Source organism: Anastrepha obliqua, chromosome 1 (genome assembly GCF_027943255.1).
Source record: "Anastrepha obliqua isolate idAnaObli1 chromosome 1, idAnaObli1_1.0, whole genome shotgun sequence".
NCBI classification, from domain to species: domain Eukaryota; kingdom Metazoa; phylum Arthropoda; class Insecta; order Diptera; family Tephritidae; genus Anastrepha; species Anastrepha obliqua.
This window is the reverse complement of record NC_072892.1, coordinates 41,444,095-41,680,067: the sequence shown is the minus strand read 5'-3', so window position 1 is coordinate 41,680,067 and position 235,973 is coordinate 41,444,095. Positions and strand designations below refer to the sequence as shown.

The window sequence follows — 235,973 nt, the reverse complement described above, 5'->3', positions numbered from 1 at the left end:
TAATCAGACAGAAAAAACGAGAGGCCGAAATACGTGAGTGCGAGGAACAACGCCCGATAATTCTATCAGAAAGTTCCGCGACTTACAGAAGGTTTTAAGACTGGGGCGTTTTCCTGTAAGACAAAGACGGCGATCTAGTGACTGACATCCAGAGCATACTTAAATTATGGAGGGAACATTTCTCGAACCTGTTATATAGTGACAGCTGCGCATATCACAGAGAGTGTGAATATCCCGATACCCCAATCGTTGACGGAACTGTCGTTCCGCTACCCGACCATGACGAGGTGAGAATAGCAATAGTGCGACTAAAGAACAACAAAGCTGCGGGCACCGACGGACTGCCGGCTGAGCTTTCAAACATGGCGGCGAGGAGCTGGTAAGGTGCATGCATCAGCTTCTATGCAAAATATGATCGGACCTGCCGATTGTAATTTAAGTGTGTCCTGCCCAACCAATAAGAAGGGTGATTCTGCAATCTGTGGCAATTATCGCGGGATTAGTCTTCTAAATATCGCCTATAAGGTTTTAGCGAGCGTATTGTGCGAAAGTCTGAAGCCCACCATCAACCAACTGATTGGACCTTATCAGTGTGGTTTTAGACCTGGAAAGTCCGCAAATATTCACAATACGCCAAATCTTGGAAAAAAATCATGTAAGGAGAATCGACACACACCATCTTTTCGTCGACTTCAAAGCTGCATTCGACAGTACGAAAAGGAGTTGCCTATATGCCGCGATATCTGAGTTTATCCCCGCAAAACTAATACGGCTATACAAGACTACGTTGGTCAATACCAGCAATCGCGCTGTTAGTTCTTCCTTCTCCAAACTGGATAAAGGTGCGAAGCGAATGGGTCTGGTGGTGAACGCGGGCAACACGAAGTACCTCCTGTCATCAAACAAACAGTCGGCGCACTCGCGTATCGGGAGCCACGTCACTGTTGACAGTTATGATTTCGAGGTTGTGAAATACTTCGTTTATTTAGGAACCAGCATTAACATCGATAATAATGTCAACCTGGAAATCCAACGTAGAATCTCATCATGCTTGTACTAACGTATGGCGCAGAAGCGTAGACGATGACAACGTCCGATGAAGCGACGCTTGGAGTGTTTGAGAGAAAGATTCTGCGCAAGATTTTTGTACCTTTGCACGTTGGCAACGGCGAATGATGAGCTATATGAGCTTTACGGCGACATAGACATAGCGTAGTGAATAAAGATCCAGCGGCTACGCTGGCTGGGTCATGTCGGTCGAATGGATACAAAAACCCGGCTCTGGAAGTATCCAATGCGGTACCAGCTGGTGGTAGCAGAAAAAGAGAAAGGCCTCCTCTGCGTTCGAAAGATCAGGTGGGGAAGGACTTGACTTCACTTGGTGTGTCCAATTGGCGCCGGTTAGCACGAGAAAGAAACAACTGGCGCGCTTTGTTAAACTCGCCCAAAATCGCGTAAGCGGTTATCGCGCCAATTAAGATTTCCTAAAATTTTACGGCATGTGAAGGCAGCCCACACGACACTAACCACCTTTCCACATCCCCCAGCAAACCCACTCATCTAAAACCCCTCTCCCTTTGGATCCAACCTGTCGAAACAGTAAGGCGCCTGGGCCTACCGTTAGATGAGCTAGATTAGATTTACACTACACTGACAGGGCAAAGTTAACTGCTACAACAACAAAAACCTACAATTTTAAATGTCTTAGAGATTCTGTATTTTTTCTTATTGAAATGCGTAACATACTTAAATACAAATTTCAATTAAAAATTTTACAATTTAAAAAATCTCACATTTTTACCTGAACCTATTTTATTTCTTTATTTGCTTATTAGAACGCTTCTTAATGTAATAATCGGTAGTTTAGTGCATGAATTGCGCTCAATCGCATCTCTATTTTTCGTCCTACAACATTTGTGTCCATTGTGCTTGTTATGGTTGCCTTGCGCTATTTTTTGAATTAGAAATTCCAGGGACTTAACGTCCTTCCCGACATCTACCGTCTTTTGAAATGCATGTCTATTGTGAATGGGCGAATGGAAAGAAGCAAAGTTGCGCGACTCAGCTGTTCTCAAAAGTAAACAACCTCTGGACAAAACTTTCTTTAAAGTAACTAAATAATACAAACTGAAAGTAGTTAAAAATTGCGACTTGAAACTAGAATTTCCATTCTTAATCTATTACCAATGTGAACAAAGTATTTTTACCAGCGATAGCCATATTATCCCAAATTATGGATCGTTGTCCTGGCCAATATTGCGGTCGCACTTTGTATAACAATGGTAGCTGGTCTGATTGCGGCGCCTGTGAGCGAGGCTACCGTGTAAATGAGTCCTTCATATGTGCGCTCTGTCGCGATGAATTAAACACCTATTCTTGGCTGTATTTAGGATTTATGGCTATGCTGCCGCTAATGCTGCACTGCTTCTTTATCGATCTACATGCGAAAGATCGCAAGTAAGTATTATTCTGAAATAACTATTTCATTAGTTCTTACGAATATGTACCCCTAACAGATTCTCACGCAAGCAATTGATACTCACCGCCTGCGCTTTTATCGAGGTAGCAGTTTCGGCAATGCTTGCCATCTTACTCATGGAACCGATGTGGGAATTTCGTTTGCATTCTTGTGGCGTGCGCAAATTTAATGATTGGTATACTTTATTTTACAATCCAAGTCCAAACTACGAGACTCGTTTACATTGTACACAGGAAGCAGTGTATCCACTGTAAGAGTAAATGCATAATAATATTTAAAAAAACATACACGTTTTTAAATTTCTCCAACAGTCAGACGATTGTACTCGTATTCTATTTCCTATGCTTAGCAATTATGTTTCTTATCCGCCCAATTGTGAGCGCCATTACTGATGTTCGTGGAAAAGCACCAATTTACGCTGCGCTTTACTTTCTGCCGCTATTGACCTCTATTCATGCTCTAGCTTGCGGTCTCATATGTAAGTCTAATTATTTTTATACTAATACTCTCCTTGCTAACATTTTCATTGCAGACTGGTTTTTCCCGTATTTGAGCATTGGAATTTCTATGATAACAAATGCAATACATTACTCAGTAAAATTGGACCAATCCTTTAAGGCGTTGATACGCTCGTCATTATTGGAAGTTAAAAATTTCGTGATAATTTGTAAGAATACTAATGCTATGTATGTACTTAGATGAAAATTATTACATTAATCGTTGCCAATTTCAGCTGTACATTGGCTTTTGCTGGCCTATGGAATCATCGCGCTAGGACACCATTATGCGTTCTTATGCGTTATACCATTCCCTTCAATTTTTTATATTCTCACAGTACGGTTCACGGACCCAGCCGAGTTTCGTGAGGTTGAAGTACGGCAAAACTAGTATTAGAAAAGTTCGTTTAGTAATTGTAAACATTTGTGTTAACTCGTACTCATGTTTTTCTTCGAAAATGTAAATGTCAAATATATCGCATAAAAATACCATAAACTATTGGAAAACCTCAATAAATAAATACCAATATAATATTTAAAAAACATTGTAAAATGTTATCAATATAACATTTAACCATAAGAGATTTTTCAATTTCCTTATTTGAATTACCACTAATCCACCCTTTTTCTCAACAAATAAATCATGCCTTGAAACTTTTGACCAGTTGAGTTTGTGCAACAGCCCTGAACTACAAATCCTAATAACAGGGTTTCTTAATATTTGGATACCAACTTTCGTATGCTTATCATTTATTAATTTGAAACATAATTTTCGTCACACTGTAACATTACGCTAAAACATAATTGAAACACATGGCAACGCTGCCACAGTCAGACGATTATTTTCTGTAGTTTCTCTTGCTCGCAACCGTGATTTAGTGTGGTGGACGTATAGAACATTGCGATTTTACGGTCATTTTTGACCAAGATATTCCGAAGGGATATCATTTTCGGTAATTCGTTTTGAAAATATGTTGGAAAAAGTGGAAGATCATTGTATTCGATAATATAAGTGCCTTTTAATAGCTGAAAACTTATATCTTATCGGCTCAATGAATGGAAAAAATCACTCAGATTTGGTTGAATGTGTGTGTAGGGTGTGCTCCTTCTGGTGTTAATGGAAAAAATGTCAAACATGTTTCCATTTTTCGTATTAAAATGAGACAAGCAGTGTGTGCAAACGAATTATGGAATATGCGAAGGAAGTGCAAAATCGTGTACACACAAAACTTGTGACAGCAAAGTAGAACTGAAATAACTAAAGGAAATAGCAGAAGTAAAACTAATTTGGTGGCCAATTGGAATATTGCGCTACGCTGGTTATAGCTTTATTTTGCTTTAATGTTACCTTACACAGAATTAGCATAATCTTGCAGCTTGGAAAATGAAGTTTTAAATACAATACACTTCAAAATTGGATTGTGCATAAGCTGCATTAATAAGCATTAACATTATTTAATAGCTTAATTAAAAAAAATTTTAAATTTAAATATTCAGCTAATTTTTCTTTGGGAAGCCGGTCACTTCGCGTACATATAGTCGGATTTCTCCATATGACTGTCAATTCGCTCTCTTTTTTTACTTTCCGCTGTTTGTATTTTGTATTGCACACTTGTCCCATTCTTATTAAGGCGGTAAGCTGTAAGAAATGATTGGGCTGAAAAGTTCCACTATCGGTTGGTTTGCTTTTGCCATAATCATTGTGTTTTCTTTTGTTGTTGCCCACAGGGTGACAAGTTTTCCATATAGACGATAAACGAGTAAAATAGGCTGTTTCTATCTCGTCTCCTCGTTGTATAGCTGCACTGTGGCTGATAGACGAGACGGTTTTCTTTGGTGTTTTGTGGTGTGAAAATCATAGAATATGCTCAAAAATAAGTAAAGTTTAAATACAAATGGTTTTATTCGTGTAAATGGGAAAATAAGATTGCCCAGGAAGTATTTGAATGACTTTATTACTAACTGGGCTGTTTGGGACCATTGCATACTGGGTTCAAAGTGTTGACGATATGTGAGTTTTTCTATAACCAAAATTCCTTGTGAACAACCTTGCGTGCATTTATTAATGAAAAAAATCAAGTGAAATACAACCTGTACGTTCCATTGAACCATAAAATGAAATCGAAATTTTGCATTTTTTGTAGAAATAACTATTGCGCTTGTGATGCAATGAACCACGAAAGGATTGTATATAGATATGTATAAAAGTGCAAAAGTTACGAGACAAAAAGCTTGTCTCTGAGTGATTTGGAAGCAGAAAAGAAAGTGCAGCAAACAACACCCTGTCGTTTACGTCGTGGAAATCACCGTTTGATTATTATCTCTTCGATTGCATATTCAGTGTGTGCATATTTAGCAATTGGAAAATTATGTTTACCGATTTGTTAAAGTTTTGCTACATTTTAGTAAACCGTTGTGCAAAAGTAACAAAATGTATGTTCCGGTTTCCAAATTCATTGGCCTAATTTTGATGCATTTGTTTTTATATGTATGTGTGTTTTACCTTTTGCTTTTGCAAGGACCTGTGCTAACTACAGCATTTTGTTGATATACCTATATTTTAGGAAGCTTTGTAAAGATTCATAATTTGTTAAGATTATGCTTGTTAATGCAAATGCAATATATGAACCTTTTTACATTGTGCATAATATTTTATAATTATGTTTAGAGCCGTGCTTTGCTCTCGCGTATTGGGTAGTGGCTGCAACAATTTGCCACTGCAGCAGAGGTGTGAAAATCAATGAGAAATGAAATGCAATGCAAACCCTACTCTCTGTCTCGTTCAGTTTGCATGTAGCGAATATATTTATTTGCAAAAAAACATTGTATTCGCTCTTTTTCGCACGATGCATTGGCTGTCAAAAGAGGAGCTTGGTTGTGCTCTCTTTTATTGCATGATTCAAGATTTTGGTAGTGTTTGACCAAAAAATTTAATAGAACTTGTAAGATTTGAAAAATACATTTATGTATATATCTCCTACTTTGAGTTAAATTGGTCTAAAATACATTAAATCCGCAATGTAATTAAACGACGTAAAAAATGAATGAGAATTGTCAAATTGTTATAATAAATAACAACAACATGCAGGTTCTGGCAACTTTTTACAAATTCGTATTAACTTATTGGCGGCCCCTTCCTTCAAATTAACTGATAATTCGTTGCTAAGCAAAAAGGCAGTAAATAATATGTTGAAAATGGATAATGAATATAATTGGCATACCGATAGTTCCACTATTAAAACATTTTCATCATTTATATTAATGAAATTATAAGTAGAGAATAAAAAATGGGTTAAAGTAGCAATTTTTCCCAAGTTTTTAATTTTTTTTGTACCAGATTTTTATCCCGATTGGTAAAGGTTTCCACGAAAATCGTTTAATATTGGATTTTTATTTGACAGTTCCGGTAGAAGTATATTTCTATTTAATTAATATAATAATCTTTATTGTATGAATTCTGTATTAATTATTTATGTTATTTATTTTTACAGATTAAAACTAATATATACGGCAAATATACCTACACCAAATCCTTGATGCAATATACAGCGTATTTTTTCGCATAAATTGCAAAAATAAATGGAATAAACCTACATTTATAAAAGAGCAAAAATAAATTCTGTAATAAAAAATCCAAAAAATAAAAAAATATAGTGCTTAGAAGCTACTTGACGTCCCGAAATTAAATACCATTGAGCGAAATCAATAAACCGACACAAGTGTGAAAAATGCTAAACAACAATTGCTAATCAATGCTTGCGACTGTAGGGGTCGTTTATACGTCTGTGCGTATGAAACGTTGTTAAAAGGATAAACTAAAAATCTTATAAAAACAAATTGTTCGACTGGGTTAAATCACAACTTAACCAACATCATATACATAACTTGAACGTAAGAATTGCGATAACAACAATCACAACAAAGAGGTGGGTGTTTGCGCTGGTACGCGGCCGGTTTCAGTTTTTTCGTGCTTCACAAAATATTTATGCATAAACAACTCCAGCTGTTTGACATAGTACACACGTGATTGTTTACTGCTTTTTCAACAAAATTTTTTCTTTAGTTAAATTTTGTTACCCCTTTTCATTTGACGAATGCAAAGATTTTTTTGAAACCGTGAAAAAGAACAAAATTTGATGAACGTGTTTTGTGAGAGTGTAAATTACACATTCTAGTTTCGTTGCAGAAAACTAAAATATCTGAAATTTACCATATTTTCTAGTAATTGTGATTAAATTTCGGTATTTTCTGCCAATTTAAAAATCTTGCTAAATCATTCAATATTAATATTGTGTGTTCCTTAAATAAATGGAAGTTGTAAATTCTGCTTGTTGAAAATAAATGCATGCGATTCACGGGAGTACAGGGTCACAAATCTGTCAAACTACAGATTGCTCAATAGTATTTTTTGTTATCAACAAATTATTTTCTTTCAATAATAATACATGTGTGGAGCTTGTATTTCGTTATAATGAAAAAATATGAAGTAAGATTAATTGAATTTTGATAGAAATAGCAATACCAATAACAACGGAAGCAGTCTGCAGAAAAAGCAAACATTTTTGAATACAAACGCAGCGGATAAACGCTTTAATATTTTGCCACAAACGCACAGCAGCAACGCAATTTGGTGTAACACAGCCCAGTAATAAAAACAATAGAGAGCGTAACGGACCTTACGCAGTTCGTTGTAGCGGGAATATCAGGAGATACGCCAGGTAGTGACAGACGTGATGCAATTGAAAAATTTATATAAGTGCTTATATATATGAAAGCTTAAACGGAGACGGCACCGTTGTCTTCAAACTTGGCTAAAATCAGAGTTTGCGTTCTATATACATATAAAATCCAACTCATCGCACGCCACAAACAACACACTCTAAGCAATTGACTTCATTGAAACTTGAATGTAATCGACAGCCGTTAAACGAAAATAGCGCATAAAAAACAAATAAAAATAACAAAAGAACAGTGGGTGTACGATATTGCGAAAGGATTCGTGTGCCCTGGAATGGGAATAAGTGCGTGCGCGTGCGTGGGACCCGCAAACAAAACGGACAAACGTTATAATTCATAGTTGTTATTCGCCTTCGATATCATCCCCAACGTTTTAGTCATTGTAATTGAATTCTTTATACATTTCACGTGTTTTCGTTAAAGCAAAATATAATTTTTTCTGTGAATCTTAACACGCATCTCCCACTAACGAATTTCTTGGTATTGTGGCTCTTTTGCAAACTTGCAAAACCATTCGTTTCTCCTGCCTCAACTCAACTTCTTTTTTGCTGGCAGCTAAGGCGAGAAGAAACACACAATTGCGACCACCGCAATAGAAATGCAACGACGAGAAGCTCGTGAGAGGCAGAGCTCGTAAGTACACAATTTTATATTAATTCATACAAAGATATTCATATAGCTTTGATTTAAGATTTGAAAAAAAAATATTTTAATTATGGTACTTAATTTTAATCTCGGACTCAAGTATATGTAGGTATGTAGTAACTGTGCCTAAATAATTGTCGGTGCCCTGCAATATGAACGAATTTGATAATTTTATAAAAATATATGTCGGAATGGAGGATTAACGAACCGAACGAACGAATCTACTACAGGATAAAATGCCAAATTGAATTCCCGTGTGTTAATTTTTTGAATTTTGTTAAATATTATTTATGGAAAAAGGACACAGGAATGTGTTCATTCATTTACAGAACGATTCGTCAACTCTCTTAATCAGTTTTTCTTTTTCAAGTTTATGCAATTAGCAAAAAGAAAAATGTAGTCATTCATTAACTCTATACATACTTGACTTACTACAGTAAGTCGTTGCTAGAAATCGGAAAAAGGCTTTTATTCTAGGGTTATAATAAATGCAATGTGCTGCCATACTAAATAAAATAAAATTTTAAAAGAAAATAATGAAATCATTTTTTAGAGGTATTAACTGAGCATATATATTTTTGTGCACCCTGCCGCTGCAAAAATTTTAACGAGTTGTCAAACGAATTCTCCAAACACTTTTTCTCAAAGAAAATTCAAACCAATTTTAAGACTAAATGCTTTCTTCGTTGTTCTGGGAGCCTTAACGTTTTGCTTTACACAGTTTTTAATGAAGCCTTATTCAAACAGCACATGTGGAAGATTGCGAGGACACATGTGAAAGTCATTTCAGTTGAGAATGGCAAACTGTGTTGACGCATTTTTGCATTTTGCTGATATTAAATGTATTATTCAGATTAATTGGAAAATATAGTATTCTATTTCGTATTCTTTTCTGAGCATATTCATTGAATTTTTCTTGCTCTTTTCTCACACATATATAGTACAACGTTTTCGTAGGGCGTATGACACTTTCGTAATGATGTAAAATGAGAAAAAAATGTTGAAAGAACAAAATATTGCAATTGTTTCTGCTTGATTTACATCAAATCGATCATTTTTTCCTAAACGATAAATCAAACTCTCTACCTTCATTCTCTTAATATAATATACTTCTCATTTTGAATTCGCCACAACAAACTGTCTTTGTGAAAACGTTATTTATTTTTGACAATCTATTACATATTATCGAATATCAATTTTAAAACACTGCCTTTGGAGATAATTGTATTTGAATTTATCTTATTCCTGTTCCGGCATATTACTTCAACTCCATCTGTATTCAACTACGTACAATCTGTTTTAAAGATATGTATTTAATTATCATTTGAGTGTTTATCTGTTTTGCATACATACATATGTGTTAAAAAATAATCACAATAACGTGAAATTAGTGTTTTTGCAAGATCAATTTTTTATTGGATTTCTCAATTCCTATTTGGGTAAGATATGTATGTTACTGTGATATGAAAATATCAAAATCGTGAAATCGCATTATTATTATTATTAGAATGCCATTGCGCACTGCGACCAGAGCTGATCTATTGTGAAAGGCCTATTTTTGTAACCCTAGAGTTTTAGGCTTTTTAAAAATTTTAGGACTATTTTGGGCTTGTTGTTCCAAAGATTGCATGGAGATACTACGATACCACCAAGGTGATGAAGTCTCTGTCTGCCCAACGCAGGACATTCACAAAGCACATGTTCTGAGCTTTCTATGTCCATTTCGCAAAATCGGCAGACATTGGTTTCAGATAGACCAATATTATTTAGATGATACCTCAGGCTGCAGTGACCTGTAAGGTATCCTGTTAAAAGACGCAGATCTACTTTGCTTAGTGAGAGAAGCTTGTCAGATATTCCTTTGTTGTAATCGCATTAATGTCTGTAACTAGAAGTTTTTGGTAGAAGTTAAATTAACTTAAACCTAAATTCTCGGTTTCTCGGCGCAAATATCTTCAATAAACTTGCTCTAGTTAGTAATTTATAAACTATATTTTCGTGACACAATCACAATTATAAAAAAACAGATAAAAAATCGTTAATATTACTTGATTTTACGTTAATCTTCTTGATCCATAAACAGGAGATGTGCTTAGATCTATTATATATCCGCTCTAAATCGGCTTGCTCGACTGCCTTGGTGTTGTTTTCCACATTGCTTTGTCTCCATCATCCTTTATGGCGCATTCCGTTTGATTACTGCTTAATACGAGTAGTGCGTTTCTATGCGCCTTCGAACAGCAGAAGGTTTTTGTAAAGAAGATTTTTCATGGTAGAAATGAGCTCAGAGGTTTGCTAATCGCTATACTTGTATGCTTGCTCGCAGTAATAGTCATGCGCAAACCGCTTCGTTCTTCTAACAAATATCTGAGTGTAATAGGTACATTGCGATTATTACTCAGTCTTTTAAGGTGAAGTATAGTATAACGCAATCATTGGCCATGTTGCGGATAATAAGTGGAAAGCGCTGGAGTTTACATTCTTGTAGTGTGCCCTAGATTTTTTGTCGAACCCTCTGACCACCTCTTAACTACATCGTCAAAGCAATTTGCGATTTAACTACTGTTGGTTAACATAGTCGGTTGGTGGCTCTTTGCGCCAGCATATGTATATCGCTAACTGTACTTAACTATGCAATACTACTAAAAATTTGGCACTCTGTGTGCATAAAATACCTAATCCATTGTAGATGTTAATGTTTGCAAATACTCGTGTGCACAGTACATGTGTGTGCATGTATGTATGTATGTGTGGTATTCTTTGTAGGTGCAAACTGCCTAGCTATGCTAAAATTTTTCCCATGTCACGAGCTATCAGAGGAATTTACGTGCAAATCTTGTAAAATGCTTTGATAAGTTGGGAGTGAGTATTTTGTATGACTTCTTGTGAAAGGTCACTGCTCGAGACGCAATCAATAGCGAAACAAAAACAAATACATAGGGGTTGCTGCACATGCCACCATATGTGAGAGCGTATTTTGGGGGCAAAGCCTAAATTTTTTAAGGTACAAGTGCACTGGCACAAAAGTAATTTGTACCTACACACATACGCATTTATTGTATGCGTTAGTTGTGCGCTAATTCCGAGCAATATGTGCTTTTTATATACCTTCTATTCACACATATATATACATACATACATATATTCCTTCTTGTGTAATCCGTTTGCTGCTGCCTTTTTCAACTTATTCTGTTTGTCTGCGCTCAATGCAGTATTTCACGTGTTGCGTCTTTATTTACGCGAATCGAATTGTTGAAAAAAAAAATTAAAAACAAGAGCTATGTGGCCACCACCTGATGGAGCAACTGTATAAAGTACATATGCATGTATATACATATGTATTCACACTTGCATGTTTATGGGAGGTCAGTTGTTCGACGGTCACACATTAAATTAACTCACCACTAAGGCTTATATAAAATTTCGAATTTCGGGATACCGAAATTTTTAGTCTTCTTCGTTTAATTTGTGAAGAGTAACAAAAACAAAAAAAAAACAAATAAGCAAGTGCTTTTTGGTGTTACAAAAACTACAACAACCATTTATACTTCATTGATAGTGGGCATAAAAAAGGATTCAGAAGAATTAATAGGGATTGTTTCCTGTTAGCAGTCAATGACACGGCGTATTTCGAAACACAGATGATTTGTTATTTGTTTTTGATAATATTCATGTATATTTTAATTCATATACACTTACGGGCAAAATAATAGAACCGCGGTATTTTAACCAGTTTTGACTGTTTTTTTTTAATTTAATTATTTTTTTTATAAAAAATAGCTGATTCTGCAACAAATATAATATAGAACGAAATTTAAAACTTTGTGCAAAATTTATAAAAATTCGTCAACTCATCAACAAAATTTCAACAATTTTAATCAAAACTAAAAAAAATATTAGGTGTGCAGTTTTGCGATTTACGTTTTAGTGTATTATAGGGCAAGTTTGAAGTGATTAAAAATTCTCCTTGCTGTTTGATTATTTGTTTTTTAGACGGTATTGCGCTTTTTTTCCATATAAAAAAGTCCCTACCATTCGTTCGCGGTTCTGTTATTTTGTAAATAAAAGTATGCGTTGTTGTCTATATTGAATAATTTATTTTTTATTTAGAGATAAACTTCATATAAATTTCGAAATATCGAAACCCCAGGTTCGGGATTTGCATCGGTATCGCATCGAACATCTTGGTTAATTTTATATTTTATTTTATATCAAATACAGGGTGACCGATGAGAATCTGACGTTTTTGAAATGAACAGTACACAGTTATTTTAGATGAAATATTTTATTTTAATACACAAAATTCTTTGTCATGACATGCCATTTGAAGATGAATATTATTTGTGAAAAATTACGTCGGGTAAGTGGTGCCCATCCTCCTGAATGCAGTTTTTCAGCCTTCTCCAAAAATTGGCCATCACACGAGTCATCAGTTCAACATGAATTGTAGCCACTTCTTTCCTGATTGCCTCTTTCAGTTCTGCATCTTGTAAGGGTGAAATTTTAAGTCTTTCTGTAAAATTGTTCGCAGAGATTCACGGCTCATTCTTATTTCGCGCGCGTGTTTACGTGCAGAGCGCCCAGGGCTACGAGTCAGCGCGGCTCTCACACGCTCGATGTTGTCTGGTGTTCTTGCTGTCTTAGTCGGACCTGGTGGCTTCTTTTTCACAATAGATCCTGTTGTTCGTAGATTATGAACCCAACTGAGAATCGTGTTGCGGCTTGGAACGGTTCCACGACGCCCACGATTGAAACGCACACGAAAAAGTCGCTGCACGGCAATAACAGACCCGCCATTCTGCACAAATGCGTCATACGCAAACATGCGATGTTTAACCGTCCACCGCTCCATAGCTACTGAAACCCTACTCCTCTCACCGGCAGAGTACTAGCCATCCCAAAAACGTCAGATTCCCGTCGGTCACCCTGTATATAAGTACAGTTTTATTATTTTATTTTATATATTTTTGTATTGTTTTTCCAAAATTATTTGAAATTAAGTTTTTTTTTTTGCATTTGATTACATGTTATTTGCTTTTTTTTATATCCCACAGCACAAGTGCAAAATAGTATTATAATTTTGTACTTTGTCATAGCCCAACGGAATCGAGATAAATACAATATTGCCAATTTTTTGTAGTTTTATTGAAGAGTTTTGGAGTTTTGATTTACCTATAGTGTTTTTTTAGACTAAATTATACTTTTAAAACATTTTAAACATAATAAATAAATATCTAACTTTTCAATTTTCAGTGCCGATATTAAACTGCAACGATTTTTTTTCATTGTATTTTGTTTTATGTGATGCTTTTGAACTACATACATTCATACATATTAGGGTGTCCATCAGAAAAAAGCAATGCATTTTCAAATCATACCCCTTTAGTTTTTCTCCCTTTTTATGAGAAATAATGCTTCCTACTTTAAAATATATTTAAAAATTGTTTAGAGGCCGCAATGTGTATTTTTCAGTTAGAAAACACGTTTTGTAAAATATAAAATAAAAGTTTAACAAAAAAAAAAAAATTGTTTTTGTACCTACTATATCAATTAAAAATCATATATTGCTAAAATACCCTAAAACTATTTTTTATGAAATATAAATATTTTAGAGCAATACACTACCTGGTTTACGTGATCATAAATGGTCCCACCTAAAATGGCTCATCTCAACCGCTAAATTATTTTGCGAAAAAAATCCGCAAAAATAGGAAACATTCTTCTTCTTCTTGATTGACGCGATAACCGCTTACGTGATTTTGGCCGAGTTTAACAAAGCGCACCAGTCGTTTCTTTCTGGTGCTAACCGGCACCAGTTGGATGCAAAGAGCGAAGCTTAGTCCTCCACCTGATCTTTCCAACGCAGAGGAGGCTTTCCTCTTAGTCGTCCACCACCAGCTGGTACCGCATCGAAACTTTCAGAGCCGGAGCGTTTGTATCCATTTGGACGGCATGACCCAGCCAACGAAGTCGCCGTATCTTTATTCGTTGCGCTATGTCTATGTCGTCGTAAGGCTCATACATCTTATTGGTCCATCGCCTACGATACTCGCCGTCGCCACCGTGCAAAGGTCCAACAAATTTCCATAAAATAGGAAACATTACTTCTCATAAAAATGAGAAAAGTAGGGAGTAATCTTTAGAAATTTCATTATCAGTTTTTTCTGTTGGACACCCTAATACATACATAAGTATCTAGTTTTTTATATTTTTTCCCTGTCCATCAAAGTCAATATATTTAACCGTGCTCAAATAGACAAACATGTTAAAAAGCAAGATAAAAAAGAAAAACTTAAATACGAAAGGAAAACGTGCGAAACGAGGCCGCACCAAAAAGTTTTCTCATCACTTTTTTACTTTTATTTTTAGGAAATCACCAAAACGATCTATTTTAGTACGATTAACTCAATTCAAAGTTGCACCCACTTTTAAAAATGAAACAAATGACTTTTGCTATTTTTATGCTCTGAGTTGCGCGTCGATTTGGCAACATTTTTATTTCTTTATTTAAACCCAAAGTGTAGTGGCTATATTTTTTTTATTTTTGGCATTTGTTAAGGAAGCAAATAGTGTAATGCCAAACTTAAAGTTTGTTTTTCGTGTCATTAAGCATTGCTCTTTTTCCTTGCGTTCTCGATTTTTATTTTTGAACATGTGTGCACCTTGAGGTTTAATGATTTTGTCGTTGTTGTTATTTTATAAATTCCATGGTAACAGTGTTTCGGATGGACATTTTTTTTTTGTTTTGCCAGTGAAAGGAAGGCGGCAATGTCGCATCGGTTAGTCACATCACTCATTCACTGCCATAAGGTTTGGAATGATATGAGCTATGAAATAGGTGGAGTAACTTGAACGGGTTTCCTAATATTGCGCATATTTTCTGATGACATACTCTGTTGCTCCTATCAACAGTTTTGATTTAGAGTGTACACAAAAATTATGATTTTTGAGGTTAGTCCGAATTTTGTAGTTTCTTTCGTAAATTTCACAGGAAACTTTGTGGAGATTCAAAACCACGATATACAGAATGCAGAGGTGTGGCCAACATCAGACCGTTAACCGACTCTCAGCGACTTTGAAGGAATCAGCTGATTGGCTAGCGTAACCGGGGTCGTGACAGCTGTGTGTTAACGAAAGAACTGGGATTGTGTTTGTGATATACGAAAAAAGTCAACGAAGACAGTGTTCATTTTACTTTGTTGTCTGAATACATGTGAATATTTTTATAAAAAAGTAAATACAAAAACAAAAAAAAGAAAAGTTAAAATTTGGTTATTCTTCGCGCTCCTATTATTCTGAATACAGTTGTGAATCCCGAATCTATTGCTAGTCTGCGACGTACAGGGTTGCCCATATTCGATGGATCTTCAGCCATTTCGATGACTCTTTGGGCCCATTCCAATCGACGAGGCTTGTCCGCAGGCAACAATCTTTGCGTCAATTGAATCTTATACGGGAATAAATGCAAATCAATGCGGATAATTCATTGTAAAGTGGTCCGAGCAATGCCCAACTGCTGAGAACGGCGATTTTGGGATGTCCTTGGCGACGTCTTAACACTGGCCCGTACAAGAGCAATATTCTCAACCGATCGCCTTGGTCGGTTTTAATTTGGCCTCTTTGGATTAGAAAGAGCATCACCAGTCGAAAACCTTTCGTACAGACGTTTAATGGTGTTCTTAGAAGGTGCACTTTTCACATTATTTAATTTTTTATACCCACGTTGAGTTTTCACAATTGACTTCTTTTGTTGAATGTAAATTTCAACAATTTGGGCGCTCGCGTGGCGTGTACTGTTCCATGGTAAAAATCTGCTTGGACTGACGCTTCCAACGCGGTATATCATTAAGTGATCTGACGTCTCTGTCAAAAGATATAGGGTTACCAGATGGGTCCGTGGAATATGGGCAACCCTGTATATGTTTACTCAGTTAGTTACGATAAATGTTGTAATTAAAAAAAATGATGATGGGATCGCCTTCGAATTTGTGTTTTATACACTCACTGTTTTTTCCTACAAAAATCAGTGCCTTTTTATTTTATACACCTACATACATTAGGGTACATGACTCTTCATGAAAAATTAAAATCGATACTAGATACTAATAAGAATTATAAAATTTATTATATTTAACGCTTTCGCCAAAGTATTTCCGAAAAATATTAAGATTTATGTTAGTTGGACCGATTTGAAATATTTCAGTTCCTTTCAGAAATAGTTTTTCGTTTTTAAAAATATAATTATTTTGTTTATAAAGATTACATAATTATTTTTTTTTTACTTTTTCCATTTTTTTTTAATTCAGTTAACAGAATCAAATAATTATATTTAACAAAAAAAGTTAATGACGCGAATGGGTTTATTTCCCCAGAAATAAAAATGATGAAAAAATACATCATACCTGATACCGTAGAAGTTTAAATCGGTCAAGATTTGGCTGAGTTATTTAGGTTTTCCTTAAAACTGTAGTCAAAAAAAAAAAAATGATGATAGTATAAAAAATTGCAGTGTTTCGATTCCGTTTTGCAATTTTTAAACATTTTTATACAGGCACTAACATTTCCCAGTGGGCTTCGCACCACTATACATAAAATGTTTTTTTATATCGCAAGAAATTTTTCATATTAAGTTTTCTTTATAGAACTCGCAAAATGTTTAAACAGTTGTATTAGTTGATTTTTTTCATTCAACATACTTTCTAAAGATGTCACAATAGCCTTTTCTGTACTTTTTTAAAACTTGATTGTGGTGGTCACCTATATACAGGTAAGGTGAAAGAGCCGATAAAAACTTGTAATTAAACTTTGACTCTTTAATTTCCATTTCAATTTTTTACGCTAAATAAATAATGCTAAAATAAATAAAGTTAGAAATGTTTTTCCAGTTCCTTGAATGCTCCAGTTTTTATTATATTTTCGTACAAAATTAATATTAACATAATACACTTACAACCACAACAGTACAACAGAAACGCTCATAAGCGGCTGTGTATTTGTTATTGTTTTTCCCATACAGGCATTTCGTATGAGAGGAAACCATTACTCACATAAAATGTCATAACTCAGGAACGGCTGCACCGATTTCAATCAAACTTCACACAAACCACCTCCTCAAAGATAGAAAAGAAATCTAAAATTTTTGTGTCAATCGGTTTGGCGGTTCTTGAGTTATAAGATTACCAAGGAAATGTAACTTCTTTTTATGTATATAGAATGTTTGCTCGTCTTGCACGTGGTATTCTTTCAGTACAATATATTAGTATTTGAATGTAACAGCAAAACATTCAAAATTATTTCAAGAAACAGTATATTACTAATTGAATGTAAAAGCAAAATATTGAAAATTATTTCAAGAAACAGTATATTACAGGCATTTCGTATGAGAGGAAACCATTACTCACATAAAATGTCATAACTCAGGAACGGCTGCACCGATATCAATCAAGCTTCACACAAACCACCTCCTCAAAGATAGAAAAGAACTGCTCTTGAGTTATAATATTACCAAGGAAATGTAACTTATTTTTATGTATATAGAATGTTTGCTCGTCTTGCACGTGGTATACTTTCAGTACAATATATTAGTATTTGAATGTAACAGCAAAACATTCAAAATTACTTCAAGAAACAGTATATTACTAATTGAATGTAAAAGCAAAATATTGAAAATTATTTCAAGAAACATTTCGTATGAGAGGAAACCATTACTCACATAAAATGTCATAACTCAGGAACGGCTGCACCGATATCAATCAAACTTCACACAAACCACCTCCTCAAAGATAGAAAAGAACTCTGAAATTTTTGTGTTAATCGGTTCGGCGCTTCTTGAGTTATAAGATTACCAAGGAAATGTAACTTCTTTTTATATATATAGATTTCAAGCTTAATATTTATTAAAAATTTTTTTATTTTATTAAAAAAAGCGATTTTTTAAAGGTATTTTCAAATCAGTCCAGCTTACGTAAATCTTAATATTTTTCGAAATTTTTTTTTCATAATTCTTGTAACAGTAAATTTTATAATTCCAGTGGAAAAATGGCAGGTTAAATATTTTAAAGAGTCGTATTCAGTTTCTTTTAAACATTCTTGCAATTTTTAAATCGCGCAAAAGGCCATAAAACCCTGTGTAAGAGTAATTTTATGGTATTCTTACATTCCTACATTACTATTTTATTCAATGGCATTACTTATGTATGTATGTATTGTTCTTGTTAACTTTGTTGTAATAAGATAAAAGGAAAAGCTGCCCAACTAGGCGCTTTTGAAAAGGCATTAAATTTGAAAAGCAAAACCAAAAAGAACAAATCGCTGCAAATCCTATGATTTTTGCATTTTTCACTGCTGTCGCGATATTCGCTGTGCCATCAAATTCCACGATGGACGGCCACCGAAACCCGATTGAATGAATGGCTGTTGTATGTTTTTAAATTTACTACCTTTAAAATTTTTTTTGCAATTTATTTTATTTTATTTTTATGCTTTATTTGCATTCTATGTATTTATTTTCACGTTTCCATTTATTTATTTTGTTGTTTCAATTTCTTTATGTAGTTTTTACGTTCTTGCACAAATCTCATTAAAGTGAAATGGACACATAGTTCATACATAGTATGTATGTATGTATGCATGTACACTACCTATGGCCAACAAGAATTCCAACAGCGGCAGCAATAAAAACGTTTGGTACACATTTGCAACGAGCACAAAAAAACAAGTAGGATAGTAACAAACTTTATATTTTGCGGATATATACAATATATTGTATAGTTTGCTAAAGTTTTACTTTGCACTGTTGCGAAGCGCCATTGCTGCAATGTCTCCTCATACTCCTAACGTTGCTAGCCCCTAGCCAACATCGTCCATACTTCGACCAGTCGCCATCACAGCCGTTTCGCCTTCATTATTTGCACTTTACTGGTGGCAGCACTAATACCACACCATCACCACCACCCGCCGCAGTGTTGCTGGCCGGTCAGTATTGTTTTAAATTTTTAATGAAATGTTAACCAAAAAGGTCATTGCCATTCTCATTCGCCTATGTAGCTCTCATTCGGCTCACAGTCACATTAACACTCACACATACACATAACCATCTCGCTACAGTTGCTTTGGCTCGTTGCGATTGGGTCGGCGGACGGACGATTGGCTTGCGCTGGTCTGTTTTGTTGGTTAGTGTTGACTTGACGTGTCTGGGTGCGCTGCTCAACAACTGATGTTGCCTCTGCTGCTGTTGCCGCTATGCAATTGTAGTTGCTGCTGTTATTGCCTTTGCCCGCATTGGCCTGCAAAACTTTCGTCAGCGGCAACAACAACTATGACGACGCTTCACTGTTGTTGGCACTTAGCAATGCTCCAACGAAATACTGACCGAAGTTGTAGTAGCTATTGTAGCTGCACAATTTCATCTATTCATATGCATATATATATGTACATACGTATGTATTCATTTTTCATTTCTATATTCGACTTTTAAATATTTGAGGGTCTCGTATTTTATTTTATTGGCGACAACAGAACACACAGACATGTTTAATGGTATTATGCACAAAATTGATTCCGGTATCAAAAATAGTTTTCAGTTACGTTGGCAATTGTTGTTGCATTTAAATTTTAAATTCTTACGGTTTTCTATTGACGTTTAATGTTTGATATTGGCGAATATGCGAGAGCGCGTGAGTTCGACAACTTATGTATGTAATATAATGCCATGTTTACACTGGGACATGTTTATTGCATTGCATTCATTGAAAATCTATTCCGAAATTTGAAAATATGTTAAAAAAAAGATTTTCCATTGCGATTTTTAAAAACTTGTTTATATATTAACACTATTAAGGGATTCAAAAGAGTTTTTAACATTATTTTATATACTATATTAGTTTCAAACTTCTGTTGTTGGCTTGCACAGCAAAACGAATTTAAAAAAATGCTGTGAGTGTCGTGTGTACAAGGTGTTATAACTGCCCCGCTGATTTCCGTTCTCTTCAATAGGGCTTCTGTGCGGTGTAATGCAGCAATTTGTTATGCGGGTATAGTTTTAGTAGCTGATTTATCACAACAAATTTAACGGTTCCTGATTTTAATTTTTTGATACACATTCTTCATTTCTTTGCCTCTCAAATAGAGAAGTTTTAAAGTGTTCACGTATGAGAGAGTACTGGGTTGTTCAATATGTTTTTCGGTTCGATAAGAAAAATACAATTTTATTGTTTAAAATACACCTTATTCATCAGTAAAGTCTCCCTGAACACCAGCACACTTGTTCGAACGTGATGGAAATAGATGGAACTCGCCATGGTCCAAATCTGGTGAATACACTCTAACAATTCGAACTTTAACCATTGTCAAAATGTTCTTGCGACACAGTGCATTGTCCTGATGAAAAATAATTTTTTTCTTATCTTTTCTAACACCGCCGATTTTTGGAAACGAACTCGTTTGGGAGCCAAAGAACCAGGTTCACACCACTCTTAAGCCTTTTGTTTTAATTTAGGATCATGGTGATAGACCCAACTCTCATTCATAGTGATGAATCGACGCAAAAAATCCACTTTGTTCTTCCGAAAACGCTCTAAATGTTGCTGAGAAAGTCGCATACCATTGTTAGCGAATGCGGCAACCATTGTGGCCCATTGAAACCCTACAGTCAAAATATTTCTTACACTGCCTAATGAGGTGCTTAGGGCTTCTACTAAATCTTTTTCAGTCGCTCGACGATTTTCCAATGCGCTATCCTGTATTTCCTATTGTGTACGATTTCTGGTGTTGTTGCTGTTTTTGAACGCTCTTGACGTGGGTCTCGTCTTCAAAGCTTGTACGAGCACGTTTAAATTCAGCAACGCATCTTTCTACAGTACTAATTGATACACTTTCAACATTCGTTCATACATTTCCTTTGCTCTTAAACTAAATGGCTTGTAAATAAAGAATGGATTCACGACAGATTGAAATGAAACTTCACATACATTCATATGATGAGTGTACCAACATATAAAAAAAATGTAGGCTAGTAGCAACGCCCTCTCTTATCGAACCGCAAAACTTTTTGAACAATTTAGTATTTGAATTAAATAGTTTTGTGACTCTACAACTCTACAATGAAAAAGTCACTCATATCGCGCGGTCAATTGAGCTCGCTGCCTTCTTGACCGCAGCGTACAATATCTAGGTGAACGCTCACCTATACTGAAATGGTTTGTATTTATTGACCGCATATCGGAAATTTTTCCACCGCATCGGTAGTACCTCGTCACCACCTTATTTGTCCCGCATTTTGATATGCTTTTCATTCGTTTAATTTCATTAAACTATGTTATAGAGTATATAAGTATAAGTGCTAGAAAACTAAAAAAAAAGAGATTTCCTTTCTATTAGCCTATTCCGCATACATCGTCTTTCTGACCATTTCCAATACTTGTTTTCCTCTTCCACATCTCTTTTCTCATTTTCAAGTTCAAATGTTCATAAAGAGTTGAGCAAATAAATCGCTCACATAGCGTTTTTAGTCAGCAAGTATTCATATGGTTATATACAATACATACAAACATATACAGTATGAGAATGTATATGTGCACATACGCGCATCTGTGTTAATCAGTTAACAATCATTCGAAGTCACTTAATTGAAGTACCATACGCAAAGCCATTCATTCAATACGTTCAATACATTTCACATATTTCATGTATTCCACTTAAAGCGGCTGTTCACTTTGCCGCCTTTGACGTTCAATGATCGCTTTGTGTCGCTGTAAAGGCCTCCCAAATGTCTTGCGCTTGCTGCCGACTCCACTGTGCTTTCCAGTAGTGTAGTCCTCGCACCGCAGGTGTATGTGCGCGCGTGTGTTTGTGTTCTTAAACGCTTTGCTTCAACAAAAATGTTAACGATTTTTTTTCTTTTGTTATATCGACTGTTGCCGGCTGCTGATTACTAGGTACAGGGTCTTTCAGGCTCCAGTTTATTTTTTAAATTCTAATGAAAGGCATTTAATATGTATATGTATGTAGTCGAGGATCTACAATGTTTAAATGATAAATGATATTTTTCAGATGTACCCTGCATTATTGTAAATTCTGTTGGTAAAATTTTCGATGACATGATTTGCGCTCGATCTCGACAATTTTTCACCGATTCCTGTCTTTCGAAACTTGAATTAATGCTGGTTTATTCATATTCTTTTTGTGAGATGACCCTACAGAAAATAGTCCAAAGGCTTTAAGTGGAGTGATTTTGGCGGCCAAATTGCTGTAGAATGTTGTTGAGTTTTTCTGGGCAGTTTTTTAGTTTTTTTTTTGTTGGCTGCATGGCATGTCGCACCGTCTGAGTGAAACAAAAATTTCTCATTTACTGCAATCGTGTCATAGATCAAAAAAAAAAAATATTGAAAAAAAACCGCTACGTGGCCGCCGTAGCCGATTGGGTTGGGGCGTAACTACCATTTGTTTTTTTAATAGCGGCTCCCCTCGACAAGCAATGGCAAACCCCCGAGTGTATTTCTGCCATGAAAAAGCTCCCCATTAAAAAACATTTGCCATTCGGAGACCGCTTAAAACTCCCTTCATTTGTTGAACAACATCAAGACGTACGCCACAAAGAGGAGGAGGAGCTCGGCCACACACCTAATATAAGTGAACGCGTCAATAACACTATAAATGCGCTTGTTGACTAAAATTTTTCAGCATATCAAGATATGTAGCACCACCACCAAAACCGATTCTACTCGTATTAATTTTTTTATGTTTTATGCGGTTGCAAGAACAACAACTATACGTTTTCAATTAATATTTTTATTTCGATTTTTTATGTCCACTGTCAAGTCCGAAAATATCCACAAGTTTTGAAGTGAGAAGTCTCGATATGCGGAAATTAAGTAGCATCAGTTAAAGAAAGGAATATAAAAAACACTTTAAATTCAACTCATTATAGATTAAAATAAAAATTTAGGCCTTCCCCATTGAAGTAACTCTAAAAAAATGTCATTAACCTCAATATACCCATGAGTCACATAACCTCAAATATACCCATGAGTCGTGTTCTTCGCACTTTAAAGCCGGCATAACAAAAAAACCTGTATTCTAAGATCAAATTCGGATTCAGCGCAGCAAAAACCGTCGGAAAAGTGTTATCAGGTTCTTGGTTCTGATGGTACAATTTTTGGAGCTTATTTTATTTGTATACAATGAAATTATCTACTTAATTTTAGTAAAATGTAGATTTTCTATTTAACATCTGTTAAAGCAAACGCCAATTATTGTGACCGACAGCCGCCAAATAAAGCACTGCGGAAAGAAACTCGAACTGGATATACCCTGTACTCGGTGTAATATACTGAAGTGTATCAGTGCGAACTGGTTTTTAATGCTTTGTATCGATTGCAACATTGTTTCTCGTAAAACTTTTTCGCTAATTTACTTCCCGGTTTTGAATTAATTTTTTTTTTGTTTCTTCTCTTATGTCCGTAGAATGTAGTTTTGCGTGACTTTTTTTTGTAAAAGTACACATTTTATAAAAACAAGTTGTTTTTATGTTGATTTTCTAAAAAAAAAAAAACTGTAAACAAGTATACTACCCGCTTTATTTATTTTGCTTAAAAAAATTTTCCTTGATATTTTAATTGCAATTTTTTTGCGATTTCTTGTGAATTATGAAAGCTGAAATGTATTAAAATACGTTGTTGTAGTGAATCGGGTTTTTATGGTTGATTTGCCGCATAGTATTATCATGAACTTGGCATTCAGCTTGAAAGTGCAATGCCCCGGTTTATTATTATTATTATTTTTGTATTTTTTTCAGTCACTAGCTGTGCGATTTTTTATTGCTTCTGATAATTTCGAAAATATTGATATTTTTTTAAATACATTTTTATGCAAAAGAACACTTGTTGAAGTTAAGTTACACATTTCTGTTGAGAATTTTTAATAATATATACAGCCATAGGTAGAGAAATAGCGCACTTGCCCATAATAACATATCATGACGATTATGTTTCTGCATAAAACAGTTATTTTTGCACAAATAGTACCTATTCTTTAATTTCAGTATTATCAAAAAAAAAAAATCAAAATGCAGCATAAGGAGCTTGAAAATTTTAAAATTATCAAGTTTTGAACTGGACACTGAAATAGTGCACTTTTACCGATCTACCAGAAAAAGATAAATCAGATTGGTGTCGTTTGTTTCGGTGTAATAGATATAAGAAGATTCAAGAGTCATTTCCACACATGACCGCCTCTTCATATCAATCATAAATCATCCGCCTATGTCCGCGTTGTTAAAAAAATTGAATGTTTTCGGGACCAAACCAGATTAGACTCACCTCATGTTCAATCGTCGATTGTTGACCCCACATTTTTAGTTTTCTTGACGTGCTGTTTATCAGTTAATGTTTTTTGCTGATTTTGATGATCACATATTGTAAAAACTTTCTTTGCTTTTTTGGACTTGTTTGTACCGCTTTTAAAGATATGTTCTTTTTTACGGAGTCTGACCACCATAGGCCATTTGCAGCTTCCTTAATAAATTCCAATTCGCATACAAGATTTAATCCAACTTCTTTGCCCAATATGTAGAAAAAAATTTTGGGGAATTCGGCAAGAAATATTATACAACATATGCCAATGAGAGTCCACCGAACTTAATAAATAATATTTTCAGCGATAGTCGACATTATAAAGAGGAAGGTATGCCGTTAATAGTGGAAAATAATATCAGGCAAATGACCATCACGACCACGCTTACCGGACAATATCCTATTCATGAAATTTTCCATAACCGAATTGCAAAGTGGCTGCCCTATGTCCTCGATAGCCTCTCGTAATCCATCTTTGAGATATTTAATCGACCCTGGGCTGTTGGCGTAGACCTTCTCTTTCACGTGACCCCAAAGAAAACAGTCACAAGGTGTTAAATCACAAGATCTCGGTGGCCAATTGTCATCACCTCTTCGAGAGATAACACAGTCCGTAAACTTTTCCCGTAAAAGATCAATGGTTTCGTTGCTTGTGTGGCACGTAGCGCCGTCCTGTTAAAAATAAACGTTGTCCAGATCAATACCATCTAATTCCCGCCATAAAAAAATCGTTAATCATCTCTCGATAGCGCAATCCATTCATTCATACCACCTGTTATTGGAAAACCCTTTATATATCCGAACCGCACAGAGAAATTTCCTCCGAGTGCTTGAGGTTGAGGATGTTGAAAAGTACGTTGCTCTCTTTATTTTATGCGGCTGAATTAATAATCTTGTACCTGGGCTGTAGAAGTACTAATCAATAAGTTGTTCTCCTTCCCTCTTATTTGGCTTAAGTTGAGCTGTTCTGCAAACAGTTCAATGGCTCAAGGTGATGAATCCGCGACGACAGTCACAAATTGTGAAATGGCTACTAATTTGTTCATTTGTGTATTCAGTTAGTACCAGACCGTTAGACTTATAAATCACTTAACGTACTTTGCATGTCCTTGCTTGTTTCATAAGGATAATACTGCAAGAGATTGTACGCAACGTCCTTGCGTGTGCACTATGTGTCTATTCACTCATACATGTTACATACATGCCGTATTATATAGTTCATTGCTTTCGTAATTTTATAGGGCTTATGCATATTATGCCGCTCAATCCCGAAATATTTCGTTAAAATGTCGGGATCCCGAACTTTGTATTGAAATTATTTTCAAGCAGATTAATAAATTTACTAAGTGTCTTTAATCTAGTGGCCAATGAATTTTTGAATTCATAGTTTTATAAATATTTAAAAACCTAAAAGCCAAAATTTAGCTAGAGCCTGGGTTTTAAAAATAGATTATCTTGTATAGATAAAATGTTGGCACAAAAATTGTGATTTGCGTATCAAATGCAAGACTACATTACTCTATGTACATTTCTTCGCTCTAAAACTTCATAGCTTTGGATGTATCAGAAGGTTTTAGTTGCAACAGCTTTGTATAAACTCTTGTCGGAATGACAGAAATCATCTAGCGCGATTTGTGGAACTTCTAGTAGTTCTATAAGTGAATATACAGTGAGTCAAAAAAGTATTGGGGCACTCGAAAAATCAAAATTCTCAGTGCTATAACTTTTCTTCTAATGAAAGAAATAAAAAAGAGGCAATAATTGCTGAATGGAATAAAATAACACCTTGCGAAACTTCAAATCTGGTAAATAGTATGAAGAGACGTTTGCAGGCAGTTATTCAGTCTAAAGGAGGACCCATAAAGACTTGGCGCGTTACAGCTGCAATGGAGCAAGCTGATTACGCTACCTGTGCCAATACTCGTTTGATGTGAATTTGCGCCTTATTTTACCTTCCAAGGTTGAGTTTATAAACCTATGTCGATATTAATTTTTTTTTTGTTCAGATACGTAGTAAATAAATACCTTTAGAAAATACCGTTTTCTATTTTTTTTCTACTTTTTTGATTCACTGTATTCTATACTCGTATATTCGTATTTTATCTAAAAATAAATACTCCAATAGTTTGAATTTTTAATCTTCAAGCGTTGTTTATATTAATTTGACACAATTTTCAAATGGAAGTGCATATTGCGGTGTACTCTCTTTTAAGTGGACAACTAAGGCAATGAAAAATTTGTTTGCTTATCAGAAAAGTATAAAAGATTTATATTAATTTTTAATCAGTTTTACTTCCAAAACCAAAACATATTTATACATAAATATTTGGCAAAATAAACACTACTTTCATTAATACACATGTGCAGAGAGTTAGGAGGAATGTGAAAAACAAATTCTTTTATGCAATAATAATAATTTAGTATCTCTAGTGTGCCAATGGGTTACACTTCGACCTAAAAGATCTGTTGTGTCCTGCTGCATGTATTAGAAGTAGTTACGGGCTGGCTTTCTTTACTACCACGAAAGATTTGCTTATAATGGCTGAGTGCGTGGATCTAATTCAAAAATTATTGCACACAAATGTAGTCAATGTACCTTTTATAAGTTACCATTAAGAATTAATAGAAATATTTAACGTTAAAAATGCTAATTTTTGCATAAAGTGCTCACACAATTTATTCGTACACTCACAGTTTATAAACAGATACACCTGTTACTTAACACGATTTATACCAAGGAGCAAAATATTTAATACAATATATTCGTAAAATTAACATTTTTTTGAATATTTAAGGAATAAAATCTTCGAAATTAATTTCTGGAATTAGAGAACTTAAGGTAATAACGAAATAAGGCACAATTTTAGGTAAAAATATTATTCGTACATATCCATATAAAGAATTTTTTATTAAAAACATAATAGAAAAAACGAGTATTCAGTACTTTGTTGGGCCGCCTTTAGCTTAAATAACTGCTTCCTAATGTCGATGCATCCTTTTTACCAATACCTTGGTACCATTAGGTGCAATTTTCTCCCACTCAGCACTTAAAGCTGTCTTTAATGACGCCTTTGAGGTTATTTTGTGCTTTCTGATTCTACTTTCTAAGAGCTACCAGACATGCGCAATTAGATTCAGATCCGGTGATTGAGGAGGACTGTTAAGCTGCTTACAGTGGTAAATAAGCCATTCGTGCACGAGATAATATGAAACAAGAACCCTTTAGCATTCAGTCCAAGTTTAAGGGAGCTATCATGCGAATTATTCTTTGAAATGTTTAAGTACAGATGTTTGTCCATTTTATCATCATTAAAAACCATTTGTCCTACTCTAGATGCAACTGTGCACCCCCAAACCACTGCATTTCCTATTCGCCGTTAACGGTAGGAATACGATTTTTTTCATTCAGTTGTGTATTTTCTTTCCACCAAGCTTTTGGAGGGCCATCTGATCCGAAAATTTCGACTTATCACTAAATATAACGTTTTCCCAAAAAGAATCTGGCTCATTTATATATGCAGTATTTGGCAAATTCCAATCTTTTCTTTCTATTAATATCTTGAAATGCTAGCGGCGTGCCATTGCTATAACCCGCATTATGCGGACAGTTACGGACTGTTTGTGGGCTTACTTTTTTATGCAAAGACTCTAGAATATTTCGGCATAGTATTGTGGAGGTTATTTTGGGATTTTGCGCGACTGATGCTACTATGTTGCTTTCCGCACGTGAAGTTAATATTTTTCTCTCTCACCGCAGAGTGCGATTTGCCAATTGTTTTGCCGATTTCGCGCAGAGACGTGTTTTCCAAGTACAATTTAATAACAATTTTACGCATTTCTAATGGTAAACCCGCCTTCGTCCCATTTTGTCACCTTCAACCGACTTATTACGCGCGACTGAAACTGAATCGGCGATAAAAGCTAAGAAAAACCAATCTTATTTCAAAATATCTAACTCCTATGCTCCCTGATTTCATTCGGATCGCTTTCATCTCGATGAAGATCGGTAAGCAATTCAACGCTAAATATGCATTTATAGGTATACGAGTATACATATGTATGTTATATAAAAAGTTAACTTGTTGTCAATCTCATTTGCTAGTCCATCTCCAGACAGAAGAGTTGGCCAGCGATGCTTGAGAAACAATTTCGGTTTTGATATTTTTAGCTTGGATTTGGCTCTGAACCAGATTAATAACGTTGGAGAACTCATCCCCTCGCGGTTCAACTGCTATCGGCATTGAGATGTCCGTTTTCCTAAAATCAGCTTTACTTTTTCACTGCATATAGACTCATGTGCTCCCACGCCTTGTGTATGAAATGAACAACATTTAACGAGTCATTTACATAGTTCATGAAATGATGCCGAATTCGTAGGCGGCTTTCATACATAATTAACGTGATATAGCTAATTATATTAAAATGATTCTGTGAATGAAACGAAGTAAGAGTGTTGGAAGCTGCCCGCTTATGAGTGAACTAAAATACCTTTGGATTTGGAGGCGGGAAAAAGTGTACGCGTCGTATAGTGAGAGCATTGTCCGCTCAAGAGAAAAAATTAAATCTCTAATTTTTGTGGTACTGAAAAAAGTGTGTGCTTATGGGAGGTGTCCGCTTAAGAAAGTTGTTCGTCTGGAGAGAGGTGACTATTCTATTTGATCTAACTTGGCATTTTGGTTCAACAGCGACAAAAAAATAAATAAATATATAAATATACAACAACAGCTAATTCGTGACAAAAAATTAATACCGCTGGAGAGTTAAATCTGTAATACTGAAATTTCAGGACTTTGGTTCGGGATCCCGCATACATATTGAACACTTCAATAAACATAACTGCAAATTCCATGCGTGTTTTGACGGTTTTAGGAGCACAAATTTTGTTTCTTACTAAATAAAACACACTGGATTACAAGCAGCAATAATATTCGCTATCGTTTTCATTTTGTATTGAGAAATTAGTTGGCATATTACGCACGCGACTACAAAATGCCAAACAATATTTTATTTGAGAATATAAAAATCCCATTGTGTGAAAGTATGAAATGGAGACAAAAGAAAATGAACTCAATAAACTCTGCCACCCAATCAATCACACCGTCCCTAGTACCAACCCCCCACTATGATTTTTTCTCTAACTTTGCTTGGCGTCTCTGACTGACTGACTGATTGCCAAGTATTACTACTTGACATGGTAGCACTACATACTTACATACGTGCGTATTTGTTTCGGAATTCGAACTAACACAACAACTAAATTACCGAAACATACCGAAATTACAACAAAACCAACAAGAGACTAAAGCGAAGTCCGCGAACACTCGAAAATGGCAGCAGGCAGCAAAATAAAATATTGATCCATCTAATAGGCTGAACAAAAACTAACATACAGCGTTCAGTATTTTTTTGCTTTTGGTGGCTGCATGGAAGTGGGTCGAAGGAGGCCAGTGTTAAAAATCCAACAACATTTGCTATTATCGGCTTTGGGTTGTCGCCTAATTAAATTAGTCTGTCATCAGAGGTACCAAGCAGCGCGTACACGGTGCCCTGCTGCCGCCTCGACTAACTGCCATGTGCGTTTAACCGCGCACGTCATAGCGACGTCAACGAAGCGCTGCGGCGCCCTCTTAGCAACACAACCTCAATTCCACATGCTCCAATTTCCTTACTATTTCCTTCCAGCCAAACCTGCCGAACTCCCCTGCCATTGAATGTGTGCCATTCCTTTGGTGCGTCGCTTACGCATACTTCACCTAAAGTCCGTTCACTTATTTATTTTCGAGGCACTATTCACATCGGCGCTTACTTTCCGCTTAGGCTTTGTGTTGCTGGCGGAAAGCTAGAAAATTTTCGTGATGTTTCAACGTTAGGAATTCTTGACGAAATCACTTGTATTTAGTAAATGCATACGCGTGTATGTATAAATCTTTGCGGGGGAAAACACGAGCACAAAGTGAACCAATTTAATGGTATTTTCCTAGCAATCCTGTGATTTGTCAGTCAACTTGCCATAATCAAGTAATTTCCTATTTCTATTAGGTTTTTATTATTTCTTATAATTATGGGTTAGCAACACTCAGCAAATCTGAGACTACTGACCAAATGTTAATTTTTTTATTTAAAGCAATCATTCCGTCACTCAATTCGCTGCGCTGCGTGAAGTGAAGCTCCATTGTGATGTGAGTGCCGTAATGTGAAAACGCCCACTAATCTCTCTTCTTATACATAGATGTTGGTGTTCGCTGTTCGGTTGAGATTCGCGCTCTACTCATGCAAATGAATGAATGTATCGTACAATAAATTGTGTATTTGTCACATGCGCCAAGTGTCACGTTGGCTGGCGTTGGCGGCATTGACATTGCTGCTGCCGATGCCCGCTGAAAAAGTGTGCGTTCGCGGACTCTTATGCCGTCATCACCGTTACTTGTATCATAATCTTCTCTAATACTAACGGAACTCTCAAGTATTTGCTTACATGTCCTTATTTTTTTATTGCTTCTTCTTTCTCATCTTTTAATTTTGCACTGGCTTCGGAAACTTTTAAAAGGCAACTATCACGCAACAAATTAGGTTTTATGTTGTTGCTGGGTGATGAATTTTCCTATGCAGCCACACTTATATAGAGATGTAGATACCCAGTAAACATTTGCTCTTGAGGTTAAGTTGAGAAGTGGCGTAAATAACAAATTTCCAATCTTGCTGCACAAATTGAGAATCCCAATAGTACCTTAATTGGTACGACAATAATTATATTTCTCCAGTTGAGAAAAAGCTAGCTGTTGTAAAACTGTAAGCTCAAAAGGGAATTTCCAATTGTTATCAAACATATCGCCTTAATACTGAAGTAAAAATTGGAAATATTAATGTCTTCATAATTTTTTATTTTGACACGCCATAAATAAATTCAGGGGTCACGCCGTTAAAAAGTTTTCATTCTTCCGAAAGCTGTTTGAATCCTTGAGCCGAAAGATTAGCTGATGCACGCACTAAGATTTGTAGTTAAGTTTAAATGAAGTAAAATTTACTAATAAAGGGTTTTTCAATAAGGGCGGGTAGATGTTGAAATGGAATAAAACAAGCTAGAAAATTTTCGTGATGTTTCAACGTTAGGAATTCTTGACGAAATCACTTGTATTTAGTAAATGCATACACGTGTATGTATAAATCTTTGCGGGAACAAGTGAACGAGCATAAGTGAAAAGTGAAGTGTGTGAGTTATTGACAAAATTATTTTTTTTATTTGAAAGGCGCATATATGCCATTAAGTGTGGAATATGACATCATTCAAATGCCCGCCTCGGCTTCTTACGGTGGAACGGATCCGAGTGGTCCAATTTTCAATGACTCTTCCGCATAGATCCGGCTGAATTTGAGCGATGGCCTGTGTTATGTTCACCTTTAGAGCATCGGTCGATTGTGGTTTATTTGCATAGACCTGAGACTTCAGGAAACCCCACAGGAAAAAGTCTAGCGGGGTCAAATCGCATGACCTTGGTGGCCAATTCACATCACCCCTGCGAGAGATAACTTTACCCTCAAATCGTTCATGCAGAATGTCAATCGTGGCGTTTGCTGTGTGGAACCACATGTCGTCTAGGTGCACATTGTTCAATATGGGCCATAAGAAATTGGTTATCATCGTTGTGTAGCGCTCGTTGTTGACGGTGACCGCCTCACCAACGTCGTTTTCAAAAAAGTACGGACCAATGACACCGCCGGCCCAAAATCCACACCAAACGGTAACTTTTTGAGGATGCATTATCACCTGGTGAACCTCGTGTGGATTGGTGTCGTCCCATACACGGCAATTTTGTTTGTTAACACAGCCATTCATCCAAAAATGCGCCTCGTCACTAAAGATGATTTTTCGCCCAAAACTGGGGTTCTCTTCCAAACGATTCGAAGCCCAGTCAGCGAACAAACGGCGTTGTCTATGGTCATCAACTTTGAGCTCCTGGGTCAGTTGGATCTTGTACGGGTGTAGGCCCAAGTCCCGACGCAAAATTCGCCAAGTTGAAGTCTGCGAAAGGCCAAGTTCTTGTGCACGGCGAGGAATAGACTGCCTCGGGTTCTGCTGTACACTTTCACGGACCGCGGCAATGTTCTCGGCTGATCTTGCGTTCCTTGAACGTACGAGTGTTGGCTGATTGTTTACTGACCCGGTCGTCTCAAATTTGGCCACCAAACGTTGAAAAGTCGACTTTGAAGGGCCACCACGTCTACCGAAAAATGGGCGCAATGCGCGCAACGTTTGCGTTAATGAACACTCAGTTTGATAATAAAGTTTTATCATTTGAACGTGCTGTTCAATCGTGTAACTTGCTATGATGATTTGTCATAAACAACTGAATAATAAACAAAAGATTTGATAGATGCCACCAAAACAAAATGGCTGCCACAGGGCGCCAAAATCGACCCGCGCCAATTGAAAAACCCTTTACCATGTTAATAAAGACCTGGCTGGTAAAGAGCTGTTTTGCTCACTGGTATTAACAGTATTAACATGAGAGGACTAACAACAGCTTGGTCTAACAGCGATAATGAGAAACTTACGAGTGTATCTCAGAAAGAGCTCTTCATAAAAATAACCATCTTCCCTTCGGAGTTGGCATAAAATTGTAGTTCCCTCCATTTTGTGGAGCAAGATCAAGACGCACACCACAAATAGAGGGGGCAGCTCGTCCAAACTCCAAATAAGGGCTGTCATCGTGAATTATACATATATATAGTACACCTATATATAACAGCAGTTCGGGCAATTAATGATATTTTATACGTTTTCGAAAAATCTAAAAATGGTATTCATTTAATCATAGTCTTGTGATATTTCATACTGAATCTGAGAAAAATATATAAGAATGAAGATAAGAAAACGTTAAATTACTGATGAAAGTGCGGTAAAACTTTCGCTATCAATGAATCAAAAAATTTCCCTTGCGATCTTTTACGACTGTGGAAATTTTCCATGAATTCCCAACTGCATATCAAATAAATATAGGATCTCTTAAGATCGTTTGTAGATGGTATCTGGGTTTCCGAACTGAGCATTTTTCCGTAGAGCACGAGACGTGTAAATCTTCAACCGATGAAATAAATGTGTCTCTGCTGAAGATAAAACTAGGTGACGGTTTATGAATAAAATGAAAAATTGATGTATTATATTTATATTACTGCATATTAAAAACAGTGCTACCAAGGTGGAGACAATTCTTACTCTCATCTTCAGCTGAACTAATACAACTTGAATATCTATCATACTTGAGTATAATACGTAGTAGGTGTGTAGTTGAGCTCTCTAATGTTTGAGAATAGGTTGAATAACTATTTGCATTGTGCTTGTTGGGTATTACTCTTATAGGTAGTTTGCTTTTTTTATTGGCATTGCAGCTAGAAATACGTACGAATTCCGGTTGTAAAAAAAGTATTAAAAAGTTGCGGGGCAGAAGACCCATCTACCAATAATTCAACGCATTGTTCGCTGACAAAATTGTTAAGAAAAGCAGGAGTATCAATGGTTAGTTATTAAACGTAGCTGCCGCCTACATTTTCTATATCCTTTTTGTTGCTTGTTATTTACTAGTAACTTTTAAAAGTAGAAGAAAAAATTGCTGTTTCATACAAATTCGCATAATTTTCGATTCTCTTGACTTTGCTATAACTCAGTAACTCAGTTTTATTTATTTTGTTTATTTTTTACTACTAAAGGGAAAAGTTTGTCCTGGCAAGGATTGTTTTTAGTTTCTCTGCACCCATTACGTGCATATTTACATACGTTTTTGTGTGCGCAACTGTGTATACAGTTATGTGTAAGTTAACGGTTACTGTGAAATTCAGTGCTAAAATTGGATGGACGAGATTGGATGAAGTGAAATTGGCTTGAGGAATATTGGAAAACAGGATTCCTTCTAAAAATTTTATAAAAAATGCTATTTAATAGTTTTTAGTTTATTACATACAGAAAGTTTTTCAATTAATTCTGGAATACAACATGATTCTAGTTTCTGCATAGGCTGGTCCTGGCGCAGTCCATCCTGTTAAGCCATGTTGACGGCTTCTGGCTGCATGTATAAATTCATCCTAACAGTCTGAATCGTTTCATATAACAACGATTTTTAACGATGATGCGCTAAGAAGCCCCAAAGGAACTAATATCAGTGGAGCAATTAACATTAGAAACTTTATTGATAAATATATTTTCAAAAAATAGATCAGTTTTGAAATTTATGTCTTCAATTTCAGCTCTCAGTAATACGGTAATTACACAGGTCTACAAAATTTACTTTTTTTTATAAAGGACTGGTTTCCGATGTATTTTTGTTCGAGAACACAATTCTTGTGTCCAAAAGTGACCTGTGGGAATGAAAACCTCTAAAGCGTGTTTTAGCCCTCAATTTGAAGCCTGCATATGACACTATATATACATATATGAAAATTCAAAAAAAAAACAGCAAAAAAAAAATCAAAATCTTTGAATAAAATAGGGTTAACTCTGCAAGACCCAACGTTTACGATTGAATTGCAAATTATTATGAGCTAAGTTCATAAAAATTACTCCCGGAGGTTTTTGGGGTCGCTGATTACATAATCGGATATGTATTTTTTTTAAACTCGACAAGAACGGCAAGCTTTACTCAGCTAATAATATTACCCAGACGAATATTTTCCGCCCTTGAGCAATCATTAGGTGAACTGAGCAGTTTATTTTGAAATTTGCATTGACCCATCAATCTATTCTAACCTATGATATCCTACTCTAACCGAGGGACTCTTAATAATAACTTAATTATTGAATAAGATCCTTAAAACATATCTTGCGCACCTATAAATAAAGTGTATCCTCGTATCGTATAACCTAAACTAGTGTTCTACAAGTATACAATAAAATAAAAATGTTAATCTATTTAAATTTCAAAATATTTTGATTCATTTAAAAAATTTCGTTTTTATAAATTTCATTTCACATACTTTGAATGCATAAAATATTGCATAAAATAACATGTAACATTTTCACATTGCCGTAATTCCTGGATTTTTTGTTTTGCATTTTCATATTTCTCGCACTCCAACTCATAAATTCCTTCTTGTTCTAAGGCAAAAATTTCCCAATCGGCGTGTTTCAGCTTTCATATTTTCTTGTTTTTTACTTGTTTGGGTTTTTATCTTCCATCTTCTTCTTTAGGCACTTCCATTTTTTATGTTCATATACTAATTATGAAATGCCATAAATATGCATTATATGCGTACAGTGGTCTCAAAAAGTATTTGTCCCTGTAATATGAATGCTTTTGCTTAAAAGTAAATTATGTAAGAAATTTAAGTTTTTTAGCGCCAAATGCAGTTTCAGAAATAATGACAGGGTGCCAAATTAGGTAAATACGGTCAAAGGTGCAAGGAAATAATTTGCCGTTTGGTCAGAAATTTACTCGCATCTCTTGAAAGATGATATGTCAACTTGTGTCACACAACTCTTGGATTGGGCTCGGGGAATCCTAAAGATTATATTCGGTCAAAATGCGATACACATTTGTCTGGGGAGTTCTTAAATCCATTTCAAACACCTCACAGACGATTTCTTATTCTGAATAAAATGGCACGCGGAGTATTTTTGTACTGATTCATTGTTCAGTAATGAACTTATTTGTAGTATTTCAAAGTTCCTATAAATTTTTACCAACTTTTATTATTTTGCTACAAAATATCCCATGTATGATGTTTGAGCGGTAGGCTTCGGGTGCTAATTTTATTCGATGAGCTACACAGCTTTACATCACTAAGATGATTGTAATATGTCGGGAAAACTCGAGTGCCGCTTGCTATGTATGTATGTAGGCTTCACGTCTGCACCTCGAGTAAATACTACTCATCGTCCATAAAGCCCCTGATGGTAAAGAAATTACATCCCCCTCATTATCGCTCATATACCTTCATCCTAAATTTTCAAATGTAATAAATAACATTTTAATTATAAATTGATTAAAATGTGACAAAGATTACATTTATGGAATATATTAAATAACTTAGCATCTTTCAGCTTGACTTGTCAGGCAGCTTAAGTTCTTCATGTGATGTGAGAGGAGCGCGATTATTTGTGTGCCTTTACCACCTTTTGTGTTTCTATTTAATACATCTGTTTGTATGTTTGTCACTCACAACATTAATAGTAGCTCTGAATTAGAAACTCGTTTGACTTCTCCATGATGTGTTCCCTGCTCTCTTTTTAGTGTGTCAATATTTACTAGAGTGTAATTATTTACTGTACGTGATACGTAGGGGTATACTTATACAAGTGTAAATACATATCTACTATATATCTATATGTATGTACTAAAATTTCGGTACATGGATATCTCTTTGCGATGCCATATCTGGACAATCGCTCACAAATTACTCATCACCCTGACTTACTTTGTTATTACATGCATTGGCTTATTAACTATTGTGTTGTTGATTATCATCAACAAGAGTGACAATAACATCAAACGCGAGTACAAGAATAATACGAAAAAAGAGCAACAAAACAACAAGGAATGGAAAAGTAACGACTACAAAAATACTAGCAATTTTAGAAATGTTTGTTTGTCATTGCTTTAGACATTCTTTTGAGATAGTAACATGAACTCTGTTGTTGACAGCGTGGGTTTTATGATTGGTAGATTTGACAAGTAGAGGTTAAATGTTGGATTTGTGCTTAAGTGAGAAGGCTGACTGGTTGTTTTGGGGTTCTTGCTTGTTTTGATCTATTTTTGTTGTTCCATTGAACTGGTTGGTCCTTAATCTCTTTTTTTTTAATTTTGGCCTTTCAGGTGCATTTGGAATATATTTTTTTAATTATGCTGTGTGTGTGTATGTGTTTAGCACTGTATATAATACTATACAACTATTCCCTTTTTTGTTGTTAGTGTTAATTGGTACACTCTTCTTCATTTACTCACCGTATATGATATGAAATAACCATTTCATTTCAGTTTTTACTATTTTTGTACCCTTTTGATTATTTTAGACGTTATTCGTACAACGTTGTCAATCACAAATGCGCATATTTTTCTAAATGTGGTCTTTTTAGGCTTCAATATATTTCCTCTGTTCACTTGCATTAAAATCCGGATATTTGGTTTTTTCATTTGATGTGTCTGTAACGAAATTTTGTGCTGTACTAAAAAAAGCCATATTTTAATGAGGAAAATGAGGAGTCGAGAACGATTAGGATTTGTTGAAATATTTTGAAAATCGCATTTTGCTTGATATCTTCTTCAATATTTTTGAAAGTTATTTTTGGTAGAATTTAGTACTAACTAAAGGCAATCGTACAATTGCAATTTAACTTGGAGTCATTAAAACAATTGTTTTGTAATGCCCTCAATTATTTTCCCTAGTATCAAACTGCAGAAATGGTTCTTAGAAAAAACATAAAAAACCAGCAATTATGTATATTGAGAGGATTACTATTCGTGGATCTATACCAGACCTGGATTTATATACGGCCTTATACAGTCTTTGATTTCAGCATCGTTCCCCGACATTTGTGAGGAATTTTTATGCTGTTGCAACAACAACAATCGTATGCATGTGTGCTTGCCACAACAGGGTGCTAGAAGAGTTCTGCTAACATCCATTGCGAAAATTCTTTTCATTTCGATTGGCAAGAGCTGGACTTAACGGTTGATTAGTTCACAAGAAAGCATAGTCATCCTCGCTATGGTATTGCCGAAAAAAATTAAAATGCTTTGGAAGAAATTCGAGCGAGGAATATATTGTACTATTCCGCATTTTGCTTTTTTTTATTTTGTTTATCTCACCAGTTTTCAATGATCCTATCACAATCATTATGTATTATTATGTAGGTATTTTTTCCGCCCTATGCTCCGATTAGGAGCGATAATATGTGCAGAGAGATGTTTTTTATGGTAATCCTTTATTATAATTCTTCTTTCATTAGCTTTTCTTAAAAATTACATCTAAATAAATTATATATTATATACTATAATATCAAGGATTAAAGTATAGAAAATACGGCGAATTTGCAAAATACCAGTAAATACTGTCCAAAAAAAATTATACTCCAATATGTTCCTAAAATAACCAGTTTTAGATCATTTTAAATATTGTATAAAAACAACATCTTTTCCATTCCGTTCCAAAGTTTCAAAGTATTCTATTTTATATTAAAAGTATGACAAGAATTTGCGTTTTTTTATAAAATTGAATTAAACTTCTTTCCCGTACAGTCATGGTTAAAAAGTTCATTACGTAAAAAATCGCATAGAAATTGTTATGTTCCTGGGTCCCGTCTATGTTGTACTCCATTATTATATGGGCGCTAAACACGTTTTTAAGAATTTTGCTGATGGAATGTTGAAGCAGACTCCTTCTTTAAAACAGAAATCTGGCGAAGAGATATTTAATACTTTACCATCTGCATTTTTTCGTAGCCGAATATAATACGCACCATCATAATACGGGCTTCCAGCACCATGTTTCCAATTATCTTAATTAAACGTCTGTAGAACGAGGAAAACAAGATTTAATCGACTCTTGCGTAGAATCTCACCGAACTATTTTTCTGTAATTATTTCATAGTCTTTCATATAGAAACTTTCATATACATAGATAAGTCCATAGACGAGTCTTAAACTTTATTTTCTAAAAAACAAAATAAACTATTTTGCAGACAAATTGATCATTTTACAAGTGGTACTAATCTAGTTAATGATGAACTAGACTTATTTCTTCCATTAAATAACAGATGCTTTCCATTTCAATTCAACCGGGCTATTCGGGTCATGTTCTTCGATTTCGATGTAACTCAAATATGTTGCTCTCTGGTCAAAATAATGAGACACGTATTTTTTTGTTCGCCCGAAAAAAATTTTTTTCAAGAGTTATCGGCAATTTTGTTTTTCGGCTAAAAATCGATTTTTTTTAATTATATAAGAAACATTTTTTTTTAAATGCCCATAACTTAGTCAAAAATAACCGATTTTAATAAATAAGCCGATTTGAATGATTCTGGGTTCAAAATGATCGTCATTACTTACCCGAGCGATTTCATGTAGAAACAGTTGGAAAAAAGTAGTTAAAAATTTTTTATTTTGCAAAAAACAAAAAGTGCGAAACAGGTTTTTTACTCAAAAACTACTCATTTTAGCTACTGGGCATTCAGCTTAATTGAAGTTTGAGGTGTCCTTTTGATTTGGAAAAAGTTATAAAAAAAAAAAATACACTTTTTGAAATATTGAATTTCGAAAAAATTTCAATTTTTTTTCTTTTTTGCTAAATAAAAATTTTCAACTACTTTTTTGCAATTGTTTCTACATGAAGGCGCTCGTGTAAGTAATTACGATCATTTTGAACCCAGAATTATTAAAATCGGTTCATTTTTGACTAAGTTATGGGCATTTAAAAAAAAAATTTTTCTTATATAATTATAAAAAATCGATTTTTAGCCGAAAAACAAAATTGCCGATAACTCTTGAAAAAAAATTTTTTCGGGCGAACAAAAAAATACGTGTCTCATTATTTTGACCAGAGAGCAACATATTTGAGTTACATCGAAATCGAAAAACATGACCCGAATAGCTCGGTTGAATTGAAATGGAAAGCATCAACAGTATCTAAACTAGAATGTTTCCATATTAGTTTGGATTTTTCCTGCAGGGTATTTAAAATATTAACATACACACATACACCCATTCACGCTTTTATGTCTTCAAACATGTGCGCTTGCATTGCTGCATATTCCCATTTTCCATAATTTATTCCAATTTGTTTACAACAAAAGTAGCACATATAACATAACAGATAGTAGGTAATATGACAAAACAACACCACAGATATTTGCAGATCCTAAATCTACAATGATTTTTCAAAATCAGGAGAAATGTAAATATGCTGATACGAGTATGTGTGTAAGCTACTGTAATACAGTATACTTACATAGGTTTCACGAATCTAATGTGCGGATTCATAGTAATATATTTTTTCTTATGTTTGCCTATCCTCTGTGGATTTTTCTCCGCACATAGTTGTTGTTATGTATGGACGACATTTATCTTTCCATTCCGTCTCCTTCGTGTTTTTCAATACCCAGTCTCAGTCTCTTTGTCTTGTATCTGACTTTGACACGTTTTGTCTGCCCATTTTGGTGTCTCGGTGTGGCTTCACTCTTCATATCTTGACATTGTCACATGAAATTTACAGGATTTTCCTCGTCCTAACGTCAGCTTTTCTATGTTTATATTTAGGGTAGATTGAATTTTTCTTATTGGTAATTCATAGTATTTTTTTCATACTAATGAACAAACTGTGTGAACAGTTTTGGTTAAGAGTTTAGGTGTACCCTTAACGAAGTTGGGCTTTTCATCTCCTCTCTCTTTTTTCATTTGGTCCTTTTACTGGCTCTATTTGGCACCCTCGAACCTTTTGACTGACAGCCCATCGTTGCGGAATCGCAATATTTCTTGAAGGCAGCTTGCTTCCATATTCTAACGTGTTCTATAGTGTTACTGTCACCTACTGAATATACGGAGTACTCGTGCCGTTATATATATGTTTTTTTTTTCGTACAAATATGAGAATAGGTCCTTTCAGTGTTATAGAAGAATTACGCAGTGCCAAAAACTATATAATTGCAGAGGCGCTCGCCCACGAAGAACCAGCCAAAAGACTGACACCTTAATAATACAACAGGCTAAAAAATCTATTGAAATTTCATCGTCGCAAATGATTAAAGATACAAATTGGCAAATATCAACGAGAAGTGTCTCTAGGGGCCTGTTAAAAGCTTCATTACTTGGTTCCTGTTCAGCACAAACACCTATAATGTTTGTAAAAAAGAAATTAAAGAGTATAAAATTTGCTTCATCGCATCTGGATTGATCAATTAATAAATGGGAAAGAGCTCTCTTCAATGATGTGCAGAAATTTAATTATAAATTGTAAGAAAACAGCTGCAGCTACTCAGCAAGCGGTGTTGGGCCATTATATAAAATTAATGGAATTATGAGCCAATATCAGTAAATAAATATCTTACGGAGTGGGAAATGTCGTTGCATTTGGGTACAATGAAGTACAATGACCCAAAGCACACGTATAAATCTGCTAACTCTTGTTTTAGCACACAAAATCTAATGGAATGGCCACCGCAGTCCTCGTATCTCAACCCGGTTGAGAGCTTTTGCGAGCTGGTTAGTGGTGGATAGATAGAAGTAGCGTAAGAAATGACGATGATCTCTTCAATAGGCTTCAAAAGGCTTGAAAATCAATTTCCATGAAAACCATCGATAACGCAGTGATAAAAAATAATGGATTTGCCACAGAGTATTAGAATTTTCAGTTTGTTTGCGAACAGTTACATTTGTTTTGTCTACGCATTTTTCGAGTTATAAAAAATTAAATTATTTGATTTTATAAAGCCGTTCGGAGTCGACTTGAAACTGTAGGTCCCTCCATTTGTGGAACAACATCAAGACGCACACCACAAATAGAAGGAGGAGTTCGGGTAAACACCCAAAAAGGGTGTACGCGCCAATTATAAAAAAAAATGTTAACAAATATGAGTTTAAAAACGAATAGTAAGAGTCAAAATGTAAATTGTTGTTGTTGTTATGTAACAAAGAGAAATAGCTTGGTTTAGATACTGTCGTTAAAGAGAAGATCAGTTGGTATGGTAGCAAAATAAGAAACGTGAAGAAGAGATGTGAGAATATAAATAGGAGAAGTAAGGAGAGAATGAGTAAGGAAATGTGTGTTGTTGGTAGTGGGAGCATGGGTATGTGACTATATGGTTTCTCTTCCTATATTTTATAAAGCTTAATCAATTTTTTGTGTTTTTTTTTAAACGTATGAAGAATTCAACTTACTAATTTTTATCAGTTATTTTATTCCAATTTTATATATGTATGTAACATTGAAATAATAAAGCTATTTTTTGTTCTATTTTTAATTATTTTTATTTTTAAATAATATAAACTTTTTAAATACAAAAGAAAAAAATCTGATGCTTTGGTTACAATTTATGATAAAACCCGAGTGTCCAGTGTTTGTTATGGAAGTCTCGTTGATCATAGCGTTTATTACGAGTATATGTAAGAGGACGTCGTCTGCAAAATAAAGAGAAATTCATTCGGTTTATTGTAATATAACTAAGCAAAGCACTCGTTTTGGTTCTATTTTAGTTTTAAGGGGGGACCCTCATTTAGACGGTCGAAAAATGCATCATTTTTGGGAATTTTTTTCTCAGGTAAAATAACTTCAAACGTTTTGTAATTCATAAAGTACTTTAATAAATGTCTTGACTGTCTACAAAAATTTTCGGAGAAGAAAAAAAACATTTTAAGTATGGAAATATACACCTCGTCCATGGCACCTCATTCTATCTGTGTACATTCTAGCGCTCTGAATTTTTTTCTGAAATAAAAAAACCAAATTTTTTTTAAAACTTTAGGATAATACCTTCGATGTGACATTTTGATTTAAAAAAAAAATGTCGAAATTGATATTTTTTACCCAGTTTTATGTTAAAAGTGATTTTTCATGCATAAAAATTGACTTTAAAATTACAAAAAAATATGAAAATCTTTTTTTTTAAAAAAACACTTAATGTCACATTGAAAACAATTTAATTATCTTTAAAATGAGCTATTGTAAAGCCTGATTGGTTCAATACAGCGTTCTCAATTGTGTACACAAAATCGAAAAATGATGTTTCGAGAAAAACGCGTTTAAAGTTTTGGATACAGGCGATCAGGCCACCCGTCGCGTCCTGTTAAAAATTTTGTCACTCCTTCAAAAATACAGATATCGACTTGAAATTTTGAAAGTATATTCTTAAATAGTTGTAGAATAGATTAAAATTATTTCCAAAAAATCGATTTTTTTGACCCGATAAATGAGGGTCCCCCCTTAAGTCGACTCGGAACGTCAGATATTTTTATGAGGAGCTTTTTCATGGTTAGGTTTGTAAGCCTCTATCTTGATTTTCACCTAATATTTGTTTCAGTCGAAATAAGTAATATTTTTTAATACGAAATATCAAAGATGAGTCTTCTCATTAAAGCATTTTAAGCGCCACACAATCAAACGCAATGCTTCACTATTCATAAATATGTTAATTTAATAGAAATGGAAGCAACAAAATTCATGAGCACATCTATGCCACGCAACTGGACAACAATATGTAAAAATTCACAAAATTATTTTTTGTTAAGAAACAAAAAAAAAATCTCAATTACTACGTACAAAAATAGACAGCCAAAAATTACAAATTTCTGCTGGCGTACATACATGTTTATGTATATATAGTTATAACTGGCGCTTACGCTTTTTTGGGTGTTTGGCCGAGTTCCTCCTCCAATTTGTGGCGTGAGTCTTGTTATTGTTATTGTTCCACAATTAGAGGGACCTACAGTTCTAAGCCGACTCTGAACGGAGGAGGAGCTTTTTATGGCAGAAATACGCTTTGCCATTGCCTGCCAAGGGGCAACCGCTATTAGAAAAAACTTTCTAATAAAATAATTTGTTATGCTCTGCTTTCGTGTCGTCAGAATATAAATATACATGAATAGATGAAAGTGGTATTAAACCCCTATCGGCCCGCACTCACTCATTTGGTGCACGTCTTAGATGCATTGATGGCAATGACATTTTTTTTATCTGTAAAATTTTCTGTCGCACCCCATCGACAATTCTGTTGGTTTCTTATCATAACCGTCGAGATGACAATGAGCTTCATCTTCCACCAAACGTGGTTTTCATTGAAAATTCATCATTTTTGAAATATCTTTTTTATTTTTAACAACTCCCCACACTGTTCAAATGTAGACCCATTTTAAAAATGTCTAACTGTACAATAAATTTATATTACATTCGAATGTTAATTATTTAAGCACTAACCTAAAAAATCGATACTTCAAAATCCATTTTCACATGATAACAGATCGCTGACTCGTCCTGCTAAAAGTGCTTTTTGAGTGAAAGTATTAAGTTTCTCTGAAGTATCAGCTGGCATTCACACGCAATTACTCATTCAGTTATTAAAGTAAGCTTCCTCTGCTTAATCGTTCTTATACCGTTGCTTTCCCCTGCTTTTGCTCTTGCGAGACCGTCTATCTCAGTGTTCTTCAAAAAGTCTTTAACAAATAAACTTTTGCGTTATACAATACAACTCCGCCTACCTAACTATATACCTATTCAGATATCAATCTTCACTAAGTGCTTGGTAATTTCAAAATGAGATCAAAGCAAAACAGTTGAAGCGTGTAAATTAAAAGTATGAAAATTACTACAAGCTAATCTTAGAATTTGAGAGTAAATCACTTTAGTTGCTGCTTGCTGTTGATTGATTGGCTTTGTGTAGAGTGACAGTCAACAAACATCTTTCATTGTGTAAATATAATTTCGCTGTTTGAGAATTTGCGACACAGTTGACCCGAAAGTACGTCAGTCTTGCCAGTTTTGTTTATTTCTTTTAAATTCAAGCAATTTGATATTTATTCACGTAGTATTTCATTCTCCTTTTGAATTACTGTAATTTCAATTATTTCTATTTCGCTTATCAATACATTAATTCTTATCTGTACTTCATTCAGAATTTTGTCAAGTTTTTTTCGCTATTATCATTTATATTCAATTGCTTTACCCACTAATTTTAAGATTAAAATGAAAAATTAATAAATGGTCTTCATTGCTCGGTGGACAATCATTGAAAGTTTGAAACTTAATCGCAGGGGGAAAAATTAGGCACTAAAAAAAAAGTTGAAAAAATGTAAATGGCCTCACTGTAAAGTTGGAGTGACAAGTTTGTGGAGTTACGCAGCTCCTCCTAATGCATGGAAGTGATTTCAAGTTTAAAATTTACTATTTTTAAAGAGTACGTACACGCATCTTTATTTACTATTTTATAACAGAATATATGGCTGCTGACAGAATGGACGAATGTTTACTACATACCATATCATTATATTCTTCCCTGAAGGAAGAACAGGGAAAGAACACACAAATACTCGCACTTTTACAATCAGACAGCAAACAGCCCATGAAGCAATACCACCTTGTATACATACATGAATCTATACCTTGTAGTTAATAATATTCTCCGCATATACTCGTACTGGGAGAGGCAACAGCTAATTCGGCACTACAATACATTTTTTTGTTGGGATAACATTTATTTTCGTGCTCTTATTGTCTTATTAATTGATATTATTATTGAGTTACATCGATAGGGAAGCTGTGGCGGCAGTGAGAGCGTATGAAATAACAGCCTCTTTTGTTTGTTTCACAGCATTATTACTGGCGGTTGTAGTGTCCTCTGTTACTTGATTAAAAGCATTGTTTTTAAAGGAGGGTGTTAGCATTGCAATCCAATCATTAAGAGCATCAGCATAGGCAGAGATAACATTGTAAGAAGCTGAAGGAGATAACACGCTGATTTGTGCGTTACAACAGCCGGACAAGATACTGACTTTCTATCAGTAACATAAGTTCATATCAGAAAGGCCGTATAGATTCAGCAAAGGTAATGGGAGAGACACTACTATTCTCAGATCAGCAGAGCATACAGCAGACACGCACTGAGCCCATAGTATATTCAACGAGGGCTATACAGAAACAACAAGAGTTGCAGCAGCGCACGACTTTTATTAATGCCATTAGTCGTAACATTGCAACAACTAGCTTCACTTTGATAGGATTAACACTAGCAGTAATTGGTTCAACACAATTGGCATTTTTATTTTCCACTATCTTAATAGACGATATGAGTTAATTTTTTATTTCAGCAATTTTCATGGCTAAATATTTAAAATTTAAATCGGAAACACACAGAATGGATTCCATTCAAAATTTTTACGTGATAAACCTATCCCTGTCCAGGTACCCACAGGACCTTAATTTCAAAGTATGTATAAGGATCCGGTCGAAAGGGAAGCAAAATATTTCTCGGCTAGTTTCGAGCGCACCATCGATAAGCTTAAAGCCCTTACTGGCATTTGACTGTGCAACGAACAGGCAGACCGCCCAAGCGAAATTTGCTTCTAAATGTAGGCTTAGGTACTTAATGGATACCTCTGGTATTGGACAAAGTAAAGGTTTGAGCATTGGATAGAATTATCGTGTTCAAGGCAAACTAAATGGAAAAAAGGAAGAATTTGCAAAAAGAGTTTTCAATTTAGATATAGAGCATCGGTGCCTTTTGCATTACGTAAAGACATTACTGTTGCTTTCCTATACCAATACTCATTTGCGCAGTTGGTGTGACCTTTCCTATATGCCAAAAAACTGGGGAAATTTACTATTATTTGAATAGTCTCCAACCGTAGGGTTATGGGCAAGCATAATAAGCAACATCAGAGTTCTAGACGTAATACAACCGTACTTGTTGACTTAACTGAACTTTTGTTTTTACTTTCGCATTTGAAAACCCATACTTTTATGGTGGCATCAATTATTTAAATCTTTTATTTTTTTTGTTGTCTTGTATGAGCAATTCATGCATACATACATATTTATATAGCATTTGCATTACGTGTTTATATGCATGTATTCAAACGTTTCCAGTCCAGCGTTAATTCACATGTTGCAAGCCAAGCATAAAAATTCAGATCGCTTGGTAAAGTGTGAATTTTCGTTGGTTCATTCTAATTTGGTCTATGGAATTTGAACATTTTTTGCTTACTTTGAATTTACATAGTTTAAGTATCTACGTACATTAAGGTACATCAGTCTTCGTATAAAATTTTTAAACATTTGAAGCAGACTTTTTCAGCTTCAACTTTATTATTAAATTTTTGAAGAAAATATTTTCAAAAAATGGTTTTATTCACAAAAAATCGATTTTTTGAGGTATCATATTTTCAAATCGTTGCAGATTACATACATTTTAAAAATTTTCCGAAACCTTTTGACGGATGTAATTAAAATATAATGAGTTTTCTAACTCCGAAAAAATTTTATCGATTTGTTTTTATATGTAGAGGGATGCACCCTAATATACATACATACATATGTTTGACAGAGAAGGTTGAGTAAGTGAATGCCTAAAAATGTGAAAAGCTTTAGTTATATTTGTTTTTTTTCTGAGTCTTTTTTTTGTTTTTTTCTGTTTCTGTTTCTTTTTTGGTTTTGTTTTTTTTTTCTGTTGATTTTTTTCGTTTTTTCGCTCTTTTTTTTGTTCCTTTTCTCCTTCTCGAATTTTTTTCTTTGTTTTTAGTTTCTCCACCTCCACCTCCACCATCCATTTTACCCATTTTACATTATTCTGAGGAGATTCAGCACGGCGACCTGAAAGATCTATTGTGCTCCCATTATGGATTCAGGTTTCAGAGTATTTTTCTGATCTCTTTCAAATTTTAGAATTTGTCCCATTTTATGGAGATTTATTTCCTCCTCTGGTAAAATATGTTTACCCAGGTGTTTGTGCCGCTTATGCATCAGTGCTGGCACATGCGAGGCGGTTTCATCTTTTTACTCAAAGTTCAATTATAAGCATATTTCATGCATTACTATATGCTACCCGGTTGCTTCTTGATTGCAAAACTCTCCAGTCATTGAGTGGCTGATGGCACTAACTAGCCGATGAGCCTAGTACGTCTGTACGTCTGCAACCAGTGATAATACGAGGGTAATAAGAAATTGTACTCAGTTGAAAAAAAGAAAACGCCAAAATCATCTAAATGTCAGAACTTTATTCTTCAGCGCTCTTAATACCGGGTGCTTCAAAAAAATGTATACACACTTTGAACTTCCATAGAAAATTTATTTACCGGTCTACAAAGTTAAATTTCAGGAAAATAGAAAGCTGAAAGTCCAATGTAAATGAAACATAAATAACAAATGTTAATACTGTTCAAATTGGTGACCTGCAGCATCAATACATTTTTGAGTACGAGTCACCACAGATTCTGTACATCGTATCAAAACGTCCAATGAGATTTCTCTACACCCTGCTTGAATCTCATTCCAACGAATGTCTAGGTTACGTGGTTTACGTTTGTACACCTCATATTTTACTGTGCCCCACAAGAAGAAATCCAGTGGTGTAAGGTCTGGAGAGCGTGCTGGAAACTCGATTGGCCCCCTGCGTCCTATCCACTGGCCCGCCAAATTTTGATCCAGGTAAGCAAAAATGTATTGATGCTGCAGATCACCAATTTGAACAGTATTAACATTTGTTATTTATGTTTCATTTACATTGGACTTTCAGCTTTCTATTTTCCTGAAATTTAACTTTGTAGACAGGTAAATAAATTTTCTATGGAAGTTCAAAGTGTGTATACATTTTTTTGAAGCACCCGGTATTAACATAATTGCCATTACTCTCAAACCGAGTTCTCACCTACTTTCTTAAGGGAATTTTCTTAAAAGTTCAAAAAATGCCCCCATAAATATTTAAATGTTGCCTGTTATAACAAAGATATATTCTAAAGACTTCAACTTCACACCATTTGTAGAAATTATAATTAAGTTTGATAGAAAACTCCCCACAATTTATGTTTTGAATGAGCACATTTTTTATATATTACTAATTTTTAATTATTTTTTATAAATGGAAAAGTATTAAGACGCAAACCAAACTGAAAATCCTTTTAGTTGCTATAAATCTAGATATTTTACTAAAGATTGTGCTGACAAAAAGTTCGACGAAAAAAAGTTCAACTTTCGAAAACTATTTTATGCCTCAGTCCGCTTACTGTGCAACGCAAGGCCCGGAAAATACGGATCCGCAGGAATTTCTTCTATCCAATAGAGCGCTATGAAGTTATTCGTTTCGTCATTAATGCGAACTGAGGTGGTTCGTAATGCAACGAGTAGGCGTGCAAATTATTTTCCCAAAAGATTTTTGAGGACGCAGATCATAGTTATGTCATTTAATTGTTATTATCAGCCCACTTTCAGAGAAGTAACGGCTATAATTCTCTCTTCTTTTACCGCCGACTTCTGCTATTTGACTTCAATAGATGGATTAACTACTCTGATCTTCATACTATTCATAGTTGCTTTCCTGCTGTGTGGCACTTCAAGAGCTAAGTTATGATTTTATTGGCCTCCAATTTTAAGTGTTTCCATTAAATATGGGGGAAAAACCTAGGTAAACCTATCATTCAAAATTTAAGGGACGCATTGTGCTGATATGACAAAGCTGACTCCCAATTATTCGCTTCGAAGCTATGGGATTCAATCATATTTCTTTCCTCAGCAATCATTTCAAGAAGCAATTTTGGATCTTCGACATTTTTGGTTTTCACCAGAGCCACGTGAAGAATTTAAAGCGAGATTTTGAGCGACTGCCACTTCTACCTACCTACCTAGTCTCAAATCAAGTTTTTTTGTTGGCAACAAATCTTAGATCCTTCTTCAATTAAACCAATAATTCTACACCTATACTTAAACGGGTTTCTCTTAATTTTTCTAAAGCGTTCGTTTGCAGGTGCCACCAGTACTAAGGAAACACCTTTCCCAAAAAGAAGCCTTAGATTTGGTTCAGCCATTCATAAAATGCGACATATTATTTCGTTCTATCTTTTTGTTCCATTTCTGTTTTTATTTAATACAACGAAATTACTTCTAAAGGTACCACGTCAACATTTCTATGCTTTTTGTTGGCTTAAAAAAATTTGAAAATTATTTGTGTGTCGTCACAACATTCATCAACATTTCTCTATGCCCATCACTGGCTGTTCGGATGGCTGATTGATTCGACTGTCTGATAGCCTGCGTGATTGGCTTTGTGGTATGTTCATGTTTATAAGCATATGTGTGTTCAACATGCAACAAACTCAAATTACTGTAGGGTCACCAAACAAAAATAAAATAAAGTAAAAAAACGAGAAACAGAAAAACGAAGCAATAAATGCAGATCAGCAAAAAAAAAAAAATAAGCACCATGGGCAATAAAACTGCATTTCCATTAAATGCGTCTCTGTCATGTGTGAGTGAGCATAAATGTGCGAGTGTGAAGCATACAAAAACTTAACTCGTCAAGAATATACAGTGTTGTGCAAAACATAAGCAACTGGAAATGAAACCAGTATTTGTAAGCTTTTCTAGAAAGTCTTACTCATACTTTAATTGATTTGATATATTACATTTTTTTTAATAAAAAAAGATAAAATGGGGTGTAATATCAAATATTTTTATAAAAACTGATTCCGTCTATATCAGTTTTATAGAAAAAATGCTTATAAAGGGTTTTCCAATAAGAGGTGTTATCAAAGAAAAATGCTATTTTTTAATATAAATGATTGGATGTTTATTTCATTATAAAGAGGAAAGTATGCAGTTAATAGTGGAAAATAATATCAGGCAACTGACCACCACGACCACGCTTATAGCACAATATAATTTTCATAAAATTTTCCAAAACCGAATTGACCGAAGTGACCGCCCTATGTCCTCGATAGCCTCACGAAATCCATCTTTGAGGTATTGAATCGACCCTCGGCTGTTGGCGTAGACCTTCTCTTTCACGTGGCCCCAAAGAAAAAAGTCACAAGGTGTTAAATCACAAGATCTCGGTGGCCAATTGTCATCACCTCTTCTAGAGATAACACGGTCCGTAAACTTTTCCCGTAAAATATCAATGGTTTCGTTGCTTGTGTGGCACGTAGCGCCGTCTAGTTAAAAATAAACGTTGTCCAGATCAATACCATCCAATTCCTGCCATTAAAAATCGTTAATCATCTCTCGATAGCGCAATCCATTCACCTGTAACACCTGTAATGTTTGAAAAACAAATGCATCTAAGAACTACTTCGGCGATAGCGAGTGCTTTAATTCCCGCCTCTTACATATGGTGTTACACGCTAGAAGTAAATACTGAGTCGTTCAACCTTATGTGCAATCTGTGTAGATAATTTATCACTCCACAGAAACTTGTTAACGTATTCTTTAGCATCTTTAAAATATTCATAAATTGGCGAATGAATATTTTAAGGATTTTCCCGCACGCACTCCGTAGTAGTCTTCTCAGTAGTTCTTTTTTCCTGAGTCCTTTTTTGACGGTGTGTAGTATCAGGGCAAATAAGAGTTAATTGTCTATTGATTATGTTGCTGCAGTCATCTGTTTTCTCGCTTCACTTTATGCTTACATTGCTTGATATCCTCAATGTTCCGTGATTGCACTATTTTTCCCTTTTCAGAGCCTTCTTTTATCTAGTTGGTATCCAGCCCTATAGTAGTAATTGCTTGTACTCACTGGGATTTCACCACACATGAGAATAAAGTTTTGCGTGCGGTCTCAGTCGGGAGCTTAAGTCCTTGCTCTAAAACTAAGGATGCCAACTTTTATGCTTTCTGAGTGTTTTAAGCCATCTATATATCAATTTAGTGTGTGAATCTATTAATACCCCTTTTGGTTTTCCGGTCATGGTGTAGGTCCATATAGCACCCGAGCCTTTTGTATCACTCCACATGCTTCCTCCACAAAAGCCAGCAGCCCAATAGGGATCTCCTCTTAGTGAATGGAATGGTGGCTGCTTTTGAGCTCACCTCTCTTCTTTTAAGCGTATTTAGTGTTATTCGAATAATGCCGGAAAAAGTGTTCCCATACTTCGGCATCAACAACTTTCTTCTATATGTAGGCTCCTCTACATTAGCTTTTCAATGCTACAAGGTGAATTTTCAACTCTAGCCCTATTAATTGTGCTGACACTGTTTGTGCCCTTACATGCACTCACACACATATCAACACGTGCGAGCTTATGTGGTATACACATGCATACGTAAATTTGTTATAACCACTTGCGGATGTGTGCTACCAGCCACCGCACATGCAGTTTGGTGTATACGCCAGCAAACATAATATGCAAGTAATGATCTGTCAGTCCGTCAGTCATTCTGTTGGCCCGAGAGTTCTGCGACGAATAACAATAATAAAAAAAATGCTTGTACAAAAAACTTTAACTGCAGGCAAAACTATCCAGCTAGCATGCATTGCCCAACCGGATAAAAAAAGAATTAAATAAAAAAATCAGGCAAATACCTTACATACATATGTATGCGTGTATGTAAGTGGTAAAAAGTGTGGAATAAAATGCGGCAATATTAAATAGCCAAGAGCAGGAGATACATTTATATATGTTTATGTACGTGCATACATACATACATCGCCACATCAGCGATACATCAAGTTTGCGGTTGTTGTATGTTGTGGTTGTGCATCATCGTCACCATCACCACCATCGCTAGTCGCTAACCAACCATCTAGCCAGTCAACCATTATCATCTGTGCCGCACTAGCCTTGCTCCACTGGCTGCACTGACATTTGCTGCCACAAAATTTCGTTCTGTTCTGTTGATTACTGCCGCTTACTGACTGCTGACTGTTTCTGGCTTGTCTCGTTTATGCCTGCATTCTTTTCCTACTTATTTGCTTTCTTTTCTACGTACATTCAATCTTCAGCTTGTGTACAATAGTTCGCTTTTTCGCTATTTCGGTGTTCTACTCTTTTGGCTATTTATTTATTTCATTTTTCTTACTTTGCGATGCCAGCTCGTATGTTGGCAGCGATAGGGGTCCTCTTTTTTCTACTATTTATTATGTGAAGCCAGCTGGAAGTATAAACGTAAAGCAATATTGAATGGTAATTTTCTCTCTCTTTTATTTTTTTACTTTATTGCCTTTCCTTACCTGTCGCCAATTGACCGGCTAGCAGTCGGTCAGTCAGTAAGTCTATTGTTGTTACCAACACCACTTAATTATCTATCCATCGTGCATGTGTAGTGGTATTCATTCAGCAAAAGTATACCAAACAAAACAAAATCACTCAGCACGGCACTAACTCATTCACATATCATTCACTATATAGTATGTATACATCCATTTATCAATTTCGCACAGTACTTCACTTCAGCATTCATTTCATCACTCCCCACTTCACTTTACACCAAATGCAGTGCGTGATAATTTCGCACACTGCTTTTTCTGCTCCTTTTTTTTGGTTTCAATACCACGGCCAGTCGGTCGTTCGTTCGTTCGTTCAACTGGAGATTCTCGTAAATGTACTTACATATACATAACTATGTATTATATATTTACAAGTATGTAGGTGCCTTCTAGCTGGTTTTATTCTTCCACTCACTCACCCATAAACCATCAGCAACTCGGCAGCAAGTAAAATCCAATTTTATCCATCTTTACGCCCTTTTATTTGTGTATGCATTTTGTTGTGCTCCCTTTCGCTTTTTGCTTGCACATTACCTTCGTATTTATCATAATGCACCTATTTATCGTCCTGGAAGTCCTTATAAGTTAGGCACCTAATTAAGCCGTTTAGTAAACTTTTTCGCAACGCCTTGTGTGCTCAATTTTTAGCATCCGAAATAGGGATCAAATTTGTTTAGTCTCCGGATTCAGTAGAATTTCTTATTGTTTTCTTCAGCACTTCAATGACATACCATATATGTTCACGCTTAAATATAGATAAGCAACTCATTGAAATACCCGAATTCCCACAAAATTTTTGTTTAATCAAAACTCGTAACGAAAGGAATCAACTCAACTTTGCTGGTCTAATAAAAATTTTATGTTAACGCTACTAAAATAAAATAAATGTTAAATGTCGCGGAAGCGCAGCTGAAACATTTTTTCTGCAATATGAACACCGGCGTCCCTGCAGTGAAATGTTGAACTTGAAAAATCCGGATTCATAACAAACTCCGTTCATGATAATTTTTAATTAAAGTTTGCTTTACCATTTAATATTTTACAATTTGTAAGAAAGTTTTTTTGTTTTTATTTTAACTGATATTGACTGCTTTTGCTGCGCACATCACTGTATTGATGTGCACCAGTTGAAACGGAACCGCAACATTTTTATGGTGCTCTTGTCAAAATACAGTATTTGTAGTATTCATTAAAAAAATTTAGCTGAACGTTTTATTTCCCATAAAAAAATTATCTTTTAATTCTCATATGGCTTGCAAGAACCAATAAATACATACCATAAGCATCTCTTAAAACTGCAGTTGCATACTTAAATACATAATACATAAGTATGGATGAAACAAACTATCACCTATTATGTATGTACATATTTTCACGCATACATGTGTATGGGGTTCCAGTTGAAAAACGAAAAAATAATTCACCAACAAATCTCTTTCTACATATAATATTATACTCGTATAGTTCTACTCCCAATATAACCATTTCAAAGCGCTCTTCTCGTCTCACGCTCTATAACGCTTTACAACACTTTCTTCTTACCAGTACTCGCATTCGTCTTTAAGTATGAGCGTAGAGTAGAGTGGTAAAACAGAATATGTATGCAGGCTTGATTATTGCTTTTTATTCGCTTAGTATTGTGCACATTTCTTCATTGCGTTGTTGGTGCATTTTGGTTTACGTTTTACTGTGCGCCTGGTTGGGTATTCATCCAAACCCGAACCTAGCGCACACTAACTAATTCAGCTGCTCAGCTGGTGAGCTTGCTGCTTTTGTTGTTTGTATTCGTTATTCGTCTATTTCGTTTTCATCGTCTTCCTTCATCAATAATTGCCTTTTCCAAGTATAAACTACGAAATACACAATCTGCTGCTCATTATTTGTTGCTGCTACTTGAGTTACGAGCTTCAGAAGCGGTGCATGCGATAAAATGCGAGCGCAATAAATAAATAAGAAAGCAGCGGACAAAGTCATGAAATAAATTAAAAGGGGGAAAAAACACTAGAGAAAAAATTTGTGAAAAAATCGTAATTTAGAGGCAGTCAAGCAACAAACTAACTTAACGAGCTAAACATCCAGTAGCGAGTGAACGGGTTTTCCCTGCCACTTTCCGGCTCGTTGATCGTTCGACATTTGCTGCTCTCCTGCAATGCTTTGGTTGGAATCTATTTGTTATTTGTTTTGAGTAAAAGCACTCACACAAAGATCTCTCCTTTACACTAAAATCAAGTGTTTCGCCACAAATCACTTGCACGTACCATAATTCATCTTTTGTTTTGTTATCTCTCTGTGAGTATGAAGTGGTAAGATTAGTGTTTTGTCTCCATTCCTTATGTTTTTATTTTGCTGCTCAAGTATGCTCGTACATACTTTTCTGTTGCTTCATTTCCCACTAAATTTCTTCTGATTGAGGGAAAATTTGTCATAAATGTTTTCTATAAAGTTTTTTTTTTTATTGTGGATGATTTTCCTCAATAAACTTGTGCGAATGGGAAATAATTGATTAACATTGATATTCGAACTTCGCATGAAGAGATAACCTGCCATTGAATTTTTGGAATACGAAGAAACCCTTTCAATGGAGCGGATGACGATTTTTTCGCAGCAAATTCGTGCTGTCAAAACTAAACACCTTGAGAGCTGAATTCTTAACAGCCATAGGATCAAGGATCCTTTTATTAAAAAAAATTATTAATAACAAAAAATACTTCGTATTTTGCCAACCCGCCCAACCAGTTTATGTCATTCCTACTAAACTAAGCCCTTTCCGAAAATTTTCCCTGCCTGTGAACTGAGTGAAGCGAGCGCTTTTGTGAAAAGTTTCACTTGATCAGCTTTGTTGCATTTGTAAACAAGATCTGAAAAGGTTGAAGCTAAACATAAAAGTATGAACTGTAAAGTTAAAGTAAATAGTATAATAGAAGATGGAGTAAATAATTTCGCTAGTAATAATGGGGTCAAATGCTCGACATTTTTGTGTATATGGAGAAAATGCGCAACACTGTCAAGGGAAAAAGTTAGCAAAAATCAATGAGAATTTTGAGCCACTTCAAACGTGCACTTTATGATAGTAAAATTGAATGGTTAACTAAACTGCGTACCAATAAATTCCAATATTTTAGTATCCTAATGATCTAGTCAACATTTTCCAGCTTCTTTGCTGGAGTGTTGTGGACGCTCCTATGAGTAGATTTTTTCTCATTATTAAAGACGGAAAATTCCAGATGTAACTTTGTAAGCTTCTAGTTGTAACACACGGTCTTGGTGGAAGGAAAACATTTTAGTTGATAAAGAATTAAGTATTAAAACTATAAACAGATATTTATATAAATAAACTAACTAAACTAAAAACGTTATAATAGTAAAAGGTTATGCCAGTTTTTTTTTATTTTTAGGTATATCAGCAGAATCAAAAATAAGCCTTTATTTTAAATTTTACGTTTTCCAATTGAATCACTTTTTACGGCACCCTCTTGCAGTTGCTTATAACAAAATACAAAATATCCAGGCGCATATATTTCTATTAACTATTACTCCAAATCAAAGTGATAGCTGGTGAGCAAAGTGCAAAGCTTGTCCAAACATTTTGCATTCTCTGTTGGATTTGATACTTTTAATTTATTGCTAATATTTTTGGGTCATTTATCCATTCCGAGAATTCATCGTTAAAAAGTTTCGTAGTCCATAATCTAATTATTCATCTGCTATTATATTGTGGTGATTTACCTACATCTGGCACCTTGCTACTGCAAGTAACGCTCGCTCTTTTATTTTTATGCTTGATCTCTCTGTCTCTCTCTGACAATTTACTACAGCCCTTGTATTTATTAATTGATTGTTTTTACGCTAGTCACTCGTTGTCAATTGCACTTATAATGCAATTAAAAGTTAATTTTTTATATCTTTACTTTTACTGATTTTAAATTAAACTAACACACATTCCACACCATTTTTGTTGTGAAAAAATTATCATTCATGATGATGTAAATTGTCATACTCATATTCTTAAATTTCCAATTTTTCATTCGTTACTTTAGCGCCAAATCTTCTAAGTGTATATGAGTATATTTTGCTAAACCAACTCCACATCACTTCACATTCAGTTACTTTTTTCAGTCTCTTTGGCTTATCTCAATGTTCTCATAGTGGCGCGGATTCAGCCGCCTAGCGAGCGAGTGTGTTTCTTTATGCCATTCACCGCTGCTATGGTCCCTTTGTGCTTGTGGTAACTCTCGACTACCACCTCTGGGTCCACTCCTTGGCGTTGCTCCTCCGCTTCAGTCACTTTTGTTTAGTTTGTCTCTTTGCTTTGCTTATTCTCTAGCTCAGTCAGTTCATTGGCTCATTAGTTTTTCGTTTGCTCTTGAGTTTTAAATGTTGTTCGTTCTTATAATATTCACCATAAAAATATTACTATATACATTTACTCGTACATATTGCATTCGTGCGCCTTTCTTGCTCGCTAGATTGTTCTCTTCTCATTGCTGGATTTTCATTGTTGGCTAGCTGCTTGCCTGCTCGCTTGTTTGCGTGCTTGCGCTCAATTGCTTGCGGTCGTATCTCATTCGATGTGTCTCACCTTTAGTACAATTTCAGTCGTTTGCCGGGGAAGTTGCACTGCTGCACAGACTGTGTAGTTGGCGAAGACGTGTTAATACTACTACTAATAGTTAAAAAGAATAATAAAAAATTGAAAATAAAAATTACAAAAAAAAACGGTGAACAGCGACGATAGCAGCGATAGCAGCGCCAACGTCATTGCAGTATTCCGGCCAGCGAAAATATTACAAATAAAAATAAGTTGAATAAAGTGTGCGTGTTGTACAACAAATTGAGTTGTGGCAAAATATTTTTTATTTTTTGTCTTTCTATAAATATGTTTGTATTTTTTGGGTATTAGTGTTGTGTTTTGCTTAAAAAAAAAGGTAATAGATACTTGATATGGTCTTATTGTTGTATGGCACTCTTTTGTAAGCATCTGCCAATTTCTATTACAAATTGCTAAAATTTAGTCGTTATAACTTGTTGTTGTTTCTTGTTGCTCTTTATTGGCCTTGATAGACTTTGAACAAGAAAAGTGTTGTGGCAGTTGCTTGCTTGCATTTTTTTTATTGGTGATTGAAAAAATGGACAACAATTCATGTAGTATTGTTAATGTGCCTGTGATTTTTCGAGTGTGAAACAAATTAATTAAATAATGAAAAGAAATTATTACAAAACCATGTGCAATTGAATTGAAGACTGAATTTCACTTTAAAAACGAAAAAGTGAAGTTATCAGAAAGTGTAAAAGGTGAACGCGATCAAATTAAGAAAAAAAAATATCAAAGCTGTCAAACAGCATTTAAAAATTTGAATCAATTAAACGATTTAATTGTGAAAATCTAATTTTTGTAAAAGAAAAAATGAAAAACAACAATTGATTGTTTAGTTTCAGTTGGGAACCTCTATTATGAAAATAAATGAAAAATTATTATTATTATTAATCTTTATTTATCATAAATGAATTCACAATAAATATTATAAAAAAAATTGAAAAGGCAAGTAAACAAACGAAAGGAAAATGCAATTTGTTTCCCCAAAACCATTGACTATTTTTATTATAATAAATAAATAAATGAAATAATAAAGTAAAATAAGGTGAATGATTTATTTTCGTGTAAGATGAAATAACTAAATATAAATACTCTCATCAGTCGAACTTAAAATTGAAAACTTTAAACCTTTAATTTTTTATGCCTACGTAAATGAAAGCAACAACAGTTTTTCAATTAATAAAACTCGGAAACTATCACAAATTCAAAGGCTGAAAACTAATTATATTTAACAAAAGATGAAATGAAATAAAAGATCGATTAAAGATAATTTTGTATTTAATCAGTGAAAATATGAACAAATTAAATGAAAAGAGACAAAAATGAAAGAAGGAATAAGAAATAATACGTAAAATATACGTTTCTAATAAAAAAAATAATAATAAATAAATACTTCATTCAGAGTGCTGCTTTAACAAAATAAATTTTTTGGAATATTTTTAATAATAAGAAAATACTGATTTTCAAGTCATAAGTAGCAAAATAGCGAACACGCCAAACTAATTGTTTTCTTTGTTTCCCGAAGCTTATAATTGGAATTGTGTGTCAGGATTTATAAAAATCTAGTCAAGAAAATATATTGAAAAATGTCTTGTCTATAGGTAGTTTAAAAAGGTTCATTAAATTAAGGTGAATTACAATTGTAACAATTTTTGTTTTGTAAAGTTTTACAAAAAATGTAGTCAAACTTCAAGGAAACACGCAAAAGGAATTAACCAGCTTAATGTCATTGCATTCAAAAGTTGAAATAATTTAAACAAACAATACACTTTAAGATCAATAAAAAAATCACTACAATGCATACTAATGCAGCTATTAGCAAATAAACTACAGCACGTTTACAATATTGAATGGCGGCAACTCAAATGCTTTCTATCAACAAAAATAAATTAGTCACTTTTGTTTACCTTTTTTGTTTTTATTTATTTTTTCTTCATTAAATGTTAATGCGAAAAATTTCGCATACAATGCAATTGCGCTTTGTTTCTTTGTTTTGCTAACAAATTAAAATATCCGTATGTGCATGCATTAATTAAATTTTTCCAATATTTTCCCATTTCGCGCACACACCAGTAGTATTTTTAACTTTTTAAAGTTTGCCACAGTAGCGCATAAGCCACATTGCTACCTATTGATGTATTTTCTTTTTTGTAGATATTTATAACCCACTTAAATTTGAATTCACATCATCATCATATACTCACCCGTATGTGGGTATATATGTGTGTGTGTGCATTTATGCGTGTTTTTGTGTTGCGCTGCTTCCTTTCAAAGTCTTTCACCTGGAAAATAATTCATTGGTAGCTGTGGCTGTTTTTCATAATAGCCACTCATACACACTTTCATACACATATTAAAGTAAGAAAAAAAGAGAATCGTTAAATAGTGTAGATATTCTCTGTGTGTATTTCTTTGCACTTTTCAAAATGTCTTTTTCACTACTTTATAAAATTTGTGTGTGTTTGCATATGCTGCTGCTTTCGACGCGCTTGTCTCTGTGTTTATTATGTATTTAATAATCAGCTCTCATTGTTATAACTACTTTAACCTTTTTCATTTTTCTTCTATAAATTATTAGTTTTTTATGCCTCTTCTGTTTTTATATGTGATTTAAATCAGCTGTCTAATGCCTCTAACCATAAGCAACGGCGACTTTTCCTGCTCAGCAGGCTTGTGCTGGGTACTCTCCCATGCGTTCTCTCGCTCTCACACACCTTTCTTATGTGCCGATGCATTTTTTTATTTTTTTTTTTTCATTTTCAAAAATTGTTTAACCATGTATGTATGTGTTTCTTGGTTTCCTACATGATGTGAACACCACAAAAATATCAAAACTTCACTTTGTATGATCTATTTCAACGATTCATCTTTTTCGATGGCATTTCTTTACATGACTTGACTGGAATGTTAGTATTCCTTGTTCATTTACTCGTAGATATTTTGCCGGTTATATGCTGGCCCATTCGCCTACAGGTACTCGTTGTCGTCATTTCTGCTGTGTGAGTAGGATGAGGCACTTCTAACAATTGAAGTGAACATTAGTTGCTATTTTTTTGGTTTTGTTTTTTGTACGAGTATTTATTTGCTGAAAAGTTTTATTTTAGGTATGTAATTTATTTGTCAACTTGGTTTTTCTCATTCCTTTATCTTATTTCTCCATTTGATTTTATTCACTTCTATTTTATGTATTTAAGTGTTGCCACTTTTCTGCTTGCTTCAAAACCTGTTTGTTGCATTGCGTTGCGTTATTTTTCTTTTTTTCTAGCCCATTTTGTTGGCTTACTAGCATTGAGTGTGTCCCAAATGGTAGAAAAGTAAACTGCGGGTAATTTTTGATAGTAGTTGTGAAGTGAATAAAACTTTAATGACCTATGGGATAATAAAATTTTGGTAAAAGCGCAGACATTTTTTACCTTTGAAAATTTAATTTCCTTTCATTTTATGCAAATGGGGCTATCAAGAAGAGACTGGAACACAAAAAATTTTAGTGGGTTGGAAAAAAATATTCTAGCCGAGAAATAATTGGAAAGTAGGAATTGGCAAGACCGTCGTTGTATATTTCTAGAAGCACTGTGAAAGGGACCAGTTCTGTCAAGAAGGCACCAGTTCTATTCTTCACAGGCCTGGTCGTGAGAGCCAAATGGGTCTTATGCGGCACTTGCATTCCGTCGTTCTACGTTTGGCAGGCATTGGCAAACCTCTGTGTGGATTTCCATCAAAAAAAGCTTCTCATTAAAGCATTAAACTGTAGTTTTTTTTACCTTTTGGAACAATATTATTAGAAGAGAAAAATTAAGAAGAGCAAAATTAATTTCTCGAAATATATTAACCCCAGCGCCGCCTGCTAAGACAAATTTCAAACTTGATTAAAATCACACTTTTAACACACAAAACTCCCCTTGAAATTGTGAGCTATTCGCCTGGTGTTCAACATTTTTTAGGCTTCAAAAATATCTCATGCATTTGAAAATGGTATCAACACCAAATTATTTCGCTTCACTTTTAGCGCGCTCATATGCTCTTCCTAGTTCCAAAAGCAACAATAAAGCAATGCTGTTTTTCAAATTTCACACATTTATGGCCATATTTGTGAGAGACAAATTGCTTCAATTTTTTTGAAATTCTGCCGTACCGTATTTTTGCCTTACTTGGCAACTCACAGCCGGTTACAACTGTATTTAATTTTCTTTAAATGGCAACAATTAATGCAATAGCATAAACTAACAACACCTCAACACACACAAATAACCACAACCAATGAATATTAGACATAGTAAATTTTTTTTAACATTCTTCTATTTTCTTGGGGTCGTTGTGTGTTAATTTTACACGCATGTACATACTGATTATTTGCTCTTTAATTCGAAATCACTTTGCTACTCATTCAATTGTAAATGTCGTCGTAAAGGGTGTTTCTATAGGAGCATGCAGCATAGCTTTTGCAGAGGTCAATCGGAGAAAGTTCGGCGCATCAAATGAATTAATTTCGTCTTGTAGCAGTGTGGGCCAGTATCTTTTCGTAAAATTCGTAAGGTGGATACAACCGATTTGACACATTTTGACACACACGAATAAACGAATATTTAGTATTTAGCATTTTGTGCCATATTCTCAAATGAATTTCTTATGTTATATTTTTAAATAATTTTCAAACAAAATCCTGTAGTGTTGTTTCATAATTCTCAAAAGTTATTCGTTCGTGAACCTTGCCATGATAAAAATGCAAGCCGTGAACGACATTTTGAGATTGCCAGATCATAAAACCAATTTAAGCGCGTATTTGTACTTGAAAACAAAATTGTTATGCCCATATTGAAAAATTCCGTTTGTTATTTTTTTTTGTTAATGATTTGCTTTTGTGTGTGAAATTATGCTAAAAGCAAGTAACGGTAAGAGATATAAATATCTACATTTGTTTTTTGTTATATCATTAGAAAAAACTTGTCTGGTGTCGTTAATTGTCAGTTACTGACTTTCTTTCCCAGCGCAAAGTTTTCTTTGTGTATTCAAATATTTTTATTTTTCATTTGTATTATTCATGCTTCTGAATGAGTTGGTCTCGTATGTGCTACGCAGCGCTCTAAAGGCCGTTTATGGCGTGTACTAAGTCGTCTCCTCTTAATTGTAATTTCGGTTTTAACCGGTGTAAATTTAATAAATTAATGCTTTTGTTATATGTACGAGTATGCATGCGTCAGTAGCTCCACTTCACGGTTGTTTGTTATCATTTCTTTTACTGACCGGAAAATGATAATTGTAGAAACGTACGTGCCGACGAAAAGAAGAAAACATTAATGCCGAGTAGAGAGAAAAAAATACTCGTTTCGAGCCGCAAGCCGTAAGCCGTTTCAGTATTTTTACGAGTTTTAAGTATTATATGTCATTAATAAAAAAAAATTATAATAACAGTTTATTTAGTTCAAAGTGAAAAATGGCAAATTTAAATGGTCCCTCTTAAAAGTAGTGGAAATATTAACATACTGAGAACTTTCGCCGGTGTATGAGAATTATTGTTCAAAAATGTGAAGAAAGAGGAAAATCCGTAAGCTATTAATAATCATAAAAATAATATTCGTACTCGTTAATGCGGGTAATTAATTTTATTAGTTAAGAAAAAAAGAGTGTGAGAGTGAAATTTTTGTAGTTTAGTAACAGGTTCTCGAACATTTTTGTCACTGAAAGAAGTAAAAGCCCGTCTGTATTTTTTTTTTTTTTTTTTTTTTTTTTTTTGTTTTTTTTTTTTTTTTAGGAGGAAAAAGAGTATAAATATATATATTTTTTAAATACTACAGTGGCTACCGTTTAAGTTTTGAAATATGTATGGCAAAGTGAATCTGTCATTGTTGTTCTAAACGTTTTGTCATACGAGCGCTCTTTGTATTGATTAGAGGTTACTGAAACTATCATTTGGACCCAAAGAATGGAAATAAACCGTGTGCATTACGCGAGTTATTTTTTGTGACTTTCAACAGCGATTAAGTCAATAACAGTGTGCCGATCAGCCATTTCGTTTATATTTGTGACTATGTAATGTCTTTCGCTGGTTTTCCGAACAAAGGAGAAATGAAGGAAATCAATCGCGAAAACGAATTATTCTCTAGAGCAAGATCTCGCGCAATATCTCGAAGAAGTAAATTTTTGGAATTGTGAATCTGTTTCTGCCATGAAAAAGCTCCTCATAAAGAACCATCTGCCGTTTTGTAGGTTCCTCCATTTGTGCAAAAAAAAAAAATAACAACACACACACACCAGAAATGGAGGAGAAGCCCAAAAAGGGTGTAAGCGCCAACATAAATATGTATTATAATATATACAGTGATTTCCAAAACTGTTCATGAACACAAGAAATTTTTGTGTACTACTTTTCTTGAAGAATTACTACACCCATTATTCTTCAAGAAAAGTTGTTTGGCGATTTTGTGGTTGGTGAATCCAGTTATGTGTCATGGCATTCCAAAATGGAGGTAAAAGAAAATAAAATGCGATACATTCTTCAGTACTTCTACGACTAACGTGCAAAAGTTTGGGCAGGCGGCAAATAAAAAAATGGTGCTGTTTACGTAACGAATGCCGCATCAAATACAATAGTAAAGAGGTGATACCAACGATTTCACTTTCGTTATATGGACGTCGAAAATTTGCCATGCGCTAGTGGACTATCGTCGACAAAATCATAGCAATTGTCAAGTCGGACTCACATTTGAGCACTTACTCCATTATTAAGGAATTACAGATCAGCCAAAAAAATGTATCTAAATCGACTGCTATCGTCGTCAAAATCATAGAAATTGTCAAGTCGGACTCACATTTGAGCACTTACTCCATTATTAAGAAACTACAGATCAGCCAAAAAAATGTATCTAAATCGACTGCTCTTAAACGTAACTTAGTCTTAGTCGTCGGTAAAAGTAGAAAAAACTTAAAAAAAAAACGTTCACCTAATATTATTAGCATCTTATTACCCATACAATACCCTCAATTTTAATGTTTCATCATTATTGTTATTTTTGAGCAACTAGTCTCCACTGCGCGGCGGTGTGCAGTTCGCATGTTTCCCTAAGTATTTTGGTTAGACGCCCCTGTGCTTTGCATTTGAGCCGAGTTTTTTATTGCTAGTTTTGGCTTTCGTTCTAGTCTCTTGGAGACACCTACGAATTGCCTCCTTTGACACGAAAAATGAAAGATAAAAGATAATAATAATAAATGTAATACTAATAATAAAAAATATAATAAAAATGGCGGAAAAAAATAAATAAAAATTATAATAATAAATAATACAAATTTTAATTAAAGCTATAAAGATAAAAGAAAGTAAAATAAGAAATTCTTTTCTTAATTTAGAGTTTCCAACTAAACAAGCGTTCAAAAAGGCCAATCGCGTATCGAGAAAAATAAAGCCGTTAATCGTTACCAAAAGCACATTAATATAATAAAAAAATAGAACACAAATAATAATAATAATATTAAATCGTTTTTATATTCCAACTAATTAAATCAATTTGAGTGTTTTTTTCACAAAAGTGTCTAAAGTGGAAACGAAAAAATTTAAATTTCGTTCAGAAAAATTTCGCTGTCTAAAAAACTGCATTTCAGATTTTAGTAAAAATTTAATATAAAAAAAAAATGCTTGTAATCAACATATTTTTCTGACTCCAATACAATTACAGGATAAACAATTAAGAGCGCCGCTTTACTCGAAAAGCGTTCGATTCAGTTGAGTACGTATAAATTGTAAACGTTTATGTTTTCTTTTATTTTATTTCATTTTATATAGGCGTTAGTAATTTAATTGCATGCGCTATTTATTTATTTTTTTGCCTATAAGTATGAAATTCTCAACATTTCACTCGCTTAGCACAACTCTGGCTCTCTCATGTAATGTTGTATTGAAAGTGCACACTGTTTGTATTATACTGCGCCTATGAACTCCCTATGCCTCAGAGCCAGCCTATTAATAAATGGTAAATGGGCGCCATCATTAATCAGGCTTATGAAACACTAACTTGGTGTTTCCCCATAAATGACATTAAAAGCTAATCCACGAAACCCTCTCTCCACCTAAGTCCTGCACTCTTTTTTTCACTTTAATCAAATAAGGGGCTTCATTTAATATTTTTGTAGCTTACATATTTAAGTTTTCAGTTGATGTAGAAATCAATCGAACTTCTCAACCAGTTTATGGAATATTTGCTATAAATTGTGTATATAAAAATTGTTTGGTTAACCAATAGCTTTCTAAGAGCATCTGAGAGTATCAAAATTGATGCATACCCAAGAATGATAGAAAGAAGATTGCGCCCATCAGAGAGTGCGTAACGTCACGTTTTTCGAGTTGTGCAGTATTGCCAACCATTTGCTCTTCGCAATAAATTTAGTGGCGTTTTATACCCAAAATGCGAAAATTTTGATGTTTCGTGTTTGTTTTTGTTTTTTTTTTTTAATTTACAGCTACCGAAACTTTAAGTTAAAAAAACTGTTTTATTATACAAAAGAAGGTTAAAAAAGGCCACTCTGAGAAGATTTTTGTGCTAACGAAAATTAGTTGGTTCTTATAAAATTTGATATTTTGAAAGTTAATTTTTTGCCCCTTTTAAGGTTATGCAAGAATATTGAATGCCCCTCTCTCAACTCTTCTTAAGATTGAAAACCTTTTTACACATTTTAAAAGGCGTTTGAGTTTACTGAATGCGGATTAAAACCATAAAGGTGTAATCGTTTCTTCCGGCCATCAATCCTTAGTGGGACATAGGGCATCAAGAGGTGTATTCATTGTGAAAATAAGCCACAAAATACCAGAAAATACTAAAGAAACCATGCTGACATTTTTACAAAAGGAGTACCCTATCTAGTTACATAACCTCAAATATAGCAAAAAGGTCGTTCCCTTAACAAAAGAGGTTCGCTTAGCAAAAAAAAACTCATAAATTAAATTGGACATAAGCATAACACATTTATTAAAAAAAACACGCACATTCTGAAAACAATTTGTCACGCATACAAAGTTCTTTAAGTAATTCAATAAAAGATTGGTATTTTATTTTTTTAAATGGGCATTTTAGTGCGTTTTTATATCCAAAGCTAGGCAACACTGCAATAGCGAGAGAGAGATTTGACTGCCGAAAGCAGAAGAACACCAACAACAACAACTGCAATCGCGGGCAATGCTACCAGTTGTTAAAAAAAAGTAAAGCTAAATAAAACTGAGTGAATTATTCAACTAAGTTTTAACAAATGTATATTTTACAAAATTATAAACATAACTTTTAATTAGAACAGGCTAGAAAAGTGTTAGGAAGAAAGAACTAAAACTCCGAGACTAAATAACAAAAAAACAAAATGCTAAATCAAGTTAAGAAAATGGTAATCTGGCCATACTGGTGCGAAAACCACGTAACTCATTGTCAAATTCGCTGAGCGCAAAGTAACGGGACCACGATAGGCACCATCTCATTATTCTTTCCATCATGATGCATACCTATCCTGCCGCTAAAAAAAGTTTATTCTGTGTGTGACGGCTCGGAAGCTTCTTTATGTCAATTTGGAAGGCTGGCCAATTAATGGTGACTTTCTCGAGCCTCCTCCTTTCGCTTGTAATTTCAGCTTCCACAATGCAGGTGTTTGCACTGTATTTGTGTATTACCTGTACCTCAAAACGATCGTTCGATTGCATAACAACAGTCGGAAATGTGTACTAGTTATCGAAGAAGTTGTTGATTACTTATCGCAATATTTCGTGTTATTTTTTGAAGTGTGCACTCAATGAACTCACTTCAAGTGGCTGGTGGATATTTTCGTTTGTATTAGTGTTTCTTTATATTTACTTATGTATATCGTTCCAATTTTTTTTCTAAAACTTTTTTCTCGATTTCTTGTCTGTAATTGATGTGATTTTTTGAGAGTTTTATTTATTTACTATATATTGGATTCAAAGAATTTTAATTCAAAGCCGATCTTATATTTAATTAAGCCGCCGTTGGTCGAGTTAGCAGGGTTTAATTCTGTGGTATGATATGTAAGGGCTGATTTAATACAAGAGTTTTCGCTTATTTCTCAAGATTTTTTTTTATTAAAATGTGTATCCCTATTAAAAATGGTTGAAGTGATATCTCAAAAAAGTTGTTCGTAAAAGTGGATTTGTCATCGTTTTGATGTGACTTACCATGTATGAAATCCGCAAAAAAAATTCAAAATGGCGGACGTGAGCTTTCGGATCTTTTTGTCTTAAACCTAAGTGATCTCAAGTTAATGTTAGCCCAATCGGGTCCATACTTTTTTCCGAATCATGTCAACCAGGTCGTGAAATGTTGTTTCTAGAAAAAGAAGACGCCAACGTATTTTGTTTTTTTTACCTGTTTCGTTTTTTTTTCAAAATAACGTTTTCCCCAACAATTTTTAAAACGTTTCCTATAATAATTCGCACTTTTTAGAAAATCAATTTTTAGAAAAATTTCGTTAGTACTAACCGCTTAAAAAATAAGAACGAAGAACTTGGAGTAAACTTCTCCGAGAGACAACACACGTATATTAATCAGACTTTGCAAAACAAAAAAAAAACAAAATTAAGAAGTTTACCTCAAAATCTCTAAATCGCGTCGAAATGAAAGGCGCTACTGAGGCCATTCGCTTTTGCTGGATTCGAAATTATGGATATATTCTATTCTATTGCATGTAACATATATGGTTGTCAAAAAAGTCTTGCGGTATTTTTATTGAATTTTCAATTGTTCATAAAATTGGTTATAATAATGCGATTTAAGTCAAATATGCGCCGTTTTGTTCGATGACGAGTTCCCAACGAGATGCCAACTTCATAATGCCCCTCTTATAGAAGCTCGCTTCCCTATTGTCAAAAAACTCGGAGAAACAATTTTCACAGGACTCTCTTGAGGACAACTTCCGACTACCAAGCTCGTTCGCCATGGACAGAAATAGGTGGTAATCACTTGGTGCGAGATCCGGACTATACGGTGGATGCAAAAGAACCTCCCATCCGAGCTCCCGGAGCTTCTGGCGCGTCACCAAAGATGTGTGTGGCCTGCCGTTGTCCTGATGGAAAACAATTCGGCCTCTGTTGATCAAAGATGGCCTATTCTGCATGAGTGCTGCATTCAAGCGGTCCAGTTGTTGGCAGTTCAGGTCCGAATTGAGCGTTTGGCCATAGGGGAGCAGCTCATAGTGGATGATTCCCTGCCAATCCCACCAAACACACAGAAGAGCCTTCCTGGCCGTCAATCCAGGCTTGGCCGCCGTCTGGGCAGCTTCACCGCTTTTCGACCACGACCGTTTGCGCTTCACGTTGTCGTAAGTGACCCACTTTTCATCACCAGTCACCATCCGCTTCAAAAACGGGTCGATTTTGTTGCGATTCAGAAGCGATTCGCATGCATCCATACGGGCAAAAATGTTTTTTTGCGTCAAATCGTGTGGCACCCATACATCGAGCTTCTTTTTGAATCTAAGCTTCTTCAAATGGTTTATAACGGTTTGATGACTCATGCCCAGCTCTTGGCCGATGCTACGGCTGCTACTATGCCGGTCTCTTTCGATCAATTCAGAAAGAAAACGTTGAAACCACCGTTGTGCGGTGGAAATGGAAACTGTATCGGGTCCATTAACTGCACAAATTTTATTGGCAGCATGAGATGCATTTTTGCCTTTATCGTAGTAGTACTGTAAAATATGCCGTGTTTTCTCTTTATTTTGCTCCATGTTTGCGACGCTATAACTCACGAACGACTAAAAGCAAACAACAATTAATCAAACACGTGTTAGCATGTGAAAAGAGCTTTCCAAAAAGCTCTAGCGTGAACCGATGCGACGAATACAACTAGAACTACGCGCTTGCAAAGACAAGCTTGCGGAATTACCGCAAGACTTTTTTGACAACCTTATATTTTATTCCATTATAATAAATTTTTTATAAACTTGACTGTACAATCTTTATTATTCCGAATCTATCGCCTTAAAAATTAATTGAGCTAACGCAATTTCTTATTCTCCAGACAGCCGTTAAAGCCCTTTTCCGAAACGGTCTTAAATTAGTGCCACAGTTCACGTGTAGGTCTTTCTATGAATTCGAAATAATGCGCATGGAGTTTTCTCTTAAGTTTATTTTTACAGCCAAAAGTCACACCTAACTGAATTCAAGCTAGATCCACTACCCATATTCATAGTTGTTGTACCAGTTAAGTATTATTCATATATATTTTGCTTAGTTTCGTTGTCGTTGATTTCATTTGTTGTTAGGGCTTGGAAATGAACTGGGACCGTTAGTGTCATGCGTGGATGTTATTCAATGTTCATCTTCACTTATGTTGCGTTTCATGCTGTCTTTTTTTGTTTTTGGTCCTTGTTCACTCCTCTCGGGAGCATGGGGCCTCGACAAGACTCAGTCTTGCGTTGGTTTCTTTAATTTGTTTTTTTGTTTTTTTTTTTTTTTTATATTTCTGACAGGGTCGGTGATTAGCCTGCCACTAAATGATGCCCTCTTAGTCAGAAATATTTCCTTTATAGTTGTTAAGGCCATGCGTCCGAGTTTCGATTGGAAGATATATCGAAATTATATATTTTATTTTTTATAGCCTTCGGATCGCTATGAGCCAACCTGGTTAAAAGTAAAATTACCGATAAATTTCTCGTGTCTTCGGCATACGGCTCTGCGTTACCTTGACAATCCGGATTGAAATTCAGCTAAGATGTGCCATTTCAGCAACAACAACTTTGTTATTTCCAAAAAAAACCTTTTAATATCAGCATCTTTGTTAGTTCCTTTGTCCTGACTGGCAGGCGCGAGTCTGCAAGGCTACAAACCGTATTTAAAGAAAAAAATTGTTTTAACATGCTTCATATTCTCAGTAACCACTCAAATTCTTACAACATCCGCCTTGCTAAGTTGGTGTTATAAATTTCTACGCAATCGCGGCTAAACATTTATTTTATATCTTTTTTCATTGAAAATTTTCATTTCCACATAAAATACTACATGCAAATACTACTTCTTGAAATCCTAAATCATCTGCGTCGTGCCAAGTTTACTGTATAATTATTTTACATCAATTGAATCTTGAAGACAAGTTGCCTGCGCACTTCAATTTTCTAATTTTCAATTTCCCTTACTAATTTCATAAATTTCGCTGCGCTAGACCTTTGGCACCCGCTACAGTGCTTGTTGCTTCGCTTCCTTACAATTGTAGCAGCAGTCCAATTTTCTACCACCCCCTTCCTTCGTGTCAATTGCAAGTGCAATGCGGCATTTTATCGGATGAGACGACTACTCAAATGGATAGAGAATATGCAAAGAAGTGAAGTGGAAGGAAAAAGCAGAAGAAATAAATAACAAAAAATAAGATTTTCAAGAAATAAAGCGGGGAAAATCAATTGAAAAACTGTCAACACGACAAGATATCGACTAACACTTCCGCAAATAAGGTGTGTGTGTGTGGCTTTACGTATGTAAACATATGCATATCTTTATTTGTGTGCATGCATGTGCATATGAGCATATCACATAGCAGCCGCTAACTACGTCAACATGAAAAGCACCTCGGAGGGGCAAGCCCCAAACTAGTCTGCAGGGAAAACACGAACTAGAAAATAGTTGCATGTTTTTTTCATAATGTTTTTCATAGACTTATTTAACATTTCATTCGGAACTATTCAAGAAGGAATACTGTGGAACTAAAAGAGAAGGGACGAAGAGTGTGCTAGATCTTAACTATCGGATTTAGTACTCGTTCCGAATTATAGGAAAAGAGATGCAGAGCGTTATAGAGTCAGTCTATCAAATTTAGTACTCGTTCCGAACTATCGAAGAAAGGATACCTTGTGTGTTAGAACTCATTTTAACTTTCGAATTTAGTATGAACTATCAAGGAAGCGATGTAGAGTACCGAAATTTCGACTAGGACTATTGACACTTCTTAGGATATAACCAATTGTTTATATGAAAAAGTGAAGGAACACAAATGAGTCCAAATTCACTAAAAACGAACAAATGGATTTCATGAATTAGTCATAATCAGTACAAAATAGTTGAAATTTAATTACGACAATAAGTTTTTTTAATAAGTCTTTGAATTACATAGTATTTCGGATATCCGTTTTCATTTTATAAAAATTAGAATACAGTCCAATCGTGATAGTCCGACACATACGGGACCGACTCGTTGCCGGATTATCAAATATTCCGGACTACCGAAGGTTCCATTTAATGACACGAAAATACAGAAAAAAATCACATCAACACCGTCAGAAATCGCGAGAGAACTGGCGTCGTTCAAATTTAATGACAAATACGTTGTGACCGGGAAACAAAACACAATCCCCCTCTGCTGCTCTGCTACGACTGATCAAAATAAAATAATGCCAATTGCGTCCATAGACGTTATGAGTAGATAAGTAGAGAAGTAGTGATCGTGGCTTCCAAAGGCATACCGTGAAGGCGATTTCTTATTTGCTTATAAGGCGAATTTACACGCAGTGCCTTAACAGGATAAAGTTTCCAATTCTTGCAACTGTCAATAAAAAGTGTGCAATTTAAGAGTGGGAATGAACCAGATGACCAATAATATGGCCGTCGATTGCAAAACAAACAATAACAACTGATTAGTACTTTTAAATGACCACGGAAAGGAGAGCATAAAGTTACAGTGAGTTGGAATCAGTTTATCACATATATATGTAAACTCGCCTTAAAGAAAAAAGAAAGCAGTGAATTTAGCTAAATTCAATAGAAGGGCATCAGTGCAAAATCCGTAAATTTTTATGCAAGAACTGTAAAGAGTTTAAGAAGAAGAAGCAGTAGTAGCAACAGCAACTTGAGGGCTACTTTAAATATTTATGTATAGGGATGAGATTGTGAAATCATGAATTGTTACTGCTTTTAATGTAATGCGAAGGAATTGTGAGTGAAAGTTGGAGACAAATCGAGGACTATCTAGACATGCATATGTATGCACAAAAAAGTACTCAGAAAACATCGGCGAGAAAGTATCGAGAGTATTTTAGCTCCCCTTAAGCGAAGGAGGTGGTAATAAAATGGCTTCAAATTCATATGAAACGCAAAAGTTTGAGCCATATAAAATTTCCTGCAGGGACTACATGAATTGTAAAAAAAGCAGCGTAGTAACAATAACAGCGGCGTTCAACGAGAATTGAGGCACGGCAAAAATAGCAAAACCAAAAACGTGATAAAAAAGAAAAAAATAATAACCAACAACAAAGCCGCTGATAAGCGTATGCGTCAGTAGCAACTACAGATACGACCAAAAAAAAATTGAAGAATATAATCATCAAGTATGTTGTATAGCAAATGAGTGACTCGTATGGCTGACACTGTAGCAGCGCTTGGCTAGATAAGCGTCAATGCGCTGGGAGATGCTTATCGGTGGCCTCAAGCGTTCCAAGTACGCGTCACAAAAATGGGTAGAGACGTAGATACATACATACGTGAATATAAATTATGTATGCATGTATGTATGTATGTATTATCGCTACTTGCATGGTTATGTGCATAAATTATATAGAATGTACATACATATATTTTTGAGTACTCGCTCTCACTTATGCGTAAATACATACATACATTTATGTGTATGAATGCATTTACATATGCACATACTTACCTATATACGTACACACATATTTGTATCCATGCAGCGTCGAAAAATGGCAGTAGCTACTAAATCGAAGGCACGTATTCGTACTCTCAACTACCTAGGCGGCTGCCTTACATGCACATTTTTTGTATGCATTGCTGCTCTTTCCTATTTTGTTTTGTTACGCTCGAAGCTCATAAAATTTTACTCGCTACTAAAGTAGCAGCTATACACAGTAAGTCACTGGCATTTAGTCGCTTAAATTATTGCATGCCTGGGTAAGCAGATAGGCAATGTAATAGACATTTTATGTACATGCATACATACGTATGTACGTTTACTATTTGCTGCGACTGTTGCGCTGCCTATCTACTATCTATTTCACTGCATGTCTGTCTACCCGTCTGCCTATCTCTCCTCCACCTCATCCTACTCTCTATGCCTGACTGTTGCAATGTCGAACGCGTACTTTTCAATGTAACGCTTCTCCCCTCGTTCACCGCTGGTGGTATACCATGGCGTATGATTGACCTTTGCATGTGAGCTTATCATTGAGTGTTTCCTCCACTGGCTGAGTGCTGTGTGCTGCGCTTGCTTGACTCATTGGCTCGCTGACTGAATGACTGCATGACTGACTGACTGACTGACTTGACTGGTTGGTCACGCCGCAACAAATACAAAAAAAGGAAACGAGCAACAACTCTGTGCATAGCGTGGCATATGCAACAATGTGCATTAATCGCTATTGTGCTGTTACTCTACCTTATGTGCATAGTAGTTACATACATACTTACATATATGTGGTATGGTTGGTTTCCGACTCGAGGCATGATACTAATTAGTTTATGTTTTCTGCGCTAAAAGTATTTTTGTACCGTTTTTTGGAAATTTTTTAGTCTGACTATACACTTAGGATTATTATTATTCTTTTTTTTTGTATCCAGCTCACTACTAATGCATTTGGGTATTGTTAATTTGCTCACATAGCGGTTGCTGTAAAAACCGAATTTAAACGATGCAGATATGCAAGTTTATGTATCTAAGTATAAACATATTTAGAGAGCAAACTATCGGCAATGGCTGATTGTCTGTTCGTCCGCCTGCCCGCATACTTATAATTATTTTCTTATAAAAATTTGTATATATTAACGAAACGTCATACCTATCTGGTGTTTTTTCAGCTACCGATATCGATAACTATGATTTGACAAATGCGTATGACGTTGACATTTATGTTAAGGAAGGCTTACCAAGTTATCTTGAATCGTTTAACTCGAGAACAAATTCTTAAAAATTGTAGAAATTAACTTTGAAAACAAAAAAAAACAAAAATAATAAATCTGTTGAACTTGGCATCATACAGTGAAATGTTGAAGAAAACACCGAAATGTCGATTCCTCTTCGTTCTTAACCTGTTGGCCATTGCCCTTCTAAAATTTTACGTAGAGATCTTGTCTTACGTGCCTATAAAATACAGCTCATGCATGAATTGATTCCAAATTACCATTATTTACGTCGCATTTCTTCTGATTGAGCTCTTTTAGATTTCTTATTCAGATTAATTGGGCAAAAGGGTTGAAAATTGGACTGATGGAATGGACCCTGTAACTCGTAGCCGCGACGAACATATGCCGGATATCATATTAAAAAATTAAATGCCATGAAATTTTCTGCCAGATAATAATTATAATAAAGAAATGCTTTCTAAGAATATTTATGTTTTGTTCTCAAGCTCTTAAAAAACAGCCTTTATATTGCTATTGTATTATACAATGGTAGTTGGGATTGAATAAGTAGATAATCGGCAATATAGGCGATATAGCAGCAATTTTCTAAAAAACAAAAGGCTTGCCATTTCAGTAACTATTAAAACAAAATTTGCTCAAATTTTTCATAAGGCATATGAACAATGCAAAAAATTTAAATACACTGCTAAACAGCATTCTTCGAACGGAAAAGGATTTATATATTCCTGCAATATATTGTGAGTAGACCAAAAATTAAGTAAAACATTTTTCTAATAGCGGTCGCCCCTCGGCAGGCAATGGCAAACCTCCGAGTGTATTTCTGCCATGAAAAAGCTACTCATAAAAATATTTGCCGTTCGGAGTCGGCTTGAAACTGTAGGTCCCTCCATTTGTGGAACAACATCAAGACGCACTCCACAAATCGGAGGAGGAGCTCGGCCAAACACCCAAAAAGAGGGTACGCGCCAATTATATATACATATATATGTATATATATATATATATGTAGACCAATTTTTTAGAACAAATTTACCATATAGTATATTACTTTACGTCTCAGTATTTTAGAGTGACTCAAAATTTCTAAATTCAAAATTCATGTAGCAGAAAGAAATGCCCTTTAAGTAAATTTAAACCCCTCTTGTAAATGAGAACTGTAACCTTTAAAGTGTGCCTCCAATGGTCGTTATTTGGCATTTTTAATATTTTCCGAGAAAGAATTAAAAAAAAAATATTTATATATAATGCACTCGGTTTCAGTAAATTACTATGTAAATATGTATGTACATATTTGCGTGCCTTCCTTGCCATCAAGGAAAAAAATAAATTATATATTTTCTCGCTTTAATTTGATTTGCTTTTTAAACTAAAAATTATGATAAATATGAGTAATGCATTTTCCAAAGACACTGTCAGCTATTCGTGTCTTTGTGTGCATTATATATACATACATTCATATATCTGTGTGAACAACACCACTTTTTGAGCAACTCCTTGGCGCACTTGAAGCACCTCATGGCCCAATAACGGTGAAGACAAATCAGAAGGTGTGATCAACATATGACCGCTAATAGGCTCAGCGATTTTGAAGGAAAAGAAAGGAGGAAAGAAGGAAAGAAAAACAACGCGGCCACTGCTTATGTTACTTCGTTACCGTCTGACTGATTGATCTGAACTGATGCCAATGACTGATTGGAAGTGAGTAAGAACACGTATGAAATAAGCGCGCAGAATTCTGCTGTCGGCTCCCTGGTAGCCGAAGCTACTCTCACAAGTTTACTTCGGAATGCCAAACCTTAAAATCTATCATCCTTGCCGAATTCCCTATGACGTGCTTGCTTCGGATGACCAAATATTATCTGCCATATATTCATTCTATCATGGCCCCCTTGTCACTCGACTGAATTGCATGTATTTGTAAAATTTGTTTTATATTTCCTTTCCCGTTTTTATACTGCTCTAAAGTCATTTCATTTGCTAAAATCTATTTTCTTCCATATTTCACTGGCTGCTTCGCGGTTTGCCGCAAGCCTTTTCATTTTCTGTCTGATTTGTTAGCACCGCTCTGAGTCCTTTTCGTTATGCTCCTTTGTACGTTCACTTCCGCACTTCATAGTGCATATCTACTAGAGATGCTTATATAAACGGTGATTATTGATCCCAAAATTTCGGGATTATATTCAAAATATCTTAAATTCAGTAAAAGTTCAATAAGTCCTTTGGTTTTTGAAGCATTTTACCAACACTATTATCACAAATTAATGATAATGACGCTTTTAATATTATTTATTTAGTTCAAAACAACACAAATAATCCAATTCTTAGGCAGGAATCACCCATACATAAACTGAAACATCTCTGAAATGGAATTTATTTAAATGTATGTATTTGATGGACAATTTCTTTTGTTTCTAAAAGTTTCTCTTTGGGCTAAAATCATTAATTCGGCCCTAGAAAATTATGAACTTAAGTTATTGTAATCTAAGTGCACCTAAAAACTGCCTGGTAGTGCACCTAAAAATTGCCTGCAAACGAACACCGCTTTCCAAGTAAAAGTTGCATATCGCTCATTTACTTCAATCGTTTCTTAATCCAAAAAGTCTAAATGTTGTGAAAATCGGCTTCAAAGTTTTCAGTTTACTATGCCTCTGCTATACTCCACTTGGAAAAATTAGTAAATAGTCTAAAAATTAGTTAATATGAATTTCTACATTTAAAAAAACACCGAGTTGACATCGGGATTTCGGGATCCCGTCATAAAAAAATAAATAAATAATTGGCGCGTACACTTCTGTTAGGTGCTTGGCCGAGCTCCTCCTCCTATTTGTAGTGTGCGTCTTGGTGTTGTTCCACAAATGGAGGGACCTACAGTTTCAAGCCGACTCCGAACGGCAGATATTTTTATGAGAAGCTTTTTCATGGCAGAAATACACTCGGAGGTTTGCCATTGCCTGCCGAGGGGCGACCGCTATTAGAAAAATGTTTTTATTAATTTTGCTTTCACCGAGATTCGAACCAACGACCTCTCAGTGAATTCCGAATGGTGATCACGCACTAACCCATTCGGCTACGGTGGCCCCGGGATCCCGTCATTGGTATTCTTAATTTGTACATTTTCTCACACCCGCACATACTTGTTCCTACATAGTTGTAGTACGAGTACAAAACGTCTATGCATTTAACTAACTGCTGTCTGTGTGCACTTCCTTCCGACATCTTACTGCCGTTCTGCACTTTTCTGACATTGAAGTACCAATTCAACAAGAAAATTTTTTGTATCCTTCAGTTTTCTTAAATGTTTTCCTTGCCTTGAATTCGTATACACAGTTTTTTTTTCTGTGGTTACGCCCCACTCTACTCGTACAGTCCTTAGCCTTTTCTTGCCCTTGTCTTACTCGTTATCTGTCCTCTTACCGCGCCACTAACATTTGCCCTTGCCTTTCATTCACTCTCACATTTGCTTGCGCTTTCTTCTCCCTACTCACTCATTTGCTGACTCGCTGCTTCCTCATTCATTATTCGGTTGCATTACGGTTTTTACTTGCAATTTAGTAGCAAGTCGATGGTTTGAGGGTCAGTGGCGCTGGTCGTATGGATGTAAACCTCCGCTCGTATTTAGTTGTATCTTCTTTTGCTACTAGACCGCCTACCTCCTTGTGACCTTCGCTCGCTTTTAAGTTTCAGTCACTCAGGCATTTCCTCTACCTCATCAGTCGCTTCATTGTCTGCTTGCTTCTTGTCGTCTTTTGTGTTGATTTCGCTTTCAAAATTTGTTATGTTTTTTGTTGCAACGTTATCGTCGACCTGGCCAAAGTGACAATCTTACTGAAGGTAAAAGAACTGCTCAACCGCTGAAAGGCTCCTTTCATTATATTGGCAGGGAGAATTTTGGTGGCATCATTAATAATTAAAACAGCCAACTGTTGGCGCCTTTGTAGTCATCGTTCCATTTTTTTTCCTTTTTGATGGGTGCGGTTTTTGTCTGAATTCTATTTGCTTCTTGCATATAAAATCGATTCGCGCGTCCTCAATATTTTCTTGGCGGCTTTTTATTATCATTTTACATTTGGTCGATGTCTAATTTGCTACTAAATTATGACAGGTGTTGAAATATTTATAATTCAATTGATAGCAGCATGTTGCATGGTAGGTGTAGACACATGTATGTAGTTACAAATTCATGGTCATCTATGTATATACCGGTTTGTTGACAGCGACATTTGGTAAATAAAATTTAACTTGACTAGTTTGGGATTGGGATCAGCAATAGGTGTGCTAACTTTGGGTGTTGGAAAGTTCTTCACCTTAAAAAAGAATTTGCATGTCAATCAGTCTATTGCCTCCTACTTCCGATTATCTAAGTAAGATTTTATGGTTATGAGTATGAAAAAAAATTTTTTTATAAAAATGTAGTTTATACTACAACAAAAAGTACATAATAACTAAAAGTTGTACACCTAGTAAAAAAGTAAAAAAAAACAAAAACCCAAGATATTTTCATAAAAATTTTCAATTTTTTGAAGGACTAAACCATTTTTTGGCGTTGATTTTTCAAAAATCACTTAACTAGTGCTTAAAGCACCAAGTTGGCAACTATGCTGTCAACAAACGATAGCGGGAGATCGAACCGACGGCGCAGGCAGTGAATTGCGCTTGCTCGTAATCGAATCTGAACGTTGCTATTGCATTTGAGAAATCGTAAATGCTTCAGATTCGCGACTCGACTGAGTCTAGTCTGTCTATTTGGTCGATTAATACGATTGTCTCCAGAATGATTGAATACATGATTCAGGTGGAAAAATGGACGTAACTTTTGTGGGACGTATCCACAAGTGTGGTGTGAGGTGTGTGCAAGAACTGCGAAGAAAGTGCTAAAGTAGTCAGTTTAAAAAAATATTAAAAAAAATAAAAATAAATAAAATTTTGGGTTATGTTCATGTAAGCATGCAAAATAGAATATTAACATAGAAAAGATAAAGAGAAGAAAAAATTGTAAACTAAAAACTATAATTACGTCCGCTCTACACCTGATGCTGTCAAACTTACTGAGAGTTGAGCAACGTTATCCCGAAATGAGCAACCTTCCCTATATTTCAGCGTTAAACTACTTTAATGTTGTGACTCGCAACTCAAACGCTTTTTTTTAATAATTTTAATAGCAGTTTTTGAATAATTTTCGATTGTTGCTCGTTCGTGAACATCGCCATGTTAATAACGGTTTTGGCATTGCCAGATCTTAAGAAATATTAATTGTGTTTTTGTAATTAAATACAAATTATGGCTCCCCATGATTTTCAAAAAGGCGTAAAAAAAAGAAATTCAAAATACTCTTGGATCTCAAAGTGCCTCTTATTAGACTTGTATATACATATATATTATATATCCCAAAGGTTCCAAAAACGCGGAGCACTACTTGCTTTTGGCTTGGAATGGAGTGAAATTGTGGATGGGCGGAAATTTTTCAAACACTCAGATGCCCATTAAATCCACGAATGCATTTCGCTTACTTTTTTTGAAGTCTTACTGATAAATTAATTAAAATTTATTTTAATATTTTATTTTTTTTAATGAATTTAAGTTTATGTCCGTGAAAGTTTTATACAATAAATTAAATTAAAATTGTGAATGGCTGTTATGGGACTTTCTATTTAATTTAAGTACTGTGCTGGTGTAATATCTCTCTTGTAGCTCTCTTTTCCCCTGTTTTGTTACTGTGAGTTTATTACGCATCCGAGTACTTATACAAGTGAGCATTGTTGGTTGCCTGTGGTTGCCACTACTTATTTTTCTTTTGTTATGTCTATTTATGCTTATTGTTGCACATCTCGCTGCTGACACGTTTTATGGCCACACTCGTGTTAATATAATATAATTTTGTTAAATACTGTGGCGTCAACTAAACAGCCAATTCCATCCATCCAACCATCCACCCATAACGCAAGCAAACGTCCATATTTGGCCAATCGACGTACATATATAATGCAAGTATATGTATGTACATACGTAATAATGCCATTGCCAATGAGACGCCACAGGCATACATATACATGCGTACATATAAGACACATGCCCATAAATATGGTTACATTTTTAAAATATTAAATCGATCGATAGTAGAAGTGGTGAATGTTGTCAATATGTTAGTAACGGAGGTTTCCAAAAATAAATTGTAAAGCCGACACGTTTTGTGTCCGCGTTAAGCACCTGGTCGTTATCTGTAATCGTAGTTTTAAAACCACACTCGACTAACAGTGGGCCGATAATGTAATGGTAGGTGCAAAAGGTAGTTATAATAATTAACCTATATGACTATACATATTTTTCATAGAGTTCTAAAATTTCGAATTACACTAAATCTACATAACTACTTGTGCAGGATTATCCGTATGGTTTTTGTTTTTAATCATATGTTAAATTGACAGTGCTGGGAATCTTGACAGAAAGTCAGTATCATATCTCTGCGCATGAAATCACGAAATGTATCGCTTCACACTTGAAAAACGCTGGGAAATATTGCGAACTTATCTCCAAAATCAATGTTGTGTAGCCAAAATCGGAAAATCCGCACCTGATTGTCAAAAACCTAATGAATCCTCATACAATAACAGTTTGGAGCCATTATTGACCCAGTTTACATTGAAAGTGCTGCTGGAAACCTCATTTCGGTTAACGGTGCGCGCTACAGAGGCATGACATAAATTTATTTTTTGTGGGCATGTCACAATTGACCAAGTTCGGGAATCGTGTTATCACACGTCTTAGGGATGTCAATTGCCCATCTTGGAGCTGCGATTTAACGCCTTTTGACTTCTTTTTTGTGCGGTGCTGCGAAGGGTCGATGTGTTTACATAACATCCATTAACGTTTCAGGCCTTTAAGGGGGGACCCTCATTTATCGGGTCAAAAAAATCGATTTTTTGGAAATAATTTTAATCTATTCTACAACTACTTAAGAATATACTTTCAAAATTTCAAGTCGATATCTGTATTTTTGAAGGAGTGACAAAATTTTTAACAGGACGCGACGGGTGGTCTGATCGCCTGTATCCAAAACTTTAAACGCGTTTTTCTCGAAACATCATTTTTCGATTTTGTGTACACAATTGAGAACGCTGTATTGAACCAATCAGGCTTTACAATAGCTCATTTTAAAGATAATTAAATTGTTTTCAATGTGACATTAAGTGTTTTTTAAAAAAAAAAGATTTTCATATTTTTTTGTAATTTTAAAGTCAATTTTTATGCATGAAAAATCACTTTTAACATAAAACTGGGTAAAAAATATCAATTTCGACATTTTTTTTTTAAATCAAAATGTCACATCGAAGGTATTATCCTAAAGTTTTAAAAAAAATTTGGTTTTTTTATTTCAGAAAAAAATTCAGAGCGCTAGAATGTACACAGATAGAATGAGGCGCCATGGACGAGGTGTATATTTCCATACTTAAAATGTTTTTTTTCTTCTCCGAAAATTTTTGTAGACAGTCAAGACATTTATTAAAGTACTTTATGAATTACAAAACGTTTGAAGTTATTTTACCTGAGAAAAAAATTCCCAAAAATGATGCATTTTTCGACCGTCTAAATGAGGGTCCCCCCTTAAGGCAAATATTGAATAAGTCATTTTTGAGATAGAACTGGAAACTGTCAACAAAGTCTTGTAAAACTGGGCTAACAGTATGTGCAGCTACATGAACTAAATCGTGTTCCTTAAATAATGGAAATATTTGCTGTTTTCGAATAAGCTAATAATATGCCAAAAAAAAAAGAGATCTTTTATTTTAATTTTTAAAATGAAAAACATAAAAACAACTATTGCTCAGATCACTGCCCACAATTCTTTCAGAAAGTTATCAATTTTCAAATTGAACTGAATCTACATAGCTTCTTGCATAGTTGTGAATCCAACGCACTATTTGCCTCATGAACTACAAACTGGAGTTTGGAATTTGTTTCTATTTTAAAATGTTTTGCACTTTTATTTTAATTTTGTTGGGTGTATCGGCTTTGTCTAATTTTCTGAAAAATCCAATATACTTCGAAATATAACTTAAACAAAGCTTTTGTGAAACTTTAAGTTAAAAATATCAACTTGGTTCTCGACGACGAACACTGTACATATTCGAGTGAACTCAGCTGTATATCTGGCGCTGTTGGTTCGCTTCAAATTTGAACGCCAATAATTTCGTATTATGATTTATTCATAAACTACCACTGGCAGCTAAACTTTAGCGAACTATAATTACATACGTACGTACCGGTATGAGTTTCAGTAGAAAAAGATGCGGTCGGCTGATTTTTATGTACCTATTATAATTGGACTTAAAATAATACATCCCTCCCTTGGTCTTGAGTTATTTAGGTTAGCGATTAAACCAGATCCGTAAAAGTTATGACTAAGACCTAGACGCTTTAACTGTTGTAAGGATGCTTTAAAAATTATGGAAAATATAAAAGCGCAAGTTAAAATAAATGTTTTTAGAGACATTATCTTTTTTACTTTTTACATCAGAACAAATGGTTTAACGTTCAGTTTTTGAAACTAAAAATTGTGAAGTTTTTATGAAATTTGTTGAGTTTTGTTTGGAAATTTTTCACAAAGTGCAAACTGTGTATTGTATAGGATTTGTTGTAGTATAACCTACATTTTTATAAAAAAAAAAAAATTAAACAAATTAACAAAAAATAATTAAAAATTTGGTGGCTCTGCTATTCTTGATCGTATTTTACGCACGGCTGCATAAATTTGTAAGAAAATGGTACCTTGAGAAAAAAAAAACCAAAACCAAAACAATTTTTTTTGCTGGAATTGCTTAGAAATTGTCTTTTATTTAATTTGCTGCGCGAATTTATGAATATTTAATAAGGAATATTACATATGCAAACATACAAGGTGGCACAAAATTAATCATCCAACTTTGTTTTTTCGAATAACTTTTTTTTACTAAAAAAACAAAATTATTTTGAATAATGGAAATTTTTATTTTGACCTTGCCGCACTCCATTGCTTGTTTGCAGCTGTCTAGTTCATAAGTGTTGAATATGAAGTCCAGCTCCTGGCCACGACTGAATCGGAGCTGATCGCTGGAGCTTGTAAACTTGCAAATTTGCTTAATAATGGTGATCTTAACAGAGGACTGTCCATATTCATGCAAGAGACTCGATGTAACTTCGACTATCGTCTGTGGTAACTGTCTGGAAAATGTTAAGGTACAATCATTTCAGCTTCTACGTCTTAAATACACTGCTTTCACGAGCCTAAATCCAGGAAATTTAGATTTAAATTTTTTTCCAAGTCTGAGGAGCTATCAGACTTAGATAAGCAGTCACTTGCGGAATTTCCTTATGAGTACCAGGGTCTCTACATATACTCTCGCTCTTTAAAGATTCAATTCCCAGCTGTCCTCTGAGTTCTCAATTTTGACTTATAGGTACAATGCCCTCTAATTCATGTCTTATCTCATATACTGATTATATGTATACGCAGGTAATTACATAAGTCAGTATATACATACTTAAATATAACAATATATATATGCACACCTACGTAGGTACATATGCATTTAAATTAGCATTTGAAAGCGAATTTACTTTCCTAATTTTTATTCATGAAATGTGCTTTACAACCATTGACGTAAATATAAAACTGATTTGCATTCTAAACTGATCTGTACGAACAATTATACAAAAGTAATTAGACGAGAAAAGAGGGCTGTTTAAAAATAACCTCGAAGCTGATAAAAAAAACCGACGCAGTGTTTGAAAAAAGTGAAGAAAACGGAGGTGTGGTGGATGTACTTGAGAATATTGCTGGATGTACCGGTAAACAAAACGGAGGGGGTAATCAGGTACTAATAAAATTATTGCGCTCTAAAAATGATAATGAAAAAATATTTTATTTTCAAATTATTTTAAAAATAATTTTAATATATAAATAATCTATAATTAAAATTAGTCCCACCCATATAAAAACATACAAACATTTCATTTACAATTACTCAGAGTGGGGAAACTGAGAGTGGTTAATATTGTGGAATAATATTGGCCTCAGATGGGGCAAGATATTCGGTTATCCCTTCGGACATTAGTCTTTAGCTAGAGCTGACGGCATTAGCTTGCTCATGTGCTATGTAAGCGTAACTGCGTTTTCACATACACCACTAGGCAGGCCTGCTAGGGCAGATTGCCGGATTTGTCTTGAGTTCGATGATATATTCGAACATATTTTGTGTAAAATTTCTGAAATGGCCTATACTACAACAAAAACAATGTAAAGTTTCACAATTTTTCTAAATTTCACCAAAACTTTAGAGCGATTTTGAGTATGCAATTTAATAGCCCATGGAATTTTATTCTGTTTCAACTGACTACAAAAGACCGTTGTGTTTTTACAATTTTTTTTTCACTGCGGTGTTACGCTTTTTCTATGACACCAATTATAGTGTCCTATCTCTTAAGCGCACACCTAAGGGACTGAAAAATTTGTCTGCTTATGGGAGGTGTCCGCTTGTGAGAAAAGTGTAAAACAAGTCAATAATATGTTATAGAAGGGTTAACGTGTTATGGGAGGCCTCAAGAGAAAACAATTTTAAAAAATTCTTGAGTATTTGTGGTATGTACTGCAAAAAGTGATCGCTTAAGAGAGATATCCGTTAGGAGAGAGTACGCTGTACATGCTTAAATTTTTTATATGACATTTTTTTATTTGTTTAAGCATACGTTCGGAAATCTTTTATATGGAAGAAAATTTTCAAAAACGTTTGCAAAATATATTTATATATACCTTGTCAAAACAATATCGGGAATTGTTCATTAAAAAGCGCGCGTTGCACATATGTCTAAATTTTTTTTGTTGAAGTGTTGGTTTAACTGTCCTCTATAGTGTCGCAGAGTTTGAGCGTGATCTGTTAATTGACAGATCAGTTTGTTTTTGGCATTGAACTATATCAGCCAACTGCAGGTGTGCTCTGCGATTTTCACTATGGATAAAAATATCGAACATAGAATTTGTCTTAAATTTTGTATTTTGAACGGGATTTCGTGTGCCGAATCGTTGAAAATGTTGCAGAAAGCCTATAGCGAGTGTGCTTTGTCAAAAGGCTCGAGAAGTCGTGGAAGATTTGCCCCGATCTGGTCGTCCATCAACGTCTTCAACGTATGAAAACGCCGACAAAGTCAGGGAAATGGTGCAGTAAGACCATCATTTAAGTTTGAGGGCGGTAGCTCATGTCTCACGAATCAATTCGCAACATTTTACACCATCAATTAGACATGAGACTGCTCGATTCGTTTCAAGAAAGTTGAATTTCTTTCGAAAAATTCATCGGAAGAAGGAGGCTGAAGACATGCTTGAGCAAGTGAATTCGGACCCAACGTTTATCTAGTGCAACATAACAGGTGATGAGACGTGGGTATATGAGTGTGACATGCAAACCAGTCAACAAGCGGCTGAATGGCGCTATCCACATGAGCCAGAACCCAAAAACCACGACAAAGTCGGTCAAAAGTAAAAGTCAAGCTACTCGTTTTCCTTGATTATCATAGTGTTATGCACTCGGAATCCATTCCAAATGCTTTTACGGTAAATAAAGAATATTAGTTGGAAGTTATGCGACATTTGAGAGAGAATGTGCGTAGGAAACGGCCCAATTTGTGCAAAGAAAACTCATGGATCTTGCACCATGATAACACCGTCTCACAAGGCTTATATTGACCAAAACACACTTTTTTATCAAAAACTCGACACCGTATTCTTATTCAACTTAAATTGCCACTCCGCGGACGCCACTTTGAGTCGATAGAGACCATTAAGAAGAATTCCTGAAGGAGCTGAAAAAAATATCTTCAAACTCGTTTAAATTCTGTTTTGATGACTGCACTAATCGTTGGCATATGTGTACTGCTTCGAATGGAGCCTGTTTTGAAAGCGGTAAAATAAATTTTAAAGTTGAATATTTTGATGAAAGGTTTTTGAAGTTTGTTAAATTTTTGTGTATTTCGTACAAAGTTTGGCGCTTTGATTTAAGAGACTTTTGTTATACAATAAACTGTAACTGTAACTGTTTTATAAAAAAAAAATAAGAGAACAGAGAAAGAGACTTAATTACGTAACCTCAAGTGAATATATATCTATCTTATTTGATAACTTGAGAAAGCACTAGTCGAATATAGTGATTACAAAAAACAAAAAAAGGTATATACTTTGAGTGATTGCTGTTTTTTGTCACAAGTTCGGTTGTGTTTCGGAATAGCGGATGTATATGTAAAATTTAAATGAGATGCGGATGAATAATTGAAAATTAATGTTAACATACATACGTACATTTATTGCAGTTCATGGAAAAACTTTAATCAACCACTTGATAAGCCTGAAAACAAGCCTTGTACTCGCATGTGGCACAAACCATAAAGTATAGTAAATATCACAGAAATTGCAACTATCAAATAAAGAATCAGTCAATAAATAACGCGCCACAATAAAATGCAAAGCCATGAATTGAAATAAATAAAATACAATTTTTTGTAGCCACTTAAAAGCGAACAGCAAGAAAAACGGCATTTGTTGCAATGGCAATAAATTGTGAATACTGGGTGTGGCACGATTATTATTTGCTGCTGTTATATCCCTAAACTTCTACGCGTCCACTGCCTGGCTGATGATGACTAGCCTATTAAACAAGCCAAGGTACCAAATGTTTGTTGACTGACTGAATTGACCAGCTGTTGTTTATTCGACTTTGACGCGTTGATTGGAAGCCGAGCGGGGCGAACGAACGAGCAAAGTTCTTGCTGGTGCTTACCACCAACATAAAGTTTATTGCTTGCTTACTTGCGTTTCTTGCTGTCGATGATTATTTTGCACACTCATATACTGTTAACTACTTGTACTTGTATTATTGTAGTTTTATTTTGTTGTGTAGGCTTGCGTTTGCTGGTTCGTACTTTTTTGCTGTTTACAAGGGTAACTGAACGCAGCCAAGGCCGGCGCGTTCTCTTTTTGTTACCGAATGCCCATTTGGTCACCCTATTTGTTGATAAAAAGAAGCAATATCTCAATATGTTTTTTGCCTTAAATTCGAGTGGAAAGGAAGTTGGCAGCTGAATATTATTACAAATTTTCGTGTTCTTTTGTTTTAACTTGCGAATGCACGATATACCATACACTGCGGCGTCAAAAGAAAATGTATGCCACCACATATTGATATATTTTGACTATTTGTTAATTTTTTAAATTTTTGTTTTATTTTTTAATTTTGTTTTTTTTTTTTTGTATAAAAATGTGCATATTGCAACAAAGTATGGAGAAAATGTAAGAAAAATAAAACACTTCAAAATCAACGCGAATCGCGAGCCACTTGAAACTCTAAACCTTACTGTAATATGAATTACTTTTTTACAAAAAAAAAAATAAAATTTATTATTAAAATACAAATTTAAAAATTTGCCACATATTGACAAGTTGTGACTATTTGTTAATTTGCTTTTGTATAAAAATGTGCATATTGCAACAAAATAATATGGAGAAAATTTCAAAAACTACATGCCCAGAATTTTTATAAAAATTCCTTTACGTTTTGAAATTAGAAATTTTTTTTTGTTAAAGTTTGAAATTTTGATTAAATTTGTATACATTTTTTACAAAGTTTATATAATACATGGTTTTTGCTGTAATAGGAACTAAATGTTTATAAAAAAAGGATAAAAAATAAAAAAAGGATAAAAATAAAAAAAAAATGATAATAAAAAATAATATCAAAAAAAATAAAAAATATTAAAAAATGAAAATAAAAATATTAAAAAAACAAAGATATTAAAAAATTAAAAAGAAAAAAATATACAAATGAAATATAAACAAATGAAACAATATTAAAAAAAGAAGTATTAAAAAAATAAAGAAGTATTAAAAATATATATATAAGTTTTATAAAATGATTAAATATCCAAAACTTGCCAATGTGTGGCATACACTTACTTTTGTCGCTGGCGGTATGTCGCTGTGACTTGTACATTTTTTTTAAACATTCATTGTATTTGTATTCAAATTGAATTGTGTTTCCTTAATAGTTCTAGAGGAAGAGCCTTGCCAAGCTGACCTATGGCATGTAAATTACTATATTCGTTTTGTTTTTGTCTTATACTGTGTATTGGCTTTTATGTATTCGGTCAATTCCGTTAAAATTAACAAAGTTTAGCAAAAGGAGTGCTGCCTAGGCTCACACTTTGCTACAGTTGTTTTTTTTGTGTGAACACTCTATTAGCTTACTTACTTCATCACTTTGGATTGGCTGTCGCGCACACCCGCCCAAACCTATCGCCATTATTTTGGCCCAAATCAAGATGAGACTACGTAAAAGTGGAACAGCTTGGTCGACAATTTCGATACATTACGAGTGAATACGTAAAGAATTATGCGGAAAATATAACCTGCAGATGCTAGGCCCTACGAGTAATAGATATTGCCGGAGGTTAGAGTGGTATTAGCTAAATATAATAGAAAATTGCTTTAATCAGAACAGTAACTAATATATTTTGTATAATAACAGAGTGTTGCTATGAAGCAAATACCTTTTTAGGTGTGTTAGATATTCTTGGTTTTTAAATAAAATTGCTTAATTGATGAATTCAATGTAATGGATTTCCCTAACCCACATAATAACTTGCATATAAAGGCAAGTCCAAACAAAAGTTTTTTTTTTTAAATAAATCAGCAAAGGTTTATAAACTCACGCATATAAGAATATACGAGTATGAGTGTACAAAAGTGTTTATACCAAGTTTCTTTTCATGACGCCGCCTGGACATAGTGCCCCAAATGAAAGATTAAATAATTTTATACCGCCTCGAATGAGATTAGCGACTTATGAGAAGCTTTTTCTTGGCAGTAATACCTTTCAGGACTTACCACATTTCTATTATTTCTTGAATACAATTCGCTTTTTGTAACTGCTTCTGCTGGCTTTTACGCATATTGCGAATAAAACATCTCTAGGTTAGGCTCGTTCACTCGGGGTAGGATATTAAGTGCTAAACATGTTTTTGAACGGGGAAAGCACTGTGAGTATCAGAAACTTGTATGTGAACTATCCTGTAATTATATATTGATTGTGAGCTTCATACCAACTGCAAGGCTCAGTTTAGTTTCTCCATAGTGTTTAAGTGGTAGTATTTTACCATTTCTTGCTACCAGTTTTCAGTTCCCAATGAACCGTTGTTCATCTAAATTCCCATTGTTTAGCTTTGCACTAACAACTCAACTGGATTTCCAATTCTACTTTTTGCAGCAACACTCCTTCCAATTACACTGCACACCCCTCTACACTTTACTCATATCTATTGCTAAGCTCTTGAGGCTTTTATCATTGTTTTTGTATTGGTTAAATACCACTTTGCCGAATGACTGCTGTGTTGTGGCTCTGTCAGTTGTTCGATCGTTTGCTCTTTGGTTTCAATCGTTCAATTCAGTTTTGCCATTTCTGACTTTGTTGGCTGGCATACATGCATATACCTATGTATATATGTATGCGTATATAGTTGTACGTGTGCTTAGTGGAGTTGCTAAGGTTGATTCCCCCACGTTTTATGTGGCTATGTGTGTAATTTACAATGAATATATGTTTCTGAACTCTGTTGAGTGATGTTTCACTCACATACAGTACCGGTTCTTGTTGAGTGTGGTCAACTTTCAATGGTCGAAATATAGTGCAACAGCAATAAAAACAACATCACTACGAGAACTACCGCACTATCTAACTACGAAGCTGATGAACACGATGTGTGTACCTCCTCTCTCTTGTCGCAATGCAATTAAATTTGTGCATGTGTATGTCTCTTTCCCCAAAGGCCTCACCGTGACCGTGTTTTGGCATTCGCTTGTTCTAAGTAGTGTAAGCTCCTTTCTTTTTCGCCTTCATTTCGTTGCGGTTTCTGTTGGCGTTGGCAGCTGTGTTACGAATATGAAAGTTGCATGCCACTTTGACTGCACAATATTGCATATATATGGTTGTGTGTATGTATGAAAGTCAATAAGTATCCTACGAATACTCGGCTTTTGCCTGCAAAATTGTTCGTGTGTGTGTGTGTGTGATTGCGCGCACGGGCACAAAAAGCCTCTCCCGACCCGGTTTTTTCGGTGATCAATGACCGTACCGTCAGACTGCTTGTACAGTACAACAATTCAATGCATCCGAAAACCGGTCAGCTAACGATTATGGCATGTCTTATTTGGACTTGCTACACATTTCTGCATTGAGATTGAAATTGTTTTTGTGTTTTAATAAAAATTTTTGTAAATAAATATATGTATATAATTGGAATTCATACTTAATTATTTTTATTATTATTAATTTCGTTTTTACATTTGTTTGAAACATTTAAAAAATACAGTGTACGAATTCGTACGAATGTTTTTTTTTTGAAATTTATTAAAAAAAAATCAGTAAGTGTATGAAACGAAAAGCAAAAAGCAAATCTCAAAGTTAAAAGAAAACTTACGGAAAATCGGCAATAACATTTTTTTTTAGAATTCTGTTTAGCTAAATACCTTTTTGTAGCTCATTCAATTTTAATACAATATGTATAGGTAAAATTTAAAGTGGCTATTGTTGTCATGTGTATTTGTTTCAAATATTTTTTTGTTTTTATATAGTGAGGAAATTCGCAAAGCTGTCATCTGAGAACTATATAACTTCTAAATTATTTATAGTACTAAAATTAAATACTACAACAATACTAAAATAAATAAATAATTGGTGCGTACACTTCTGTTAGATGTTTGGCCAAGTTCCACTTCATATTTGTGGTGTGCGTCTTGATGTTGTTCCACAAATAGAGAAACCTACAGTTTTAAGCCGACTCCGAACGGCAAATGGTTTTTATGAGGAGCGTTTTTATGGCAGAAATACACTCTGAGATTTGCTGTTAGAAAAAACTTGACTTATCATTTTGCTGTTTCATGCATTGAAATTCGAACCTACGCACTGCCGATTAGTAGTCACGCTTGAACCCATTTTGCTACGGCGGCAGCCACTACAACAAAACTGCACATCTGAAAAATGTCAAACAAGTCTGTTGAAAAGGTCGAATTAAAAAAAAATTTTTCTTTTCAATTTCGGCACTTTTATTAATGCCGTTTTCATTTTAATATTAACTGTATTTATATATGTAATGAACTAGCAAAAAGTGCGTTATAGAGATTTTTCCCTTTATTATCTTCTTTTTTATTTTGCTATATAATTTTTTTTTCGTTGTACAACTTTCCGTAATGTTGTTTGTTTTATTAAATTTTTTTCTTTTTATATCGGTTAAAATATGTTTTTTTTTTAAATAATACTGATTTTTGTGCGTAAAATATTTAATCTTTCATATATTGTTTTTTTTTTTTTTAATTTATTGTAAATATTGTTTTTGTTTTCAAATTTATTAATTTTGTTTTTATTTAATATTTTTGTATTTTATTTTTATTAAATTGTTTTTTTTTTTTAATTTTTTTTATGAAAATGTTTAATTAATTTAATTTTTGTTTTTATTTATGCAAATTTTTTTTAAATTTATTTAAATTTTTTTAATTTATAAAAAATTTTCATAAATAATAATATTTTTGTTTGCCTAAGTTTTAATTTTAATATATTTTTCTTGGTTTTTTTATGTGCATTTCGGTTTTTGGTTTCTTACTTTAATTTCCATTTTTTGTTATTGTTTTTTCCAATATTTTTTTTTGTTTTTTTTTCCAAAGTTTATTTAGTTTTTGTTTTAATGTTGTTTTAAAAAGTTTAATGTGACTCAGTTTTCCTATTACAGAGTCCTGTGATCGAAAATCTTTTTGTAATATTATTTATTTTTGCTTTTGGTTTTATTTTTATTTTTTTTTTGTAATTTTTTTAATTCCTATTTTTTTTTTGTTTTCTTTTCTATTTGTTTAAATTTTTTATTTTTTTTTTGGTATATACTATGTTTTTTATATTTTATTTTTTTATAGGCTATTTTTATTTTTTATATATTTATTTATTATATTTATTTTTCCATTTTATTTTTTGGTAGTTTTACTTTTATTTTTTCTATTTTATTTTTTATATTAATGTTTTTATAGTTTAATTAAATTTTTGTATTTAATATTTTGTGTTTGGATATTTTATATTTTTGTATTTATTAATTTTATTATTAATTTTTTTTAATTTCTGAATATTTTTTGTACTTATAAAATAAAAATATAAAAATTTTATTTTTAAGTTTTTTATATATTTTTATGTTTTTTATATATTTTTATGTTTTTTTATATATTTTAATTTTTTTTATATATTTTTATTTTTTTTTTATATATTTTTTTCATCTCTTTGTGAGGCTTTTGCCTTCGAAAGTTTTTTGCGCCGGCAGTACAGAAATCGTAGAAGCGATTTGATATTTTGCTCGCCTCCTTCAATCTCAGTACATAGGAAATTTTTCTCCTCTCCTCATCTTCTGTAACACGACCAAATTCATGTGAGCAAAATTAAAGATGCAGGAGCTCCATAGACAGGAAAAGTTACGAAGACCGAATTATTTGAGGATTTGAGTGATTCCTCTAAGTTGAGGATACAGCACATAGAAAGTTTACTTGATACGTGAGGCATCACTATGTGCCGAACTACAGACATAGATGTACCAGTATAGCCAATCGACAACCACCTCAACCTATCTTAACCTGTTGTGATAACAGTTTGTTGTAGCTAAGATATGTAAGCCACTTAATTGAATTGAAAACCTTGTAAAATGATGTATGGTATTTCATTTCCTATTTATCCATATGTACTCGTATGTGTATGTTATAAGTTATGTGAACATGTTTATATACATTTTCACATACATATATGGTCATAGTTTAGGCGTATGTGATCTTTTACTGGTGTACTGCGAGCAGGCGTGGGCGTGATGCTATGTACATCAAGAGTCATTGTCGTCAACTAAGGTCATGTGTTTTCCGATTTATTGCTGCTTTTATTTCATTTTACTGAATGAATCTTTGCTAAGCGATTGACGAGTGGTGACATTGAAGAGCGAAAATTTAAATTGGAGATAAGTTAACTAATAAATATAGAATTAATTCGATTCCATGAAGTTTTAAATTTCTAACAAAATCCTAAGTTGCACGGGATTATGATAGGAACAAATTTTTTAACTTTTACTAACACTCTTTCTAGTGAATAAGTGCTGAATACCGGATGAAACGATATGGGATCTATAAATTACTATTGTGAGTTGTCTGACTAAGTACTGGACGAAAGTAGGCAATATAGAAATATCCCAAATGTATCTAATGAGGCAGAATATTCGTGCATAAGTTACAATTTCATATTTTTGTTATTATAACCTCTGCTGAGTATGCGCTGAATACCTGCTGAATGCCGAGTGCGCTGTTTAAAGGTGTTAAGATAGCAAATTTACTAAATATTCCCATTTTTCCATTTCTTAAAATGCTAAAAAAGTTTACAAAATAGATTTGCCAGGAGTGCGGCAACTGACTTTCAAATACTTTCGAAAAACATTCTTTCAACATACTAAAAAAAACCTTTAGAAATTGCAGTTGTGGTATATGATAAGAAATCATTGCTGCTGAATGTAATAGACCGCAGCTGAATTGTGCTTATTTATCTTGAGATGAAGCAAAAAACGAAAATTGTCTAATTCTAAGCAGGTATAGTTGTATTCACCAGAGGCTCTTTGCTCACGCGCGGAACCATATGGAATTATATATGGTTATAGTTATACATAGTTGTATTCAGCATGATTCAGCGATTCAGCAATGCGATTTTGAAAATGCCGTATTAGTATTTCTGAATTGCAAGATAAGGAAAGAGCTTACATTACGTACTGTAAGTAAAAAATATAAATAAAATAAAAATGTCATTCAGCTCTATTAAAGTGCATATTAAAGTAGGAGAAATTATATTAAAAGTTCTAATTTTTTATTTCTTGTAAATAATTTTAACTTGAAACAGTTATTTTAAAGTGTCACAGCTTAATAGATATCCCCTTTCCATTGAATAGCCTGTTACATGTCTATTTTTTAAGTACGGGTACTTCCATAGAACTTTTCATTGTTTCCATTCCCATAGCCCAATTGCTTTCTCTGTTTTGTATTTTCCTCTTAGCTAATTTTCTTACTTTAATTGTTACACGAAAATGTGTTTGCATATTAAAATTGGTATCATCAGCTCAGCTACCTAACTTAAACTTTGTTGCTACCAGCAGCTGTCATTACATTTCATTCATAACACACAGACTAATTTACATACAAGTATGTGTACTGTTTTTTATTTTATTTTATCTTTGCGCCAGCAACCTACTTTCAACACTTTGTGCACTGCTGTCATTCTAATCGGCTTTAACTGTTCTCTTGTTTTGCCTGCACGAATTGGCAGTCACGTTTTCGTTTGATTAGTCGCTTAATGTTGCCCTGCAACATGTTGCGAAATATATACATATGTATTATATATACACACATTACTATTCTGCAGCATAGTAAGGAACTGCCTTGAAGTTTTCACAAATGTATGGACAAATGAGAAACGGTTAATGTAGCTCATGTGTGGGCGTGGCTCACCTACTTATCTTTTTCATTTAGTACATTGAGAATTATGTTAAACTTCACTTTTTCATTTTTACTCCTCTTATGGTAATAGTCTAGCCTTGCGTTTATTCACTTTTCAATCACCTCAAATGCTAAGTTGGGATTGACCAAAATCAATTTCTAAGTCTAACTAAAATTTCTTTAGCCCCTTATATGAATTGAGGAAATGTACATTGCGGTATCTAAATCTCAGCCTAGCAACATTGGGGATGTTCAAGGCAAGCTGATACCCGAAGGGCCCTTTTCGGCCGCCGTAGTCAAATGGGTTGGTGTGTCACTACCGTTCGGAAGACGTGGCTTCGAATCTCAGTGAACACCAAAATGAAGAAAAAGTTTTCTCTGAGCGTATTTCTGCCATGAAAAAGCTCCTCATAAAAAATATCTACCGTTCGGAGTCGGATATATATATACAATATATCTTTCCTTTTTCTTTTTGTTTTGCATCTTTTCATTTAACTTTTTTGTTCATTTATGTTTTTATCTATGCCTTGGTTAGTTTAATCCTAAGTTTTGTATTTATGTCCTTAACTCTCACTTTAACTGTAGTTACTTTAAATGCAACTGTTTCTTAAAATTTATTTCTTAAGTTAATTTTGTCTTTGTCTTCAATTTTATCTTTTTCTGTATCTTCTTCTTTATATGTACCTGTATCTTTATGTATATATGTATGTTAATCTTTATCTCCTATTCGCCTGTATGCTTAACTTTGTTTTTATCTATGCATTTATTTTTTCTCTTCATCGTTATCTTTATCCTTATCTTTATATCTCTCCTTTATCTGTATACTTAGCTTCAAAGTAATCTCCATGAGATATTATGCACTTGTGCCAACGTTTTTTCCAATCAACGAAGCACTTCAAAAAATCTTTTTTTTATCTTGTTCAGCTCGTCCTTCGATGCCGTCTTTATCTCGCCAATCGTAGCGCAGCGTCGTCCTTTCATGGGCCTCTTCAGTTTCTTCAGAACAAGAAAAAGTCACACGAGGTCAGATCTGGGGAATACGGTGGCTGTGGCATCATTAGTGTGTTGTTTTTGGCCAAAAAGTCGTGATGCAAGAGCCAATTTTTGTTCTTCCACAAATCCGGGCGTTTCTGCCAGATTGCTTAGCTCAAATTGTGCGTAACTTGCAGCTAATATTCCTTATTGACCGTTTTACCCAGGGGCAAGAACTCATGATGCACAACGCTCCTGCAATCGAAGTAAACGGTAAGCAAAACTTTTACATTCGACCGAACTTGGCGCGCTTTTTTCGGTCTTGGTTCGTGCGGCATCTTCCATTGAGATGATTGAGCTTTGGTTCCACGTCAAAACCATAAACCCACGATTCGTCACCAGATGACCCTCTGGAGCAAAATTGGGTCGTCGCGGACAAAGTCCAACATCTCATTAGCAATGTTCATGCGTTGCTACTTTTGGTCGAAATTGAGCAGTTTTGATACGAATTTTACGGCGACCCGTCTCATGTCCAAATCATTGAAAAAAATCGAATGGCACAAGCCAATCGATATGTCTAGATCCTCAGCAACTTCTCTAACGGTGATTCATCGATTGGCTTCATCAATTTTTTCGTCTGTTGTTGAAGTGCTCGGGTGTGCGGCACGCTTTTCGTCGTTCACATATTCTCGGCCTTCTGAGAACATTTTGTGCCACCAATAAACGTTGCTTTGGTCCAAAGTAGCTTCTCCGTATGACACAGTCAACATTCGGAATGCATCCGCGCACTTAATTTCGTTTTTCACACAAAATTTGATACAGGTTCTTTGATCCATCTTTTTGAATAGGTAAAAATCGAAGACGAGCCGAAACACGTGCAAGCAAAGCAGCTGCCAACAATTAACTGAACATTCAAAATGGCCGAACTCGTCGGCATGAGTGAGAGACATGAGTACCTACATAACGCCACAAAAAAATTGAAATTCGAATATACGTAAAACTCGAAATTCGAATATACGAAAATTCAAAATTAGCGATGCTTTTGGAACACTCCTCGTATACATATCTTTATCTTAATGTTAATCTTTGTATCTATCTTTATTTTCATCTGTCCCCCTTTCTATCTGTATACTTAACTATATTTTTTCTTTGAAGTAGTTGTTTTATTTATATTTATCTTTATCTTTATCTTCATATTTATATTTATCTATATTTGTATCCTTAATTTATCTTCGTATTTATCTTCAGTGTTATCTTTATCTTTATATTTATCTTGCTCTTTATCATTATCTTTATCCATATTTTTAACTTTATTTTTCTATATCTATCTTTATTTTCTCTTTTGTATCTCTCACTTTGTTGTTTTCTTTATAATTTTCTTTCTAAATTTATATTTACACTATTTCTTTATAATTTCTCTTATATTTTATTTCCTTAAATTTATTTTCTTTTATTTTATTTTGTTTTATTTGTTTTTAAGTTTACTTTATTTTGCTTTTTAAATTTTACTTTATTTTATTTCCACCTCATAGTTCATACGTTTTAAGTATTTTTTGTTGTCGTGTGTGCTTTCATTTTTTCATCTCTCGGTTGCATGTTTAGGTTTGTATTAAGCATTCGCCTTCGTTCAGCTTGTCACATGAATATTGAATAGTTTTGCTTTTGCACTTACGAGTACATACATATGTACACTTGATATGTCGCTCACATCGTTATGCACTCAACACTCAGCTTTTTGTGTTAATTGTAATCCCTTTCGTTTGCATTTTAACGCAATTAAGCGTTTTTGCTCAACCGATCGCTTGCCCGCCTCTAACAGGCCCTCATGTTGCGCACACAAGGCATGAAAAAAACTACTACAAATGCAACTACTAAATACACTTGCCTACATATACATACATACAATTATAAATATTTTTTATATGCGTTTGCATGCAAACAGAGATATTCATGTGCTGAAAATGTGTTAAAAGTATGGAGTTGAAAATACGCGCCTCCTTTGTCTTGCCGCCTGGCTGCCTGCCTGCCTACTTGCCACACTTGCCATCCATTGCGGACGCGTTGTGGCGCAGAAATCGCTATGAGTCATACAGCTTGGCACTGTACTAACAGCAATAGCAACAGCAACGAGCACAACCACATAGGCCTGTGACAGTGTTTGTGTTGAGGCTTGCGTAAATGGGAAAAAGTCGAGTATGGCACTTTTAGCACTATTGGTGGAGAACGCGGTTATACTTACATTTGCTATTGCTACTGGTATGCCTTCTTGTATACTTTTTCCTTTTCATCTTTTTCTTCTGCTTCTTTTATTCCCCACTTTTCTTCTTCTTGGCCCTCGTCCGTGTGTGGCACAAATGTCATTGTCCTTTTGTTGCGCGCAATATCACAACATCGACGCTAACAGTCATAGTGTCACAGAGCTCGCTTCGCGTGAACTATAAACAACCGCATGGTGAGATTTGCTTCCTATTCATATGGGGTACTTTTATATTTAACTTTTTATTTTTCTTAAAGTTTTCACGTAATTTCGTCATACACACGTATATACTAACTACTTGCACATATTATTCTAATGTAATTTTTGTAAATTTTTCTTCTGCTGCTTCTCACGCCAATTGTTGTTGTTTGGCCAGCAAATGTTGCCTGTTCGTCAGCATGTCTTTTTTGACACTCAGTCTACTATTTAAGTAAAGGGTTTTTCAATTGGCGCGGGTCGATTTTGGCGCCCTGTGGCAGCCATTTTGTTTTGGTGACTCTGCCAAATCTTTTGTATATTATTCAGTTGTTTATGCCAAATCATCATGGCAAGTTACACGATTCAACAGCATGTTCAAATGATAAAACTTTATTATCAAAATGAGTGTTCATTAACGCAAACGTTGCGCGCATTGCGCCCATTTTTCGGTAGACGTGGTGGCACTTCCAATTTCTTATGGCCCATATTGAACCATATGGACCTAGACGACATCTGGTTCCAGCAGGACGGCGTTACGTGCCACACAGCAAACACCATTTTATTCCATTTCAACATCTACCCGCCCTTATTGAAAAACCCTTATTCGGCAGATCAATTGAAAATGTTAATGACATCGCCTTTTATTTTATTTCAATATTTTATTAATTTTTTATAGCTCTTCTTTGGTGTTATTTTAGTAAGCAAACAGTTTTATACATTTTTATACTGCTTTTTTACTGTTTAACGCATGCTTCTTTTTTGAGATACTAAATACGAGGGTTGACTTTTATATTTTGCCCCCAATAATGGAAATACAGTAAAATAATAGTAAGCATGCCTTTATTGTTTTTCAAAATACTCTCCTTGGAAGACAACACACTTCTGCTTAAATAAATTTTCAAAACACTTTTGCCACTCTGAAGTAGATATCTCCAAAACCAGCTGTTTAAAGGCTTCAACAGCTTATTCAGGCGTTGAAAAACATTAACGTTAAAATCATTTGATGCCAAATCAGTGCTGTCAGACAGATGGCCTATTAATTCGATCTTTCAAGTGCTCAAAAACTCGCTTATGTGAGCCCATACGTGAGAGTTTGCTTTGTCTCGGTGAAGGCTGATTTATGTTCGGCAGTTGGTTTTCCTTAATTTTCCGAAAAATTCTGGCCAACAAATGGTTGTATACCACTCCGTATATACTGTTTTAAGTTTCTCTAGAGGTACAGTTGCGGCATGACCAGATGTTCCAAAAAAAACAAGCGACCATTTGCATTGAGGTGCTTCGTCCGTACACAACTTTTGTTGGGTTGAGCTCAACTTAGAGCACACATACTGTCGATTGCTGTTTTGTATCCAGTTCATTTGAAACGATCTAAGAATCGTCACCTAGTATCCAAGAATGCCTCTATCTCGCGATATATCACATGACGATCTTGATCACCCCATGACCCAGATGAGGAACTGGCTGGTTCATTTCTTAAGAAGAGACTGTCACCAAAAGTTCATCCCAATAAAGTCATGATTTAATGCGCCGTATTATATAGGGTGGGCTATGTAAAATGTGCTTTTTGAATCGGCTATAAAAAAACAACTAATCAATCAAAACTTTTTTTTATTTTGAAGATTGAACATTGTCATTTAAGAATGAAAAATAATATCATTCAAATGACTGCCACGACTGGCTTTACAGTAGGCCATTCGATCAACCCAATTTTTAAGCACATTTTCGATTGTTTGGGCTCCAATTTCATGAATGGCAACTTCGATTTCGTGTTTTAAAGCATCAATCGTCTCTGGATGGTTCGCATAGCATTTGTCCTTAACGGCTTCCCACAAAAAATAGTCCAACGGGCTTAAATCACAGCTCCGAGGCGGCCAATTGATATCGGAATTTCGGCTGATTATTCGGATTTCAAAAACGGTAGCCAAAAGTTCGAGTGTAACTTTGGCAGTGTGACAAGTTGCACCGTCCTGTTGAAACCAAAAGTCGTCCATGTCATCCTCTTCAATTTTTGGAAACAACTCGTTGAGCATGTCACGGTAACGCTCGTCATTTGCTGTAACCGCGTCTCCTCGCACATTTTCGAAAAAAAAATGGCCCGATGATGCCGCCAGACCAAAAACCGCACCAAACAGTGACTCGTTGTGGATGCATTTGCTATCTATCTACGCTTATTCATTTACCCATTCCCCGAAATGAATGAGTCTCATATCTAATTATGATGTTGCAGTAAAAATCCGATTCAACTTTTAGTTAATTTTCAGCCTATTCACTGAATTTACGCAGCAAACTATGGCGCAATGATTTCAATTTCTGTGCTAGTTGAATATTATACAGTTGTAAGATAAAATCTTATGCATCAAATAGCTCATGAGTCACGTGCGGAGTGGTGGCTGTTGTTGCGTTGTTTATTTGCAAAGCCACTGTACATGAAGTGAGTATGCCTTAACCTGCCGTATACTGGGCGATGCGGTCTATGTATTTCTTTTTTTACTAGTTTTGATTTTGGAAATAACTTTCCATATATTGCAATGGCTGTGTTTAGTTTGAGAAGTAAATGCAAAATAAATAAAATCATGCCTTGCCACTGGAATGGGTGTTTATTTACATTCGATTCTTACTGAAAGTAGACGGTTATCAGTTTTTAAGTAAACGGCGGAGTCTGCTAGTTTCATGTTTTTGATTAGCTTTTTGCGGTTTTTTTGTTATTCGCTATATGCTTGCGAAAAGTAACATCAAAATGAATTTTCTATAAGAAAATTGAGCAACATAGCTATAGTTTCCTCGTTTGTTCAAACAAGCATAAGTACGGCTCTGGCGGCACCTGAAAGTATTCCTTAAAATCTTGACATTTATGAGTATGCCCCATCACTAACATTTTCTGCTAGGCCAACAGAAGTATGAAAAAGATTTTACGAGCTGTGATGCAAAAACAAGTGCGCTTGGGAATGCTCGCATTTAAATGCGATATTTAACTGTAGTCAAGGATGGAAATAGGCTATAGGTCTTTGTATGGTAATTTTAGTCATATATTGAACAGACATGTCAAAAATACATACATATGTGTTAACTAGAACAGCTGGTTGCATAAATATCCCTGTTATACAGTCTTCTATTTGCTTTACAATCGATCGGCGTTTACTGTTTCATTCCATATATTTTATTTCAAAAAGTTTCCTTATTTTTTATATGGTATAGTTTATAATTAATTTAAGGCTCATTAATGCCTATCAATCTATTCTTAACCTCTTCTCATACTTCATTTCGAAATTTGCGAAAGCTCTCTTTAAAGAAATTCACTACTTACTCTGCCTGTATTCGCATTCCACGATGAGAGAGACATGACGTCACACTGGTGCAGCTTCGTGAGAGAACTATGTAAAAAGAAAAAGCATTGCACAAACAACACACGTATAAAGTGCACAAGTGTGACGTCACACACTTAGCGATTTTGTCACATTCACTGAGAGTGAAATAGCAGCACGAGATAGGCGTTACGCTTGTATTCTGTACATCATGCTCGCATTCAACTGGAGAATTTTCGTTCCGTATGCCGCTCAACTTCTTATGCTGTCGTAGTTCCAGTAGCGCGCAAGCACTTTCCCCTCTTTCGTTATCCGTTTCCTTATTCCTTTGGCTTCTTTCTATGTACATATGTAAGTAATCTTTCGCAGTTTCGTTTTAATTTTCAATTTCCATAATTGATATTATTTTTGTTTTGTTTTTTCATCCATTTCCACGTTGACCGCCTTTTGTAATTTATGTCTGTTGGTTACGTTTCTCCGTTAAATAATTCATATCATTATCGATTTTCCGCTTCATCTACTGGATTGATAAATTTTTTGCTCATAACAAAATTCCTATTAATATTTCTACAATATTTTCTACAGGCGTAATTGTGCCGCCAATTTGACGAATGTTTCCGCGCAATTAGTCTGAGATAATGATTATTGTTGTTATCCGTTTGATATGCGAGTTGTTTTATTATAATAAAAGGAAATGATTTGTCTCCTCGTGGCTTGTTTCAAAAACTTTAATCAATAAATATACCTTCGCTAAATATCGCGTGCTTACACTAAAATTCATCCGCAGATAGCTTTACATATAATAGTACTACAAATTAAATAAGTGAGAGGTTACCCAACAACATAGTTGCCAATATAAAAATTTGAATAGACGATAAACGTGCATTTAGACAGCTTTAAACTTTCTAAAAGGTTCACAAGAAAAGATATAAAAATATGCATTAAGTAACAATTGCCACAGTCAAGTTGATTTGTGCGTGACTACCATTTTGTGGTTCTCGAAATTATAGCTCTGGCACCAAAACTGCACCCGATGGCAAAGCTCCGTGTATATTTCTGCCATGAAAGAATATCATTCAAAGGTTGCATTAAGAATCAGGCGCCTTCTCAACGACACACCTCTCAGATCCATCAAGCATTAACGGAAGTTTAGAAGAGAGATAACCCAAAGGTGATAGATTACCAGTTTTCGCCTTCAGCTATGGTGAAAAAGGAAATTGAGCGAGTAACTCAGCTGCCACATTATCTGTTGCCCGACAGCAGAATTCTGACCACTTATTTCATTCGTATTCACACCCTCGTCCAATCAGTCGGTGTTCAGACGGCAACGAAGCAACATGAACGAAAACTATGTTGATTTTTTTTGTAAACAAATCGCTGTCATGGCCCCGTCAGCTGATTCTTTCAAATTCGCTGCGAGCCAGTTAACGGTCTGATATTGGCCACACCTTCTGAATTTTGTTCACCATGAGATAACCTTATAATATCACATTTCGTCCACCATTTTCCCTTTCCACACTTCCTGTTATTAAATTTAGATCAAGTAAAATTGACATTCACGTCTGAGTGCTTGTTTCCGCTTAAATAATTTTTGGGGCTACTCACATACATTTTGTGGAAATAACAAATGCTACCAAAACTACTCGAAGACCACAATGGTATCATCTGCTGACATCTTTATTGTAGTTGTATGTATCAAGTAGCGCTTTTTGTTGCTGTTGTGGCGTAATAAACATTCCCCGTAAATGTTTCGGAAATGACGCTGAAGTCACAGTCTTTGACTGGCCACCGTCAGAACGGTTTTTATCATTTCATTTGCTTAGTTAACCGGTACATCTCTCAAAAGACTTTTGAGTTGTTAAATTAATAGCGTGAACACTGTTATGCTTTGTTTCACGGACTCCCGCTATGAGCATGTCTATTTCCGAGAGTCACCAGAGCCGTGCGAAAGGCAAATTCAATAAAGGGTAGTTAGTCGCAGAATATTGCTGTGCGCTAGAAGGCCCCGAGCATAACAAAGCTCAAATAAATAAAGCCCCAAACGAGCTTACTCTGAGCTCAGTGAATACTCTCATTGGCCTCGGTTTGCTCACTCTGCTTAAGCTACTCACGTAGGTACTGAGATTTGAAATTGTTAAATTTTTTTAACTCTGTTTTACCCAAGGCGCATTTATTAAAGGTGGTAGCACTAGACCAACAACAATGTTTTGTACGTTTGATTGGCAAAGTAGAAAACAAAGAATGAATTCGCTTTGTTTCATTCTGGGCTGACAGCCACATGGACACGGCGCAAGAAAAAAAAACAAATCAGTTGATTTACCGATACCACCTTTAACAGATTCGTCTTAGTTTTACCTCACAATTTGTTGAATCTTTTGTAAAAAATTTCAGAGCCGAAATTTTGCGCCGCAAACTCACTTTTCAACTCCCTCAAAATCGTTTTGGATTTTAACATTAACGCCAGTAGTTGAACTTCAAATTTCAAAAACAAAAAAATTAATTCAATCGTAATGTACTGTTTCCAATTCGGCTCGTGCTTAAATCAAAAATATCCGTTTGGTGGAAAAATCAAAAACACATCTTTTTTAGCATTTGAAATTCTATTTTAACTCCATGACGCGCCAATGGAAGTTTGGGAAGAGAATTAGTACGTATAAAAAGCGTAATAAGTAAGATAATCACCAAATTTTATATTGATAAACCACCATGCCACTGTTGTTTTTGCTTTGGGTTTTAAGAATAAAGCAAAATAAAAGTGAAAGTGTACGAAAGTGAACTTTAAAAGAAAGAAAAATAAAAACATTTTGAACGTTCGAATAAAACAAAAAGTAATAAAATTTTAATATAAAAATCAATGTCTTGTAATTGTGTGTTGTTGTTACTCGTTCATTAACACATGACGTCAAAATTTATAAAAAGTCTCAAGAGATACTTGTAGGTTTCGTGTTGCAAAAGTTTTTGCACAGAGTACAAAAACAATACAGCATCATTTCGTTTTGTTTTAAAACGCCAGCAAATAAAAAATAAAAATAAATCGCGCGTGAAAACAGTTCGCGTGCAATACCAACAAAAATTTCCCTCCACCTAAAAGCTTCTTGTTTGTAGACTGCAAGTGGTGCAGTCTGTAAGTTGGAAGCAATGCAAATATATCGTCAATAAATATTTATAAAATTTTTGAAAAATTTGCGTATAATTTTTGTAGTAGGTGATTGCCTTGCGCTGCACACACAAATGTTCATAGCAATGAAATAACGCTTGTTAATAGTTGTTTTAATGTTTATTTTTTCTATTTTCTTGCAGTGGTGGTGGAACACAGACTGCTGGAACATCAGGTGCCGGCGGTGGTGGCGGCGGCGGAGGTGGTGGAGGCGGAGGAACTCGAAACACAACCAGTTCGGGCAACATGTATGCCACCCGCCAAACTGTAGGCGCCTCAACGGGGGTACTTATGGTCGGACCAAATTTTCGTGTTGGTAAAAAAATTGGCTGTGGTAATTTCGGAGAACTGCGTTTAGGTGAGTGTTACAGATAAAAAATTTAATTATTGATTAACTCTTCAATGTTTCCGCAAACTCGAAACAGATTAGACAAATTTTTAAATATTTATTCATGCGCTGAGTTCAAATATGTGTTGAATTTTAATGTGGGTCTACTTCTTGACTGGCTTAATAACTGCTTTAGCGATTTTAGCCGAGTTTAACAAAGTGCGCCAGTCATTTCTTTTTCATGCCAACCAGCGTGCAACTAACATCAGCGCGATTTTTAGGGCCGATGATGTCAATGTCATCAGAATACGCCAGTAATTATACGTTCCTATACAAAATGTTGCCTGAGCGATGAAGTTCTGTGGCTCGCACGATCTTTTCCAGCATCAGGTTAAAGGATACCAAATTCAGACATCGCGCCATATAACGCCATACAAATATGGGTTCAGGTTGATTAATTCAGAAATCCATCAACTATATTTTTTGCAGTCAATATATGCGAGCGAGAATGGAGAGTAAAATTTCAAGGCCTGGCAACGTTTTGGGCATTTTCGTTTCGCGAGAGAGAAAAAAGATATAACGTAGAGGAAAAGGAGAGAGAGAGCTGTACCTTAGATGTATCTTAGATACACTTTAGCCTATTTTTTTCTAAATTTTCCTGGTGGTTGCTAATTTCTAGTGAGAAATATCACTGCCTACTTTTTGGCGCTTGTTTGTTGGTGCAAACTTTCAGGAAATATATTTTTCGTGCCTACTTTTTAGCGTTATATTTCCTTGGTGCCTACTGTTTGGGGCGTTTTTTGGTCTCAATTTTTTTGGCTTTTTTTTGGTGCCTACTTTTTGGCGTATATTTCCGTTTACTGGCTAGTGCTTCCTTGGTGCCTACTGTTTGGGGCGTTTTTTGGTCCCAGTTTTTTAGGCTTTTTTTTGGTGTCTACTTTTTGACGCTTATTTCGGTTTCCTGGCTAGTGCTTGTGCGTACTATAAAGTGCTATCCATTCCTGCATCGGATTTATTGGCATTGCCTTCCGGTAATTTGTGCCGTTGCTGCGATCCTGGAATCGCTGGGTTTGTGCGGGTGATAAATGCTCGGAGTAGTGCGCGTTGTTGCCACGGTTTGTGTCCGGCGTTTACCTACACCGGTCGACCCTTCTCCGTTTTGCAAATTTTGTGAATTTATTTAGATACTCGTATATATTATTTCTCTCTCTCTCATTCTCTCTCGGGTCTCTCCCTCTTTCTTTGTTTGTCTTGAAAATTTCACTTCTGTTATGTGCCGAAAATGTATATTTTGGGGTTTTCGAGGTTGCTGTTTAACCACCAGAGTTTCACTGAATCATTTCATCTGAAACATTTTGAAAATATATTTGATTCACCATTTTGAATTTGGGAGACTGACATTGCATTTAACATTCGATTTACATATGGACTCTACAGACAAAGTCATTACGTATGTCAAATAAAAGTTTCATTTGAAACTGATTCAGTGGCTTCAGTCTAAAAACAAGTGTTTCGAATGCTTATTTTTTTTATATGGAGAAAATGTACAGGGCCGTCGGGTAAAAAACAAAAAAAAAAAAGAAAAACAAAATTATCAAAAATCAACCTGATTTCTAAATCACTTTCACTTGTAACAAAACTCAATAGGCTATAAAACTGCATAGAAGCTATTTTTCTAAAAATTCTGATTAAAAATTTTTAAATTGCCATTTCTTATTTTTAATGTGTACAACATTTTGAAACTTTAAATGCATTTTGAAACTTTAAGTGCTATGGTTTTTGTTGTAGTATAGGCTATATTTTTATAAAAAATAAAAATAAAAAATAAATAGAAAAAACTTTGCAAAATGTGCGCTGCTATTATTGTGAACACAACTGTATACAGTAGTTTACGGCCTACTGTTTTGTACACGTGTAAGCCACTCGAAAAGAATCGAAATATTTAAATATATATGTACATACAGCTTATTGACAGGAAATTAGCACTTAATTTAAATTGACAGTTGAGCGTAGCGCGTGGTGGTACAAGATTATGCCATTATTTTATTTTGATACTAATTACTGATCTGGATTATATGTGTGAATGTGTATATAAACATACAGATGTCAACTATAGCCCATAATTGCGGGTTTAAAAATAAACGAATATTGCAATAACACCCCAGTGTGATAGCTGATTAGACCGTTAGGCTAACTGTTGGCGGCCTGTTTATTCACGCGCCCCCTGTGTACTTGTATTGCGAGACTGAAAGTCTGCGTTTGTCTGTTGGCTCCTCAAGTTGGTTGATTGCTTGACAGACGTTGATATTCGCCTTCTAATTTAGTTCAATAAAATATGCTTACTAATTCTAGGCAATATGTAAACGTGAAAAAAGAAGAAGTTTTGAATCTTTTATGTGAAAGATTCAGATGCAAACGAGCTACTTGAAAGCTCTAACGTAGGGTGAGAGAGACCACAATGGTAGAATTTAGAAAATACAACGAAGCATTACGGTCAAGCCAATACCGCTGGTTCTTAGCCAGTGTTAGGAGTTCATCTGTCAAGAACATCAAAGAGAACCTTGAAGGAAGTTCTATAGTAAAATCGAGAGGAACTCTGAAGGCAATTAATCTTTTGAACTGCTTCAAGGGTCCCTGAAGTGAATACGATTGAATCGAGAGACCGAAGTTGTAACTATAGCAAATATTCCATGTACGAAACTCTGTTTGAGCAAGTCGTTTTTCCAGTTCCGATGTACAAGTGTTGTCAAACAACTACATCATGATTTATGTATTTTCAGATTAAAAATCCTCTGGAGAAAAACAAGTAAATACGAGTACCGCGAACTCAATACCCACATGAGTACGGTGATATCTCTCTTGGGCGCACACTTACCGTCAGTCACCTTTTATCCGTCCAGAAGAGGGGTGCACTCAAAAAATGGTAACTGCTTCCGATACATAAGATTAAGTATAGAAAACAATATCCGTTCAAAAGGGGTCTCCGTTAGCAGAGGTTACACTGTAATAGCAAGAAGTTCTCGAGTACAAACAATACTCAGTGCTTTAACTTGTATCGAAACAACATTATTTGCAACTGGCTCCTTGTCAACATCAATGAACAGCTCCAGCTCATTCGGTCGTCTACTATGCATCCATACATCTCAATTCTACTCATCAAACAAATGCTCATTGACATATTTTAGTGGTAATCCACTCACGTTTCCATTTACCGTGGCTATATTGATTTTCGCAATCAGCGAATCCCTTGTCTAATTACTTTTGTACAAACTGATTCATGCGCTAGTTATTAGCTACTTGAAACGAAATGTATGTATGTGCATATGTGCAACAACATGTGGTTAATTGTAAGTGCATGTGCACATTTGTAGTTATTTCAGTCAGCTATTTGCCCACAAGGCTATTTTTTACCTTATTTTTAGCCCTGCGATTAGTGTCAGTGCCGATGGCGTTAAAAAATCGACGTAGTCCTTAGGGATATTTTATAAATTCTATTCTAATATTATTATGAGTGAGAGTATTGAAGGGTTTGCTTGTCAGTTTTAGAATGCAAAATATTGCAGAGACAAAAAAATTGTTTTTCGTAAATTTAGTTTTTATATCAGATAAAAAATATGAAAAATATAAAATGGTTCGTTATTGTGTACTGAATACGTGGCTTCGAAAAGCCTTTATTCGCTTTTGTTGCTAATACGAGCACTAAACATAATTAAAAATATTATATTAGTTTGGGGAAAAATAAATCCATTATTTTCTCAATAGATGGCTGTAGTGATCGAAATCATGTCAAGTATCGATCAAACAGTTTAAAGTTTATGGTCGTTGTCAAAGGGAACATTTCACAGTAAACAATTCGTTTGCTGTTGTTTTTTTGTTCTTTTCAATTGTGAGTTACAGGATGTTTACACTGGAAGTCAACAAAGAGAAAATTCGGTGCATTTTACAGTTTGTCTTTGATAAAGGCGAAAATATAAGCTAGGCCGCTGAAATCGTGAATGGGTTTATGGTGCCGATACCGTAAAAGCTATTTACGTACATTTTTGGTTTGGTCGATTCCGTTCAGGCATTTTTGATGTTAAAGAAAATGTCTATAATGTAGAAAATGTCGCTAAAATCACTGAAATAACCGAAGTTGACCGGCATTTTAGTAGTCGAGCATTACCTAGGAGTTAAAGATCGACCATAAAACCGTTTTAAACCCTTTGCGCAAAAATTTTACGCAAAAATAATGGATTTCCCCAAACAAATAGAATAGAATGCAAACTATCTCTTTTCCACACATCGATTCAAAAATGTTTTAACCTCAAACGCAAATAAGGAAGTTTTAAAATAATAATTGGAGACGAGGACTGCTATTTATATTTCTGACTTAACACGTTGAGTGCCACCATACAACAAAAAAATGGGGTTCGTCCGGCCACGATTTTTTTTCTACATAATACAATAGAATATTTGAATTTTTGAATAGACCATATGATGCCACATTGGTCTCATACCTATAGGCCAAGCAGCATAAACAATATTGCAAATATGCTCTAGTATGGCGTGAATACACTACTACTAATAGCCTCTATGAAGCAGCTACATCAGCACAAACCGAAATCTCACACATTATACCGCGAGACCAAGTGTCACCACGAGGCCTGAAAGTCTCTTCGCACTGTGAGACCAACCTGGACTCACATGGCACTCAACGTGTTAATAATGGGAAAAATGAACATTGGTGGTTGAAAACGGTTTTATTTTATGATATTCACATTGATGAACAGTACACTTTTACATTCGTTTAAACCAATTTTCAAAACACTTTGCCCAGGTCTTTCTTTTTACTTGTGTGCGATTCACGCGCAGCACACCTTTTATCTACCAGAAAGGGATCATGCAAAATCTGACTGATAGTCGTCATACTAATTCCCATACTAATTCTCACCGTACGTGACAAAGATCATAGAATGCCAACCCTTTGAAAAAAGGTACAATAAGTTATTCTACGCGGCATAGTTCCTGTGCGATCATGGACTCTCACCACGTTTTTGGTGCATATCAAAGTTATCTCGCTGAGAACTCTGGTACATGGGTTAGCTGCCTCCGAGGTGACGCCGTTTGATTGTAAACGTTTACTAGCAGCTTAGCTGTCAGAGTAAATCGATTAGGCTGTTCAGTAGCGGTAAAGTCTGTAAGAGAAAGAATGACGACCTCTTTTATTGCTGTGTATTCAGCCTACACTAGCAGTGACTAAATAGATGAAGGCTTAAAGTTTTGGGCAGAGTGTTGCAGTGAGTGCTACTTCTCTTGACGTTTAGATCACAGCCAGCTGTAAATATAGTCGTGGCTCCTGAAACTAGTTGTGTCCCTTGATGCGTTTCTATTCGTTCCGCTCTAAAATTGTTGCGGAAACTTAGTTGTCAAAACAGAATATCAGAGACCAGAATAGCATCTATGGTTTTTGGGTGTCCTAGATCCTAGACAGGCCGCCGTAGCCGAATGGGTTAGTGCTGATTAGCATTCGGAATTCAGAGAGAACGTAGTAGGTTCGAATCTCGGTAAAACACCAACATGAAGAAAAATTTTTGTAATAGCGGTCGCCCCTCGACAGGCCATGAAAAACCGTTCGCCGTTCGGAGTCGGCTTGAAACTGTAGGTTCCTTCATTTGTGGAACAACATCAAGACGCGCTACAAATAAGAGGAGGAGCTCAGCCAAACACCCATAAAGCGTGTATGCGCGAATTATATAAATACATATATATAATCTTAGACTTAGTTACATCCAGTCTAATTACATTGCAGTTAGCCTGAAATTTGTTGTAAATATCTATTGGAAGGCGGTTTAATAAACATTTTAGAGCTTGCATAGAAAAGAGCCTGCATTGAAATTTTCTCAAAAGCCTGTGCATGCACATGTGCGTAGTCAGTTAGTTACATTAATCAGCTCTTTACTGCAAGCCACTTCAAACATAAAAATTTCAATACTTATGTACTTTGTTCACTATCACTGTCATGATAGCTGTTCGCTCGCCGCACATATTCTGCCTATAATTTTACTCGTCTTACTTTGCCTGAGTTGTCGGCCTTTTAACTTGTATTTTTATTTATGGCAGTTTTGGTGTTGTTGTTGTGTTATTTCCTGTTTCTGAACAGCCTCGTTTTCAGCTGTTTGCGTTTTTGTTTTTTCTTTTTAATTCCCCCTTTCTTTGTTGTAATCTCTGTCTTACTTACTTATCTTTTACTTCTTTCTGGTCTCTGATCTTCTCTTCTTGTTTTATTTTTTAGGCTTGTTTATATATGTATGTATGTACCTGTTCTTCAGCTGTTCATGTTGCAACATGTTTTTATGCATTCTTTTATTACTCATTTGCTTATTCTGAGAATCACGAAAATTCATGTCTTTTTCGATCTTTGTCTCTTGATCTTTCAGCTGGTGTCACATTTTATTGAGTGTTGTATTGTGAAATTCGAAACACTGTAAATAATAAGGGTAAGCTGAGGTTACTATATTTTTTCTCTTGTGTTACAAAAGAAATACCGTAACTTCCAGGAATAATCAGCTGCATAATACAGAGTTCGGCTTAGAGTCTGATAATCTTCAATGTTGTGAGTGCTTGGGATGTAATTTTTCTGAGTTGAGCTTTCTATATACTACTTGCATCGGATTGCCGCAGTTCTATTGTAGAAGCTATGCACGCAGTTGTGATATCATCAAGATTACAGGTTTTCGTTTTTCCGGCCATGTCGTAGAAGCCGCCGAAGAGAAGCTGATCTAAGAGGAATGCTTTCTAACAAATAGATGGTCGTATTTGCCCTTTATAAAGCGTATGCGAGTAAAGAGTTTCAAATGAACATTTGACAGCAGGAAAATCTAAAATAAAAAAAATATTATTGGAAGAAGCTGCCTGCATAGTGGGTACAGAATTGGTGGCATTGTTGATTGAGGCGATGAAAACCATCTTATTTCCATTTCTCTTCTTTGAGTTTTGGTTATTTCCATCAGTAAAGCATTCCTATATTAAAGTAAAGAATTGGAATAATGAAATAAAAAGTTGCCATACATTAAGCGACTTTACTTTTTAGGCAGATTTTTTAAATTTTCGCAGAGTTTCAATTTGCACACAATTTTTAAATTCGAGGAGCTGTCACTTTTAAGGAAATTTTAATCGCAAATGCAATTTAAACGTTGGTGTTGCTAGCATCATGTTGAGAGCTTTTTCACAAGCTGTACAGAGTGCAACTTTGTCGTGAAATTATTCTGAAATGTCACTCATCTTTCATGGCCAAGAATTGTATATGCATTTTGCCAGATATTTCATGTAAAATAAAAACCGAGTACTGAAGGACTGAAGAATTGTTTGAGGTAAATCCAATACAGTGCAGTTAACTTTGAAGGGCCTCTAAAGGCTAAAATATATACATATATATGTACTCTGAGCTGCAACTCTATTAATGTAAATAATACTCAATAGAACTCCGATCGACAGAAGAATTCCGATCAATGTACGAGCATGAGCAGAGAACAGTTAAATAGAAAAAAAAAAAATTAAATCAGCTGTTCTCTTACTGCCTTGCCAATAGAAAAGAAGAAAAATTAATTATGAATACGGCTTAGGTTTGTTCGTTAGAGGTTTAAATAATCAGACTCAAGAAGCTTGAAGAATATTCTTTCGAATGTAAATGTTCCTTTCTTCAGTAAATAAATCAGTATAGCCATAGCTTTCGTTTGCACAGTAACAAGAAGAGACTCGCCAATGTGTTTGGTTTTATTCATTGAAGGTCACTCTAACTGACCTGAACTCATTGGGAAGAATTTTAATTTTAATTTAAAGTAGATTAATACCATGTGATGGATCGTGTTTTTATTTTATTAATTTTTTTGTAGTTTGTTTTTTTGGTATTGTTTTTAATTATTGTGAACGAATAATAGAATTATGCTTTAAGAAAGTGAAAATCTAGCATGAGCGGTTTGGTTTTCCTTAAACTATGCGTCTTATGCTCGCTTGATGCCTCGATGCTGAGCTCGCTGGAGCCCAACTTCACCGAGAACCAAACAAATTCGAGTGAGTCAATAAAATTCTTCTCAATATTCATGGAAATTTATACCTCTCCCGGGTTCTCGACGGTCAAACTAGCAGTTAGCAAGTCGGACATCGTGTTCATCCTGAAATCCCTAAAATAATAAAGAGAAAATGATCCAAGTTATCGAAGCACAAATTATGAGATTTTCATCAAGACAATCTGTCCCCACGTTCCGTATTGTCTGTCAAGACATTTCTACTCAGCGACATTATATGCCAAACCTTGTACTGTACGGTTTCTATCTAATTTCTAAGCTGAAATCTGCATTAGAAGGGCGAAGGCGTGAGAGCGTTGAAACTGTGAAAGAGAAAGCAGCATACTTTCCGAATGAGCTGACAGATGAGGAATTCTAGCGCTGTTTTGAAGAGGAGGGTGTAATATTCAGTTGATATGCATGACATAAAAAAAACAAAAATGTTTTATAGCATCAGTCTTTTGCTTTCAGCCTTCTTATTTTTTGTACATTAAGATATTTCTTCATCGCATCGACGACGACATCTTTGAATCGGTGTGAGTGGCTTATCCAGGCTGCTATTCCCAACCACATTTGCAGGTACTGCATAAAACAAAATACACAAAAGAAATAATATAATTTTACAATCGATTTCGTACTTGTCTTCGCTCTAAGCGCTATTGCTTAAATTCACACCTACACTGTGGCGCTTTGCGTGCTTGCTTATGCAGGTTTGATGTGACAACTTAACTTTTATTCCATTTTCTCGAGATCTTGCAACATTTTTAAACGCGAGAAATTTTTAATAGATGGGTCGCATGGAGATTGTTGATTTGGTTGGCGTGTGATTGTATGTATTTCATTGCTGCTAATTGTGAAAACCAGGCCATTTTATTATGTATTAGGACGGCTAAACAATTTTTGTTTTGATGCCGTCACCTAATTTGTTCCATGGCCAAAAAATTAAGAGACCCATATTTTTTTTGTTCTGGTTTTTTATGTTTAATATTTACCCGCGCTGCTTATACTTTCAAAATTACCATTAAACTGTTTTGAGGAAAATCCACTTTTACGTAAATTCGGTATAAAATGTTTCCAGTTCGATATTCTTTAATTTCTTCTCTTAATTGCTGCTCACTGGTTATAAAAAAGAAAAACAAAAAAAAAAAAATAGAAAAACTTATAAAAAAAATTAAACCAAGTAAAAACATAAAAAAGGTAAATATTTGTTTGGTTTAATTTAATTTTTTTTTTAATTTTGAGCGTTTTCGGGGTTACTACATGTAAATAATAAAAATAGTTATTAAGCTAAAGCATAGGATATAATTTTTTTCATTAGAGAATAATTTAATTGCTCTTCACAAATATTAAAACTACAAAAACAAAAAATTAAAAAAAAAAAAATAATGCAAAAAAAAAAATGAATTAATAAAAAATTAAATAAAGTAAAGAATAAAACAAAGTAAAAAATAAAATAAAGAAAAAAATAAAATAAAGTAAAAACTAAAAACGGGAAATATTCTTTTCTTTCAATTTTTAACGTTTTTTTAATCTTTAGTTTGTTTTAGTTCTTGATTCTTGTTTTTTAAGTTTTGATTTCTGGTTTTAATTTTTAATTTCTCAGTTTTTTAATTTCTAATTTCTCATTTTTTTAATTTTTAATTTTTAATTTTGTTTGTCTTTTAAATTTTTTTTTTTTTTTTTTTAAATTTTGGGTGTAATCCGGGTCACTATAAATAGCACCAGCACTCCTGTTAGTTATTAAATATAATAATTGTATTATTGTACCTAATCATAATAAATAAATAAACTAAATAAATAATAAAATAAGTATTAAGCTAAATCATAGGGAATAATTTTATTCATTATGGAATACTTTACTGTTTGGTGATAAAATTTAATAAAATAAATAATAAAATAGATGCCTTATATTTTTTGGCCAGTGAACAAAGTTAGGAGGTGGCGTCAAGAAAACCAAAAACAAATTATTTTTGTTTAGCCTTTCCAAGGTGCACAGCCACCAGTGTACTTCCATCAAGCTGTCGAGTATAAAAAGCGTTCAGTACTAAAAAAAAGGTATCGAGTATTTATTTTTTACTTGTTTGAATTACAATACATTTTTACTTTGAACTAAAGGGTTTTCTAACAAGACGTGTTATTTTGATATTTTTTAATATAAATGGTCGGATGTATGTTTCATTATAAAGAGGAAGGTATGCCGTTAATAGTGGAAAATAACATCAGACAAATGACCACCACGACCACGCTTACAGGACAATATCCTTTTCATGAAATTTCCCATAACCGAATTGCAAAGTGGCTGCCCTATGTCCTCAATAGCCTGACGAATGTTTGAGGTTTTGAATCGACCTTGCGCTGTTGGCGGAGATCTTCTCTTTCACATGGCTCCAAAGAAAAAAGTCACAAGGTGTTAAATCACAAGATCTCGGTGGCCAATTATGATCACCTCTTCGAGAGATAACACGATCCGGAAACTTTTCCCATAAAAAATCATTGGTTTCGTTGCTTGTGTGGCACGTAGCGCCGTCCTGTTGAAAATAAACGTTGTCCAGATCAATACCATCCAATTCCGGTCATAAAAAATCGTGAACCATCTCTCCTGTTTAACACCTAACACCTGTTGTTGGGAAAACCCTTTACAATAATTTTGTCTTTATAACTAAAATAAATTTGCCATATTTCATACCTATCGAACTAATTCATACTTTTTAATTACTTTACAATCTAGTAATCACACAGCACACAATTTACCATTGTTCCGCATCTTTAACAATTCTGCAAATCTTAACAAAATAAATTTCTTATGCCACAATGAACATTGATTGCTCAGTTCTATCCATAAACCAGTTTCGTTAAAGCATTTACCGTTTTTTGCAAAATTTAATCTTTTGCACTGCCGTCGATCCATATCAACTGATCATATTTCATTTTGTCCCCATTCGCCAATTCAAGTATGCAAATTGTATATGTGTGTTGTGTGTGTTGGCTGGCGTCCCTTTTACTAAACATTCATGACTTTATTATTATTTAGTTCTTTCATAATGGAATTTAATTTATGGGATACGATCAACACAAAGCACAAAGAACTGAGTACTGAGCAGCATACATACATACAGATATGCTTATAAAGGGTGTGTTGTTAGTTATTTATGGATAAATGGCATGATCTGAAAAAAAAAACAATGTTTAAAAAATTAGAACATTACAACTACAAAATGGAAAGTTGACAGTAGGAGATGAGACGAACTTTTTTGTTAATGCTGTTGCCAACTCGCTGTCGAATGTTCGTAAGAGAAATATGATCACAATAGCTCGGTCGATATGTGATTGAAGTAAGAGGGCTTGCTTCTAAAATGGGTTCACTCGGTGGCCACAGATGCCCATCGATGCCCATAGCAAAGAGTCCTAGTCCCACCCTAACAAATTCGTAAAGCATACTTTTTCTTCTGACGACTACACGCCTAGCGAGATGGTGCCTATGATGCCCAGAACCTCGTATAAGTGGCTTCCCAGAAATCTGAAACGCAGTCTTTGAAGTGCGGAGTATTTATTTCCAAAGAAAATGTTAAATATACTCTTTCCTATGGAATTCCTTATGCGGGGTACCGAGCCTGGTGTTCGTATGGTCAAGAATGCATTGCCACTTTAGCATTCCCGTGAAAAGCTCTTGCTCTTTTGAGAGCCACGATAAGTTCCCCTTCTATGCTTCTACGCTTTAATGCAATAAAAAATTGTCATCTGTACTTTTATATTGCAATAAAATTGGGGCGAACTTATTTAGATACCCTTTATATAGTGTGGTATTAATGCTGTGCCGTTCAGTCTTCGAATCATTTAATCAATCGGCACCAGCGGCGCCCCAAAGCCAAACTGCCACAAAAAAAAAAAAGAACAAAAACAATATCATAGCCCTAAGCATTGTGGCTGACGCATACAGCAAAATACTTGTTTTGATACCATAAAAAGTTATGTACAGTGCGACTTCGATATAACGAACTTCAAGTTGATCGGCAAATATTCGTACACATAAGAGCAAAAACCTGTTTTTTATTTTAAAATTTAATATCTGGCTTATAAACTTTTAAATACTTTCTTTACCAAACTCTACTAAAAATGTACATTTATCAAACTGCACTGATCATCTTGAAGAACTGCTGAAGTCTAACAAAAATCAGGCTGACCAGCCAGCATGCGCAGGCTATGTGAAATTTGCCCCAACTGAGATTCTTCTTTATTTTTGACTTGAAAGCAAAGGCAATATATAATGCAATTTTAGAACTAAAACTTCGCTTAAATTTCATAGCGATTAATCATTCGTATATTGTGTGAAAAACTATGTAAAAATAAGACTTATCTCAGCGCCTTGCAGAGAGTTTTTCGTTACTCGTATATGTACGTGTAACTAAGTTTGTAGTAATGGTTATCGCAGTTTCACTGTATGTGTACATAAAAATATATATGTGTACATATATACATAAAAAAACAAAAACACCAACTGGGAGCAGCTGTTGTGAACGATCGATCGACATGATTATCTTTAGTTTGATGTATTTTTTGTTTTTTTGCTGTTGCGGTTTCGTTCGCTGTTACTTTTTACCGCCATTAATTGAAAGGCATGTTGAGTGCAGGTTGTTGTTTCTTTGTCTCATTTCCACTAAGTAAATATACACGTTTTGTTTGTGTACATATTTATATCTACTTTATGTGTGTGTGTGAGTGATTTTTCGCTTGGTTGGATGATTCATGCACGAATTGCCGGAATGAGTTGGCCTCGTTGGTTGGCTGGTCTCTTGTCTGCTGTCTGGTTGCGGTAGTGGAGTGCAGTGATCGCGCCTTATTGAAACACAAAAAAAAGAGAAACAAGAAAACACAGCAACAACAAAGTAAAGCAAACCAAAACCAAAGTAAACTTTAAGCTGTGCAATAAAATTATGGCAACACTGCAAGCAACAACTGATCGCCAATGACTCCAGTTCATTTTCGCCTGCTCTACCCATAACTCTTGACTGCCATCGGCCGCCTGATGTTTGTTTCGCTTTGTCTTTTTTTCGGTTTTTGTTTTTTGCTATCTTTAAAGTTTTATCGCCTGCGGTTTTTCCTTCTTTTCTTTTCATATTGTTATTTTCTATATATACATATTTGTTAATTGTACTTTTCCGTGTTTTAATAAATATATGCATAAATACATACATACTCGTATATACTTCACTTCTTTCCAACGCTCAAATAGTGTACAGTAAATTATCTCCAATTCGAACTAGTAATTGATTGGGTTGATCGAAATTATCGAAGTTTTCGAATTACTGATTATTGACGCCATGGGCTTCTATGCAGACTAATTTAATGGCACTAAATTTAAAACAAAGGAGCAACCTCTCGTATACTAAAGGGTGATCAATTTAGAGGTATCGAATTTTAAATTGAAATAAAATAGCGAAAATTCAAATGATTGGGGCAATCTGTATTAATTTTATGTGGAACCATTAGGACATTTATTTTTTAAGATGATCCCCTTCATGTGTTGGCCGCAACTGCGCCGTAATTCGGCCATCCGTAAACACCAATTGTGAATGACTCGTTGGAGGACTTCGGTTGGTGTCTCGTAAATAACTTTAGCAATGTTGGCTTCCTATGCCTCAATCGAAGCTAATTTATTCACAAAACATTTAGACTTTACATACTCCCATACATAGAAGTCCAACATCACACGATCTTGGTGGCCAATGCACAGGTCCGAGACGAGCGATAAATTGTTCACCAAAAGGAAGACGCAGTAAATTAAAAACTTTCGCCTTTCACTGTTACAGGGTTGCCAGCCTCGAGGAAAAAAAATTGTGATTCAATTTAAATTTGCAACGAATTTTGCCGGCGAAATATATCAGAATGTATATTTGGCACAAGTGTAAAGTAATGTGCAATTTTACAATAATAAAATCTTACTGACAGAAAAACATGATGTCTAGTTTCACAGCATTTAAATAGAGATTTTTAATTATAAACGAAGCAAAATCAATTTGCAGGGCGCTAAAACTTCCCTGCTAAATATTATATTTAAAAATTTTGATGTGGTATGGCTTATCTGAAAGAGGTTACGTAATCTAAAATAAATTTATTCTGTTCGGCCGATAAGCTGTAATATTTTTGCTTCCCTAGAGAATTATTAATTGCAATTTTTTGGGCAAATGTTATTTATTTTTTATCTCAAAATTTAAAATAGTTTAGCCATCCCTTTGCCGCAGCACACGCTTTACTGAATGGCTGATGTGTTGTTTTTCTTTTTTTTATGGTGTACGCCCTCTTTGATTGTTTCGCCTACCAATTAAATAAAAATTCTTGCATCATTTTTGCATGCAATGGCGATCAAAATATCGCAGCAGTGTTGGCTGTTTATTTAGGTATATCTTATTTAATTTTTTATATAAAAATATAGTTCATACTATAACAAACATCATACAGTTCAAAGTTTCAAACTTTGTACAAATTAAAAAAAAAAAATTCAATAACATTTTTCTTTCATAAACTCGTAAAAAAATTCGAATATTCGTTATGTGGAAGAAAATGCATAGGTATAACACCAAAAAAAAACAACAAAAAAACGAAAATTCATTAAAAACAAAATAAAATAAAAAAGTAAAAAAAAACTAAAAAAAAAATATATACACAATAAAAAAATATAAAAAAAGAAGGATAATAATTTTTTTTTATTACATTAACAAAAAATAGAAATCAACGTTAATATTATGTCTAATTAAATGCGCTAGTAAACTGGATACCCAGTATTTTTCTAAAAATTCCTATTAAAAAATCGAAGTTTTGGTGACAAACTTTAAATTTTTTTATTTAATTTTGTACAGAGTCCGCACCGTTTAGTTGTATGGTTTTGTTGTAGTACGTATCATATTTTTATAAAAAAAGGAATAAATAAAAATTAAATAAAAAATAAATAAATAATCAAAACTTTGCATTATGTCGCGCTGCTATTATTTTAGCCGCCACTGTACAAATGCAGGCAATTGTTTGTGGTTTCATTAAATGACGTAGTTTTAAAGGTTTAAAAGAGATTTACTATGTTTATTATGTTAGTGTTTTTTTGTTTTTGTTGTATGTTAATTTTAAAATTATCTCCAGAGGCTACATAAATTTCGCATGCAGGAGCTATTAAGCCCCATTTGATTGCCATGCAAATGTTTAATCTGCTCATTGAAGCAGCTTTAAGTATATGAAAATCAAAATGTTATTATAAGTGTAAATACGCAGATTTTGAAATTATGCATAAAAAAAATTAACACAGTTGATCACCATTTAACCTGCATTTCTATTAAGTAGGATGTGATTTAGTACATACACATACATACATACATACCTCTACATATCTCACGCGCGCTTCGACAATTTTTTCAATTCCTTTACTTTACTGCGTCATCTTAATCTGGTTAATAGAGCTTTTAAATATTTTCGACAATGCTCCAAAAATTTAGAAAGCTTATATTTTTTTAAAAATTTTGCTCAACTATTTAGTTTCCGAAAGCCATATGTTTAGCTAGCTGCCGTTAATTGGTAAGAAAAACAGCACAGCGAGCTCCTTTTCGTTTAGCATTTTTCGTCTTATTTGCTAATGTCTCGACTGATTTTGCTGCCATTTGGCATTTGAACTCTTTTATGAGTTTTGTGGTCTTAGCATAAAATTCACACAAAGTTCGGTAATGTCTCAACGCAAAGTGGATCATAGCGAAAGAAAATATCGCACAATTTTGGACACCATAAATTTCGGGAGTTTTCGACGCTAATGCTCCCTTGTTGCGCGTGCAGTGTGTCATCTCGCGGCATCTTGTTGTTATTTTCATTCTTTTTTACCTTTCGATGCATTTGCGTTAACACAACGAGTATTAACATCCATTCAATTCATTAACTCTCTCTTGCTAGCTCTGTAAAATAATGCTCTTTTACTTCACTTCATGTCATTTTCTGATTGGGCAGTGGTCTTTCGTGACTGATATGAGGATAACAGCGGCAAATCCGTTTGTTGATGACGCCAGAGAGGTTATAATGAGAATCTCCTCTAATTTTGCTCAATTTCTTCAATACAAATGATGTTATTCGCGTAATACCACGATGGAGAGAATAATAAGGTGGCGCCGATCGTGGTACCGTTACTTTCTTCTCAGTGAAATTGACAAACTGGTTGTGTGTGAGAAGTCGCACTTGTGCCATTTGTTCGTGTACTTGTGTAATTTCCTCTTCTTGGATTCTTGCTCGCATTTTCACAGCTCTTTCATGCAACTGCACCAATGTGACGCCAGACACTCTGTAATGGGAGTAATCTTGTTTCTATCATTCTTGAATTCCATTTTCTGGATTGAAATTGAAATATGCCAAAATTATAGAAAAAAATTTCGGCATCACTTAAATTTATAGCAAAGTTGATATCTTTTTTTTACTACATTTAGCTTCTTCCATCATTTTCTTATTCATTGTCATTCTTTGAAATTCTAATTTTTCATTTTATGCCATTTATAGATTTCATTCATTGACATTTCTTTTCAGTTCTCCTAGAGTCTCTTCGAGTTCACTTTCCTCCTCCTATTTTTTTCATCATCAAAGTCACCATCAGTCTTTTATTTCATTGATTTCGTCATTCCTTCATTGATTTTTTTTTGTTTTGCTAACCTTCAACAGCTTTTACTTTCCACTCAAAAGTGCTTCAGATATGCTTTAAGATTGTCGAAAATAAAACTCAAGTGGTTTTTGTCCAAATTGCTTCTCGAATTCTTATATTTATCGCTTGTATGTAGTTGAATGTTTGACGATGTGATTGAGCGATTATGTACCGTTGATAATGATGTCGCATAACTACCATTGCGTTCCACATTTTTTGGTTTGTTTGCTTCTTGGATTTGATTAGAATTTCAAGTGAATCGTGGACTTTCCACTTCTTTTCTCTGTCAATACTTGTGCAGGTACAGCGGAATTTTTATAACTGAACGAATTTTCTTAGTGTGAGTAGCAGTTGATTTTTGTTTCATATACACCTGGAGAGATGGATTGTAATGTCAAAGTCTTATTTTTTCTGTCTTTTTTCGTTTGCGAAAAACCGTCAAGTAGCTTTTCAAGCTTTCAAGTTGTACGAAACTTAGGGTGTTCAACTAATCTTTATCTTCAGACTGCACTTTATTAGGCCGATGGACACGAGTTTTGTTCACTTCGACTGCATGTCGCTGAAAGATAGGCTCGATATCTGCAATAACACAAACTATCAATTTCACGCACAAAAATGTTACTCAACAACCACAAACGCTACTCATCATTATGAAACGGAGTGTGTCTCCAGGATCTACTTTACCGAATATAGCACTAGTTCAAAGGGTCTGAAATTTTTTTACGAAGGGTTAAAGCTACAATTTGGGCGAATATGCCAATAGTTTAACGAAAATATGTTGTATAAAACGAGTGTAAATAAATTTCTGTCTGACTTCTAATATAGAATTTGACGCGGAATTTTTTGTAGAGTATTTTGATCTTCTACCCCTTACCTAAATATGGAAATAAATGTCTTGACATACTAGCACCGGTTGCTACAGAAACTAATTTGCAGTAATTTTTTCTAACAGAGGAGGTTGGAGGTTGTATAGAGCGAATGGTAGACAATTGACTCCGAAAAAATAGCTCCGCAAATAACAGTTTCGTCAAATCACATGATTTTGAAGTCCAGTGTAGATATGAATTCCAGTAGATAATCTTAACACCAAAGATAATCTTCAATGAAATGATGGTTTCGTGGATATTGTAGCAGTATGAAATTGTCCTGCAGAAAGTAAAAGTCTTCAAGACCTTGGTGATGGCAGTAGAAATCCGAATTAATCGTTTGGTTCCTCTGAAGCAGCTCAAAATATACCACACCCTTCCAATCCCACCTAACTGACAGCATAATCCTCTTTTGGTGAATATCAGCCTTTGAAGTCGTTTGTGGCGCTACATCATGCTTGGCCCATGATCGTTTTCGATTGGCGTTATTGTATACAATCCATTTTTCATCACCCGTGATAATCCGTTTCAAAAACGGATCGGCTTCATTGTGTTTAAGATGCATATCACAAGCGTTGATTCGGTTTGTTAAATGAATTTCTTTCAATTCTTGTGGTACCCAAATATCAAGTTTTTTTACCAGTCCAAGACTCTTTATATGCTCATTAACGCTTGATTTTGGTATATTTAACTTCTCTCGAATCTCACGCAAAGTTACATGACGATCCAATTCGATTAAAGCCTCGACATCACTTGGCCGACGTGAACCTGGCTCATCTTTAAGTGAAAAATCCCCAATAAACCAATTTCGACACTGTATTTCTTTTAAGGCTTTATCACCATACAAATCACGCAACTTTTTAGCAACCTTCTCTGCGCTTTTCCCTTTATGGAAATAATAAAATAAAATATGACGAAAATGCTCTTTTGTGGGCTCCGTATTAAAATTGTTGCCAAACAAACAAATATAAACAAAATTACGCGCACTTTTTTTCTAAAGCAAGCTAAAAGTGACAGCTAATAACTGTCAAAAGAAGGTTAGGTTAGGTTAGGTTATGGTGGTAGTCGGTCCGTATGACCAACTCACTTAGACCTCACAGGACTGTCAAAAGAAAAAAATTAAAATAAATAGTCACAAGCTGTTCAAAACAATTATCAACGTCGTCTATATGTAAAATCGGCAATTACTTTGCGGACAACCCAATATTTGATTTAAAAGTTATTAAAAGAGCAACTACCTAGAGCGTTTATCTATCGCCCTGTGTTTAAATATATTCTGTGCAAAAAGGTCAAGTGAATATGAAAAACTATCGCTTATCTATTAATGAAGTTATTACAGCCTTCTATCTATAGAATTAACGAAGTCTTATTGAATCTATGTACATTTTTACATATTTTACGTATTTTTTCACACGGTTCGCTTTAAATGTACGTGCATAGTTTCATTTCAATTAATCACGATGCGCATAAAGAAATCTAAATTAAATTTGATCCGCGCAAAAAAATCACAACTATTTTGTTGTTATTTCAATGAGAATTTCATTGAAATCAATGACGTTGTTTGCCAATTTCGTCACGTTAACGCTAGCAAAACATAATCAAAACAGAAAAAATACGATAATTTATAGAAGAAATGAAAAAAGAATTATCGAATAAAAAGAACGTTGAAGACGACGGACGACAACTAAGGAAAAGAACAACGTGCTATTTTGCGCATACTCTTCATTTGTGCCCGTCAATGCAACCATAGTTTTTGCAAGAGTATAGAATCGTATGTGTGTGTATGTATAGTAATTCGCTAAAAATTAGAAACAGCGAACATTTTCAAACTTAAATTTTTCAAAAATTTGTAGGATCTATGTTTTATATACTATTATTTTCACATTTTTTATTAGACAAGTTTGGGTAAAAAGATACCCTTCAAGACACTATCGATTACTTTAGATAATGAGGTGTTTGTGATGACAACAATTATACTTATTGGTTGGATGTTTGTGTATTGGGACCTGATTGGATCTAATGTGTAGCCATGTAGCCTACTTGAAAAGTTGTAGGCTATTAATAAATCCTAAAACTGCTGTAGGCTTAATTTCTATCAGGAGGTTTGGATTTATAGCCCCATTTCCCAGGTAATTTAATCTGCGTCGTGCCACTGCTGGGCAGTCGCATAGAAAGTCTTCTGCTGTTTCTTGTGCCTCTTTGCAGAGTCTACAAGAATCGTTTTCTATCACACCTATCTTTTTCATGTGATAATTAAGTCTACAGTGTCTTGCTAGTAGTTCAGTGTAAAGTTTTATGCCTTTTCTGCTTAGGTTAAGCATTGCTTCTGCCCTTATCCGTTCTGGATCTATGAGTCTTTTCGATTGCCGCATGCCCGATTGGGCTCTCCAGTAATCGATTAGGCCTCATTTCATTGTTCCTGCTCACGTAGAATGGCACTTTTGAAGCTGTTATTTACCTCGCAGAAAGGTTCAGCACCTATGAAGGGAGTGTTTGCCCCCTTTTTCGCTAGAGTGTCCGCAATTTCATTCCCTTCGTGCCCCTCGTGTGCCGGAACCCACATCAAGGTAACAGAGTTTCTTGTTGCTAGGGTGTTGAGGACTTTAAAACATTTCCAGACCAACATTGATTGGAATGAGAAGCTATCCTGCGATTTTAGAGCTACTTGGCTGTCAGAGAGAATGTTAATATTGGCACTGCGCGTACATCTCCGTAGATATTCTCTGGCGCACAGCTCTAAGGCGTGGACCTCCGCCTGAAAGATGGAAGTGGTTTTTCCCATTGGAACTGCTTTTTTACGTTTGATATATTTTACGCACTCAAAACATTTTCTTATGTGAGAATTCTTCTCGAGGAGAAAAAATTGAGTTATGCCGCGTACATGTTTGTGGGATTATTTTTCACAATTTTTGATGAGGGTTAATGGGACAAAAAATCATCCTTGAGCATAGATCACATGTATAAATAAGATTTTGTATGATGATCGCCTTGTGGTAAAAAATATTCGCGTTGGACGCTCTGAAAACACGACTGAAGGAGTGTTTCTAAAATTGGTTCACACGGATGAAAAAGTGTAGTGATCGTTGTGGGGAATATATTGAAAAATAAAACAAAAAAGAAGTGTTTTTAACCACCAATGTTAATTTTTCAAAAATATGAAAGATTTGTAGTAATGGGCCACCCGGGTATGAGTAGTAGGAAATAATGAAAATAAACGAAATGAATTTGAATCAGATCAAATTTGGTATAATTACTTGATTACAAGAAGTCTAATAAAAATTAACAAAAAAATATATATCGAGAGGGACCATTTCTAAAGAGAGTACTATCACTTGGTACGCTACTGTGTACAAGAATGTATGTAATTACATATTGGCGATGTGTTTGAGTGAGCGTTAAGCCACTTCTCTTTGATATTTTTTTTATTCAAACGTATTTATATGTAATATTTGTTGTAGCAATTGCGCCAGAGAGAGATAGCGCTTTAATTAAGTTTTTTATATTTTCTTCTAAAAGTTTTATTTTCTGGTTTCATTAATAAACAGTTTGTTGTTATCTATCATGCATTTATTTATATCTACATACATATATATGTAGTTATACTGGGTGTCAGTCAGTCAGCCACTCAGTCAGTACTCAAATTGCAACCAAGTGTAGATATTATCGCACTTTTTTTCAGCTCTCTTTGTAATGCACATTAATGTTCTTGTGATTTAATTTAATACACATATTTACATATGTATACGTACACATCCATTATATATTTTTAATATGTACATGTGTATGTATCATTTCTCAGCGCTTCGCTGTATAAAATTACAAGTTTTCAAAGTCAACCGACATGATTTTTTTTAGTTTTGTTAGAAATATTACTTCTGCTTTCACGCCTGCATCGTTTAACTTCTACAATTTCCAAATGACAAAAAGAAAACAGAATAAATGAAAAATAAAAACAGTAACAGTATCATATATGAAGCGATTCTACACTACAGTACATAGCTTAGCTGGTTCGTAAAAATAGAAGTGTGGTAATGTCTTCAGGGTTCATCTCTGCTGCTTGTACCGAACTGACCTATTCCATATATTCTATTTTTATTAATTTTTAATTCTCCATTTACATTTTCCATTTTATTTTAATTTTATTCATTGCATTTTACTTTTTCGCCTCTCACTTGCCAATGCTAAAATCGATGGCAATAAAACAACAGTGTTGTACATTTTGCTAGTATAACTTAACAGGAGAATAGCAGACTGTTTATTGCACTGTTCTCTATCTATGCTAAATAACAGTACTAAGTCAGACTCTCAGCGTGTTAACTTAGCAGCGCTACTCTGTGTTGGCTTTAGTCATTGACACAATTACATTTTCAATTGATTTTTTTATACACAACGCATTAAATATGTTTGTACATTTCATACTCGCCACTTTTCGAAATAAATATTCATAGTTTTCCTACACCGCCGGCCTTCTCGAGATATTATCTACAATAATGTTTATTCATTCATATTTGTAGCTGTATTTACTTTTATTATTATTTACTATTTTTTCCCGCGATGGTAGTATTTGTTTACGCTGCATTTACTTGCAAATTTTATTTAATTTAATTGCGCAAACATCAACAGCAGCAGTGGCGAGATGAGCAATTGTCAAGAATATTGTTTTTTTTCTCACATTCTACAATGAGCAATTTGTTGACTATTGGTTTTTAGTGCTCAGTGTATTTATTTTATTCATATTTTTTATTATCAACTACTTTTATGTTTGTAAGCGTACATGCTGGTACATATGTATGTACCTATGTATGCAGTGTTGTTGCGGACGCGTGATATATTGTAAATATACATATGTATGCAACCCACCATAGTTTTTCGCAGATTTGGCTGAAAAAAAAAAAATGTTTTGAAATGAAAAAGACTTACCCAAACTCATACATATGACCATATAAAGGGTGTCTTAAAATTGCATGTGAAATATAAAAAAATAAGATAGTCTCTAAAGTGCAAGTTTCCAGTTGCTAGAAAATTTCTTTTGTTTTATAATTTTTTCACTTGACAGCGTTGCGAATTTTCTCTATATAACAAATCCACGATTTTTTTATGTGGAGAATATATGTATGTACGTAACACCTTCAGCGAAAAAATTATCAAAAATCAACGAGTATTTTGAGCCACCTCTAACTTGCACTTTATTATACTAAAATTTAATGGGCTATAACATAAAACTGCGCACCAAATTTTGTTTTTAAATCCTGATAAATAATTTTGTCGGATTTTTATAAGTCCTGGATGAATATAGAAGTCTGTGCAAAAATAAAACTGCTTAAGGGGGGGAAGTCATGTAGAAACCTCAAAAGCGGTCATTTTTTAAACATATTTTTAAAAGTGATAAAATAATTATATTATTTTGAAGCTTTAACACAACTTTAAGTAACCTTTCGAGAGTACAAAAAAATTGTTTTTCATTTTTTTTTCCAAAATGGCGGCGCAGGCTCATTTCTTGTCGGCTGCCTACGGCGCGAGGTCCCAAAATGCTTATTTATTACTCTTAATCTGTCGATCTAAAACAAAAAAATAAAATGGTTTTTTTATAACATATTAACGGAAAAGATGAACCTATAAAATTAAAAAACAAGTATAAAATTAATTATAAAATAAGCCTTTGAAAAGAAGTCAGAATTTAGGGGTGTTTTATTGACATTTTTAACCCCCAAAAAGTAATTTATCAACGCGAAATATCTGAAATTTTAGGTTTATCCTTCCGATAGTAATGTACAGAAAGGCTTCACCAAACTTCAAACAAATCGGTCGATAACTTTTTGAGTTACAATGCGAGCAGTTTTTAAAAATACAGTTTCGAGATAAATGAGTTTATAGTTTGAAGTACAGGAGCGCTCGGACCGCTCTCTACATAGTTAATGGGTTATAGAAGCTATAATATTAGGAATTTCCGTATGAAAATTTCACAGTATATTCTTAAGATACTATTATTTTCGGAATATCGAAAAAAATCGATTTTCTTATTTTTAGAATCTCTTTTTAGGCTTATACACTTCGTCCAACGCTGTTCTAGTTTCTTGATCCCTTCCGAATAATATGATGTGTCCAAGTCTGAAAAATAGAAATCAAATCATCCTCGTTCGAATAAAATCTTTTCCCGCCAGCTATAAGTCAAAGTGGGAAACAAATAGTACGAGCAATCCGAGGGAGCCAAGTCTGGAGAATAGAAGGGGATGAGAAACGAGTTGGAAGCCTATTTCCATTAATTTTGCGGCCACAACTCGCCTCAGCAGTTGCTAGTGTTGAGTTGGTCTGTTGTCGTGATGGAAAAGGAAAGTCACTCGACTCCCTCTCTGACTTTGCGCGGGCTTTTCAAACTGCCCTCGAATTGGTCTGCTTTTTTATGTGTTTGGTATCAGTCTCTTTTATGATATATTCAAGCCTCAATAAATCAAAATGCTCAATTTGCATCCCATCAAAGCATTTAGGAAATCATTCTTTTAGGCTGCTTCTGGTCATTAAGAAGTTTTTATGAGAATATTTTGCTGGCAGAGTCATATCCATAGTGTACTTCCAGTGTAATCCAGAACAAACTGGGCATAAACGCCCTATACCTATCTATCAAAATTATTGATTACAGCGATTGCTCTGTTCCATATTTATCAGAGTCGCATCACTCGTTGGCATTCTAATTCATATTGACATAGAAATTTGGAAGGTTTAAAAAGTTGTTAAAAATATTTGCTGAAAACGTATTTAAATTAAGTTTTCTGATATTGGTGCATACTGATATTTGGATTTTCATTTAAATTTTTCATCATCCATCACTTTGGTTCGCGGCTAACTCTTCATAAACATAAATACACATACACAAGACATTCATACAGACACATATCCTTAAATGCGATTGCCAAATGAATGAATTGTCGCATATAAAATTGAATGAATTTTTCTGCACTTCTTCGCCGTTAGGTCGACGCATGTGCTTTTTCGGTAGCAGCAGCAGCAGCAGCACTGTTGCCGGTTCAAGTGGCAGGGGCAGTGGCAATGGTAGTTCTAGTTCTGGCGCCACCGCTGCAGCAGGTAGGAATTGAAACCTGCACGCAATCAATAATGGAATGGAATGTTCGGGCGACTTATTGTTCTCACACACATGCATACATACTTACATACTTATGTATACATATAAATATATAATTGGAATGTGCCAAAAAAATGATCTGCATTTAAATGCATCTTTTTTTTGTTTGTTGCCTGTGAATTTTGTTGATTGAATGTTGCTGTGTGCATGATGAAGTATATGGAAATTAATAGTTTGAATGTATCTGCGTTCAGGAGCCTGTATGTTTCGCTGACAATGTGTAGTGTCAATGTGCAACAACACTGTACTTTGCCTTGCTGATGTTTAATGTTGTCTATTCTATAGACGTTGCCAGAGAATTGTTTGGTGGATTTGGTTATACTGAATGCAATGATTTTTATGTTTTTGTTGCTATGTACTCGTAATACACAGTACAATGACGCAATGATTTCAACTCAGGATGAAAGTATTAGACCCATGTACATAGTAAAACCGCCAAAGTTTTTTGAATTTATGACAGAAATTTTCTGGCCTATTTAAGGTTTAAATTGCTTACCTGCATGTGTTTTGGAAAATGTGAGAAAAGCCGTTTAATCAAGGGCCTAACTTGTTATGGCTTTTTTAACAGAAGTTTCGAGAAAAATTTTGTTTTTTGACTTATAATTTTTGAAAAAAAAAACAGGAAATAAAGAAATGACTGTTAAAAGTTGATTTATTTTGTGAGTAAAATAAAAGTTACATATAATCGTTATTATTTGATTGAAAAAATAAAAGACAAACTTTAACGTTTTTTTTTTTCAAAAAGTTGTAAAAATAAAAACAAACGGGATTCTTATAGAGGGACCCCAAGGAAATCGACAATTCTTCTCTACAACAATCTTTCGTCCTTGACTTCTTTAGTTCTGAAAAATGTTATAACTTATTTTGTGTCCTTAGTTATAATATAATATAAGTACGTACATATATCAGTGACTTGGAGTATACAGGCACTTAGTTGAGTAAACTTTCTGAGTGATGTACTCACTCGCTAGTCTGTCCCGACAAAAAACAAAAAAGAAAAAAAAAAATTGTCAAATTTCATGAGGAAAATGTTTGTTAAATATTTTAGCCCATTTACTTTTTTACAACTCTTTTTGGCTTTGTTTTTGTTTTATTTTATTTATTTTTGGTGTTGTTAATGTTTTTTGTATTTTTTTATATTTGTTTATTATTTTTTATATATTTTTATTATTATTTTTTTATATCACAAAATATAATTTTATTATTATTTTTTATTTATTTTATATTTTTTTATTATAATTTTTTTATTTATATTATTTTATTTCTTATTTGTTTTTTACTTTTTTATTGTTTTACTATTTTTGCTCTTTATTTATTTATTTTTATTATTTGTGTTTGTTTTTGGTTTTTTTTATTTTTTAATTGTTTTATTTTATTTTTTTATCTATTAACTTTTTTTTATTTATTTATATTTTTTTATTTATTTATTTATTTTTATTTTTTTTTAACTTATTTTTTTTTTTAATTTATTTATTTTTTTAATTTATTTAGGTTTTTTGTTTGTTTTCATTATTTTTTTTTTGTTTTTTTTTTATTTTTTTTGTTTTATTTATTTATTTTTATTATTTATTTATTGTTTTGTTTTTATTTTTTATGTTTATGTTTTTTGTTTGTTTTTGTTTTGAAGTGTTAAAAAATTAGTTTGGAAAAATTTTCTAGAGATGCACATGAAAATCTAACTATAAATCAGCCAAAAATATGCAACAGTTATTTATGCGTGCTTGCATTTGCGTTTATGTTGCGAATTAATCGAGCTGCTACTCTATTTTTGTTTATATCTGAATTGTGCGTCTAGTATGTACGTCCTGAGCTGGTATCGTTTCGGCCCCTGGAAATGTTAGAATGAATGAATGCTAAGAATGAACTGTAAAATATGCAATAAATTTGGCAACATACATATTTGTGCAAAAAAATATTTTGTCCTATGTTTCAGCATGATCGACTATTAAGATGAGCGCAGTGTTGTTGATCTTTCACGAAACTGAATGTGCGCATGACTGCGAATTGGAAAATTGGAATCGACTCGATTATTATTACGAAAAGTGTTTTAAATTTTTTTCCAAAAATGCAACGCGGCCTTAAGAAGAGTAAATTTAATTGTTCTGTTTTGTTGTGTTCTTTTGAAAAAAAAAAAAAAAATTACATCTAAACCATTTTTAATTGTGTCTAGTTTTAGGCACACATATTTTTCGCGCGCTTTATCCTTTAAATGTAGTAATTAAAAAAAATATATAAAAATATTTTATTTACCGTTCTCTTCTCTTTATTTCAGGCAAAAATCTGTACAACAATGAACACGTAGCAATAAAAATGGAGCCTATGAAGTCAAAGGCTCCACAACTACATTTAGAGTATAGGTTTTATAAACTATTAGGATCACATGGTATGTAGACGCTTTCGTTTTTTTCAAATATAATACTCCTACCTAATGCCTTTTTATCCCCGTCCCCGTTCCATTAACTAAAAAAAAATTAAATCCTATTCTGCGCTTCACTTCATTTAATTAAGTTGCTGAATAGAAATCGTGAAAACTCAAAATTATAACATATCCCTTTCTAACTTAAAATATTACTAACTATTCGAAATAAAATCAACCAACAACAATGTGGCATAAAAATATGTTTACGGTGCGAGCGCTTAGAAGTGATATTTTTTTAACCCGTCTTACTCTACTGTTTACTTGTAACGTTTTTAAACGGAGATCTCTTTGAAAGCTCCAATAACTAAATTGATAAGGAAACAGAAGCCAAAGTTTGTTATATGTTATAGAGCTTGAAGACATAACTGTCGATTTGCTCTCTTAAAAAGGCGTTTCTTTTAAAAAAGATGTTTAATAACTAAGCTTAGAATGCTTTTATTGCGAGCAGCCAAGTAAAGTTTTTAAAAATTATTTTTAGGAAAACCAAAGAGCAGACAACTTAGAATGTCAATTAGCAATAAAACTGTTGCAAAATTCCAGAAGAAACTAAAAACAAACTGGTAAACTTAATAAAAAGCGTTCTGTATATTCTCAAAAAAACTTTTATGAAAGCTCGAGTAAAGAACTTTTTGATATTTAAGTACAAAATCGACGCTCTTCACAAGCTTCAAATAAATTGACACATGACAATTGTAGAGCAAAAAGTCAGCTTCGGGTAAATGACGTTCGATGAAAGCTCCAAGTTATCATATCGATTAAGCGTATAGTTGAATATGTTTCATATCAGTTATCAAGAAGAAAAAAAATTTCATTTGAACTCATAAATGCTTTTGTTGTCGATGGAAAACAAATTGAAAAAGGCTGAAAAGCTGTTTGAGAAACTTGAGAGATTTCGTAAAAAGCTTGAGAGAAATCCTTTTTTTTCTGCTTTCTTTGGAAACTTTAAAAATTGGTAAACGTTTATGTTGGCCATGAGAAGTTTTAATTCGTATATTCTTTAAACTTCTCGTATTTAAAAGCTTTTTTGTTTTAGTTTGTTTTTGTTCAAGACTGTTTCTTGTTTTTTTAAACATCGGGAAAATATTTCTCTTACTTGCGGTAATACTTTCTTAGACCCCATGTTGTATTTATCTAATTTGACATTTGGAAAGTTTCATGATTTCCATTTCAAAGTGTAGAGCTTTTCAACAAGTTTAAAATACCTCCAAAAAACTTCTAAACCTTTAATGCTGTCAAGCTGTTTATGTATGTAGGCCTTTATATGGGATATTGGCTCTGTGTAATTATAATCTCTTGAAAAGTCTTTTTCAATAGTTCCAAACTCATTTTTAATTTTTACTTATGCACTTTTTGTAGAATAATCAGAATAAAAAAATGTTATAACTTGTAAAAAATAAAGGCAAAGAAAAAATACTGCAATGTAACAAGAAATAGTCTGAGGATAGTGAAAGCTACTTTGCGTTTAGAACTTTTGACAAAACTTTTAAAAGCTCTTTCAAGTACTCGCTTAAGCTAAAAAAATTAATATAATAAATATTAGAATATAGTATACAAAATTCTGAAAATACTCAAAGCTCTTTTGCTTTTCAACTCTTAAACTTTTGAGCTTTTCGCCAAAATCTGTGAATTTCTTAATGGAGTTCAACTCTAAATAACTGGAAAGCAGAGATAAACTGGCACAAAATAACTGAAACTAAGAGCTCTTTCAACTATCTTGGCTCTTAAACCGTTAATATTCATAAGAGGGATTTGAATTAAATTCTAGTGAGGCTTAAAAATAAGAACTTATGAACATTGCAAATATGCACTTTTTTTTTTCAAATTAAATCAACATATATGCACATTTTTCATGATAGCTTTAGTTAGGAAGCTTTTTAAAACTTATTTTTGCTTATGTCAACGTGCAATTTTTTTTAGCTTTTAGAATAAAGCTTTTCAATTGTTTGACCACCATAGAGTAACTGCAACCCGCAAAATTTTACTATCAACTGTTTTGCAATTTTTCAAAGCGGCCTAAGAGCTTATTTTAAAAGCTCTTACTTTTTCAGTGGCTTTAACTCTGTGTATTATAAAACAGAAGTAGCTCCTTAAAAAGCTATTCCAAATATTTTTCTTTGGCAGCTTTTACATATAATAAAGAATTGCATGCTATTCAAGAGCGTTTGCCATTTGTAGGTTAACTCAGTCCATAAATTATACTTTCATTTCTTTTAAAATACTTTTAAAGCAGTCGGAATTTCACTTTAATTTCACAGTACATAGCGAAGATTTCTAAATGTATTTCGAAAGCTCTCAAAGCATTATCGTCGATCTAATGGAGTTTAAAATTAAAAAAATTTATAAAAGAGCTTTTTGAGAGCGTTTTTACCATTATACTTTCATTTCTTTTAAAATACTTTTAAAGCAGTCGGAATTTCACTTTAATTTCACAGTACATAGCGAAGATTTCTAAATGTATTTCGAAAGCTCTCAAAGCATTATCGTCGATCTAATGGAGTTTAAAATTAAAAAAATTTATAAAAGAGCTTTTTGAGAGCGTTTTTACCATATAGCTTTTAAGGTGCATCGATAAATATTTAAATATGATCGATTTTTTCAGTATTCGTGTACTCACTTTGCAGATTCCTCATATCACTTCAATCGGTCCTCCTATTACTACTCTATTACTACTTGGCTGATTTTATTTCGTACGCTTTTTATTTACAAACTGTCCCGCTTTAAAAATATCCTACTTAACTTTGCTTGTTATTATTAAATACGAAGTTTTGCACCGTTATCGCCTTCGCAGGATCTGTAAATTTTTAGAAAAACTATAAAGGCATTTTCTATAAAAAAACGAAGGCTTCAATATGATTTATAACTCAACTAAAAAAAATAAAAAATAGATTTTCTCGAACATATTTCGAAGGTCGGTGCGCCAGTGATTTATTGAAAGAAATTTCGAAAGAAACAAACTGCACTAGAATGGGCTACCAAACAAAAAAAAAAAACAAAAGACATATTTCAAATTGTGTACATACCTGCATACTTATATAATATTACATAACGACTGTAGTCTGTAACAACAAGAATAATTTGTATTAAATTTATTTTTATTTTTGTTGTGTATTGCATTTAAATGTTGTTGCTGTTGCTGCGCGCGTGCTTTCGATATATTGCTAAACAAACAAAAAATGTAAAAAAATATAAACTCGTCATCGCACACAATTATTTGATAAAAAAAAACACCAAACATCCTTTACTCGCCGCAATTACATCAAATCGATGAATCTACCCACCTATTGCCTGCTGTATAATGATGAACCACCGCCTGGAATTTTTGCTACCGCCTATTACCCTGGACCTATTCTGATCATCTCTCACAAATACAACAACCACATCAACATAACGAAAAATAATGAAAAAAAAATAAACCCTTTGACGTGACACCTTTTGAAAATATAACTGCATAGATGACTGCCCAGAGGGTATACCGCGTGTGTATTATTTGGGCACATGCGGTGGCCGTTATAATGCCATGGTATTAGAGTTATTGGGACTGTCCTTAGAAGATCTCTTCAATATTTGTTCCCGTAAATTTTCTCTTAAGACTGTACTGATGATATCTAAGCAACTTGTAAGTTTACCATTATTTAATTTATAATTTTTTGTATGCACATTTTCGTTTTTTTTTTCGTTTTCTCTCGCTATCTTAAATTACGTATTTGTATGAGTACTTTGTTTCGTAACAGTTTACTCTATACTGAACTTTTTTATACTCTATTGTATTAATAATTTTCGTATTTAAATTAAGGCTAAAGTGCGCTATGCTTTATGTTTGTTTTATAAAAAAGTACTATGTTGGCTCAAGGCTCAGTTGGTCTAGACTTAATTTCTCTAGTTAAACTTGCTAGATTTTTTTCCATATTGCTATATAGGAAAACTATGGCAAAGAAACTAAGTTTGTAGAGTTTTGACTCTTCAGCGGTGGTGTTAAGTAAGTTGAGAGCGGTGAGAGAATCAGACATCTCAGATAATCCTGATGTAATTGTAATGGTGTAATTTAAAAACGAATTTATTTGGCGTGACTTCATACAAAAAATTGATAAAAACAAAAATTAAAAAAAAATATTTAAATAAAATAATAATAATGTAAAAACGTAATAATAAAAATAAATAATAATAATTACAATAATAATACAAAATTTACCTTAAATAAACATTATCAACTTGTACAGCAAATTAGGTTGATCTATGCTAACTGGGCCTTTAGTAATACATTTTTACATGTAAGCGAGGAATTCGAGCGATGGAAAGAAGAGTTATTGGAAACTCCAGGAAACTATTAATTACAGGAAACTATTAATTACAGGTAATGAGAGCCGTTATTGAATAGGTGAAGTTCGTAACTGATTGGAATATAAATACTTATAGAACAGAAAGGGATGGTAGCCAATAGAAAAAAATAATAAAAGGAAATAGAAAAAAAAAACAAATAGTGAGATAATTATAATCTATTTATTTAATATCAATTAAAAAAGGGTATGCAAGGGGAAAGATTATTGTTTTGTTAATTTTGTATGAAAATATTTTTGTACAATTTGTTTGTACATTTTATATGCAAGTATAGTTTTTAGTATAAAAACAATTCAAAAAAAAAAAAAAATATTTTCATTAGAAGTTCGGAGCGTTCAAGCGCTGTATGGAAGAATTCGTCGGCAAATCAAAAAACTTAAAAAATTGAAGTAAATCTTCATCAACTTCAAACTTGCACTAGAATTAAATGAACTATAAAACTTCATACCAGAAAAAAAATTAAAAACTCTGAATAAAAAGTTCGAAATTTTGTTAAAAGTTTCATGAATACTTTTCAACTTGTATAAAGTTTGAGACTTCAAAATATGTTGCTTTGTTGTAATTCGAAATATATTTGTATGAAAAATATTCCGAATATTGTAAAAAATTGACTATGCCAAAACTTTTTGACTCACGGTGCCAAAAATGTTTTTCTCGCTGTATGTAATTATCGTATAGATCCTTTGTTTTGCCGAGCTGCTCCTCCAATTTGAGAAAGTTCGACAAATGGAGTAGTCTATAGTTTTAATCACCTGCTAACGGCATATGAGTTTTATGAGGCGCTTTTTCATGGAAGAAATTCACTAAGAGATTTGCCCTTGCCTGCCGAGGGACGGCGACCGCGACCGCTATTAGAAAATTTTTTTTCTATTGTTTGGTGTTTCTTACCCTCAGTGGGTTTCGAACCCGGGAATGAATGGATGATAGTCACGCACAAATCCGAATAAATTGATGCTATTATCAGCTGAGAGCCAGGAGCTTGTTATATCATTCTGCCAAAATGGTTACTTAGTTGTCTCATTCTGAAGTACTCCTTACCGATCAGCCACACAAAAAGAGCCTGACACAAAGTTAAGCCATAATTGAATTAAATTGAACTGTCTTCATTGTAACTTTGGCTTTAACTAGCAGTCTAGTTCTAAAGGTGAATTGCGTATGCCGCGGTGTTTCTCAGAGATAAGTTAAGTCTATCCACATCTTCTAAACGGAGGCAATGATCTGTTTTTGAGCATCATCAGTAAAAATTCTGGAATGCAGAAACACAAATATAGTTAAACCTCAGCTAATATAAATTCAATGGGATATACTATCAGATACTATCCTTGGATATAGAAAAGATATATTGGCCAAAACTCTGCTGTCAGCAATCACGGCGATGAATTAAATAGCTAAAACTATGATATTGAAAACAGAATAATCTCGACCGACCTCCATTCGAACACAACGGCACAAATAATAGCTGAATGAACTTATATGGTATGAAATTATAGCCTTACTTATTGTCTGACAGACTTAGAATTCGCAACCATCCACCGTTTCATTGTTTATTAGAGAGATTTAGGGAGCGTAACTTGAGTATCAAAGAGTATTCAGTCTAAAAGTGGGTCCCTTACATCCTCATGGAGTGTGGTAACCGCCTCAACCTAATCTAATCTAATCCGGAAAAGCGGTAAATGATTAAATTAAAGGAGGTTTGTAATACCTAGACTTTGAAAATCGGAATGGAAGGAATTTTAATAGTTCTAATTTGAGGCGCCGTAGCTGAATGGGCTGGCGGGCGTTACTACCGTGCAGAGTACGCAGGTTCGAAACTCCATACATGAAACACCAAACTGAAGCAAACATTTTTTTTTAATAGCGGTCGCGCCTCGGCAGGCAATGGTAAACCTCCGAGTGTCTTTCTGCTATGAAAAAGCTCCTCATTAAAAACCATTTGCCGTTGGGAGTCCGCTTAAAATTGTAGGTCTCACTTTTTGTGAAAAAACATCAAGATGCAACACCACAATTTCGAAGATGAGCTTGGCCAAACACCTAGGGGAAGTGTATGCGCCAATTATTATTATTATTTTTTTATTTTGAGCTATTGATTGCCTGGAATTAATGAGAGCTGTATTAAACAAATCTGAAACTGACTGATAAATAGAGCTTAAAGAATCCAATCTAGTCTTGGAGTAGTTTAGCTTAGGTTAGATTAGCTTGAGCGCAAACCAGAGCGGATTCTCGTATAGAGAAAGTCCCTGGGCACCTCTTGTAATAAGAATAAAATATAAGAAATGTAGCATTTTAGGTTAAGATTCTACTTCAGTCCATGGAGCATGATTTTTTGTATATAAATGAGCTGGTGCCTGTCAATGTTTTTTTTTTGTTAGAAGCTCTTTAATAACTGAAATATTCATAGTTAGTAGAGGTGGGGTGGGACAATAAATATTGTTCCAGAAATAGTTTGTCCACGTCTTTCCGCTTTTTTCTAAGTAGTTTTGCGGCTCATTGAAAATTTACTTTCAACGTTAGCTACGATTTAGTTGCTAGGAAGAGTTTAACTTATTCCATCAATTCTTTCCTCGTTTGCTCCGAAGCTTTAGTTTACTTTTCGAGTTTATATGCTTTTATTTGTATGTATATACATTTGTCTACATTTATGCGACGCTATAAATTAGTTCAAGGCTTATGGTAGCTTAATTTTATTTTATTTTTTTTATTTTATGAAAATTTATATAAAATAGTTTTAATTATATATATTTTTTATGTAATTGATATTCAAATGCTAATAAGTGTCTCAACAGCCATTTTCTGTTTAGATTTATTCAAATTTGTTTTTGTTTTTTACTTTATGAATATGTGATTCGCAATAATTATTATAATAAAAAAAATAATAATAATCAAAAATTTTTTTTGCTCAGCATAGATTTTTGTTTTACATTTAAAAATGAAGTTTTAGTATATAAAGCGTTAATCATTTATTTATTAATTTTTTTTCAATTGTAATTCTTTTTCAAATTTATCTCCTTCCGTTTCAATTTTATTGTCCCCCTATTTATGTGATTTCACTTTCGTTTTCATCCGCGGTTTTTATTCGTTCTCACTTCGATTTGCTCCCTTCAAATTCATTTCTTTTCAGCACAGATTTTATTTTTTTTTTTATTAGGAGGTTGAATTAGTTTTAAAGGTGACACACAGATGGCGCTATTTATCACTTTATCGCGTTGGCAATACTGAATATATATTCATGACAAAGCCTCATCCCTAGGCTTTGTTTATCAGTATCTGTCATTTCGCTGAAGTATAAACAACGCAGTGCTTTCGTGCTCCGAGTATGTCAACTTTCATGCCGTCGAAACCCAATTTGCGGGAAGCTTTGCTTTTCTGCTTCAATTTGAAAGAAAATACAGCCCAAGCCCGTGAATTGCTGCAGGAGGCCTACCCAGACCATACTCCGTCGATTTCAACATGTGAGTACTGGTTTCGACGATTCAAAAGTGGTGATTTTCACACCGAAGACAAGGAGCGTCTTGGCCAGCCCAAAATGTTCGAGGACGCGGAATTGGGGGAATTGGTAAACGAGGACTCGTGCCAAACCCAAGAAGAGCTTGCTGAATCATTGGGCGTTGATAAATCAACCGTTTGCAAGCGTCTAAAAGCGATGGGAATGATCCAAAAGCAAGGACATTGGGTCCCGCTGCGCGACGTCGAACGGCGATTTTTTACGTGCGAATTGCTGATCGATCGACAAAATCGGAAGGGTTTTTTGCATCGGGTGGTGACTGGCGACGAAAAATGGATCCCCTACGATAACCCAAAACGCAAAAAATCATGGGGTTTGCCCGGCCACGCATCAACGTCGACGGCCAAGCAGAATATTCACGGCAAGAAAATCATGCTCTGCATTTGGTGGGATCAGGTCGGCGTCGTATATTTTGAGCTGCTCCAACCGGGCGAAACAATCACGGGGGATCGTTACCGACTGCAATTGATGCGTTTAAGCCGGGCATTGAAAGAAAAACGGCCGGAAACGGTAAAAAGGCACGACAAGGTTATTTTGCAACATGACAACGCTCGGCCGCATGTTGCTCAACCTGTCAAAAAATACCTTGGAACGCTTGGCTGGGAAGTGTTACCCCACCCGCCGTATAGTCCAGACATAGCTCCCTCCGATTATCATTTGTTCCGGCATATGAGTCTCGATTTGGCGGACCAGCGGTTCTCCTCGTACGAGGCTACCAAAATATGGGTTGAGTCATGGATAGCCAAGCAGCGGCCAGAATTTTGGAGAAACGGCATCCGGAAATTGCCCGAAAGATGGGCGAAAGTTGTAGCTAGCGATGGCCAATACTTCGAATAAAATATTTTGTACCGTTTTTTCACAATAAAGCCCCAAATCTAAGAAAAAAACCTTTAAAACTAATTCAACCTCCCAATATTTAAAGAGTAGCTCTTCTATATTTAGTATTCAGTGCTATTTTTTTTTTCATTTTTAATTCTTATACTTAATTTCTAAGTTTGCTTCCCTCGGTTTCCTTTCAATTTCGTTCTCTCGTACATCCGTCCCCATTTTGCTCCCTTCAATTTTATTTGCATTATGTTTCTCATTTTTCTCTTATTGTTTAATTTCCTTCACCGATTTCGGTATATGTATTTTTCACAGTGAGTTCCCTTTTCGTTTTATTTCTCGATACCGTTTTTAATTTTTTTGGCTGGATATAGTCCACATTTCTGTTGTCGCTATTATTTGTATTGTTGTTATTGTTTGTAAGTGACCTCTATTATTTGTACTCCCGTTTATTTAAACTACGTTGAATGAAAATATAAAGACAAAAAGGTGCAGTTCCCGGCCTGTTGCGCTAACAAGACTCGAACGGCAAATTCCACCACTCAAAAACCATTTGGAATTAAGAAGAATCAGTTTAGATTCCAGTTGGTTTTTGCACGATGCCGAGTTTTATTAGCGGCACACGCCGAGAATTGCGCCGTCTTGTGTTTAGATATTCTTTGCTTCGTTTTTCTTCACTATTCTTCATTTTTTTCCACTTCTATAACGCCGCCTCTTTGGTTTTCTCTGTATTCACTCGAAGTTTTGTCATTCACTTCGTTTATTTAAGTATTGTGAACTAAGCATTACTGTTCTGCGGTGGCAACGAACTAACAATCTTTTTTTTATTGTAAAAAATCTCAGTAAAAATAAACGATTGCAATTTTTTCGTTACTAAAGTTATAGTTTTGTCTTAAACTCCTTGAAATTACTATGCGTTCAAAGAAGTTTGTTGTTGAATAGTATTTGTTATTCAAATTAAACCACATGGTTAATATGTTAATAGTTATAGTACATTTTATAAATGGAGTTACCGTTAGAGTTGATCTTTTGATCTTTTTTTTTTGTTCAGATGTGTATATATGTTTTTAGTATTGAGTTGTTCTCTGTTTTAGATTTGGTTGTATGTAGTTTAATTTTTGCTGTAGTTACAGTTAGATTTACATATTATTGGCTAACCTAAATACAGAAAAGAAACAACGGTTAGATATACATATGTATATATACATACGTGTAGTAGAAAAGTAAAAATTCGTTAGTAGCAAGTGCCAATTTACTAACTTCTTTAAATTTTATCCGAACTAACTAACAAACAAATAGAAAATAAAAAACTCACGCGTGACTAAATTCAACATAACCCCTACTAAAAACTCGAACAAGCAACAATGTTCATACATACATATATCCACGAAGATGGATCGCCCACTACCCGAACTATTTACTATGCATGTTAACTCCCAACTAGCTTCTACTTAGCTGGTTCCCTCCCTTCGTTCACTTCCCATTTTTAACAACGAAACAACAACCGGGAAATCCAATGATGTATTCGATTTTATATAGCTTCATTTATTTAGTGCGACTTCATGGATACATTTTTTAAGTAAAGAAAAATTTTATATATATATATATTTTTTTTTTATATAAATTTATATACATAAGTAGATGCTTCATTTATTTGACTCGAAGGAATTAAAATAGAAAGTGTCTTTCAAAAGTGACGCCTAGATGCCAGTGGTGAATAATTCCTAGACTGCACTTTTTTGTTATGTCATCTTTGTCAGGTAGACAGATGTACAATTTTACACGGTAGAGCAACACGTTAAAATTAATTAATGAGTCGACTGTTTGGCGGATTTTACCTATAAACGTGCTCATGGTGAACATTTACATGAAGTAATTTTCCGCATATACATAATTATTAAGAGCCATATTTTGAATAAAAGTAGTGATGCCTCAAAGAATCTAAATTGTGACATATTTTATTTTAAAACAGCATCTATGCGCGTCTTTTGAAAGAGCCTTTATTTAATACTAACTAACTCTTCGTTGAAATATTCCAACTGCTGTCTGACTACTTTCTTGTTTCTCTCTCGCCAAATTTAAATACTTATACATAGTTAAATAAATATGCTTAGCTATTTCCACTAATAACTTGACTGCAGTTAACATCCCTGTTAGATTGCGGATATAACAAAGGTTTCCACCAGCAGTAGAGTTAACTTAAACAGCTGATTTGTATTAACATTTGTGGTTTGCTGAGAGCAAATCACCACCAGAGCTGCTTACGTTTTTATGTAAAGTGAGTCATCTGCAAGTTTCATGTTCTTGGTTTGCTTTTTTAGTATTTGTTATCTCCAAATAATGGGAGTACCTCGCGTATTGCAGAAAATTTCGTATATATTTATGTTACAATAAAAATAAAGGGACATGTAATTTTCTGTATGTGGCTACGCCTCTGGGTTGCCTCTAAGACTGTCTTGTAAAAAATTTTGACATACAATTTCCTGTTAAACCAAGAAAGTTGAGTTAACGCAGTTTTGAACTAGAGTTTACACACTTTTATGAAATGAAAGTTGAAGCTACACGGAATTTCATTGGAAAGCTCAAAAGAAATATTTAACTATTGCAGTTTTATATACGAGTCAGTAGTTGCAGTCATATCACCCAGTCAGAACGTTGACCAGAAAATATCGTTCTGAAGTTTGGAAGCTTTTGGCATAGAAAACAGCTCTTTTTAAGTACAAATACATTTATCGGCCCAATAGATTCTAAGAGTTCTATCTTTGAGCTGAAGGACATACAATAAATAAATGTTAAGATCATAGAGCCTTATTTTTTCCTTATTAGAACCATGCAATGAGGGTGATATATGGTGGTGCCAATTTTCGGTCACTTTTTCCATTATTCGCACCCTTTTCCTTTTCGCCTAAGGGAATCATGCCGTCTCAATGCTTTAATTGCGCCTAAGTTTTGACATAGATTTGTTACTTGTCGTATCAGCTTATCAGAAAGTAATAGAATTTTTACAAAAAACAAAAAAATAATAACAGCAGTGAGTGACCGATACCACAGTTCAAAAAGAACATAAATATTGAAAGAGCGTAAATATGAATTTTACCAGAAAAAATTATATTTTCTTAGAAGGGTTTCTTACTCTTCCTTCTATTTACTCGAATCAGGTACACAATGAATATTCTTCTTCTTAGTGCCTGTCATCCTCGTGGGGACATAGGGCCTCTTGAATGTATAGTAGTAAGGAAAAAAAAACTTTTTCTAAAGTTAATACTTTGATATTCTAAATGTACATAAGTTTTTATTTTTGAGTTCACAGTTAGTCGTACAGTTGCCTTAACGAAAAAAAGTTTAATAAATTTCTGAGCATTTTAATCAACTAATAATCTAACCAGCTTTGTGAATATCTTTATTTCTAAACCGTTATTATTCATTTCTAACTATGTATTATATATAAAATATTTTTAAAAATACTTTACAAATTTTAAAAACATTCAACAAACTACAAATTAAAAGAAAATAAGAAGTCAGAAGGCATGTACAGGATGAAAAAATATTGGGGATGTCATAGCATTTCTTTCTAATAACAGTGGAAACGGAAAAGAAAAGAAATGTAGATATGTAAATATTTTCTACATCTTTCTATACAACTTTCGCTGAAGAAATAAATTTTCCTTTTACATATTGTCATATTAATTATAATTCAATTTTAATACAAGCTTGAACAAATTTTTCAATGGCAAACGTTTAGCATTTGCATCTTTATGTAAAAAGTAAAACATTATAAAACTCGATTTTTTTGAATATTAATTGCATTCAATATGATTACCAAAAATAAAGGTTGGCACATAAATGATGCCAATTTCAAATTGAGCTGCTCCTGAGTTTTTACCAATGGTCGTAGTAAATATATATACATATACATATATATATGTAATTGGCGTGTACACCCATTTTTGGTGTTTGGCCGAGCTCCTCCTCCTATTTGTGGTGTGCGTCTTGATGTTGTTCCACAAATGGAGGGACCCACAGTTTCAAGCCAACTCCGAACGGCAGATATTTGTATGAGGAGCCTTTTCGTGGCAGAAATACACTCGGAGGTTTGCCATTGCCTGCTGAGAGGCGACCGCTATTAGAATTTTTTTTTTTTTGTTTTTTTTTTTTATTAATTTTGCTTTCACCGAGATTCGAACCAACGATTTCTCTGTGAATTCCGAATGGTAATCACGCACCAACCCATTCGGCTACGGCGGCCGCCGTAGAAAGAGAGAATTGCTGATCCTAAAAAAAGCAAAGGGAGCTTTCGTTTAAATTATCATAGAAAACGATCACAGCGTTGCAAGTGAAAATTGCTTGTCTTAAAGCAAGAGATGAAATTTTTCGTTTAAATTTTATCCAAAAAGATGTATTTATATTTATAAAAATACTTACCAATAAAAATAAAATATCAGATTTCTACGCATAGATTTCTTATCGAAAATGGGCAACGCATCATTTATCTGCTTTACATCGCTGATATATCTCACTTATAATATTGTCAGGGAATCAACGAAGTAAGTAAATATCACAAATGAAATGAAAGCATATGAAATATCTGCGTTAATATGCCGTTCAATAAACAACAATGAAACTAGGCAGAAGTGCACATAGTTGGTTTGTATTTATACATTATTGTGACACCAAAAAGAGTTGCAATTTAGTAGTAGTAGCATAGTATTAAATTAATGGGAAACTATATTCCTAAATTCTAATGTCGCTGAAAGGTTAAAGGAGACCTTGCAAAACTTAGAATAGGAAACATCTTAGTATAATAAAATCTCTTCAATAAGTGAAATCAGCTGATAGGAGCTAAAACTGAAATGCGATTTTTTCGTTTAGAAAATTATCAGCAATGAATTCTTTGATAATGATTTAGAATTCAACTCGTATAAGAATATGTATATAGTTATGTTAGGTTAAATGGCTGCCCTAGCTTGGGGCACACTTGGAAAAATATTCAAAATTCGTCCGTTGTGATATATGGTTACTTGAGGTACGTAACGTTAGCAGCTTTCAGCAAGAGTTTTAATAAATTTGTGGATGATTATGATAAAAGCGGTGTGATAAGAACTTATCAAAAAAATTTTACTAGCATTTGTGTTGTGAAAATTGGCAACAGTCTTAGTTCAGATCAGCGCCTATTTTGATTCGTCTCCATTAAAAATAGTAACCCTTTAAAAAACCATGATAAGCTTCTCATTTTGAGACTAAAATTTTATATTTGAAAACTCTTACTTTCTATAAAATTGTTAACATTTGCGCACTTACGACAAATGAACGCAATATATTAAATAGTTGAGCAGTCAAATATTACTATAAGGTTAACAAATCATTTACAAAACAAAAAATTCTTTGTATGCACGAAGTGTGGGGAAACGTGCCATTTTTGCTTGAAAGTTGGCAACAGTGTACTCATTGGCTCGCTCAAAAATTTGAAAAAAGAGCCAAAAACCAAATTTATTTGGTCGAAGAAATGGCAACAGCGCAGGTAAGGCGATTCTTGTATATTTTTTTACATTAGAGTTGGTAGAATTCTCTAAAGTAATCCACAACAGCCAGAAAAGAATTGTGTATGCCTGAGCGTATGGTATCAGCAATCATCAAACACACTTATTCGCTGGAAAAGTCTTTCTTAGATGAAAAAGTTTTCAGTAATAAAACGCTGGGGCTTGGGAGACACTTCTTTGTTGGAAAAAGCCTTTTAAAGAAAAGATTTGCCGTTGAAAGATTGTATAGATCTATAGAGGGGAGTCGTCCATTTGTAGGAAAAATTCCAATTGCATTCCTTAATTCTGATTAGAAACTTGGTTTGTCATTTTTTTATATGCGTTTTTTTTTGTTTATTGAATTTAAAAATAAGCTGAACGATCGTTTAGAGGTACCTTTGGTTTTTTTGTATTTTATTGATTCTGTGTTATTTGAATTGAAATATATCGTGAACAGTCGCCAAGAAGTATGCTATGCAAGACACGTATATTTAACATAGTTGAGTAATAAAGCCAGCTCTGTACTGAAAATAGCATACATACTTTTATTCATTACCGTATGACTTGTTGTTGCTATATGAGTAGTATGTAGTATATCAATTCACTTACTATACTATACGAGTACAGTAGGTATACATATAACTTTAATAAATATATCCAGTAATTAGGTGTATAAGTAGTAAGTGCGTGAGCTGATGGAAGCAGACTTTTTCGAGAAATGCTTCGAGAATTTCTATTTTTTGATGTGTATGCAGAAGCGCTAACTTTGAGGCGCATTTTTTTTAAGAAAAGTGAAGCTTATTTTTTAATTACGAAAATAAATTTTAATGAAGTAACAAAATTAGCGTCCTACCATAAAAAATGTAAAAATAAAACAAAAAGAAAAGGTATTTCGAAAAGCACTCTGTCCTTAGAAGAGGAAGTATGTCGGGAAATTATATGAAAGCGCGTTTTATATTATACATACATATGTACATATCTTCTTGTTGTGATTGAAAAAAAAAAAATTTTTTTTTTGTTAGGTATGCAAAATTCGTTTGTACCTACTAACATCATTATAAAGCCAAAATGCTTATAACCTTTCTCCTTATCATTCTCAACTTCCAAAATTCGCTGTAAATATATTAATATTTTTGTGCTTATTAAAATTGCTCCCGCCTTCAACCGCAATGGTTTTGAGTTGTTTTCCCCCTTTGCGTTCCTGAACTCTGTTACGTCCTGAGCCTTTTTATCTTCGACTAAATTTACCATAAATACTTAGCAGCCGTACTTAGCAGCATACGTAGCCAAATATTAACAGAATCATCACTACTACCAACACCACCAAATCCGTCTTGTACAGTTCAATGCTATTAAATAAATCTTCAAAATTTGCCAAATTGTTAGGAAAGCAAGAATATAATTTTATTTAACTGTTTTTCTTTTTGTCAGGATAATATTTTCGCAGCAATAACTTTCACTTCTCTTTTTTAATTTTAATAATAATAACAACTCCCACATCAACAATACCTACCACATATATTTTTTGTGTTGCAAAATCTTACAAAAAAAAAAAAACAAATAATAATATTCATTTTTTTCATTTGTTGTGTTTTTTACAATAAGAAAGTTAAAGTGTGCTATTCTTGAATTGTTATTATTATAGCAGAGGGTGTACCCGAAGTATATTACTTCGGGCCATGCGGCAAGTACAATGCACTTGTTATGGAATTGCTCGGTCCATCACTTGAAGATTTATTTGATATATGCGGCAGGCGATTCACTTTGAAGACAGTACTACTGATAGCTATACAATTAGTAAGTACACACCACAATTTAATAAAAAAAAAAAAAAAATACAAATGAAAAAAGTAATAAGCATAACAAAAAACCCATTTAGAACTTTAAAACAACTAAAATAAGGCAAAACGTCTAAGAATTAAAATTTTGCAATTATTTGAATAATGGTAATTAACTACCCGGTTGCTAATGGTTTTTCTGCGCTAATTTAATATCATTAATATATACATATAATTTTTTTTTTTAAGTCCAAAAGCCTATTTACCCTCACCAGCACTACTAAATACCAATAACACGGAATTCACCTAAAGTTTCAATTATTTTAACTACTTTTGTTTGTTTGCCTTTGCCTATACATTATTGACTGCTTATTATTACACCTCAGTTTATCATTTATTTGCGCAATTGCTACTAACAAAAAAAAAATAAAATAAAAATATGTCATGCAAAAACCTTGGAAAGTAAAAAGTATAGATGGGTTTTCCAATAATAAATAAATACATCTTTAAGCCCATTAAAAGTACACTTTAGGCTTAGTAACCCCTTACTGCTGAGATCAGCTCCTCGGTAACGCGCCTGTATTTGCACTAGTTTCAACGTGTACATTTGTATGTGTGGGGAGTGCGTGAAGGAGTCGGGGCCGTGTGTATGCATGCGTTCTTGCAATTGGTTTGTAGGTTTGTTATTTGGGTGGCGGTTTAACACTTGGCTCCCAGCTGCGGTTGTAGTATTCGCTAGCCAAGGGCATTCGATGAGCGAGCGATTTTATTATTAAATCAAACCAAGCGCTGACATTTTGAAAGAGGAAAAACAGCATAAAATAAAAAAGTTGTAGAAATCACAATCTATCTGGAGGACATATCAAAAAATAGTTAATGAAAACACTTTCGTTGCATAAAACGTAGTTTGTTCAGTTTTTAGAGCGTAGCATATTTACATTTTCGCATTTTTCGCTTGCATGCCAACTTAGCAGTTAAAAAAACAAAATTATATTGCATTTGAATTGAAACATATTTGATTTAGATTGACAAAACGTCGTTGTTTAGTTGCGTGTTTAATTTTTATTTTAATGTTTTTGTTATTTCATTTATCTGTATCAAGCCACTGTCGATCGTATACTTTTTTTTTTAATATTCTCAAATTATTATTATACTCTAAAACGCGATTTTAAGACACTAAGTTTGCACAAAAAACAGCAGTATTTATTTGTTTTTAAGTCACTCATTATTTTCACTATCAGCATATGCGCTAGTTGAGACACTGGAAAAAATCGTTAGCATTTTTGTTTTTTTTTTGTATCATTTAGCATTATTTTATCAACATAATTTTTTGTTAAATTTAATATCATTACTTTTTGTTTAAATTAAGAGCATTTATGCTTTATTTTCTGCTCACATTTTTTTCATATTAATTTCATTGCGAAACGAAACAAATTATAGCATACATAGCGTACATATAATTTATTTGTCTTTAGCATGTCCTAAATATTATCGAATCAAAAAATCTTTTACATTTTTCTTGAATATGCCACTAATACCCAACTCTCTTTTATCAACTGCTCCGACTCAAAACTCATCGCACTTAATTAGCTCCACCGGATCGAATATGTTCATAGTCGGCACTTAATCTATAGGGATGTGAAACCCGAGAACTTCCTCATAGGCAGAACATCGACGAGGCGGGAAAAAATTATACACATAATTGGTGAGTAACTAAGAAACCAAATTAGGTTTGAAATAAATACAATATTAAACTTAAAAATTAATTCCAACACAAAATATTCGTTGCATGCTTTTAGGTCGATAAAATAATATATTTTATTCGAAAATATTTTCGAAAACAAAGAAAGAAAAAATAATAATATTGAAAAAAAAAACATTTTTTTTGAAAATCAATATTGTGGGAAAAAAATTATTTTTGAACAACAATAAAAAAATATTTTTGAATAACAATAATCAAATATATATATACTAAATAATATATTTTTGAAACCAGAAAAAAAACAAAAGGTTTACGAAAACACGTATTTTTGAAGCACAAAAAGTATTAAGAAAAAAACCAGAAAAACACGTTTAAAAAAAAAAAAAAAAATATTTTGGAAAACAATATATATATATATATATACAATATATATATTTGGAAAACCAGAAAAACATACATATGTATATTTGAAAAAAAGAAACCAATTTTTTGTGACAAAAAAAAAAACAGAATTAAAAAAAATGTGAATAAAACACAATGTTTACTTTAACATAAAAAAATTCGATACATAACATTGGACGAGGAACAATCGAAATATCTAGAAACACAATCAGTTAAAACAGTTAACAAGTAAAAATTTCACTTCCCTGATTATAAAAAAGAAATGAAAATATAAGCAAAATTTAGATGCTACATATATTTTTTTTAATCATAAGCCAATTAAAAAATTTTCAGTTTAGAAAATAGTCCAAAGAATTCAAGATAAATAAAACTGTCTCTGCATACTAATAGGAGAAAATAAATACCTACTATATATAAAGGGTTTTCCAATAACAGGCCCGCCCGCTAACATAGCCCGCTATTTCGGTAAATATCACTTTTGAAGCTGTCATTTTTTGATATTTGGTAAGTAAAAACTACGCCATTAATAAAAATGGAACAATACACGTTTAAACAACGCATTGAAATTATTAAAATTCACTATAAAAATGGTGAAAATTTGGCAGAGACGTTTCGTAAAACTCGAACATTTTTGGGCCGAAAATATTGCTGTTGTGGCCGAAAGTGTTGAAGAAAACCCAGCTTTGTCGATTCTTCGTCATTCTTTGGAATTAGGCATTCAACAAACGGCATTACACCGTATTTTGCATAAATATTTGGGTCTTAAGGCTTATAAAGTCCAGTTAAACAAGAACTCAAGCCGGCCGATCATCAACAACGTCGTGTGTTTGCTGATTGAGTCGTTGAAATGCATGTAAATGATCCGGAAATTGTCGGATCTGGGGCTCAGAAAATCCAAGAGTTATTGTTGAAAAACCTCTCTATTCTCAACGTGTGACTGTTTGGTGCGGTTTATGGTCCGGCGGAGTCATTGGACCTTACTTTTTCGAAAATGAAGCTGGAGCAACAGTTACGGTGAATGGATTGCGCTATCGAGAGATGATTAACGATTTTATATGGCCGGAATTGGATGGTATTGATCTAGACAACGTTTTTTTTTCAACAAGACGGCGCTACGTGCCACACAAGCAACGAAACCGTTGATCTCTCTATCAAAATAACACCTCTTATTGAAAAACCCTTTACATACATATAAAAAACCAAGACGCATAATCATAAGCAAACAATCAGTTTCAAATTTACTCCTATTAATTTTGAATGGTAATTTTCCTAACCTAGTTTTTTTAGCGGAATGGGCCTCTAACTGCGCTTTCTCGTCTTTTGTCATAAACTAATCTAACAAATACCGGTTATGAAAAAAAAAAAAAAATTGTTCAAGTAAACAATAATTCAACATAAAATATTTCGCTGCACAGCAAAAGAACAGTTGAGAAACTTTTTTCCCATTAAAAGCCACGTTTTTTTGGTCTTCGGAGTCAAAAATGGAATAGCGCCAAAAGAAGTGCATACATTTTAGAATTGCAGTATATACTTCTAACCTACCAAATGTTCATTTTGGGCGTGTTATGTTCCTGTACAGATTTTTTAATATACAGAAATTGGTAGCGGGGAATGTATGACGACAAAAAGCGGGAGTTTCGATCCAATCTAGATAAACTCGGTTGGGAAATTTGACCTCATGTAAAATTAAATTTATTTTATTTGGTGCCAATTATTTTCTTATAGTAAAATTTCTTTACCAACTATTGCTAAATTAATTGGATCTTGCGTACCACCTTCGAGTCTAAAAGTATGCAACGCTTTCAAAAGTAATTTCAAATAAAATTAGTTGCATATTATTGGGCTGCGTAAGGCTTTTAGAAACTGGAGTTTTTACTTGACCCTCTTTAATTATGCGACTATTGTGAAATTATTTTTGAAAAAAAATCGATGACCATATAAAATACGTTCTTTATCCCTACTCCATGATACATTTCTTCGTTTGGTTGCCTTAAAATTTTAAAATATTCCGTTAGTAATAAGAGTTCACATAGAGACGTATAACTCAAACTACGGTCAGACCTTTTCCAAACATTTGAAAACTGTTACTTGGCTTTGCTGATGATATCTTCTCTGTACACATTACTAATAATTTTTTCTAATTTGTTTTTTTTCTTCTTTCAACAGATTTCGGTTTGGCCAAAGAATACATTGATTTAGATACAAATAGGCATATACCATATCGGGAGCATAAATCTCTCACCGGCACCGCACGTTATATGTCAATAAATACACACATGGGCAGAGAGCAATCAAGGCGCGATGATTTAGAAGCATTAGGACATATGTTCATGTATTTCTTAAGAGGTTCACTGCCGTGGCAAGGCCTTAAGGCTGATACACTTAAAGAAAGATATCAAAAAATTGGTGATACAAAACGTGCAACACCCATTGAGGTAAACTAATGATATGCAATTAAATGTATAAACAAACGAAAAAAAAATGTAAATAATTAATGGATGTTTTTTTATTAAATGTTATATTCACAGGTGCTTTGCGATGGACACCCCGAAGAATTTGCAACTTATTTGCGTTATGTGCGGCGATTAGATTTTTTTGAGACGCCCGATTATGAGTTTCTGCGAAGACTGTTTCAAGACTTATTCGATCGTAAGGGCTATGTGGATGATGGAGAATTCGACTGGACAGGGAAGACAATGGTATATAAAAAATTGTTTTTTTCCTTATCATACACATACTTCCTATCATCTGTGCGCGCATATATGCTTGTACATATATGATATTTGAATTTCTGTATTCGAGTTGTATACAAATTTATATTAAGATAATATATTTACAATGCAGTGGGGGGTAAACTATTTGCGACATAATGAAAACAGACATAATACATACAAATGCGCATGTAAATCATAATTTTTCTATGCATCTGCATAATTTAATGCATGCGTAATTATGAGTTTATGATATTGAAAACTAGTATAATTTTTCTTGCATTTTTGGCTTTTGTTTTTTAGATATTTTTTTTTTTTTTTTTGTTTTTGAGAACTTTCCTTTGTTTATGTGAATTTTAATTTTTGTTTTGTAAATTTTCATTTTGTTTCTTCTAAATTTTCATGTTTTGGTTTTTGTAAATTAAATTTTTTTTGTTTTTGTGAATGTTCATTTTTGGTCTTTTGTTGTGATTTGTTGGCCAATAAATTTCTTGGGTTTGCTTCAACAAATAATTTTAAATGTGTTTGCAGTTTTGCCATTAATTTTGATTGCATTTTTTCTAACTGATTGCACTAAATTAATTATGTTTTTCTCTTTTTTCACAACATATGTAAAAAATATATATGTATCATATTCACAATCAAATACCTCATTGCAAAAAAAAAAAAACAAAAAAAACCCCAAAACAAAAGGGCTCAGGCACAAGAAAGTTGGCAAATATTCTGAACTAGAATTTAAGACTGTGTGCTGTCTTTAAACGCCAATAGAATTGATACTACAAGAAGCCAATAAATATAACCAGCGGTGCATTTTCCAGTTGCATGTCTAGTATCGTAAACCAAAAGCAGCAATCCCGAAACCAATTCCGAAATAAAATTCATTGAAAATATTATCACCACTACTACTACTCCTGTCACTAGTACTTCCTGCTGTTCATCGTCTTGTATACATGTTTTTGTGTATGTATGTGTATGTGCTGTCAAAATTGGTCTACTAATCAAGGAAGTATAATGAGCATGATGAAAGGCGTAAGCGAAACCGAAAGCTGTATGAAAAGGGTCAATATTTGAAAGATATCCTCGAAACACATTATACGCGCAAATCATTATGTACATATTTTGATAAGCCTACAATAATGTAGTGAAACAGAAAAAAATTCCTTCATTTTTCTATTTTCAAACTAGCCTTTGAAAACCAAACAATCTCAAACTATACTCTAAATCAAATATAAAAAAAGAAATAATTACTTTCACACCACAATTTAAGTATCTATTTGTATAGAATTATTAATTTTATATTATTAAAATATAATTAATTGCAAAAAACAACCAAATATAAAATATAAACTAAATGGTACTAAAATCTCAAGGAACGAGAAACGAAAACAAAACCTATAACTATAAAGGACTACTTCGAAGCTATGCATTAGCATTGGATTTTATTTTTTCTTTTAAATGAAAAAATAAAAAATACATACATACATATATTTTGAAATTGAAATCAGTAATGCGTGACTCTATTCATTGTAAGACAATTATTTGTTAGTTTTGTGTTTATATTTTTATTTTTTGCATTTTTCTTAAAGTAAATTTGAAGCAAGGAAGAATGCGTCTGCAATTACAATAATAACAAATCAAATGGAGTGGGGGGCTTAAAAAATGTTTCAAAAATTTCACGTGACACAAAATATTGTTTATTAATTAGTATAAACAATGGTTAGATGATTTTTTTTTCTATATATTTTTTCATAAACTTTTCTTAACTGTTCGATGGTGCACAAGGTGTTGAAAGTGTCGTATTGTCTCATATCGCAAAGATTTTAATGGTTCAAAAAATGTCTAGAGAAATTGAAACCGAGAGCAACTATTGGGTTTTAGAGAAAGTTCAGTCATATTTTAAATAGGCAGTTGATTTTTCTTGTAAATAAAAAAAAACAGCATCTGGCTAGTGAGTCATTAACATTTGTTTTTTGTTTTTTTATCTGCTGTACAATATAAAATTAGTCCTTTTTTAACGTTCATAAGTTACTTGTGATAGTTAAAGTGAAAAGCATGTCAGCAGATCAAGTGCATTTACGAAACCGCGTTTTATATGAATTCCAAAAAGTAAGCAATAAATCGGTTGCATGTAAAAATTTACGTGCGGTATTTGGAAAACATATTGTAAATGTTCGTACTTGTCGACGACCATCCAAGATCGTTGCGATCCAAGTCGGAAAATAATCCACATTTAACAAGTCGAGAAATTACAGAAGAGTTTGGCATTCATCCTATAACTGTTGGTCATCACATTAAATATGTTGGGTTTGTGTTAAAGTAAAGTGTTTGGGTTCCACATGAATTCACGGAAAATAATTTGTCCGATCGTGTAAGAATGTGTTCATCACATCTGATTAGCCACAATGTGGAGCCGTTTTTGGACAAGCTGATTACTGGAGATGAAAAGTGAATTCTTTACGAGAATATTAAGAGAAAAAAATCTTACTGCAAACCACGAACATCATCAGTCACAGTTCCGAAGCCAAGTGTCTATCAACGAAAAGTACTGCTTTGTTTATGGTGGGACAGGAAAGGTCCAGTGTTGCTGAGACGGAAAAACCATCAACGCAGATCGGTACTGCAATCAGCTGGCTAAATTGAATGTAGCAATCAAAGAATAAAGGCCTGCATTAGCGCCCAGAAAAGAAATAGTTTCCACCACGATAATGCTCGACCGCATACTGCAATGGTGACACAGCAAATACTGCATGCGTTAGGATGGCAAGTCCTTAGTCAGCCACGGTATTCACCTGTCATTGCACCATCTGATTATTACCTCTTCAGGTCTCTGTAAATTATCTAACGGGAAAAAAATTCAAGTCTTTTGAAAGTGCTTCTAAGACAGATGCTGGATATTTAACTCCAAGTACGAGAACTTCTACAAAACAGGAATTCACAGAATACCTAAGAGATGGCAGCAAGTTGCAACAAATAACGGAGCATATAAAATTGATTAATATTAAACATATATTTTTATAAATGAATTCAAATATTTGTTTTAAAATACGACAAAACTTTCGCTGTAACCCAATGTATTTTAACTCTAGAAATATTATTTTAAGGAAAAATAAATCCATTATAAACAAATGGTTTAAAACTGCTGCATGGTCGATCTTTAGCTCCTGGGCGATGCTATGACTACTCGTACTAATATGCCATGCCGGTCAACTTCGGTTATTTCTGTGATTTTATCGAGATTGTCGACATTTTCTTTCACATCAAAAATGCCTGAACGAAGACGTCGAAACCAAAATTGCGCGTAATTAGCTGTTACAGTATCGGCACCATAAACACCATTCACAATTTCAGTAGCTTTGCACGCATTTTCGTCTTTATCGGAAAAACTATAAACTGTACGGAATTTTCTCTTTGTTGACTTCCAAAGTTGTTTCCTAAATGGAACAAACCAAAGCAAAACAGCAAACGAATTTTTTAGTGTGAAATGTCACCATGACAACGAGCATAAACATTAAATTGTTTGAACGATTATTTACGAGATATCAATCACTAAAACCATCTACCGAGAAAACAATGAATTTATTTTTGCCCAAACTGTTATAGGTATAATACACCGCACGAGAAACCTATAAGACCAGGATGATTGTGATTATATCTTCCGAAGCAATAATAGATAAATGTATCAATATCGTTTCGTTGATAACGGTATCTCATAACGGATATTATAATATGCAAAAAGGAATAATTAAAAGACCAAACGCGTTTTGCCTTTAATTAAAAAAAAATATTTTTTTTTATCGCTTTATCTCGTTCTCAAATTTATCTGGTTTTTTGGGCTTAGAATCAAAAAATATGTCACGCAGAAAAGCTTCAGCAGGGACAAATTTTAGCATGGAGAGTGGGGCCTTGCTATGCGAGAGTTTGCTTCAAAATTAAAGCAAAGCTGTAGTTTTACATTACTTCCATTTAAAAGGAAAGCACGGATGTTCCAAGAGAAGTGATAGAAAACCAAAACACAGCGCTCAGATTTTCGGGAAATCAAACGTTTAGCTATAAATAAATCAAATAGCCCTGCTGAAATTAAATATAATTTTGAATTTTGTACTACTCGTCGTGTGCAACAAATTATGCTAGTGGATTCTAGTCTGGAATATGTAAAACGAGTACCTAAAACTAAGCAAATCACACGGCACAAACACGCCAAATTGACATTTGCAGAAAAGTATCAATTTTGGGAAGATGAATGGGGAAGAGTAATTTATTCCGATGAAAAAAAATTTTATTTGGACGGGGGAGGGAATGGCTCGTAATATCTGAGGGGGTTCTGTCATGGTTTGGGCAGCCATTAGTGTCAAAGGCAAAACGCCTCTATGTTTGGTATCCGCAAAAATCAATAGTATATAGACGAAATATTTTTTAACTTTTTTGATGACAATCTCGATGAGGAGTGCATTTTCCGGCATGACAACACAGCCGTTCATGTTTCCAAACAAGGAAAAGAGTATTTGGCAGCATTTAAAATATTTATTTTATAGTGGCCTGCCTGCAGCCCTGACCTTAACCCAGTCGAAAATAAATGGGCAATATTCTTCTAATGGTCAAAAATTGACCAAAATATTATAACAAACTTCATCAAATCGATTCCTCGACGACTTCAACAAGTTATGATCGAAGGAGGATCCAACACAAAATACCAAGCTAAAAAATTATAAACTGACCCAAAGAATTATATATTATTAAATATAATTTGTTTAATATTTATTTTGAATATAATGACATTGGTCTTATACTTTTTTCGTTCCATAGATTTTACTTTGCTTAATAATTTGTTCAAGTTTCTTGATATATGTATATGCTTAGTTCTGGATATTTCAAAAGTGACGCCTAGAAGTCAGTAGTGAATAATGATTCCTAGACGGTACCTTTTTGTTATGTCATATTTGACATCTGTCTGCCAAGTAGATGTACAATTTTACACGATAGAACAGAAAACATTCCAATTTTTTATGAAAATTGTCGATCTTTAAGAACAATATATCACAAAATTCGTGATTTTTTTGGAGCAACAATTCAAGAGACTGGTTCTGTCGAGTATAGAAAACGTCAGAGTATTGGAAGATCAAAACTGGACGTTCTGTTGAAAATATTGCTGCTGTAGCGCTGTGCTGTGTTGTTGAATAACCTTCTCGATCGATATAACGGCGTGCCGAACAATAAGGCACTCATGAATCGAATGTTTGGCGAATTTTACCTGCAGACGTGAATGTAGGTGGACCTTTAAATGGTGCCATTTTCCACATATACCATAATTGCTAAGAGTCGTATTTTGAATAAAAATAGTAAAACTTTTATTTTAAAACAACATCTAGGCGCGCCTTTTGAAATACCCTTTATATTTGTACCTGCTTAAGCATATTACGGCAGTTACGACACCTTGTGAATACCCCAAATGTTTTATTATTTTAGTTTAGTTTTATGCAAAACAAATTGATTCTATCTGCTTGCATTCAGTTAATAACCACTTCTGTATTAGAAGAAGAATATTCTGTATTAAAGTATTTTTTTAATTTAAAATATGGAACTTAATTGAGTGAGCCTGTCAGCCTTTAAACCACGTTCGGCTAGAGTAGCTAAATGGCAAGTGAGAACTCTAGATAGTTTCCACAATATTTCGAGTCTTCATTACCAGAAGGGAATGTATTTTTGCCGGCCAATGATTTTTAGTTCTTGTTACAACAACAGCTACCATAGGCAGTTGTGGGCAAGAAAAAAGGCATAGCTCTTAAGGTAATTGGATTTTTTAAGTTAGTATTTCCCACTATTCCTATTTTTCGCATAAAAATGAATTTGGTTTTAATTAACTAGCGGACATTATTGCTATTAGAAAAAAAATTTCTTCATTTTGGTGTTCCACGGAGATTCGAATCTACGTTCTCCGAAGTCCGTCTGGTAGTCACTACCAACCCATTCGGCTACGGCCTCGATACATAAACATAAACATAAATTCAATGAAATATATTGTCTTATTCTCTGCACCCATTAGGAATGACTTATGAACGATATACTAAACAAGAAAGTACTTCTGAATATTTTCGAAACTTAGCACAACAATTTGTTGTTTTCCTGTAGTAATGGAGAGCGTTTAATGTAAATTTGAATTTATGCGAAATCAACACCTTCGAAAATGTTTCATAATTCAAAATTTAATGCTTAATTAAAATTCGCACAAATACATCTAATTTTTTTTCGATTTTGTATGTGAGTGTCATGAAATATATTCGAAATTTATAATTTCTTTAGTTAACATTGAACTAAAATCCGTATGAATAATCATAGATGTTATTGAAATTTTGTGCGATACTTAATTGATATTCATGCTTTGAAAACTTAAGAAATTAGTCACTTCGTACTTTGCTAGTTGTATATATTAAACTAAAATCCTTTAAAAAAACTCGCAAATGCATTCGAAGCCTTGCGAAATTCAATATTTCGTGTTCTTCCAAAAAATTTATGAACATTTGTAAAAATTGCTTTTAAAATTTAGGAGGATATAACTTCGAATTCATTCGAAATGAAGGAAGTCGTAATTTAGTATTTTACTAAATTCGATTTCGAAACTGTATGTATCAACATTGCATACTTTCGAAATTAATAAGTTACTGTTTAACTATTCAACTAGAAGGTTTATGAACATTCATTGACGCATTCGAAGTACTTTCGAAATAGAATCGGGATTAAATTTAAATACTTTTGAAAACAATAAATTAATAGTCAACTGTTCAACTAAAAATTGTATGAGCACTCATGGATGCTTTCGACGTACTTTCGAAATTAATAAATTAGTGGTTTAATATCCAACTATAAGGTGTATGAACCCTCATACGTGTATTCGAAGTATTTTCGCAATTGCGTCGCTATTAAATTGGAAGATTCACGAAATTAATAAATAAGTAGTCAACCATGCGACTAGGAAGTATATGGACATTAATACGTGCATTCGAAGTATTTTCGAAATTGAATCAGGGTTAGATTAGAATACTTTCGAAATTAATAAATTACTAGTTTGCTGTTCAACTGGAAGGTGTATGAACGCTCATAGCCGTATTCGAAGTTTTTCGAAATTGAATCAGGATCAGATTAGAATACTTTCAAAATTAAGAAATGAGTAGTTTACTATTCAACTCATGAACACTCGTGCGCTCGAAACATTTTCGTAATTCAATAAAAGCAGAGCACGAATGCATTCGAAATGCATCATTTCTTCGCTTAATATTCGATTAAAAATCGTACGAGTACTTAGAATACAGAACCCGTCGACAATTTTATTTTTGTAAAGTTTTTAATTTTTAGAAATTTTTAAAAAATGTTAAATATAATATACGACTAAATCTCATACATATACTATATGTATACGTATCATTACGAAAATTAAATGAAATGGCACTTCCGAGGTTTTATGCTTTTTATCAACCACTGTTTTCATTTAGTTTTCAATATAGTAGTTATAAAATAATTACTTTGAACTACTTTTGTGTTTGCATGCATAAAACAATGTCTTGAAATTTTATTTTATTACAAACACCGAAAACCCTTATAAAGACCAAGGAACAACTCGAACAAATGAAGGTCATTAAAAATGCGCCACCTTCACATTTAGCAAAAAATAAATCCGACAAGGTACTTTTCATGTGTTGTATTATTTGTTATGTTGATTTTGTGGATAAAAAATAGTTGTAATTTTTGGTTTATTGCTAAATGCATTTGACATGGCTAAAAAACACTCAATAATCAAATCACACATCGAAAAAAAATTAATTCATATTTAAATACTCTATACAGTACCAGGAAACCACTGGAAAATCCTAAATTAATTACTAGTGCAAACAATTTTGTTGCTAGGGCGCTAAGTTTATAAGAAGTCATACCTATTATATTTTATGTGTACGTATGGTTGCAGTAGTCATTAGTTTTATTCTAAAATTAAATCGCATAACATTCCACTACTTGTTTATATGCATTGTATTTTGCAAGAAATTATCTACTTGTACATATATACAAGGTGAAGTCCAAAATAAACAAGACTGAGCTAAAATAGAAACGACAGGAGCTTTGTTCTGATAACTTCCAGTTTATTTATTCAAAATAGTCCCCTCTGGCCTCGATACACTGTTTTGCGCGATGTAAAAGCTTTTCGAAAGAGTGTTTCAGGTCATTGGCCGAAATGTCCTTCGGGATGTCGGTACACCCCTTTTGAATGGCCTCTACGGACGCAAAACAGTTTCCTTTCACGGCCAAATTCAATTTTCCGAATAGAAGTCACAGGGAACCATATAAGGCGAGTAATTGTTGGTTAAAATGCGATTTCTAGTCAAAAAATCAGTCACAAGAATGGATCGATGAGATGGTGCATTATCATGCAATGAGCGCCAGATTCCTCCTTCACGGTATTCAGGGCGAATTCCACGAAGGAAGGAAGTAAGTTCTCGTATTTAATGATAATAATTTCTCGCCTCTTTAATGAGGTCTTACGAATATTGAATTCTGAGCAATTTTTGGCCCTCAGTTAACTTGTGCGGAATGAAACGTGAACAGAGTTTTCGTAAGCCCCAATGATCAGTTAAAATGCGATAAATCGATATTTTGGAGATATTCAACTCCGATTCCATGAATTTCAACGATGATTTCGGTTCATTTTTCATGAATTTACGAACATTTCATGGAGTTTTCGGTGATTTCTAATTTTTGGGGGACCGTATGTTCATTGCCATTTATGTTCTCACAACCATCTCTGAAACGTGTAAACCACTCATGAACTCTGGCACGAGGTAGACAATCATCGCCATAAACTTTTTTCATCAATTCAAATGTTTCGGTAAACGTTTTATCGCTTTTAAAACAAAATTTGATATTAGCTCTTTGTTCGAAACGCATTTTTGTACCGATGACACAAGCATACTGACACTTTAGACTTTATAACTTCGCTTCCACTGAACCGAATGTCACCAAGCTTTCACTGAAAGTCAGCTAGGGATGTAACTTCCAACGCACTAACTCATTAAAAATATGGTGTCATCAAAAACATTTTTATGACGCCGGTCTTGGTTGTTTTGGACTTCACCTTGTAGTTTTCTTTATTATCTTTCGCTTAAGCTGCTGAATTGCCATAAAAACATATTTATTATTATCGCCTTTCTAGCTTGAAAATATATTAAGCGGTTGATTAAAAATATTGGAATCATAAAACTTGTTTTAGTGGTTATCAGCCTGAAGACTTGTCCGCAATGCTATTCGAATATTGACTTCTGGGCTTAGTAAGTCGAGTTGATATTTCCGTGCATTGCCATGGGTTAGTACACGTCTTGGGTAACTGAACAAATATTCAGCTTTTTTCGTGATAATGAGGTTATGAGTACTTTGTCGATACAGACTAAATAAATTAATCTAAAAGAAATTTACAAAATTCTCTTTTAAATCATCTTCCTAAAAAATGCATGCATGTACCTATAAAAGATTATTTTTGTGACCCTAAATAAAAAATTTCATCCGATTCGTTAAAGATTTGTTAAAAGTGGGCCTTAGCCTGAGACTTTCCTTATCTCTCAATTTTACATAAAAACCTACGAGGTCTACCAGGCCTGTAAAATTTCGTCAACATTTAAAAATAATATTTAGAAAAGGTGTTCGTTCCCAAATAATGGTAAAAGCTTTTAAAAGGACTCTTTAAGGACTCTTTCAAGGCGAGGCTACATAATACCATAAGCGCCTAAAATACCTTCAAAGGGACCACGCGGGCGACCTATGAGCGTTATTTCTAACACTTTTTTTTAGTTTTTATTATATCTACGTATCTCCAATTAGTGGAGGAACAATGTTGAAATGGAGGAGCAGTTGCGCATTCAAGGTGGGGAGTGGTATACTATTGCCTAGGTGGTAATCCAACCATGATGCGTTTTAATCGATTGCCATCACAAATATTTCTGATGGAAAGAAGCTACGATACTTGCATAACTTTTTGACGGGCGAATCAATCTTCTTCTTCTTAATTGGCGCGATAACTGCTTCCCGATTTTGGCCGAGTTTAACAAAGCGCGCCAGCCGTTTCTTTCTCGTGCTAACCGGCGTCAATTGGACACACCAAGTAAAGCCAAATCCTTCTCCACCTGATCTTTCCAACGCAGAGGAGGCCTTCCTCTTCCTCTACTACCGCCAGCTGGTACCGCATCGAATACTTTCAGAGCTGTTGCCAACGTGCGTATCATTGGATTTGGTAATAAACTTAGCAGTAAGCAACAACAAGTACAGTGAGGCCGGCCTGAGCCTTGTTGATCTCTAGCGAAACCAACAAAGAACTCATCATCCCAAATCCATCAAGCACGTACCTGACCTAACTTTGCAGCATGTTGGAGCACTACGCGCACTCTGCGGCTTTGGTCCGTTTTTGCACGCTTCAAAACGGTCTTATTGTCTATAACGAGAAAATGTACCGACAGGTCTATATCAATAAGTAGAAATTCGATTCTCAGGAAAAAATGAGCGTGAATATTGCTTAAGGACAATAGGGTGTAGCCTGTGCTTCGCATCTTGCCGTGAAGTCGCAACGCCATGCAGCAATGGGCGCAGGCAATGTATATAAAATACCTGTGAAGTCGTCATGTCCGACTTCTGGGTGCTTGGATTCCGAAACGTTACCATCGTGTCCGATGTAAACGGCTGAATCACAAACCGTTGCAGCAAATAATGTCCGATCTGCGCCTCCAGCCGCATAAGATGTACGCGAGGTTTTCTTCATAGGGCAGTCGAATTTACAAGACCGTACCCTATAAAATTGTCCCAGATTGTAGAAGAGGCGCCAAGTATAAGAGAGCGTGCATCGCTCGTTCTTATGCATGAGCCCAGGTGCAAGGCACTTGGATGTGGCCGAATATCTCTTTTCACTAATCGAAGAGGGCACTGCACTGCTTATGTGTTTATTCTGACACCGGTACCAATTTTTACGTAGCGGGTGGGATTAGCGTGCTGCATACGAACACTGCATTGGTGACGGAAAGCTGGTTTCCTACTTGAATGATGTGCAAACGACTTGACATTTCAATCCATCATACCAAGTATTTGCGATTCTAACAGAGGTCGAAGCCTGCGCGAATTTTCTAGTTCTAAACTGTTTTCAATGGTTTTTTGTGTAGTGAAATTTCTTAGCCGGAATTTGTTAGCGGTCGGTGGAATCGCAATCTTCTTATCTTTTTATATATTTCTTGTTTTCCAGTTCAGTCCCTTTGTGGGCAAAGACTATGGTGCACTTTCATACTAAGTTGAAGCCGGAAAAGTTGGATTTTTAAACTTAGTTAGAGATAAGCTAGCGCTGAAAAACTAGTTGTAAGGAGCTAGGCAACCTGCTGAATTTTAAAACTTTGCTCTGGTGAATTTTTCAACTGTGGTGAATTTATGAAATACTCCAATTTTGCTAGATTAGAAGTTTGAACTTGGTTTAGCTGATAAGCAAGTTAAGCTAGCGCTGAAAAACTAACATTAAAGGTCAGGCAAAATGTGGTGAATTTTAAAAATATTCTAAAATATTTAAATGTAGCTTAGTTACTGACCAAGGTTAATTTTTCAGGGAAAATCTTCAACTGGATGACCATTTAATTTTTAAACATACATATTCATTTGGTGAAATTTACTACAAACATACATAATTCGTAAAAACTAAAGAATGTTTGACTTTACAGGAGTAGACATTTGAACTCGTTTAACACGAAAGCTGGATATATCTTCTACAAAAAAATTGGCTTTAAATATATTTTTCAGTTATCAAAGTGTTTATTAAACAGGAAATGCTCTGCCACTGCGATCCGATTCATAACCAATTTTTATGGCATTTCCTTAGCTTAGATTATAAGTTTGTATGCAGTAGGTTTCGCTAGCTCGTATAATACTTGAATGTATAGTATGTATCTGCCTATGTTGTACTATTTATGTACTGTATAAAAATTAGTATGCTATACTATTTTTTAAAATTCTCAAATTCAAACTAACGAATATTTGTTTATTGCATTTTTTTATTCCATACAACTCATAAACAAAACAAAAAAAAAATATATATATAAAAAAAAAAACGTTGTGTTATGCTGCAAATTCATCGAACTACTACCACCACCACCACCAACCAACAACACCAACTACTAACCCACCAACACCAATGAACCAAAATTCAAAATTAAAAAAAAAAAAAAAAAAACCATCAACTACGTGTTTTGCGTGTATGTGTCTGTGTTTACTACAACAACAACACTACAATCAACAACTATCAACTAAAATGCAACTGCAACTTTTGAATATTTTGCACCTGTATAATTGAAAATTGGCTACAATCTAACAAATGCAACGCAAAAAAAATTGAAAAAAAAAACATTTATTTTAATGCCTGCAAAATTGAAATACTACTGTCCTCACTCTGTGTGTGTATATGTTGCAATTTAATCGAAATGTATTTAGTCAACGCCCGTCGGATCTCTGCAAACTGGCCATGAAGTCATCATTTCACCAAATAAAGATCGTCATAATGTAACAGCTAAGGTAAGCGTAATTGTTTACAATTTTATCAAGTCATATTTTTTTAATGTAATTTAACTTGTAATTTGCTTCACTAAAAATGTTAAAACAAAAACCAACAACAACAAATTTAAACAAATTAGAAAAGTAGTTTTGTTTTAAATATATTTACTATAAACATACTCGTACCATCATTTTCATGCCATATACTAAACCCATTAAAATCTCTTCAACAATACTCGAACATCACAGATTTGCATTATCTCTCAAAGTTATTATACATTTATATATTTTAAATTGAGTTTTAAGGTTTTTGTGTACAATTTCTTATTAGTCACATATAAGTACCATATTTACTTAAAAAGAAATTTATTAAAAATTTACTCTATATTATATTTTTGCGCACTGAACACTGGCGACGATCGAATTGCTCTCTATAATTTTCCACCCTGCCTTTCACTCTGATACTCTGAACAAAAACAAAAAACGAAAAAAAATACTCAATTTTCACTACTCTTTAAACGTATAACTGCGTCGCCCTCTCTTTAATCTCCAACTTGGATACGACTTTTAGGATATATCATATTTTGATTATGAGGATGACGATGATGATGGTGATGAGGAATATTTAATACTCGAGGTTAGAGAGCTGTATGTGTGTAGTTTGGCTAGTAAGAGGCAAAAAAACAAAACATTGCTAGAGTAAAACACATATTTTGAAAAACAAACATCAAATAAAAAAATAATTTTAAAAAAAGTATGCAGGAAAACCCTGTAAATTTCCCGCGGTCATGTCCACTTTTTCAAAAATTTTGCGCTAATTTAGAAAGCCCATAATCAGCTGCTTATTTATTAATACAATTTTGGCTAACGTTTGTTTGCATTCAAAAGAAAGTAGTAGTTGAACAAAGGCATTTTTCATAATCTAAAGCTTATACTAAAAGCAATAATAATTTTGTATTTTGTATGTTCATTCGTACTTGCTAGTGTCTTGTTAAATTTTTATAATATGATAAGTATTATTAATCGTTTTTTTTCATAATAATAAATCTACTAACGTATCGGAGGGGAGGTGCTTCATTTACCCACTCCCGCCCAATAAAGGTTGATGGCATAAAGAACTTTGGTTATGGTTGCCTTGAAATGAAAACATATACCTACACATGTACACTTTTTTTTAAATCAAAAATACAACTATCAAGAGTGCGCCTAAAAGCATATGAAAAGTGATAAATATGCAGGTTTCTCGCATGAAAAGTATTTGATATGAGAGAATTGTGCCTCAGATTGAAAGTTAAAGCTATTGCCTGATGCTGTTGCAATTCAAGGCGAATAAATTATTTGGTAAGATTGCGTTTTTATAGAAGTAAATTTGGCGCACGAGAGGTGAATTTGAAAAACAAAAAAATCGGAGAAAATAATAAAACTAAAAAATAGTTTAATTCAATTAAACTACAAATTTTTAAATTTGTAATAAAAATTTTTTTTAATTAAATTAAACTAAAAATCTTTGCGGTTATTTAAATAGTTTCTTTTGATATAAATATATGGAATTAAATGTTTCTTTCAATAAAATTACAAGAAGGTTTAAGTTACCACAAATTTTTGTATATTTCTTTGCTTTACTAAAATACCCATAAATAGTAATAAATTGAATATATATTTTCTTAATATTTCTATCTATTTTCTACGCGTAGCTAAATTGCTCATTTTGTAAGCTTTTTAATTTTTTTAAATGTGTAATAGATATTTTCAAAGTTTTACAAAAAAAAAAATTAAAATTTTATATATAAATAAATTTAAAAACTACTACTCATTTTATAAACTTTAGTAAAAACAATTTTATCCATTTAATCGGAAATAAGCTTTACTATGTTCTCAAACTATTTTGAGATCTCAAAGTATCATAGTAAGCAAGATCCTGTTACAATAAATGCAAATTTCTTTCAATATTTACAAAATTAAAATTAAAAATAAATTACACATGGTTTTGAAATTTTTTGAAGATTAAAATAAATTTTAAATTTCTATGGAACTTTGATTTTAAATTTTTTTATTTTCGAAAATGCAAAGGTGTTAAATTAAATTAAATCATTCTTTTTGAAATTGCGATTAATTCAAACTGTTTTCAATACACTCGAAATTTCTCGAAGTCTCTAGTAAAACAAACAAACGAGGGTTGTTTGAAAAGTCCGTGCAAAATCAGATATATAGCGCATATCGAGATTATGTTTAGTTAGTAGCATCTCTTGGGAAAACACACACAAAGTTTCAGCCAGTTCGGTCATAAGTTTGGATCGAGAAAGTCGAGTGATTTTTCTTTACCATCACGACAACGCACGAGCTCACGCTTCCGCAGTTGTGGCTCTCTCCGATCATTCGTACTACTATTTGTTCCCCAATTTGAAGAAAAGCCGGGCGGGAAAAAGATTTTATTCAAACGAGGAAGTGATCGCAGAAACGAATGGCTATTTTTCAACACAACAACAAACTAAAACAGCGTTGGACGAAGTGTATAAGCCTAAAAGGGAACTATAAAAATAAGACTATAAAACTCGGAAAATAAAAAGGGCTACCCCAAAATAATGAAGTCGTTTTTATTTTTGCACGGGCTTTTCAACCGGCCCCCGTACATGCAATTCCCGCATAACATCCGTTTTTCGTAATTTTTTTGGGAATCTAAAAAATGTATACGCTAGAAGCATTTGACGATTAAAATATATTTAATTATACTTTTGCATTTCATAGGAATTTTAGAAATTAAAAAAAAAAACTATAATATTTCTGCAACATCAGTCATTAACAAATATATACAAACAAGTGCGTGAGAATATTTCGGCGTCTATAATTTTCTTTCTGGTTTCAACAGTTTTTGAAAATAATTGAAATTTCAAACAGTTTTGGCTTATAAAGTAATATTTTTTTAGAGTTTGTTCGAAATTCAATTTTTCTAAATTATTATTATTAATATTTTTTTTTTTTTGATTTCGAAGGTTTTGTGAATGCGCAGAATTTCGAAGATATTTTTCTTGAAATGTGCTTTCTTCGAAACTCAATTTTTCTAAATTATTATTGGTATTAGAAGTCTCTTTGATTTCGAAACTTTTAAGAAGGTTCGACGTCGAATGGCCGAAATTAAATTTTTTTATTGTTGGATATAAAATTTCTTAAATATTTGTGAAGTTTGGTACGTTGTTTAACGCAAATATGTATAAATTTTTTCGATATTTAAAAGTTGAAAGTACGCTACGCCTACAATTGCTAGTTTCTAGAGTTCTTGAGTATGTTCGAAATTTCGAATATTTTTTTTTATAAAGGAAATATGTTTTGAGATTGTATCTATAAGGTGGGCCATGTAAAATTTGCTTTTTGAATCGGCTATAAAAAAAAAAACGAATCAATATTTTTTCAAACTTTTTTTTTTATTTTGAAGATAGAACATTGTCATTTATGAATGAAAAATAATATCGTTCAAATGACTGCCACGACTAGCTTTACAGTAGGCCATTCGATCAACTCAATTTTTAAGCACATTTTCGATTGTTTGGGCTCCAATTTCATGAATGGCAACTTCGATTTCGTGTTTTAAAGGATCAATCGTCTCTGGATGGTTCGGATAGCATTGTCCATAACGAGGCGGCCAATTGACATAAAAATATCAGCTGATTATTCGGTTTTCAAAAACGGTAGCCAAAAGTTCGAGTGTAACTTTGGCAGTTTGACAAGTTGCACCGTCCTGTTGAAACCAAATGTCGTCCATGTCATTTTCTTCAATTTTTGGAAAGAACTCGTTGAGCATGTCACGGTAACGCTCGCCATTTACTGTAACCGCGGCTCTTCGCTCTTTTTCGAAAAAAAATGGCCCGATGATGCCGCCAGACCAAAAACTGCACCAAACAGTGACTCGTTTTGGATGCATTTGCTTATCTACAGTAATGTGTGGATTTTCTAAGCCCCAAATCCGACAATTTTGCTTATTTACGTAGCCACCGATGTGAAAATCAGAAAAGAAGAAGAAGACTCACCACTTTGGAAATAGGTTTTCAATATTTCCCAATTTTGTTCAAGCGTATAGCGTTCCATTTCGCAAATGTCAAACCTTTAAGCAAATTATGAACACATATGACATGTCATTTGTGTTACCATTCTCAAAAAAATAGGTAGTTCAAAAAGTAAACGCTATATGGCCCACCCTGTGCATTTACCATGCCGTTTTTAACGAGTTTTAAAAATTTTTCGAAATTTCGATATTTGCATTAAATTATTAACTTTTTATAATTCAATTTTTTTATTTCTATAGTGTTCAGTTCTAGTATATTTTTTTAAATGCTTGTGCCCGGTTTCAGAACATAAAATGCTTGTCATTGAATAAATTAATTCGGAATCAATTTATCATTGTGTGTCTCAAAGTTCAAGCCAACCTTGAAGACTTCTAAATGCATACAAATGTATTAACCGTTACTTATATTATTTTTATAGATGCCGAACTTTCTAAATTTGTTCTATTTCTAAATTTTTAAAATTACGTATTTAATAGTCAAAAATTTTGCAAGCAAATATATGATCAATTTCAAATATTTCATGCATTTCTGGTATTGCATTCATTTCGTACAAAAAAATAAAAATGAAAACTATTAGGCAAGGCCATAATTGCTGGCTCCCAGCATCGGCTTCCACAATCCATTAACCGCACTCTCTGATTGCCTCAAGTGTAACAAGCCAAAATAACTGTGCATTATTACACGCATATGCTACCTTGGGCTGCATAAAATGTGAAGTGCAAATTTTATTGGCTTTACAGCAATAACAAAAAAAAAAGTTCACACCTTTTGCCGCACACAAATGTACATATCACTGTATATGCGTGTATAGAAATGCGCCTGCAACACATCCATCAAACGATCCATCAGTTCATAGTTATCGCAGTCTGCACAATTGCAACAACAACAGCTTTAAGCTTTCTCACCTCTCCGCCCCAACAGTATTGTGGAAATAGGATTTTGTTGGACAATTACTCTTGTTGCCAGTGGCTAAGTAAACTTTATCTATATATACACACGCATACACACATACACATGCACCATGATCGTCATGGCTATTTCAATCATCAACTCATTCAGTCCATCAATCGACAATCCATCTACACCCAACAATTGCCAATTTTGACGCCACTAAGAATTTTATCCTTGAGCGCTTATATACTTATGTGTATGTGTGTGGCTGAGTTGTTGTGTGTGTGTGTATGTTTGTGTGGGAGCAACAGTCAATAGACTGACGTCAGTTGCCAACTAAAACAACATAAACACATCTCCCTGTCGTACAATTTTCTTGCCACTATTTCCTTTGGTCGTTTCATTTTCGCGTTTCATTCGTCTAACGAGCGCCAACATTTCCGTTGTACTTCAATTTCCTTTTCATCTACTGCTTTATGTACTATGTATATCTATCATAGTTGCACTTCCTTTTCTTGGTTGTTTCATTGCACATATTTACGTTTGGTTGAAGTAGTATACCGAGTCATTCGCTCACCCGAGCGCATATGCACACATACATATATACGAACACACACACACACACATACTTATATCTTTCCTTTCCTTGTAAATATTCACCGTTGTAGAATATTATTTCCTCTAAGCGGAAAGTAGGTAAAACTTTGTATGCGCTAGTTTCCCAAAATCTAAATTTGTTTCTTTGTTTTTGGCATTTGATTTTTACTCTTGGCTTTTTGCATAAATTTTGTATAAAGCAACTGCCAGTTAAATTTAATTTGTGAAATACCTGAAACTAAATTCAAATTTATTTTTCTAACCAATTATGCCACTAAAAACTCAAAAAATAAAAAATAAAAAAAATTTAAATTGCGTATGCCAACACATTTTGCCGCCACCCAATCAACCGAACTGCCAATCAATCAACCGATCAACAACAACCAATCACTTTCAATCGTACGCCTAAAAAATAACCACAAATTGCCAATAACAACAACACAACTGCTATGACAACAACAAAAAAACAACGCATCACCGTCTACTATAACTATTCATAACCGCCACAAAATGTGTTTACTGTTGGCCTCATCGAACACCACTTCGCCGTCTACAAACTGTTAAAAAAACAAAAAAAAAATAATTCTCTATGTGTGCTGCCGCTGCTAATGTTAACTCACTTGCGTCAAAACTTATGCTGCGTGTGTCTGGTGACCGGCCGGCCTGTTTTCCACTCGCCATGCAACCTGTGACCCGTTACGTGCTGATTTGCCACCTATCTCTTTGCTGCTGTTGTTGCGTGCATAATTTACTTCGTGGCATGGTGGCTGGCTGCTGTGATGGTGATTGTTGTTGTTGTTATTGCTGGTAATTTTTTGGCGTGCCCTCTGAAAATGTAGACAAATGCCAAAGGAGGTGTTGCTGCGTGGCCGGATGTGCCAAAACCAGGCGCCACCCTTGGCAATCTAACACCGGCCGATCGGCATGGTTCAGTGCAGGTAAGTTTTATTTGCTCTTCTACTAATCAAACAATCAAACAAAAAAAAAGTATTTAAAAAAAAAAAAAAAAAAAAAAAGGTTAAATTGTTTTTGTTTACTTGTGCAACTAATAACAACCAACTCACCTAACACCTTCACTACTATCCAAAATCACTCACATGATTTCTGTTATACTTGCTAGTTGAGTTGATGTTCATGATGATTGTAATTGGAAAATTATTCCCATTTTCCCTTCCAAGTACACCAACATACAGTATTTTATCGTCCCTCTTCCTATTTGCTAGTCTGCATTTTGCATTAACTCGTAACTAAAAATTCAAATCCTCTTGTGCTCAGTTGCATTGTTTGCATTGTTGTGACTAATGAATTCATTTTTCGGTAATATTAGAAATTTATAGACAACTAAAATTTTTAGAAAGTTACTAGTAAGATATCTGGCTACATCATATTTTCCGCAGGGTAAGCTCACGTTGGGTGCTCACACAATACAGACACCGCATCTTTTTACAATATTCGCAATGTTTTTTAATGGATTTTTTTTTTTAAATATGGTTCATTGCATAACTAAAATCTTATAAATCAAAGTTACAAACTTTGTACAAAATTCACAAAAATTTCAAAAACTCCATAAATAAAAATTATAATCCATTATCATCAAAATTTGTAACTTTTTGATCAGGATTTTTAGAAAACTTCTGAATCTGCAGTTTTGTAGCCCGTTCAATTGTGGCTTAATAAGCGCACCTTTAAAGGTGCTCTAAAATGGCTTTGATTTTTGAAATTTTTTTTTGTTTGGCGGTTTTGTGTACTTTCGCTTTATTAAAAAAAATTCAAGCATTCGGTATACGAAAGAAATGCAAGAAATAATCAAAAATAAACACGAGTCTTGAGCTACTTAGAAATTTTACTTTATTTACCCACAAAATTGGATGGGCTACAAAACTGCGAACCCGGAATTTTTCTAAAGATTGTCATTAAAACAATTGATATTTTTATGAGAATTTTTTGAAGCTATTTAAATTTTGTACTATGTTTGAAACTTGGAGTTACGTGCATGGTTTTTGTTGTAGAATGAATTATATTTTTATAAAAAATAAATAGTCAAAACTTTGCATTTGTCGCGCTGTTATTTTTGCGAGCGCGCAGCACCGATCCAAGCGATACACCCATATCAGCTGCTATTTCCCTGATGCGCCTTTGAAGACTTTCGAGCACAATTTTCTTAACTCTTTCGCTGGTTTCATCAGTTTCATCAGAGTTATGGATGCACGACCGAAAGTCTGCAAGCCAATCATCAATCACACTACGGCTCACTTTAGACTCTTTGTCAGACGTGTGCTTGAGTTTTCGCCTTTGATGAGCCCCTGTAGGTTACCGTTAACATTTTCCACGATTCCGCAACTTATTATTACTTAGAATTACAACATTTCATACAAACCCTTAGTTAAACTAAATTCGACATAGTGCAGTTTGCAGAATATCCCTCAAAAATACTTTTGAAAACTATTACGCTCACACTATCTGACAGATTGCGCTCAAAAGTGACATGTAAACAGCTGACAGATGTCAACAGCGTGCTGATTTTGACAATAGCGCAAGCGCGGTTCGTTAAATGCGTACTAGGGTGCTTTCGTAACTAGGCTACTTTCTGGACGGAAGATGAATTCAGAAGGATTAATTTTAAAGTAGCGTCAGGCTAATCACCTACCCTGTCAGAAATCAAAATAGATTAACGAAACCAACGCAAGTCTGAGTCTTGTCGAGGCCCTATGCTCCCGAGAGGAGTGAACAAATAGTCAAATAGCAGCAAAGTACAGAGTTAACCGTTCCGGCAGCGGATGCATTGTAAAGTGGCGTTCTCATTAATATCTCTCAAACCTGTACAAGGCGCAGCAGATACCTGAAAATTAATCAGCAATCATCTGATGAATAGTGTTGGAAAATATTGATTAGATTTTATTATTGTATATTGGTTCCTAGGCGCTTCCGCCAATCCTCTTGCTTCAAGAACCTGCTAATAGAATTTTAAAAAGTATGTATATTTCAATAATTGTAAAAAAGCGATGAGAAAAGTCAAGTGTTTATGGCTTCGGAGAAGTGATTTGTTCACTAGCCTAAATAGTTATGTAGGGTGTTTATTTTGTGACAGTCACATCCACAGGTGACAGGTGTCACTTGTCTTGTTGACTGGTGTCAGTATTCTTGTGAATAGTGCAAATTTATCACGAAAATCGTGGTCCCTTTGCGAAAAATACGGGGAGTGTTACTTGCTGGGAAAATTTTCTGTGTGACATATTTTTCGCGTGATGGATTCGTTAGCTCATATATTTCAAAGAGGATGGACATTGACTGTCACAGTCAAATGGAGAGCACTGTAGATCCATAATTACTCATTTTTTCGTTCCTCAAGTGATTGTCGATAATGTGGGATCGCTTTTACTCTAACAAGATGACGCAACATGCCTTATAGCGAGCGATACAATCTATTTATTATAAAGGGTGGTTAAGTTTCAAGGGCCGGTATTGATTTTGAATAAAATACAATTTTTTAGGAAATTATTGTCATTTCTCTTTATTATGATAATACTGGTATGGCTCAATTACCTATGGAACGAAAGATCGGCCAAATGGCCGCCGCGGCCTCGGCGGCACACCTCTAAAGACCACCAAATGCAAATAGTTCCTTATCTAAAGGGTGGTTAAGTTTCAAGGGTCGGTATTTATTTTGAATAAAATACAAATTTTTTAGGAAATTGTCATTTTTCTTTATTATGACAATATTGGTATGGCTCAATTACGTATGGAACAAAATATCGGCCAAATGTCCGCCGCGGCCTCGGCAGCACACATCCGATGGTCCAAATTTTCGATGAGGTTGAGGTTCTATGCCGTTCATGTGCCGAATTATCAGCCCTTGAAATTTAACCACCCTTTATAATATAACAGAATATCCTAGATATATGTTCTATGAGTTAAGATCAGCATTGAACCCGCTATTGCCGATATACAGCCCCTGATATAGGAAAAAGAGGTCGATAATTGAACTTTCAGATTGTGGTTCAGTCGATCCAGCTGTTATGAAATCATTTCAAAGCACTAATGACATTGAATCTTCATATCGAGAGCGATTGCCAGATTTAGCGCATACTTTTCAGTTGAAATTTTTTTATATCCGCACGATAGTAACCACCTATTCACATGTCCTCTTAAACTCACTTACCCAACATGAGATAGACGATGACGATCGGTGACTATACTGTACTGGCAGGCACTGTACAACAACAACAACTAGCCGCTGCTTTCATAGGCCACTGATGCTCATACAGTCAGACTAGAACTGAAGCACATAGCTCCTCCGCAACTGTTTAGATTGTTATAGAAATATTATTAGGGTTTTTGGCAAAAAGATCTGAGCAATATTAATTCAGTGACTTAGGTTCCTAAGGCCTATCGGTTGAACTCAATGAAAAGAGGAGGTTTTCCACTTAGACCAAATCCTTCATATAACTTTTGTTACAGTTTTTTGCCTTTAGATTATATAGCGAGATGTTGTATCGGCTTTAAATAAACTTTACAATAAAGTTAAAATCAAGACCTACAGCATAAATTGTATCTGTTTCATTTCATTTCTGAGTTAAATACCTTGAAAAAATATATCCTTTACATAAACAAATATTTCGTTGTCACATAAAACACTATCATTTAGAATTTCGCATCTCTGTTAAACATCGAACCATTCAACATCATCTACAAAATATTTCTTCTAAATAAAATTTGCGTTTTCTCTATCCAATAGCATTTTTCACCAAGTCTTAACTGCAATTAGGTTTAATTATAGTTAAACATCGCATTTAAATGAGCAGATTTCCATGATATTATTCTTGTATTAAACTGCGTTAATTATTCGTTTCAAAAAGAAATTAACTCGAATTTTCTGGTCTAACAGAAACTGTTATGTTAACAGTGGTAAGCAGTATTCGATATGTACATTTTTTTTTTTTTGCACCACTTTCAAGGGCAGTCAGAGCCAAAACAATAGGGAAGTGTGGAAGAAGTTTGGTACAGAAAACTTCATTTGGCTTTATTGTTAGGTTAAATGTAATATATTTTTAGATTTTATGACTGTTATTACTTAGAAGGAAAATAAATATTAGAAAAGCGTGTGAAACTTACCCTCATGACCTTCTTCGCATGGTAGCCTTTTGTTACCGACAAATCTGAGTTATAAACAAAAATCAGCTGTTTGAGTTAACACTTTTGCATTCAAGTTCTTGGTGAAAATAAGCTATTGTTTGCTGCCTTCCCAATTGGTGTATCCTCTCTTTTTATGGCATTAATATTTCATCCAAACTGAAATCTTCGACTCATGAACCATTATTACATATTTGTTTTGTCTTGCTATGCATCTACTTTCTAATTCTCTCTATCTCTATAATACATTTGAACTCTTATTTACTTCTTAACTTGCTATTTATACTTCCTGTATATTAACATTTATTTTTGTATATACTTACTCTACCTGCATATACATATATGTGACTATCCAATATTTGTATAAATCGTTCGTTCGTTCGTTGCGTTACATTGCATTGCGTTGTCTTACGTTGCGTTATGTCCGTACTCTACATATTCTACTCTACTCTACTAATCTACTAAGCAGACAATTATATTTTTGGCCTTTTCAATTGTAATGTTTTCACTTGATTTACTCTACATAAACTCAAGGTACTCAAGTGTGTTTGTTTGTTTGTTCATTTGTTAGTTTGTTTGACTGTTTGTTTATTAGTTTAATTAACTTTTAACTTAATCAATTATCCGTAAAGTTGTCGCATACATATACATATATACAATTGCATGTATATATGTGTTTATGTATGTATGTATTTTGTTGTTGACATACTTATTTACCGTTGGCCAGTGCCAGCTGGTGTTTTTTGAAACCCAGTTTGCGTAATGATATTGAGGCAGAATGTTGTTTTGAAATTGCCAAGTATTTTTCCGCTGCGAAATATTGCAATTTTTTGCATGCGATAATTTATCTTCAATCTTTATGAAGCAATTTTGTATCGATTTAAAAAAATATAAGCACTTTATGTCGCCGTGTAGGTAGAATTAATAGTTTTTGTTTACTTTTGGAACCAAAAACAAAAACAACAGTTAAATAAAAAATGAAATAAAAACTATAAAAGAAACTAAAAAATAAATAAAAAATTAAAAAAAAGAATATATATACTACTGTGGGCAAAAAGTAAGAAGTATTTATTTGTCAAACTTCGCGGGATTAAAATTTCGCTCTAGTTATTTTTTTCATGAGTTGGCAGCACTGTTAATAACATCTGGGCCAACTTTCATGTGAATGTCATTATCAGTAATATATTTACGCTTGTGTTTACCAAACGACCAAGAGTGCATTTTTCGATTTTTACAATGTCTAATTTGATTGAGCAGAGAAGTGACATCAAATTTTGTTTGGGGAATGAAATTTCGGCTGCGGAAACGTTTAGCATGTTGCAGAAGGCATTTGGTGATTCGACCATGTCGCAGAAAAATGTTTATAAGTGGTACAAAGACTTCAAAGAGGGTCGAGAACGTGTTGATGACTTGAAGCGCTCCGGAAGACCATCGACGGTCGGTTGACTGTTGACTGTTAAAGACCTTACTGATATGATCGGAATATCAGAAGTATCTGTAAAAACCATTTTTAAAGACCATTTGGGCCTATGAAAAGTCAAATCTCGTTTGGTACCGAAAACTCTCAATTTCTTGGAAAAAAGTCGTCGCGTTGATGTGTGTGAAACAATGCTTTGAGACTATCAGGACAAGCTCAAATGCATCATTACGGGAGATGAGACTCGGATTTATGCTTACGACCCTGAAACAACCGACACATCAAGCGAATATCGTGCTAAAGGCGAGGCCAGACCGAAAAGAGCATGTCAAAGTCGTTCAAAATAAAGGTCATGATGACAGTTTTTTTTCGATTTTCGTGGTGTGGTGCACTATGAATTCCTTCCACCTGGCCAAACTGTTAATAAGGAATATTATTTGAGCGTTATGCGTCGTTTACGTGAAGTAATTCGTCTTAAAAGACCAGAATTATGGGCCAACAACTCTTGGTTCTTGCATCACGGTAATGCACCGTCTCACACTGCACTCGTTCTTCGTGACCATTTCGCCAAAAATTCCACGCATATCGTTCCGCAACCACCGTATTCGCCTGATTTGGCTCCGTGTGACTTCTGGCGGCGGCATAAGTGTGTTTCATAGAGAGGGGATTATTTTGAAGGGGATGAAATTGATTTACAAGAATAAATAAAGATTTTTCATTTTACAAACAAATGCACCTTACCTTTTGCCCACGGTAGTATAGGTATATGAATTAGAAACCCGTATTTAAAAAAACACGTATATAAAAAAAAAGTAAAAAAAAAAATCTTTGTTCACCTCAGTAATGTTGCCATTTTAGAATTTGCACTTTTTTGCATGAATACTAATTGATTTTCGCCAGACTAAAATTTTCTCATTGTGGAAATGTGTACGAGTTTTTTTTTTGCTAGTACTAAATTTAAAATAAGAAAACCAATTATTCTAACTAGAGCAGTCTGGCAGCTTTGGTCGAACATTGAGTACTAATAAACGCACAGATTTTTAGTCAACCTCAGAGAGTCAGTGTATGTAGGCGCGTAGTTATGCCGATGAGATTTTACCCGTTTTTACTTTGTATACAAGTTGTTAAAATATAAATGAAAAAGTGGAGCTGGAAGTACCTGTATTAAACCTCCTGTATTATTTTGTTAGTTCCTCGAAGAGCAGACAAAAAAAAATGAGACTTTTCATTATGCTTCCACTACTCACCATGAATAGGAAGAAAAAATGAATGCACATATGAGATATTCGAAGAATGACGATTAGGAATTGTGGATTGGAAAATGTAACTTCTTAATAAGAAAATTCCGCTGGTAGCTGATAACCATCCTGAAAACTCCCTAGGCGTAATGAAAAGAGAGAGCGCCTTAGAAGCACACCCGACCGCCTTCGATCCACCCGTAGCCAAAACCGCTTTGCAGTTTTCCACGCCAGAGGAAACCCGCATTCTGCACAGACCAACCGACTGAAGGATGCCATGTTGAGTGAACTTATCAGTCATATAGCTTCGTGCAGAGTCTCAGTGACCTGGTATCCATAGACTTATTTTGTTATCAGCAGCACATTTGTAAGAGATAACAGATTTTTTCATAACGCTTACCTCCATTTAATTACATTTGCGGCAATAATGTCTCATTTGGTGTGTGCTAACAAACAATATGGGTTCATCTTTCAACTTCGTTTAGTAGTTACGACTTACTTGTATAGGTAGGAAACAGGGAGGTTCTGTTTTAATCAACCTTCCATGTAATGTAGACTAGCTACTGTTTCCTGGAAAGCAAGGGCCGTACGAGATTTCAAGTTTAGACAAATACTTTTAGTGGTTAAATATATACTTTATATAGGTATATAATTGGCGCTTACAACTTTATTGAGTGTTTCGATGGCACTTCAAGAAACATCCGTGACCGCTCGGTATCTGTCTCGCGTCTTTTGGTCACCCATTGGCTAATTTTCGGGATATGTCTATAGGTCCAACGTCCGTTAACAGACAAGTCCCATCTGCTTTGCCATTTCCCTAACGAATGCAGACGTTCTGCAGCTTTCTCTTCAGTTGTCGGCTTTACTCCTGATGCTCTGTCATAAAGGTGCCCCATTTCCTGCACAAGTATATTTGGAGCTTTTCAGTGATGACACAAACCGCGTCGCCTGATACAGTTCTGTATGCGCACGCGACACTTAGCGCTTTTTATCGGTGTGTGTGAGCCACGGGTCTAACATTCGATTGCTTAACTCCTACCCATATAGAAGCAGCATCAATGAAGACTGAATCTGCCGCCCTTGACAGGAAGTGCCGTCTAGCGTCTTGTCCAATTTAACCAATATTAACCCCCTATTCTCGGCTATCCAACCGGCCCTACAATCTGTCGTAAGCTCAACAGTGATTAAAGTGTAATTGAAGAAGATTCAATGATTTTTAGTCCAAAAGGCTTACTCTTTAATGAGTTGAGATTATGTTAGGCTTTTGAGATTTCCAGGGAGGAGCGCAACCTTTCTTTCATTCATGATGTTTATAAATATTTTGGTACTCGGTATGATAAACCTCTCTGTGTCATGGACTTTTTTAAACTTAACTTTAGGCTTTCAAGCATTTATGGGAATAATCGGAAGATTTTTCTTTGTATGAAGTCACGCTATTAAACCACCACTTCGTAAAGGTGAATTCAGTCACATAATCGCGTGAAGGATGCGGTCATTAATTGACGCAACTCAGTCTTCACTTTATGCTATTAAATCTGTTGCATGGAAATCATTCTCATATCGAACAATCATTAATTTATGTCTTCAAAAAATAAATGACTGACTTTTGGTGAATTATACTTAAGATTATGTCAATCCAACTCATTCTATATTATATTACATATTATTATCCGATCCTTCGGTGTACCGCAACTAGGCGCTACATGCGAGTGCCTGCCGGGGAAAACTTCATCAAATCACTTGTCCGCATGCCTGTGCATTGTCTGTTCTGCGAGACTGCCTGATTTGTGATTTAGCCTTGGATTTATACTTAATATAAATAAATGGTATAAAAGACTTGCAATTGCATGCCCTTAAAAATATCTACATTTGGCATTACTGGCATGAAAGGAGCGACCGTGGAGCATAAGCATTATATATAGCATGTAGGTAGACAGGCGATACTTATCTAACTATTGAGGGCAAAGGGGTTTTCAATAAGAACGGTCGATGTTAACGTAGCCACGTTTCTCAATTGAAAGATGTGGGTCATATTTAACAAAAAAGAAGTAAAAAAGTATTTTTTGAATGCCATACACACAAATTGTTTCATGTCACTTTATTACATCGACTCACTCTCATTGGAAAACCCTTTAGTAGCAAGCATGAGCAAATAATCAGCCGCTCATTTCTCTGTGTTCGCTCACGTATTTCTTTCATCAGTCATAGGGGCAGAATTTTCCACTTTCAAAACAGATCGATCTTATTATTATAGAAAATTTTTGTTGGTCTTTTTTCGTTTTTGGATCTCGACACACTTTTGAAACGAAAAATTCCAGCGTAATCCCGAAGACTCAGGCTCCGATGATGATAGTCCCTTCGATGCGTATTATGAAAAGATTGACTATGAAGAGTCTATACACGCGCCCGAGGCCACCGATGAGCGAACTCCCAAGACAACGGAAGTGAAGAAGAATTAACCTTAAACACAAAAACATTAAAAATTTGAAATAAAAATACGAAAGAACACACATTTCAGAATAATTTTCTTGCTTTAACAATTTGAATTTTCTTTCACTATTCCCCAGTTTTAACTCAATACACAGCTTTTATCCACATTTTCTAACTTTTAACAATTTAATTTGATTTAGCCAAATATCAGTTATTGGTTTCCTCACAAAAAGTTACAGGTATAGCAAATGTGTAGAAAAGTAAAATGTTGTATCTGTGTTCAGTGTCCTTTCAATTTGTATTTGTACATTGGCTTGGCCTAGGTCCTCATCATCAGTTGTTTGTCTCGTCAAATATTGTCAATTGTTGTTTTTGTGTTTTGTTTTTCACATCCGTTTTTCTTTTGTTGTAAAGTATTCTTCACACAACAATTCATTTTTCTCAATTGGGCAAGTAGTGCTTTTCTTGCAAGTTCTTTCTTTTTTATATGGGCTTGAAATATTTTGAACCCCTTCAATAAAGTTTTTAACAATTTTTCTTTTATTTTAATTCCAAAGTTCAATTTATTCTTTAACGTTTTATTGCTTGCCATATGTGGTTTATATTAAAATATGCTCCATACAAGTATCAGGGTTTAGTTGCATGAGAACTACGGATATCGATAAATGTGGTTTGACAACTGAGAATGGCAAACTGTGTTGACATTTATCTTCAGTAAGGTTCAGTAAGCCATCATGAATCGTTTCACGCCAGAACAATACTTCCAGATTGCGGAAATTTACTTGAAAAAAAAAAAAAAAAAAAAAAAAAAAATTAAAAACAATAAATAAATCTGTTCGCCAAGTTGATAGATCACTGGCGGCATCATCGGCCCCTATTTCTTTCGAAATGAGTAAGCAGCTGCCGTTACGGTGAAGGACGAGTGCTGTCGAGCCATGCTGACTGAATTTTTGTTTGCAAAAATGTATCAGCTAAACATCATCAACAAGACGTTGCAAGTTGCCATACGCTGTTGTGCGCTTAACAATCTATTTATTGCAATATTTACGCCACCGTTGATGCCATACGGTCTGATTTATTGAAAAAAGTAGTCAAAAATTGAACTGATCGAATGATCCAAGTAATTCGTAGTCTTGGCGGACATACATTCTGTCCGGGAATTGCTCAATAAAACACAAAATAATTGTTCAATCATCAAGATTTATGTTGTCGCCTTCAAAACAGGCTCCCTTCGAAGCAATACACATATGCGATTAGCCCACTCTTCCAAGCACCTTTTAAATGCGTTTGAAGAGATCTTCTTCAGATCCTTCAGCGAATTCTCCTTAATGGCCTCTATCGACTCTAAGCGGCGTCCGCGGAATGGCAATTTAAGTTTTGGTAAAAGGAAAAAGTCACAGGGGGCCAAATCCGGTGAATACGGTGGTTGTTCGATGATATTTGTCGAGTTTTTGGTAAAAAAAGTGTTCACAATATGAGCCTTGTAGGACGGTGCGTTGTCATGGTGCAAGATTCATTCTCTCTCAAACGTCGCATAACTTCCAAATAATATTCTTTATTTGCCGTAGAACCATTTGGAATGAATTCCGAGTGCACAACACCACGATAATCAAGTAGAACGAGTAGCATGACATTCACTTTTCACTGACGTTGACGTGGTTTCGGCACGTTTGTTTTCGGCTCATATGGATAGCGCCATTCAGCCGCCTGTTGACTGGTTTGCATGTCAAACTCATATACCCACGTCTTATCACCTGCTATAATGCGCTGGATAAACGTTGGGTCCGAATTCACTTGCTCAAGCATGTCATCAGCCACCTTCTTCCGATGAATTTTTGAAAGAAATTCAACTCTCTTGGTCGAGCAGCCACACGCGTCTCATGCCCAATTGATGTTATAAAATGTTGCGAATTGATTCGTGAGACACCCTAAGGTCACGAGCTACCTCCCTTAAGCTTAAATGATGGTTTGATGGTTTTCCATTGACTTTGTCGACGTTTTCATACGTTGATGGACGACCAGATCGGGGCAAATCTTCCACGACTTCTCGGTCCTCTGCGAAAGCCTTATACCATTCCTAGACCCGTGTTTTTGATAAAGCACACTCGCCATAGGCTTTCTGCAACATTTTCAACGATTCGGCATACGAAATCCCGTTCAAACACACAAAATTTAAGACAAATTCTTTGTTCGATATTTCTATCCATAGTGAAAATCGCAAAACACACCTGCAGTTGGCTGATATAATTAAATGCCAAAAATAAGCTAATTGACAGATCACGCTCAAACTCTGCGACACTATAGAGGACAGTTCAACCAACACTCTAGCATAAAAAAAAATTAAGACATATGTAATTAAGACAGAATGTATACCGGATATCATATGCAAAAAATGAATCATGAAATTATCTACCAGATTATAATAAAAAAATGCTTTGCAACAATATTTCTGTTTTGTATTATCATTTTCAGTTCACAAGGTCTTAAGAAAATACCCGATATATCTATCATGCAACACCACACAAAAAAGTAGTTTAATTTTGATTAGTAAAATCTAGTTTTTATTTCTGAGATCGACCGAATTTGTTTTAACTAATTGTATCAGTCTCTTCGGCAAACGGCTAAACGAGTGAATTCGAAGCATACAACATCAGCATTTGGAGGAGTTTGCGCTATTCATTTGCTATTTTATTCGCAGTGCATGCAATTCCCCAATCGGTTAATGAAATAATTTTTTGAAAGTGGCCACTGCTGCGCACCAGAGTTGGAGAACTGGCTCCATTCAATATTTTCGGTGCTTAGAAAGAAAAACTCGGCTACTATCGATAGCATCGACCACATTTTTAGACTTTAATTTCTCTTTTCAAACTAATCGAAAAACAAAAAATATTCACTTAAAGGCTAAGAATAGCAACTTATTCTATTGTGAATTTCAATTGTTTCTCCGCTTGGCTTTCAGGGCAGCCCGACAATTACTGATAATTATACCGGTTTTGCTGAGCATTTCTTCAGATCCTGTGGTTATTGTCAATAATTGATTTTTTTGTGCTCTTAAAACTATAGAAATGAAATTTACATTCATGTGGCATTCATTCAAATGGCGTCGCACGTCAATCATATTTGACGCTTGTGAACTAGAAAGTTCTTCAAAAATAAAATTGAATGATTAATTTTGCGCTTTAACAATATTAGTTGCCTTACAATATTTCAGGGGATCTGTATTCTTAGTGAAGGTCGCAATTCAAAATATTGGAGAAGCTCCACAACAGCGCTAAAGAGATCTCCTGGTTTATTTTCTTCTCAGTATGCTTCTAGGCTTCTAGCAATGACAAATGGAAGCAATACTTTTCCATGTTCCGAGCCGCCTTTACTAATGAAACTTCAACTAAAAGGAATCGACCTTTGAAATTGTATTGTCCTTAAATTTTATGTATTTTACTTATTCAATTGTTAGTTGCCGAGCCAAGTGCCTTACGTCAGAAGAAGTATCTAATAAAAAAGTTCTCTACTTTCGTTAAAAATTTGATACCTCGATAGTCTGCCAGCTCTAGTGGGAGTTGGTTCTTCCCACTTAATAGCAATACTTCTCCTATGGCGTTCGCAAACCAGAAGCATTTCCATAGACGCGTCCTGTGCCATTGTTTCCTTGGTATGCCCTCATATGTGGGGTAAGGCTAGCAAGCATCAAACGCCAGCTACCGGAAGCCGTTTCGCCTGAAGCTTTTCTCTATAGATTGCTCTATCTCTTGTTTCTGTAAACAAATGAGTATAGCCAAAGGCCTGTTAATTTAGTTTTTTCATCAATCAGTGTAACAGTAGAGCATTGAATTGTTGCGAAAATCCGCTAATGAAACTATACCTGAAGTTCAAAGTATTAGTCAACATTACCATATTCATGTTCTTGTTGAATTCCATCAAACGATAAGGAAAAGAGGATCGACTTGGAAAAGTATAGGACCCCATTATATCTTGGCACCGTGCGACTTTTATCAGTACCTTAGCTCAAATCTTAAAAGATGCAGTATTTAGATTAGGTACGAGTACAAGCTGTGGAAGAGGAAGATGTAGACATTCTGAAGAAGCTGAAAGAGGGTAGTTTGAGAAGTCCATGCAAAATAAAAATTACTTAATTGTTTGTAGTAAACCTTTTTAATTTTTCGACATAGTCGCCTTTAGGCTTGTACACTTCGTCCAACGCTGTTCTAGTTTGTTGATCCCTTCCAAATAATAGAATTTGACCAAGTCTGAAAAATAGGTATTCGTTTCTGCAATCACCTCCCCGTTTGAATAACATCTTTATCCCGCCAGCCATTTATTCAAATTGGGAAACAAATAGCAGTACGAGAGATCCAAGGGAGCCAAATCTGGAGATATGGTGTTGTTATCTTGATGGAAAAAGAAAATGAGTCGAATTCCTCGATTCAAACGAATGCCAAACACAAAGAAATAAACCCATCTGGCTGAAACTTTGTGTGTGTTCTTCTAACTAAGTTCTAAAGAATCTCGATAACTTTTCGGAAGACTAAATACAGAGATGCTTAAATAGGGAACGTGAACTCCCGTCGTGTTAAGCTACTAAAGCTTACTTAACTTAATTTACCATCGAAAACACCAATAGATTTCAATTAAATTTCTATTTGTTTGAGTGCCGCAGCTGTCATTTTGGAAATAAATTATCTACAGGGTCCGGCACTTGAAAAAGGCCATAAATTTAGTTTGGAAAATTGCTTTTATTCAATTCAAAGTAAAAAATGTGTGAAAATAATAAGAATCAATTTACTTTTGCGCGATATGACCTTTTGCCTTGACTATGACCTCGAGACGGTCCAGAAACGAATCGTGAGCTGCCCGAATGTGACTTGCAGGTATTTTGGCCCACTCGCGCACAATGGCTTTTTTCAGCGCCTCAAGACTGGTGAATCCTTTAGTTCGGACCTTACTCTCCAAAATAGCCTAAAGAAAATAATCCACCGGATTCGCGTCTGGTGAATTTGAGAGCCCTTGTGTGGACGTTATGAGGTTCGGAACCTTGTTTTTTAGCCATTCTTGTTTCACTCGAGCACACTGAGACCGTGCCGAGTCCTGTTGAGACGTCCATGGTCTGCCACTGAAGTGTTTGTTTGCCTCCGGCTTCAAAGCATCCTCCAGAATACTTCCCCGATAATATTTCGCATTAACCTTGACGCCAGACTCGATGAAAACTATTGGAGAGCGCCCATATGCGGTTACAGCGACCCAAACCATTAGCTGTGGTGGGTGCGGCCTCCTGGTGGTCAATCGATGACTCAAATTCTCGTATGAACGCGCTTACTCTCGGCGAAATGTAAACACAACTCTGGACTGTCATTTAGCGCTAACTAACAGACAGTTGATGACCGTGCATAAGCTGCGCGAGCGGTCTGAAGTTGGTTACACTTCGAATGTCTGGTCCTGTATTTATATTTCGAAACGTTGTTTCGCTGTACTACTGTCAAAGTTATAAAGTAATTTAAGAATAAACACATCGATGGCTCATCCTTCACACATACACACATATTCTGTTAAATAAAAAAAAAGCCGAAAATTTTTGATGCTTAGAAAATAAATAATTACTCTTTAATTTTTTTAGATTTTTTTATTTGTTGGTCCTAGGTGTGTGCATGTCGTGTACTGTAATTTTTTTTATTTTGATAAAGAAACAATTATGCTCTTCACAACATAAATATAATATATATTTTTTATTTTTTTAATAAAATTTTATTTTTTTTTAATAACATTTTATTTTTTTTAATAAATTTTTTTAATAAAGTAGTATTTTTTAAGAAATTGTAGTTTTTCATAAAATTATATTTTTTCAATGAAATTTTTTTTAGTATAAAAATTTTCTGTTGTAAAAAAGTCAGCACTTTTCACTGGCTCGTGTGACAGTGTGAGAGGGTGAGGCTAAGAAGTAACCTCAAGAACGTAAAGAGATTTGTCGATTGAATCTTACCGGAACGAACCCGGATTTATATCTTGTCAAGAACCGAAAACTACATCTTCTTGATTTTTTATATGTTCTTTGCTGATTAATTCTATTTTTTTTGTGCTGTGGTGAAACTCCCTAGCCGAGAAGTGTTCGTCGAACGAGCAGCAATTCCAGCTCTTGTCCTTATATGTACATATTTTGTTCTTGTTTTTCGGTAAACTTATTACTTCGCATTTTACTTTGTACACCTATTATTCATCTATTCGTTAATGGATTTGCTTCGATATTAATATTTATTCATAATTACTTTTACAACAAGGATTTTTTCTGCGACTGCGATAGGTTTATTTAATTATTATTATTTAAAAAAAAAAAAATTTTCTTTTTTTTCTTTTTATTGTTTTTTAATTTTTTTTTTTTAATTTTTTTTAATGTTTTTTTTAATTCAATAATTTTTCCGATTCAAAAAATTCACTCTACCACATGTTAGAAAGCAATCTCAGCGCTTCACTTGCATTTTTCTAATGTTCATTTAAATTCACATTTTTCTTGCTACTCAACTCGCTCACCTTTCAATTTAAACTCACCTTTACGTTAGCCACCTTGGTATTGATATTCAATCTTATCTTATCTTTTATGTAGTTCAAACCCACCTTATTAGTGTTGTTCTCTTTGATATTCACCTTAGTTATCTTTCAATTGAAATTCAACTGTTTCTAAATCACCTTTATTTTAATATTCACCTCCGTTAACTTTCAAGTCGAATCCACTTTCTTGTTAGTCAATTCACCTTCTTCGTAATCTTGAATTGATGAAACACGTATAGTAAAAATTTGTTAGTGTAGTAAAAGAGTTTCTTCTTCAAATTTATAAATTACACTTAAAAGCAAAGAATCTGCTCGATTAACTATTATATACTCTATTATGTATGTAGGTTATTTTGAACAGATTTGCGTTTGCAAAACAATTTTTTTGTTGTATGATGTGGCCACATTTTTTCTTACATACATACCAACATAAATATGTATGCATATTTTTGTCTAGCGTCGTATATGTATGATGAACGTTTGTGATCGTCTCGCATACCCAATATAAAATATATATTTGTATTTGTATTTTTGTGTGTTTCATTGTGTTGTATTTGTTGGCGAGTAAATGAAGCCAAAAAAAAATTTTTCACAAATTTTAAATTACTAGGCAAAAAACTTTCTTTTGTATCAAAATCAATTTATACACTGATTGTTATTTTTTCGCATACATTTTGTACCATATACCTTTTTTGAGAATTACTGAAAAATCATTTCTCTCATTTTTTCCACAAAACAGGTTGTGAGTTCCACAAATGGCGAATTGAATGCGGACGACCCGACTGCTGGCCACTCAAATACTCCTATAACGCAACAGCCCGAAGTGGAGCTTGTCGATGAAACAAAGTAAGTTCAATTTCATTTATGTTTCTTGTTTTTCGTTGAATTTATTGTAGTTCTTGTGCTTTTTGCTACTTGTTTCTTATATTTACTTCGGTTGTTATTATATAATCTACTTTGATTTCAGTTCATTCCTGTGTTGTCTTTGCAGATGTTGTTGTTTCTTTAAACGAAAGAAGAAGAAATCATCACGTCAAAAATGACTAGACGGTGTCCAATGTAGTCCAGAACGCGAAGCGGTAACACTGCTGCGCGCCACTTCACATTCAAATTCACGGGATAGCGTATTGAATAATCCTAGTCAGGATTATATACAACAGGCAACGTCACAGCATACGTTGCGTTATCCTCCATCCGCGTCGATGTTGACGCCAACACCAACTACAAACACACCGACACTTCCGTTGTAATTTATAAATACATACATGCATACAAACAAACATACATACTACAATACATTTACCATTTATTAAATTTAAATGAAAGTTAAAAAATCAAAAAAAAAAATAAAAAAAAACAACAAACGTAAAAAAATATTATAAAAATCAGCTGAAAAAATACAAAAAGAAAGTAAAAGATCATAAAAAAATGGATGTAAAATCCACACAAAAAAAGTAATATGTAATTACACAAGCCCACACAAATTTCATTTAAATTATTAACAGAAAAGCGAAAATTGTAAAACAGAAACAAACACAATAACATCAAGAAAACGGCAAAAACCCGAAAAATACTAAACGTAATTAAGTGATTGTAAAATATACAGACAGATGCATACACACACGCACTCATCTATGCATGAAGAACCAAGCTAAGGGCGCCTGTTGAGTCGTTATTGTTGGCTATGTAAGTGGAAAAATAGTTGTATGCCGAGAGAAGAGGGGCATTTCTAAAAGATATAAATTTAACAAATGAAGAGAAAAGATTTTACTTGTAACAAAACTTTAAAAGCTGTAAAAACTACTTTTAAAACGAGTAAGGGCAATTTCGAATAGTACAAAATTTCGGAAAAGAATAATATTTCATTTATAATGAAACTTAAACAGCTATCGGAATTTTTGTTAGACTAGGGAGAGTAACGGCTATAATGTGCAGCATTCGAAAAGACTAAAATTTCATTTGTTACGAAACTTGAAGAGCTGCCAAAATAATTGTAAGGCGAGTTAAGATCGTTTCGAAAAGGTGTAGCATTCGAAAAGTTAAAACTCCATTTGTTACGAAATTTGAATAGCTGTCAAAATGATTGTAAACCGAGTGAGGGTCATTTCGAAAAGCCTAACGTTTCGAAAATACCGAATTCCATTTCTAATGAAACTTGAAAAGCTGTCGAAATGATTGTAAGACTAGTCAAGGTCATTTCGAAGAGGTGTAGTATTCGAAAATGTCAAAATTCCATTTGTTAATTACAAAATTTGAAAAGCTGTCAAAATGATCGTAAGACGAGTGAGAGTCATTTCAAAAAGGTCAACGTTTCGAAAATTCTAGAATTCCATTTCTAATGAAGCTTGAAAAGCTGTCGAAATTATTTTAAGACTAAAAAGAGTCAATTCGATAATGTGCAGCATTCGAAAATACTAAAATTTGCTACGAAATTTGAAGAGCTGGCCAAATTAGGCGAGTCGAAGTCATTTCAAAGAGGTTTTCGAATGCTACGAAAATGTCAAAATTCCATTTGCTACAAAATTTGAATAACTGTCAAAATTATTGTAAGACTAGTGAGGGTCATTTCGAAAAGGCTAACGGTTCGAAAATACCGAATTCCATTTCTAATGAAACCTGAAAAGCTGTCGAAATTATTTTAAGACGTGTCAAGGTCATTTCGAAAAGGCCAGCGGTTCCAAAATATCGAACTTTATTTCTAATAAAACATGAAAAGCTGTCGAAATGATTGTAGGACTAGTCAAGGTCATTTCGAAGATTGTAGCATTCGAAAATGTCAAAACTCCATTTGTTACAGAATTTGAAAAGCTGTCAAAATGGTCATAAGACGAGTGAGAGTCATTTCGAAAAGGCTAACGGTTCGAAAATACCGAATTCCATTTCTAATGAAACCTGAAAAGCTGTCGAAATTATTGTAAAACGAGTCAAGGCTATTTCGAAAAGGCGTAGCATTCGAAATTTTTTTCGAAAAGATGTAGCATTCGAAAATGCCACAATTCCATTTATTACAAAATTTGAACAGCTGTCGAAATGATTGTAAGACAAGTCAAGGTAATTTCGAAAAACTGTAGCGTTCGAAAATATTAAACTTCCATTTGTAACGAAATTTGAACAATTTTAAAATGAGTGAGGGACATTTCGAAAGTGTCAATTTAAAAAAAAAAAAGAAGCAAAACAGACCACTCAGGCAAAACTAGAAAAGCCGCTGCTCAGAGGAATTCTATAGTTGTATGCATTTTCAGCGGTGTGGCAAGTGCAACAAAAACTATTTCTGCTTAAAATAAGGCTGGTAAAGTGCACTCAAAAGTATTATAGATTTACATATTGGTAAAAACATGAAACAAAAGAAAAAAAATGAAAGCTTTTCAGTTAGTTGCTAGTGGAGTGAATAAGTTTAGACTCAAAATTGCCATATTTGCACCCCCAAAAAATAATTAATATTTAAAAGTGCGTCTAAAAGAGTTCTGAAAAATATTCATAGCATAACGCTTTTTGCTATTAGTATACAGAAAAACTATCTGAAATACTTTTTTGTTTGAACAAATGACTGCTAAACAGCCATCTTTCGAAATGGAAATGCTCACTCTCTGGATTCCATTATTTTTCATTCGCCCGTCAAAGTAAAAGTGTGATCGATACTGTGTCACCATTAACGGCTTGTCAAAACATTTCCAACACCTCTTCCCTCTCTACTTCACATCCATTTATTCGAACGCCACCTACTATGCTCATCCTTCAAAAATGTACCATTTCATTAGCTACCACAGACTCTTCATCCAACCCCTCCACCAGCACTTGCGCCAGCACACCCAGCCTGCCATGCAAAAAAAAAACAAAAATGAATCTTCAACCATTAGCTGCAATGTGTGAATTATTTTTTGAGAGTTGAAAAACTGTACGAAAATACTAATGGGAAATGTGTGAAATGTGAGCAAGAAGTCCGCGCGCAGTAGTAAGGCAAAGAAATATTTGCATTGCTAAAGCTATAATGCAATTTAGTGAAAACGAAAACAAAATTAAGAAATTCTACTTGCAGATTTTTTTTTTTAAGTTTTATTTTCATTTGTTTAAGTTAAAGCAAAAGTTTCTTACCTAAATACTATTATTATTAATTAATTAATTGATGTTTATAATTATGATAATTTATAATTATAATTGATTATTATAATTTTTTTTGTAATTTAAAATAATATTTACGCTATTGTGTTAATTTATAATTGTATAATTTAAATTATATCACAATGAAAGAAGTAAAGCAAAAGAAATAATTAAAATTAAATATACACACATCTATACATACACAACCATATACATTAAAAGAGAAAAAAATTTGAAAAATTCGAAAAAATCGTGTCTCATTTCTCTCAACAATAATTTACCTATACTGCAGCTGATTTCTAAAGCTAGTTGGTGGTAAAAATCTTGGAAAATGCGAAAGTAATACGCCTGCAATTAGACGTGACTACCATTTGGAAGTGCCCGCAGTGGAAAGCCGTTGTGTGCACAAAACACGAAAATGTTACAAAATGTTTTTTCTAATAAAGGTGTTAGCCCTTGGTAGGCAATGGGAAATCTTCGAGTGTATTTCTGTCATGAAAAATCTCATAAAAAACCAGCGGCCCTTCGGAGGGGGGCATAAAACTGTTGGCCACTCCATTTGTGGAGAACATCAAGACGCATACCAGAAATTGGAGGAAAGGCTCGGGTAAAAGACGCTGAATTATTTTAGACTGCATTGCTAAAATATTTCTTACATAGTAAATCTCCAAGATTTTTAGATTTAACATTACTGAACGATTCAACATTTTAAAATCATGATTTTAAGTGATTGAGCTTTAATTTTCAAAGCAGGCCCTTCGAAGAATGCGCTTAAAATTGTGGGAATAGTTTTGATACTTTCCATTAATGATTTGGAACGAATAAAATATAGTAATAAAGAGCTTATAATCATAAGAAGCTGCTACAGCAACAAGCTAGCGGCGCGGTTCGCGTTTGACCACACAAAAAGTGTGATTGATTATAAATTGCTTGCAATGGTTTGTAGTGTAGTGAAATTATCTAACTGATTTTATTTTCGAGGTGTGGGTTCTATTTTTTATACATCCTTTGCTGGTGGTTTGGCCTCCACCCGAAACCGCGTATCGGACCAATCAAAAGTGTGTGTCTAACTTTTTATGAGGTTTTTCAATTTTCATTCAGATCTAATCAACTCTTTTCATACCAACGTCTGAGGGCCAGTTTTCCAACGTTAGCAGAAAGCGACTAAAACAGAAAGTGCCACTTATAAACCAAAACGCGCGTGCGAGTGAAATGCACTATGGAAAAATCTATACGATTTAAATAGAACTCAAATTGGACAGTGGGGAATTTTTAAGCTGAGTTTAACTGGTTTTTAGAAGCAACATTTTTAAAACTGAAGAACTTGATTGTGATCGCGCTAACGAGCTTTATTTATATTCCAAAGCTTGCAGAGCAAAGATGCAAAACAAATTTGCTTGAATTTGTAAAAAAATGCACGAAAATTTTTTCTCTTCATGCTGCAGATGTCTGTTCTCAATCCTTAGCAAGCTTGGTGTACCTCTCAAACTATTACTCTCTACTTAGTTGTTGCTGTTGCTTAATAGTGTAAAACTTTTGGTTAATGCTGGTGAAATGAAATTCATTGGAAGGGTTGTAAAACAAAAACTTTGCAGAATCGCCTATAGATAAGCAACATAATTTTCAAAACTTAAACTTGCCCTAAAAAGCTGGGACCGAGCTAATGTTGACGGACGATTGCAGAGAGAGCATGATAATCGTATTTTTTCCTTTTGGTACTTTGCTTCAAGCGATATTCGCCATTGGCTAGTGTTAGAGATCGGCTGTTAAGTTCTTTCGCTGGAAATTGCTGTCAAAAAGCGGCACTGTGCGCGTGGGTGAATGAGTTGCCTGCCTGTTGCACATAATTTTTGATTTCGATTTCCTTTTGTTGTATCTCATTTGTCAAATTTTATTTTTGATTTGAGTTTTCAAACTATTCTTAAGGCTGTGCGTTTTAGTGTTTAAAAGTGAATAAGAAACAAATGCCTCTTAAAAAGCTTAATACTTGTCGTTTATTGAAAAGATTTGTCTTTGATTATACAAATGTAATTAAAATTTGTCAAAGAAATTAGGAAAAGTTAGAAAAAGAAATACGTTTTTGGGAAATCGTTTAGAAATTATCGTTTTTCCTGAGTGCTAACTAGTTAGTTGTTCGGAGCGAAAGCTCCATTTGTAAATTTTCATGTTTGCAATCTTAAACTTAGCTATATAAATTCTAAATTCAGTGTACCAATTAATTTAAGACTTCATAAGACATTTTTTTGTTCAGATTTTTTAACATATTATATTACACACCCATACACATGCATATTTTGTTATCATGAGTTTGATAATTAATCATAAATTTAATTTAATAATAATAGTGAATTTTTAAGTTTCGCAACTAAAAGTAGGGCATGCCCTAATTCGAAATAGCTCTGCAGGGATATGCTGGAATTCGCTTCGCCTAATTTCGAATTTCGAAAATAAGCTAGTGCGCCTAAAAATATGTGTTATTTGAATTTGTTTATTCAAGTTATATATTTTAGACATCATTAATTCATGGTTATAATGTTATATAAACATTTAGCAACTTGTAGCCATGAATTATTGCTACAGCGAATTTCTAAAACTCATCGCTGTTGTATACCACGCAGTTTTTTCCACATTTTCCAACTGCTTTATTTCGCTATTTGCAGAAAACAACAGCAATGACTGTTTACGAGTATAATGTGATTTCTTGTTGTTTTATGGTGCCATTGGCGCTTAAAATTTGGTTGCAGAAATTTCGAACTTAACACATATTAAAATGCAAAATGTATTGAATCAAGAATCAAGAATCAAGAGGAAGAATATGTTAGGTTAACGCTTTACTTTGACTTTATATTAGGATAGCTCAAATTAAGTTAAACTACTAATTAAGCATACAAAAGATTTGTAAAAAAGTACAGCGTGTCTAGGTTATATTGATGAATGTCGAATGGCCTGCGTTGTAATATTGTTCCAAGTTTTTTTTTTTAACAAATTGTCTAATAATGGTACATATTTAAATAAATACTATATATATAATTTTTTTGTAATAGTAAAATAATTGGCTGCTAATTAATTAAGGTGTAAACATAAATTATATAAATAAATCATTACAACACAAATTTTCATTTTTCTTGTTTTCAATAATAAAAGTAAATGTGAAATTTTTTAGTTTAATTTATTTGATTTTATTTATTTATAGATTTTTTTATTTGCTAAAATTTTATTACTCATTTATTAATTTTTCTTTTTATTTGCTAAAATTGTATTACAGTAGGTTCTGTTTTTATGCGGCTCTTTTTATGCGGTTTTGAAATAGTGCGGTTTTTTTTTTAAATTACAAAATGCATGTCGACCTATCGGGAATTGTACATATAAACAAGATTCTAAACCAGCTAAGCAAAAACTCATCACAGATTACATCAGAAATGCTAACCCTACAAGTATGAAACCGCCTGCATAACTATCTAGATCAGACGTGTACATTTCCTAAAGTGCCGAAAGTGATTTTACGCCAAATCCTAAACGAACGCGCAACATGTGGGTATTGTCTGATTCTATTTCTGACTTAAATTTATTTTTCGATTCTGACGTTTCTTAAATAAAGATATAATTTTCAAAAATACAATATTTTGTTTATGCGATTTTATTTAATTATTTCAGATTCATGCGGTGTATGGAACGTATCTATAGTTATAATATGGGACTAGTGCCCTTTTTTATGCGATTTTATTACATTATTTCAGAATTATGCGGTTTTAGCATTTGAAACGTATCTATAGTTTTACTATAGAACTAGCAGCTTTTTTTATGCTGTTTTTTTTATGCTGTTTCTTGCGGAACGTATCTACCGCATAAAAACAGAACCTATTGTATTTATTTGTTAATTTTTTTTATTTGCTAAAATTGTATTATTTATTTGTTAATTTTATTTTTATTGCAAAAATTTATATTTCATATTTTCTTCAACGAACACATCTAATATCTTTTTCGCTTAACTCTATTTTTCCATATTTATTAAAACTTCCAAAGCGACTAAAATATTTTTTTTGTTTGAAAATATGAATATTTCAGTTAAAGGTCTTTTAGTTATTTTTTTTATTAAAGCGTTTTTGCGTATTTCGTTTTGAGGAGTGCCAGAATGGCACATCAACCATTTCACATGTATTGACAGCACACATAAAAATGCTATTTTTTATATTAAATATTCTTTCTTTGGAGTAGGCTAAATTTAAAAAATAAAACGATATTAATTTACAATACAAACTCAATATCATATCAAAAATATACAACTTAATTTTTTTTTTAACAAAATACCTTAAATAAAAATGTTTAATTAAATTACACAAACATTTGAATTAATCAAATTACATTAATTCCCAGCTTAAGGTGATTTTGCCTTAGTAAAACATTTTTATACAATTCATTGGTGTGGTGCATATAATTTCATTTTATTTATAAATCTTTGTTTAAATATTTCAATTTATTTTTATTTTATTTATATTAGCTTTGTTTTAATTTATTTTATTTTATTTCAATAGAAGTAAAATATTGCAATATTAAATTATGCGCCCAAAAATATGCAACAATTTTGGCACGCTATTATATATATTTTCAATTGAAAATTTATTTTATTTTATTACCGTTTTGTCAGTTTATTATAAAAATAAAGTCCATTTTATAACAAAAAGGTACAAATCACACTCGAAATCTGAACTTTCCGTGCCGATAAGAAATTTATAATTTTTAAAGTGCCCTTAATTTTGCCCTGTGCCCTGTATTTTCTCAACTGTTTAAAAAACTGTTTTTGCTACAATTTTCGAAACTACGCCATAGGTTGAGTAAAACTCCACGGTTTTGCTCGACTATTTTCAAGGCTGGTAATGCCGGTGAGCAAAACCAAGTGTTTGTTCGATTTCCCAAAACAACGAGATTCTCAAAACCAATATGTAGATTCTCTAGCATCTCGTTTTTTGCGTTTTTCTTTTTATTAAGTTCAAAAATTATTTTATGACCACACTCTTTCGATCTGTTATATTTTCTTGTATTATTTTGTAAATACTTATAAAATACAATAAATAATATTATTGTTATTAAAACAAAAAATTTCGGATAGAAATAATAATTATTCTTTGGGTTTTATTTTCTGGCCTCGCAGTCAGACCGCAATTTTTGATATATATTTTTTAAAGTAATTTTTTTTTATAAGTGAAAAATTTATACAATAAATTATTATAAATAAATAAACATATAAACCCTTAATAAGTTCGAAACTTTTTATTTTCATTTTTTATATTGGATCTGTTAATTAAATTTTAGTTTTTTTGCAACAATAGTTGTTTTTGAAATCTACTTTTTTTAAGTAATATACATTTCTTCCATAAAAATATATTTTGTTATATATTACATTTTTAAATTTTGTAGTACTATTTTTATTTATTTTTTAATTGTCTACTATATTTCATATTTTTTTGTATTTACTTACTTATTCCTTTTTTATTTTATTATTATTTTTTTAGTTCAAGAATCTCCGGATTTATATTTTATTTTTCAAAATCAGAAGGCCTTAAAACTTTTAAATGAAACTTCGCTAAGAGTGATTTTTGTTTTTAGAATTTCCGTTTTCACAAATCGTTTGGTCCAGACTTCATGAGAGCTTCAAAACATTAACTTGAACTTCTTTAACAAAAATCAAGACAAGAAAATAATAAATGTGTTGTAACTGGTTTTAAACCATTAATTTAAATGAATTAACATTTTCAACATTAAAATTTAGCCAAAACAATGTTTTTTTTTATTAAAACTATAACAAGGGTTATTTTTTAATTTACTAATTTTTTACTAACTTACAATCTTTTCATTTTAAATTGGTAATTTTCATATTTCTATTTATTTAAATAATAATAGTAAATATTTTTTATTTTTGTTTATATTTTAAATTTCCATTTAATGATTTATCTAATTTTTTCTCCGCCTCAGTATGAAATTGTATTTTCTTCAATTTTATTTTTAATTATTTAAATAACTCCAGCTCTAAAAAAATTAATATGATATATGGATAATACGTAATTCCCGCAGAGCCTTAACTGCTGTTTCAGTTCTCATTTAAGTGCTCAAATTCCTTTGAAGTTATTGTTGCGCGTTAGCTCACTTCTATTCTCAGTACTCAGTGAGTATTGCCAGAGAATGTTAATGGAATGAGAAGGCGCAAATGTTAAACAACATGTATCCATTAACATTCTTTGGTATTGCTGCTCTAACAGAAAATCTTATGTCGACAGAGCTAGAGGTAAATACTTTTTACAAGGTACTTTCAGGCACATTGCGTGGAAAGAAAATATGTTATAAACGCAAGCTAAATCATAAAATTTGCCCTTATGACCTTTTTCACATGAAAATATAAGCCGCTCTCGCAGGCAGCCAAACGTGATAGCAGTAGGATAAAAATAAAATTTACATCTACTTTGTTTTTTATTTATTTTTTTTTTTTGTTTTGTAATTGGTAGTAGGAATTTAAAATTTCAAACAGTATGTAAACACGCAAACGAAACTGCAACAGAAAAAACATCACTTTCGCAAAACAAAAAAAAAAAAACAAAAAACAAGTCAGTTGCTCTATTGCTATCACCTTGTACGAATGCGCCTTGCAATCGTCTGTTTTCAGCAAATGTGAGATGTAAAGGAAAATCAGCTGGTAAAATTTTTAAGCTTAACAGAACTCTTAACTGTACTTAGGTTCTTGGTGGAAATAGGCTATAAGGCCAAAAAATAATATAAACTATTGAAGCTAATAGAGTTGCATTCATTTCATCTTTTCAAATCACACAAATACCAACAATACACACAAAACGCTCCACCACTTAACGAATTTTATATTTAATGATAACAATTTTTTATATAAGAAATCTAAACGCAAATTACACAAACAAATGAACAGAATAAAAACAAAAACGCAGTAGAATGCAAAGCCAATACAAAACAAATGCAGAATACATAAAACAACAACAACAAAGAGAATACACGTACAAGTTGGTGAAAAGCGAATGTGAAGAGTAAGCGTATGTAAAAACTAGCAAGAAAACAAGCAGAGCAAGAGCAAGAAGAACGTTAGAAGTGAAAAAATTAAAAAAATTAAAAAACAAGAAAAAATTTAAAAATAATAAAAAAAGAAAATAAATAATAATAATAATAAACAGAAGTAAAAAAAAAAAAGAAATTATCTCAGCTGGTCTAAGTGGCGTAGCGTGGAGCTTTGCATTGAATGTTAAGCGCAGTTAAGAAGATATCACTCAAAAATAAATATTAACAAAATGTAATATTGAAAAAGGCATTGCAGTTAGTTAAAGGAATTTAAACTTCAAAATGAACAAAGAAATTATACAAAAAAAGGTAAAAAAAAAAAAATTAAAAATAAGGCAAAACATACACACCGCTCTTTCTACGCTCTTCTTCACACACTCTTTTGTATAGTTGAATAATAAATTACTATATATAAATATATTACACATAAATAATTATGTAAAAGGAGAACAAATTATGTTAAAAAAGCTACAAATCGCTAAAGAAAAAATCCTGTAAAATACCATTTAGTAGTAATTTAATAAAATTAAACAAGCAAACTGATAAGCAAGAAAAGAAATTATATTTAAATTAAAATTAATTAATTTAACGATTATGTATATGCATACATAATTATATATATATACAAATAAATATATATATATATATATAAACATAATTAATCGATAGCGATAGGCGAGAAGGATAAAGCAAGCAAAATCTATCGAAAAAATAAAAATAAATAATTAAAATTTCGGTGTAATTTAAAAAAACAAAAACAAACAAAAAATGCAAAGTAAATGAATTAAGTAAACATAAAAGAAATTAGAAAAAAAGAAAAAAAAGTATTCAATAAAAGAAAACATAAGAAATCACGGATAAGCGATAAATTTAATTATAAATATACATAGTAATGAAATAAACTAAATTAAATAAATAAATATATATATATACATACATATAAATAGACGCATATTTACATTTATATGTATTGAGTACTTTAAATTTGTATTTGGTTTATTCTTTGTTTGCATTGAGCTGATCATAGCTAATAGTTCACATGATGATAGTTTTGTTGGCGATCGTCAATGATCGATGATCATTGTGGGATTATGCTGATGCTAATTTATTTTTAGTCACATTCATGTTCATAGATATGTATGATTAATACTTGATCATCATGATATGTACGCGTGTGTGTATAATGATAATGTATTGGTGTTAGATGATAAATGATAAATGAAAAAATTAATAACACACATCAGTATCTTACAATTTAGAAATTACATAAATGAAACGGAAGCGTATTATAGCATGAAATGAGAAAAAATAAATACAAAAAAGAGTATTAAGATAAAAAATAAAACAAAACAAACATAAATGCAATTACTACACTGAATGAAATGGTATTGATTTCAAAGTGAGTAAATAAATGAGAAAAAAATATGGAAAATAATATTTAAAACTGTGTTTTAATTTTGTGCAGCATGCGGAGAGAGGGAAATGTGCCTTGTTCTTCTTCTTTTCGATTGGCGCTATAATGATAGGTTCACATATAAAGGGTAATCAATTTAGGAGGTATCCGATTTTAAATTGAAAGCTGGTTGCGATTGACCAAATACGAGTTCGGCGTAGTCAAGAACTTTATATACCTAGGATCCAACATCCAATAACACCAACAACAACGTCAACGAAGAGATCCAGCGAAGAATAACTCTTTCCAACAGGGCTAATTTGGGCTGTGGGTATGCATTAGAAAAGCAGAGCCCTCGATGCATGAAAAAAGCTCTATCATTCCATTATTCTCCCGGTCTTGTTTGTTGTTGTTGTTGTTGCTGTTGTAGCAGCATAAACATTCCCCATACTTACATACGATGAATGCTGCTGGAGTGACAGTCCTTGGCCGGATATAAATCCGGGTCGTTTCGGTAACGTAGAACCGACTGTCGTGGCGGTCTTATTGTATGGCGCTGAGTCCTGAACATTGACGAACACCGATGGACGATTATTAGGAGCTTTCGAGAGAAAAATTCTGCGCAAGATCTATGATTCGATTTGTATGAATGATGCATATCGAATAAGATGGAACCTGGAAGCTGTACGGGCTGTCCGGGACATCCTCATGAATGTCCATCGTTAAGGGGTTATATACCTTGTGAACCCAAAAAAATGGACGATTGTCATAATTTTTTTTAAATATGTTTTAGAACTTTTATTCAAATGAGGCATATATCATACTGAAGGGTAACTCTCGAGGAATACATTTTTGTGTTTTTATTTAAAAAAATGTTATTATTTATTGTTGATATCGCCCCTTCCCCGAAACGCCGTGTTTTAGAAGAGGTTTGCGGTGATCACGGTGGCGCATGAGCAGCTCAACTGAAATCAAAAAAATTAAATGATTATTGTAGAAAATGTTTTTTAGTGAATTTTGAATGGTTTATTTACTCAAAAAAAAATTTTCTCGATATGAAAACCGCTTTGCACCAAAAAAAAAACGATTTTTGAGGGGTTGAAAAATTAAAAAAAAAAAAATTAATATGAATAAGTTCGTTTTTTTTCGAAATTTGAAACTTTATTGACGTAAAATGGTTACAAATTTAATATTCAAAGTATTGTCCATCGCTTGCTACTACTTTTTCCTATCTTTCTGGCAATTCACGGATTCCCTTTGTGAAAAATTCGGTCGGTTTTGCCGCAATCCACGAATCGATCCATTTTTTGACTTCATCGTAATTACGGAAGTGCTGGTCAGCCAGGCCATGTTGCATCGATCGGAAGAGATAGTAATCGGATGGCGCAAGGTCTGGACTATACGGCGGGTGGGGTAGGACATCCCATTTGCGGCCGTTTTTCTCGCAGTGCTCGGCTCAAACGCATCAATTGTCGTCGGTAGACATCCCCCGTAATCGTTTCATTCGGTTTCAGTAGCTCATAATACACAACACCCAGCTGGTCCCACCAGATACACAGCATAACCTTCAGGCCATGAATATTCTGGGCCGACGTCGATGTTGAAGCATGGCCAGGGTATCCATACGTTGCCCGACGTTTTGGATTGTCGTAATGGACCCACTTTTCATCGCCAGTCACAATTCGATGCAAAAAACCCTTTCTTTTGTGCCGTTGAAGCAGTTGTTCGCATGCCATAAAACGGCGTTCAACGTCTCTTGGCTTCAATTCATACGGCACCCAATGGCCTACCTTTCGGATCATTCCCATGGCTTTTAAACGTTTGGAAATGGTTGATTGATCAACTTCCAAAGTTTTTGCAACCTCTTCTTGCGTTTGAGCCGGATCTTGATCGAGCAATTCCTCCAATTCGGTATCCATGAACTTTGGCGGCGCACCCTCGCGTTCTTCGTCTTCCAAGCCAAAATCACCACTTTTAAAGCGTGCAAACCACTTCTGGCACGTTCGCTCAGCTAGAGCATGCTCACCATAAACTTCCACCAAGATACGATGACTTTCGGCTGCTTTTTTCTTCATATTAAAATAATGAAGAAGAATTCCCCGCAAAAACACATTATTTGGCACGAAATTCGACATTTTCAAGTGTGGTAAAAATATTGTTGTTTACGCTTCAAATAAAAAACTTATACTGACGTTTGTGCCTTACGACAGTAGCTCTCCAATGAATGTTTGGAAATGTGGATCGATGGAATAATAATTAAGTTACGCCATCTGTTGTAAAACCGCACGAACTTATTCATAGTCCTATTAATTCCAGCGAACTATGCAAATATTTATAAAAAGTGAACCGTTTAGATTCACGAGTTGTAACTTCGAATAATTAAAAAAAAAAGTTTATGCAAATCGGTTAAATAGTTTTTGATAATCGCGTCTAAAGTTTTGCGTGCACTTCATTTATGGATAAGGTCGCGCGCTTCCACGGTCTGTAACTTTCGTTCTACTGCTTCGATATTTATGATTTTTTGGATTTATATTTTTAAGATGATGTACTTTTAGAATATGTCATAAAAAATGTTTCGATTGTTTAGTCCAACACAAGGTATGTAACCCCTTAATTCATCCTTAGGTTTCAATACTATCGATAGTATTCGAAAGCTTTTTAATTTGCATTCTGCCGTTATTTACTCTAATTGCCTCATAATCCTTTCGCCCCAAGTGGTATCAGAGAACGTTTATAAAAGGAGAAGATGCGGGCACAAATGTGCATGTCAACTCTCAAAACTGTCAAAATTCGCCTAAGACGTTGCAATGCTTCCAGCATCAGTGGTAAGAAGTTAGCAAAGTTGAGTTAGTGTAACCCCCTCCCTTTCTCACCTCCTCCCCTTTCATATATTGCCTATTTAAACTCGGCCAAAACCGCGTAGCGGTTGTCGCGCCAATCGAAAAGAGAGCCAAGTTGAAGTTGCGAGACTTAAAAAAATTTGTCTTCATAAAAGACTTCTCTTAATGCTTTATTATTCTCAATTTCTCTACGAATATTATTCATAATCATAATATTATTGGGAGGTTGAATTAGTTTTAAAGGTGACACACAGATGGCGCTATTTATCACTTTATCAAGCAGAATATTCACGGCAAGAAAATCATGCTCTGCATTTGGTGGGATCAGGTCGGCGTCGTATATTTTGAGCTGCTCCAACCGGGCGAAACAATCACGGGGGATCGTTACCGACTGCAATTGATGCGTTTAAGCCGGGCATTGAAAGAAAAACGGCCGGAAACGGTAAAAAGGCACGACAAGGTTATTTTGCAACATGACAACGCTCGGCCGCATGTTGCTCAACCTGTCAAAAAATACCTTGGAACGCTTGGCTGGGAAGTGTTACCCCACCCGCCGTATAGTCCAGACATAGCTCCCTCCGATTATCATTTGTTCCGGCATATGAGTCTCGATTTGGCGGACCAGCGGTTCTCCTCGTACGAGGCTACCAAAATATGGGCTGAGTCATGGATAGCCAAGCAGCGGCCAGAATTTTGGAGAAACGGCATCCGGAAATTGCCCGAAAGATGGGCGAAAGTTGTAGCTAGCGATGGCCAATACTTCGAATAAAATATTTTGTACCGTCTTTTCACAATAAAGCTCCAAATCTTCGAAAAAAACCTTTAAAACTAATTCAACCTCCCAATATGTAAAATTATGTATGAGTTAATTATGTTCTTTGCTACAATTCGGGGGCCGTAGCCGAATGGGTTGGCGCCTGACTACCATTCTGAATTCACAGAGAGAACGTAGGTTCGAAAAACACTAAAACACTAAAAAACGGTGAAACACTAAAATTAAGAAAAATATTTTTCTAATAGCGGTCGCCCCTCGGCAGGCAATGGCAAACCTCCGCGTGTATTTCTGACATGAAAAAGCTCATCATAAAAATATCTGCTGTTCGGAGTCGGCTTGAAACTGTAGGTCCCTCCATTTGTGGAACAACATCAAGACGCACACCACAAATAGGACGAGGAGCTCGGCCAAACACCCAAAAAAAGGGTGTACGCGCTAATTATACATATGTACTAGCAAACCCGGCCCCCTTCGCTGGGCACACTAAAATAGAATAGATATGGTTTAGAACAGAAAATATGTGAATTTCATATTATTTATTTCTTTATTCTTTATTCAAGCGCTTTGGCATAAACAATATTTTTTGTTTTTCTATTTGTTTTTGAGTAAATATAAAATATAAATTGAAAATCAAGAAAAAGAAGATTGTTTTTAAATTTCAAATCAACGCATATGATCATCCATGAATTTTTCGTTTCAATTTATATGTTTTGTTAAGCATTGGAGCTTTTTTAACCATTATCCATTTATATCTTTCAAAAAAATAAACGAAAAACGCTACGTGACTGGGGTCTCGAGATATAGGTCAAAACGTGATCCCGGGTAACCTTTGGTTGTGTATGTACAATATGGGTATCAAATGAAAGTTGTTGATAAATGCTTTAATACGGGGTAATTTTCATACCTATTGATGACTAGGGTCTCGAAATATATGCCAAAACGTGGACCCGCCGTGTCTTTGCACCGAATTAAACCAAACTTATGCACATTGTTAAGTAAGTATTGAAAATGGGTTTCGTAAAGTTTGGTTGTAATTCGGAGCAGTGGCAACGGGTACAGCGTTCTTTTGAGCCAGCCATAATGTCGCTTACTTTTTTAACGCTTGGAGCGGAACTGAACTGTCAATGTGTCAATATTTCTTTCTGATTTGGATGCCATAAGGAAAAAACGTAAGTGCAACATGTAAAAATTGTTTGTGAATTTTTTTGGAGTGGATTTTGGATGTGAAATCCGAATGAAATTATGTGTTCGTGGAAAAAACAATTTTTTTCGTATTTTTTTTTTTGAAAAATATAAATGGATAATGGTTAAAAAAGCTCCAATGCTTAATAAAACATATAAATTGAAACGAAAAATTCATGGATGATCAGGAAAAAAGACGATTATTTCTTAGCTATTCATATGCGTTGATTTGAAATTTAAAAACAATCTTCTTTTTTCCTGATTTTCAATTTATATTTTATATTTACTCAAAAACAAATAGAAAAACAAAAAATATTGTTTATGCCAAAGCGCTTGAATAAAGAATAAAGAAATAAATAATATGAACACCATATATTTTCTGTTCTAAACCATATCTATTCTATTTTAGTGTGCCCAGCGAAGGGGGCCGGGTTTGCTAGTAGTTCATATATGTAACTCGCGCATTACAATATAATATTTTTTGAGTACAAACCGCATACATTGAAAAGAATTTCTATAATAACGTATATTTTAAATAAATATTGATTTAATCTTACATTTATGGAGTGACCACTTGTCCTACAAATATATACATGCCCAATGTCCTTAACTTCTGCTTCTTTATTTTAATTTGGGAACAACCAGTAGCATCTAACGTAATTCACGGTAAAGTCAGCAAAACCTTAAAAATTCTAAAACTATGCCTCTTTCCATACTATAAACAACTTACTTCTATTACTGTTTGTATGTCTTCGGAAATTTCACGTTTGTTCATTAAAACAGCAACTTTTCTCAACACTAATGCTAATGCTTCTTTGTGAAACATTTGCCAAAAAGTTTCGTCACCATAACCCCTGGTAGCTTCATGGAAATAATACAGATTTTTTTAATATTAATTTGTAAAACAAATGTACAAAACTTTATTCACTTAAAGTAGCGACATTTTGGCACCCATTTACCGCCCTTTCACGCTTTATGGACGGACGGTCTTCGAAGAGACATTGGTACAAACTTCATTTGTGAGCCTGAACAGCTCCAAGAACCTCTCTTCCGCAATGCTGAAAGTCTGTCTCAAAGATTTGTGCTTTTGCGAAGGCTGCGAATCTGTTGCATTAAGGGGTTAGGTGGGTTACAGAGGTTCAAAAAAAGGGTATTTTTACTATTTTGTTTTTAATATATACAATCATATATTTTATTTAAACAAATCAGCATATCAAAGATACATATTTAGACAGTATTTTGTGAAAGTTTTATTTCAAAATTCCGAAAACTCAGCCGTTGGTACCTCATCTCCCTTAACGTCTCACAAAAAAATGCTCTTGCCGTGGACAGCATAACTCATTATTGGTTCATCTAAAATCAAAAAACCAAAAATATTTATTTAGTACATGGATAAATCTCGTTACTGGACGAAGGAAAAAAAATATTTAATTTGAATTTTTGACAGACTTTGAACAAAAAAACACATTTTTTGGTCAAATTTTCGTCATGTGTTGGCTCGAAAAAATTAGTTGTAATAAAAAAAAAAAAAATCCTTCGTTCAATAACTAAATAATGTTATTCCAAAGATGTGTGCAAAATTTGAACAAAATCGCTTCATAACTTTTCGAGAAATCGTGTCCACCGACTTAAAAAATCGAGTTTTGAGATAAACGCGTATACCTGCGAAACGCTGCACTGACATGGCCTGATGGGCGGAACTTCTGAAGGGTCTATCTCGTAGAATTTTACTCGGATCAATTTGAAATTTTAAGAGAATATTTTAAACATATTATACTATTTAATAAGACAAAAAAAATCGATTTTTTGACCGATAAAAATTAAATTTAGGCTAAGTCCCACGTAAAACATTGTCTAACTAACCTACTTTCCTAGTTTCTATAAAAAGCAATTGATTCCTTAACCACAAAAACCTTATCCTTCCAATCCTTACTCCCGCACAAAAGTCAGTGCATTACTTGCATTTTGGCTGCTAAACAAGCAAGAAAACAAAGAAAAAGACACAGGTACACATTGCATCAGTGGCGCCAGCAAGAGGAAGCGGGCAATCGCGGTAATAGCGCAGACACCAAATTTAGCGAGGTCCTCAACCGTCTGTGTGATCCTTCTGCCAGAAAAATGTGATACACAGACGGCGCTTCAAGCAGTAAGAAGGCGTTGTTCCTAAGCAAATGCAGGTGGGCATTTCCATTACTTAGGGCTGGGAGCGGCAGGCTAATCACCTACCCTGTTGGAAAGCAAAATAGATTAACGAAACCAACGCAAGACTGAGTCTTGTCGAGGACCTATGCTCCCGAGTGGAGTGAACAAGAAAAAAAAATTAATTTTTAGCGACAGGGTGCACAGAATCGCAATTTTTGGCTATCACCAAATAAAATTTAGCTTTAGAATTTTAGTAAATTTTTACATTTTAGCGATAGCGAAAGTTGTAATCCGGCTGGCGGTTCAATCTATGAACCCCCCCATTTCCCGACTGCTCTCTATGCGCAATTAACTTGACGAGAAATTTGCATGCGAAAGCAACAACAAAGTTATCGAGCAAGATTTGCCGCTAGCGAGTATGGTTATAGTTCATTAGACTGTATGTATGTAATTTAAGGCAGCTCTATTCCCGCGTTGCCAATATATGTTTATTTATACCAGTTACTTCATCTATTCGCCACTTGTTAACGCTTGGCGAAAAGAAGAGGCCTACTGACAAGTGAATGCAGACATAAACAAAGTGGATGTAAACATAAACAAGTGGTTAATTAGAAAAGCTTTTATTTCAGTGATAAATCTTGTGTTGAATTGGGTTTTTTCCAGAAATTTTTAATGCTACGTCATTAGACATAACCTTTCACGGCAAATTGGTAACATTTGAATTTATTGGTTGGTGAAAAATGCCTATATTTAGGTGAAGTATCGTTCTGTTGAAAATGTGTATTATCTAGGTCCTTCATCAAATAACAAATATTGTGAAGAATACATCCACAAATAACTATATTTATTATATAAAAATATATTTAATTACACAAAAAAACAAAAACGCACTTTGTGTTTGATAAATGACTTTTGATACTTGATGTTTACTAATTTGACAACGCTGATTCTAAGTATACCCTCATTTTTTTTGTAACAGCTCTTGTTTACGAGTTATAGCTATCACAAAAAAATTACTATATTTCGGTGTTAATTGACGAATATTTAAACAAATATTAAGTTTTCTTAATATTATTTGTTATGGCATCGTCAAGACGAGTTTGTATAAATGACCGGAATAGTTTTTGTTTTATTTGCGGAGAGTATATGTTTCAAGAAAACCTTTTGAATGTGACATCGTTCGTAAATGAGGCGTACAAAAATTACTTCGGTCAAAGGAATAAATTTAGATACGAAACTGCTATGATCTGGATTGAACCTGTGAACCTGGGACTGTCAAAGACCGGCGTCTAGATTAAAAGAAAGAAACTTAGTCACAAAAGAAACTAAAATTTCTTACTATCGCAGAAAAGAACAAACTTTCCTTGAATATTTTGCTGAAAAAGATGACTTTGTATTTTGTAAAAATGTACCTGGTTTAATGGCTGCAATGGGATTACAAAATTACGTTTCTAGTGAGTGGCGTTTATTTATAGATTCATCAAAACGGAGTTTAAAATGTGTTCTCTTACACAATGGGAACAAATTGGGCTCATTGCCTATTGCACATTCTACTAAAGTAAAAGAAGAATATACAACTATTGCTCTGGTTTTAGACAAAATGTCGATTTAAAAATGGTAAACTTTCTTTTTAAGCCAACAAGGTGGTTACACAAAGTTTCCCTGTTTTCTTTGCTTATGGGATAGTAGAGCTAAAAATCAACATTGGATTAAAAAATATTGGCCTGCTCGGGAAGCGTTAGTACCAGGACAACAGAACGTGATAAGCCCACCTTTAGTATCAAGGGATCGTATAATTTTACCTCCGTTACATATAAAACTGGGGCTTATAAAACAATTTGTTAAAGCTCTTGACAAAAATGGAAATTGTTTTCTTTTTCTGTCTAAAAATTTTCCAAAATTGAGTGCAGAAAAGATAAAAGCGGGTATTTTTGACGGGCCACAGATAAGGTCGTTAATAAAAGACTCAAATTTCATAGACACTATGACAGTGATTGAGAAAATGGCATAGAGTGAGTTTGTTTGCCTTGTTCAAAATTTCTTAGGAAATAAGAAAAGTTCTGACTATTCTCAGCACGTCGAACAACTAATGGGTCACTTCCAAAGGGTTGGATGTAATATGAGCATTAAGTTACACTTTCTTCACAACCATCTGGACTATTTTCCAGCCAATCTTGGGGATCTCAGCGAAGAACAGGGCGAGCGATTCTACCAGGACCTTCGTACGATGGAGGAACGCTATCAAGGTTACTGGAACACACACATGATGGTCGACTATTGTTGGAGCATTAACAACAGTTCTATGCCTTCAACTTCAGCAAGGAAATCATATAAAAGAAAATTTTTTTTAAACTTAAGAAGGCAATAAAATAAAATAATCTTTAAATCTATAGAGTTTTATTACAAAACGTCAAATGTGTCATATAGAGCTGATACAGGAATTTCAGTTATAGATTTGAAATTGTCATTAAAAATTGCACTAAAACATGTATCATAGCCCAATCATCAGAAATGCTGTTGTGCAGTGTTATAATTACATTTTCACTACCAAAACTGAAATCTTACATCAATGTTGCCATCACCTATAAAAATGATTCGGCTCCTTCATGTAGTGACTGGTCGGGATGTGGGGCTGGATAACTGGACAAAACGTGCTTACAACAACTCTTAACACCACCCATGATGCCAAATCACAATACCACATACCAAAATCAAAAATATACCGCTTCCACCACAGTGTGTTCTACGCTATCGGAACGACCTGGATTAATATCCGGCCAAGTACTGTCACTATATCAGCACTCTCCGTATATGTTTGGGGAATGTTTATGCTGCTATAACAACATCAAAAATACACATAAAAATGTATTTCTCTTTTCAAATTATGTAATTATTTATGAGAATATGAGATTATTAAAGTTTAATATTTTAATTCGTGAAATATACAAAATTTTAATTCTCTGGTAGCATATAACGGAGAATGCTAGTAGTTGGCAACGCAGTAAACTTGACGTTTACATCTACACGTAATTCGTAAATATTTATACCGACTGCCAATTATTCTGAAGCGGTTTGTTGTAATTCTGATTCCAAGGCAAAGTACTTATAATTTCAAGACACAAAGGAAAACAAGGGTGACCTCTGCTTAATTTACTTCTAGACTCTAACTTAACGATTCCCAGTCAAATAATCGCCTTAGTGCATGTGTATGTTGTTGTTTTAAATACAAATATAACTCACTGCAGACCTTCTTTGTCATATCAGCTGAGTTGACTAGCATTTGAAATCAAAATTTTTGGTAAGACTTGGAAAATTCTTTAAAAACTTGCAAAAATTATTTGATGGCTTAACAATTTCACGCATTTAGGTGTCGATAGCGAAAAAGAAATGCTTAGAAGTGAAGATAAATTTTTGGAGCTTTGCAAAGGTCTGAAATTGCCACTGAATGGCGAAGTTTGCAGCAGCACAGACATCCTTGTAAAGCATATTTATGACAAATATTTTGAGAACAGAATTTCAGAACCCGACCAGCCCGCATGGCTTGACCCCATCGACAATTTGTGTAAATCAATTAACATATCTTCTAATCAGACGCGTTTTATCAAACCTTGTGAAGACGATGTATGGATTTTTGGTTACGGCTCACTGATATGGAAACCCGATTTCCCATTTATCGATCGAAAGCGTGGCTTTATAAGAGGTTACAGACGACTCTTCTACCAGAATAGCATTGACCATAGAGGCACAAAATCACGACCTGGTCGTGTTGTAACACTGCTGCCCACTGTAAGCTTAGAGAGTCGTGTCTATGGTGTAGCTTATCGTATTTCGAGTGAGCATCGCGATGAAGTTTTGGCACATTTGGATTATCGCGAAAAGAACGGTTATGATCGTTGCGAGGTGAAATTCTACGAGTATCCTGAGCAGCCGGATAATCACTTCAGTATAACAATGTATATAGCAACACCCGATAATGAATCGTATGCGGGGAATGTGTGGCAATTATCAGATATAGCGCAACAAATTTTCACAGCTGCTGGACCAAGCGGTCCGAATCGTGAATATCTTTTCAATTTGGCAAGTGCAGTGCGTGAATTGTTTCCTGGTGAGGAAGATCGTCATTTGTACGATTTGGAAGCTGAAGTGAAGCAACTTATTACAGATTATGAATCAAAGCTATTAGAGAAGGTGTTAAAGAAAGAAATTACCGAAATTGTAGAAACTGGAAACGCAGATGGTGATGTGCGCGAGACGATAAGAGATGTTGAACATTTGTATAAAGCGTGTAGTCACAGAGGTTGGCGTGAAGAACTCTTGACCAAAGAACTAGAAAGCCTTCAGGAACTTTTGCATGCACTCCAATCGAAATGTAGTAATGATAGCCAAATAGAAAGCGTTTCAAGTAATAACCATTAGGAATTAGAAGCAAATTCGTAGAGCTGTGTAATTATAGTGAAGATATTGAAATATTGCTGTGCTTGTATTATATTAAATATTGAAATATTGTATAATTATCAATAAAAAGGAGTATTATAAATACAAAATGAAATTTTTTTAAATTAATACAATTACAATTAATAAATTATATTCGATGAAGTTAGTGCATACTTTACCTTACTCATAGTCAAGTTAGGACCGACTTTTTCGCTTTGAATCGATTCTAATTTTAGATCAATGAAAAGATGTTACAAATTGTCAAAATAATTGTGAATCAACATTTCGGCGTTTAAAAGTAATACTTTCCTGGCGAGATTTTAGTAGACGTGTACAAGAATTTGAAGATCGTTTCTGACTTCCGTTTAAATTTTAAAAACCTAAAGTTGGCTGTGCCTTTTTGGTTGTTCTGTTCTCTACGAGTATTATCTATACATTTTCTCAATTTTCTGAATATACAGTGACGCACAGCTTATTTGATGCAGGTAATATCTTTTTAGAAAAAAGAAAATGACTCGATGTTTATCTATACTATAAAGGTGAATGTCTGTACGTTGTCCGCTCATCACTACGAAACGTCAACACCAAATGACGTAAAAATTTTTATACATTCATATTTTCACCCAACGAAGGTATAGGCATGTATTTATGATGGAACTCCCTTCCCACAGCCCCCAGTCCGCGCCACCACTCTCATTCGTCACTAATAATCGAATATTTGCCTAAATTTAATCTAAAAAATCTTAGTTTTTCCTATTTCCCACTATTTAAAGCACACTCTAGACTTCATAATCCGCATAAGCTGTTCAACTATGACCCAAATGCAAAGTTCAATTTTTTGCTTCATATTTTTCTGATTGGTTGTTTTGATTTTATTCAACGAGGCATAGCAACGGATGCCGGGTATTGTAATATTATGGTTATTATTATAATAAAAAATTATTTTCTATGAAATTATTGTTTGTAATTCTTTTATATACAATACATATCCTAAATCCCTCAAAACTACTCCTACGCGAGCGGGGCCGCGGGTTAAAGCTAGTTTAAGATAAATTTAAATTTAAATTTAAGGTTGACCAGTAGCGCTGAGCACACAAATTCCCTGTACTCTTAGATACCTAGGAAGAAATGTCCTTCAAGCTTTGGTATGTTAAAAGAGCGTCATTAAATGTTCCAAATAAAATTTCATGAATATTGGTCTATTATAGCCGATTTGTGCGTTTGATTCCAGAATACTGTTGGAAAGATAATAAAAGAAATATCCAATATCTGCCGTACTTTGCTGGATTCTCAAGCAAAAATGAACTGAGGGAGTGGAAAAACAAATTCTTACAGGCTAGCTCGGTTTCCTACCGTTATCGGGTCTATCGACTGCACCCATATGGGAATTAAATGACCTTTAAAATATGTTAGCCATACTTCAAGGGTAGTCAGAATTTTCAAAAAAAGGCTTTTTTGCGTTTTCTTAAAGTATAATATCTTAAAAATATTGTGTGAAAATTTGAAGTGAATCCGGCAAATACTTTTCGAGTTATTCAACAATTAACAAAGGGCGCCGGGCGCTCCGGAGCGTTCGAGAGCAAGTAGCTAGCAGCAGCTGCAAGCAACCCACGTATGAAAGTGGCAGATAAGCGCGCTAACGATAACACTTAAGAAGGTAGAATGCTACGTAGCCAACAGCAAATCGATATTTTGGAGACTGTGATCGAAGAATTTTTTTTTTCAAAAATTTCGATTTTGTTTTAAACAATTAATTGTCGGTTTTTTTCTCGAAAATCTGAAAAATATTTCCTGAGGCCGCCATATTGTTAATTTTGAAAAAAAAGCTTCGATCAGGCACAATACTATCTATTAAGGGGTTATATACCTTGTGTTGGAGTAAAAAATCGAAATTTTTTTATGGCATATTCTAAAAGTACATCATCTTAAAAATATAAATTCAAAAAATCATAAATATCGGAGCACTAGAACGAAAGTTACAGACCGTGGAAGCGCGCGACCTTATCCATAAATGGAAGTGCACGCAAAACTTTAGACGCGACTATCTCGAAGTCGTGTTTTTTGAAAATTACCGTCGCGGAGATCATTATTTAACAAAAATTATTAGACCGATTTGCATAAACTTTTTTTTAATTATTCGAAGTTACAACTTCGTGAATCTGAACGGTTCATTTTTTATAAATATTTGGATAGTTCACTGGAATTAATATTTTTTTTTAATTTTTCAACCCCTCAAAAATCGTTTTTTTGGTGCAAAGCGGTTTTCATATCGAGAAAATTTTTTTTGAGTAAATAAACCATTCAAAATTCACTAAAAACATTTTTCTACAATAATCATTTGATTTTTTTGATTTCAGTTGAGGTGCTCATGCGCTACCGTGATTACCGCAAACCTCTTCTAATAAACGGCGTTTCGGGGGAGGGGCGATATCAACAATAAATAATAACATTTTTGGAAATAAAAACACCAAAATGTATTCCTCGAGAGTTACCCTTCAATATGATATATGTATGCCTCCTTTGAATAAAAGTTTTAAAACATATTTAAAAAAAATTATGACAATCGTCGATTTTTTCGGGCTCACAAGGTATATAACCCCTTAATAAAACTAATTTCTCTTGTCCGATTGACTCTAGATGAATCTCCAAGGACTTGTGACGATCACCGCAAGGGACTTCATTCAATTTTGGAGAGGTTACGGGTTAGATGATTGGTGTGCTTCATAACATTGCCCAAGGACGAAAGTCTTCACGTGAATTAAATCCTGCAAAATGAATTACATTAAATGTTTTTTTTTTAGTTAGGGAATTGGATACCACTTCTAACCAGGTAACAATTTCAAAAAGTAGATACAAACATAACTGACTAATTTTTTTAATTTACGAGGGTCGTTTGAAAAGTTTGTGCAAAAATAAAAACTGCTTAATTGTTTGGAGTAAACCTTTTTTATTTTTCGATATAGTCTCCTTTTAGGTTTATACACTTCGTTCAACGCTGTGCTAATATAGTTTGTTGATCCCTTCCGTATAATAGGATTTGTCCATGCCTGAAAAATAGCCAATAATTTCTGCCATCACCTCCTCGTTTGAATAAAATCTTTTTCCCGGTATTTCTTCAAATTGAGGAACAAGTAGTAGTACGAAGGATCCGAGAGAGCCAAGTCTGGTGAATAGGCGAGATGTGAAACGAGTTGGAACCCTATTTCCTCAGGCGTGAGCTGGTGCGTTGTCGTGATGGAAAAGGAAAGCCACTCGACTTCCTCGATTCAAACTAATACTAAACAGAAAGAAATAAACGGATTTCTCTGTTACTTGGTGTGTGTTTTCCCCAAGAGATACTACTAACTAAACATAACCTTGGTACGCGCCAGTAGTGCCATCTCTCCGACTCTGGATGGATTTTCGTAAAGTGAAACGCATATCTACATATTCAAGCATATTTATTTAAATATTAAATAAAGATATTCTATACATACAAACATAAATAGGGTATAACTTTAAAATTAAACAAAAAAGTTTTCAAATCAAAACTATGTTAAAAACAGCTTTTCAGGCCCGGCATCACAAAATTAGTTTACATGATTAATTAACCTTCTCATTTCTTATGTGCTGGCGAATGAATAGGCACTTTAGGTCAATCATCTCCTTCTACCTTTTGAACATTCGAGGTTGATGCGAAATTTCTGTCTTGAGTTGTTGTACTTTGTTTAGTACTTTGTACTGTTGTACTGTTGTGATAATATCACCCGCTCTCCTTACTTGCTACGATAGGTTCGGCCTTGAGAGAGAGAGAGGGGTGTTAGGGGAGTGAGTTTGAGAGAGCATCGCGGTCGAAACCTGTGGCTACAATATCCATTCTCATGTCTTCTTAGGCATCTTTTTTCCATTTAGTTATCCGAGCGTCATTGTGTTCGCGTGTTCGTTATCTTGTCTTAAAAAAAACTTTTAATTTAACATCGCTAAGAAAATATTTAAAAATTACCTACTCTTGCTTCCTCCTCCATTATTTTGCTCACAATTGAAATATCATAATAAGCACATGACATCCTGAAGACGACAAGGTTGCCACAAACACTTCTGACCTGGCTGGGCTGGTGTTTAGCCCAATCTTGTACTTGAAATATATTTCTGCCGTGTTTGCTCACAAAACTCAACGTCAGTTAGATGTGATAAGTTCAGCGGGTGGAGCCAACTAAAGACATGCTCAGGCATTCAAGCACATAGGGAATGGAGCATACAGTATGTAGTCCCATGCTGCTCATCCTCCACGGTTTCTGCTTCGATGACATTCCAAAGTACCCACAGTGCAAACTTCACGGCTCCCTGGAGCTCACCAGCGCAGCATAACTCCTCCTCTCTGTTATAACCCCTCAATAGCATGATAGCCACGTTAACTATTTATCAGAGCTAGTAATCGCTGTAATGTTCCTCCGTAGTCCATTCTCTGCAGTATTTAAAGACTGAGCAGATCTTATGATAGCACTTTGCATAACGCAAAATGGACTTCAATGAAGTTGAGATCGCACGGAGTCTTTTCTAGCACATGTGTTAAAAGTAAACTTTAGGTCTGAGCTCCCTCAATGCCAGCTAGGAGCTGAGGACGGCAACATAAGTACAAATACTCATACAAAAATATATAGGGTAAATTTGCTTTTTGAATCGGCTATGAAAAAAATCAAATCAATATTTTTTCAAACTTTTTTTTTTATTTTGAAGATTGAACATTGTCATTTATGAATGAACTAATACCCTTCAAATGACTGCCACGACTGGCTTTACAGTAGGCCATTCGATCAACCCGATTTTTAAGCACATTTTCGATTGTTTGGGCTCCAATATCATGAATGGCAACTTCGATTTCGTGTTTTAAAGTATCAATCGTCTCTGGATGGTTCGCATAGCATTTGTCCTTAACGGCTCCCCACAAAAAATAGTCCAACGGGCTTAAATCACAGCTCCGAGGCGGCCAATTGATATCGGACAAGTTGCACCGCCCTGTTGAAACCAAATGTCGTCCAACTCGTTGAGCATGTCACGGTAACGCTCGCCATTTACTGTAACCGCGACTTCTCGCTCATTTTTGAAAAAAAATGGCCCGATGATGCCGCCAGAACAAAAAACTCACCAAACAGTGACTCGTTGTGGATGCATTTGCTTCTCTACAGTAACGTGTGGATTTTCTGAGCCCCAAATCCGACAATTTTGCTTATTGACGTAGCCACCGATGTGAAAACCAGAAAGAAGAAAAAGACTCACCACTTTGGAAATAGGTTTTCAATATTTCCCAATTTTGTTCAAGCGTATAGCGTCCCATTTCGTAAATGTCAAACCTTTAAGTGAATTATGAACACATTTAACATGTCATTTGTGTCACCATTCTCAAAAAAATAGGTGGTTCAAAAAGCAAACGCTATATGGACTATATATATCTATATACATAATTGACGCGTGCAATCTTAGCCGAGCTCTAATTTATACTGTACGTGTTGATATAGAAGTAACCTAACGTCGTATGTCGACTTTGAACGGTAGATGTTATTTATAACACTCTTTTCCATGGGATACACAATGGCCGCTATTAAAGAAACATAAAATCCAGGACTTCAAACCCTCTCCTTCTTCATTCCTCTCGGGAGCATAAGGCCTCGACAAGACTTGTCTTAACTACGCCGACCTAAATAAGAGTAGGCTGTTGGAATAAGAGCACATAGTTAGGAAGGAGCTTAGTCATTTTGTAGTGTCGACTGTCATGGGAACGTTAGCCAGAGCTCTTATCGAAAGTTCGAGTAATTACATAGAAAAATACGCTTTGTTACGGCTAATATATCTAGCAACCCGTTATCTGAGTTAAAGTTGTCGAATATGGAGAACGCAGCCTTGTGTTATACAACTAAAAATAATTACCAAAACTTCGGAAGCCCGGCTAAACAGATACTCACTTTAGTTAAGCGGCTTCATGACATCACTGAGCATAGTATTTTTCTGCTGGTGCGAATTTGTCTGATTCGATCAAAAGCTGCAATATCTTCGTCTTTCATGTACGTACGTATACTCAACATGAATTCGAGTCTTTGGAGGTACATAATTAGGGAAATACTTTCGTGATCTTAAATATCTTAATTTTGTTTGACCATCTTAAATAATTTCTTAATTCGGCTGGGGCGTTAAGAAACAGTGAGGGCTGAAGGTATGATTCGTGGTTATGTGGAAGTAATGTTACCAGCTGAAGTATACTCAGCAACTAGTTGAAACCAAGCAAAATTTTCCACCGAGCCTGTTCCTACTAGCGCGTAGGTCTTTTTCTGTGTCCGGGTATCCACCCAAACCCATTTTGTCTGCATATAGCCTCACCTTTTTGGGCTTAACTGGTTTGCCTTCCATGCCGGGCGTTGAATATTCTGCATGGAGGACAGTTATGGAAATGAGTGTTTAATGCACTCTGTGTCTGACAAATTCCAGCTGAGGAAATGGGACTGATCAGCGTTTTATTCTAGAACACAGTAACTGTTATTGTTTGAGGATATGCTACTTTGACCGTTGAGAGATGTTGAATCGACGCCATCTTCTTTACCATAAGCTCATAAGCCCGGGTTCTTCTCTTTCCAGCACCAGATTTGTTGACTGACCACTTTCCACTATTCTTAATGGGCTCAGCTGATTTCTGGACATTGTAGAGGATTGCAGTCAACTTTATGATGCCTCATTTCCGTTCCCTCTTACTTAGCAATTTAATTTACGTTTTATTCTCTTTTCCATTTCGGTTTCCCAATACAAATCAATCAAATGACATCGAACACCCAAGCCAGGAATTCAATATAAACCATCAATTTTAGCTTCATGGGCTTCGAGCAAATTGTATGAAGTTCGAACAACACTAGCAATTGGGTCATAAATTCGTTTATGCCGCACAAACGTTAACATAATGATTGACATTAATCGTTTATCCTGCAGCTAATTTCACAGCATCACGCTTATGTAGCCCTGTTATAAAGAAGGCGCGCATGCGCGTGCTCACACAAGCCACCACACAGTGCCAAAGTGCTGAGGACGGGCTCGTCAACACTTTTGTCACGCTGCAGCGCTGGGGACTAAGCTACAAAATCACACTATGATTCCTTTGTTGTTGTTTTTAGTTTTTGTTTAGAGTTAAAGCATCAATAGCAGCTGGACTGTGATTAGCAGCGACTTAAGGAAACTGCAAGTCCCACGCCTATAAAGCAAACTGACAAAGCGAAGACAACCTTTGCATGCAAGCGCTCGGTCGTATTTTATCATTCCTGCAAAATAATAAATATAAAAAAAAATTAGAATTGCATGTAGAAGTACCCACAAAGCTTTAAAAAGTCGGACGTTCGTACAAATTGAATATTAAAGTTGGCACAAGTTGGGGAAAAATGAAGAAATGAGTGAAATTATTTTCACAAAAGGCGCGACATAAATGCGTGACGACAGCAATTGCCAAAACGTCAAAGAGGCCAGAAGTAAAACAATACAGAACCAACTAGTGGCCACAGATGGCGCTTGAGCTGGAAGATGAAACTGGGGGTGACAACGCTGTTGCAAGGAGAGGAAGTTTTCAAAAGGGCGATCCAAATATAAGCATCTGCTTCAAAGTAAAATTGACGAAATATTCAAGGTTGATGGAATACAAGATTATGCAGATTGAAGTCAATGAAGATGACGTGTATACAGAGTAAGAGAACTAAGAGGAGAATGTCAAAATAGTCAGTAGGTAATGAAAAAGATAAGAGACTGAAAAAAATATTTCTAAATTAAAAAATGTAAACAAAACTATACATTTTCAAATTTAAGCTCACAAGGAAGTCTATACAAGGCAAAGTTACTAGAGCAGATTATTAATTTTTTCTTGTGATTCGGTAGTCTGAATGTATTGTTACTTTGTTTGTTTAAATTCTGATTGAAATTTTATTAGTTGGACCACCAAAGTACTAAAAGAAAGCACAGGGCAGCATAAGGTTTTAAATTTAAAGTGCCTTCGTAACCACTGAGATATGCTCAGTCAGGTGGGGACGGCGCTAGCTTCGTTATTCATTAGTCACGATATTTTCGTCACGCTCTTAATCGAAGTCAATGCATTTTAAGGCCAATGATTAAAGTGGATTTTGTTCACCTTACAATATTTGACATTTATATAATGCCCCGAGTAAAGTTTTGATTCGTGCATGGGTACGCAGGTCCTTGGCAATATGTTGATAAGGTGGCAAACAGGCCACGTCCGGGGTGCATATCGACATCGAGAACAATTGAAAATATTGAACTCCTCCCCACAAATTTGCACGATAATCCATGTCAGTCCGTGCGCAGGAGAGCGGCTGCTCCGGGACTTCCAAAAACTATTATGAATGAAATATTGAGGAAGGATCCTAGTTTCCACGTTAAGTAAAGAAAAAATTCTTCTTCTTCTTCTACAATTACTTCTCCTCAACAGCTTTTTCTTCTTCTTAAATGGCGCGATAACCGCTTACGCAATTTTGGCCGAGTTTAACAAAGCTCGCCAGTCGTTTCTTTCTCGTGCTAACCGGCGCCAATTGGACACACCAAGTGAAGCCAAGTCTATCTCCACCTGATCTCCTCCTCAACAGCTGATTCTATCGAATTCACTGAGTAGCCGAGTAGTAGTAACGCGATATGTGTAACCTCATGTATTCTCTCAAACTTAGTTCCAACTGAGAGCATAGAGCTTCCTGTGTAACAAAAATAGGCTGTTTACAAAATAAAGTTTTATTTATATATATACATATTAGGCCGGGTCGATTTGTGGGGAGGCAAAAAAATCGCCCATTGCTCTGTGAAAATCATATTCTAGGGATCAAAATAAGAAACTTTGCCGAAGGAACCATACCTCTAAAACGAATTCTGATATCCCCCTATTTGGGTCGAACTTTTAGTGTCTTTTGTGGGGAGGCAAAAAAATCGCCGATTGCTCTGTGAAAATCATATTCTAGGGATCAAAATAAGAAACTTTGCCGAAGGAACCATACCTCTAAACCGAATTCTGATGTCCCCCAATTTGGGTCGAACTTTTTAGTTTCTTTTCTCATGTAAAGGCCAAAAATGGTGATATTTTGAAATGATTGTATGGGGAACCCCCCAGGGGAGTTCCAGGGGGTGTGCCAGTGGCATGGGTGGATCGGCCGTCCAAAGTTAGTGGGGGTCGGTCATACATTTGGACTCGATTGGAACACTCTAAATGGGTCAAAGTGGGATTTTTCGTTCGACCCAAATTGGGGAACATCAGAATTCGTTTTAGAGGTATGGTTCCTTCGGCAAAGCTTCTTATTTTGATTCCTAGAATACGATTTTCACAGAGCAATGAGCGATTTTTAAATCGACCCGTCCTAATACATATATAATTGGCTCGTATACCCTTTCTGGGTGTTTGGCCGAGCTTCTCCTCCTATTTGTGGTGCGCGACTTGATGTTGTTCCACAAATGGAGGGACCTTCAGTTTCAAGCCGACTCCGAAAGGTAGATATTTTTATGAGGAGCTTTTTCATGGAAGAAATACACTCGGAGGTTTGCCATTGCCTGCCGAGGGGCGACCGCTATTAGAAAAATGTCTTTTTTAATTTTGGTGTTCTCACCGAGATTCGAACCAACGTTCTCTCTCTGAATTCCGAATGATACTCACGCACGAACCCATTTGGACATGCAAAATATGGACCCCCTTATATTGACTACCTTGTATTTTCGCATTGGTCTTGAACACCATTGCATTGTGACCAGCTGGTTGAGCACATTGTTACTGCTTTAATTGCGCATAAAATAATTCGCTGTTTTGTGTCAAAAAAAGCACAACTTTACTACCAACAGCCACACAACTGGCTACAGCGGCTGGCTGGCCACAATAACAACAGTGACAACAATAACAATAATCAAATAGAGAAAATCGATATATCGCAGCGGTTTGTATTGCGCATCGCCTTGCGGGCAATTGGCGCTATTTTTCATTTGCCAATAAATTTCTGCGTCCCAGACGCGCACTACCACGAATGCCCACAACTGCCTTATGTATTCACAGGCGGGGGGGAACCATTCACTAGGAAAGGACAGTGGTGCATAGTGTGTTTTATGTGTATGTGTGTCTAAGTGAAGCGCATAAAAATGAAGCAATGAAGTAATGGCTGCTTTAAATAAAAATGTAAGATACTCAAAAGCAAAAAAAAAAAACAATGAAATGAAAAAACTATAAGCCAAAAAAGAGCCTGCGGCTGCGTGTACACGCGCGCGCCACAAAACCCCTCAACCGCCATCACCACCAATACCATTGCCATCATCACCAACCACCAACATCAACATCATAAGCATCATTGCGTTCACTGCCTAATCCCACTATCTGTGTCGGCTATCGGTGATCGGTGATCGCACTGCAACCGCCACGGGTATCTCCTATAGTTCGGCTATACACTGCAAAGCCGTGTGCCGCTTTTGATTTTGCAAAATCAATCGATTCGACATTATTATTAATTTTTCATAACTTCCGCGGCTGCGCATCCGATTTGATGTTATACCGCTGCGCACATGGCAGCTCTCACAGCTAAGTCTACACCATGCCAAGTGCAGCAGCAGCAGCATTTCCCTTTCATTTGAGTGCAATATGGAAACTGATGCTCAGTGTAGCTGTGGTCACAGTGGTCCTTGCTGCCACACTGACCGGACCGAGTGGACGCCCTCTCTGTTTGCTCCTTGCAGGCTATGACCATGTGAAACTAATCTATTAAAATTTGTAATAGGCAAATGAAATGGACAAAAGATGGTGCGGCTAGTGATGGGCGCTTTGATGTTTTGCCGCGACGTTACAAAGTATTATAATATGGCTGGATATTTGCGAACTGAGGGCGCTGCATTGAAGTAAAAGGGCGATAGTAACTGGGTTTAAATTAATTGTGCGTCTAGCGAAATCAAATGGTTAAATTATTTTATATGGATTAGGTGAGCTGAGGAACAAGGCATTCTTATCATCAGAGGATTACTTACTCCTATTACTCAGAAGAAAACTGGACACAAGGAAAAAACTAAGTTTGGTTGCTTATTTCATTAATATGAGGGTTCCCGTTTTCAGTTTTTCCTGAGTCCTGAGAACGTTTTGCAAATCCAATACGATACTTCATGTCCACTAGTATCCAACCCTCAACTGGGCAGAGAATAAAAATCAATGTACGTGATTAGTTGATGAGGTGATTAGGCCTGCGTGGGCGCCGTTTTATTAACACAATTCGCAGTAAATCCAAATTACGAAAATAGTAACAAAATAATTAGCTCATATTCTCATTAAATCCAGAGTTTAGAAACCTAAGCAAGCTCAAGTCATGTTAAACTATCTATATAAGGTTTGCCTGAATACCTCTTTCAAGTCCCTTATAAATGTTGTACCGGTGTTGAGGAGGTGCCCTGTTTTTCCTCCCGCCGAGCACCGTGGGCATTGGGAAGAGAGCGGTTAGCCGCACTACATTCACCTATCCCATTTGGAGATCGTTTAGAACTGTATAAAGATCACAAACTACTGTAAACCTTACAATAATGTAAAACTTTGTATTTACAATAAGCCAAGCTTCTTAAGATCTCTCACACTTGATGAGGTACATAGGCATTGAAGGCGAAGGATGCTTCGGTCCTGTAGAATCTAAAATGTGTCTACTAATGTGATGACAAACTACATTGGCTGTCCAAAAATATAGCAATACTAGTTTTGGGACGATTCGAAGATACAACTATTTTACAACCTTTCCAGATAGTAAAGATTTTCTACTGAAAGGCGTTCGCTGAATTTGGTAATCTCTTCAACCCATCGATAGGAAGGTCCCTGAGTATATTTCCGAACCTACTACACATCTCCGTGAATGGAGTCATGACTTAAACGTGAATATCTCTGAAATGTTTGCCAGAAACAACTAAATTTACAGGATATTCTTGGCTCGTTGAAGGAGTAGAATGCGCCCATGTCCATAAGCCTACTCCTTCTTAGGGTACGGCTCGCTCGAATTCAGAGTGTCTACAGAAACCATTTCTTTAATAAACAAATATATCCGTGTCAGATTACGTTCAAAACCGCGTTCATTCTAGCTGAGAGATAGCTTGCCTGAATGGATTGTAATCGAACTTTCGCATCATACCAGACGGCTTACCACCGTACATCCAGTGCATGGTGGTCCTTCTCCTAAGCTTCGATATCCGTATGACTGGGCGAAATAAAAAAAGCTTGCACCTTTAGTGAAGGAATGTTGAAAGAAACTTTGCGGCCTTTGAGGCATTTACGGTAAGTCCACAGTAGCGTGGCAGTTATTTGACCTGTTTTTTTATATACAATATTTTTTCGCGGGCTACCCTCCAGTTTGGTTCCATTCTATATAAAAATGACCTCTGTGAAATTTGGTGCCAATCGGATAGGGGAAAGGTGTGCCCCCGAGCCTTTCAATATGCAAAATTTACCCCAAAATGACAAAAAATTTTAATTTCATTAAAAGTGTGTTTTTTATTTTACATGAGTATATATACAGCGTAAATAAGTAGTAAAAGAATTTAATTGGTAAAGTATATTAAATTATACATATATAAATTGAAGAAGGAAATTATTATCCATACAGTATTTAGCATATATAGTTCCATATGACGCTTACTTCATTGCAATTTAGTTTAATAACAACATATAAAAAAAACTAAAAAAAATGAAATAACTCATTGAAGAAAATAAAATAAAAATGAATTAAAAATCTTTCTTTTTAGATATAGTTTGTTTATTGCTGTCTGGGAACTTCTGTCGATAGTCACTTACAACTTGGAGCACGTACTGCATTTGTCACTCGTTTTTTGTATATAACTTATTAAAATCCTTTACGAGTACTAGTTGAACACCTCTCTCCGCCATATCATTTGTTACTTTAAGTTTATTAACTACTTTTAAAGCTTGGACGAAATCTTTATGTTTGTGCCACCGGGCAGGATCTGTGCATAGGAATTCGTCATTTATGTTAAATCTTGCAAAGAATCGTTTTGTTTTGTTGGAGACAAATTGTTCAAGTCCTTGGTTTTATAATTCAGGAACTTGGCTTGTTATCCTTTTAATACTTTTTTCACATTCAGCATCAGTTTCACGATTCAACGCCTTTACCATTTTAATTTTTGATTCTGCCGTCACATTTGGGTCAAAGAAGGCGATGGATTCAGGTGATAAATACCACAAATGATTTTTGATTTTTTGTAAAACCACACGAGAGATGTCTTCGTCAACTGTCCGGTATTTATAAATTTTGGAAAGAACACTGAAATCCAAAAAATGGGGCTTTGGCTGCAGAAGGTGCACAAAACCACGCTTCGATATATATACTGATAAGGAAAATGCAAATATCACAAATTGCATCAAGAACTCGGGAAACATCGACCGCATCCAAATGTTTTCTGATCTTCTTATTCACGATTCCGGTTTTAAAACTATTTTCATTTATTTTAGGCCAAGCAGCTTGGAACTTTTTTAAGATTGGTATGGTTGAGCCGGTAGTTTTACCCATCTTCTCCTCGAAAACGGCTTTTAAAATGATTTCGTATATGTGATGGCGGCAAGGCAAATATAAGAGATCTTTTTCTAGAAAGCTTTCAATCAAAACACACGCACCATTAAAAGCGCCCGTATTAGAGGCAGTAGTGTCAAAAACCAATGCTTTTACGTAGTCCTGAAGGCCCCATTCCGCAAGAGTTTCTCAAACAGCTGTTGTCTGTTCTTTTCCACTCCCTGATTGCAATGCAGGTACACCAAGGAATTGATCAGCACCGCAATTTGAAAGAATAACAGGAAGTCGGTCTATTGTCTCTTTACCTGTTAGTGATGGCAGTAATTTACTATCCCAATGTATCGTAGCGGCAGGCAATTCCTTATCCTTAAAGATATTTTTGATTTCGGTAGTTTTCTTTTCGCGGAGTTTCTCACGAGAATTGTTAATAGACCACCTGTTGATCGCAAAAGTCTCCACATCTTGACCAAGGGCTTCAAATGTAGCTATAAAAATATGAACTGCATTCTTGTCACTGATCTTGCACTTATCCAAAGCAGCAGCAAGCTTAGGAGTTGTTATTATTTGTCGTCCTCTTTTTTGTTTTGCTGGTACAGACAAATGTTTTGAGCATTGCGGAATTTCCTCTGAAGCACGCGCTTCTAAATCTTCTCCGCTGCTTGAACTCGACGTCATCAGTATATCAGATTGAGCTAGAAATAATATTAACAATATAAGTATGATTTAGTTCGATATAATAAATATTCATGTTAATAGGTAGCTAGAGAAGATGAAGATAAATACTTACTCAATTGAAAAACTTCATTACTGCTTCGTTCTTTTCTCTTCTCCTCTCGTAATTTTCGCTCAGAAACTTGAGTCTCTTTCGCACTTAGTTGGTAATCAATTCCATGCATAAACCCCGGGCGTCCTTTCATCCGCTGATTGTTTAAGAACTGCTTATCTTCTTCAATGGATATGATATTCAATGCATTGGCGTGTGCAATATCGAAGAGATCCTCGAGTTTTTCAACGAAATCTTTGTCTTTTTGTCTTATGATCCATCGACGTTCTTGCAGAATGAAGTTGAAAAGTTGCCGCCAAAATTTCATTTGAATAATACCCGAGCAGATAAACTTTTCTCGTAATAGAGGTCGCGACATTGTACTACCGAATGCCTTCACGTCAAATGTTGTACGCAACTAATGATTTTTTTAAAAAACTTTAATACAAAACTTTTTTAGCCATAAAAATTTGAATTACCGTTGTTATTTCAGAAACGAAATGCTCGCCTACTTTATTTGATACTAGTACTAGTTTTTGATGTTGATATTATCCAAGACACGATGTGTACGTTAGCCAAAACGCGAACCCAATTTTTTATGCGCGGAAATCTGTTTGAAGAAATCTATTTTCATTTCGAATTTCAAAATGTGATCAGTTGATAAGTTATCTCACATAGTTTAACTTCCGTTTTGTTTTTGTAATTCAGAAATTGGAGAAAAATGGAAAACTTTTGACAGAGTTGTCAAAAAGCAAGGGTCGAACGACTTGGTAGATTCTGCATTGAATATATTTTTTTAAGAGTAATAATTTGAATTATCATTGTAATGTGATAAACTAAGTGCTCGGCTACTTTACTTACTACTAGTACTTATACTATGAATTTTCGGGTTTTTTGAAACTTTGAAGGCCCGGGGGCACACTTCCCACTTACCAGATTTACTTCAATTTTTTTTTCCACCATTTTTATACACAAAGGAACCAATCTGGGGGGTAGCATCAGTAAAAAAATAATCTTGCAAAATAATTGCCACCCTAGTCTACAGTTTACCGTCTCTTGGTGCTGTCACTTATGAATTTAGTGCGTAACTTGGATACTTTGGCAGCTTCTACATCGTACGTATATGCCACCACCTTCAATCCGTACTTGTTGAGTCTTAATGTAATATTGTTTGCAGTGCCCTGCGATGTCTCTACTTTCATGTTTGATGACCTTCCTTACGAAAATTTAGCTATGTGAAGAAATCGAAAAATGGCACATGATAAGGATTTTAATAAAAATTTCTGCAAATCTCATTCCTAACTATTTGTGAACAATCCGGAATTCAGCCAAACCTCTTAACCAGACCAGCCGGCTTTTCAAATGAAAGCTTCTACTGAAATTGTTATTGCAGGCATCGAATCTGGCTATAGGAAGTACATTGCTTTTTTGTGTTTGGCCGAACTCCTCCTCTTATTTGTGCGTCTTGATGTTGTTCCACAAATTAAGGGACCTGAAGTTTTAAGCCGACTCCGAGCGGCAGATATTTTTTATGAGGACAGTTTTTACGGCAGAAATACACTCTTGTTGTACTTGTTTTATATACGAAGATTCGAACCTATGAACTTCCGAAAGGTAGTAACGCACCAATCCATTTGGCTACGGCGGCCGCCAAGTTAGTATTACTTTTAGAAAAAAAGCGTTGATACCAGTAAGTTGTCTGTTCTTCGCACCCAGACTCTTGCAAATATAAATGCGATACTTTGACGAGGCCCCAATTAGTTGAACTGTTCTTTGAAAGTTATCCCAAATGGAGCCTTCCTATTACACATCCAATACCTTCGAACTGGTTACAAGCGAGCTTAGAACTGTGATTACGGTTTCACAGGATCACCGCTCTCCTTAAACCCATCTTATTGTTGAGGTTATCAAACTCGGTTTTATTTTGAAACGGATGCAAGACGTTTAAGTTCGCTCCAATCACCCATTCATCGAAAATTTGTTTGTACCATTCTTATTTTGCAATGGGGCCGTGGTACAAATGAGTCAGTTGTTGAAGGAATTCGCTTAAATGCTGTTTGTGTCTCAGTCTCTGTCACTGGTGTGAATAGCACTCGGTGCTTAATTCTTTTCACTATCACAAATTTGGGTTTCTCGCCTCGCTTGCGTAGCAAATCTCTTCGATAGTGGGAACTTTAGCCACTACCTTCAGGAGGACTTTACTTGGCCAGAGGCATCTTCGGCATTTTCGGCACTAAGGAACACACATTCCAAGTGCAAATATTTTTTGGGTGTTTGGCCGAGATTTTTCTCAAATGTATGGTGCCTTAATTTGCCGTCTTCGATCGATGAATGGTTTTTATGAGAAACTCCGATATTTCATTCAAATACCACGTAAGATGTACGACCGATTTTAGCTTGTAGCTACACCTATTGCAGTCACCGCTGGACTCTTAAGCCGTATACGTGGAAGTGACTTTATTAGGGACTTGAAGTCGAATGAAATTTCTATTTATAGATTAGTCGCTTAAGTCCTTAACATTTTATATTTTAGAAAATTTTCCTAAATAGCTTCAAAGTGCTAGCAGTCACAGCCGCCATGGCTACATTCAACAAATATCAAATCGGATAGCGTACGACTTTAATTGGCTGCAAAAATATGACCATTGAGCGAGTATACATATTCGCCCTTCTACTTTGTTTAATTTTCCATTCAATCTTCTACTTCGTTTTGTCATTTTGCATATAGTTTGCATACATTTTACCAACAACAACATTTCAACAATTCCCAAGCCAAAGCACCAAGTACTGCTAAATGCACTCATTTGTATATTCCAAAATTGAGTGGTAAAACAACAGCGTCAATTTTCTGTGTGCCGCACCGCGCTATGACCGCTAAACAAAGGCGGTCGGACACAACTTCACTTTGGCGGCCAAGCGCGGTTGGAAAATAAATGTGTTAGCGAACGCACAAAACAGCTGGAGCCGCAGGGTGCACCATCGACAAACGCCATGAACGCGCAATGAACTTAGCGAGCGGTCAGCGGTGTTTGGTCAAAGCCCAGCAACAAAGAAACAGCAGAAACCAAAAGGTGAGGTTATAGCACACTTGTGCTTTTTTGTGGTCGCAGTGTGTGCGATTTTTCTTAAAGATACTTATATATAAATAATTGTAAAAGTACCCAGTTAGAAAATAGTTGATCGATGACAATGTCATCAGCGAAGTCATTGATACCAATTCAGGTAGAAGTAGTGTTATACGAGAATAAATAATTGTGCTTTATCTATAAGATATTAGTTCTTAAAAAATCCATCAGCGTGCTTAAAAAAGTGCGTAAGAAAAAACTCCTTCCCTGATCGACAGCCCTCACGACAGCTAAAAAGTTGAAAGGTGTGATGAATAACTGACTTTCTTGAAGACATGCCATACAGCCCATAATCCACATACTAATTTAAAAATATTGTAATGTTAATTAATTTTAGTTTTGTGAAGTTTACATTTTATTAAAAAAAAATTTAAATAAATTAAAAATTGAAATTAGTTTGTTGCAAAATTCTAATTTGGAAATATAGCATCGAACTATGTGAAACATCAAGGAGGCTGTTACATAACCAATGACGACATACACAGGAACCTCAAAATTTAATTTATTGAAGGCGTCATTGGAGAATGCAGCCCAAATCATGTTCACAGACTACTAACACACAAAAGCGAAGAAATGCTGAACAGCAAAACCACATCCAGAACTACAAAAATGAAGACTAAAACGAATAACTCCGAGAGCCCCAGCAGATAACATATCATTAAAATAGATACAAGCTACAATTCTTATGCGAACCTATTCTCAGTTTTATGTCATATAATTTTTATATGCATTATCCCTCTTGTGATGTAAAAGAAACAATTCTTATGCGAACCTATTCTCAGTTTTATGTCATATAATTTTTATATGCATTATCCCTCTTGTGATGTAAAAGAAATGTGCTTTAAATAATGATTTAATGTTAAGCTTATATTTCCATAATTGTTACAAAATTACTAAATGTCGAAAGTTGACAGATGTAATAAATTTGAATAAAAAAAAGCTAAAAAAATACTAGATTTTGGAAATGATGTGTAATAATAATAATAATTTTTTTTTTCATGTGTCCATTTTTGTGATTGGCCTTAAATATTTACCTATGAAAGCCAAATTCTTTCAGTAAATTTTCGCCTTGCGGACAAATTTCAGAATGCCTGCAACAGGAACACTTTTGATTTTATTTGTAAGTAGATACAGTCTGTGTCAGAAGAAAAGAACCGGTTTTTTTCTTGTAACTTCATGATATATTTCGTTTCGCTTTTTGATGCATGGGACTATTGTTAAGGGCTACGATGCCAGTGCTAACGGAGGTTAGTGTCATTCGAAACGTTCCCGTAAACGCAACCAAACAAAAATGAGTGAGAAGTACGAGAAGCGTTATGAGGCAGTATTTTTATGCACGCATTCGAAAGGGCTGCAAAAGTGATTAAAAAATCAAAAAAGTTTGTGGAATCAGCGGAATAAGGCGTACAAAAATGTTGATGACTTTTCAGAGCGCGGCTTGAAGTGAGTGATAACAAAAAAGTAGGATAAAGTGATCGTCCAACATTTTAAGCGGGACCCTTCATTGTGACGCCAAGCACGATCAGTTCTTGCTAAAAAGGGAATAGATGTAAGTATCAACACCATCGAATGTCGACTGAAGGAGGCGAGCACATCCCACCGTCCCACATCATCAAAATTACTGCTCTCAGAAAAACACATTGAGAAACAATAAGAAAATTGCGTCACAGTATTGGACTGGCCTTCCCAGTCCTCAGACGCCAATCCCATTGAAAATGTGTAGGGTACTATGAAAATACATCTTGCCGGAAGGCCAGTTCATGATTTAAAGCAACTCGTGCGTCAAGTTCGCAAAATCTAGTCCTGTTTGTCGCCGAGCTACGCAGAAAAGCTGGTTCAAAGCATGAAGAAGATGACAGGCTATACTCGACAACGATGAAGACTACACGGAAGATGAAGAGTAATTGCGGCTCGTAGTTTTGTACATACTTTCATGTAAAAAAATTTGAAATATATATCTTTTATACTTCATTAATGATCGCGGTTCCTTTTTTCTGACATAGATTGTATATATACTGTCTTTGGCAAGGCAATATAGTTGCACAAGATATGCTCTGTGGATCATTATCCTCCAAATAGAACCGACACTTTGTCTCATTCCCAATGGGATTTTTGAGAGATGGTAATTTCAGAAATAAAGACCTGTTAGAGGACCTACTATTTTCCTGATGTTCACTTATGCATGTTCCTATTGTAAGTAAAAGGTCTCATAAACCTTTTGGCTTGACGAAGTCTTGTGTGACTTCTCAATGGGTAATTCTCTGAGTATTCCCCAACTATTTTACCGGCATTTAGCATCTGCCCAGTTGATATCACAGTATGGTTCTGGACCGTGAAAGTCTGCGACCGGCCGCGCCTTAGCAACTTCATTACCTTTTATTCCCGAGTGACACGGACAATTTTAGTTGTTGTAGTACAACAGTACATACAGTTGATTAAGATTGCTAAGGCATTTGTACACTAGTTTCGATTCCACAGAATATGAAGTTAGTGCTTTTGATGCAGCTTGACTGTCCGAGTGTATAGCTATGTGTGCACGCTTATTACCCTCCTTATGATTTATTCTAGCACATATTGAAATTGCTCGAACTTTAGCCTGAAAGGCGCTAGGTCATTTGGTCATTGGTTCGGAGATTTTCATGTTTGGTCCATAGACTCCAGCACCGATTCTAGTACCGTCTGTGAACCATTCGAGATTTCTGGGATCGACCCAAGGTTCTCCCAGTTTCCATTCATTGCGGTGTGAGATCAAGTTTTCAAACTTACGGTTAAAAACACATTTTCGGATCATACAGTCTGTTAATAAACATATTATATTCTGATCCGGTATCTTTGTTTCCATATTCTGCCAATGCTTCGACAGGTCCACATAGCTCTAATGGCTTTTTATACCGTTTCAAGGTGAGAGTTACAATTTAGACGTTTATCCAAGAAAACACCTAGATATTTTCCTTCGTTAGTTATTCCAACGTTATTCCAACAATTATTGTACGAAGATCGATTGTACGTTTAATGTAATTTGAGAGTTTAGTTGAAAAAATTGCTCTTAAGAAGTTTTTGTTTCCATATGGATGTATTCGAGAGGCGTGCAAGACTTGGTGGAGGAGAAAAATAGTGGAAAATATAGAAAAATAAAAAAATCAGTATACATGACATGATCGGTGACATGTCATGCTCAGGGTCATGCATGTAAAGGGAGACCTGAAAATCACTAAAGTTGCTAAAAAAATTATCTTTTACTTGTGGAAAAGTCAGCGGAGGGTTTTCAGCTACTTCTCTTGCCATGCATGCAGGTGTCGGTTTCCAACTGGGTGAGTTAGCACATTTACATGCAAGTGTAGCATTATTTGTTTGCACATAACTAACTACACATTTATACATATATGTGTGCATGCGTGTTTTAACATTGTGCAAAAATTCAATTTTCTCAATTCGATATTGGAAAATAATCAAATTGTGGCGCTAAATTAAGTGCAGCCTGTCATATAAGTCAGTCAGTTGAGCTGTGGAATACCTACCCAACGCTGGCCACTTGGTGCGTAGGTGCGTGAGTGTATGGTATTGGTGCTGCTGCCTGCAATGGGTAGGAGTGCATTGGAACTACATAAATGACGTACATACGTACGAATGTCTTATGACCTTAATAACTGTTTCAAATCAACATAAAAATTGTTAAAGGCATTATTTGGTTATGCCGCTAGCAAGGAGTTGTGATAATTGAGGCAATGAATAAAGTGTATGTTATCTTCAATGAAATATGGAAAACGTTCACTTAAAATTTTGCATTTTTACATTAAGTATTAATCATAATTATGTATACTGAAGAGTAGAAAATCTACTGTGTTTAAGAAAGATACTAAAAAATTTTATAAGACGCTTTGAGGGTATGAGGTTATCGCATTATTCGTCCTATTGGCACGTCCCAGAGCACCGATGGCCTGAGCAGTTATCTTCTTAGTCGGGCTTACTGTGATCGCTACGTTATTACCTTAAACATTTTGTAACTGATTTGAATGGATTGTTGAAACGATTTTTTATTCTTTCTCTATCCTTTACCTTTTAAAGCTTACTCTTTTCCTTTTCTATACCCGGCAAATTGGTGTTTGTGGCTGAGGAGTGCTCGGAGCGATTGTAGCTCATTTTCAGAGCTAATTCTATTGTCAAAGTAAGCAGTCATCGATAGTCAAGAACCGGAGCTTAGATTTGATAGCACGACCTCGATCAATCTTCTTTAGTATCCGGTCAGTCCATAAGTCCGTGCGTTTTTTAAAGGAGGTTTTAAAATTAATAAAAAAGATATTTAAAGTATTTATTAATCAATAACATATTTTCCTTCATTATTTACAATGTCTTCCCAACGTTTAAGCAAATTTTTAATTCCCTGCTCAAAAAATTTTTTGTCCTTGGAGCCAAAATATGCTTCGATATCCCTTTTTATAGCTTCTTTTGAGGAGTTTTTCTTGTTACTCATATAGAATTGAAGTCCACGGAAAAGGTGATAATCACAAGGTGCAATATCCGGAGAGTATGGTGGATGCGGCATTAGCTCTCATCTGGTGTTTCATTTTTATCTAATCATTGGCGTTTGCGAATAGAATTATTGTAAAGGACCCATTTTTCATCACCTGTAACGATACGGTTAAAAAAACTTTCATTTTCAAGCCGTTGCAGCAGCTGAGACATTCACACATTCACTCTCTGCTGAAGGTTGGCGACGGAAAGTCTATGCGGAATCCATTTTCCCAGCTTTGAAACCTTTCCCAACTGAACCAGGTGCCTGTGAACTGTTCCATGCGATGAATTTAATCTCTGAGCTATCATATCGACTGTCAAGTTTGGCTCAGCTTCCACGAGTTCGAGCAAGGCGTCGGAGTTACAGACTTCAGAACGACTAGCGCCCGCGGCATCCTCCACGTCGCAGTTACCACTTCGGAATTTTGAAAACCACTTTTGCGCAGTCCTTACACTCACGGCATCTTCTCCGGGAGCAGTGTTTATTTCTGTAGCAGCAGTTGTTGCATTTTTACCACTTTTATAAAAAAATACAAAATATGCCTCTTATACGCGTTCGAAGATTCCAAGCACGTGCTTCTATCCGCGATTAAAATCACTTGTTGAATGCATAAAAAATTTGAATAGTTCCGTTATATTCCGCGAATAATTTTTTGTATGCCAAAATCGTACAAAAGTGAAATTATGGGCCATTTGTGGCAGATGAAGTGCTTCGTTTTAGTTGCATCCATTCAATTCAATTCCAGCCATTTGAAAAATCTGAAGCAATTGCCCCCTACTCATAAGGTAGAATAAAAAATAGCCAACTCTGATTATGAGAATGAATTTTTTTAATTAATTAATTAAAATGATCAGGCAATAAATTAAGTGATACTGCGTCAGCTTTTATTTGGCTAAGCTTAATGCAATAATAAAGAATATTAATGTGGTTGTGGAAGGATTGTGATAGAGCTCGAGCCTCCTTGTACCCAAATATTTGCATTGGAAATTGTATAGGTATGTATGAAAATTTGATGCCTAAATTAAGATTTTTTTTCGTTCAGGATTCATTTTAGTTTATTTTGTTTCGTTTTTGAATAATTCAAACATTTCCTACTGCAATTTACAGTTTATTCTTTTAAACCCTTTATTTAGAAAATATTCATTCAAAGATAGCCAACAGCCACCAATAAGTAAAAATTCCTTGTTTTGGGTAGCTCTAATTTTTGTACGTGTTTCGACATTTTTTTTAAAGAAGTTTTTTAATCACAACTTCTTCCTCTGTTATATTAAAGAGTATTTAAATAATTGCTTGTTGAAACATGCGCGGCTAAGAACAAAGCATATGCGCTTGCGCTTGAAATGCTTGCCACACGATCAACAACACTTAACACCCAGCGGTCTGATGAGCGAAGAAAAGCCGAAAAAAGCAAAAAGGTTCGTTGAAGAAAAACTGTCCCATACGTGACGAGACAAAACACTTCCGTTCTTCCGCATGGAGTACCTTAGCACGCAAGTGGTAAGCGCTGGAACTGCTACCAACCACAAATCATTTATTCTAGTCTTCAGTTCAATCAGAAAACGAGAAACCAATAATTTTAAGTGATTTTCAAATTAGATGGCCGCGCGAATGCGTGACGTGTGTTCAAGTAGCTGGAAAACTACAGTCAAACTAACTAAAAAGTCATTTAACCTCATGCCGCGGCTGGCAGACGTTTTTGTAATGCGACACGCGCCATCACGCCGTGCGCTAATGTGTTATGATTTTGGATTGTTTGATAGTTTTATTCTTCGTTTTATTTTCATTTCGATTCTC

At 34.4% G+C, this 235,973-nt stretch overlaps 3 protein-coding genes across 14 annotated transcripts; all 3 read left to right on the top strand.

Annotated features, from left to right (window-relative positions):
* Positions 1 to 2,048: 2,048 nt before the first annotated feature.
* Positions 2,049 to 3,521, top strand: LOC129246317 (JNK1/MAPK8-associated membrane protein). Its single transcript, XM_054885037.1, has 5 exons — positions 2,049 to 2,457; positions 2,517 to 2,729; positions 2,791 to 2,957; positions 3,012 to 3,146; positions 3,213 to 3,521. Exons 1-5 carry the CDS (start codon positions 2,234 to 2,236, stop codon positions 3,365 to 3,367), a joined length of 894 nt encoding a protein of 297 aa, XP_054741012.1. The 5' UTR covers positions 2,049 to 2,233; the 3' UTR covers positions 3,368 to 3,521.
* A 54,522-nt stretch (positions 3,522 to 58,043) lies between these two features.
* Positions 58,044 to 192,156, top strand: LOC129235624 (casein kinase I). Of its 11 annotated transcripts, XM_054869565.1 has the most exons (14): positions 104,549 to 104,765; positions 105,397 to 105,611; positions 132,556 to 132,666; positions 136,155 to 136,318; positions 150,249 to 150,363; positions 152,929 to 153,197; positions 153,291 to 153,461; positions 159,355 to 159,375; positions 161,076 to 161,147; positions 165,963 to 166,043; positions 166,594 to 166,659; positions 172,408 to 172,506; positions 189,057 to 189,163; positions 189,309 to 192,156. In XM_054869565.1, the coding sequence occupies exons 1-14, from the start codon at positions 104,710 to 104,712 to the stop codon at positions 189,358 to 189,360; spliced, it is 1,599 nt and encodes a 532-aa protein (XP_054725540.1). In that variant the 5' UTR covers positions 104,549 to 104,709; the 3' UTR covers positions 189,361 to 192,156. The 11 variants fall into 11 exon arrangements, with proteins under 11 accessions (XP_054725534.1, XP_054725531.1, XP_054725533.1 ...); XM_054869559.1 differs by lacking the exons at positions 104,549 to 104,765; positions 159,355 to 159,375; positions 161,076 to 161,147 and adding exons at positions 58,044 to 58,179; positions 65,629 to 65,679 and having other exon boundaries at positions 189,285 to 192,156; XM_054869556.1 differs by lacking the exons at positions 136,155 to 136,318; positions 159,355 to 159,375; positions 161,076 to 161,147; positions 166,594 to 166,659 and adding an exon at positions 148,529 to 148,677 and having other exon boundaries at positions 104,548 to 104,765; positions 189,285 to 192,156.
* An 18,709-nt stretch (positions 192,157 to 210,865) lies between these two features.
* Positions 210,866 to 212,338, top strand: LOC129235710 (putative glutathione-specific gamma-glutamylcyclotransferase 2). 2 transcript variants are annotated; one of them, XM_054869705.1, is made up of 3 exons: positions 210,866 to 210,917; positions 210,979 to 211,116; positions 211,186 to 212,338. In XM_054869705.1, the coding sequence occupies exon 3, from the start codon at positions 211,206 to 211,208 to the stop codon at positions 212,232 to 212,234; it is 1,029 nt and encodes a 342-aa protein (XP_054725680.1). In that variant the 5' UTR covers positions 210,866 to 210,917; positions 210,979 to 211,116; positions 211,186 to 211,205; the 3' UTR covers positions 212,235 to 212,338. The 2 variants fall into 2 exon arrangements, with proteins under 2 accessions (XP_054725680.1, XP_054725679.1); XM_054869704.1 differs by having other exon boundaries at positions 210,877 to 211,116.
* Positions 212,339 to 235,973: the final 23,635 nt, after the last annotated feature.

Excerpts from the sequence above, each read along its gene's own strand:
- LOC129235624 (XM_054869565.1), top strand. The coding sequence starts at position 104,710 with ATGACGCGCCAATGGAAGTTTGGGAAGAGAATTAGTACGTATAAAAAG. Across the intron at positions 105,612-132,555 it reads TTTCGGAGAACTGCGTTTAG|GCAAAAATCTGTACAACAAT; the intron begins GTGAGTGTTACA and ends TCTTTATTTCAG. Across the intron at positions 161,148-165,962 it reads CAAAAAATAAATCCGACAAG|TCAACGCCCGTCGGATCTCT; the intron begins GTACTTTTCATG and ends AAATGTATTTAG.
- LOC129235710 (XM_054869705.1), top strand. The coding sequence starts at position 211,206 with ATGCTTAGAAGTGAAGATAAATTTTTGGAGCTTTGCAAAGGTCTGAAA.
- LOC129246317 (XM_054885037.1), top strand. The coding sequence starts at position 2,234 with ATGGATCGTTGTCCTGGCCAATATTGCGGTCGCACTTTGTATAACAAT. Across the intron at positions 2,458-2,516 it reads CTACATGCGAAAGATCGCAA|ATTCTCACGCAAGCAATTGA; the intron begins GTAAGTATTATT and ends TACCCCTAACAG. Across the intron at positions 2,730-2,790 it reads CAGGAAGCAGTGTATCCACT|TCAGACGATTGTACTCGTAT; the intron begins GTAAGAGTAAAT and ends TTTCTCCAACAG.